This window comes from Phaethon aethereus (genome assembly GCF_964289735.1).
Source record: "Phaethon aethereus genome assembly, chromosome: 1".
Lineage (NCBI taxonomy): Eukaryota > Metazoa > Chordata > Aves > Phaethontiformes > Phaethontidae > Phaethon > Phaethon aethereus.
The window spans coordinates 66,917,544-67,205,901 of NC_138575.1; the positions used below are offsets into that span (position 1 = coordinate 66,917,544).

The following is a 288,358-nucleotide window of genomic DNA, read 5'->3' on the forward strand; positions in this document are numbered from 1 at the left end:
CAAGAACTTGCTTTCCTTCACTACTTTTCTGGGCAGTTCGGGGGGATGCCACCCGGTCGTAGACTTTGTACAGACTGGAGAGGGGTAAATTCTGATAAAAGTTAGCTAGTCAACAACTCCCAGAGAAGAAATCCCACGTTTCATAGAGACCCAAAAGAGTGGGGAAAATCACGCAGGCACTGTGTGGCAGCGCAGGAAGAACAAGGGGCAGCAGACCAGAAAGTCCTGAGGAGGGACTGTGTGTATAACACTACTAGCACGGATTCAAAATCTCTATGCAATGGTTTAGGCCGATTCTCCTTAAACGTGCTTGACAGTAATGCAACAGTTCCTCTGATTTCAGGGACGATAGTTTCATTTTTACTTCAGTGACTCCTACCTAAACTGATTTACAGAAAGAATGAAGGCTGACCCCCCACTCTCTACCTTGCCACCACTTTAGCTTGCCTCCAGCACTGTAGCACAAGCAGTTACTTGTTAATGATAACGTTGATAATTTCTATATATATTCTTATATCTTTTTTACTATCTAGTGCTTGCATCAAACAGAATTGATGGATTATTTTTAAGGATTTATTCAATTATTTGAATTGGGGTTTTCCATATTTCCCATTAATATTTCAAGCAAGAGGGTACCTTTCAATCTTGAAAGGTACAATTGATTTAACTCTAATTTAGCTTGCCTCTGACACATTATAGGTCATTTCTGTGAACTCAAGCACCTCTGATAGATGAATGACCAAAGTCACTCTTTCATTTTTCTCTGTAGAAGCCATCTACCTTTGTGAGAGATTTTTAAACCATTCATGATTACCTCATCTCAGATGCATCTCATGGAGGCTAAATTTAAAAAAAAAAAAGCTTTTTTAGTAAAAGCTCTCCTGATAGTCATAGTAAAAGTTCACGTCTTTCAATCCATCATTTTGTTTGACGTGCAAGAAATGTCTTTATTTCAGCCATGACTTATCACTGCTACTTCAATGTAAAAAAGAAAGATGGCATCACTGCTCAAAATAAATCATGCAGCAACCTTTCCACCTTCAGTGGCCTCCAGGTCGCACTACCCAGTCATTACTTAATAGCCATCATATTTTATCCTTGTTTCTCCTGAAGTGTTGTGCTTATGCAAAAATCCCTTTCTAGACCTGCAAGCTCCTGGATGGCTTATAATATCCTTGAGTGTAAATGTCTTTTTTTATTTCCATGTCATATTGAAAGGATACTGCAATCTCTATGTTCTTCAGGCCTCAACCCCATAGCAAATATCAACAGGTGAACCTGCAATTCCTTATGGAAATTATGTCTGTATCAGTTTGGTCTCAGCAGGAGAGAAGACCCCACAATGTAACCTTCTGTTTCTGGAAAATGTAATATGGTGGATATGAAACGTGCAAATTCATAGGTATTTTATGAGTCTCCATTTCAGTTTATAGTGTGACAGCTTCAACCCACTCTTCATTCTTTCTCATATAAAATAACTTCCTTAAAACTTTTGGAGGCCTGTGTGACCAACCAGAAATTGCAATTTTCTTTATTATTTGTCTCATTAACAAAGTACTGAAGTGGAAATCTGAAAATAAAGTATCCAAATTTTTAATGAGACATTTTATGGTATCCCAACACATTTCTACTTTCAAAAACTTAGTTTAAATTTTCAGATTTATGCTTATTACAGCAGTTTAGTATATTTATAGTCTCATTACTATGCTTACTGTAAAATGTAACTTGCATATATTTCCGATCTTTTATTTTTTTTCATTAAAGAGACACTAACAATAAAGAGGCACAATTCAAAGGTCATTAAAGTTTGGAGCAGATTGACTCAATCCCAAGTTCAAATATTTTCTTGCTATTATTACACAGTACATGAAGGCTCGATTTTCAACATGAATAAAAGCTAACACCTCTTCCCATCTCTTTTTATTATACTTTCTTCTTTCTTTCCTAGCTTCTTTCCTCTTGGTAAGAACGGAAAATGTCACTCTTTCCCCATCTATATGCTGGAAGCAGATTCCACCTCACTCAAGATAAGCCATAGTTCCTCTTCTCCTTACCTCCCGGTCTTTGGTCCTGCCTAATGAACACTGCCTGTTTGAAGACAAGATGCTGACATGCTTCTCAGCCAAAAAGAAGACCACAAAGTAAACCTATCCTCTTCCAGAACATATGGAACTGCAAAATCCCTTGAACACTGACCATCACTGATGGTGCCAATGATGCCATCTATTCTCTTCTTCCTTTCTGAAGACTACCTCAATAGCTCTTGTCTTTAGTTCTCAGTGGGCATCCCCTAAGATATCCCTAAATATAACAAAATTTTTATTTGCTCTGATCAGCTATTTCCACATGGATTCCACTCAGTAATTTGAAAGCTGTCCCTTGCACTTACCTTGGCCCTTATTTTTATTCTGGTAGCCCTGTAACACCTCCTGCATTTACTTCAGTTGGTCTTCAGATGTCATGAAACATACTCCTCACAACAAAGCAATAAATTCCTATTGACTGATCTTTTGGTGATGACTTTTAACCCTTGGCTGCACTCTTCTCAATCTGGTCCTCTTCTCATCAAGAACATGACAGCTGCTCTTGATATAAAGGATAGACTGTGCCAACCATGAGTCTGCTTCTCTTTCTGCCATGTCTGCCATGTCTGATGATTGTTTCTGCTGATGTCCCTCCAGCAGAATTCTACTTTGTCGTCAGCAGAAATTTCACCAGGTATTCAATCTCCACTTGCATTTTGCTGCTGTTTCTTTTGACAACAGTATTATAGCAGTGCAGCTCCAAATGCCTGAGTGGAATTATATGTAAGTGGGAAAGGAGAATAAGGTCTCTAATCTGCATATAAAGAAACATAATGAACTAAAGAACATAATAAGTTTCACAGAATTAAACTGCATGTTTCCGTGTGAATTTGAAGTCAGGTATTATATCAGCACACGTTCTTATACCTCCATCAAAAATGTCATTAGCCATATTCTAAGTAGCCTTTTTATAAGTTTGTAAAAGGAAAATAAACAATACTTTGAGCAATTGTAACTTTAATTGGAGATTCAATTCTGGGAATAGGTCTCTGCTTTTTAATTTACTTCTCAGTAGGCTACAAGGCTGTATAATTTCTGAAAAGGAATATCACTGTGTAGGAAAAGTGGCTGACAAGTGCAGTCACACTTTTTTTCCATGAACAGTAATCACAGAGAAATAATGTCAGCAATTATAAACCTGTTTTTGAAAAAGAACACAGACAAGACCTTCTGTTTAACAACTGTAGTTGTGTTTAAGTAAAATACTCAGTGTTTGATGCATAGATTCTTCTTTTTTTGTTAATAATTTATTTCACACTGAAGCCTGCAATAAGACAATCTCCATCCTTTATTGAATGTAGGGGGGAACATTGTCACCAAGGATGAGGACAAGGCTGAAGTACTTAATGCCGCCTTTGCCTTAGTCTTTAATAGCCAGACCAAGTATCTGCAGGGTATTCAGCCCCCTGAGCTGGAAGACAGGGATGTAGAACAGAATAAACTCCCCATAATCCAGGAGGAAGCAGTTAAGGACCTGCTAAGACACCTGGACACCCACAAGTCTATGGGGCCTGATGGGATCCATCCAAGACTACTGAGAGAGCTGATGGAGGAGCTTGCCAAGCCACTCTCCATCATTTATCAGCAGTCCTGGTTAACAAGGGAGGTCCCAGATGACTGGAGGCTTGCCAATGTGATGCCCATCTACAAGAAAGGCCAGAAGGAGGATCCTGGGAACTACAGGCCTGTCAGCCTGACTTCCGTACCAGGGAAGATTATGGAGAGGTTCATCTTGAGGGTGATCACAGGGCATGTGCAGGACAGCCAAGGGATCAGGCCCAGCCAGCATAATCTGCTTCTATGACCAGGTGACCTGCCTAGTGGATGAGGGAAAGGCTGTGGATGTTGTCTACCCGGACTTTAATAAGGCCTTTGAGACTGTCTCCCACAGCATTCTCCTGGAGAAACTGGCAGCTTGTGGCTGAGACAGGTTTACTCTTCGCTGGGTAAGAAACTGGCTGGACAGCCAAGCCCAGAAAGTCATGGTGAATGACATTAAATCCAGTTGGCAGCCGGTCACAAGTGGTGTTCCCCTGGACTCAGTTTTGGGCCAGTCTTGTTTAATATCTTTATGAATCACCAGGATGAGAGGAGTGAGTGGTCCCTCAGTAAGTCTGCAGATGACACCAAGTTGGGTGGGAGTGTTGATCTGCTGGAGAGCAGGAAGGCTCTGCAGAGGGATCTGGACACGCTGGATCGATGGGCCAAGGACAACTGTATGAGGTTTAATAAGGCCAAGTGCAGGGTCCTGCATTTCGGCCACAACAACCCCACGCAACGCTACAGGCTTGGGGAGGAGCAGCTGGAGAGCTGCCCGGCGGAAAGGGACCTGGGGGTGCTGGTTGACAGCCAGCTGAACATGAGCCGGCAGTGTGCCCAGGTGGCCAAGAAGGCCATCAGCGTCCTGGCCTGTATCAGAAATAGTGTGGCCAGCAGGAGCAGGGCAGTGATCGTGTCCCTGTACTCGGCACTGGTGATGCCACACCTCGAATCCTGTGTTCAGTTTTGGGCCCCTCACTACAAGAAGGACAATTGAGTTGCTGGACCGTGTCCAGAGAAGGGCAACGAAGCTGGTGGGGTCTGGAGCACAAGTATTATGAGGAGCGGCTGAGGGAACTGGGCTTGTTCAATCTGGAGGAGGCTGAGGGGAGACCTTACTGCTCTCATGATTTATTGAGCATGGTGGTGTTGGGTTGACGGCTGGACTCGATGATCTTAAAGGTCTTTTCCAACCTTAATGATTCTGTGATTCTGTGAAGATATATAGTTATCTTTATAAAATAGAAGGTACTATATATCTTCTCAAGTACTTCTCCACCTGAAAGAGCCAAAAATAGGGATAGACAATTCTCTCACCTAGCTGAGCAGCATTATTGCTACAGGATAAGGAGACATTTGATGATAAATACCATAGAAATGGCTCAAAGAATCAAGGAAATCCATAATTAGAACAAACAACTTGCTGGCAGAAAGATTAAAGTCCTGGGCTGGAGCTCAGGATTCAAGACCTGTATGGCTTTAGGCAAGGTGAAGTAGGAGATAACCCAGACCCATAGCCATGCAGTTTCAAGTTACCTGCCTGCTGCTGCCAGAAGATTTGATCCTGCTCCTTCATCTGCCAATCTCACAGAAAACTAACCCAACAAAAAATAAATTTCTGTTTTTTCAGCAGCAGCAAGATAAGCCTTCTTACCCTGTGGCAAAACTACTGCTCCACCCAACACAAAGGAAAAAGCAGAAGTATTTAATTGAAAGTGCAAGGGAAGAAGTGAGAACTACCATTTCAGCAGCAACCCATGTGAGTGGTGGCATGAAATGGTACCATGAGACAGACACTTCCTTAGCAACATGGAAGAGGCTGAATGGGTTTGTTCAATGACAGTGATGGACAAGGCGAAACAACCAGACCTGCAAGTATCAGAGTGGGCAGGAGGGAGATTTATTATATTTCATCTGTTTTAACTATAAAAACATTGTAAATAATTGTCTTGCCCTAATTCATTATTTTATATTCCAAACTAAACATTGGTTTAATAACCAGAAGCCTTTGTTTTCCTTTCCATGTTGAACACCAGAGTTGGGGGAAGAAATTCACATGTTTGGCTGCATGTGATTCCAGATCTAGTGAGGAAAACTTTCAGCAGGGCTTTTAGAGAGGCTGGCAGGAGACCTGTCAGTAACAGAAGATGCCCACAGTGATCTTTCCGGTTAAATTACTGGCCACTGCATTCTCAGAAACTGGCAGGCACCACTTAACTTTGTGCAGTCCCTTCTTCCAGCTAAGATCTAGACAAAAAATGTCCTTGTCTGCTTAGAATGCTCTTCAGCTGAATAGTCCAGTTTAAATTGTCTATTGAGATATGGACTTTTTGCAGCAGCAGGAAATAACTTATCATCAACAGCATGTCTAGGGATCAATTAAGTTTCATCAATGTCAGAAAAAGCACCGCTTAAATAAGAACAGCCAGCCTGGATTCAGATTATGGAGAGACTGACTGATTCATTTTAAAAAAATTCATAAGCATATTGCCAAAACCAAATGAAACAGATTTAGTGGATGCCAAGGCAAGATTCATTCCTGCTGTATCTCCATTACTGCCAGTGGCTTCACATCAGGGAGATATTTGGCTGGATTACTTCAGATTTTCAGGAAATGCTTTACAAAGCTCCCATATCCTACTTGGAGTTATTGTCTGGAGTTGACAAAGAGGAGCGAAACACAGCGGCTGCTGGCACAGTATATCAGAGTAATCTAAAGTGTACAAGAGAAGAAAATTCCTATAGTTACAATTCTCATTAAGCTAAAAATGAAACAGGATACTACAGAGACCAAAATGGCACTGCATACATTTCTGTAATATATCTAAAAGGTTCCACAAACTGGCAAAGGAAGCCACAACATCCAAATCTCCTGTTAATATTAAAATGATACTTAACTTCATAGACATAGCACGTAGCAAGGAACAGTCCACTGGCACAGAGAACTTCTACTGTTTAGATCTAGCACCTGGATTAACAGATGGCAGATGCCGTGGTACTGATAAATATACATGAATGTATTATGCAACAAGGGAGCAAAGAGTAGGGAGGACATAAAAATGCTTGAGTATATTGATCAAGCCACAGCTAGAGCATGTTTGTAGAAAAATCCCCAAAGTTTCATTTCATTTTGCAGATGGCTGTAGGTAGGGAACTAGTTGCCAAATATTGTTTTGGTGATGTTGTCAAGTTTAGTTCATGAATGCATGTAAAACCTTTTGCAGTCTTTGGAACAAAGCAAGCAATTCAACTTTGGATTTCTTCCATCATTTACTCTCTACGGGTGTTTCTCCTGAATATTTTGGTTTAGCTCCTTTTGACCTATGGCTCTTTTTCATATATTAAAACTGTGTGTTTGTGTGTGTTTGACCTTCCTCGTTAAAGCTGATGTGTATTCTATAGCACCATGGACACCTTGTGAGACCACCAAAACGACAGCAGAGGTTGGATGTCCAATTGCAAATCTCCATTCTCATACAGAATTGTCAGGCAAAATATTTAAAAGAACTCTCAAGGCAAAGTATGTACATTACCACCAATCAGATCAAGGTAAGGACAGTTAACAATAGTGACAAGCTAGGGAAAAATCAGATTCAGAGAGTCTGCCAGGACTAGAAATATCATAGTAATGAGTAAGAAAATGTAATTACTCTTATGTAGATTTAAACGTCACACAGCATGACGGCCAAAGAATCCTCTGCACTAGTGTTTGACTTCAAAACGTCAGTTTAGAAGCAGCCCAAAAAGCTCATAAGGGATTTATGAGGTGCATAATAAGGAAGAAAACAGGAAATAATGAATATATCACTGTATAAATCCAAGGTGTCTCAGTACCTCAAGTACTATGTGCAGTTCTGGCACCCCATCTTAAAAATGGTAGAGCTGAGCTAGAAAAGTGAAGGCTGATAAAGACAATCTACAGTCTGAAACAATTTGCATGCAAAGAGTGATTAAAAGGTTAAGACATTTCAGCCTAGAAAACCAATTGCAGGGGAACATAATAATGAACTGTATAATCAGTAGCACAGAAAGGATGAACAAGAAACTCTTATGACCTTTTTTTTATAACACCAGAAATAGATGACATCAAGTGAAATTATCATCTAGAATATTCAAAAAACACAAAAGGGAATATATCTTCTCATACCCTATAATTAAGCTTTATAACCCATTACAAAAGAGAAATAGTGATGCAAAAAGACATTATTCAAATTCATGGGGGTAAAATCATTAAAGACAGTTAAAGACAAACGTGCTGCCTCTGACTAAAGACATCACTGAGCTGCACGTTGCTGTAAGTATACTAAAGGAGTACTAGTCTACCTTTGTGCTGTTTTTATACTAGGCATCCACTGTTGGCCACCATGAAAGCATGGTAGGCTACCTAGATCTTGGATGTGATCCAGGACAGACATTTTTCTGTTCTTATGTCACTCCCTAAACTGTGCTGGAAATGCCTAGAATATTAACTTTTTCATGATATTGTATCTACCTCTGTGTATGCTAACAAAACCTAAACAAGACGGGCAGTTATAAAAATTGAAAAGTATAGGAAACAAGGCAGCTATTTATACTGCAGAACTGCTTGCATTTATTTTGAGCCAGGATAAGGTTGGACTGTACTTTTCCCAACCTGCCTTACCCATGGCAAATGACTACCAAAAATGTGCCCATGAAAAGTTTATGAGTCTGACTTACCCAAAAAAAAAAAAAAAAAAAGAAAAGAAAAGAAAAAAAGGTTTTTTTAAAAAGCCCATTGGGAAATCATTGTGTTCATAGAGCAGCTCTCAACAGCAGTTCTGACTGGCCAGCTGGACCTGCTGGTCTTTCACACAGATTGCTTATAAACTATTCTGGCAAGTGGAGCCTATCTGAGATTTTCCCTTCCCAAGGAAAGAGGCCAGCCAGCTTTGTGACTGTTTTGTGCACAAGGCTGCTAAAGAAGAGTTAAGGATCCAACCCAAAATGAATATGCATGTACACTTTGGTTTTCTTCCAATTAATCTCCTGTATGTTTTAGTGCATTCTGTCATTTTCTTATGGTGACTGGTTTGGATGCATTCATCTGCCATTATGCAGATAAGTGTCTATTATAACAGGTCTTTCATGTGTGCATCCTCAGGTTGTGGAAAAACAGTGTGATATAGAAATAGCCTCCCATCATGCATTAAATAACATATTAAAAGCAGATTAGATAGATATCTGTGATACTGTAGATATAGTTAATTATACTTTACAACAGGAAATGAGTAGATGTCCTCCTCAAATCCCTTTAGCCCTGTTTTCTACAACTTCACTAAATATAATAGGAAAAGAAATTGGGATATTTTAATGAAACTAATAATTTTATTTTTGCCCAGAGGAGGGGTGTTGACAGCTCTTATTTAAAAAAAAAAAGAAAAACAACACAAAACGTTTTATCTCAAAAGATGCTTTGAGGGGGAAATACGATGAATAAAACCCTTTCTACTAACACTAGAAAAAAGATTGTTTTAAAATGATGCTCTACCATTGTCCTCAATAACCACATCTCATATGTCTCAAAATTAGGAGCCAAAAAAATAAAAAATGGTTTTCAATTTCTGGGTTACTACTTTTCTTCAGTAATAGCATTTCATTCCTGCATCTCTGACTTGTATAGCGATTTGGATCTATTGTTTACTTGTGCCACAAGGTGAAGACAAAAATCTCTCACACGCAGCCTCTAACAAAAGAGGGCCCTGATAAAATTGACACTGCATGCCATAACAACCGCAATAAACACCAGTGGTGTGCTCCTGCGTCAAAAGTCTGAGAGCATTCATACCTCCACCTACATATATAACATGTTCTTTTACTATAGCCACCAAAACGCGAATGCGTGGGAAAGCAGCCGCCGCCTGAGACAACTGAACAAGCGTGTTACTCCAAGCGTCGCGACCGCAGCTCACTGAAGTGAGCTCTGCTTCGTTCCTTTCATTCCAAACCTTGCAAACGAGTCACATTACATGGTTGCTCTTTTTAGCATAGCGTCTGATAAGACCATTTGAATACGTCTTCCTGCATCTTTCCTGGCTGTCTCCCGAGTGCCTAGCTGACTCAAGAACTGACAGAGGCAGAGCGCAACCTTTGCTCCAAAAACTGGTTATGTGCATCTCTGAGCCTAAGAAGAAGAAGAAAGGAAAAATAAAAATCACACAGTTAAAGTATTACACTCGGTTACTACAGAGAGAGACTAGGAACGGTAGGATAAAGCAGGGCACCGGGACCTGGAAAGAAAGGAATGGAGAGCGAGAGAGCAAGGCTTAGGCACATGTGATTGCCTCGGGCGCAGGTACTCGGGCAGCAAACAGCCTGACACGGACGGGCCATGCTGTTGCTTCGTCAATGCTTAAATGCAGCATTACCAGCATTGCCCAGGCTTCCCTGCTGCTCAGTTTTACCTGCTTTGCCGGCAAGGCTTGAGCCAGCTGGGATAAACTGTGTAAGAAGAGAGCAGTCAGGGGAGTGTTATCCACAAGGTATTGACTGGCGAGGGCAGAATGGGCTTCACCATCTTCCCCCAGAACTTGCTACCCCCGCCCACCCTCCGGTTCACAGTGTGCGGCTGGTCCTGCCACACACAAAGGATCTGTAGGGAGGTGGAAAATCTAGACTAACCCTGTCTCCTCCACTCTTGCTCACTGGAAAATATCTGCCCAGTGGAGCTGTGCAGCCAGGCTCTCCCCTCCCCACACTGCAAAGAGGAGCCTGCTAACAAGTAGAACTGGCCTGAACCTCACTGGGGAATCTCCACAGAGGTGATTCATAGTCAGGCCTGTTAAAATCCTCATCTCGGTTCTCTCTGTTCCTGCTGTCTTGTCCACTGCATCAAAACCTTTTTACAGCATCACAAAGAAGGACAGATGTCATCATACTCAAGGACAGCCACACACACACCCCTCTTTCTCTTGGAGACTGCTCTACCTATTGCATGTATCAAAGCATTATCTAACCCCACATCTTGTGCTACGGATAGCTTCCAAAAATATCCCCTGGTTGAATGCATCCCAATGTAGATCTCTAGCAGATCTCTAGCAGTAGCATCCCTTTCCCACCAGACCAAGCTTGGTGGGGCAGTGATAGCATGTAGAACTGCTCAACGGTCTGTGTCTCAGGACTAGCTCAAGCGGAGACTTTACCTGAGGGTTACAACGTTGGCCAACATCAGCTGCCACCCTGCTACAGGTGGGCTAGATAAGCAACATCTCTGGCTGCAGGAGGAAACAAACTGAGGCAAGACTGACGAAATGAACATTGCATTATCACCCAGGTCAGGATGTAAGTTACTCCTGTTGTACTACACAACAAAAAAGCTGTATGCCTGAAGAGCCACTGCTATCTGCAGTTTCAGGACCATCCTGAATTCCTGAATTGCCCCTCACTACAAGAAGGACATTGAGTCGCTGGAGTGTATCCACAGGAGGGCAGCAAAGCTGGTGAGGGGTCTGGAGAACAAGTCTTGCGAGATGTGGCTGAGGGAACTGGGGTTGTTCAGTCTGGAGAAGAGGAGGCTGAGGGGAGACCTTATCGCTCTCTACCACTATCTGAAAGGGTGTTGTGGTGAGGTGGGTGTTGGTCTCTGCTCCCAGGTAACTAGTGGTGGGATAAGAGGAGATGGCCTCAAGTTGCACCAGGGGAGGTTTAGACTAGATATTAGGAAAAATGTCTTTACTGAGATAGTGGTCAAACGTTGGAAGAGGCTGCCCAGGGAGGTGGTGGAGTTGCCATCACTGGAAGTGTTCAAAAAACGTGTAGACGTGGCCCTTCGGGACATGGTTTAGTGGGCATGGTGGTGTTGGGTTGACAGTTAGACTTGATGATCTTAAAGGTCTTTTACAACTATAATGATTCTATGATTCCTGCAGCTCTTGGCTCTCTTGAGACATAAAGCGAAGCTCATGGCCATGAGGCAGCTTTAATATGACATTTCTCAAGTCAGGAAGTTTAATCTGCTCTAGGCCATGGCCTGACTTTCCAAAACCAGCATTTGCACACTCACTTCACCAAAGTGAGCACATGAAGGTTTGTAATCACAGAATCATAGAATAGTTTGGGTTGGAAGGGACCTTTAAAAGTCATCTAGTCCATACCCCTGCAGTGAGCAGGGGCATCATCAACTAGATCAGGTTGCTCAGAGCCCCATCCAACCTGACCTTCAATGTTTCCAAGGATGGGGAATCTACCACCTCTCTGGGCAATCTCTTACAGTGTTTCACCACCCTCACTGTGAAAAATTTCTTCCTTAGATCTAGTCAAAAGCTACCATCTCTTAGTTTAAAAACATTACCCCTTGTCCTATCGCTACAGGCCCCGACAAAAAGCCTATCCACATCTTTCTTATAAGCCCCCTTTAAGTACTGGAAGGCTGCAACAAGGTCCCCCAGAGCCTTCTTTTCTCCACGCTGAACAACCTCAACTCTCTCAGCCTGGCCTCATAGGAGAGTTGTTCCATCCTGCTGATCATTTTGGTGGCCCGCCTCTGGACCCTCTCCAACAGGGGTGCTGAGGTGCTGAGGGCTCCAGAGGTGGACGCAGGACTCCGGGTGGGAGTAGAGGGGCAGAATCACCTCCCTCGACCTGCTGGCCACACTTCTTTGGATGCAGCCCAGGGTATGGTTGGCCTTCTGGGCTACGAGCGCACATTGCCGGCTCATGTCCAGCTTTTCATCCACCAGTACACCCAAGTCCTTTTCAGCAGGGCAGCGCTCAATCCCTTTATCCCCCGGCCTGTACTGATACTGGGGGTTGCCCCAACCCAGATGCAGGACCCTGCACTTGGCCTTGCTGAACCTCATGACATTCACATGGGCCCATTCCTCAAGCTTGTCCAGGTTCCTCTGGATGGCATCCCATCCCTCAGGAGTGTCAACTGCACCACTCAGCTTGGTGTCACCTGCAAACTTGCTGAGGATGCACTCGATCCCACTATGTCATTGATCAAGATAGATAGACCAGAGTAGTGGTCCCAATACAGGCCCCTGAGGGACACCAGTCATCACCTATCTCCATCCGGACAATGAGCCATTGAGCACTACCCTCTGGATGCGACTATCCAACCAATTCCTCATCCATCCAACAGTCCACTCACCAAACCCATATCTCTCCAATTTAAAGAGAAAGATGTTGTGGGGGACTATGTCAAAGGCCTTACAGAAGTCAGGATAGACAACATCCGTAGCTCTTCCCTTGTCCACTGATGTGGTCACTCTATCACAGAAGGCCACTAGGTTGGTCAGGCAGGGTGTCTCGAATGACCTCCCTGTACTCCACATGCCTTAGCATAGCTTCTAGGAGGATCTGCACCATGATCTTCCCCGGCACAGACGTGAGACTGAGAGGTCAGTAGTTCCCAGGGTCTTCCTTGCTACCTTTTTTAAAAATGGGTGCAATGTTTCTCTTTTTCCAGTCTCCAGGGACTTCATCTAACTGCCAGCACTTTTCAAGTATCATGGCAAGTGGCTTGGCAACTACATCAGCCAATTCCCTCAGGACTCTGGGATGTATCTCATTAGGTCCCATAGACCTGTGCATATTCAGGTTCCTCAGGTGGTCACTAACCTGATCTTCTCTTACAGTGGGAGGGACTGTGCTCCTCAAGTCCCCATCTTGCAGGCCATCCTTTTGAGAGGTGTAGGCAGAGACATTGCCAGTGAAGACTGAGGCAAAGAAGTTGTTGAGTATCTCAGCCTTCTCCTCATCCGTTTTTACCAGTCTGCCTGTCTTGCTCATCAAGGTGGGTATGTTTTCTTTGACCTTCATTTTCCAGCTGATATACCTGCAGAAGTCCTTATTATTCTTTGCATCCCTTGCCAAGCTCAGCTCCAGCCACGCCTTGGCCTTTCTGACCCCATCCCTATGCAACCAGGCAGCATCCCTGTACTCATCCCAGGATATCTATCTCTGCTTCCACTGCCTGTGCATTTCCTTCTTGCCCTTTAGTTTGACCAGCAGGTCTCCACTCAGCCATGCTGGTCTCATGCCTTCCTTTCCTGATTTCTTACACCTGGGGATTGAGAGCTCTTGTGCTCTATGGAAAGAGTCCTTAAACATCTGCCAGCTCTGTTGTGCTCCCTTGTCCCTGAGGGCAGTTTCCCAGGGGGTCCTATTGATTAACTCCCTGAAGAGCTGGAATTTTGCTTTCCTAAAGTTCAGGGTCCTCACTTTATTCTTCACCTGCCTTCTATCACTCAGGACTGTGAACTCCACCAGTGCATGATCATTGCAGCCCAGGATGCCTCCAATCTTGATGTCACGTGCATTGGTGACCAACAGGTCCAGTATGGCATCCCCTCTGCTAGCGGTGTCTATTACCTGGCTTAGGAATTTGTCCTCCATGCACTCCAGGAATCTCCTGGATTGCCTACAGCAAACCCATGCTACTTTTCCAGCGGATGTCGGGGTGGTTGAAGTCCCCCAGCAGGACGAGAGCCTGCGAGCATGATGCCTCCTGTAGCTGGAGTAAGAAGGCTTCATCAACAGACTTCAGGCAGCCTGTAGTAGACACCAACCACAAGGTTCCCTTTGTTGCCTTGGTCTCTGATTCTTACCCATAAGCTTTCAACCTGCTCGTGGCTATTTTGCAGACAGCTCTTCGCAGCCTATCCATTTCTTGATGTAGAGGGCAACACCACCCCACCTCCTTCCTTGCCTGCCCCTTCTGAACAGCCTGTAGCCATCGATTGCCACACTCCAGTCATGGGATTCGTCCCACCAAGTTTCAGTAATGGCAACCAGGTCATAGCTTTCTAGCAGCACGGTGGCTTCCAGCTCCTCCTGTTTGTTGCCCATGCTGCGTGCATTGGTATAGAGGCACTTGAGCTGGGCTCTCAGCTGTACCACCCTCTTAGAGGAACCTCCTTTAGTTCCTCTGAGGTCTTCTCTGGTGCAACAGGCTGAGGGGCCTTGCTAGCACCCCGTCCCTCTAACCATGGCATGTCATCCCACAGCTTGTCATAGGTGAGCCTGATATTATCGGGCTAGCCCTTTGAGTCTAGTTTAAAGCCCTGTCAATAAGCCCCCCTAGCTTGCGGGTAAAGACCCTCTTCCCCCTTTGAGAAAGGTTAATCCGATCTGATGCCAGCAAGCCAGGTGCCGTGTAGGCTGTCCCATTATAAAAAAAACCAATATTGTGGCACCAGTCACGGAGCCGTGAATTAATAGACTGGACACATCTGTTTCTTCCTATGTCACTGCTTGGAACTGGAAGGATGTTCCAATGCCGATCATTGTCATCTTGTGTGTGTGTGCACACGTGTGTGCGTGCGTGTGTGTTTTCTTTCCTCAGGCAATTTTCTGCTCCCTTGAACTCTGTCTAGTTCGGGTAGGGTCCCCATCCAGCTCTTACTGCTTTTATGGTCATAACTCTATCATGCTCATCTTACCAATGCAAACATAGTACTTTTACCCTGAAAAACATGAAAAAAATGTTTATTTTAAATTCTCCTAAAGGAGAAAATAGATGATCTTCTTTACCTCTGCTTTCAAAAAATGGTGCTGGGATGAAAAAAATGGGTTTGTTACTGTAAGACAGTACGGGCTGCAAGCGCCTGCTGCAAAAGACAGGCGGATTGCACTTCAGTTCTGCCTCCTGTCACAGATAAAATCGCACAAAAAATACCGATCTCAGCTATTTAAGCATGGAGTTAACTCCTTCCTGGGTACTCTCCAAGTCTGCTTTGCAAGCTGTACCTTCCCGGAGCGGCGGCCGGGCGCAGGCTCGGTCGTGCCGTTCCGGCGCGGGGACGCGCGGTGGCAGTGTGGCCCCTCCGGCGGGCAGGGGCTGGGCTGCGGGGGAAGGCTCGGGCTGCCTTTCCCTCGACGGGGAGACTCGGACGAAACCAGAAGGAAGAGAACAGATGTAGAAACAGTCCCGTTATTCCTGACTATCCTGCACTTGCATGTAACATCTTCAACCATGGGATCCAAAATAAAGAAGGAGAAAAGAAAAAAAAAATGTAAAAAACCCTGAGTGAATGACACTTCATCTTCCATGTGTTCCTGGAGGAATCATTTTGTGTGCGTTTAAGATGAAGCCCTTGTTGTCGAGCTGTTTCACGTTTAAATTGAACACCTCACATCATACTTACACCCGTTTTCTCTAAGGTTCCTGCAGCTGAAAAGATTTTGTTTCCAGGGTCCAAACCCAGCTTGTTCCTTAAGTCCTAACACAGAGAGAGGGGTGGGGGGAAGAAGGGAAAGAAGAGTGAGAGGACCAGCTAGCACAACTTTAATATAACAATATTTTATATAACAAGGTTTTCTTTTTTGTGGGGGACTTCTGATGGAGAAAGGTTACATCATTTAGGCCAAGTACATCTGGTCAGAATAAGAAATAAATCTTATAAAGAAATACCTGGTTTTCTGATCTTCTTGACTTCATCAGACAGCAGACAGAAAGCAAATGTTTTTGTATGCGATTCCTCATCCCCTAGTCACTATATGCTTCATAATTAAATCTCTTTTTCAAAAATCTAAGGAGCAATCATCCATCACAAATTGCCATCCTTTCAGGGATAATCCCAGCTATGTTGCTTTGAATCTGCAAATGGCACTGATAAAGTATTTCCTTCTCAAAAGACTAGGGGGTTTTTTTTGCAGTCCATTGAGAAGAGGTATTAGTCCAACATAAGTCAACTTCAAGGAATTTCTATTGATGGGGCAATCAGTTACATGATATCTTCTTACTTTCTTCAGGTAAGAAAAAGCCTTAATTAATTTCTATTTCAGATCTTGTCTAGGCATTGTCTGAATTGCTGTGCAGGCAAAATTCTTTCTCTCTCGCCTCCTCCAATCCCCCAGACTTTCCAGTCAGCATTCCTAGTTAGAGAGAGGGAAATCTATCTCAGAAATCTCATTAAAGATTTTAAAGCCCAGAGCAAACTGTCATTTCTTTTGCCACAGATCTCACAAATGAATGTACATGCTTGCAAAATAAAATTAATAACAATTCAACAGTTCTTCCAACACAGGCAATGCCAATGTGCCAAGAGCTTATAAACCTATATGCGGTGTCAGTGGCATCTGAGGGCACCTTCTCCAAGAGTATTTTCTAAATCCTGAATCCATTTCAGGTGTACTTTGTGCATTGGTTTCAACTATAAAAACTATCCAGAATTCATGTTTGTGCTGGAGTTGGGGAAGACGGCAGGGCAAAGGAGGAGGGGAGGAAATGTTTCACATTTTTTAGACTATTTTCTAATCTCCTCAGTAGTCTTCACTCATAAGTGCTGAGAATGTAGTATCTATTGTTTACTGGAAATGCTTTTGTGACTGTCAGTATGTCAGCAAAAGGGTCTAACATAGTTTCTAACATAGTTTACATTCCTTCCTAGCTGTGATGTGTCTTCCCCATTGTTTTTCCTGCCTTATCCTGCCCATTCTTTCATTTTTTTATCCTTCCACTTTTCTGTTACATTTTTCCCCTGCTCACCGTAGTTCTGCCACATACCTCCAGCTTCCTCGTCTCCACAAATTCCTGCTCCTCCTTCCCAGCTGGTACCCCACAGCTTATCTCCAACCTTTCTCTGCCCATACATAACCTTTCCCCATTTATAAGGAAGGAGTGTGTCACTCCATTTCTCTTAACCAGTAAAACTATCTTTATGTATCTTACGCAGCCATTAACGTGACCTCTCCTGTGACATGCCACATTAGAACAAAAGGGAATGACATGAGCCAGACAAAGTGACAGGAAAGGCCAGAGCTCCCTCCCTCTCTTAAAGGAAAAAAAAAAAAAAGGGAGAGAGGCAAAGAGTGAATGAGGGGCAAAAGGATTCTGGACTCCTCAGCATGAAGCCAGTTCCTCCACCCCATCCTGAGTTTTCTGAGAATAAAGAAGGTGCCCCACTTTCTTACATTACGGTATACCCTAAGACACAGATCGCCTCAGTTTCTCCTCAGCCACCCTGTACCCTCACCGCTGTCTGAAGTTCTGGTAAAAAACAAGCTACAGCAGCTTTTTTTGAGTCCCAGCGTGCCTCTGAAATAACAACACAGGAAGTTAAAAGTCACATTAATTTTCATTTGCTTTTAAGAAACATTGGATTTTCTGTTAAAATAACAACATTTTAGTTTGCTGGGCATTTTTCCTTTTTTTAAATCATGCAATCCTGGATCATCTACTTTTTCTAATGCCTGCACTTTTCTATAACTGAGACTTTGCATGTTCTCTTTTTCCTCTTCCTTTCAACCCACCATGAGGAGAGTTTGTTTAGACAGCTAACTCCAAGCTGTGTCCTGAGATAGCGTGAGAACTTCAGCCTTCCTCCAGCTCACACTCACCGAGCCCCGTGTTGGTGTGCAAGAACCCACCGACAACCACGCAGGCCGGCACAGACCTTTGCAGGGGCAGAGCCAGTCGGGTTTGGGGTTGGTTTTTCCCCAGCCTTTAATTGCGCAATTCCCTCCCCACTTCTTCACAACCAAAGGGAGAGAACGTGGCTTCCATTCATCTCTCTGCAAATCCTCAGGACAACCCGAAAAACCCCAGAAAGCAGCAAAACCTCCCAAACCAGCAGCACTACAGCGCCCTAACGCAATCCTTAATCTCTCCTTAAAGTTTCAAATTAAACAGTTTCACATCTTAGATTTTAGATTGAAACTCAGACATAAGTGCACAAAATGCAGCTATGTGTAAAAATATAGAAGTATCTCAAATCTGTATCATAACGCAAAGGATCTATAAGGGACGACGCACGAGGACAGCATGTATTTATGTGTTTAAAACGCTTGCGCTTGCTCCCGCGGGGGTTACGCGAGCCGCGGGAACACGGTCTCCCGGCGACTGCGGCCCAAGGCGGCACATCTGCCCCCCGGGAGCCCCGCCCCGGCCGGCGGCCCCCTTCATCCCGGCGGGAAGGGAAGGGGAAGGGAAGGGGAGGGGACGGGAAGAGCAGGGAGGGCACAGGGAGAGGGCGGCCCGGCCCGGCCCTGCCCCGCCCCGGGAGGCCGCGGCGGGCGGGGCGGGGGCTCGGGCCGTGCCTGGCACCTGCGTGGCGGGCGGGGCAGAGCCCGGGGCGGCGCTGGGCACTGGACACCGCCCGGCCCGGCCCGGCCCTCAGCGGCTGCGTCCCGGCGCTGGGGAGGCGGTGGCGGCGGCGCAACTGGTTGTCGGCGCGGCGCGGCGCGGAGCGGCGCCCGGCTGTGCCCATGGCCGGCCGCGGCCCCGCCGCCGAGCAGGGCTACATCCGCACCGTGCTGGGCCAGCAGATCCTGGGGGAGCTGGACAGCTCCAGCCTGGCGCTGCCCTCCGAGGCCAGGCTCAAGCTCTCGGGCGGCCGGGCTGGGGAGGAGAAGGCGCTGCGGATCCACCGGCAGGTCCAGCAGACGCTGGCCAGGAAGAGCCGGGGCTCGCTGCACAGCGGTGAGTGCCGGCCCCGGCCCCGGCCCCGCGCCGCTCGGCGCTGGCTGGTGGCTGTCGGTGGCGGTTGCGGCGGTGGCGGGAGCGCGGGAAGGGGCTCCGGGGCGGCGGCCCCGGGGTGAGAACCCAGCTGGGCCCGGGCGGCCGCAGTCCGTCTCCGCGGCTTCCCCGGCCCTGGGAGGCGCGGGCTGCTCGGGGCAGCCGCCGTGCCGGTCGTGGGTCTTTACCGGGTTTCACAGAAAATCGTGGCTCTGTCGCGTCGTTGCTTTATTTTCTTTTCTCACCCAAGTAAGTCAGAAGTTTCTCCCTCCCAAGTACCTCCGTGACGGGGGTGAGTGGCGGGGGCTGCTCTCGGTTCACCGCTGTCCGAGGGAGGAATCGAGCCGAAATTCTCCTAATCCAGCAACCGCTTACTGCCCTTATTTTAATACCTCAGCTTTACCCATTGGCCCTATTTGTGAAATAAAATTGGAGGAAACATAGGAAATGTCTTTCCTTGTTTCACCTGGAAATAAGTTTTTTAAAAATTAACTAAAGTTTTGGAAAAGTAACTCTGGGAAAGGCATGAATGGGAAACGTGGAACGATAACGCTATCAGACTTGTATTTACCTTGTTCTTTGACATGCACGATACAAACTGAAGTCAATCAATCGTTGCTTCTAAGATCTTATAGCTAGAAGGCCAGATCTGTCAGTAAGGTCCGCGCAGTCGTGTCTTCTGCCCAAACCAGGGTCCGACTGCAGCCTCAGGCACCCACAGGGTGACTTTGTCAGGTGCTGAGGGTTAAGGGCAAGCTGCTTGAGGAGTTGAGTCTTAACTATTAACGGGGAAGAGACGTGTTGTTTTCAAAGCAAATAATTTTTTTTACAAAGCAACCCTTACCATGAAAACTTTAGTCCTGTTTTTTAAACAAGAAGATATGATTGCTTACAGGCTGTATACCCTGTTGCTCAGTTGTCATTAACGAAGCTGTCACCTTTCATTTGCAAAAAGCTAGGAGCCAAAGGTCTTTAAATTTATAACTATACCTCACTCGTCTATCTTGTCAAGCAGAGGAATGTTTTCTTGTACTTAATCTTGCTTCCATCAAAAAAGCACCTCATGGCAAAAATGTATACAGCGCAGACATGGCCATACTCTGCTCAGAAAAATCAGGTACAGAAATCACATAAACAGGTATATACAGCTGTTCAATGTGCAGCTACACATGCAACTCTTCAGCTTGGCAGCTCTCATTTAAATAAGATTTATAAACACTTTCCGAGATACTTGATTTCTTTTTCTCTCAACAGAGAGCCTGGGAAAAGCTTTTTAAGCAATAGTTAATAAATGAGATGGTGTCATGAACCTGAGATCATGACTCTAAACCGTGCATAAAACTCCATGAAGACAAGGTTCCCATCCTTCTAACTCATCTTAACTTTCATGGAATATATTAACAGACCTGATGGATTTGGTGATAGTTATCTTGGTTTGCTTTGTTTTTCTAAAGGTCAAGTATCTCAGCTCTTTTTGTACTTCTGAGACCCCAAAACTTTTAAACTTCAGGATGAGGAGCGGAAAATGTCATTAACAGACATTACATGTATTGTTCATGCATAAAATGAACTTTTCTTCTTTCAAGTGTATTCTTGTGCCCAACTCACCTTGCATTTTTTAGTCCCACTGCAAAACTCAGAAAAAATAAACAGAACTGAAATGTGTTCCATGTATTTATACATGTGTGTATATATATGTAATATATACATGTATAATATATGCGTTATATACTCCTGAAAAGTACAGATATATGCATGTGTAGCCCCATGTGCTTTCTATATAGACTTGCTCAAAATTGGACTATGCTTTTAGAAACATTTGAATTCTTATATGTAGGTTACTTTTTAAAAACATGCACTGTTTTACATGCAAAAACTCACTTTCTCTGAATTATAACAGTTTTCTAGATACATTCACCAAGGGTTCCATATTTTTTGCCATTGCAGGGGAGACGATACAAAGATTTAGAAGGAGCAGGCCCCTGTGATATAACTGTCCTATCTGTAGGAGTATTTCAGACTCTGTTCAGCAAGGTACTTAGCACATACCTAACCAGCGTATTCACATACATGCCTAAAATTAGCCAAGCACATAACCACTGGGTATGAAAAATCAGTGGTAGTAAAGGCCTTACCCAGTGTCATCTGTGCACACCCATTTTCCACTGATTGTATGGGCAGCTTTGAGGCTGGAAGAAGTGCTCTGTCAGGCAGCATAATCTCTCCTTAAAGTTTCAAATTAAAGGTGTTTGCTTAGCCTTCAGCATTACCTTTAAATGGAAAAACGTCTTTTTGCCTCCTACCCCCATATTGTTTGCTGCATTATGCCCTTTTCCCCCCTTCTTGAGGGTGTCTTCTCATCTTCTTTTTCATAATAGAAATTCAGGTCAACCTCAGATTTGAGGATTCCACCAGCTGCCGGATCACTGAAGTCACGTACTGCCCCAACTCTTTTCAAGACGTTGTCAAACGTTGTTAATAGTTTTTCAAGCAGTAGTTTAACAACAGCTGCAACTTTTCCAGTTCATCAGTTGCTGAACCTTTATAAATTAAAGATTATGCTGCCCTGAAAAGTTTTGAACAACTAAAGCAGCCGTATCAAATTTCTGAATGCTATTTAAAGGTGGAAATGGAATAGTAGATAGTCCAGCTTTATCAAAGAAAAAAGGCATTCAGAATCGTATACCTTAATGACTGGTGTTTTTCAACTTGCATGTGATGAAACAGTATTGATTATTTTATGTACATTTTAGGATTCTATTAAACTTTATGCTGTTTATGAGTCCACTTGCCTCTGATCTTGTTCTGTTTGGATTTTGATTGGCTTTTAAAATTAATTTGTGGTGTTTCTGTTTCTTTAGTGTAATCCCTGGACTAAAGTCTACTTTCTTGTACATCCTGTACATCCTTATCAGTTCCATTGAAAAAAAATGAGGACAGAACTAAGTAATATATCATAGAAAGCCAAACGGCCTGAAGAACTGCTCTCTGTGTAGAGATTCTTCCTCTAAAGCCAGGGCTTTATAAACACAGTGTGTTTATAAAAAAACAGAATTAAAAGTTACGTGATTTCCAAATCAACAGCATCAGATACAAGACAGTTACAGTCAGAGCCTTGTTTATTCTTCACATTTCTTCATTTCTAAAATTCGTAGTAGTATTTTTTGTTAAAGTTGCTTTTAGGGGTTTGGGGGAGTTTTCTCTCCTCAGCCTTCTATTTTGCAGAATTCTGACCATGTTAACTGCTTCGTAGTGATTTTCTGTTTATACCTTTGTGGGAAAAGGAAGTAGAAAAAATTTCCTTTTTAGTGACTTCCATTTTTTGTTGGTTTCATTAAATTCCTCACCTCTGCTTCCTGAGCCAGAAGAAATTTTTTTTTTTTTTTTTTTTTAAATTCAAGCGCTTGTGTAAATGTACTGACCAGGACAAAGCGAAAAATGTTAGAAAAACTCCTTTGGGACCAGGCATATACTGGCAGAGTGATGAAAGAGCATGATCAAAAAGAAGGCTCTTTGATCTCTAGATGAAGTGATTCAGTAAAGTTTTGGATATGCCATTCTTAAATGTCACCATCTCAGTCCATCGTGAGTGGTGGAATATAAAAAAGGATTAAAGACGACCATCCAGGAACACTTATGAGTCTCTGTTGTGAATATAATCACTCACCAGCCCTGAGCAAGCGTGGACAAGGGATCCTCAGCAGGTGGGCGCTCAGGATGCATGAAAATATCACAGTCCTTAACAGACTTCTGTGTGCAGGGTGCAGCTACATTGATGCCTGCAGTGGGGACTTTAAAGCCAAAATTTGGCTTTCGTGATAACCATTCAAATACAAAAGCGCTGAAAAAGACTCACAACTGAGAGTTAACACCGTACATGATTTAAGGGGAATTTGATACAGCTAACTCCTTAATGGAGGACAATTGTGTTTTTCATATATCACATATCTTAGAGACGCCTCTTGTCATTGTTATTGTTTGAAAGCCAAGCAAAGAGGAGACTGGTCGGTCTGCAGCCGCAGGCAGTGATTGCTGGGGAGGAACTTTCAAGACCTTTGGAGATGTTGGACTTGTCACATCCAGGGGAGCAAAGGGGGCTCAAGAAGAAACGGATGGGATTTTTTCCTCAGTTATCAGTACAGTCTCCCTCCTGATAGTGTGATTATTTTGTCAGATCTCAAAATTTTGTCATAACTGTTGCAATATCAGGTGATTTTTTTGTACAGCTTTTATTTTAGGTGTGGAGAAGAGCGAAGGGGTTTAGTTTTCCTCCTCCACTGACTGCATCCAAAGCGTTCCTGAGCTGCTTTAGTTCATACTGACAGGGGAGAGGGGAGACTGTGATAAACGGCTCCTCTCAATTGCCCACACATGGGTGTCTGCTGCTGTCTGAGATGCCTGAGTTTTCCAAAATATCCTCATGGGTTGACAGACATGACACAGAGCCTGTAGGAAACTCATCCTTTTCTTGACTGGCTGCTGGAAGTCGAGTGTGGTATCCTGTGGCCTCTCAAAGAGCATTTGTCCCCTGTGGATGAGTAACTGAGTCATGTGCATATTTGCTGAAGCCAGAGTTTCTTTGAAACTTAAAACTCTGAGTCTTGCAGCTAGAAAATATTAATCATAACAGTAAATGAATCCATAATACAAAATGTAAAATAAAATCATACACATTTTTTTTTTTCTTTTAAATCAGTGCACTGAGTATATAAGGACTGCCTAATGATTTTTGAGTAATATAATACTGAGCAAACCGGAAAGATGTGAAAAACATGTAAGTTTTTGTAGTGTGGTGAAAATAAGCTGAAGGAAGCCCCACTGACAGAGGCACATTTTGCTCAGATCACCCGTTCTGCATCTCATAGCTAATGGAGACACAGCATTTTAGTTACCACTTTTTCCTTTAACACACTGGCTTTTGGCACAAGTGAACGGCACACAGTAAAAGGACAAACATTTTACATCTACCTAACAAATCTACAGGTAAAATGCCGATAAAATAATGTGGTAAGAGCAAGCAAGAGATGCTGTAAATGCAAAGTGAAGTTCCTTAAGCTAACACATACTGTGTTTATCTCTGAAAGAGAAAAATGTTTAGCGATGGATAGTTTTGCAGGGAGACTGAAGCTTAAAAGAGAGGACTACTTGAAGATAACTGAGTGTTGCAATTTCTGATTGACCGTATTTTTCTTTTGCGAAGAGGGAACTGTTAGATAAGTAGTTTATCCTGAACTAGTTCTTGGACAGCCTTGTTATTTTTAATTTATCCTATTTTTTTTATTTTTTAGTAAAGGCAGGGAGTTTAGAGTTACCTAAAATACGCACAAATTACTTGCTCAAAGGATCTTTATGCCCTAAGTAGATAAATAGCTGAGAGTAATTTCTCACTAAGGAAAGTAAACCAGACAAAAAATACTAACTATAAAGAAACAGAAATGTATATGTATTTAAATTCTTCCTATACGAAAGTACTTTAATATGCAGCAATGAATAAAGTGAATCTGTAAAAAGCAAGCACAGGCGATAGGCTAAGATGGAGCCTTATTGGGCACCTGAAATAGTACATTGATATGGGAATTATAGCACACAAGTTATATATTTATATGTATTTTTATATTTTGGATGTCAGTGTAAATCAGCAGGAATTTTTTCAGTATAAAACGAGTTTCCTGTTACTGCTTTCTCATGTACTTGGGTAACCCTTGGGCTATGGCAGCCTTGTAGTGTCACGAAGGAATTATTACAATCCAAATCATGAGTTTGACCAAGCAGCATCGTTCCACTCTCATGACGCAAAGTTACCGTGAATGTGTCTTAACAAATTACTTAATACATGTTTAAATCTGTCTCACATGGCCAAAATAAAAGAATTGGAAAGTATGATTAAATAAGCAAAATAACTACAAAGTATGATTGAATTAGGCCTCAAATTATTACAGTCTCCTCTTGTATTGTATTGTATTGTATTGTATTGTATTGTATTATATTATATTATATTATATTATATTATATTATATTATATTATATACAAATTTGGACTTATCCGGGTAGCTATGTGCTAGTGAGAATCATTCATAAATTATTCTTGTTACATGAATCCCTTGTTTATTTTCATTCTTGTCAAGTCTTTTACTAACTACAGACACTAAGGGTCAAGGGTGCAGGTGTGCTGAAGTTCCTAGGGATACCCACGTGCACCTAATGAAGCCCCGAGTCTAACTGCACGAACTGAAAGCCTCAGCTATTTGGCACATGTGCACCAGGTGCTTTCAGAAATCACAGCAGGCACTTGCCTGCATGTTTTTGGCACCTGAATTCCCATGAGCATATGACTCCTACCATTTTTAGAAGGGGAGACTTCGTCAGTTTGACCAAGTTACTGATTCAGTTCTTTAGATTTCTGTAGTATCTCAAGCAGTATCTGCTATTTTGAAAATTCATGGCCAATTAACTTCTTTATTGACCGCTGTTATGTATTCGGCATAAACTTCTGCAGCACACGGTGGCTCCATTTATGACCAGTTTGAGGTATATCTTGCTTTCAATTGCTGTTTCACCTCTTTAAACCTGTGTTGTTTATATTCCTATATGCAGTTTCTCATAACAACACGGGAATCTCGTGAACAATTATTTCAGCAGTATGTGTTGCTTCAAAAACAGTTATCAACAGCAGCACTTTTTCTTTGAAAATGCATTATATCACTGAAAGAGAAACAGCCTGAAGTTTTTTGTTTGTTTATTTGTTTTTAATTAAAAATGAATGCCATTTTAATGAAAAACATAATCCAATGCACTGTTCTATTTTCAAAGCTGGGTCATGGGAAAAAAAAATCAAAGCAGATACACTGTGGATCTTCTTCATTATTTGCAGGATTATTGAACATTTCGGGTGCAGATCTGAAGTGTCATTAAACAACCCTACTTTACAGCGTAATATGCCACGTGCCTCCATAAGCCATAGAATTTGTTCGTGGACTCTTCGTGTTCGTTGGGTGAAGCACTGAGAAGAATAGTGAAGCATTACTGGCTCTGATATATTATCATTAAACTAGCACTGAAGGGAGAAGAAACATCAACTGAGACAGGCGCTTATGCTTATACACTCAGCATACGCTTATACAAAGCGTATACTAAGTGTAAGCTATTTATTTACAGTGGTATGTTGTGAAAATTGCATCTCTAGGGTGCACAGTTAACAGAGGCGTTTATATAAACTCATATTTCTTATTTACAATCTACAGCTGCAGTAGTTTAATTTCTTGCATACTGTGCATGTTAGAGTCAGGGTGTAAGTAAACCATACATATATATTCAAAGTGGTTACAATGGAAGTAAGTGTTCTTAGTAGCTGTATGGTGATACAGTTTCTCAGTGTTTAATCATCTGATATTATTTATCTGAGTTATTTAAAATATTTACCTTGCTATGTTACAGTTTTTTTTCATTAAATAGCTGCATGAACAACAAGACTTCTAAAAGTTAAAATATGTCTTAAGTAAAATAAATTAGAAACTGAAAAAAAAAGCTTGTCTCCTCAGAAAGCTTTGCTTAGCCACGTTTTAAATGTGATACATCAAATGCAAACATCTTTCCATAATTTCCCTGTCTGAGTTTCAGCTAACATATATTACTGGCAGTGCAAACTGGGACATTTCCCTAGTACTGTAAATCGTCCTTTATAGTAATATGACATTTTGTTAAAATCTTACTGATATTAGTCTTTGATTACAGGCAGTTTGCACCGTGCTTCCAGTGTTCCAGAGCGTGTCTATAACATGGGGATTACTGAAAATGATTTTGCACCAAGAACTCCCTATGGTTTCTCATATTATCAGTCAAACCAGGTGAGGAAAAGAAGACAATGAATTGAAATAAATACAATATCACATACATAGTTTATTCATTTTGTTAGCACAAATAATAGCATGTAGATGGTGTTTCGGGGTTTGCTTGCTTGCTTGTTTGCTTTTAAAGGCCTGATTTCTAGAAAAGGAGCTTTTTACAGCTGAGATGTGTTAAGATTTTCCCCTCTTCCAGTGACTTCTGAGCCTAGTGGCTAAATGCAACTCAGGCATACAGACAGGCATTCTGCAATCCTGTTGGTTCTGAGAATTGGCATCAGGGCAGAAAATTAAAAAAAACCCAACATATTAACACCCTACTAAAGCAAAGGCTGTGACAAGTCAGATCTTTATCCGTCCCACCAGGCAGCAGCTCAGTCAGCACGTCAGCGGCCGGAGGCCATGCTGCTGCTCACCCAGCCGAACAGCTGGAGGTTCCTAGAGGAAGCCCAGCGATCCCACGGGGCAACGAATGACATGGGTAGGAGCTGGGAATATCATGAAAGAGCTTAGGGAATTAAGCATCCAAAACCACAGGAAACGGATTGCATTAGTTTCACCATGACAGGTAGAGTGTTCCTTTTTATTTAAAATAATCCTGTTGTAACCTGTTTTAGCACTACAAGAAATGCAGCAGCACAGTCCTTCTAATAAAGTGGTGTTTCTAACCTGTCTAATCACAAATTCAGTTGTTATTTTGACCCACTTTTCTTGGTTTCATGGCCTGAATGCTAAAATAAATAATTGCTTTTCTGCAGGGTTTGTGACCCAGCTCATAACTGGTACGCACCCATCTGAGGGAGCAACCATATGACTTGGATATCAACACATTGCTCAACAGCAACACTACTGCATGATCAACATTAGTAAACTGAAGGCAATTCAGCTTGAGAACAAAAATGTTTATTTAATAAATAACTGTATACAGAGGAGCCAATTCTTTCTTAATTTTAGATTACTCAAGAATGGCTTATTGTCATTAAAGGAATTAGCCCAGCTGCTGGCCAGTTAATGAAGCAGCTCTGGCTCTGTATGGGGAGAGTTAGAACCATTTACTTAAATACATTTCCTTCTCTGTCCTCCTATCCTCTGTTCTCACCTATCTAGTCCAAAATATTTGATGTGAATCCCTTCTTTCTAGAAGAGAGCCACAAGAGGAAAACTGGAGGCGACATAGGAACCACAAGAAAATACTACCGTTTTCCAGGCAGGGGAAGGGAAATAAATAAAAAAAACAAAGAGAAAGACTATTTGTCCTATGTGAAAGCCAGAGAGAGCCACAAGGTCTAGTATTTCACAAAAGCATTAATTTCCTTATCCCCAAACAAAAGATAAAGATATCCTTGCATAGCTACTCTAGAATAAACAGATATATGCAATGATCCTTGCCTCAGCCTACTAGTTTCAGCAACCTTTACTCCTTTTGTGAGTCAACTATTACCCTCAGTAACTCCTCAACGGTGAAATTAAGATATTTCAGTCTGGCAACTATCTGCTAAGCACTGTCCCTTCAATTAATAACTTGTGTAAACTTCTCAGTTTACCTTAAAAAATGCCTTTAATATTACAAAACTTTAGTACAACATGGAAATGGACTTTATGGGGTTTTGATTTATGGCTGGATGCCATGAAAGCTTAGTGATCTTTAAAAAAATGGGCCACGACTCCTTTATTTCAAGGCCAGATAGTCTCCCAAATTGGTTTAGTTCTAGAAGGTCTTGAATAGAGTATGATTGTCTAAATTAGAGCATAAGAAAAAGGTAGAACAAGTGGAGAGGCCCCAAATGGCACCTGAACAGTAAGAATCCTGAAGACACATCCTACAAAGAAAGGATGACAGAAGTGGGTTTGTTGAGTTTAGAAAAGAGAAAATTATAAAGCAAGATGATGATCCATTACTGTCCATGCTCATTACGGACAGGAAAAGAAAAACCATCTTAAACTTAAACTGCATCTGTCAAATTAGAGAAACCACTGAGGTGGCGAAATGGTCATTTTGGTTTCCTTGGAATGTTATGTAATCTCCCCCATTTTTAAGATGTTAGACAAGCCGGGAAGGGACTATCTCTTTTTACTAGATCCTACCACAAAGGGAACAAGAGGGCTAAAAACCTTATATTAATAAGGTTAATAGCAATATGCAGACACTTCAGTATAATATTTTAGTATCTGACATTATTTTTCTTCTGTCTGTTGGACAGCCTTGAATTTAATTTTGTAACAGATGTGGGTGTTAATTCCCAAGGAATTTGAAACTGAAACTAAAATCTCCATTAATAAGCAGACTGTTTGCTATCAGGCATAATTGACTTACCTATTTTGAGCTAATGGCTGAAGACTAGATGCTTAGCCTTTGTCTCCTAATGTTTAGACTGTATTTCTTCCTGCTTTCGTTAGGCAGATACAAGCAAGTGTTGCAGAATCCCATTTAACACACACTTCTGGTGATGTTCACATTTTGTTTTCTGATTTTGATAGCAGACCTTAGAATTTGTATCTTTAATTTTTGGTTCGGTTTCTTTGCTGTTAATCCTAAATGCTGTGATCTTTCTGTGACTCCAGTTCTTTTATGCACCCTGGAACAGGTGGCCTCACCATCCTCTTACGCAAATGGCTGGGGGACGAGGATTACTTACAAGGCAGTGGAAGAGAGAGCTCAAAGGCAGCCTCTGAAGAGGCTGGAGGTTTCACCCCAACGAAGTCCTGAAAGATTGGCATATGTGTCCAATGATTTTCACTATGATGGAGGGATTTCTACAGGATTCTCCATGAGGCATGGAGATAGCAGGAGATCCAGTGGGACTGTCCCACCAAGATACGCTCGGTCGGAGATTGTTGGTTACACTCTTCGTGATTCAGTGAACAGGGGACGCTCTTTTAAGAGACACTCCCACATGGGGGCTATTAATGATGCCGTCCTTGATGGTGTTTACCCCAGCCCCACTGTACCTCTGTACCATCAAGCAGGCAACAGTCGCAGTATGACCAACCTTTTGGAGAAAGAGAACTACCTGACCTCGGGCAGTGCGATGGGACAAGTGAGATCACCAATTGCTTCCCGTTTGGGGTCTCAGAACAGGCAATCTTTAAGGTCCAACTGGTACCAAACTACTTTCAGAAGCACACAGACCAGGAGGGAGGCTTCCCAGCCAGCTTCAATAACGAGTTTCGCTGCAGAAACAGATGGGAAGAGGATGCCACTGACAGCTGCTGTGGCAGCAGCAGGGAGAAATGGTTTCCTGCAGAGTGAACAAGTCACCATCAATGGATCTCAGCTAGGGTAAGCACAATGCAGGACCTGCTTTGGTTCTGGGGTGTCACACCTGAAAGGAACCTGTTTGTTTAAAAAGAGAAAGTAAACTGACTGTTGGCTTGAGCTTATGGTTCAGCAACCAACACAGTGTATGAAATGTCAGTGCAGGGGATGCAGAAGTAGATTTGCTTTTAAAAATACACTGCCAATGCAACAGAGGAAAGAGAGAAAAAATGGATGTGTATGTACATACTGCAGGGTCCACACCTCCTGCTCAGGTTTGGGACCCCCTTTTGCCAAGAGTTAATCAATTTTATAACGAGACATGAAGTAGTCACTGAGTAATTTACAACCTAAGTCACAATACGCAGTAATGTATTGGCAAATTTTGTGCTCATAAGAGCTGGATTATTTCAGCACTGGTTCTCATGAGAATAGGTCACGAATTTACCAGTGAAGCAGCTTTTGACAGATTGGCCATTCCCAGTTAAAAATCCTTCATGGTTTCAAGGAAACTTTTAGGTTTTATAAACTTCACTTAAAACACAGAAATTTCTCTTAGCTCTGTAGCACCATCCATACCTACAACAAATATAAACTGCTCTGAATCTCAGGACCGCAGAGCTTCTCACTACCATGAGATCCTACATGGTCTAAAGACACTATCTTAGTTTGAAGCCCTGTTAGCTCCATGTCAGAAATTCCCCAAAAAATCCCCCAGACTTAAGGAGAATTGTTTAATTGTTAGAAGCATTCTTTTTTTTTTCCAAATTACTTTTTTCCCCCCTGAAATTCCCTTCCATAGAAGATTTCAGAATGTCTAAAATCGGTTCCATTTTCAAAAGAGAAAATGTATCACTTCTGAAATTCCCCTCAGGAGTGAATATTTTTTTCATTTTAGAATAATTCTGAATGTTTCCAGAGCTCTTAAGGTTCAATGGACAGAACAAACCACAAACCATTTGGTAAACAAGAGATGGTTACTTGCACTGTTTACTGTGGGTTCTGTTGTTGTTTCATAATCCAAATAGGATCCCAAGGTTTGTTATGCAAGTTAATCATGGTGTAATTTATAACATTGTTATTAAGAAATGCCTCTTTTCCATAACTGTGTAGCTGTTAAGTTCATTTTTCTGAAGACCACCTTTCTGCTTTTTCTAAATTTGCTACTGTGTGAGATGAGGCATCATCTGGTATCACTGCTACGTACAGATCAGGTATTTTCTGTCATCAGCTACATGTTGTATACATGTAGTTGCCCATGATGACATGTGTTATGACTAGATTTACGAACATATGGGCTTGTGCCCACATCTAATCTGGTTCGAAATTTTCACCTCTGGGTGATGCAGGAGTTAAGAGATCTGGTATTAGTGATGTGACTCTTAAGTATTCAGTCTCTACAGCAAGTTAGTCCAGAAAAAACAGCTGAGAGCTCACAACAGCTGAAGATTTGGGAGTAGTAATGTTGAAAATTGGTACCTTGGAGGACTTTGTTTCTCAGTAAGAATTTACAAACAGGCATATATCCCACTGATTTAATCATTGACTCAACTAAGCACATTCTTGAGTGCATTTCTCAGCCACAACCCTCAACTGTGATATTTAATTTTGTGTAGGAGCAATTTTGTTCTTCTTTTGCAGGTGCAGACACTGGAATCTGGTTGTCTGCCTGCACAAACATCAACCAAAGTGTTTTTCCTATCTGCATTTGTAAACATCTGTCTTCAGTCATTGTGCAAGTTGCTTGCTTGAGATCATGCTGAACTCAGGTGAAAGATTTGCGACCTAATGGAAATCTTTCTGACAGCATAATTCCTTAAGTGCCAGTTTTTAGGTTTGGCTTTTGCTGGAAATTACAGAGGAAAACAATTGGAAATGCTGTGAAAGGCTCTGAAGTTCCCTTTGTAGATGTTTACGGATTTCGTTTATCTCAGTACTCCTATTTTATTTACTTGTACAGATCTTGTTTAGATTTTCAAATATCCTAGGTTCTACTTTAGTTTCACAGCGAGGTTTCTGCAGGACTGAAGGGCTCTTTATTCTACCCAAAGTTTAAAAAAGTCTCTGTAAAATATAACAGCTTATATTAGTGAAGAGGCTGGTGAAAAGCAGCATGTAAGATACAGTTCCGCAAGAGATTTGCACCACTAGATTTTTAAATGATGAGGAAGAAACGTGTGTATGGTATCCACATACATTGGTACCCTTTTCAGGCATCTAAAATACACATTTAATAACTCCCCTTGTAATTCTCGCCACTGGAAGGGCTTGGTGCAGAAGTCCTATTTTGATTGTAGTGTATTCTGGTTCATCCACGTCTAGCTACAGCACAGTTTAACGTCGAATTAAGTATTTAAAACATAATAGGCAACATTTTGCTTTGGGGTATACACTGCTGTCAGTCAGAGATATTTCACTGAAGTCGATCATTCCACTAGTAGTATAATAATTTCTTCTAACAAGACTTCTCAGTTTAAGAAGTTAGTAGAGACTTTCACATTTCTTGTCATTTCCCATTCTCTTAGATTTTAAGTTTGAATTATTTGATATACCACTCCCTTATCTGTTGCTCCCTTAATAATGGAAGCAGGACAAAAGGATAAGCCTGTTTTCTAAGTAATTTGATTTTTCCAGAAATTTGTACTTTTTTATGCAAATCACAATTTAGGTCTTTCCAAGGTTAATTAAGAGGACGTAAAATAGCTGTGTAAGGTTAAAGAAAAGTAGTGGCCTAGCTGTATATAGTATTTGAAATGTATATAAACACGTTTTCAAACTTTTCTGTAGAAGAATTAGCTCATGCTATGGAATAAAAGCAGAAAAATCAGAGTATGGAGATAATACCTCTGTATCTTCTGGTAAAGGGAAGCAATTAAAAGCATCCTCATATCAAAGGCTTAGGAAAGAGCGAGATTCAACCTGAAGCTGAGAAACAGCTGCTTACCGAGTCTGACTTCTAGATGTGCTGAGAGGTGTCACAAAACGATCAGACAACACGGTGAAAAATGTGTTGTTCTGAAAAATATCTGAAAAATGTTACGTTCTGGCAATTAAGGTGAAGTCAGAACTTGTCAAATCATTGTTCTGTTTAACAGCCATTGCCTGAATGTCCATTTGATTGTTGTCATCACACATGCCAATCAGCCACGTGGCTATTAAGTTTGCCTGTAATCGTTTTGAGGCTAGGATGGAATCATTGCACCAAATTCTATGTTGACAAGAGGTCGGGTGCTGCAACTTTATGAATACCATTGAGGGTCAAAGATTATATTGCATCCTTTATTACTGCAGATAAAACATTAGTGAATGTTGGTTTTGTCCAGTCAAGGGCAATCCTAGTATGGCAGTGAACAACAGGAGAGAAAGATTTTGGCTACTGCACATGAAGGAGTATCAGCCGTGGAGGGATAACTCTGGTGAATGGCGGGCTGCTCTCAAGTCTCAGTGCAGATCTACACACCCAGCACTTAGAGATTTGGTGTCTGGCTGTGCTTGTGTTTATCTCAGCCTGGCAGTGGCTGCTGATGGACCAGTACTACTCTGGGACATCCTTGGCGTTCTGAGGCTGCGTTCCCACATAGATTCTCTGGTGTCCCACGAGGGATCAGCTCATGCAGCAGTGTTGAACTTGGGAAGTGCATGCATAGAGTCCCTCTCTGCTGTTAGTCACTGAAAGGACTCAGAATTTAATACATTGGAGATGTCTGCCACTCTGTAGAAGGCAACTGAATTTGGTCACAGGGCTCCAAAGTTACTGCAGTGACTAACAGGCAGGTAGTCAAGCTCACATGTGCCCATAAATAACATCGTCACAAAACCCTTGTTGATTTAAGAAACCTGACTAAAACCCAAGCTTGAAAAGCCTGTTTTTCTGTTCCACTTCGAAGAGAGTAAGGAGAAGAAATATGATCTGGCTTTTTTTCCATTATTCATTGTTCAAGATCTTTAAGTAGGATCAGTACATCTGACTTGCAACTTAGAGTAAGTTAGTAGCTACTTTGTTTTAAATCTAGGCTGAAGTAAACTGAAAGTCTGGAAGCTGTAAGCATTGCCAGCCCAGAGCCTGGGGCACCAGAGTTCAGCCGAACTTGACTTTGATTTAACCTCTCCTTTGACATCCTCAACATACTGTCCCCTTCATTTCGTCTTTGTCTTGCACAAGCACCTTGTGCACCTATAGATGCAGCGTATTTGCTCAAAACACTAACTCAGAGGAGGGGAGAAGACAAGAAATAACATGATTTACACCAGAGGGAAATATAAAGCCAGGTGGAAATCTCAGGGTATGGGAGTATACTTTCATTTGCAACAAGTGCATCAAAACTGTTCTTCATTTCTTTGCTGTCCTTGCAGCCATACTAATTGTCTTTTGCCCCAGCAAAAGCAAGCAGCAGATGTTGATTTACAGTGTAGCTGTAAGGAAAAATTCCAACAAAATCCATTTTAGGCTCAGGGTTCATGAGTTCATCATAAATATTTTGGGGAAAAGAGTCGGATTTCTATGCATTTGTAGCAAGATTCCCTGTGAGAAATTTCCCTGATTTCTCCCTGGTTTGTCTACCTTGCTCCTCCACAGCCCATTCTGGACAAGCCTGGACTTCCAGGCTCTTTCACTCCTGTCAGTCCATTGCTGAGACAGCCTCAGAGTTGAAGGACTGAGTGACTCCTAAAACACATCCTTTAGAAATGTTTCTTTTCTCAGCATCAAAACATTTTGTATTTCACTCTTCTGAACACTATTATTATTTAATATTCCTGCTTAGTTAAAAGAAAAAAAATCAAAATTGCAGTTTAAGCCAATTTATTTCCCACACACCTATTTTAACATAAAAGCTAATTGTGTCAAAATTGTTAATTTTAGATGCACTTGCTGAGATGATTATCAAGTAAACCATTCTGATTTTGGTAGCTCTGAAGTAGGGAGTTGTTGCCAACGACTACTTGTTTCACTGTGGTTCACAGACTGCTCTCTCATCCCTGTCTGGCCAGCCTGGGATCTGGTTCCACAAAATTATTTGGTTTAAAAAAAGATAGAATACTCATGGTTTTGTCCAATCCCCCCCGCCCTTTTTTTTCCCCCTCTAAATGGAGAGTATTTGAAACAAAAAGTAAATAAAAACACTGGGGAACATAATAACCTGTGCCAGAGCTAATGTACCTGATTGTGCCACGAATTGTTTTGTGTTCCATTTACTGGGGAAAAATGAGTCTCATGACCTCTCTTTCCAATTTTTTATATGGTTGTCTAACACAATTATCATTCGAGCAAACATGCTGGAAGTTGGAAGGAAAATGGCCACACATATTTTTAATCCTACCACAGATGATGTACATACTCGGTTTAATGAGTGGTGGTGTTATTTTGTCCCACCTGAAAAAAAGGCTTTGCCCATCTGTTTCAAACCAGAGCAAGTTCTGTAAGCTTGAAAAAAGCAGGTACTGAGCCCTGCATGTATGTAGTCTGGGACCTAGGAAACTGAAGAAAGGCGTGAAAACAAATATAAAAAAGCAGTCATCACATTACTGAGAAAAACATCGAGGTATCTTCATGACCAGTAAAAGACACTCTGATTTGGTTACGACCTTCTTTGGATCTTAGTCCTTCATCCACTGATGTTTCCATTTTGTTTTTATAATTTGAAGCATGACTTGCTTTGTCCAGAGCCTCTCGTTGCTGCAACACTTCCGTTTACGATTTTCTCTTCCCCCAGAATATTAGTGTCTCTTAAAGCTTTTATAATATTTTCTGCTACTGGAAAGGGAATAATTTTCTAAGAAAAGATAAAGTTACTTGAAAAGTGTGAAAATCTTGGTATTACAAGAAATTTCACAGGCTAAATGATGATTTTTCTGCAGTCTTGCTTCACTATATTTCCTCTGCCTGTACTTATAAGGAGCCCAGAAGGGGAGATGACTCTGGAGCGTGCAGTGAGCATACTGAAGAGTGAAAATACACAGTCCACACCTCGGATTCTTGCTGCAGTGACTTTCATACAGCATGAGTGCTTCCAGAAAGCAGATGCCAGAAGAAAAGTAAGTAATTATCTTTATGTGGGTCACAATCAGGTAGGGCAAATAACTTTCTGTACAGTATGGCACTGTGTGCCAACGTGAAAAAAAGACACTCCAAGAAACCTTGTAGGATACCCGATGTTGAATATTTTCTCTAGAATATGCTGATGCTTTTTGCTGCAGATTCTTTTAAATCAGTGAAATGGCACTGGTCTATGGTAGCAAAATTTTGGTCTCTAGCATTTTGTGATAGGAAACAGGGAAATGTAGGGTAAAAAGGAACATCAAGAATTCACACACAGCACCTGTAATTACCAATGTTTATGAATAACTTTTTTTAAAAATCACATTGATTAGGAATCCACAAGCTCCTGCAGGTGGGCTAAGAGCTTTATTACCCTTACAAGTTATTCCTAAATTATGACTTAAATCTCCCTTTTGCAAACTGACTTGAGTAGTTTCTATCCTATCTTGAAGAATATGGAGAAAAATGTCTATTTTCTTTCCCTTTTATAATGGTTTTTCACATGTTTTATGGCTGTTAAGTGTATACCCACTTAGTCTGCTCTTTTCCAGGCCAAGCAAACAGTTCTTTCAGCCTTTGTGAGTTAAGTCATAGAGTCTGAATTTACTGTCAATATAATTGCTCTTGTCTCTCATTTTCAACTGGCACGCGTACACCATTGGTACAGAAATATCCCAGTAAATGGAAACTCTGGGAGTACAGTGCAAAGCTATCCAAGCTTCAGGGTTCACTGGGACTGTAAGAATGCGTTAATTCAATGTATGGATTAGCCAAACTGGTAAGGGCTTGCTGGGACTGCACAAATGCATTAATACATTGTTTGGATTAACCAAAGTTGTTAAGTCTCTTACAAGAGACTTGTTAAGTCTCTTACAAGTTTCTTGAAAGGGTGGTTAAAAATATTCTCTTCTTTTCTTTAAATTTCACTATCGAACACAATTATAGCTCTCTTGCTGAGCAGTTCTGTACATTAATGTGTAAGGTGGTTGTTTATTTCAACCATTTAAAACAAATTCTTACATCTACTTTGTTTCATAATTTGCTTGGTATTATTCATATGTAATCTCAGCCTTAACTCCATATTCATGTATATGCAGTCCAGTTCAGTGACAGCCAACCATCACTCAGTCCTTTGATAGTTTTAATTTGCCTCACAGTAGATCAAAGACTTTTTTTGAAAATACCACCAGTACAATTAGCAGCCTTAGCTTCAGTCTGAGGACAGAATTTCGGAAGTGAATGTCTCAATGTGGTTTATTATTCAAACCTCTGACGGGCAGCTTCCTTGAAAAACAAGTGGATGAGTAAAAGATTTCAAACTGGAGCAGTCAGCCTGTAGCCTTCTATTTTCTTGTCTCTCACACATATCCTAGCTGAGTTTTTCTGTTTGGTGCCCATCAGACTTGTTCATGTTGGCATTGTCTTGTTTCCCTTTTTTAGCCTTTCAGCTTGCATTCCTTTTCTTTGTCTCCTGATGCTTAGTTTCCTGATACTTGATAGTTCGTGAGTCTAGTGACTTACCTTTTTGTTGTGAACTTGTGGTCTTAACAGTATTTTGGTGAATTTTGTCTGCCGGTGAAAATTTAGAAAGACCAATGAATAGCTTTTGTAAATTCTCCTCTGCACATTAGGTCAAAATAGCACCACTTCTTTTACAAGAGCTATATAAATCCCTTAAAATTACCAACAGAAAGTCTGCATAAATGTTTAAAAAAAACAGCCACCTACAGTATTGGTGTCAAAAAGGCTTATCTACTGTAATAAAATAGGTTGATGTGCCTTCAGCATGCCCTGTGCTCCATTTACCTCAAGATACATATTTCTGTATTTCGTTCTGCTGGCATCTAAATGATTGCTGAATGAATGCAGGGGCAATCAGGTCAGCAGTGCAGTAGCAAGAAACTGTGCCTTTTGTACAACTGAATTAGAGGAAAGGCAGGCAGGCGGGGTAGTTTGCCAGGGCATGAAGGGCAAAAGTCTTCGTTACATTTCATTTCTTCATGTTGCCAACACCCGTTGGTCATATTGAGTTCTTTTTATCATTAAACTCCAGACTACTCAAAACAGTTGTATCGTATTTCTAAGTCTTTCACGTGCTGTTGATTCTACACAAGGATGAGTTTGTCCATAAAACCAGATTGTATTTGAGATGCTGGAGGAAACCATCCTCCGTTGTACATGGATGTAAGGTGTTTTCCGTAGTAAACTGATCCCTACATGAGCTAAGACTTGCTTATGCCACATCATAGCTTATACGGGATTCATCATTTGCCACAACATGTAGAACTTGGAAACTATTTGTTTCTGTACAGCTGCTGTAAAATAACATCTTCTTAATTCGTCATTCATTTGGGGCCAAACCTCATTTTCTAAAGAATTAGACATTGAAGAGTAGTCTTTGTTAAATGTGGGTGGTTCCGTAGTAAACTAGCTTGCAACATTTAGTGATCTACATTTTGAAGTTTACTAATTTACTATTTTTTTATCAGTATGCTACAGATAAGAAGTATTAAGTATAATGTATTCTTATTTAATACACTTTAAATATATGCACAGAAGTTAACAGAGAAAAATGTTTTCTTTCTATCAGGCTGGCTGCTGAGAAAAAACCACAAACTTGGCACATCAGGAACATTTTACATCCAGAAATCTCAAAGCAGTTTATAAATGTTCCAGAGTTAAATTTCAAATATCCATGTCACCAACATGGAAGCTAAAATACAGAGCAATTAAATGTCTTGTCAGAGAGTACAAACCTGCAGCAAAGCTGGAAGAGTTTTAATTCCATTCTTTTACATTAATTATTAAAATATGATGCCTCCCTTAGTTGTGGATTTTAACTATGACTTTTATGAAAGCCCAGAAGTTAACAGTCGTCCAACTGATTAATGATCTGTGCTTCAAGTCTTTCAAATAGGAGCAACAGAAAAAAGTCCCTATGACTGTTTAAAGGTTTTCTGCAGGGAAAGGTGGAGTTTGTCATTGACAGTAACTAACTGTTCTCTGCTGTGTTTTGTGTTCCTCACAGGTTTTCTCACTTGGTGGTATCCCCAAACTTTTACAGCTTCTTGACGTTCAGAACGAGGACATTCAGCGGGCAGCATGCGGTGCTCTGAGAAACTTGGTGTTTGAGGACAATGACAACAAACTGGAGGTGTCAGAGCAGAAAGGGATCCCACTCTTGCTCCGCCTACTCCGACACACCAGGGATGTAGAGACTAAAAAGCAAATAACAGGTAGTGTTTTCTGTGCAGTCAATCATGACGTGCTTTAAGTAGTGCACAAGCTTTCTGTGTGGGGTACATGATTGTTTACTTAGGCCAATGTTTCATGACTAAATAAAAGAACATTGTCACCTATCTAAGCCCTTCCCTTAGGGTGAAATTCCAAGGTCCTTACTCAAGACCAGACTTTAAGACAGTAAGAAGAGACTAGGAACTGCAACTTACCCTCTTAAAGCTTCTTCAAAAGTGACCTGAGTTTCTTTGCAAGAAGCTTGCAGTCCTTGGTGCTCCAGAAAAGAAAGTGAGGCTCCAAATAGCAATTTCTTTAGAACCATTTTGGTGAGCAGTGATCAGAGCAGTCCCAGAAGTGCCTGGGACCATAATTAATGCCCACTACTTATGCAGCAGCTCAGCTCTCACTTTTTGACACTATGCTGTGGGTGCATACTGCAAGCAACTTGTTGAAGACTGTCCCCCAGAACTGTCAGGAGCTGTGGATAGAAAGTGGATGTCCTACTCCCCACAATTTCTGTTCTCACTCCTAGCTGTTTACACCCCACAGTCTGTCTTCTCAGATCTGTTACAAGCAGAAAACACTGCCACAACAACACTGTGCTTCTTTTCCATGTCCAGGGCATCCATTTGACTGTAGAGATCATACAGCACCATCAGTAGTGACCTGCATTCTGGATTCAGTCTTTGCAGGGCTTATGTTCTCGTCCTTTTAGTTCCAATGTCCTTGAGGAAGAACTCTTAAAAATGAGTAGGGCCCATTGCAATTTTGAAGGAAGAGCCTTATATTACACCTTATATTACACCTTATATTACCCCATATTACACCTCTTGATGCACAGCAATGTAGCAGAAGGAACAGCGGGAGGAAAGGTCCACTGCTTAGAACCATGGAATCATAGAATGGTTTGGGTTGGAAGGGACCTTAAAGATCATCTAGTTCCAACCCCCCTGCCATGGGCCGAGACACCTTCCACTAGACCAGATTGCTCAAAGCCCCATCCAACCTGACCTTGAACAGTTCCAGGGATGGGGCATCCACAACTTCTCTGATCAACTGGTTCCAGTGCCTCACCACCCTCATAGTGAAGAAACATCTCACAAAGAAATCTGTGGTTACTGCCCTGTACAGCAGTACAGCCCTTTGCAGCAGCCAGGTGAGAAATGCCCACCACTTCATCCCTGCAGTCATGTTTGACCACAGCGTGTCTCTAGGAAGTCGACCACTTGTGAGCCACATTCATTCTAGTTAACATGCAAAGTGAGAGCACACTTGTATTTTATAAATGGAAGAAAACGTTATGAATAAATGAATGGGGGCTTATTTCAAGTGATCTTTAAAGATATCGGGAAGACTAACTACTAAAATAACAGCACTTGAAAAGATAGAGAAGGTGTCAAGCAGCCCTGCCTTGAAGCAAAGGCATGTTGAGACCTTCTGTAATTCTGCATTCTTTTAAGTATTTGAAATACTGGTGGAGAACAAAGCTTTGTATTGTTGGCTCTTTTGGCTCAGTTCTACAGCTCTGCAACATTAAAATGTTTTACAGCTTTTCACATTCATCAGATGCAGAATAGGGTCATTTAGCAACTTACTGCATAGTGTGTTGTCTCTCAGTGCTATTACACACCAGCGAGGGAAGCAGTGAAAATGGTGGTACGGTGGCCAGAGAACTAATGCTTTCCTTGCTAGCAATTTCATCATTTCTGACAAGAGCTTTGACTGTTTATGCAGGATAACTCACATGGATGTTGTGAATATCACTGTCTTCCCCTTCACCAGTGTGAAAATGGATGAAGGGGCACCTTCTTTCTGCAATTACTGCTATCATTGATGATTAATATTTACTTCTGAAACATACAAGACACCAACAAAATATTTAAGCAATATTGAGCAGGATGGTGTAGTTTGCATAAAGCAAAATGTTCTGATATACTTTCATGTCTATTAGCTGCAAGGGATTTGCTTTAAAAATACAGGAAAATATTAAGTATTTTTTGCTTTGTTCAAGACCAAATGTGCAATTAGGAGGAAGTATGCTGGGTCCCTTGGTGAAAATGGCACTACGGCATAATTTTTGCCATCACTTGAGGAATTCTTCCAGCTCCCTAGCAAGCTGCAAGGAGCCCACAGGGGAAAGAGCAGCCTGGCTGAATGAATTTCTATGAGAATATTAACTTTGCTTCCAGCCACTTTCTTTCCCAGCCCATGCTTCAAAGGCAGGCAAGGAGCAGGCTACAGACAGGAGGTAGACAGTCACTGTTAAGCATGTGCTTACTAAGGTCAGTGCTTCCAGATCATCTTGGCATGTACAGCAATATCTAGGGAACACTGGAATTACTGTCCTGTCCTGACTATGTAGCCCGAGAAGGACTGCAACATAAGGCTTTTCCAAGCACAGTGCAAACCTCTGAGTGCCTTTCTACCAAAATGGTTAAACCCGGCTGAGCAAGTTTCTCTGCCTGACTGTCGGCTCACCTACAAGTTTTGTTTCTCTTCGTGCATTGCCTTTGGTTTCCTACAGGACTACTGGAGTATCATAGCTATGCATGCAATCGCTCTGCAGTGTTGTAACACTTCCAAGAAAAGGTGAATGAAGAACCTTTGGGCTTCCACCTGCTCAGCATAAGAAACCCATCTGTCTTTCCGCATCATACTTATTACTTTCCTACGTTGACTGTAAATTAGAGACTTCCAAATGTGTGATATGATAATTAGCTGAATGTCTTCTCCATAAAAGATAACTAAAATAATCTTGGTACCTGATAATACCACACTGAACTCTGGCAAAAGACTCCTGGCCAAAGATTGAAAGCATGTGATACTCATTAATAAAGATGTCTAAGCTCAGCAGAGGAAAGTTGTTTGTCTCTGCTGCTGTGTAGGAAGCATGGAACCAAAGCACTCCACCTGACAAAAATACCTGAAGATAAGAAAGTTGTTGGAGAGCAGGAAGTTAAAACTCTGAGGCACAGAAGTTTTCTCATACCGTACTTCATTACCTGTCAGAAATACAATCTAATACTTGTGCACATGAGATAAAGTACATTTCAGTCTTAGAAGCTTATCTTTAAGGTCACTGGCTTATTAGTACTAGCAGTGTTAATACAGACAAACACTTGCCCAATATCAAGCCATATCATATATTCCCAAATATCAATGGCCTCTGTTTTCTTCTGACCTGTTGTACTGGCCCTCCCTCCTTTTTCTTTCTCTCTCACTGTGCAGAGAGGAAGTAAAAAGCCAATAACAGAAAAGTAGGGAAAAGCTCTCCCAAGATCAAAAACATGACTCCCTTGTATTGATTTCACCACACAGAAGAACCTGTAGCTGCTCATCTCTTTGTATACGCTCCCATAGGCATACCAGAAATGCAGATACAGGCCAAGACATAGGCTGAGAATACAGTCTGAGTATGGCCATGCAGCGTGCCTTGTATCATCCTATGAAAAAAATGAAAGCAATGAAATGTATGGAGATAAATGCTGATTATAGCAAGTGCTGTGTCCTGCCTCGCAGTCTGTGCATCCCAGGACAACACACAAAAAGCGCCAAACCAGGACCCCTACCAAAGTGCCTTTGTGCTTATGACAGTGGTTTAAAAGCTGCCATGGACCAGGTTACCTATTGCCCATGCGCAGGAAATAGCTGCTTGGTTTCTCTGTGCAGTTTCTGTGCTTATGTGACTTCTTCTTAGGGGGGAATGAGACCTCCTCAAGGTCAGATTGACTGGATTTGCTAGCTTCATAAAATCGTTGATACAAGTAAAGAAAAGGAACCATAGGCTCTGTCCTTTGTTTGACATACAAACAAGCTTCTTGCAAATCTCTTGGGAAAGGAATGAGGTTACTCCTGAGTAGTAGGAGAGTATGTCACTTGGAGACAATGCAGGAGCCAAGACAGGAATGGCATTTTGTAGTATTTGGAGAACATGCTGAGGAACAGTAAGTAGAATGGCTGTGGCATGAAAAAAACAAAAAGATTAGCTTTTGAAGGTAAGCCAGATGAGCCTGCAGGGAGTATCTAACCTCTTGATCATGTTATCATGCAGCATAAATCTAAGAAATGAAAGAAAATTTTTCCTGCAGGGAAGATTACAGCACAAACAGAACTGTCATTAAAAGAAATATAAATGTAAAAGGAGACCCCACCCATTTTCCCAAATAACCATCTAAGGGAAAACTATGCCCTTATGAATACATTACAGAATAGCTACAAGGAATGAGCCCACTCCTAAAGACATTTTCTATTGTGAACAAATTCACCCACACCCAGAATGCCACGGAGAGAATCCTTCTGAGCCCAGTGAGACAGTGCCTGTGGGTAAAGGTAGAATTTTTGTTGGAAAATTTACAGTGTGAGCAACATCTCAACTTCTGACAATTCTATTCTAGGTATCTGTCTATTATTCAAAATGCACTTGTTCCTTTTAATATGATATTTTGTCCATGTGCCCTCGCATTTGTGCCATTCTGTCTTAACCTTCTCCCTTACCAGTGTCCTTTGGACCGTATATCTGATTTTCTATAAGCCTTACTTATCCTTCAGGAAACTGCATTCTCCCTTTTATCCCCTAACTCAGAGGCTGAAGAGCTGATCCCAGCAGAAGGAATGGGCTGCTTCTGGCTGGCTTTTGTTTTGGTTTTACTATTGTTCACAATAGCTGTAATTAAATTCAAAGTGTAAGGAGATACAAAAGAAACATTTTTTTGTTGTGAACTGATGAAAGGAACATTCACTAATACTCTGCCAGTGTTTGGAGGAGGAGGTCTGTGAAACTTAGAGCAGCAAGCTGGGGAAACAATGAATGCCTTTGTAATGAAAAGTAGAAATACTTGTCTTTTTCCAGGGGAAGAGTACTTTAAAAAAAATTGTCACCTGTTGGAATAGAACATAAGCAAAGCTAACCAATTTAACAAGACTATATTTGAGATTTGTTTCGATGTTTGGAGATAGTGAGTAGACAATGTGTATAGCGTTACTTAATGATTTGTTTAGTGACAGATGTCTGGAGAGTAACAGCCAACCAGCGTTTAACAGTTTTCCCTCCTATGAAGAATTTTGTTATCCAGTGTTAGAGAAACTTGGTAATGGGCATCTCCTGCCTTCCAGCAGATTTCCAAAGACCTGTAAACTCACTCTCTGTACATCTCATCTACCCCCTTTGCATGTGAGTGTATTCTCCAGCTCATTAGTCTTTACTTAATAGTAGGAAGTGCAGCTAGTCCTGCCAGGCATCCAGAAGGGATGAATTCCTCCCTGGAAGTGTGAGGAACGATCACTGGCATCAGTGGTGTTAGCTCTATTTAGCTTGTGTTACTTTGGTAATGGAGAAGATGGTTGCTGCGGATTCAGAGCCATGGAAAACTGCGTTTCTCAGTCAGGCATTTGAATATATGGAGATCTGACTTTATTTATGTGCCTAATTATGCCCCTTTTTTTGCCCCATTTCTATCTCCTCAGATCAGGGCTGGTGAACTGTTATCACCCTCTTCTGCTCCTCTTCAGGGTATCAAATGCCAGGCAGGCTCCTTCACTCATTAACTTCAAGGAGTTTGAGATTAGGTCTTTCAGACTGTGGGGGGAGTCTTTTTGCTGCTCTGATATTATTTTGGATATTGCAGGTTTGTTGTGGAATTTGTCCTCCAATGACCAGCTGAAGAACCTGTTGATTAGAGAAGCCCTGCAGACACTGACCGAAGCTGTTCTCATCCCTTACTCTGGTTGGCCAGATCGAGATTACCCAAAGTCAAGTGTTTTATCTGACCCTGATATCTTCTATAATGCCACAGGATGCTTGAGGTGAGCACTTAGTCTACAAGTACCCAAAACAACAGTGATGATAAAACAGGCTGCACTCTCTCTTTCTTGCTTGCTTTGAACTTTGATGGCTCCATGAGAAAAGTTTGCATACAGATCATATTTTGAAATACGGCTTCATGCATATCAGACAAAAAGAATTACTGCTTAATACAATGAAAACAACTTTCTTTTTAAGGCTCCTATATATTAATTTGATGGGTACTCCATGGACTAAATATGGAAGATAGTAATCAGAGGCCTGGTTGCAGTGCATAATTGCATTGAAGTCAAACAGATACTTCATTGAATAACAGATGTTGGTATAATGTATAAAATTAGCCCCTGGCTGATGGTGATAGTAGTAATAACAAAGCTTTTTTAAACAGTTGTAGGAATGGTATTACAATTAGCACTGGAGAAGAGCTGACTAACTTAAAAGGAACTTGAAACCTGTGTGAGCTTTTTAAAGTTATTTTAAGACTCTAGTGCAGTGGTCTCCAAACCTTTTTGATCATACACCTCTACGAGTAAAACCTTTTGAGAACACTCCCTCAGTATATTTATATTTATCTATTTATAAATTACATACATGTACTACTGTACTCATATATTATGTACATTATAAAACATACATAAAAACATAAATTAAAAAGGGTGCCTCCATTTAGAGAATTTGATTGTATGTAAACAAGAAACTAGCCTTCTATGAAGAGCAAATAAAATTCACTATATTCACATATTACTGTTTCAGGGTGGCCTCAACAGAAATTTGCTGTCATGTATGTTTTGTTCAAGCAGCAGTGATGCTGTTTGCAGTGGATGACTCGTTGTGAGCAGTTCTTTTGAGCACAGTCTCTGGTTCAGACACCCAGGAGCGTTGGCATTTCCTATAAGAACCACAAAGTTGGCAGCTTTCTCTCACAATTTCCTCCCTTTGCTGTTTTTTTTTATTTTTACTTTTTCACTGTTCTATAGCCCTGTAAGTTCCATTTGCGCTACCAAAAGACTAACATATGTGAAGGATTAGTTCTGGTGTCGTAGGTCCATCAGTGGGACAACCGAAGTGCTCTTGTACCTTGAATTTTCTTTCCAGAGGCTGGAAAGTCATTTTCACCTACGGCAGCATTAGCTTTTAATGGGACCACAGTGTTTTCTGCCATTTGTGTTGGGTAAGTTCTGCTCACCTGCTGTAATGCGTGCTGAGTCCTACCAGCTTTACCAGGCATGGGAGCAGTCCTTTGGGTGGTAAGCACAACATGCTCAACGGTGACTAAGTCACTCTTTTCTTTTACTCAGCATACAAACCACAACTAATAGTTATATTCGGTACCATTTCCAAGGACCCTTTGGTTAAATATATAGAGTTAAATTCAAGTCACAATCACTTCTCTTCTAAATAGACAATTTGTAAAGGGGACACGGTACATAAAAGCACACAGAAGTGTTCAGTTTTCAGCTGCTGCCAAAGATGCTTGCTTTGATATATCATAAACTATAGCTACACTGGTTAGAAAATTACTTAACCTAAATTGGGAAAAAAAAACCATCTTTTAAACGTTGGAAGTAAGCCCTGTCCAACTTTTTGCACAAGTTCAAATAAATTGAGACCATGCAGCCATGGGGTGAATGAATAAATTTAAGTTGTGTACCTACTACTACAGTCAGCTAATACTCATGAACACAGTAGCAACTACTACAGAGAAATACCAAAGGCTAAACACACCCCTAAATGACTAAGGTATAAAAACCGCATCTTTTAGTAAAAACACCTTTAAAAATAACAGTCCATAAAATTGTGGCCCTTTGTGCTTGTGAGTTCAAAGTCATTGCATGTTAAAAAAACACAAATGCGAGTATTGGAGATACATGTCTTTTGTTTACACATTCAAAAATGTATGAAATATTTAAAGCGTAATGTATGAGTGCAACAGCATGGCCTGAGTTTTAAACTCTTCTTAATAAAGTACAAGGAATTAAGTTTGAAATTTAAAGACTGGGAAGCCACCCAGTTTTGCTTTCCACACATCTGTTTTGCTAACATCTCCTATAGTAGAGTAGTTGTATCTGTACTACATGAATTTTTACTGTGTAAATGGCTCTGTATCTGACTCATGGGTGGTTTCAGAGGATAAATGAATTGTTAGCTATACAAAATATTCAACAATAAAGCAGCTTTTTCTGCAGGAACTCCTGTCAGCCTACTAACTGCTAATTAACTTAATCTCTAAGTAATAATTAACTTTTATTTACTCTGATGGCTCAAAAGCAAATACAGAGAAACATTAACTACCCGTAATAAAACTTCTCTAGCTAACGCTAGTGGTGTTGTCTATGGAACGAAGCAGGTTGTCTCTTTTCACGTTAATTAGCCCAGGCTGCATTGGTACAGAAACCAGTCTGGCTGTTAGCGGTGCCGCTCTGCGGTGGCATGACCTGCTCCTCTCCTGTGGTTGGACTCTGGAACCCTCTCTTCCCTGTGCACCAGCCGATGGGCGCGCAGGATCACCCTCCGTTTTAGCGCGGTATTACTCTTATTTCTGAGCTAGTTGCAGCCACTTGACATGACTTGATATGAGACCAATAAGGAGTAACGCTACCTGAGTTGTTGTAAATTAAATAAAAGTAGATTCTGAACACACCTTACTCTGTACAGTAAGTCAATGAGTGGGGCTGCTCCAGAGCTGCAGTTAGCTCTGCAGCCTCAATGAAAAGTCTCCCAAACTGCCCTTATCAAGATGTCCAAGGATACATTACCTATTTTAAAAATGATGTCCATATTCTAGTCCTTCTCACTTTTAAGAGCTTGGACACTAAAAATTATAACTGAGAGGAGAACAAGAAGGGCTTGAAAATTCACAGCTAAAGTTGATATGCAGGATTGCCAACATACATTCTAGCCAAGAATAGTTTTTAATGAGGCTTACTGTATTTGTACAGAACAAATATCTGAAATTTTTAAAATGCATCAGTTTGCTTCTCTTTATTGGAAATCAACGCACCTCCCAAATTAGGTCACTAGAAGTATTCCTTCCTAGTTTAAAAAAAAATCTCTGCACAAAGTAGTGCTGAAAACTAAAAGAAGAGCACACCACAAAACAAAAAACTGTGCACTGAGGGAATGATGTTACTAATGAAGGTGTTTAAAGAGTATATGTATTTGCCAGAATATAAATCTGTAATTAGTCTCCCCTTTTGTAATACTGGCATGTTTGTTGTGCATGTTGATAAAGTCTATAGCCTGCAGCTTCTATTGCAGTGTCAAAATAGTACTTTGAAGTGCAATACATTATGCATAGTACCATACTTAGTTATAGGAGAATGCCAAAACTTATTTTCAAAACTTTACACACACCTATTGACTGACAGGGACACCCACAGTCCAAATCTAACACTATCATCTGACGTGGGTGTCTGCACTGTGCCACACAGTTACCAGCTGGTAAATTAAAGCTCTCTTTATCCCCTTTGACAAAATTTCAGGAGAAGTGAATCCACATCTAGCAGATAATATTGCAGATATTAACACTGCAATGAGTGAACAACTAGAAAACTCCCCATTCTGCTAACCAGTTACCGCAACAAGTATTGTGGAGTCCTGAATTTCGGCTGCCTGTGTCAGTGTATGTAGTCACTGATAAGGAAGTCTGACATCAGAAGGATTTCTTAATCCCATTCTCTAGGTCTGTAATTTGTCTTAAAGCTTTGCTTCTGACACAGTTTTACAGAAATCATGGGTCACAAAACTTAATATAAAGAAGCTGTGTACACCACACAATTCTGCATTAGCAGTTAGAATAAGTAATGGTATTTTTCAGTCGTGAAATATGATAAAAAGCACTGTGCCCTGAACAGGCAAAATAAGCCAAATCAAAAGACTTTGCTGGTTGCCTGCCAACAAACTGAACAAGTGAAATTGGTGTATTAAACTATCTAGAGGAGTATTGCAGACTTCTGCAGACAGTCTTGTTGGATTTTAAAGGTAAAGGCACTTTTTCTTTGCCTGAAAGTTCTACGCATAATACTTCTGTCTCCAGTTCCAATATAAATGGGTAGAAATCTTCAAGATACTTAGCCTCCTCCTCCATACTCCTTCTCTGAGTCTGAAAGGGTGCCAACAGCATGCAGAATAAATGGGTTTGAATGTTATTTATATATATAGCTGAATTTCTGGCGCGATTCTTCCTCTGATTAAAAGGAAGGCTTAGCAGAAGGCTGGCTGTATTATACCTTGAAAGCTGATAATGATCTTGTTCCATTTTTACCTTGAAATACCTGTTCCCAAAAGTTCTGCAATGCTGAACTTTACAAAACTTATGTTTAGTGGTCACTGTTCCTCCAGCAAAACATTTCATTTAAGCGTTGGAGCTAGTGATCGCAACTGCTGTGTTTTATTACAGAGTCTTCCTTTTTAATTGCTCTGTAACTGGAGCATCCCCGTGGCCCTGTGCATCCTAATTCTTCAAAACTTTCTAGGCAACTATCTCCACAAAAGTCAGCTAACCTCTCTGTTCCTAGTTCCTCAGCCAGTAAAGTAGAAGTTATGCTTCGTTTTTCATTATTATTTTTCACCCTTTGTCTGTCCCAGCTCCCGTTTAAGCTCTTTGTGAATTACACAGTGACCCGTAGGGATGGTGGAAAGCTGTAGTTGGAGGAAGTAGTAACATTGCACTTCAGATCAGGAGGTTGCATAAACATCTACTTCCATTTGCTCTGGAGAGAAGAGAAGCCAAAGCTCTCAGGGTGTGTTGAAAAGCATAATGTCAGCTCATTTTCATAATGGAAGCTTCTAAGAGAGAATGTAAAACAAATGACTGATGATAACAACTCTTTGAATCAAGGCCTCTTGCATAACATTGCCATTCCTTTAAGTTTATTTCCATCCATTCTTATCTTCTCTTGCCTCCTCTTTAGTTTATCTGCTCCCCCAATTCCTGAAAGGAATTTTGTTATTTCCAGCAAGCATCTTGCAGCCTGGAGCCTGTAGTTACTGAGTAGATCCCTGGATACCTTTCCCTCCCTGTTGCATTTTTGAACTGTGTACAGCATGAAAGGAATAGAATTTCCCAAACTACTTCACAAATGGTTATCACGTAATTGGGTTAAATTCAAATTACCAGCTTTAGCAGAATGAGTCTCAGGAGCAAAAGGCCTCTTCTTATCAGTTGTGTGGATCATTCACAGTAGTGCAAAACCTTTTCCAACACAGTCGGCCGGTGTGTGACTCAGTGCTGGCTTAAAGGGAGTATCCCTTTCATATAGTGCCATTTGCAATCTAACTGAACATACATTATCCTTCTGTTTCTTCCAAAAACCACACTCGATTTTACTGTGTCACATTTCCTTGTATTTACCTCACATCTCTGGATCAAAACAGTATTTCCCAGTAGGGAATGAGCTGATCCTCCACAAACATCACAGGCACGTGGGCTAACGGCTATTTTGGTTACAGATATAGTTATACCGTGCACGTGTGCAAGAGAAAACAAAAGCAGCAAATACGGGGTGAGATAAACGAGGCACGTAGAGAGATATGATGCATCCACAGTAGCATGTGGTATAGTTTGGGCATGTCACCAGGATTAGCATATTTAAGCGTACCAAAAGTCAGAGATTTTCAATAGTTAAGATGATCCCAAGATGTTAAGCTCTGAGTCATTCAAAGGAGACCATCCCTACAAGCAGCAGTCTCCCTGAGGCTGCATTCTCCCCATGCTGCGTTCTCCCAACCCTTCAATACCAACACAGGGTAGAGACATCAGGAACTGTGTAGCAGAAGAGTTTCTATATGAGAAGACTCTTGATCTTGACTCCAGCGGATCCTTTTTTCCACAGAAGTATTTGCCTGAGTGTACTTCTGACAAAATGCCAGTAAAACAAACTTGCACGGCAGATTTGAAGATTTCTAGGTAGCCCTGAAGTCTCACCATCGGTGTTGCCACGAGCCACAATACTGGGCCAGCCCAACCATGGCAATTGCCCAAGTGCTGAGTATTTCAAGGCCTCCAGGAGCTCCACTACAAGGGATTCCATCTCCTGCGTTCAGAGGAAGACATTCCAGTTGTCAAGAACCTCAAATCTTGCTAAGCCAAGATGAAGTCAGTTTTGCAATTTTCTAAGCAAAATATTGCCATTGTTTCAAAATCTTTTCTTTTTTTTTTGTAATTTACATTTCTGTGACACTTCTCAGAAACATTTATTTTTTTCCCAATCTAATAATATTTTTTATTTCCTGGAATTTCTCAAGCTTTAATTATCAAAGTTAAACTGTCAGCAGAGGTTTTGCCTGAAATGCTCTTCTGAGCATTCAGCTCAGAACCAAACCAGCCTCAACCACCTCTGACCCTAACCAGAGTAAGGTGGTTACAACTGTAATTGGGCAAGTGGGAGAGCAGGAGCTCTTCCCTTCCCAGTCCACGTTGTGGTGATAAGGAAACAGGGAAAGGTGGAGAATGCAGTGGCCGTACGTGTACAGACACACACCAATGTCTCTGACTGGGTGAACAGCTGAGCATCAGCTGCTTAATGAAACAGAGTTCAACAATTCCTTTCCTTTGCGGAGCAGGACGGTGCCTCTGATTCAGGCTCTTCTCTGCCTCCTGAGCTATAAAGCTATGTGCCCCACCATATTCAAGCTAGACAGCAAAGGTCAGCTGATGGCCTCTCCTTGCACAGCCGTTCAGCACGATCGTAGTTGTCCAAAGTTCAGGGATTTTGAGAATAACGGACTGGGACGAAACAAAATACTGTATCAAGCGAAGTGCCTTTGATGAGGGAAATTCCACACTTATCTTTTAATAGTATTTTTAGTCTGTGTGCCTCAGAAACTATTTTTGCTATGCGCTAGAAGGGCTGTAGCATGTACATTTCTATCAGTATAACCATAAACATATGAGAGGATGACATGCCTCGGATGTGACATATATAGGTAATATTAAATTCCAAAGTGATGTCTATAGTAGGCCAAATTGAGGAATATGAATATTGATTCATAAATAAGGATATTGATTCGTAATAGGGATCTAAATATTGATTCATAAATAGGGATATTGTTAACAGCATGACCTAAAGTAAAACTATAATTACAATGCATTAGTATTTAATCTGAATATGTACTTCTCGGGGGGGGTGGGGAACAGAACTGCATTCACAGTATATAAAACGTTAGCTTCATTTTACAGTCGTAAGCCACAGGAAAGTTTAAAGCTGTACCTTACTGGCTTTGTTGTTAATAAAATTTTAAACCATTATAATTTCCAGTGGCTAAAGTAAGCATACAAAATAAACACCCTGAAACTATCTAAAGGAACCTGCCCCTCTTTGTTTGTTATGGATGCTAAGATTGGGTTATATTTAATGTTATTCCAAACAAAGAAGCTGGAATGTGATACTGCGTGCAGCCTTTTGGCCAGCAGAGCTGCAGGAGTCCAAAATAATGAGGCCTAGGTTTATAATTCCAGCATTCCATAATTCAGAGTTTGTTCAGTTGTCAAAATAATTATACCCCAAAATTGTAAGTGTTGTTACTTCCCTGGAACTCAGTAGCTTATTTAGAGCCAAACTTCAAGCAGCAAGCGTGTGTGTGGCTTTTCAGGAGTTTTTAAATCACTTTCATAATTCATTTTCAAGTCATATTTGGGTTACCACAAAGCACAGAAAATGTTACTTGAAAGCCAGGCGAACAGTGGCTTCCTTTGGGTCTGGAGGAAGCAGAAAGCATGCAGATCTGTGTCCAAGCCGCTGTGGCAGAACAGCAGAAGGCATCTGCAGAAGGCATCTGGCATTTCCCTCCCTGACTGAGCAGCTTCTGGTGGCTTCATCTTTTTCCTGCTTAGATGCCAGCAGTTTCTCTGGGAAGCTGGGAATCAGCTGAGCATGGTGTATTTTTTCCCTTTCTTTGCCTCCGCACATTTCATAACTCTCGCACCGCCGGTCTGGCGGCGATGGCAGTGGCAGCCACGTCGCGATTCATCCCCTCAGCCTCTCGCCCAGTGGTGGGGCTGGGCTGCTGCTCCGACCTACCGGCTCGGCCGCGTCCGCATCCCTCCGGCCCGCTAGCATCCCTCGGGGCATTTCCATGGGTGCATGAACTGCCACCTGAATTTGGCCCCGTAACTGACTTCAGTTACCTTTACGCATTAGCGTACAAACATTGCTAAAAGCTCAGAACATGTGTCTGTTGGTGGGTTACCTTGCGTCAAGAACTGGTTTGGTGTCGGTAAATGCTAAAGGACATTTGTGTGCATGGAAATTTTTACAGATATCTTTCCTCTGGTATTTTGACATAGCTACTGTCTCAAATACTGAAAGTATAACTGCAAATGGAGTAATGGAAAAGAAGTCCAGTTTGTTTGGCTGTTTAAAAAGGATTAATTCAACTTTGAGATGAAGATTTGAGTCAGGTCTTACCTTATCTATCCAAACACAACAGTTTGTTTTTCCGGAGTATTTGTTTTTGTCTGGGAGTGCACTGAAGTGAAAGTTTTGCTTAGCAGAGGCTCAGATTATCTTACAGCTCTGAAGAAAGGAAGCAGTCAACCTTAACTTCAGTATCTTTAAGATTTAGCTGGAAAAGTTTGTCAGAGGAGCACAAGGAAATATCTTTGACTAAATCTCTTCTCACCAACGTATTCCTTCCTGCACAGAAACATGAGCTCTGCCGGCCCAGAAGGAAGGAAAAAGATGAGAGAATGTGACGGCCTGATTGATTCTCTGGTGTATTATATTCAAGGAGCTATTGCAGACCACGAGCCTAATGACAAGGTATTCTTTGAGATGAAAGTTCTTTTCCTAGGGGAAATTGCCAGGAGAATATTTTTTCCTTAGAAACCAATGTTCAGAAACTGTTGTCATGTAACTACCGAACTTATACTTATTTCCAGGGCTTTTAGAACTGTCACCAAAGATGAAAGTCCAGTAAGAAGCTTCCTGAAGTGTTTTTTTATCCTGCATTCTAAAAGAATAACAAACCTTAGCTTTTGGAAAACATTTTCAGAATCACCAGAAAGAGCTAGAAACTTTTGGTTTTTTTCTTAAATGTGACATAGAGTCACAGCTTTCAGAGGTACTGAAACACCTAAAAACTCAGATACCTTTTTTAGTTGTCTCAGGAAGCTAGCTAGCTAGAAGCTTAAAAACTAATCTGGTTACTTTCCTGTATATTTAGTGCTATATACCCCTTAGGAAATGAAGAACCTAAATCTCTTTGGGTAGCAGTGTAATTAAGGAGCTTGCATCATTTAGAATGAGACTGATTTTCCTAAGTTTTTTATAAGTTCACACATTCTGCCTAAGCCAATAACTACAAGGACGTGGACACCTCCAGAAGCCGGTTCCTCTCATTCTCTTCCTCCCACTGATGACTGCAGATGCACCCTGAACATTTCTTACACTAGATGTTTGCCTTTTAGCTGGGTGAATTTGGGTGAGAAGACCAGCTGTCACTTATGAGAAGGTTAGCCACAGCCTATGAGGCACTTCTAGCATGCCTGTTATAACTTGTGCTGTGTGGTGGTAATTACTGCACATTTACGGCTCTATTCTAGGATTAGTTACTTGAGCTTCTTCATCTCCCTGTATTCAGTGCCATTAGCTTCAGGGAGAATCCAACATATTGTGCCAATAGCTCCGTGCTGCATTTTGTCTTAAAACCACTCATTCCTTTTTTAACTTTCAGAAGAGGAGGAACTAGTAATAAAGCTATTTGCCACTAGACTCATCACTGAGAAATTGTAGACCTGACCTTAGCCATGCCCAGAAAGGCACATCTAATTTAAAAAAGCATTCTACCTCAGAAAAGTGCTTCCTCCTAAGGAAAGATACAGAGCTTTCCTTTTGCTGATGCTACGGCAAGGTGTGTACGTGATCATCTTTACTCTTAAGCTCTTAAACATTCCTTGGCACACTTCTGGTCTATGCCAAATAGCACTCGCCCAAACAATTCCCAAGCACAATTCAGGAATTATAATGTCTCAGGACCATTTCCAACAGGCATGGACCCCGCTCTGAATGCAAGCTCTGTGTGCCAGTTGGCCTCAGTGCTCAGGAACATCCCAGGGCATGTTTAATTTATCAGTGTAAATGCTGTCTTGTGGATCACTGGCATGAAGACTATCTCTTCTGTAAGTCATTAAAAGCTCTGCAGTTAGTTGTTGAAGATCCAAAAGGAAAGCTCTTCCCATGTCTATACATGTTCTTTCAATGCATGCCAAAGCTTTCAAGATTTCTATTCTTTTGTTATTTTAGGCCACAGAGAACTGTGTGTGCATTCTTCACAATCTTTCCTACCAGCTAGAGATAGAGCTCCCCGAGAGCTATGCCCAGAGCATATATATGCAAAGAAGAAATATTTCTAGCAATGCTAAAACACCAGGCTGTTTTGGAACACGGAGCAGAAAAGTAAAAGAGGTAAAGCCCATGTTTAGTTACATCTTGTTTTGTTATTCAGTTTTAGCAGCTTCGAAGAATAAGGCTGTAATCTACTTAAGAATCTGTTATTGATATATCTGGTAGTGTTACACTTACATGCCCCCAAAATGCAAATTTATCTGATAGCCTTTCCTAACGCCCGTTATCTTGTTCAGCTGCTGATGGTGACAATGACATAGCCATTCACTGTTTCATTAGCTGAGGAACGCTGCCACTCAGCTTCATCCCCTCTGATGTACCTAGGTGGTATCTCTACCATGTGTGGCAATCGTGCAAGTGCCCTACCAATGAGTGGGCACTTTGATGGTTTCACCAGTGAAACCAGCACAAGGTGACTTGCCACTTCCATAACTTGCTGGCTTCTGGGCTATCTCAGGACCTCTTCTTTTGATGTCATGTGGTCCAGATCACAAATATTCTGGCAACTGGTAATTGTTGGAGAGAAAACATGTATCGGGGAGGGGGAAAGTGAAAGAAAAGCATTGATGACCCTTCCCCATCTATTAGTTTTGCTGGAGTGTATTCTGCCTTCTCCCATTCCAGCCACAGTACAACTCTAGCTGGCCATTTCTTTTTTTTCTTGGCCCCTGCCCCGTGTCAGTCACTGGGAGATGAGAAGCAGCTTCTACCATACCTGTCTCCTTTTTGGATGGAGTGGCCAGTATAGTTAAATATTTAAATTTTACACATTGTCATTTGAGTTCACAGCTTGATAATCTGCAAATGATCTGGTCATTGAAAGTTACAAAATGGCTAGTTTAGCTTGCGATGCATTAAGCCATATACGGTCACTGTTTCTAAAGGCTTGATCTGTTTACGTGTTTAGAAGCAGCAGGACACTCCGCTACCTGAGGAAAAGAGCAATCCCAGAGGTGTCGAATCACTCTGGCATTCCACACTGATTAGGATATATCTCTCCTTAATAGCAAAGAGTACCAGAAACTATACCCAGGAAGCATCCCTGGGAGCTCTTCAGAACCTCACAGCTGGCACTGGACCAGTAAGTCTGCTTTTTTTCCTTTTTCTTGTCGTTTAGTTCTTAGTGTGCATGCACAGAGTTTAGGGCTGGATTGCAGCACACCCACAGCACTGAGATCAAGTAACTACTGACAAGTCACTGTTTCACAGACGTGATCAAGGAAATCAAAGAACATTGAAGAGAAAATCATAACTGGCAGTGCAGCTATTTCTTGCTTGGCAAATATGGGGACTGCTTCTTCTCGCTCCGTACGTCTCCATGTATGGAATTTTGCCTATCCATTGCACAATGAGGGATAAGTAGATGTTAAAAGGACAAAAAAAAAGTGGTTTTGTGGAACATAATCAGTCCCATGGGAGAGGAAGGCTCTGACACAATCACAAATCACTTTCATGGTGAAGAAACTAATGACCTCTGTCATGTTTTAGCCGAAGAGCACCTGGGAGAAAGAGGGCTCGAAAATTCTTTTATATCACCTTCCTTTTCTGTGGCAGCTCATATGTAAATCTGGATGAAACTATTCTGAATGTGCTTAAATTGATGTAGAGAAGCTGCTGCAGTTGCTTATGAGGCTGTACATTCATGGTAATGACACGCTATCGCCACATGCCTTATAACAGATGCCGTTCGCGGTGGCCCAGACTGTTGTTCAGAAGGCAAATGGCCTTCCAAGTATTCGAACTATGCTGCACGTAAGCCACCCAACAGTAAAGAAGACAGCAGTCTCACTGCTCCGGAACTTGTCTCGCAACACCTCTCTGCAAGGTGATATAGGTGAGCAAAGACATTGTCTCATGGGCTTTCTTTCTCTGTTTTCTTTGCATTAAGCTTTCCTTCTTTAAATAAAAAAGTGGAAAAAACAGTGGGTTTTTAGGTCAGATACCTGCAGTCATTATACAGGATTGGAAATAAAGAGTTTTGCCTGAGAAAGACTCTAACCTCAAGTTTTCTCTAAATTGTGTATTCCTCATCAGATACTTCCATTGTTGTTACTTTCAGAAAATACATAATGGAAGTAAAATCTACACAGATTTGGAGAGGGAGTTTTTCTTCTGCTTAAAATAGGGTAAAGGAAGGTGAGTGCTGAGTTCTGTGCTGCCACAGCTTTGTAATCCTTTGGGAGAAATCATAGAACATCTCCAATCCTTCTGGCAAAAAAATTTTCTTCTTTTACACACAAAGCTTCGGAAGCTTGCAGCTCGTACGGTTTTCCTGCATAATTTTTTTTAGAATGGAAGCTAGAAGATGTTATAGAGAAAATTGTCCAAACTTTTTGGAGAACCTTATTCCTAAAATATTATAATTATTTTCACATCAGAAGCCATTTCTATTCTGAGTATTTTTATTTCAATTTAATATACATTTGATTTTTTTTCCTTCTGATAGGATAAAACAAATTCACATAATTTGTTGTCCTTTTCTGTGTTCCCCTCAAAGGGGGAAGGGGAAATTACAGGCATACAGCTGGTTCATGGGGCAGATTAACCTCCAGAATTCTGCAGAACAGTCTCCTGGGCACTGTTTAATCCTTAGAGAACATTCCCTATTGATGAAAATATTGTAATATGTTGTTGGGCTGATTTCAAAGGGATAATCTGTATGGTGTTAAATCTGACATGTGGAGAATCTCCCCCGAAAGAGTAAGAATTAACCTGAGAAGAAGGAATTGGGATTTCATCAGGTAAATAATTTATGAAAGAATGCGGGAAAGACAGAAGCTTTGGAGAAAGGTGCTTCATCTTGCACGTTCGCAGTCATTTTCTTGCCTTACCCATGGTAGGAAGAACTAGGGGAACTTCAGGTGAACATTTTCTCCATGAAAAAGCACTCTTTTGGTTGACTAAAAACATGTGTGAATTCAGGTCAAATTCTCCAAATAATTTTGGCCAAAGGGAAACATTTGGAAGGGCATACTGTTTCCTAGATAAAATGTCTGTATTTATCAGGTAAAATGAACCTTTGATATGAAATTGAGATTAATTTTATATAAAACATCTCTAAAAGTTAAACGATTGAAAAATATCAGAAAATTTCCTATTTTACTTGAAAAAATAACATTTGTTCTGAACAGATATTTTCAAAATGTATACTTTCTAAAAATCGCTTTTCTTGATTTATCGATGGAATAAAAAATGGGCTATCAATCATGTCTGACATAATTGCTTTGACTGATACTTAGCACAGCAGGTGGTTCATCCAGTTTTAAAGGTCTTTTTCTACATTGCATGTGATTTAATCTCAGTATACCTGAACCTTGTTATACACTCATCTGAAGGAATGAATAGAACTCACGGAGAGCAAAGCACTCTGTCCATGGGTAGGGAGGGGAGAATGGCCAATACGGCCTCACACTGAATGCAAAAGCCTCCTTCCTTTCCAAAATGCCCCAAACTATTGCCCAGTGCTACTTCTTACAGTGGGAGCAGCTGGTTACGAGCTCTTGCCGACTGCTGTAATTTTCTCTGTCAGGTCTGGTCCACACGGCACAGATCTCTGTACAGTAGGACTCAGCTGATGTGCAGATCCGTTGTTTGCTGTTTGGTTGGGTGCTAGGGTCACATCCAGTGTGGTCAACGTGATGTGGTGCTTCTTGAGCAGGGACAGACTTCAGAATGAGACGTTGTTCTTAAATAGATAGCTTACATACCAGCTCAGAAGGTTGAGTGTGTGCATCCCCTTATAGCTGACCACTGACAAGTTCAGCAGCAAAAATTGTGCTGTAGTCACGCTTTCTCTGTTTGCTGTATATCACTCTACCCATGATGGGACACACAGGGTTCCTCAGGAAGCAGCAGCCTGCTGCTAGCACACGCCTAGGGACCTCGCTACAGTGCACTAGGTGTTAATGTATTGTGTATAAGAGGTAAAATATATACTGTCCGATTTAGTGCGGACACAGCTTAACCTAAATTGTGGGGATGTAGTGCAGGCTTGAAACCATGACTCTGTCTGGGAACCCACAGCACCCTGATAGGTGATAAGGGGAGGAGTAAGGTCTTGTAGGACCCCTAGACAAATCCGCACCTATTAGTAATGGCATTCCTTGTCTCTCTTCCAACTTGTAGCTAGAGAAGTTTTGCCTGATTTGGTCTCGATACTTCCCGAGTCTGTCCCAGTGTCTGATATTGTCTGTGAAACCGCAGCGTCCGTCTGCTACACCTTGTACAATTTGACACAGAGCAGTTCTCACAATGCGCGGCTTCTCCTGAGTGCTGATGGCGTACCGAAGATTATTACCATCAGCATGAATGACAGGTAAGGTGATAGTTAAGAAGCCTTCCCTCCTCCTTTCCCTGGGGAAAAAAGAAACTGCAACCTCTGCTACCCAGGGCGGGGGGAAACGCTGCATCTTAAGGAACAGGATAGCTTAAACAAGTGACTGTGATGTGAATAGAATTGCACATATTGGGAAATACAGAAAAATCTGTTATAACAACTGTTCCATCCACAGCTAAATTTCCCATGTTCCAGCATTTTAAATATTTCCTCAGAAGATGACAGCACATTATTATCTATATTCTAATACATACAGTGGCTGATCATCAGATCTGTCCCGAAAGTTTTCTGTATTTCCTGTTCTTTGTAACACAGCCCTGATAATCTTTAGTAGAAAAGTGCAGAGGTACATTTTGTAGAGCGGATAGAAGTGAACTTAAAAATTATTTATAAAGGGGCATTTTAGATAATAGATGTTGAATTGCCTTTAATCATTATTTAATATGTAATCATGTGCAACTAATGTTTACTCAAAAGAGAACAGTCAATGCTTTGTGAGCATGAATAATTATTCTGTTTGCCTTCCTCTCTTTTTACAAAATGAAAGAGGAAATTCATCTCAGTAAAGGAGGTTTCATGAGGCTCTGAATAGTTTAAATCCTACCTAACCAACCAGAGATTTTACCTGCTGGAAAGATCCTTTCGAATGCTTATTAAGTTAAGGTGTATTTTCCTCAACTAAATACGAACAGTATGATAGTTGTTCTAAAATGAAAGCTATAGAGTAATTAATTTCTCTCTAATTTCTCTCTAATTTTGAAGAATGAGTGAAGCAGGGAGGTCTGTTGCATTTATTTCAGCACTAAGAACAGCATGAAATGTGCTATAATACCTAAAGAGCAGTAAAACAGCATTTTGGAGGAGAGACAGGTTACGTTTCCTGAAGTCTGCGTACGCACTGTGATTATGAAGTGGGAATTTAAACATGTTTTATCATTCTTTTCACAAAATTGCAGTAATACGTTCAGCAAAGCTAGTAGGGCTGCTTCAGTCCTCCTCTACTCCTTGTGGTCACATACCGACCTCCACAGTGCTTACAAAAAGGTAAGACCTGGGTTAGAGCAAAGAAATGTAATCTGTCCTTTCAGACTTAGAACCCTCTCATTTTACCTCTGGGGCCCGTAGCATTTCTGCACTGTTAAGAAAAAACCTATGATAGGATTTCAAGTGGTCTCTGAATTTGGTGTTTCTATTACTTGTACGTAATCCCGCACAAGTAATGCATGCCCGTAATTTTTGTTCGTCTGCGTTCATATTCTCTCCTTCTGTGGTTTTATATCCACTGGCAAAGTTTATGAAAAACATCACTGCTGCCTGCCAGAAGTCTCAGATGGTGAGAAGTGATGCACCGTAGGTGTCCGTCCACCACTGACTGAACCAACCTGACACAGGGGGCCTAAGGTGCCAGCAAAAGCAACGGCAGAGCAAGGCAGCTTTCTGCTTTAAAACCGGAGCAGTTTTATTCTCGTTAGAATCATAGAATCACAGGATCATAAAGGTTGGAAAAGACCTCCTAAGATCATCAAGTCCAACCATCAGCCCAACACCACCATGCCCACTAAACCATGTCCCAAAGTGCCATGTCTACACGTTTTTTGAACGCCTCCAGTGATGGTGACTCCACCACCTCCCTGGGCAGCCTGGTCCAATGCTTGACCACTCTCTACATAAAGAAATTTTTCCTAATATCCAATCTAAACCTGCCCTGGCGCAACTTGAGGCCATTTCCTCTTGTCCTATCACTTGTTACTTGGGAGCAGAGACTGACCCCCACCTCACCACAACCCCCTTTCAGGTAGTTGTAAAGAGCGATAAGGTCTTCCCTCAGCCTCCTCTTCTCCAACCTAAACAACCCCAGTTCCCTCTTCTTGTTTGCATGGTCTGCAAGCCCAGGTGTTAGTTATATTCAGAGAAAAGGGTAGGGCCTGGGAAAGGTGTTGGCAAACATTTAATGCCACAGTCAAAATCAAACAAAAAATGACCAGCATGAATCAGCCAACAAACCAATTTGTTTCTTTCCTTTTGAACCTCTATGACTGCTTTTTCAACACACAGCTGGCTTGACTTCAAATTACCTACCTTCATCCTGCATTTCAAACCGCTTTCATTCCTTGTTTTCTTGCTGTTCAGAATTTCTGTCACCTAAAATTCCCTATAAACTAAAACTATTCCACTTTTTCAAGCTCTAGCCTTTAGCATTTTTTAGTCAACTTGTTTCTTCTTGTAGGTTTGTTGTTGAAATTTGCTCAAAAATATTAACTTAGTGTGGTATCCTTTAACAGTCTTGCATCACACTCAGCAGTATACTGCCCCACGAACCAGAAATCTGTATTCAAGAATAAGAGTGCTGTTCCCGTATAAACTCTAATAGTCTCTGGATTTTGTTGTCTCTGGTTTTTTGCAGCTACATTCTTGACTTTACTGTGCAGCAATATCCCTGATGTCATGAATTTTTTGAAGTCACTGGTATTTTGGGTATGCCTATAAGACACCTTTGTCAGATTGAGTTTCAAAAAAAGGTGATTACTTGCTGTTCCTGTGCAAATCACGTTCCCTAGAGATATCAGGTACAGCACTGAAAACTGCGGGCTACCTGATGCCTAGACATCTTTGAAAAGTCAGTCTACTAAGCAACAGAAATCACTTGATCAAATGAGACTGATAAAATCCTGAGTCATTTTGGCATTGCCCTGTACTCTTTGTTCAGATAGGGTTAATCTCAATTGACATTAGTCACCTAAGAGTTAGCAGTCTGTAGAGCTGAGCTAGAAGAATAGCCTCCCCATACAGCCAGTGGAGTTAAGCAGTTCCAGTGATTCGTCTCACCTATCTTAGACTGAACAAGTCACTCCTGGGAAATGCCTGATCTGTGTCTGTTGACTGTAGAGGACTCTGCCTAGACCCCTACCATGGCTCCATACCTAACTTTTAGGCAGCTGAAATCACCCTTCCCTTGCAGAATCACCACTGAAGATAATGAATTACTCTGTTTCTTTCATTCCAAAGGCTGACTTTAAGAAGGCGGATTTCATCAACACCCGCACCACAAAAGCCTATAACTCACTAAAAGATTGAATCACATCATAACACCACTGAAGACAAATGAGATCATCCGTCAATTAACCTAGCTACCTTGATGTGGTCGGTGTTGCCATCATGAACCAGGACAGTATCTCAGAAAAAAGAGGCTGATTTTATATATAAAATTGATTTTATATATATAAGACTTGAGTGACCAGAAGATAGCTGTTTTGTGGTTTTAGTCCTAATCACCTTGTTGTCACTGTATATATCAATACAAGAATAACCAAAGATGGATTCTTCAGGATGTTTGAGGTGAAGTTTCATCCAGGTTTACCACTAGTCAGAGCTTCACTTGACTGACTTTAGTCTAACAGGCGTTTATACAGAGAGGTTTGAAATGCTGATTGGCAGCAAATTCTTTTCAAACTGTTTTATACAGATAGTTTTCTACAATGGGTAAGCATCAAATGCACTGCTCAGGACATAGTAGTTTTTCATCCTTTTGTTTCTTTCCACATGCTAAATAAGAATCTCCAGACTCTATGAATATACACAAGAAGCTGTTTCACTACCTGCATTATAAAAGCACCAATGAAGTTAAAATGATTATTTTTTTTATTGCTTGTATTCATGTGCCCACAGGTTCTTAAGCCTCTTTTCTTTGAGATTTCATCAGTAACAACAACAAAACTGATTTTACATAGGTCTCATCATGCATTGCTCCTCTCATCCTCCCTCACGTGGCTGTTGGAATTTATAACTGTGTCCAGAAAGGGGTTTAACTAGAACCAATATGTTTCAGACACTTTGGGCTGAACTTACATCCATCATTCTTTGCTAATTGGTGGAAGAGTTAGTTGCTGGTGATTCGATGATCGTTTTAAGAAAATTGCTTTTTCAAAACAATTCTGTTGTTCATCTATATATAGTAAAGGGAGTGGAGTCTTGCCTTTATTGTTGAATACATACATACACACATACAACACATACAGTACTGTGCTGCTTAAGGAATTAATGTGATCCTGCTTCATATTCTCCTATTTGAAATCATCATCCTCCCTGCAGCAATCACATGCAATGTGATAGCTGAAGGACTATGTCTGCATATGTGGGAGTAGGTAACAGGAGGAGAAAAATTCCTAAGCACCTAAAGGCTGTTCCCCTTATATGATCCTCAGAGAGGGAAAAGAACTTAAAGAACCCATCTGATACCTTTGGTAAGCAAGATTTATCTCAACAAACCAGTAGTTAAATTGTCCATTAAAAGCAATAGGACATTCGTGTATAAATATATAAAACTCTGGATTGGATTGTCAGCTGACACAATCTGGCATCAGTCTCCTGAAATCAGGGGAGGTAAGCTACATTTATGGCAACGAAGACGTTGGCATATGTATTTTCAAACCTCCCTGCATGAATGGAGCCCATCCTGTACCCCCGTGCTGAACTGCTGGCGCAGGAGCTATTACAGCTGTTCTTACCCAGAAGGGGATGCATAATCCTTTGAGTAGGGACCTCACGGAGGAGATCATCAGGTCTCTTCATTGCAACACTCCTGGCCAAAGGTCTAGCTCCTACCAGAAACTTGGAACCAGCGGATTGTGACATTGCAGTGTGTCCAAACATATTTCTGGATACTGGGGAGCTGAATTGTGCTGGTAGGTGCACATAGTTTCCATAGAGTTCCCAGGAAGTCCCACACGTGCATGCAGAACAGAACACGTCCTGGGGAGTTAAGCAAACAACCCTGCTTTCCCGTTACAGATCATTTTCATAGGTCTGTTAGTCCTCTGCATTTGCTTTGAATAACTCAAATCAAATGCATTCCAGTAAGAGGTTTTAAAAATACTGTTGTTTTTTTAAGAGGTCATTTTCAAAATACGCCAGGTCCAAAAACAACACAGGGGAAGGGAACTCACAGCAACACATGTTGGGGAAATTGTTTTTATAATTTTTTTTAAATATTATAGCAAACAGACAATTAAAATCTAACTTTTTCTTCAAACCTGTTAACCCAAGTAACACTGCATATGCCATAAATTAATAAGCACCAGAAAACCTGGACAAGTCTACTTTTACTGCACAAAAAGTAGTGGCAGGCAAAATTGATATACAAAGGGTACACCTAAATACAGAGTAGCACAGGCATGAAGAACTGCAGTCTAAAGATGAGGAAAGGGCTTTTGGAAATACTCAATATTGGTTTAGTTCTGTGAAACTCACATGCTATTAAAAAAAAAAAAAAAAAAAAAAACAACAACAAAAGACCAATGCTGGGCATTTTCAAATCCCCTACTTATATCTAACTCGCGGTAAGATGTCCTTAAGAATGGGGTGGAAACTTTTTGGCTTGACAGTGTCCCTTTAAAATCAAAGCACTGTTCAGAAGTGACAAAGAAGAATATCAGACCTGGCAACAACTGAAAGCTATAAACAGGGATGAGAAACCATGACACGCCTTATTACAACTGATCTCCTACTTGTATGCAATCAAAAACATTTCAGCAGGACTCCAAAGAAAGCAAAGAATGTTAGTCAGAGAAATAATAAAGTGTGCTCTCTACTGCAAAAAATCTGTCTTTGGTCTTTGTTGTTATTAGTGAACTTACTTGCTGGGATGCAGCAAATGTATTTTCAAGCCTTAGCCCGTCCTGTAAAAGGGGAAATTCATTTTTAAATGAAATCTAGGTACAGAAACTTCAACTATTCTACAACAGCAGAGTGTTACTGGATGCAAGCTGTGTAATGCTCCTGTTGGCATCAGAGTGCTCCTGCAAATAATTTATTTTTACTTACAAAATCTGTGACAATATTGCTGACCTATCAAAGCACCTGGCATCCTCTGGCTTCACTCCTCTTCAATTGGTCTTTGCCAGCAGACTCAGTCATAATTAGGGTCACCCTCACCATAGTCTTGGGTTTAGAAAATATGTCCTTCTCACTTGCTTTTTTACAGAGAGGATATTTGAGACATTGAATTTAAACATACTGAGTAGCATCCAAAATGTCTTTGGCTGAATGGGGAACTGACCCTGGGTCCTCCTATCTTGAGATGGTGTCTTAACCACAACCCAGTACAACCACCTTTCACTGAATTGTTTCAGTAGAAACTTGATTAGTATGGGTAGTGTTGTAATGGAAATCACAGAATATAGACACTAATTCATTGCCAGAGAATTAGTCATTCCTCTCCCCATTTCATCCTCGTACCTTTTTTCTCCTGTTATTGCTTCTAAATATTAATGCTTTTTCTTCTCCCTCCCTTGCTAAGTTGAATTAAACTTTGTAAAATATTGCATTATATTGTCCACAGACATGATGTTTAGATTACTTGGCTTTTTGGGTTTTGGGGGTGTGTCTTCTGAGTAGGAACATGCTATATATTAAGAAAGGTTCAATCTTCCCTTCTGGTCCCATACAAAACCGCAGGTGAGATGAACTGGCACCATTATGAGCCATGACACATGAATCCCAGCCCTTTCACCAGCTACTGCTTAGCCTGGCTGTCCATCCTCAAAAGGCAACTCATTAAAGCTGAGGGATTGTATCTCATTCTGCCCCTTTGCTTGTTACTGTGTTTAGCCCTTAGGCTCCAGCTTGCCAGAAGCCTTACTATCTTTAGGGTTCAGGACCAAAAAACCCAACAGTGTCACTTCACAGCCCTCTTGGGGGACGGTTCATGAGATAGCCTAATGAGCACGTTCACAGTGTGAATCACACACGAGCTATGCAAAGTGATGAGACTGATGTTTCCTAAGTTATTTCAACTCCAGCAGCTGCTCTTCCATTCTTTTACTTTAATTGCTACTGATGAAAACGTCAGTTGGCATTCCTGACTCATACTCTAGCCCCAGCCCATGGGGAAGATAACATGACCTTAAGGCATCATCTAATCTGAGACAAAAATCTGGAAGAGCAGCAGAAATCAGATGGGAGAAAAGGCACGTTTGAGCTCAACATCACAGTGCGTCAAGGACAAGACTTGAAGAATCAGGTGTTAATACAACCATGGGGGTCTACACCTAGCATATTGTTTTAGATGTTGCACAGCATCTGCCCACTGAAAACCCAGCAGGGAGATTTGCTCAAATATACCAAAGACAAAAAGGGCTTTATAGCAGACAGTATACATAGAGCAGGGCTTTGCCACACTCTACAGCCATACTTTGGATATTTTAATAGATTTGCATATGATGAGGAAATAAGCCCATTTTGTCTTACTTCACGTGTTCAGAGCCAAAAACATTTTATTATACACAGTAGAGGTATTGTCAGCTCCGGATCAGAAAATATAGTTTGCTTGCATCCTTCTTCAGCTGTATCTTCCAGTTCTGTGTCCAGTATGACTGTAAATAATTCAAGTTTAGGAGCTTAACATTTGTTACAGATTTTTCCATTATTCAGCCTAAGCTCCCACTCCCTTATTTGTATCCTCTTATTCTTAGTGATCTCTCAGACCAGTCTACAGCTCCACACACATAAAAAAGAGGAAGCAGGCATTTGCTTTACACATCCTTAGCAGCTGCAGTTTAGAGCCAATACGGCAAGTCCCCACGAAGTATCAGGGCCTTCTGCACATGCACGTGTCCTTGGTCACAGGGCAGGCAGCACCGTGACAAGGAAAAGAAATGGGGACACCAGCTGCAAACACAGTGCTCGTCGTAAGGCTCTTTTTTCCACGATGGCCACGTATTCCCTCTGAAATTGCACAAGGTCCTCTCTTACCTGCGCCTGCATTTTGCAGTCTCTAAGCTGTAATGGGCCATATGACTATGAGCCATGCCGCCGGCACTCACACCTCGAAAGGTGGTGGCCTCAGAAGTCCCAAGGCTGCTCCTGCTTTCTGGGTCTCAGAAGGACACCACTACTGCCTCAAACATATTTAGACATGTGGGAGCCCCTGTAACTTAAGTAAGAGATTTCAAGTCTCCCTCAGTTCTAGAGAGATTTAAGGGCATTGTTTGACCCTCAAAAATATGTCTTACTGTGTTGTTCACCAGGAATCGAAATAGGCAAGCCTGAGCCACTGGGTGAACGCAGAAAAATTATGAACAGTGAAAGGGGCTTTTTTAGCTGCTGCCTAAGAGGGTAATATCTTTCAGAAAGTTCAGAAACTTTCTGAAGCCCATGAAGGTCATAAGATAATGGGCCCCAGCTAGAATAGCCATGTTTGGCTTGGAATAACAAAATAAATCAGTAATGTTGTAGTATCAGTGTTGAACTCTGCCTGGAAAGCACACTGCACCTCAGGGTACACGAGCACACTTGAGTTTAACTCAAAACACTGGACATTGGGCATAGTCCAATTAAATATTGTGCACAAGTTGAAACCCCACGCAACTTTTTAAGGCTGGAGACTCTGGATGTGGAATGCAAGATGAATGATCTGTAACTGAGATTAAAACAGGCTTCATAGGAAAAAAGCTGTTAACTAAAGGTGCAGAAATAGCGCAAAGAGGAAATATGCTTTTTCATCATAAAACTTCCCCTTTGTAATAAAAACGTTGCTTGGCAGCAGAGTTGGGGCAGGCTGTAGGGTGTGTTTGTGCTGTGGTTACCGTTGCATTTGCACTGCAGTTACAACAGGGTAAGGTGCAGGGTCCTGCAGAGGGAACAATGGAGGCTTTCAAAGACAACCTTCATCCTTGAGGAGGGACAGGGCGGCCATGCGGGCTCTCGGCTCTCCCTGTTTGCTAGTGCGTTGGATTAAGTGGTGTTACCCAGCTCCTGCTTTGTGCTTAATATGAAAACTGGGGTTACAGGAATTTTAGTCTGTCTTTTTGAAAATTAAAATAAGGATCCTTAAGAAGTTTCTTCTTTCACAATGCTAGGGAAAAAGCCGCTCTAAACATACGATACATATAGCCTTGAAATAATATTTTATTCATAGGATCGTATTTGTTTTTTTAAAAGCAAAATGACAAAGATCAGAGTTTTTAAAATAAAGGGAGGCTGTGATGAGAAACTCAGGCCTGATGATATACATGCTGATGAAAAGGAGAATCTACAAAGTAATATTTGCAAGCAGCATTGCTATAGTCTTTTTTTTTTAATGATGCTACTACTCAAACTGAAAATACTTAAAACCTGGAAGTCAACAACCAATGTTTTGCATAGTGGTAATGTTCCTGCAGGTGTTATTGTAAAAGTTTTGGCACAGCTCAAACGGCACAAAGAGATGGAGGAAAAATTGTCTGCTGGTGTGAAAGGTTGGAGCGGAGGCATTTGAAAGAGGCGTTGAGTGCCAGAGCAGTTCCTGGAGGAAGGGGCAGGAAAGCTGGAGTGTGGGAGGAGGGAGGAAAGCTGGTTTCTCTCTGGTGGGATGGGAGGGATGCCAAACCTCACGTGAGACATGTTACTGGGCAGGGTCAGGCAGCAAATGCTACCTTGGCAAACGAGTATGAGGTGGGGAAACTGTGAAAGTGAGAAAGGCCAAGCAGGCGGTGTGGAAAAGAAAGGAGAAAATTCATAAGCTCTGAAATTCTCTTGGCAGACAGCAAGACCATCTGGATGCCGGGCCGCAAGGAGGAGTTATGTCAGGGGACCCTCACTGCAAACCCTGACGGAGTTGCACACAACTCCCTTCCCAACTTGCACGTGGGGCGAATGAGAAGCTGGAGTGGGCATTGCCAAGATTGAAGGCCTGGGCCTTTCTAAGGGTTGGGGTTTTCTGCAGGTTTCTGAAGTCCTGCACACCGAGCTGGGGCAAGCCAGCACTGGTCTGGCACTTGCCGCTTGTACAGCCACGCCTGCGGGCCGGCAGCCTGACCATGGCTGTGCCTTCCGAAGACACGGTGTGGGTTACCCGTTCACGGAGGACTTCTTTTCCTAAGTAGATCAGTTATTTTTCTACTCTTACGGAGACAGATGGACAGATTCACCATTACCTGAACTTAGGGTTGCAATTCAGTTATTGTGGTTGTAATTATGGATAGAAGACAGGGCACAATGAATTCTGTAGTCTATAATAAGCTCACCTATAAAAGAAGAGGTATTTAGTGCACCTGAAAGACGTGGACCTGCATTTTACAGGCAACCTCGTGTCCTTCACATCTACCACAGTGGCTACAGCTGTAGATTTGTTACACTGGCATTTAAAAAAGAGAGGAAAAACCTGAGAACCTGAGGTGGCCTGATCTAAGAAGCTCTTCATACGTAGATTTAAAAGTTGGGCCCACTGTTGCCATTTTGTGTATTTTTCAATGGAAAGGTGCTTTGAGTTCCCACTGTTCTGACTCGGAGAGAGAAGAAAAAAAAAAAAGCCCAACACCCCCAGCCGCAGCACAGCACTGGAACAGCGGTGGAAGGACATTTACTGGTCCACATGCAACTTTTGCTGCGTGACTTCAACAACAGAACGGCAGGCGCATGTCACCTGCTGCGTCACCACGTATGCCCACTTTCCCCACAGGGCCAGAGAGCAGCCCAGCTCACGGCAACCACCCCCGGCCCACCCCTCAGCCCTGCGAGGCTCTACCCACTGTGTAAGGTCGTGAAGCGGCACCTTTTTTCCCCCCAGTGCCACAGCAGCAGGGGTGCCCTCGGCTAGCCAGGCGCCGCACGCCGGGCTGCGTCTTGGCAGCACCAGTCCCACGGTGGTGTTAACTGCGGCTGGCAAAAGCCTTGGGAAGCACATGTCTGCTCTCAGGTTCTCCATGCAAGTCAGCAAACGGCAGTTAGTTGATTCCCAGCCAGGAAAGAAAACAAAGGTAAACATGCCCTGGACAACCGTCCCTGATCTCTCCATTGGTGTTTATACCAACCACCTGCAGCGGATGTATATTTTGCTCTGTCACTGTTTCCACTCGTGCAGTCTGGTTGTAGGGCCTTGGCTAGAGTTTTTTTCTCTGTGGACACACAGCTAAAAAAAAAATTAAAAGTCAGTGAAACATTTCAAGCCAGAGAAATCTTTTAACAAAATTCTTGTTAAACATTAAATTCTTGTTAAATGCTCATGACCCTGTGATTTGGGCAAGAAGACGCTCTCCTGACTGCTAACAGGGTCACTGGCAAGGTTTCTTTGCTTCATTCTGGGCAGTCCCTGGGATGTTTAGCTCTGGCTGCACGCAAAGCCCCAGCTGTCTTCACAAATAGGACAGCAAATAGCCCATAGTTTACACTGACATGTGCCATTGTCCTTTAAGCAGAGGCATGTGTATTGGAGGGGATGGTTTAATTGTTATGTTGCTGTCTTTTAACAGTAGCTTTTTCAGGGTAAGAAGAGGAAGGTGAGGTGGAAAACAAAAGGAGGGTTTCTGTGAAGATCTTCCCAACATTTTTTCTCTTTCTGGGACATAACAATAACTGCCCTCCTAAACTAAGGAAAATATGATTCTTCCTCCACCCTCTTCCAAGATAAATCAATTAATGTTTTTTTGGGAAGGCCTTTGTACAACAGGCTTGCTGAAAAATGCACACATGCTATAAAGTACAAATCATTTTTGCTCTGGCTTAGCAGAAAATCTCTGAAGGTGACATCTCGCTGACAAAATTGAGACCAGAAATAATCCAGCAGTCCAATCTCTGCTCCCACATCAAAGTCAGTTCCATCTCCTGTAAATTTAGCAGTGAAGTCAGGGTAACATATTTCTTACCTCCATAAAAGCCAAAACCCGTTCCCAGAGACAGAAAAGTACAGCACAGGGTGGAGGGAAGGGCGGTCCCAAAACAAAGGATGTTGCAAGTGTGGCTTGAGGACTTTCTTGACAAAACAAAGTGAGATACATCTGTTTGGATCCTTCTTCATCACAATGGTAGCTGTGTTAATACAGCGGTTGCTCACAGGTCTACAAGCTCTCCCCAGGTTGGGGGGAAGGTTCTAACACTGCAGGAAAGCCCCAGGCACACACACAGACACACACCCTGGTGTTTTGCAGCACCTCTATATACAAAGAACTGAATCCTGGGGGGTGAAAGGGAATTTAAGAACATAGGCTCTGTAAGGGATACCCCTAAAATAAGGAATATCTCATTGTCAGTGGTTTCAGAGGCTCTCAGGATTGCTTTCCAACCTGCCATTTCACTGGAAAGGGATATATCAGGAGATGCAGCCTAGCTCACTGAAACTTTGCTCAAGTTAATTTCTGCAAGATAATTTCTGAAAGGACAAGAGAGCTGTGGCAAACGTCTTATGCCTATTTATTACTCCCTGAAGAGCTTTGAAGGGAAGCACCTTCAGTAACAGCGTTCTAGTTGTTGGCATCCTGTATTTCCCCAAACACACTTCTCAGAAACAGTACCATAGTGTCTGAGGTGGTGGTTTGTGGCAATACCCCAGTTCCAGCATTTCTGTGTAAAGTGGTATTAAAAGCCCCACATGCTCCTCTTCCCTCTGGATGCCACGTCACTTAACTGTCACTAGCTGTCACCCACAGCTGCATTTAGCAAACCATCTCCATACTACATCACTTGCCGTTTTCTTCTTCCTGCTATGACTTTTTCAAACCTGTGAACCCTTCCCTGTATAGCTCTGACCCTCGTAATTTGCAGGTAAGGAGATGCAACAGCTTTCTTACACCTGTGCTGTGCAGTACCTAGTTCTCTGCACTACAACTGTAGAAATTTCATAGGGTAAAGTCTCTGTGGAGCCTTTTTTCAAAGGCTCCTTATATGAAACATCTGTCCCCATAAACAGCTTTCTACTCTAAGGGCTTTTGGGGGTGCAGGAGAAAGCCAAGCTTGTAGTTTGATATAAATAACAATATGGTAAAACCTCAGGTTGTATTTAAAATCACCACACCATGGATTTTCAAGTTCGGTTAAAAGCTTTCTGTAATTGAAGCCATAACTTCTTTCCCCCCCCCCCCAGTGGTAAAGCAGAATGTGATTTAGACTGCTTACAAATCCTTCATATTCATCAGCCTGTAGTTTTTGAATGCTTGGCCTTAAACACAACTAATTTTAGGGGCTCAGGAGCTTTCCCATTCTATTCTTTCACTGGCGTCCCACAGACAGGCGTATCTGGGTACAGCATCTATTCCTGTTATCACGTACGTTATACATTATGCCTGTATCGTTACAGGTGGTCAGCTCTTCCATGCACGCCAAATCAACTTGTCACTGTCCAGAACAAACGTTTCATTTTTTTAAATATATATTCTTGCTGGTCTCTGCAAAACACAGGCATGCTGCGTTCACAGCCACACTGCTGCTGATGATGCCTGCACTAGATAGATAGAGGATTTGGTCAGGGCTTGCCAGTGGAGTTACTAGTGATTTTGCCATCCAGGAGTATTATGAATAACTGAAAAAGTGCAAAAATAACTTCAGGTTTGAATATTAATATTATTCAAGAGAAACAGGCTATAAGTTTTGCAAAATCAGGTTTTCTAGGAATACTTTGACCTTCCTCAGGAATGGAAACAAGGCTAAACTGTGTTAGGATCTACAACATGGACACCCTCAACTTGACACAGACTCAAGCACTGGGCCAACAGAGATCTCAGTGTTCAAGAAGTGCAAATCTGTGCACCGGGGGTGGAATAAACCCAGACATCAGTGCCAGCTGCACCGGGGGTGGAATAACTCCAGACATCAGTGCCAGCTAGGGCTGGCCAGCTGAGCAGGTGACCTGCTGAAAAGGGCATGGGAGTTACAGTGGAAACCAAGTGAAATTTGAACCAGCAGCGCACTTACGTTGTGAATTGGGGAAATGGCACAATGGGCTATGTTAGGAGAAGCATGGCCAGCAGACCAAGGGAAGTTGTTACTCCTGTTTGGCAGGGAGTAACACTGCACTGGAGTGCTGTGACTTGAACCCTCTCGGTTCAAAAAGAGGGATGCCAAGAAGCTGGAGAGCAACCAGCAGAGAGCTACCAAGGTGGTGAGAAACCTAGAGCACATAAACTGTAAGAAGAGGTTGAAGGACATGGGCTTGTTTGGCTTAGTGAAGAAGAGGCAAAGTGGGGATGTAAAGCAACCTACAAGTACTTGAAAATAATCCCCCGAGATGACAAAACCAAACTTGTCACAGTAGTGATAGGTGATAAAGCAAGGGTTAACGGGGCAACAGCATCGTGCTGAGGTTTGGGAGATTCAGGTTGGGCATTAGGAAAAAGTTTCGTACCAGGACAGCGATGCCATGCTAGTAATTGGCTACCCAGGGTGTTCAGAGACACTCCATCCTTACCACTTTTGAAGGTGCACAGTGCAAATGGTGACATCGCCAGTGCAACCAAGACAGTTGCTGACAGCAGATGACATTTCAATTCTGCTTCTGAGTTTTCTTCCCTTTAGTACCACATAATTTCTACAGGATTTTAAGACCACCTTAGCATGAAGTGAAATAATAACAAACAAGTTTAGGTTCATGGTGATATAAATTCTTTGACCTGACTTTAGCTGAAGACTAGGAAATATTTTCTAGTTGAAGTCAACCCCATCCAAACTTCATACAACCCTTACCTGAAAGAAAAAATACATGTTGAGAAAAAAACCCCACTAACTTACAACCCATTTTCCTGGAGTGTGTCTTAAAATCATCACTACAAAAGAGCTTCCCCATATCTATTTTCAGAATCTACTGTACTTTTGCTTGAGCTTTGATTTTCCCCAATGTTGACAGCTTTCTTTACCATACTTTTATCCTTTTGTCCTGTCCTTTCAGTATAACTCTCACATTACAGCTATAATAGCCACCATCAGTCACACTGGGCCAGCTTTGGAAATTCCTTTAATCAACTCACTAATCAGGAGCTTATATGTGAGCCTCACATCAAGAAGCAGTCCGATCTCTTAAAGGACTTTGAGTCTTGCCTAGCTGATGAATGAGCTACGTAGTCAATTGTGAAAAAGGTTGCAGATAAGGATGAAACCTAACCTTGTTTGTTAGTTGTTTTCAGCTGTAATCAATAGACGGCTTCCAGACGGATTCAAAACTTGAGCCCTCAGTGCAACTGTTTGCATAATGTGGCACTTGTTCTTCTCATTACAGTTACCACATTAATGTTAATTGCCATGTTCAGTAGGTAACAATAGTAGAGGTTATCATTAGTTAAAGCACTAGGGCTTGAACATATAGATTCATTTTGGTTTATGGGCCTCCATTCTTGTAATTGTTTTTTTTCTTAGAGATTAAAATCAGGGAGGAAAGGGGAGAAGGATAATAATGTATAAAGTCATCTTCATTTGAAATTTTGACGCTTCTTTTGTAATTAATATAATAACTTGGAGATCAGTTTTATTCTGCTGCTTTTTTTTCAATGGCTGTGAGTTAGAGATGCTAGCTCACCGAGGAACCTACGTATAAACAAGCAATGGGTTAAAGTGCCCATGGAGATTGAGCCTATATTTTTAAACATATTTAGAAACCTAGTTCCTACTTAGGTAAGGGGAATGGGAAAAGACCTGGGCCTGTGGGTAGCAGTTAATAGATGGATAAAGTTTGTACTACATCTGTCACTTAGTAAATGCTGAACAAAGCGAAAGGAAGGAACAGGTATAGCTCAGGAAGGAATAGCCCAAAATTGTATGAAAGACCTTCATACTGAAATAATTTACTACTTATGTCTCCAAGGCAGAATGCTATGGTAATCTGCTATTCTAAGAGCAGCAAAGAAGTTGGAGGTCGTGTTCGTGTTTCTTTCTTAGTTGATATAAAATTTAAGGAATATCTGCTAAAAGCCCCAGCAATTATGCTGTATTGACCAGCCTCAGTTATAGTTCTGTGAAAATATATGAACTAGTCAGCAGTAATTACTAATAGAGGAGTTAATCCTGTCCTTGCAATACTGAAAAGCATGCTGCCCTGCAGAGCCCAAGCAGAGAGTCCAGATACAAGGTAACTGAGTAAGTGGGGGTAAGTGGTTTAGCAACCATGAAAGACCTCATGAAATAGGAAAACTTTACCCTGGAGTCTTCCTTCCAAGATGTTTGAGGCCTTAAGAAGCCTAGTTGCCATCACAGGTTGCACATGAAGATTGGAATTTTTATTCCTAAAGCATATAGAAGCTTTAAGACAAAATCATATAATGTCACTTGGGAACAGAACTACCCTTTAATATTGTGTATCCAAGGCTCTGCATATACAAAAGTACAGAGGAAATAAGAACCTGATCACTGTGCTCAAACTTCATTCTCTGTATAAATGCTACAGTGCAGAATGTACTGCAGGAAAAGACCAACAAGTTTTACCTGTTCTTGAAGTTTACTGGATTCCTGCACCCAAAGGTAATCTATTTGTTGTTGCTCAACTGTCAGATCAATGCAAGGCTCTTGGCATCAGTAAAATCTGTTATGAACTAGGTGCCCTTCAAAACAGCCAGTCTTCTCTGGCATTGTCTGGAAGAGCAGTGGGTGAATTATCTCACCTTTGCCATCTCCAGCACATAAGGACATAGTTCCATCCTACCCTACAATACCCACCTCAGGCTACTTTCCAGTGACAATCCATGCCCCTGCTTCAGCAAAGTACTGATGCAGCAGTTTGTTGTTGGTGGTGTTGCTTGTTAATGTTTTGAAAATGCTTATCGAAAGGACTATTGTTGCACCAAGTAGAATTTTCTCAGTGTCTACTAGAAGCCCACATGTATGTGAAATGAATGTATAGGGCTGTATGACACAGAAAAAAAGGGTCAAAGATACCACCAAAGCTGTTCTTTAGGGCAATGGGAATATCCATAGCAACTCAGTGTTTCAAAGAAGTGTAACAGTTTAGAAACAAGACAATCACCATTCCTGGCAATACTCACTTATCCCTGTGGAGCTGGAGGCAGTAACAGTGATATCAATCAAATCCTTTCATTAAAAAGTGCACAGTTATATGACTGTATACTAACTTGAAAATCTGCTGCTTTTTTTTTTTTGTTTCAGTAGATACATCACTTTGGAAGGGAGCTGCTCTTTAGTGATGTCCCGTAGCAGCAATGGACACTGTGGAGCCCTCCTGAACATAAAGCACACGTGGATGCGAGGACATACATCATCTTCCCTTCCTTGCTGAAAGAAATTAGAAAGGGAAGGTCTATCTAACTTACAGCTATAAAATGGGCAGGCATTAGCTAAGACAGAAATGTATTGGTTTAGTATTTTTTTCATAATATATAGTTTGTTCTTACTTTTAAAAAAATAAATCATAGATTTTCCAAATGTCTAAGTAATCCACCCATCCTACAGCTCAACACGCCTGAACTCAGCTGCATAAACCAGCTTGATGCAGACAGTCCTGCAGCCCAGACTAAGGTTAGGAAAATTACACAATTGCATATTAGCCATGTGACCAAAGGCCTAGAGAAATTTTTGAAGAGATCAGAAAGGCCACAAAGATATGGATAATTCCGTCATTTAACACTGCTTTTTTACAGTTCAGATGGACTGTAATCTCAGTGATTTCTATCTCCCTGATCTGACTTTGGCCACTGAGTACTTGAAGACCTTGCAAGAGCATGAAGCTTAGAAGTGCTGTGCTGCCTTTCAAAGGTGGCAATTGGCAGATGCACCAGGCACTAGTCCAATTTTGAAACATTGATCATGTGTATAATGACATGAATTGAAAGTACCTGCTTTGGATAAAATGCTTTCTTTTGTTCTTTCCTGATAAATTACTTTTGATAACTATTAAGAAAACTTGATATCAAAGAGCATCAATGAGCACTACCTGCATTTCTGATCATTTGGACTGCTATAAACATAGCAAGTTCAGGAGTAGGTTGGGTGTTAGTTCACCTTCAAGGTCAAATAACTATCAACTTTTTTTTTTTTGAGATTTATTATTTCTGACAGACAAATATATTTAGCAGCTCCCACACACATTTATTGTAAGGAGCTTCCTCATGCAATATGCTAGCTGGAGGGCACCTTTTTGCCAAGAGAGCTTTCATATCACCTGGATTGTTTCTAGAAAGGTGTGAAACCTATTCAGGCACACTGAGTTCCAATGTCTCTCTCTCTATATGTGTGTGTATGTGTCTATAAAAATTGATGTACTTTGGTTATAAGAAGAATGTCCTCAAGAATGAGGGAAAAAAGTCAAGCATTAAAAGTTAGGAAGGACCAGCAGAAAAATTACATGTTTTAGTCTGTCCTTTCAAGTTTCCAGCATATGCTCTGCATTGGAACAGAGAGGAAGAGTTTAATTTTGAAATTAAATTACAATCTTAATGACAGTCTAATGTCTATGTCCACAAGAATTCGCAGTACTTTACAAGTAACTCAGCCTGTGTTGCCAACAGTAATTTTTGACCCTGCCTTACTGCTCACGAACATTTCATCTGGTTGAAACACTTAGATGCCAGCTGCATGTTGGCAGTAGACTGTAGCTGTAAAAATTAGTGCACTTTCTTTTTCTCAGCAGTATTAAAAACCACATAGAATAATTACGGCAGTTCTGCAACTCGGGCAGAATGCTGAACCTGCCTGAGCCATTCTCTCACTTTAAAGTGACGTACAAGTTTCATTTGGCTAGAGGCTTTAAATTATTACATTTCAACGTTATGCTGAAGTTGTAACTTCACTTCACACTGCACAGGCCCATTCCCTGCCAAGAGAGGGCCAGGTGCACCGATAAATGCTGAAGAGAACTTACTTTGGCAACCCATCCCCACAATCCTGGAAGGAGGCGTTTAGGTGCCAAGTTTAGTTACAAGCTTCTGCGGCGTTTTGCATGTTGCCACTAAAACATGTCTGCAGTGCATTTACAACCAAAGTCCCATGCCAAAAGCTAACTGTAGGAAAGTGAGAATGTGGCATATTTACAATATTACTTTTAAATACACTCTGCATGGACAAGAGCAGCAGTTACTTCTCTACTTACCAGCTCTGCAGATCCATCTGGCACCTAAAATAATACAAATACAGAAAGACAACAAGACCCTGTTTCTCCCTCACATTGCAAAGGAGAATTAGAAGGGTAAACAGCTCAGGTAAACTAGAACAGCTGGTTTTCCTAGCCCATCTTGGGCAAGGAACCCCTTGTTAGAAACAAGCCCTTTGTATTTTAAAGTACCCTTCTCATAAAAATAACAATAATCATACATGAAAGCATAGCCTTCCAAAACAATATTTCTGCCAGAATCAGAAAAACTGTACAAGAAGATGGGTTCTTTTAACATGTGAAATTTTGAAGAAGCTACTGCTCATCTAGGTCAGTTTTGAACTTTTCCAGAGGGAAAAAAGAATTTACATTGGCTGCACTGGAGATGTGTCAGCGTGTCGGAGCAACCTTCTGGCTGACCTCCAGACAGCTAACAACAGTTTTCCCATCAGGCGTGCATGTGTACGTGTGTGCACACACGTGTGCGTCTGCGCCTGTGTTTGGTGGGGTGGTTGCCTAAAAGCAGCAGTGTCTTTGTAGGCAGCCTCCGTACAGAATCCTGCACCCCGGGCTGTCACTGAGATACCAACATGGTATTTCACTACCCGCAAGGGTGAGAACCCACCAGCGCTACCACTGTGCCGCTCTCCCCCGGGAACACAAACCAGGCAGTTCTGCCTGCCAGGGAGGATGGGATCCGACTGCTTTTTTTACTTGTCGTCTGGAGATCTTGACTGCAAACTGCTCCCAATTCACGCTCAGAGCATTTGAGGTTTTGTGCAAATGTCACTCCTTTAATGACAAGACTAAAAACGTCTTCTAAGCACTCAAGCAAACTACATTTCTAGCTTGGCCAGAATGGAAGAAGATGGCTTAATTTAAAAGACCGGATTTTCAGACAGAGCATAACATTTTGTCTTTCAGCTCTATAGTTTTATAGCTCGGCAGAAATTGTTTTGCAGAAGCTGAGATCTGATCAGATTTCTTCTTAGGATAACGTTTCTTTTCCCAGGGAATGCTCACCTTGGTGTTTATGATAATAAAATCATTCCTCAGACTTTTATAACAGCTGCGCTGTATATTGTCTTCCAATTCTAAACTAAAGAGGCAAATGAAGAAAATTTTTCTAGCAAGGCCTGTAGCATGTCCAGCTAGATAGCTATCTAAGAAGTTTGAACTGTATTAAATTCAGTGGCCTAACTGCTTTCTTGTTAGTCTCAGCACAGTATCAACATTGGCAAAGTCAAATGCCTAAGCTCATTTTCAAATTTTCACATAGATAATGCAGTGCTCTAAGAGAACCCTTTAGCTACACACAAAATCTTGCTAAGGTAAAGGAGATGATAGATGAAACAAAACAGATTGGATGGAAAGCAAGTTAATCACTAATCTAATAAAATACATATTGCAGTTGTTAGGATCTGGTAAAACATGTACCAGAGTACTTAAACTGACATATTCTCTGGAGATAACCAACTATCATTTCCAGCACAAGTGGTGAGGTTCAAAAGGACCACAGGATGGTAAGCATAATGCTTATCATTAGAGAGGGTGAAAGGCAGGCTAGGAATTTATAGACCAGTCAAACCATCCCAATCTCTGGTATGATATATAAAGTGCCATTCCAACAATAAATAAGGACAGAGACTAAAAGTGCCTAATAAACTGCCTGCTAAAGATTTACTAGGTGATCTCACAATGGCTTCTCTCACCCAAATTTGAAAAATGCTTCTCCCATTGAAATTAAGCTGGAGCAACGGTAGGTAACTAGACTCCCTGATTTGCCATCACCACTGTATCTTCACACAAGCTCAACAAAAGACGACTGGCATCAAGCAAAAAGATGTCATATGACTTAAGGTGAGACTTAATTGACTGAATTGAACTGGAAGAAAAAAAAAAAGGATGAAACCAAAGAGTGATTGCCTCAAGGTAATATGAACCATCAGTTAATTGTACTTTGACTCTCTTTGTAAAGAGTGCCTCTCCAGTCTGATTCAGTTGCTGACTGGTTTTCAACTAGTTGCAAATGGCAAGTATTTGCAATGCTTCCTTAGTGAGGTTATTCAACACATGATCATTCAGCAGTTTTATGGAGCACTTAGAAGCCCAAAGCTTGTGTTGAAGGACATTTACTGTGGACAACAAAGTAAAGGCAGGGAGCCACAACAGCATCATACAGGACAGGAAAATCCTGTGTTTTTCTCTGGATGTCCTTGCTGGCTCAGAGTGTGGTTTCACAATAGTTTAAACCAACTTAAATGGTTGCTTTTCCTCCCTCATGATTATACTTTCCCTCTACCTTCTCTTGCATCAATTCCAGCATTTATTCAACACCTCCTTCTCTGTTTTTCATCTTCTTTGCTGTGGCTCCTTTGAGCCTGTGTAGCTCTCCAGACAGCTTGCCTGAGTGTCAGGCATGTGTGGCATTAGGCCAGGGCAGGCACGCATGGCCAGAGACAGGCTGAGGTTCTGCCTGCAGGCGCCCCGGCACATTTCGATCTAGCTTGTCACCAACTTTGCCTATGGCTCTGACATGCATGGCCTGACATGCACCTTAATCATCAGAGGAGGAAGACTCTTGCTGCAGTCCTCAAGAGAAATCAAGACCACAATGACAGTAACTGTATCTCTTAGCCATCCTCTTTCTTGCTGTTATTTCATGCAGTTGATTTATATGTGCTTTTCAGTGAGGTCCCCGAGTTCCACCACAGGTCTTCAGGCAATCTCATCACTGGCCAGTTTATGGTGCCACACCCACAGGTCAGGGCTTTCAAGGAACAACAGAGTCATCCAGGTCCCATGAAACCCAGTGTTAGCTAATCAGAAGAGAAGCACTCCAGGAAAAGAGTACTTCAATGTTTGCATGCATGCCTGTCATACCATGCCATCATGCTCCGTTCATGTGGTGAGCCAGGAAAGTGGGTCATAACCTTATATGTTAGATTCTGGAAAGAGTTTCTCTCTTCCTCTTTCCCTCAGAGGACAAGAGGAGTCATCCTTTTCAAGTCTCCTCTTGCTTGAAGCTATTTGGCTCAGGTCCCAGACCTGTACTTCCTCCCTAGGGAGATGAGGAAAAACCAGAAGCCTTGTTGCTTGCATTGTTTCATGATCATGAATGATGTTAATTGCCCTAAAAGTAATTAATTCAGGAAGCATTCTCTTACATTGCCCACTGAGTCAGGAACACAACCACTAAACAAGCCATAAAGATACATATCATAGCCCAGTATTTCATTAATCTTGGAAGAGCTGCAGTAGCATGTATTATGTGCAACTCACAAAACCTAAGCTGTTTGAATATTACCTGGTAACTTAAAGCCTTGGTTCTGAACCGCTGACCAAGGCAACCTCCTCCCCTGGATTAGCTGAGGACTTGCATGGTGGAAAGTTGCAGCATCAGACCTCCAAAAGGGTACAGCATCTCAGCCACAGGTGGGCCGTGCACTGGTAGTCCCTAGTCAGAGCAGACATCCCACAAGAGCCAACAGGACTTAGGGAAGCAGCTAAGTATTTTGAGGCCTGAGCAAAGTGGAGGTGCCCAAGTCAAAAGCTGGCCTTGTCAAGGGGGGACCTCATTAGCTACTGCCAGTAGTTACTAGTATAATTTCTGTGGAGAAACAGGGACCAACGTTTGGATCTTTATTAAAAGAAAGGGTTGTGTATCAGGCTGTGTGTTTTCCCCTCATCTATACCTGCTGGTAAGGAGAAAAGCTGCAATTCTGGTGCCCAAAATACCACTAAACTAGAGCTACCACACTTCTCTGGTGGCCTCTCAGTCTTCTTGAACAAATGGTAGAGGAAGAAAATGGAAAAAGCACCCAAGGGGAGCCTGCCCCAGCTGTACAGGTCTCAGCCATTCCAGATGTGGGATGGGAGCAGGGGGTTCAGGTCTCCAAGTGCCATGGCTCAGGAGGGTGCTCTCCTTGCTGCACAGCTGCCTGAGCACAGAGCAGTTAAAAGCTTGGGGTGGAGTCACGTTTACAGGTTACCTCTGTGCTGTATGCGCCAAGGAACTGATTAACAGGGTTTCACTCCCCTGAGTCCTTTGTCTCTAGCTATGATTTAGCACTGCAAACCATGGCGTATCTACACTTGACAAGCGGTATCTGAGTACGTGTAGGAGTAAAAGGCTGTTGGAGCTATTTCATCTACAGCTGGCCAGCTGAACTCTAGACAGGAAAGCCACACCCATCCTCAGTTTCGGTTTACGTGGGATTGCTGTGGGTTTTCACATGTAATTTCACATGTAATTTGAGCATGTCCAAAGAAGGGCAACGAAGATGGTGAGGGGTCTGGAACACAAGTGTTATGAGGAGCAGCTGAGGGAACTGGGGTTGTTCAGTCTGGAGAAGAGGAGGCTGAGGGGAGACCTTATCGCTCTCTACAACTGCCTGAAAGGGAGTTGTGGCGACGTGGGTGTTGGTCTCTTCTCCCAAGTAACTAGTGATAGGACGAGAGGAAGTGGCCTCAAGTTGCGCCAGGGGAGGTTTAGATTGGATATTAGGAAAAATTTCTTTATGGAGAGAGTGGTCAAGCATTGGACCAGGCTGCCCAGGGAGGTGGTGGAGTCACCATCACTGGAAGTGTTCAAAAAACGTGTGGATGTGGTGCTTCGGGACATGGTTTAGTGGGCATGGTGCCGTTGGGTTAATGGTTGGACTTGATGATCTTGAAGGTCCTTTTCCAACCTTAATGATTCTGTGATTCTGTGATTCCACTGAAGGTCTCCCCTGTGCTTCGCTGCAGCCACAGCTTACGTATGAGGAATCAATGCATCCCAGCGAATTCGCAGCTGTAAAGGAAATCCCTCGCGGCGGGAGCAGAGCATCGTCCCCCTCCTGCCAGCCCCAGCCTGTGCCCAGCGCAGCCCCTCACCGCCGCTGGGACCGACCTGCTGGGCTTGCTCGGAGCCAGCCCGGCGCAGCAGCGAGGGGAAGGCCTCGGCCCCGGCCTGGGAAGGGGGGCGGCGCGCGCGGGGCCTCCCCTGGCGCTGCCTCCGCGGCCGCACCCGGCAGGTGAAGGGCTTAGTCAGGGGGGGTGATCGTTTTCGGTAGAGTCGTCGATGAAAGGATCCGGCCTCGACTCTGGGACCTTGCACCTGCTGCTGTCTTACCTGTCGTGGCGACAGCAACAACAACAACGGCGTGGCTGCAGCAGAGCTGGCAGCGCGGCCTGAGGGTGGAGGGGAGGAAAGGGGACCACACTGAGGCTCCCTTCTCCGCTGCGCCGTCTCCCCAGCCACGGGATCGCCCGCAGAACAACGCTACGCGTGACGGGCACTCAAGGAGGGGGGACAAAAAAGGCACACACACCACACCCCAGCACACCAGACGGAGCGGGGGGAGCGGTGCCCCCTGCTCCTGCCTGCCGGCTTCAGCACAAGCAGTTCGGTACCCCTGACTCCACTCACCCCTGCGTCATTTTCCCTGCTTGCCGGGCATGCGCTCCCACACTGCCACTGCAGAGCAGATCCCAAATAATATTAACCCATTTGCCTTGGAAGGGAAAGCATGGTATTTTCTCTTATAAGCCAAATCGCAGTAGCGTTGGGTAAGAAACCACCACTTCAGAAACCCCAAAAAAGGTTTCAATTAAGAGTTATTAAAAAAACAAGTCTAACTGGGGGGGAAGTTATATTTTGGACTGAACAAAATATTTTCTGACTTCCAACTTTTTCTTTTTTCGTATAACCAAAAGCAAAGGGAAGTGGAGCACACACACAAAAAAAAAAAAAAAAAAAGAAAAAAAAAGGACCAGAGAGGCACAAAAGTCCCCAGTGACCTCAGAGGCAACACTCCCCAGGGGTGGGAGAGCCCCCGTTAAACCTCTTCAGCCCATGTACCTTAGAACCCCACAGAGCACATACCAGCATGTCCCTCCACAATGCAGCATGATAGGACCGGCCAATCTCTCTTTCACATAGAGTGCTATAAATATTTAGGCCCAAGGTAACAAAATAAAACAAGGCTTAATGCTTCCAGAATGCTGGCGGGAGGGACCAGGCAGTCCAGGTCCTGTTCCGGCGAGCCTCTTTTCATGAAGGTGTAACATAACACTGCCGGCAGCAATTCGCCGGGAGCAATTTGCCCGGAGCAATTAATCAGAATTCCTGTGCTGCAGAATAGCAAATATCCAGAGCTAACAGATTTCTTTTCATGAAATCCATCGGTTAACAAAGTACAACTAAGCCCACCCTTCCCTGAGCAAGTCCCAGTTTCTTCAGTAGGTGGAATCATGTGTGTTTTCCTAATGGGCAACATATTCATCGCTTTTCCAGGAATTTTACAAGAGGACATGTAGCCACATAAGGCAGTTTTAGTGAATATAAGCGGGACCCAAGAGCATTTTGACATCAAGGTTAGCAGCTTTGATATAACAGAATCAACTATTAAAGGCATTTAGGGTGTGGATGTAACTTGAAACAGATCTAGGAAATAAAACCTGACAGGCTACCACATAACAAAGTAAGAGTATTGTTTTGGGATCTCATGGGGCCTCTGATTCTGACTAGAAGGTGTCCAAGTAAAACAAGAGGAATTATGGCAATAAAAATCAATGTTTACCAATCAAAAGTTAAGAGCTATTGTCTGCAGTTTCGGGTGCAAGTACCCCTACTCCAGTTGTGAAAACTACCATTAAAAAAACAGAAAAAGGAAAAAATGCATTCAGCCTAACGGGGTAAATGCACTTTTAACCAAATACTCTTACTCCTTTTTGTTATATGGCTTTGGTAGGTGAAACTCCTCTGTGACAGTTTGACAGTCCTTTCAGATGGTATTGAGCATTCAAGACTTTGTGGGGAATGAGAAAAAGTTGGTGGGGCCAGAGCTGTTGCTATTGGAACATGCTCCTGTTTCCTACAAAACAAGCACATACAATTGAGGAGAGAAAGGAATTAAGTCAGAAAAAGACACTTTTGACCCTAGCATGCATTCCAACTTGCAATACTACTGCTGAGGAAATAAAACCAGTTTAACCACAAACTCCCTCCCACATATCAGAACTGGGCTTTTAAAGGCATGATTGTAGTGCCTTGTAGCCGTTCTGTAAGAGTCAGTTTGGCCAGATAAACCAAAACAGGGTAAAAAAGAGAGAGGGGGGTTGGAGAGGTTGGGAAATAAAAGCAGGATGATGAGGAAATACAGAACCAGGAAGATGGCAATTCCAGGTTCATATACCATACGTGAGTCAGTTGAAGCCGATGGGCCTCTTTGTTGGAGCCTTTCAGCTCAAGTGAAGACACCCTGGCTGGGTTGTAAATTGTATGTAAATTTTGATTCTGAGGAGAGTAAAATGCCAGGCAAAGGAAAGAAATAACTATAGCCAGCATGACTTGGGCAGAAGGCCCCTTAGCAAGGCAGACCATGGCTGGGTACCCCACATCAAGTTTATAGAGGAGGATTCCCATAGCCCAACAGGGAAGAGCTTGGGGGAGTAGAGGGAGAGGAGGATGGAGGCCAGGGAGATGGGCTTTCCTCTTTCCCAAGTGGAGGCAAGTTCACTTGGGCTCAAACCATGGGAAGTGGCAGCCAAACAGAGTTACTGGGAAGGGCATCACTACCCAGCACAAGTGTTGTCATGTCTTCAGCTGGACAGAAACAAAAGATAAATAAATCACACTTCAGATACAAGGAATACTGTACCAAAAAAAAAAAAATGCAAGCAGGAAACAATGGAAGGCGACTGGGCAGCTGCCTTATTAGCACTGCGCAACCGTGAGAGGAGAGCTTGAGGGCAGGCACTTTACCAGCATACCCGAGGGGAACGCCTTTATTATACTTAGAGATTACTCATTAAGGTCACCCAGACAGATGACCTGGGAAGAAGTGAGATGATAACATGAAAAGTTCATGTTACATTAAGAGATCTGCCTCTGCAGTCGTTCTCATTTTGCCTCAGGCTGAACTGCATTTCTGTATTTATGCCAAATAGCTTTTCCTATATCATATGTCTTTGGGTTTAGCCAAAGGGGAAGTAATAAATTTGAGTGTATAGAGCTAGGGAATAAAATGCAAAAGTTTTATACTGCTGTCCCATTGGCCTGAGAAAACATATGAGATCTTGGCTCAAGCAATTCTCAAGAAACACATTGAGCAGCATTAATTCCTCTCAAGTGCTTTCTTGAGAAACAGCTTCTCTTATCTTAGACACAAAGTTACCTCCATTCCTTGCAAATTTCTGCCTTAATCCCAGCAGAAGGATAGCTATCCTTTCAGTAGTGAAAAACTATTTGCAGAGATAACAAACTTATTGTAACTGAAATGACAGATGGAACCAGTAACCTCAGAGGGAAGAAATCCACAGAACTCAAAATTTCCCATTTTAATCATTTTTGTGCATCTCTCACTCCAGCAATTAACACCGACAATTGCTCCACATTAGCACTGACAGTGGGGTCACAACAGGTTCAAGGCATGCTTGCACCAATATCTGAACAACATTTTTGGGGCTGTAAAATCTGTTTTCTCTCTGGATTACAGGAGGAAACAAGATCCCCACAACTAATGTTTCTAAAACTGATGGGAGATTAAGGCTGGGTTTACATGCAACCCAACAGCAGATTTATTTAGCCTTGAAATACTGAATCAAAAAGTTTTTTCCACTAAGGGCTAGCCCCTGCCTCTTCTGGTTGAAACATCTGGGTTATAGCATCCTGCCAGGAAGTCTGTGTGTTGGAACTGCAGCCAAAATTTTAGCCAGATAGGCACAAGCAGGCGCTGAGTGTGAGTCACAGATGTGATTTGCATCAGGTGAGTGTTACTGTCTTCTCAGCCCAGGGCAACCCTTTGGCTCTGTTTACCTCAGTAGCAAATTGTTCCCAAAGTTGGTCTCCATCTGTTGCAAGGAACTGGCTTGCAGGTCAGGGCTTTCAGTAGTGACTCTGCCATCCTGTAAAAATCACATTCCTACACAGCCTATCCAAGGAGATCTATTGTTTTAATACAGAAAAGCTAAAATTACAATTTTCACTCTCCTAAGATTTGTGTGAAACAAAGCACACCGTAAAATGACCGTGGTTTGTATGGGGCACTGTATATGCTTGAAAGCAGACTTTACCTTCAATATTTCAGATTGATATATATTTAATTTGCCATTTTTGCTGTACTTGAGAAACAGTAATGGGACCCCCCCTAGGGCTAATTTAATATAGTTTTGTGAACAAAGCATCTGCTTCACATCTCCAAGCAAATGAGTTTAAAGTCTTTTACAGGGTGGATTGCATTAACCTTTCTAATTATTTTTCTCCTGAGAAAGCACTTCCAGATTTCTCCTGACAAAACATATTTCACTTCTGAAGCATATTTACCACCAATAATTAAAACCAAAATGGAGCAAACACACACACATGCTCTTGTAAAACAGGCAGCCCAACAGCAGAACTGCGAACACTGAAGAGCCTCACGGCATTACACAGCCTTGGAGCTGCCTGTAACTACGGCTGGTAACAAATTCCAGCCAGCACAACATGTGTGCTAGCTACAGATTAACCAAAATAACCAAACCCCTTGAAGTTAAGCTCTGACACCAGGAATGCGTTTAGTCCTCTCATTTAAAAAGTCCTATGTTTTTGTTAAGAGCAGATGCTTGACTTGCTCCAGCGGAGCAGTCTGTGCATTCCAGCGTGGCCGAGGATCAGTATTTATCACCCAAACAACCCCAGGAACATCCACTGGATCTTTAAATGGCTGAAAACAGAGTGTGTGTCCTCCCTTTCTCCCCCTACCCCAAACTGTACATGACTCCGGTTTCTGTTACTCCGCAGAGCGGCTAAGACACTGGAGCAGTGTCTTCTGACGATAAATACCAGCACGTATACTGGGAATTCAGCATGTTCACGAAAGGGCAATGACCTGCGGCGGCTCCCTTTGAAGGGATGTGGAAATCGGAGATGGCAAACAAGAAAGAATCACCTTTCCTCTGCCTCCGTCAATGCTGTTCACATACCGCTTGCACTTTTAGCTCAAATTTACAAAGGAAAAAATTATTTCACAATGACCACATTGAACTGAGAAACAATGGAAAAATTGCTGATTTGATTCTATTATAACACACAGAACTATTTTGGCATAATAGTACTAAATTCTGTTTCAACTTGGTATAATTATAACCGGCCATTCATATGCTGAACTTACATCAGAGAGTAATTTATTTTGAGTAATAGCACATAATTCACCCTAACATACGTAATTAGAAATGAACTGCAACATGTGCCCAGGCTTTCTATCAAGGGAGAATGGGAAGTGCAGACTTTTGAATTCATACTTCGTAGGAACTGCTTAATAACACAACCGGTAAAGATTAATCACCCGTCACAGTGCAACACATCAGGTAATATTAAACAACCAAACAAAAATCAAGCTGCTCAGCACAAAGGAAATCCATTATAAACACAGTGGAAATTATATGTGCCAAAGCTAAATTAGGTCCTGGTATAACTCCACTATTAAGGGAAAGAAACAAAAGGGAAAAAAAACCACAAAAAATGCACTTGGGCCTCTGTGTCTGCAGCACGTGGTGTTCCCAAAGACGGGCTGAAGCTCTGGCTCAGTCAGAGATGGCCACCCAGCCTCCCAGGACTGCAGCCCCGCAGTAGCACCCCTCTTGCCCCCCAGCTGCACATCTGGGATGGCAGGAGCAACAGGACAGATGGACGGCCAGGGCAGGCTGGAACCCACCACCCACCCCTCAGCAGGACCATGGGGGACACCATGGTGGGAAGGATTAGGGTTGGCCACATCCCAGCACCGCCAAGCACCTGCCCAGCTGTAGGAGCCTCCTGCAAGCCCTGAGGGCAACTGCTTGGGCTACAATCATCCCCCGAGCACCCGCAAGCAGCGTGGGGGCCCTCCACAGGTCCTGGATCTCTACTGCTGCTGCTTCCCACACGTTATGGCTAGCCAGGTGAAACAACATCTTCGTTTCTCCAGCAAAACCCTCCACACCCTAAGACTTCTTCCACCCCAAAATACTGCTGACTTGGCAAGACAGCTCTTTTTTCCCCCCAGTATTTGTGCATAGTTGCCGTGACCCTTTAGGTGAACACTAAAAGATACAAGGACCATGCTACAGTGTACCAGCAAACAAAAATTATAAATGATCTGAAGGGAAGATGCTAACATTGAAACCTCTTTGTAAACTGGAAAGAGTGAGTGGGATGTAAATGAGCAAAAAGCTTTCAACTGTTAAAGTTTAGTCTTATGAAAAAAAATGCTGCCCATGAAATACGGCAACTTATCGGCTTCAAATAAAATAAATGAAGTAGAAATGTCACCATGATGAAATGTCTATATCATGTAGCACATGAGGAACAGGCACAATTCTTGGCTAATGACTGCTTACCTTTGTAAGTACGTACTGTGTCCCAGTAGCTGCTGCATCGTATCTTGAGCTGGTGTGTCACTGAAGCATATAACTGATTTATAGTCTAATAATTCTGATTGCATTTAATGGATTTACCACTTAACTTTGAATGGCTGCATTTAAATCCTTTTTGTCCTGGTCACTTATCAATGTATTCTTTGATTCTGCTTTGCTATGTGTCATTCAAATCAAAACTGAAATTTGTCTTCAAGAAGAAAGTAGGGGGGAATTTTATTTACCCTGAGACACACACATTACCTTACCTAGGCAGCCAGTCGAGGGACTAAGGTGGACAGAAGGGTCTCCCTTTGGTTTTCAATATTTTTTACCATAGGAAAGTATCCACATTAAGGAAATACAATCATGACAAAATGCTGAAGAGGTCCTGTTAGGGCAAAGACCACCTTTCTTAAATCTCTCAGGTAAAGAAAGTTTCTCTGAAGTATCTTTTCCACAGCTGTTTTTCCCCCACCTGGCTTGACTCTTCTGCACTCTTCCAATTCCCCAGCTCTGACCTTGTGAGTTCCCAAGACCTGTCACCAGTTTAAGCTGAAACAATACTTTACAGAGGGCACACGACTCTGAACATCTCCACCTCTTGTAGCTGGGAAGAGGGGGCAAGAGCAGAGGGCTTTCCAGAGGCTGTTGTGGCCGGAGATACGAAGAGCTCCAAAGAACCAAAAGCAACTGGTTACAGTAAGTGAAAAGGTGGACTTACAACATTGGTCAGTCCCTAGTAAATATCTCAACATATTTTGGAGGTGTCCTGGTTTCAGCCAGGATAGAGCTGGTTTTCTTCACAGAAGCCAGTGTGAGACTGTTCTGGATTTGGGATGAGAAATTGTTGATAATGTGCTGATGTTTTGGGTTGTTGCTGAGCAGTCAAGGACAGTCCAGCTTCTCATGCTGGCCTGCCAGCGAGCAGGCTGGGGGTGCACGGGGAGCTGGGAGGGGACACAGCCAGGACAGTTGACCCAGGCTGGCCAAAGGGATATTCCCTACCATATAACGTCATGCCCAGTACATAAACTGGAGTTGGCCGGGGGGTGGAAATCGCTGCTCGGGGACAGGCTGTCGATCGCCGGGTGGTGAGCAATTGCTGTATTGGGCATCACTTGTTCTTGTACATTCCTTTGTTGGTATTATTGTTGTTGTTCCCTTCTTTCTTTCTGTCCTATTAAACCGTGTTTATCTCAACCCACGAGTTTTTTTTTTCCCAATTCTCTTCCCCATCCCACTGCGGGAGGGGGAGTGAGCGAGCGGCTGCGTGGGGCTTAGTTGTCGGCTGGGGCTAAACCACGACAGGAGGTAACGAAAAGTTGCTCTGGATTACCGAGCTTTCTGTAACACTCGAGGGACCATCGTAGCAGCTGTCAAAGCTGCCTGTTCTGGTTGCAGGCACCACCCTTCTGGGTTGCTTGGTTTGATTTGGTTTAGTTTTTTAAAACTTGCCTTCCGAATTTACCTGTGCTCTTCCTCTCTACTCAAATGCATTTGACCAAACAAATGTCAGCAGGCCATAATCCAGTTCTTTTGAAGACAGATAGCAAAGAGCCAGCTGCATTGGCTTTAGCCAGCTGGGAAATCTCCAACAGTGGGGTTAATCTCCCCATGCTTTGCTCTTCCTTTCTCACATGAGCTTCAGTGTATTTTAAAAGGGATATAGGGTTGTATTTGTGTATATGTATGTGTGTATATTTATTTTTATACACATTTCAAAAAAAACAAACAACTTTCACCTATATGTTTACGGATATAACCTTAAAGGTTATATAGGAATCGTGGTTATTGCTAATAAATCTTAAAAATGATCCACTGGTTGTACGTAACCACAATATCAAAGCCACGCATGCAAGAGGCTCCTTTACCTACCACTGTTAATGAAATTGCTATTTATAGAAAACATGTTTGGTTTTGCTCATGATAAAGACTGAAAAATTAATTCCTCCGGGTTATCTGAGGTTCACACACACACAAAAAATTAAAGTGCTTACACAGCTGCACCTGGACTTCTTCCCTTCTATTTGGCAGTCAGGAGTTATCCTGGGCTCTGAAACAGCTTGTCTTGTTCAACAGTAAAGCTAAGCAATGTAAATGTCTAACAATACCCTATAGTAGGCCATAATGCTAAGGTACACACTGTACTGCGGAACTGTCACTCTCCTTACTTGCAAGGATAATTAAGTAATTGCAGACGGGGGTAGACAGGGCCATTGTTTGCCTGGTTTTGATGTCACTGGAGTCCCATGGAAATAAGCAGAATTGTCCATTGCCATAATCTGTTTCCGTTACCCAAATCACGACTAAACAGCTTCACTTTCCATGGACGTCTCCCAGCCTGCAGATACTGCCTGTGCTGGATGGGCAAGGAGAAGGGTAAATAATGGCCCAAACCCCACCACATTGCAGCTCTGGGGCCATGTGGGACCCAGCCATACGTTCAGCCAGTCTGAGAGCGAGCGTCAGGCCGATCTAACGCTCTTTAGCAGCCATCACCTCCAGGAGTTCACTCCTCGCGTTGACGGGAGGCGTTACGGCTTGGGTTAGATCACCGCGGAGAAGCTGATATTTCTGGCTGCTCTTCAGTCTCTGCTGGCTTGGTCTGGCCAACATCGTAACTTCATAGCGAAAACAAGGCTCCTGGGCCGACAGGCGCTTCGCCCAGACGCCCACCGAAGCTCGCGGCCAGCAAACCCTGCTGCCTCTTAAAAACGTCATGGTTCTGGGCTATCGATTTTTACCAGTATCACATAGAAGTGTTGTCGTGTCCTTGCGGTGTTAATAACACCAGCTGCAATGAAGCTGATCTTGTGGTTAGCTTTGGGCAAGCAAGAAATGGCGCATCTTAAGGGCTGGGAGTGAGATTTGGGAACGGGCTCGTGCCAAGACCTGCAGAAGAGGGTAGGCACTTTTCAGGCAACCCAGAAAATAAAATGCATTCTTCTGAGACACCCAACATCCCTAGTGTCAGAGTTTAGCCTGCCAGACATGCCTTTCCTATGCATGCCCTGTAATCACAGAATCACAGAATCACTAAGGTTGGAAAAGGACCTTCAAGATCATCAAGTCCAACCAGCGCCATTAATTCAGCACCACCATGTTCCCTAAACCATGTCCTGAAGTGCCACATCCACATGTTTTTTGAACACTTCCAGAGACAACGACTCCACCACCTCCCTGGGCAGCCTGGTCCAATGCCTGACCACCCTCTTAGTGAAGGAATTTTTCCTAATATCCAATCTAAACCTCCCCTGGCACAACTTGAGGCCATTTCCTCTTGTCCTACACTAGTTACTTGGGAGAAGAGACCAACACCCACGTCACCACAACCCCCTTTCAGGTAGCTGTAGAGAGCTATGAGGTCTCCCCTCAGCCTCCTCCAGACTAAACAACCCCAGTTCCCTCAGCCGCTCCTCATAAGACTTGTGCTCCAGACCCCTCACCAGCTTCGCTGCCCTTCTCTGGACACACTCCAGCACTTCAACATCCTTCTTGTAGTGAGGGGCCCAAAACTGAACACAGGATTCAAGCTGCGGCCTCACCAGTGCCGAGTACAGGGGCACGATCACTTCCCTACTCCTGCTGGCCACACGTTCAGGCTGCCCAGCACTTTGGAGAGCCACATGCAGGCTCCCCAGGAGGGGCTGGAGACAGGGCTGGGCAGGGGCACCCCCATAATGTAGTCAAGAGAGGTGCCCAGGGCTGAGCAGAAAAATGGGGTCCTAGACCTCAGCTATTGTAGGGAGGGCCCAGGGGAGGCTGGGCAGGGCAGTGAGGGCTGGTAGTGCCCTCAGAGACCGGAGAGCCTCCTAAAAGTAGGAGGCATACACAGAATTACCTGTTGTGAGGCTTTAACTCCTGAGTGTTACCTACCCACACAGGTCTCAGTTTTATTTCTGCAAATTCACTGCTCAGTTGCTGCCCTCCCTGGACGTACCAAAGTCCTCTGGCTGCACAATGGTCTTTTACCAGTGAAACTGCCCAACACATGAAGATCTTCCCTGACAGATCTAGAAATATCAAAAACCATTAAAACACTAAAAGTCACAGTGCCTAACCCAGGAGAGAGAGGCTGAGCATCTCCACCTGTGATACCTGGAGACTCCCAGACCTCGCCTTAGATGAGCAGAGCACGACACACTGTCCACACAGCCCCTGGGTTCATCCACAAGCCCAGTGTTACCAAATGCTCCAAATATCTGTTTGATCTGTCATCTGAGCAACTCAAGCCTCAGGCCCACATCCTAGGTGAGAACGGTAGTTAATGGATTTTTAGGTAAAAGGGAGACAGCTGGTGATGCTGACATCTGTGTTTAGAGAGAAAGACCCAGTGCACGGGCTTATCTCCAGGAGAGGGTAGACCTAACTATTCCATCTGTTGATAGATACACCTTCCTCCCACATGGGACACAAATCCCTCGAGGATGGGGTTTAAGATGTCCCCAGTTCATAGCTTTTGCCTTTTTTTTTTTCTGGTGGAGAACTATGCACTACTGCAAGCCTGTTCATTACATAGGACTTTGTTTTACTGGGAGGATAGACAAAAAATTTCACCGGTATCAGTTTTCCCATGCTTGAGCTTTCTGACATAAACACAGCGATGTACAACAGGAATTTAAAGCATTTCTTAAGCCTCAGCTGATAAAAGCAGTTAGACATGGCATCTGTTCCCCAAAAAACTCCTGCATTGTGCAAAACCCTAATCTACTTCTTGGACTATTATTGCAAAAACACTGACATGTCTCTCCAAATAAAAATGAAACTGGGAAGACATACTTATATTCACTAGCCTGACTATGTTTCCTGTCATGCTGCAGTTTAGACTACAGCTGTCCATCATTTCCCATTGTTTCTTCATATTCTGTGACCGTCTGTAGTGACAACTGCTTCACTTTGTATTTGAGCTATAAAGGCATTTAGGCACAAACCACCTTTATCTTCCCTGTTAGTCACTGGGCCTTGCAACAAAGCATTTCTAGTGACAGAAGGTACAAGTGGTTTTCTTCTTAGTGGATCCTGCTTTTGAAACAAAGGTGTTTTCTTAAAACCTAGAAGAAACATTAATTTTAAGGTTTCTCCTCCTCCTGAATTCTGTTCAGCCCTCATTCTGATGTCTCCATGATGTCTGACAAGCCAGATTAGATACAATAGTACCTCGATACACAGCAAATCTCTAAACGTGATTAGATTAGAGCATCCTGAAATGTCTTTGGGAGCCAATAGCAGCTCTTCATCATCAACCATTCACTAGCCACCTACTTTTCCACATCATTTATGGGTATTTCAAACAGCACTGAGCTTAATGTAGATACATAAGGGGTTCCAGATGGTAATTGCCCTCCTTTGTGGAAAATGAACATTTTTCTCTACCCTTTATCACTATTTGCAGCTTGCCTTATCATGTATGTGGAGAACATGTTGAGGGAACTCCCACAGACTTAAAATATTTCAGGTAGAACACCACTCTGTAATTTCCCCTTATCACATCACAATACACAGGGTATGAATAGCTTGAATAGAATGCATAATAACAATTCCTGGGAAGAAAAAGCGAGCACCTCCTTTCCAGGAGTGGAACAAGAATGTAAATTATTAGCCTTCAGACCATAAACCCTTCAAATTAATCATCGGTGAACATCAAAGACAGCTATTTATATGCGTGATGCAGTATAAGTAAGATAACCACCAACCTGGAATTGCAACAAAGCTGACACTGTTGTCTACGTCAGAGAACATCAGATTTCATCACTTGCTTAAGCGGTCACCAGATTTCTGCTCTTTGGTTTAAATATATACTGAATACCTTAAATCAGAAACAGAAATGTGCAATACAACAAATACTCAATATCCATGTTAACAGAACCACAAGAAAAATGAAGTATGTAGTGAGAGAAGACAAAGCATCATCATGTCACAATTATTGCTAGTTAAAGTTTACTCAGTTTGAAAACTCTAGTTTGCTTCAAATTTGAAAACCACATTTTGAGGTGTAAAAGCAAGGAAAGGAAATGGGGGCTGGAGGGACTAAGGAGTACTTTGTCATCTCTAATGTTCCTTAAAGACGATATTCTCACCCCACCTCACGGAATGTTTTAATGTGTTGAGTCGAAGCAGCATGGCATCTCCTGATATCAGATAAACACAAGATAAGTTTTAGCAGGATTTATTTGGAGGTTGCTATGTAAGGTCAGTTAAAACACACCCACTGACTTCACTGAAAGCTGATTCACAGCTCAACAAATGCAGAACAGAGAGAGAGAAGGCTGGAGGAACACAGGTAGAAATAAACCCTCTGCTCTGAACAGAGCCTGGAAAGCACTTCACTCCCACTGCCCCAAGCACCGTTCCAAGCCCCACTGAGACACCTTGGTACAGTCCAGGAAGACTTTAGAGATTCCAGGAAGACTTTAGAGATTCCAGGAAGATTTTCTGGGCTCCTCCTGGCAAGATAAGCAGAAATTTTTCAGTAAAGCTTTCTGTGGCTGCCTCTGAATGCTTAGATCCTTTCCTCCTCTCTGCCTTCTTCATATCCTACCCATGCTAATGAGCAGCAAAATTTAGGGAAGAAAAAAGTGGCTGCTACAGGAAGAAGTACACTAAAAATGCTCATTCACAGAGGAGAATTTACAATACAGAACACTGGGTGTTTCCAAGAATGGCTTCTAGTTTTCTGGAAAAAAAGTATATGGAGTGTAGTCTCTCTCCTTAGCACTGTATTTGCAGGCTACCAGTTGTATTCTGCTCCTCTCCTCCCTTTTTAATTCTTCCTTCCCAGTCATACCTGCTATTCTGTACAGTCACAGTTGTCACAGTAATGTCCAAAAAACATGAATTAATAAAAGCAGGAAATTATCTTCTTCATTTGACACTACAGGACAATTTAGATGGACAGAAATACTATCTTATCAATTACAATTGACACTGATCTGAGTTAGCATTCTGCTTGTAAAGCCAATTACATGTGATCTCTGAGAAATGGCTCACATCGGGGTTTATACCTAGTCTCACCCACGAGCTGGTGAATGTAGTAGGAGAAAGCTGTAAGAGAAAAGCAGTAACCGCCCAATTCCTAAAACATTGTGTCCCAAAGCTCATTTTCATTTCTTCAAACACCAGCAGCCTTTTAAAGCTTATTTTATGTCATCTGCCGGGAGCACAGCCCGAGGGTTGTATGGCTGCAGGCTGTGCAGTATGCAAACAAGAAAGCTGGTATGTGTACGCGATCTCCAGTAACAGGAGAGGCTTGAGGGATCACGCACGTTTTCCCAGAAGAAATCTGCTGTTATCAGCTTTGAAGGCAAATTTCATTTATCAACGGTCTAAGCAGGCAGCTTGAGGTTAACAGATAGGGTTAGAGATACATCGCAGCCCAGGTGCCTCTTAAAAGTATGTGCCCCTGCCAAATACAGGTCCCCATTTGTGTTAACTGTTAAATCCTGTGGTCAATATTGTGCAGAGGGCAGATGAGCCAGGTGTTTCCTTCAAGCCTTAAAAATTGTGAAACCTGAATTCTGAGAGGGCAAGGGCACGCATGTGCCAATGTCCCTGGCCCAGAAAAGTGTTTGAACTGACACGGACCATTGATGGGCTTGCAGAAGTAGCTATATGTTATCTGAAATACACGGCAGAACCAGCATGCGTGCCCACAGCAGATCCGACACCCAGCTCACAGGCAGAATTCCATCTCAAATCCTTCTGATTGATAGGAGTTCACATCTCAAAAGTTATTTGCTTTTTCAAGGCTTCCTACTGTGTTCCTCTCCTTTACATTGCTATTTATTTACTAAAGCACAAACTTGCATGTATTCGAAAGGTGTATTTGCTAGCACACTGACTTCACAATGTACTATCTGACTGAAAATAAGTTCTCCCATAGAGTCCTCAGAGGAAAACTGGTACCAGGTCAAGAGAAAATAAAAGCAGCCTGTTACCACTTGTGTGCAAAATAACAAAGTGCACATCCATAATAACTTCCCCATGTCCAAATAAATATTGTGGTGAATACAGTGACATGACACACCTGCCAAGTCCAAAATCTATGCCTTATGCTACAGGATTTTTAGTCTATCTTAACTGAATGAGAAAACAAACAAACAAACAAACTCTGAAAAACTGTAGCTTTGTCTTCTGGAAGGAGTAATGCCGTAACAGAAAATGTCTTAAAGTACTTTCTCCATTACAGTGGTCAGAAAAGTGTAGAAAACAGAGATATTAGTCCTTTCCCTATGCCTACAAACAACAGAAATACTTTTAATTACAAGAAAGGATGAAAAAGGCTGGAAAATAACTATTTCCACCTGACACCCCTTTTGATTCCCTGTTGAATGCTCTTATAAAGCAGGAAAACAAACACCGTGTCATGCTGAAAAGTGAATCAAAAACCTGGATGATAGAAGCAGAATTTAAGGGAGTGAAGCAATCAACTCGCTGGGAAATCCACAGGTATGAGGTGTCCAGGTCCCTTTGGATCTCAGGAGGGTCAGGAGTTAAAGCCAGGAGAGGACTCCCAGCGGGACAGCTGTATGTCACCAGTGCATCCCCTTTACTAAGATATTTTGCTTTCAAGAGCAGCTGGGTTCCTGGCGTAACTTCTCTCATTGACTACTGAGCCACTTAAATACAGATGTCAATTATTAGCGACATATGAGGCATAAATTATTGATCCAGAAAGTCAGCTTAGTCTTCCTTGGCTTTTGCATGAAGTCAGTCATGCAGATGTGGAGCACGTATTACGCCCTGGCAGAGTCAAGCTCTGCAGTAACGCTGCAAATGTCTTTGCTTGGCTAATATGGCAAAGACTAACCTGCGTGAATGCGACGAATGCCAGCAAAATTTAGCATACCAAGCTCTCGTATTGCCACCGCGTGGCTAATGCACGTATAACGTCATTTTGTTCTGGGGAGGAGAGGAAACGACGAATCCCTTCTGCTGCGGAACAGCTAATAAATGCTGGCATAAATCAAAGCAGAATTTTAAATTTAGTTACATTTAATAATGATACTTTGCAATGGAATAAGACTCTTTTCTGCAAGAAGAATATGAATCAAATACCAAGTGAAAATTTAAGCATGAAGTGAAAACTTAAGTAACCACCCCAGTTGTGATGTGTCGGTTGTGCAGTCCGCACTCAGCTTGGCACTCTTGCTGGTGGGACACAAAAGACAATGTTGCCTCTAATAAGTAACTTCAAAATGAATCCAATTAAGTAATCCTTCTGGGAAATTCTTGTAATAGTCTCCAAGGCTTCCGAGTGATTTGAAATCCAATTGATGTAGAGTCAGTTGTGGTTTACAAGAAATGTCACCTTCTTTTGAGAATTAGACCCCACAATACTGTAGCGGTTGAATTTGATTATGTCCACATCTACTTGAGAATGAGGAAACACAAAGGATCCATGGACCCAGCAAAGAATGAGGAGGAAGACATAGGTGGAGGGGTGCCTACCACTGGAAGCGACATCAGTTACTGACCGGAGAACTGTGTGGGTGCTCACCAGTCTCCACAGAGGCCTTTCATACGAGCCTTTTACATTTACTTTAATTTCACATAGCAGTTCCCTGGACTCTCCAAGTAATTTCCCTCAAGCCACCAAGATGCTTATATACCTGCACTGGTAAGCAGAGGGAATTTCAGCTTTCGCATATGTTTTTATAGTCTGAAAGCATGATGGTTTCCTCTTTCCGTTCAGTGTCAGCACCATCCAGAATCCAAAATCAAACAGCTGGGATAAAGGACTCACCCTTGAACAACTCAGTTGGAAAAAATAACATTCTTATTCTCCTTATTAGCTCTTGTTAGTTCTTGTTCTAAGCTATGTTATTTATCCAAGTACATCGTCATGAAAATAATTACCCTTTCATGGCTATGCTATTTATCGCAAGGAAGGCTAAGCCTTTACTAGCAGCTCTGTATTTTTTTATGCAAATGCTTGCAAAATGCCTGCAAAATTAATATGCTTACAAGGCTAAGATAAATTGCTTTATGATTTACAGGAAGATGATCACACACAAAGCTTGATGATCTATAATAAAAAGGCTAAGCACCTTAATCATCTCTATCTAACTGTATCTACGCATTCTTCTGCCTAGGCTTAGCTTGTCTTCTAATAAGATTAAGTCCTGAACACTTCCTACATTCCCTGTTTACATAACTGGTATCCCATAATACAGCCAAGACAGATCATCCTAGGCTTTGTCCTACATTTTTAAGTGAACATTTCTTAGCACAAATAATTTGAGAGTTGCTGTACGGCAGTGTGGTGAAATAATCAAGAAAATTTTCTCAGTAATGCCACAAGCAAGTATTTTGTTAGCAAGTGATACCAACCTATAAGCTTCAGGGAAAAAAATATACTATGTATGTGCATACACACATTGTGTAATTATTTAAATTTCAGTGTCATTAACATAGTATGACATTTTTAAAAATATATACATTGTATCCATACACATAAAAATATACATAATTCAGTGATTAAAAAGACCAGCATCTGACACATACAAACACCACCTCCGATAGGTAAGTTCTAGCATTATGCAGTGAGTTAGATGCAGTCTAACAGCGTTGGCTGGAAGAAAGTGAGTCCTTTCAGCAATCTATCATTCTTTGCAAATTTCTCCTACACAAGTTCTTGCTCCATCTTTTCCAGGAGCAATAGGCATGCACTTAAAACATCAGACTGGGATGCAATCGCAATGGGGATTACATTTCTGACCATTTCATGGGTTTCTGCATGACCCAGGGGAAGGCATTGCAGTTAAAATGGGAGATGCACAATTTTCTTCCTAAGAGTTTCTTCATTTTGTTTTAAAATTAAGCTTGTGCATGTCTCTTTGTGGAGAATGGGGAGATTTTGGACTTACGATACTCTCATGCAATTTTTATATATAGCATTTACCTCTGTAAAGGTGCTCTTCCAGGATGCCCGTAGCACGGCTTAGTCGTACCTACATTGTACAATGAGTGGCACGTCCTTGGAAATCACAGCCGCTCTTCACACCCTCGCTGCATGCACATACACACACAACTACTGTGCTACCCTGTATCAAAATGCTCCTTCTGCTGCTGCCTTCTCAGTTTCCACACTCAGCAGAGAGCCCACACATGCTTTCATACCGGATAACAGAGGGAAAGGGCGAAATGAAGAACAGAGGCTTGTCCAAGACTTGTATGTACCTTGCGTGAGGGAAGAGAAATACATGCCCGGTCATAGCAACATTTGCGTCAACATGAGTAGCAAGTGCTGTCATGGCATGGGCCTTGCCGTTTGGTTTGTGATGGTGTGCTCTTACCACCTCCGAAGGGAACAGTCAGAGGACTCGTGTAGAAAAGTGCAAACAAATTATTTTTTTTTCAAGTGACATAACCCTCAATTTAATCCCACGCAAAACACTTTGATGTCCTTACTCTAAAGAGGCTGTGTAAAAGGAATAATTGATGAAAGCTACCAAGCCACAAATAATAGCATTCTCACAATGATATTTTTAAAAATCAAGAGGATTTTCATAGTTGATTCTGGGTTTGGGGTCATGCTAGAAAATCCCAGTGTTGAAGCTGCAGTTGAGGGTATCTAAAAGCAAGGACAAAAGCAGCTGTCAGCACCGTAGTCTGCAACCCCCCCGGCTCATTTAGAGCAAAATGATTTAGCCTGGAAAAATATGAAAGCATATTCCACATTATGATTAATTAATTGGTCTGGTGTTTCAAATTTAAGTCTAAAACACGATCAACACACAAAGACCAAATAAAAACACGTATGCACCTATCAGAGGACATATAAAGAGACCAATGAATAAGAACAAAATTAAACAATGTATTACAGCAAGGAAAAAATGGAGAAGGAAGGGGAAGGGACACACAAGCACCAAATACCCCTGGGCTGAGGGAGACAAGGAAACAGGGAACTGATTACTTTTCATCTGAAAAAGATGACAACACTAAAAAAATATAGATACATTGAAAAAGCAGATGATCAAATGAAATAAAATAAATGTGAGGGAGAGGGGGAAACTGCAATAAAGGAAAAGGAAAAATCCTCATTCAAATGCTCTGACTAATCCAAGAGAAGAAAAGCTGCAGAGGGAATGAGGAACAGCGTCCTGGCCTGTATCAGGAATAGTGTGGCCAGCAGGAGTAGGGAAGTGATTGTGCCCCTGTACTCGGCACTGGTGAGGCTGCACCTCGAATCCTGTGTTCAGTTTTGGGCCCCTCACTACAAGAAGGATGTTGAAGTGCTGGAGCGTGTCCAGAGAAGGGCAACGAAGATGGTGAGGGGTCTGGAGCACAAGTCTTATGAGGAGCGGCTGAGGGAACTGGGGTTGTTTAGTCTGGAGAAGAGGCGGCTGAGGGGAGACCTTATCGCTCTCTACAACTGCCTGAAAGGGGGTTGTGGCGACGTGGGTGTTGGTCTCTTCTCCCAAGTAACTAGTGATAGGACGAGAGGAAATGGCCTCAAGTTGCGCCAGGGGAGATTTAGACTGGATATTAGGAAAAATTTCTTTATGGAGAGAGTGGTCAAGCATTGGATCAGGCTGCCCAGGGAGGTGGTGGAGCCACCATCTCTGGAAGTGTTCAAAAAATGTGTGGATGTGGCACTTTGGGACATGGTTTAGGGGGCATGGTGGTGTTGGGTTAATGGTTGGACTTGATGATCTTGAAGGTCCTTTCCAGCTTTAGTGATTCTGTGATTCTGTATTAAGAACATAGTGGTGAAGAGTTACAGGACAATATACAATAGTAATTCCTAATGATAAAAGTGAAATATCTCTGAAGAAAAGACATAGATAAGTTTCAAAGGGGAGAACTGATAAGTTGAAGATAAATGTTAACCACTAAGCTGAGTAGCTGTGTTGTGTGAATTTAGCAAGACTGTGTAAACTTGCATGCCTTACTAATCGCCAGTCTCTGGAGGAGGAACCAAAAAGGGGGCTTCAAGGACCCTCTTGAAGGACTTCCTCTTCCTCAAGGACTTCCTCTTCAAGGAAACCTCTTGCCACAAGGAAGATGACAAAAATAGGAGAATGCTATCGGCATGAAGTCAGCAAAATTTCGCAATAACTTGGGTAAAGGCAAAGGCAGAAAGGGGAGATCATGACCACGGACTCAGTTGAGGAACTATGCAAATTACCCCCCATACTTTCTAGGAGCATGCACGCTAATTTAAATATGTTTAACCAATAGCAAGTGATATGGTACTCACTAATCAATGAATGTAAACTTGGGCGGGTCTATTTACTGGTTTTGCTAATCATGTAACTATATAAATATGCTGTAGCTTTTGTACCGAGCTAAGCTAGCTTTGTGGGATACCACCTAGCTTCCAGCTTTGCACAAACCTGCAAATAGAAGGAATACTTCAATCCTGTGTGCATATTGGCTTTGCATACTGGGTAAAGATCCCACTTTTCGGGACAACACCATCAGCTGCTGGGTTTTTTTATGCAGTGACCATGCTGGATTAACGGTTGGACTTGATGATCTTGAAGGTCCCTTCTAACCTTAGTGATTCTGTGATTCTGTGATTCTGTGACTGCAGAAAATAACCACTGCCTTCATGGCCGTGGATACCACACAGTTAGGCGTGACCACCCCTCAGAGGTGCATCGAAAGCAGATGATTTTCCATCCTTAAGCCACAGACAGAAGCAAATCCCTGTAGAGCACAGCAGAAGCAATAATAAGAAAAGAGATGGCAGGGGGACTGGTATGAGGTGTGCTTCTGGAAGGGGTGGGCACAACCAGAGTGGCTGCCATTGCAAGATGATTATCCCAACACCACTGAACACACAGGGGGGCCTGGGGGCGTTGGATCCTAAAGCTCGTGTTGATGTTGTGGAGATTTATTCTGGTTCACCATCGTCAGCAGCCACAGACGGCCCCTCTGAAATGAAAGCAGAAGTACAGGAGATGTGAATAAGGAACAACTGGCAAAAATGTGCTCTGTGACTGAATTAGCTAGTTCATTGCAAAGGGAGGGATGTTAATAAGACGCAGCATCTCAGAGATTTCAAAGAAGTAATTTGATGCAATCATTGGATCTTTTCCGCTTCCAAGTTGGTGTGAGCTGTCCCTGTTCCAACAGGCCATTCCTCACCAGCTACGTAATCAAAATGCTCATGTCTTGGTCTCATGCTTAGCACATGTCATGACCTCACTCAGCTTAGTTTCTTCCACTCCTCCTCTGACATGGTCATATTTCAGAGCCAGTTGTAATTGTAGCTAAAAATTAATATGACTTGTCCTTTTCATATCTTATTGGGACATCATCACCTGAAGGATCTTCAGTTAATCCTCTGGATTGCTGACGAGAAAAGCAAACAACACTGTGAGTGACAAACGTATAACATACACCATAAAACAGTATTAAAGACTTTTTAAAACAATTTTCTGATTTCATACTTCTATTTTTATCTTATCTGACAGGCTTTTTAAAAATAAACTAAATCATCTAGGGTGTACATTAATCATGTGCTGAAAAACCTCTAAAAAATCAAGATCATTAAAAATATTTTGTGTTAGTGAGCTATGTTTTGATAAAGGAAAAAATAACTCTACTTCATAACTCTATCTCATATCAAAAAACCTGTATGGTCTCAGTTCAACAGAGATGCACAGATGCATGCACAGATCCACTGAGATAATTCTTTGCAAGGATGAAAACCAGTAGTAGTCCAAATGTACTCTAGCTATTAAATACAGCTGTGTTAATGTAGTATCAAAGTTGTGACACAATTTATGGCTGGTGATATATAAACAAACTCAAATTTAGATTTCCTGCAGCAAATCTGTTTGACTGCTTGAAACAGAACATCACTTTCTTATTGGAAAAGAAAGTCCTTGAATGCAATACATTTCCATCTGTTGATGTTGAATGTCACTTTGTGGAGAAGTTCTCATGTTTTTTGGCTCACAGACCACCACGCATCCTGTGTTTCTAGTGAGAATTTTGCAGCTTTAGGAAATTACGAATTCAGAAGAGTGCAAGCTGTGACACTGCCTGCCTTGCACTACTTGTTTGGCATTACCATTCCTAAGCCAATACACAGAATGGGCTTCTTACCTCGCAAAGGCATACATGCCGTGCTGCGTGTTTTACATCCAATCCTGTTCTGCTCTAGCCAGTCTCAAGAAAGTGTTAAAAATGTCTTTACTTCCAAAAAAAATGTTATTCTTAGCTCAGATTAAGTGATGAATCAGGGAACACTTGTAATTGCTTATGAATCATCCTATGTTTTTAATACTGTTGCAAAGTAGAGTGAATTTATGAAGTTAATTCAGGAAGAGACACTATGGACAAAGAGAAGAAAGAGCAAGGATTATCTGAAGTCAGTGACCCCCATCAGCACAAAGGGATCTAACCATCCGCTCCAACTAGGCGTTTACTTGAATCCACAGCAAGTAAGAAGCTTCCATAGTCATTGCTTTTACTGACAGTTATATGTGCCACAGAACAGTAACTTCAGCTGAGTGTGAAAGTGGTGCATGGGAGAACATTACCAGGTCCTTTACAAGATAATGGCTATTTTTTTGCTTTCCAGTGTGCAACAACTAGATATTGTCTTCTTGTCACTATTATTTGGATAGTGTCATTCTGTACAGTATTTTCTCTTACTATTCTTCCCACTGTATTACCATGTCTACACATTACTTCTAAGACAAAATGACAAAAATTTTAAGAATGTTTATAAAGTCCTTACCACTGTTTTGAAGGTAAGAGCTGCCCCTGCTAGGATATTTAGACTGTAAGACAGGCAAGCCTGTAGACCCTGGATTTCTAGGGAGCCTTACACATGCCTCTAGCAGAGCATGAGCTGTTCAGAAAGAACATGTGGCTTCACAAAGAGGGAGGAACTGCCACAGCCAATGCTGTCCCTACATACGTGGACAGGAGAGCAGAGCCAATTTTGAGAGGCAAGAAGGCAGGATGGACCCCATGAAGCTCCATCTAAAGGCTATGTGCCTTCGTAGGCAGGACCTTCCCCACTTGCTGAAGGAGACGAAGGATAGCTTGTAAGCATGACCTTCCATCATTGTGCCCTTCCCCATCAGAGTGGGAGCAGCCATCTCTACCATTTACACCCCTGTGAGAAGTATCCTTCCCTTGGCACTCAGCCTACCTCCGGCGGTGCACATAAGCTGGAAACTAGGGTCCAGCCTGAGAGGGTGATGAGTGTGTAATTACTCCCTAGCAAAGGGGAAGTACAAGGTCTTTAGGAAGATGTCCCCAGGGAGGGGACAAAGGAACAGCAAGCCTTGAAGCATGACACACGCCTTTTAACCGCCTCTGCTATCACCTACCTTTCTGTCTTGTGAAGGCCAAATGACTTTTGCTATATTCTTTGCTCGGATCAGTTTCAGACAGTCACAGCAGGGTTTATGTGTAGTGATGAGTTCAGCATTACACAGGTCTCTCTCAGAACTGAAAAAATACAATATTGTCACAATTACAAACGAGGTGTGTTTGCAGGAGGAATTATTTCCCTTGGCATCTAGAGTGGGTTCTTCTCTTTTTTCCTCTTCCGTCACTGGCCGACAGAGGTAAGGGATCTCCAGCCCATGACAAGCAAATACTTGCAGTATGTACCGTAAGCTTGCCAACTTAGGAATGTATCTACCTACTCTTTGTGTACTCACAGCACCATAAAGACAGATACTCGGGTTTATGAAATACGCATCCAGGAATCATTTCACCACCAAACCACAGTCACCTGAATATGAGAGTAGGTGACAGCAGAGCATTCAGTCAACACACTGCCCACTAAGCAGTTGTCAGAGGAGGGGCCATCAGCCAGGGACACGTGCACAAGCATTTGCAACTGCACTGTCAGTCTGCAGAGAAGTTTCCCATAGGCAGGAAACTTCATGAAAATCAGTTTGTGTGTGTCAAAAGAGGCGGTCTGAGTTGACCACTCAGCTGTGATGCCCTGCATTTTCAATGGCTAAGTAATACCAGAGCCTACACAGAAGCAATAGCTCTGCTACTGGCTACTCCAGTCTCCAGCATATGTGAAGACTCCTGTCCATGACTGCCCACAGGAACTGGGCTTACATGAGGTCAGAGACAGGGAACTAGCAGGCACCTCTGAGACTCTGTCACATAAGTCTGCTGGGTGTCTTAGAAACATATGGACCTAGATCTCTGTAAAAAACAATTGCCCTCAGTGCCTTATAAGACTAAATTCCTTTCCATGCTATGTAACATTACTCCTCCTTTCTGCACTTTGGAAATTCCCATGGTAGATTAGTCAGAGAGCTATTTCTTCATTAATGAAGCACCCAACACCAAGACTTCTTTTGTCTAATTTAATATTTATGTTAAATATAAATAAATAAAATATTTAATGAGTTCCTACCTCATAATAATTGCATTAGCTTCTGCACATACAATTGCACACAGGTCAGAATCAACATCTGCCTTATTGCAAAATAAACTATTCATTGCCCCTTTTGGATATCCACTGTAGCCCAGGGCAACCTAGAAAGAAACAACATTGAAAGAAATAAAAGGTAATGCTGTTCTGGGTCCTGGCGTTATTTACAGCCTAATCCAACTCCTGAAAGTTGTTAATAACTTCAGTGACAGTCCTCACTGAACATCACATGATGCTGTTTGGTCATGTTTATGCAAATCCCCATTTCAAAATGATTGATTGTGGATCTTAATCATATATTTGTATGATACGTGAAGTTTCAGAAAATCATGAATATTTTTTCCCCAAAAGGATAATTTGTCTTTGTTTCCAGAAATACACTTTCCTATGAACATGAAATAAAATGCTTATAAACAGTCATCACAGGAAAAAATTAACACAGGGGAGGCTGCGAAAGACGAAGTCTCAAAAAGATTTGGAAAATGTTAGCTACTTTTTCTTAGCTGTGTTCATTTTGGAAACATATAAAATAAAAATAAGCATGGAATTTTAATATGATAATAGTAACAATGTTATCAGGGACATCAGCTCATTACTTTGAAGCTTAGCAAACATGGGACTTCATTTCTTCTAACTGCTGACTACATATTAAATAATCCATTTTCTTAATGTTCTGGGACAGAGTTAAGGAATATGAACTTTTTTTTTCACAAAAAGTTGTTTCATATTACTGCAACTCCACTAATTTTTTTTTAAGAGAGTCCACATGATGCAAGTTAACTTCCTCATTTACATGCACAAACACAAGCCTAGTAAATGTAAAGTTCATTTCTTATGGCAGAATGGGCTTTTTTTAAAACATTTCCCTGCCTGGTAAATTATTACATAGCAATCGTAAAGCATTATTTTCATATGACAACAGATCATGATTAGACATTTTTATAAGAGCACAATTTCTTAGACAATATAAACCTTTACTTACAATGTCGTCTTCCTTGTAAATCACTGTCCCCACTCCACTATTATTGTCTGAGGATAAACAGCCAAATAACCAGAGTTATAAATTCATACAACACTACAATATTACAACCACCTGCTTGTCAAAAGGTATGACATGCTTACTCATGCCTGCTTGTCCAAAGAGATGCAGAACACACCTGTCGGGGCAAAATTTGCTGTTCCTTGCTTGACTGCCTCCAGAAAATACTGAACCAGGTAAACTGCTGACAAGAAGGCTAACCAGATGTTAGGCTAATCAATGCACTTACCTCCAGTCCTCATAGCCCTCCGTCTCCCGTAGCCCACCTCCATTGCCTTATCCAGTGCTCTTGTGTAAAAGTACCAAAACCATTGACCTTCCCACTGCTGAGACTAGCATGCTTTCTGTCGTTGCAGCTCAGAAGGAGTTTAAAAACTACCTTCTCTGCCCGAACAGCAAGCTCTGTTAGACCTTCCTCAAGGCACAGGCATATGCAGTGACAGCTACTGCCCAGGATCTCTCCCTCCCTCTTAACCCCAGCAAGAGGAAACAGCCCCCCGGAACTGTTTTTTGTGAGAAAGGGAAAGGAAAACTAGAAACTTCCCACTTTCTGGCAACCCAGGGGAGCTGGTGCGGGCATGGTGCTGATGGGAAGTCCTGAGATATGGCTGAGCGCCGTAAAACTCCACTTTGTTGTCAATAAGCAACTGTTACAATGATTAAAAACTGTCAAAATCGGCAATGCTTCCTCTTCCATAAAGCAGGCAAATGCATTTAGCTAACAGTAGGAGTAGCATTGGGAAACAGTAGTAGGGATTTGGGACGACGTGGAAAATGACTGCCATGCTCCTGAGTGAACCCTATTCTCAACCTGCATGGGTACAACTGAACGAAAACACCAGCCTAATATCTTCAGTGTAACCAATCACAACCAGCCAGGCTAATGGACAATGTGAGAAAGTAACAGATAATTATTATGCCCTTTTTTTCTTTTTTCTTTTTACTTATTGTAGCAGTGTTTCTTCAGTTCTGAAAACGTTTAATGCAAAAATAGCAAAGCCTGCCAAAAACCAATGTCAGAACTGACCACCTGCCATTTGATACCATGGAGAAACTGGCTCCAACCAGAGCCTCTTGCAATCAGGCTAAGGAGTTAGAAATCCCCACCTGGTGAGGAAAACCGGAGAAGCACATTCCTCCTCTTCCTCCAGTTTGGCTGGCGGTACGGAAGGACCCCAACTAAATACCTCTGCACTGTCTGTCTTTGGGTCCTCCTCAGCCCTGGGGCTCGCGTTGGAGCAACTGCCCCTTCGGGAAAGAAACCTCCATTTGGTAGTAACTATACACTGTTTTTTCTTAGGGAGATTTTTGCCCAGTTTGCACCACCAGCCTTCTTCAGAAAACCTGAATATGTTTTGTAAGACAGTGATGCGACATGAATTACTTTTATAACACAGGGAATACTGCCATGACACTAAAGTTGACTATATAGGCAGAGTTCCACAAATTAGCCAACAGAATGCGATGTAATCAATTAAAGATTTTTTCAGTACATTACATCTCCAGGAATACGACTAACATTTATGTGGGATTTTTCTGCACTGTGTGAATTACTGAACTAAATTCAGTAAGATTAATTTACTTAACCACTTCTGGATGCTAATAAATCACAGAGCTGTAACGCATGGGTGTATTTAGAATTATTCTTTACAGTGGATTCCTTCTCTTCTAAGATTATTATTTCTTCATCTTTGCAACTTGCCAGAGCTTTAAAACACTCCTTTGCTGTAGTAAGATTTTCTTTATATTTTTTCAGCTGGTTTTCTTTCAAGTGTCCCAAGTTAAAGCACTTTAAAGTACCCACATCAGTTATCCCATCAAATACAGATGCAATTTGGATTAGATCTTCATCAGAAGAAGCTCTTTTATTTGAATTAAGTATTTGCATCTTTTTCTGATTGTCTATTGTTGGTACATATACCGCTGCAACAACATAGCTTTCTGTAAAGATGGCATGAGCACATTTTGCTAGGTCATCCCTTGGGTTATTTTCCACCATTTTCATTTCAAAATTTGGCCAGTAATACACTTGTGAGACTTGTGCTGAATAAAGAAAAAATATATGCAAGATTCATATTAAATATACTAATGGTCATTTTCCCTATTAATAAACATAAAGTTATATGGAATATACTTAAGCAAGCTACAGCTTTTCTCCACATTAGTGAAATAATATTAAAATATGTTTTTACTAACACATTATTTTCGCAGTCAAAAGGGAAACTTTATATACAATCCACAGCTTCTTTTCAGGTGATTAAACTTCTGTCTCTACTTATATTTACCAAATGGTAAAAATTTCCAAACCAAGGAGATTGTTGTAAAAATATACAGGAATTTATTGAAGTTCTTGTAGAGGAAAAATATGTATATCAATTAGACATCTAAAAACCCCAGAAAATACAACATATAGGTAGTGCATTATCATTTGTGAAGTACTATAGATTAACTTGTCTGCAAAAAATCTACCTACTTCCCTTGTTATCCTGAATACTATTACCTGAGGTACATTTCTCACCTGATAAATGACTTACATAGGAATGGCTGATTTCTTTTTGTTCATTTTATTAGGTCAATTATCTATGCATTATTTTTTCAGAATTTCCACATCCCTTGGGACCATTCCTTTAATTTTTTTCTCATTTAACAAACATTTCTACAAGCTCTGATGGCTCCTTTTTCATTTAATGATTTGCACTCTTCATGCTCCATGTATTAGTAAATACCAACAATTGTACAATGACATTATGAATCACTTCTTAATATTCTCTAATAATCACAGCTACCTATTGTATAAGATATTTAGCTACATCAGCTTCTGACAGTGATCTTAATGATTAATATAGAACCAACTGAGGAAAAATGCAGAGAGCAAAATGGAAGAAAGTAAAAAGGGAGAGAAATGACTGGCATGACTAGTTTACCAGCCTGTGAGTATGTCACGTGTGCAACTTTAGTCTGGGAGATACGTCAGTTCTGATACTGACCTTGAACCAGCAATTTTGCACAATAAATGCAAGGCATCCAAGACATGTAAACTTCACAGCCTTTCAGTGCATTAGCACTTTTGGCACAGCATGAAGTTCCTCTGTTGAGCAGCCCAGGGCAATAATCCTTTTTGGCTTGCTTGCTTCACAGACGACAATTCCAGTTTTGCAATACTGCATACACAAATAAACACACACGCATACAAATGAATGTATAACCATTCAGTGAGTAAGAGTCCATCCAGATTATGTGTATGTAAAGCTATAGCAACTAAAGGATCCCACAGAAAAAGAACGGCATTTGTTGCAACAGGGTAGGGATCAAGCAGTCTAGAAACGTGCTGATTTCTGTGGATTTTCAGTCAGTTCTAGTGTGTCTACAGCATATAACTCAATCGCTGTATTCTAGATCAACAACACAAGTACTTTGGCTGGAGTCCAGAAAGGGGTAAGAGGCAGACCTTTGGAAAGTGTGTAACTCTGTAGAATCACAGAACAAGTAGGGAGAGGAATATCCCAATAGCTGGTCTAGCAGACTACCAAAACAGGAGAAATGAGTGACAAGCTGTATTTTCAAACAAATGGCAACATGACTCTAAGGACAATCATGGTAGGAACCACCAGACATCTATGCAGCTTCAAAAACTCAAACAGCTTTGATTTATCAGAAATTATTAGAGTCTAAGCATACAATAGATTAAAATCCTAACTGCGGGACTGGGGCCCACAAACGAACCACACTGGGGCAAGGGCACTCCTGAGGGACCACAGCCAGCAGGCAACCCATGCCACGACAGGGCCAGTAGGAAGCATGGAGGAGCCAAGGAAAACTGGGAAAAAGCACAAGAAGAGCTGCAGACAAACCATCACACACACAGCCCCAACCTTCTGCACCACCCGTCGCCTCACTGAAGGAATTGGGACCAACCAAGAGTAACCTACAGTGAAAACAAGGGAAGCTGAGACTAGGAAGGTGGAAGGGTAGGTGTTTGGCTTAAGTTGAACCTGGAAAAAATGGATGGAGGATGTTTAACTCGTTATGTTTTGGTTTTTTCCTCCATATCCACTTCAGCAAACATAAGTTTTTTATATTTATCAGCAATAAATTGAATTAAGCAAAAATTAGCCTTGATAACAATGAATACGCTTGAGTTGACTTAACTCACAGGTTTCTGTGATTCACTTCATGAATTTTCCATATGCAGTGCTAAGAAGATGCACAAGTCTTCTTTCTTCAGGTAAGGAACAGGAGGACCTAGAAAGAAACAATGGAAAGAAAAAAGTTAATCAAAACAGTCTTGGGAAAAAAGTAGGTAATGTCCTAAAATTAGCAAATAATTACTGGTAATAAGATAGAAAGGATAATTATCTATCTCTGCAGTCCTAAGTGAAAACTTCGGTTATAACTTCTGTGCATGTTGAACTCAAGAACTGTTTCTTAATAATGTATCGGAGATTGATTGTCCAGTTACTCTGTGAAGAGCCTTATCTTTGCACTTTACCCATCAGCCCATCCATTTACGCCTGCCAGTCCTCTGAGGCAAACTAATTATTGTTCCAGGAGCTTTTGCTTGACAGAGTGCAGAGGTATCTTGGATCTCTTTTTTTTGGTTTTTTTAATGCTAGCTACTCTTCTCTGCTGGCATAGGGAATGATTTCTATTGACTTCAAGAGGGAAGAAACAGTATGTGAATATCCAATACCTGGAATGGCCAACTCTGTTCCCCTATGTCATAGTCTTCTTTTTAAGAAGAAATTTTAAGAATTAAGAAAAAAAAATTAATTAAAATTTAAGAATTAAGAAAAAAAATAAGAAAAAAGAAAATTAAAGAATTTTAAGAAATTTTTATTAAATTTATATCTTTCAACTATAATAGTACAAAACTTTCCCATTCATGTTATATTTTCTGCTAAGATCTCAATAACATTAACTGAAAATCATACCTACAATTACTTTTACTTAAAGTAAAATTAAAGATAAGACAACTATGCTGCCAGGCAGAGAAGTCAGAAGTTCGTGTATCAGCTGTCTGTACTGTCTAATATCCAGCCCACTGCTTTCAGGAAAATTACATTTATTCAACCCTGTTTAAGGAAATGAAATTAGGGAAACCAAAAACTATGATGATTAGTGAAAAGTTTACTAAATTTATTTCACTTTGCCTTCATCATCCCATCCTTCTGTCCCTCCATTGTCTGTTGAACCATTGGGTACTGGAAGTCAGAAAAGAAAAAGGTCTCATTAGGAATATCACATACAACGAGATTACATCAAGTGTAGCAGTGTATCAGCCCTCCTCCTCTCACTGTCAACACTGACAGACTCTCAACAGTGAGTTGGTCATCTCAGAAGCCACGACTGGTTTAGGACAATGTTTGACAGTCAGGACATTGAAGTCCAGGCTCTGATACTTTATTCAGAAGGAAACTAGATTAAAATGAATGGGAATTGCCCAGATATAAAGCAGTTAACTGAATCTCACACAGAAATAATGTGGCTCTCCAGTGGTGGTGGTGACAGGTGGTTGGGTTGGGTTTTTGCTGTTGGGTTTTTCTTTAAAGTTTTAATTCCACTTTTTTAACCTACAAATCCATAATGCTTTCCTCTTGTACAGAATGGCCAATACCTACACTGTCTCCTCTCTCTCTTTGTTTTCACCCTCAGGACTGCCTCTTCTTGTCTTTGATACTGATTCTCTGCTTGTTCATTTCTGCCATCCTCCCTATGTGAACTTCATCATCCTGGTTCTCACTCTTCCCATCAGTTTGATTTCATTCTACTACAAAAATATACTGTTCTCCTCAATTTTAAAAGCATCTATCCCCTACTTCCCTCTTCAGTTATGTAGTCTTCCCCAACTTGCTTGTCCATTGTATCTTCACACTGTGTGAAGATGTGGTCAGCAACTTTTGGGGAGTTTCTAATTTCAGTTTTGTTCCAATTCTTGATTTGATTTCAAATCCCTATTATTCTCCCTCAGTAAAGGCAACGATGCTTCAGCTTATAAATCATTAAGACTTCAACATTTTAGTTCAGTTCTAAGTTTGTTTTTGCTTAAACCACGCAGGAAGTATCAAGATTTTGTGTATTCTCAAAATGTTGTGTGGTGTTCTTAAAAGCTTTTGTTACTTTTTACTGGTTGTGTAGTCTAAATAAAATTATAAGTTATTTAAGAACATTTCAGTATTAATGACATTATTCTGTGGTAGAAGATCTGAGTCCCTAATTAGCATAACTCAGAACAGCATAAAGCCAGTGGTATAGTGAGAAGACTCAAGCCCAGGACCTCCAAGGATTTGGATATATCTATTTAAGGCTAGAAGAAATTCACTGAAAAGGCTTGAAATAAGAAAACTGCCATGAAGGATGCTGATTTAATCATTTGGGCAAAATGAAAAATTAATGACTAAGAGAGAGAGCAGAAACCATTAAACCCAGAAACTTGCTGTTATTCCTGTGTCTTTTCAACTGTAACCAGTTATGGGGTCTGGCCACTTACAGACCTCAAAGGCAACATTTCTGTATAATTCTGTTTTCTGCATATTCAGAAGATTGTGGCAGAAGTGCAATCTGCAGGGTACAGATATTTACAATGTATAGTTCCAAAGGAAGTTTGGAACGAGCAGAACTAATTTAAGGGTAACTCAATTAAACTTACAGTAATTAGATGCAAATTATAACTGGATTTTTTGGTATTTATTACATGCTGCAAAAAGGGCTTTAAAGAAAAATACTAACATACTGTGCTTCCAAGTTTAAACACCAAGTAATACCAAAAGAAACCAAATGGAACAGTACCAAAGGACAAGGAAATTAATCTTTAACCATACCTGCCATAAGCTGAGTTTTGCACTGTTTCCACTGGAAAAAAACAACCAAACAAAAACTCAATAGATTTATTTAAAGCATAAGTGTACATTTATTTAGTACTTTCCAAAATTTGTCTGCTCAAATCTGCCATTATATCTAACAGCCATTAATCAATCTACCATGAGGACTTCTTGGACCACTGGACAAACATGGGTCCTCAAAGTCATTCTTACCTATTTCAGTTCTAAAGCTCTTGTTCTATAGAGGAAGATAAAAGTCAGTTATGTAGCCTACTCTCCAGTTTATTATTTATTATTTATTATTTATTATTTATTATTTATCCAGTTCATCAGTAGTCTTGTGTGTTCCAGTTCCCTCTTTTCCCCACTCAGACTGCTTTACCCCCTTCAGATGTATCTGACGGATCTTGAAAAGTGAAGCAATACTTTTCTACATCACCTGCTTCCACTTCTGACATGCCTTCTAGCGAACTATTTTTTATGACATCCAGAAATGACTGTCTCCCAAAACTACTGATGGAGTTCAAATAACAACTGAAAAGCTCTGATGTGCATATTCAGCTGAATACATATTTACATATCATCAAATGGTTCATGAATGCTCAATGTATTTTAATGAACTTTCTATCGAATGAAAATTTACTTCTTAAAAACAGGAAAAAAACCCCAAATAAATGAGGCAAACCAGAAGGATAACACATATCAAAGCAAAGTATTCTATGCTTTTATTAAATAAATGTTCAAAAATACTTTTTAGTAATACAGCCCTGAGTCTAATCTTCAATATGCAAACCTACCTCATGATAGTCAAAGTTTTTCTTTAAATCATCTAAATGCTCCTAAAAGAAGCTCAGGGTAAGGTGAACTACAGCAGATCTCTTAGAACTGTGTCCACTCAGATTTTTAGAACTCCAAGGAAGGGGTCTCTGTTACAACCTCTCATCACCCTCACAGCAAAATGGCTTTTTTTCATGTTTTAGTGGAATTTCCTGTATTTCAAATTGTGCCCATTGCCTTTTGTCCCATCATTGGGCACCACTGAGAAGAGTCTGGCTCGGTCTTCTTTACTACCTCCCACCAGGTATTTATACACATGGATAAGATCCCACCTGAGCTTTCTCTTCTCCAGGCTGATCAGTCTCAGCTCGCTCAGCCTCTCCTCATATGAGGAAAGCTCTCATCACATAATCATCTTCATGGCCTTTAGCAGGACTTGCTCTCATATGTCCATCTCTCTCTCATACTGGGAGGCCAGAACTGGACACAATGTTCCAACCATGGTCTCACCAGTGCTGGGCAGAAGGATCCCCTCTCTCACCCTGCTGGCAATGCCCTACCTAATCCACCAGGCTCTCCAGGTCCTTTCCTGCAAAGCTGCTTTCCAGCTGGTCAGCCCCAGCCTGTGCTGGGGCATGGCGTTATTCTTCCCCAGGTGCATGGGCTTTGCACTTCTCTTTGTTGAACTTCATTAGATTCCTGTTTTGCAATTTCTCCAAGCTGTTATGGCCCCTCTGAATCAACCACCTGGTGTACCAACCACTCCTCTCAGTTTTGGATCATCTACATACTTCCTGAGCGGGCTCTCTGACTCATCATCCAGGTCATTAATGACAATATTAAACAGTTTTGGTCCCACTATCCACCCCAGGGGTACACCACTAAACAGGAGGCTGGACTTCCCCAGTGCAAGATCCTAAAATATATAACTTGCTCCTCTCCTGACTGTAGAAGTATCTGAGTGTAAAGATTTCCAAGGCAGAAAGGAAGCCATAAAATTTCAGTTGTATATGAGTACGAAGAATGAAGCATCTCATAGATGATTACCTGCTGTAGTTCCTCTCCTATATAGAAGGTTAAGAACTTAAGTGTTTGTCTGCAAGTCAACTATAAATAAACTCCCCTGCCCCCAAATACATAATTATATTTTGACAATAAATAAATATTACATAAGCATACTTCTTCACTTTGTTTGGTGGATTCTTTTACACAATGAACTGTCTTGATTTTCACCTCCTTCAGAAGGTTCTGACAGTCACGACAGGGAGGTTTGATGCAGTAAAGAACATCACTCTCTTCTATTTTGCCCTTTGATCTGAAAAATATATGTATTTGCACAATTAATTCATTTTCTGCAAAGTTAAAAATAAACATAATGTTTACATGTCTTTAAAATAAATATAGTACTTTCATTTAAGACTATTATTTCTAATTAGATTACCCTCTATCTCCTCCTCCAAGTTTCCTATTTGATCTTGATTTTCCCTTCAAAAGATTTTCCCTGATTTTTTTCTGCTTCCTCTACTTCTGTGTATATACAAGTGCTACCATTATGAGCCATATGGTTTTACAGACTAACGATTCTCCAACTATTGACAACTAGAGTCTTAAGAGATCTGGCTGACTTTACTCTACTCTTGCTAGCCTAGGGACCACCAAAAAGACTGACAGGCAGAATGCTGCAGACTGTGTCTTTCAAAAACTGTTTAGAGCTTCATCAGAACGAGATTGGGTGATTATTTTGGCAGCGTAGGAATACAAGGTTGTACCATACCTTTCTGGGGTGGAAGAGAGGAAACACAGACATTAAAGAGTTGGTTGTAAGCTCAGAGCTGTAAAATGTTAAGTCTTTGAAACTGGATTAACAGGTGAAGAATAGATGGGAAGGTGGAAAGGTCAAAGAGAAAATCTATGGTTAGTCACTGACTTATTCACACCACACGCTATTCACATTTATTGTCATAAAGAATGCCTGCGAAGTCACTCCATTATTAGATTAGGTATATTAGGTAACAATAACCTGTATAGGAAAACATTTGCTTCAGCATGGAGAACAACTTCCCGTTTTGCAAGTATCGTCTTTTTTTTTCTCCCCGTACAGGGCAAGTTTGCATATAATATGCCAATAGGGTATCCATTATAACCTGCCCCAAACTGCCAAAAAAACAAAGGAAATAAAATAAGCAGAATCTAACAGACGCTTCCAAACATCAGCAACATTTTAACCATATACTAATACAGCTTCAAAATGTAAATATATGCGGTCTACATATTTCTAGATACATATAACTTCTAAGTTTTTATAGCTATTTATATCAAATTTTTAATCAGCTTTAACAGTTTGCCACGAGCATCTTACCACCACACCATGTTATCACTTTTAACACAGTCAAGAGCTACTTTTGCTTTTGCATCCTGTGAAGTCCTTGCTCTCCATTAATTTTATCGTCACTTTTTGGTCTCTCTCTCTTTGCAAGAAACTTAGGATCCTCCTTTTTAGTGGGCTTCAGGGATTATTTTTGTAAAGTTCAATGATAAAATACTATCACTACTATTAGCATATTTATTATGGAAGGATGTGTTCCTGAGGGAAATTCATGTCCCTTAACCTCTTTACATGTCTACACCTGAACTAGTCACCCTGGACTCCCTTTATATTCAAGGAGGAAAGCCAGGTCCACCTGGCCTATTCCAGACTCTGGACTGGGATGAATGACACTGTAGATCTTCACTGACTATAAAGGGCCAAGGGCCAATAGCTCAGAAATAGGCATCTACACTGCAGCTGTCTACGTTGGGTCAAATAAACCACACCCCTTGGAGCAGTGAAATTTTACAAGTGTTGAGGAATTTGATCTACTTACAAAATACCCGTCCTGACTGTAGAGTGTATACCCAACACCTCGGTTTGGATCATCTTTTAGAAGAGAGAAAGATTTTGTTGTCACTTAAAAACGTACTTTTTTCATACTTAAAAATCTATTTTACAGATTAACATGGAGTGCTTTAACGATAGAGAAATGGAAGGCATAAGTGACTGCTTATAAGTTGAAAGAATGCCTCCATTATCCAGTCCTAGACAGATACCCATACACAGTAACACGTTGAGGTATAACTACTATCAAGTACAACAAATGTCAGATTTCAGGGGAACACAACAACTTAAAATCTGACACAAGGTACACTTACTCTTTGACACAAGGTACACTTACTCTTTGATTAGTAATTGCAGAGTATTAACTTGATACAAAATCCTGATAACAGAATATAACAGGTTATAAATACATCGGGATCTTCCATTGATGAGATTTTCTGTAAGTCCACCTACGTACATTACCAATATACTAAGAATGCTTAAATTGTTATAAATATATATAAAAGCATTGTTCCCTCCTCCCAAAATTGATTAAGTGATAAAATATTAATTTTCTGTATTTCTATAATATGTGTTTCCATCTTCTGCTTTAGGTTTAAGTTCAATATTGCAACAAACATTATAAACAATAATATTCAACATTAGTAAATGTTGAATATAGTGTAGTAAATGTTGAATATAGTGTAGTAAATACATTAATGAAAAATATTTTAGCAGTTATGTTAGCAAAGCGTGCCAATTTCTCTGATACATATGTTGTGAAATATTTACTCTTTGCTCTAGCTGAATGAATCAACAATAATAAAAAATTAATATACAGGAATCCGTTCTTTATATTTGGTTACTGTTGTTTATATACTCTCATCATAACTTACCAGATCTTGCTGCTACAAAATAACAAAGCTGCAGTGCATGTCGATGAACATTTTCCTCGGGTTCTTTTGTCTCAAATTGGGAACATTCCAGTAAAAAATCATAGCAGCGTAAAGCATTTTCCATCCGCTTGGTACAGGTATCTTTGCAGCTATTTATGTTAAACAGCGAACAATATTCTTTAAAGTCTTCAGTTCCATCACTGAGCAACTTAAAATTGCTGTTCAGGTGTTCGTTGCATCGTATTTTTTTTGCAATCATTTTCACAGTTACAAAGCTTGTCATGGGTAAGAGCACACTGCAACTTATATGACTTCTAAGAAACATCTGGTCAGCTTGTTGAACGTCTTCCTTGAATTATCACTGAATCATCTCCCTTTTTTTCAGGAGCCACTGGCCAGTAATAGACTGAAGAAACTGACCCTAGAGATAAATACTGAAAGTCACTTAAAGTGCCGTGCCGTGCCATTCACATGTTTTCGTTTAAAGCAGTGGGCCAATTTTCTGTTGCACTGCAATTCTGTGGACACGCTGGAGTCCAAAGCCTATGTAGTTACCCACAGAGCTTAAACCACTTCCATTGCAACGGGATCTGAATTGAATACAGATCATATTGCGACGGCTGGTACTCGACTTTCACAAATGACCTCCCACAGTTTGCCAATTCTTTCCCAAGCAAGCAGTCTCACTTCTTTCTAAGAGAGTAACTGCACAAAGAAGGGTTACTTGACTGAGGAAGGATTTATCGGACCGAGCCACGTACAACAGTTTTCTAGCCATGACGTTTAGCCGGGTCATATACCAATTTCTTATTCAGGTAGAACTACACTTAACAAGATTGATTAAAAATGTATTCTATACCTTGAATGAGGAATGTGGTACAAGTTGTGCATGGTTTCCTGGACAAATACACAGTGCAGCCACGCAAAGAAGAAGGAAGACACCGAACGATTTGTTGTACAGCATGCAACTCAGATTTGGAGAAACTCATGGCTACCATTTTGTGTACTTTGTCTGATTCACATATTACAATCCCGGTCTTATTGAACTGAAGAGAAAAAAAAGAAAGCTCATTTTTCACAGCAGATTTTATTTTACAAGCATGCGTGCTTTATACAAATTTAAAAATACACTACAGCTTTTGCCATACCATATTACATATAACTGCTCTTTAGTCCCACAATCTGTAGATCACAACTTCTCATTATGACAAGTTAATGTAATTTTAGTATTAATTGATTTTTTCCAGAGTTTAGTTCTTAAGAAATCCAGTGCTGCTCCAATTAAGAGACACATGAAACCAAAACTGGAATGAATTGGAAAGATCAAACTATAGATTTCTAAAACACTCTCAAAAGTATTTGTTTCTTTTAGCCAAATTTCTCCAAGAATATATATACCCACACACCTATGTATACATAGCTGGGTTTTTTATAAACACTGTATTAGCTGTGGTAGGAAAAAAAAAAGACAATGATATTAAAGTTAATAATGCATGTTCAAGTTCTTTAAGTCTTCTGTATATTCACATAATGCCAGGTACCCTAATGCCCACTGGTGTTACGATAGCACAAAAAAGTAAATTATGCTGTTGCTGGATATAGCCCCCCTACAAGGCTGGTGGATGCACTACAGGGTAACAAATTAGAATCACAGGGTAATTTAGATTTGAAATGGAAATCTGGAGGTTACCGAATCCACTTCGCTGCTCAAACCAGGGCCAACTTCCAAATTAGGTCAGATTATCCAGTGCTTACGCAGATAACAGGTTTTGTCTTCTCTGCTACAGAAGTAGTTGGAATAATCTATTCCAGGTGACCATCTATGGATTCAACTGTTCTGAAGTTCAGTAATCCCTACAGGGACTGTATCACTGAATGCAGGTCCACTCCACCTGCCCTGACAGATGTCTGCACGGGAATTGAATACCTTGTGACATTTTTCAGAAAAGAAGAGCAGCTTTGGAATTTGCTAACATTTTCCAAAAAGACTGTAAACATGTATTTCTGTAAATTTCTCAAAGAAATAATAGCGATAAAGCAAGAGTGAAGAAAGTCATATCAGTGATATCAGCAGAGATCTATTACTGACCATCTGACCAAAAGGTAAAAGGATGAAGTGGCTTTCTTTTTTTTTAAATCCTGTAAGCAACCATCTGATGCATTCAAGGACCTTCGATAATGATAGACTATTAGAGATAGCAGCTAGAAAAGTAATACGTTCAGGGTACACCTGCAGCTCTGGAAACATGCCATAGCCCATTTTCATTACAGCAATGAATGAGAAAACAGGTATTTTACATTTGATCCTAACAGAGAAGAAATGACCATAAATCTGAAAATGGAAAGGAATTCCAATAAAAATTATGATGATGTGATACATAGGAAAGGATGTTGTAAGAATAGAATGATGATAAAGATTTCAGAAAGACATATATCAGCAAACTTAAGGAACTGTTAGGAAGTCTCTTGGAAAAAAAATCCAAGGACTATAAGAATCTGACTTAGTAGGAAAGAAACAGGAGTGAAATATCCTGATGTAAAAGAAAAGTCAGTAACACCATGAGACCACTTTGGTTGTACCAACAGATCCTTATTAGTCTGAAAATCAAAACCAGAATAAAAAAAAAAAAGAAATGAAACAGAGGCAATGTGAAGAATGAGCATCAAGTAACAGTATAGCATGTACAGATAAAATCAGAAGGACTAAATTACTGAAAAAATACAGATGCTTCCACTAGCAAGGGACACAAAAGGCAAAAAGAAAAGGGTATATATAAAATTGCAGGAAGAAAATCAAAGGAGGCATGGTTACATTACACAACAGGAAAGGAGAATACAGAGAATACAGAAAAGGCTGCACAGCAACAAGATCAAACCAAATCTGAGCAAAGAAAGGTCCTGCTTTGGAAAGAGAAACTGAACAAGCAAATACAAAACAGAAACACCTGGTAGCCACACAGAAGTGTCAGGAGACTATTGTGAACTGCAGTTACAGACCAATAACACAACGTTACTATTGACCTCCATGTATGACAGATGTTTACAGGAATTGCACGGCTGTAGTTACTCCTTCTGAACGAGTGTCACATCGGGTTTTCGTCCCACTCTAAGAAAAATGCAAGCACGCTGGAGAACCTAAGGAACGAACCTTAGAGGTTAAAACCAACAAAAATCTAGGAGAAAGACTGAAGCTTGACATAAGAAGATTGAGAAAAACTCACTCCTATAAAAATGGTTTGAAGAGCAGATTACACAAGGGTCTCATAAGAGTGGTGTAATTAGACTTAATCCTGCTTCACTGCAGGAAAATGGATTAGATTATTTCAGCCCATTTCTGTGATTCCACTGCCTCACATTCAAAGCTGTTTGTTATTCTTAGGTCCCATATCAACTGTTTATAAATTCAGTAAAACTGTAACAGTAAACTAAAAGTCTTTAAAACTAAAACAGTAAAACTGTTTATAAATTCAGTAATATTTAAGAAGCAATTCTTAAAGTTTTAAAAAGTGTAACCATCATTGTTACTCTTATCTGCTAACCTGATTGCTGTAGTATTTAATCTATAGTTTTATAAACCATTCCCAGATAACTCAAGAGTATGAAAAAGCTTTCCACATGAGCAAAACAGTGTATGGAGTTGAAGTTAAAATATTTTGTATTTCCATAGTCACAACTAAAATTAAGCTAGCACATATTTTAACTACGGAATTGAGGACATGACTAAATGATAAAATGGGAGTTTCAGTTATTTCTTTCAGAAAAGCACAATGGCCTTTAGAGCATCTGGGACCAATTCGGCTATCGTTAAAGCACCGATGGCAAGCTCGGAGCCCAGTCTGCAAAGTCTGTCACTCCTGTCCTGTGAGGAAAGGACTAAGGAGCTCTGCTTAACAAGCTACCACTGCTACAGCTGTGCTTAGCGCACAGAAAGGTTTCTCTCTTTCTCTCACTGAATGTTGTCCCTAAACTGTTCCTTACGTGAATGAGTTCACAGCCTACAGCTCTGCTGAGATGCATCTGAAGAAGACTCACAGCACTGAAAAGTCTGGCACAGAAAAGGCAGAGTTGCATGCTGGGCTTGCTACCTGTGATATGCTCTATTCCCATACTATAAATGGAAGAACTATAAAAATGTCTTCAGAGACATTCGCATGAAGAGTTGTACACCCTGAGTTAATAACAGCTCCAAGGAGGAAACACATTACCACTATCCATGCTGTCTAGTACCATCCTAGCTATTGGCAAGGCTGTCAATTTTGAATGTATGAATAGTGTTTTACCTGTGTGTTTCACCTGCTTTGTGCTGTTCCCAAAAGCAATGACAGTTCTGGCTAAATGACTGAAACTCTGTGCATCAGCGGGACCATCGGGCACAGAAACTGAATCTGGTTCAGTACCCACAGGACGGACAAAGCGGGGCCAACAACTCTGTCTCACAGAATGATTTACTATTTTAAATCACAGGTAAACACAAAGTAATCTTTGCCATATCCCTGCATGTAGACAACTGAGCATCATTTTATCCCCATCTTTCAAGTAGAGAAAGCAAGACAGTGCTCTTTCCCCTGGCAATCTCCTCCTGTTCTACTATGGTGTTCATTAACAACTAGGGCGTATTGGTATGTCTCAGCGATATGGCACAGTGATGGGAAATGAAAAAACTGGTATTAAGCAATACTTAGGAATCCAGTATCTTTATGTAACTTTATCAGATTACAGGGAAAAACTTAACAGCATCAATTATTACCAGTAACTTTAAAAGGACAAGAGTAGAATGGACCATCTAACTCATCAGATTCACTCCTCCCAAAAAGTGGGCAATCGTACAATAGAGGTTTGTTAGAAATATTTTCTTTGATGGATGTCACTAGATATTTTAAAGGATAATTCCCAGTAAAATAAGCAGCAAAAATATTTCCTAGCGATGACAGCCTGTTACGTACCTCGCCAGATGGGGCATGACACTCTGGAGACTCCTCCGTAAGACGAGCTAGAAACATACACAAATCTTTCTTCTCTAAGCGTATGCCTGGATGACTTTCTGAACAGGTCCAAATAAAGAGGTCATAATTAGTAGGCAAACTCAAATAGGTTCATGCTACAGAAAACACACTGTTTACTACAGCACTTTTGGTAATATGGGGAATGAAGGCAGAGTATTTGGGTAAAGGAAAACATAGGAATATATATTTTTATTTTTTTAATATACTGCACATACAGATTAACTGTCAGAAAATGCAAGAGGGACAGAGAACAGTTTGTGCTGGTGTTGCCTAAGGAGCACACCACTTACCGCTGAGCAACACTGAGCTCGTTAACTGCCATAAAGCAATACCATCATGCAAATAACAAATCTAATAGACCCCACAGAAACTAATACTCAAAGAAAAGCTCTGGGCTGCAGTTGAACTCCTGCTGCTCATTCTATCAACAAAGAAGTAGTTATTCAGTTGTGAAGTCTTGGGGTTTTTTTGTTTCCTGAAGCTGAAGAGATGAGCCCGATTCAGTTTACTATATTGAAAAGATTAACCGGAGCAAAGAGATACAAACCATCCTCCATGTCCCCAGCTCCAGAAGGTCTCCTCTTCCAAGGAAAAAAAAAGTCTTCCTTCTAACTTACTTTTCAAGCAAAGCACTGTAGTAAAAGAGAATATATGTGTACGTGTGTGTGTATATGTATATATGAATATGTAGCTTGTTTGTGTTTATTCATGTTTTAAAAATAATAAACACCCTTCACCTCACATAAATGCAAACAAAATGTAAAGGAAAATCTGGTATCTTGTTTTGTCGATCCCCTTTCTTTTTGCCAGCACAATAAATCTTCAGCAGAACAAAACCAATTTATACCATCCCTTTTAAGTATGCGCCTACCAGTCTAATGACAAAGTACTTCACAGCACCTTTTCTTATAAAACACCATTAGCACAAGCATTAAGTATCTCCCATCGGCTGATATCTCATCACTTTAGGATTACCTCACTGATGCTTGATGGACTTTGTCTTCTTTCGTTATTTTCCACCAAACCCTGATTTTCTTCTATCATATTTATCCCCAATGTGATATAACAGAACAATTATGTACCTCACTTACCCACAGGTCTGTTAGCAAGAAGTCTTCAATAATAACTTTCAAGTGGCAAACTAATGCTTTTATACCTTCTTGCCCTCCTGTGAGTCATAGTCATGTACACTCTGTTTTGCCTTTGACACTAACTTGGACCCACCCTGTCAATATTTGTATGCCATGAGGAGATCAGTTTGGTGAATTGGAGAAGCTGACCAGGACAATTAGACCCTGACCTATGACCGCTACCCACACGTAAATGCTCTTCTCTCAACTTAAAATGATTAATTAAAAGATGTATTTGTATTGGAATCATTGTTTAGCACTGCTCAAATTTCTAATAAAACATCTTCTCCGGGCTGTGTGACCTCAAGAGTAACTGGACAATCCAAATACCTCCCATTTCATGGTGTATATTCACCTCTGAAGAACAGTCTGCCAATACTTATCTATGTAATCAATATACGAAGCAAGACTGTCCAAGATTGTAAGGCCTTTTTATAAAAGCGATGCAACTTCTCTGAAAGACTTAATATTATTTGTCATACTCAAACACGCCATTAACACTTTTTTCTTTTTTTTTTTTTTAATTAGCCCTGACTTCCTCCTACTACAGTGCTTTAGGGAAGCATCAAAGCATACTGATGATTTGGGATTTCTAAAGCTTTTTCAGTATCATTTACTACTCTCACTAAATTGAAGCAGTTTTGTTAAATTGAAGCAGGAAGTCATTTTATTCCATTGAAGCAGGAAGTTAGTCAAAAGGAGGAGTGAACAGTTCTGGAAAATGCTAGAAAAATAACAACGTGAAGGTTATTTTTCTTGGACTGGCAGTTCCTCGAAGCCACAGGTGACTGGTTCAAGCCCTCTCTATGTGCTGCCATGCCAGCAGAAGAGATTTACTTCAACTAACACTACAACTGGGAAGAACGAGGAAGTTCATGGGCAAGCAAAATACACCTAAAGGCACTGAAACCAATTTCCTGTTAAATCACACCAAGACAGTGTTTTAAACAGGCTCAGGCTGATGAAGTTTATTAATTCTGGAGTTTTTAAGTTCTGAAGCTATTACTAACGTTACTAACTGTCCCGGTTTTGGCTAAGATAAGAGTTAATTTTCTTCCTAGTAGCTGTTATAATGCTGTGTTTTGGATCGGGGATGAAAAAATGTTGGTAACAGTGATGTTTTCAGTTGTTGCTAAGCAGACAAGGACTGTTCAGCTTCTCATGCTGGCCTACCAGCAAAAAGGTGGGGTGTGCACAAGAAGCTGGAAGGGGACACAGCCAGGACAGCTGACCCAAACTGGCCAAAAGGGTATTCCATACTATATGATGTCATGCTCAGTATATAAAGCTGTGACAAAAAAGAAAGAAGGGGTGGGAGGACATTTGGAGTTACGGCGTCTGTCTTCCCAAGTAACCATTACACGTGATAGAGCCCTGCTTTCCTGGAGATGGCTGAACACCTGCCTGCCGATGGGAAGTGGTGAATGAATTCCTTGGTTTGCTCTGCTTGCATGCACATCTTTTGATTTCCCTATTAAACTGTCTTTATCTCAAACCATGAGTTTTCTCACTTTTACCGTTCCAATTCTCTCCCCCATGCCACCATGCGGGAGTGAGCGAGCAGTTGCGTCGTGCTTAGTTGCTGGCTGGGGTTAAACCACGACACTCACTTAAACATCTGGCATCCGTTTGGCCAGACACCCCACACAAAGCTTAAGGCCCGATTTCCAGTACACGTATTTTAGCCTGAAAGCCGCTCGAAATCCCGGTATTTCGGGTTGGAAAAAACTGAACGAGGAGCCAACGCATCGCGTTTCTGTCTGCGTCTTCTTTAATACCCGAAGGGCGACCACCAGCCAGCGCACAGGCCTGTTGCATTCTCGCCGCTGACCGTTAACGCCTTTCCCCGGCTCCTCCCGACCGGATCACCACAGGGACCCCGAACCCAGCCTGCCTCTCCGCTACCGCCTCGGGGACGAGCGCATGCGCGGGGAGCCCCGCCCAGCGCCCAGCGTCCTCCGGGGCAAGATGGCGGCGCCCACGTTGGGGCGGCGGTGCGGGCGGGCGGCGGGGCTCTGGGGCGGCCCGCGCCGGGCCCCGTTGCCGCTCTCGCTCCGGCGGCGAGCCCACGAGCAGCCGCGGCGGGCCCGGGGCGCCGGAGGGCTGCTGGCGGCGCAGTGCGAGCGCGGCCTCTTCCAGGAGGTGTTTCCGGCGCAGAGCGCGGAGGAGCAGCTGCTGGAGCTGCTGGAGCCGGGCCGCCCGCCCCTCACCGCGTACTGCGGCTTCGACCCCACGGCCGACTCTCTGCACGTCGGACACTTGCTGGCCGTTATGGCGCTCCTCCACTTCCAGCGCGCCGGCCACAACGTCATCGCCGTGGTGGGCGGGGCCACGGCGCGCCTGGGTGACCCCAGCGGGCGGGAGCGCGCGAGGGAGCCGCTGTCGGCGGAGCGGGTGCAGGCGCACGCGCGGGGGCTGCGGGCCGGCCTGGGGCGGCTGTTCGAGAACCACCGGGAGCTGTTCTGGGCGGCGGGCGGCGGGCGACTGGGGCAGGCCGCGCTGCTGGACAACGCCTGCTGGCTGGGCCGCCAGCCGCTGCTCGACTTCCTCGGCGGCGCTGGCGGCCGGCTCCGCATGGGCACGCTGCTGAGCCGGCAGAGCTGCCAGGCGCGGCTGCGCAGCCCCGAGGGGATGAGCCTGGCCGAGTTCCTCTACCCGGCGCTGCAGGCCTACGACTTCCTCCACCTCCACCGGCACCACGGCTGCCGCATCCAGCTGGGGGGCGCCGACCAGATGGGGAACATCATGTCCGGCTACGAGCTTGTCACCAAGTACGCCGGGGGCGGGCGCGGGGCGGGCACGGCGGGGCCCCACCCGCGGGCGCGGCCTGGTCCTTGCCTCTATCCCGGCGGGTCTGTCCCCGGGGGCGATGAGCGGGGTCGGGGCATCGGGTATCCTAAGTCGGTGTTGCGGTCGGTGAGGTGCCAGGAGCAGAAGTCGCCCCTCGGGGAGTTGCCTTTAGGCAAAAGTGGGGGATTGGAGACGAAGAATTAACTGGCCTGACCGCGAGCTGAGCGCATACGTACGTTTTGGCCACGGTTTCAAGCCTTTTCCGTGAAACGTTACATGAATTTTTAACAAAAGGGGTAGGTTCCTGTTGTAGTGAATGAGTTTGCCCAAGGACCCGAATCGGATATCCTGAAACGTGGGACAAAATCCAGACAAGTCTTCTGCTGGCCAGTGCGTTCCAGTGTAATTGTACTGAAGCAGAGGCAGTTGTGGTATATTGGTAAAGGTGGTTGCATTTCTTCTCTTGGAAATAAAATGAAAGCTGCTGCTGCTGATGATGATCTTTTGCTTATCCACCAAATTTGGTAGAGTCTTACAAAATTCACAGAAGTATACAAGCAAACTGGTGAGTACGTGGCAACACCTGTACTCCAGTACGTGCTTGACTATTAAAAGACATTAGAGAATCGGCACAGAAGAAAAGTTTTGGAAGTGCCCCAGCCACACAAGCAGCTTCAGTTAGTGCTCAGAGCAGAAGGAAGGCACAGGACATACGAATTTGCTAGTGCTGTTGCTTATGAAACTACTTACTTAAAGTATTTCAACTTCTTCATTCAACACAAAAGAATTTAGTTTTTAAGTCCAAGTTTTATTTTTCTTAAAGCACTCATCACAAAACAATCTTCTGGTATCTTTTTGCTCTCACCTCACCCCGGTCTTATTTTACTGCTTTATGTGAAGGATAGAATCTTACAGAATGCCTAAGTTTTACACAGCTTTACCAAGATGTGATTTATTTATTTATTTGTTTGTTTGTTTATTTATTTTTTAATATGTAGTGGCTCTTTTCCTTCTCAGGATGACAGGAACAGATGTATTTGGAATTACTGTACCTCTTATTACCAGTGCTACTGGAGATAAACTTGGTAAGACTGCTGGCAATGCAGTTTGGCTAAACAGAGATAAGACTTCTCCATTTGAGCTATATCAGTTTTTTGTCAGACAACAAGATAACATAGTTGAAAAGTAAGTAGTTTTTCTTCATCTTGCTCTTTGTCATTGTTCACAAAACCTGATCCTAACTGTTCTCTGTAACTATTCCATTTAGATATGTGCAACACAAGCTTCATGTACAAGGATGTGTTAACTACAAGTTTGTGTTCGTTAAATAAACAAGTATGACTGGTTCCCAAGTATACAGTATAGTGGAACCTGTCTCCATATGCTGTCACATACATTATAAAATGTATATAGAGTGTGGATGAACAAACAAAGCGTAACGCATTTTGTTCTGCCAGTGGAGTGGCTTTATCTTATGAGGTATGTTAATTTCAGTACCATAACACGGCAGTATCAAATGAAATCTCTCCTGCTGATTAATAAGCAACTGCAGTTTAATGATATTAATTACTACAAGTTTTTACTTAGTATGAGGTATCCAGAAACACCACATTCTAATAGCAAGAAGCTACTTAACTGGTTATAAACAAACACATAAAGTGTGTTTAGAACTGCGTCACATTAAAAACTGCATATCCCTAAGCAAACTAAAATAGTGCCTTGTAAAGAAAGAGCCAAGAAGTTCATTTTTATGATTATGTTAACTCTGTAGATCAGTGGTCTCCAAGTGTTTTTGATCATGCATCCCTATTGGTAAAAATATTTCAGTCATGCACTCCCAGTACATGTATATTTATTTATTTGTAGATTATATAGGTGTACTGCTGAAGGTCTAACATTTTTCTTCCTGCACCTTGTAGCACATACAAAGACAAAATTCTGAAGGATCATTACTTAAGAGTAGAGCAATTCCAGTGAGCAAAATTAAAAAAAAATTTGATTCATTTTGTGGTCTCTGAATCCAAGTCAACCACACGTAACTCATATTCTTACCGACCGGTGTAAAAATATTAAAATCATAGAATGAGAACATGAAAGGGTAGAGGAAATACGAAAAATGCCATCTAACAGGTTTCCATCATTGATGGCTAGCCTCCATGCTGGTGTGCCAGTGACATGGCTGAGAATAAATAGCCAATAGCTTTATTCAGGGCATTAACGTTAATTTTAATAACTTGCTAGATTGTTCTCTTTTAAATCTGCTTTTCTTTAAACTCCAGTATCACTGTCAAATCTGAGTCTTCATAAACCTCAGACAGGGAACTTCCCTTTCATATTGTGACCTGTCAGTTACCTCTCTGAAACGTTTATTCCCTGGTATTTCAAATTTAGGTTCTGCATCCAAAACACTTTACAGACTGAAAAGAAGGGTATGTGGGTACTTAACGTTAAAATACTTCATGCATTCAGACTTTGTAACAGTAAAGGTACCTTTTGGCAATACACTGCATTTCATGGTAGTTCAAGCCCATTAAAATGGGCTTTGTTGTAATGAGTATGCTTAGATACCTTTAAATTCTTGATTACCCTAAATAATTTTCCTGCTGAGATACTTGTCAATACATAGCATACTCCTGTGCCATGATCACCACAGAATGGTATTTTGCATTAGCGTATTGTGCAACTACTAAGAATATAAAACCTTGTTAGTTGACGCACAATTGCAATAAATCCTGAGAAAACCCAACTTGCTGATTGCAGTACAAGCTTCATAAAAGCACCTGACACTCTCTTATGTCTGAAGACATTACTCTGGGCAGAATATTAATAAAATGTGGGTTACCCTGGTAAGCTGAAGCATGTGGGCAAAACCAGAGTTGTTTGAAAGGACAGAACATCTGTAACATGTAAATTCGCTAAGAATCACTTTAGTGTAGTTAATGAAGTTTGAGTGATAAAGGCAGGAAATCTGTAATGATGGCTATATAGACAAAATAATTTTTTCCTTGCTCATAGATACCTGAAACTCTTCACCTTCCTTCCTCTTGAGGAGATTGACCACATCATGGAAATGCATGCTAAAGAACCTGAAAAATGGGGCCCCCAGAAACGACTTGCTGCCGAAGTAACCAAGCTTGTTCATGGTAGAGAGGGACTAGAATCTGCTAAGAGGTGAAGTTTGATTTGTTGAGCAGTTCTTTCATATTTATTTAGTGGTAATTATCCACAGCTTTTCAGGGACTTATTTTCATGTAGTTAGCTATTGCTCATCTGTCAAAAGAGGATAATGTAATACTGTAGACTTAAAAATACATTAACAATATAAAAAAAAAAAAAATCAGTGTGTACTTAAGTACTTCTGTTACCATGTGGACCCTCAGAAGTTGAGGAGGGGAATCTGATTAGTTGAGTAGCACTTTGTGTGAAGATGAGATTAGCACGCATTTTGAATGATCTTTGTTCTCACAGGTGCACTAAGGCCCTTTATTACAGCAGCGTGGAGGCACTGGAAGCTATGTCTGATCAAGAGTTACAGGAACTTTTTAGACAAGCCCCTTCAGCTGAATTGATGCTTGAACCTGGAATGAACGTTCTTGACTTGTGTCGCAAAGCAAATGCTATTCCAGATGGACCTAGTGGGTATGTTACCACCTGTGCTCTTCGGTAGTACTTCGCATAAAGAGGTTGTACTGGTATGCTTTCAGAAGTTAAACAAATGATCAGGAAAGCCAAATCAAGTCGAAAGAGGCTAGCGATCTGCATACCAGCATTAAAGAGGAGGGCAGCAGGCAGCATCATTCCATTTTGAAGTAAAAGTGTAGAATACTACAGTCTCATATACGTTAGCTGTAAAATCTACCTCATGAAGGGACAGCTGAAGGCAATAGCCTAAGTTTCCTTTACCTCTCACAAAGAATGGGAGTGGTAGAGGCTAAGGTTAATTTCAGTCACTCTTGGCCTGGAGTGAAAGTAAAGTGCAAGAGAATTAAAATTTATTCAATTAGGGATCCAACCAAGAAACCTTTAACTGAACTTTCAGTACTTAACAGCAATAAATAGCTTCCTTTTGCAATTACCAATTGTTTTTTGTGTTGTGGTTTTTTTTTTTTAAGGTACCAGAAAATTACAGATGGTGGTGTTTCAATCAATGGGATTCGAGTAACCAATCCTGAGACTGTTCTTATTCTCGGACAGCATATTCTCAAGAATGGAGTATCATTGCTTAGGATTGGAAAGAAAAATTACTACATTATAAGATGGCTGCAGCTGTGACAACAGAGTATCTCCCTAAAACAACGTATCATTTGACTCTGTCGCTCGAAGATGTACTCAAAGTTGTTTCTGTGCTGCGCATTACTACATACCTCACAGACTGCCCAATACCATAGGTTCATTTTTAGAATACACCAACAGAGTTCAAATAAAGGCAGCAAAGTTATACCGCTGAAGAGGTTTTTAAATCTTCTGCCTTACTTAGAGCACCATTTATAAGAGGATATGCACAAGAAGAGGAAAAGATTATTTCGAAGTGCAGAAATGCAGACTTGCCCTCCTTTAGCAACCTTCCATATTGTAGGGGGGAACAGTGGCCAGGTACTCTACAGTGTAATCCACAGCCAGATGAGCAAAAGCATACTCAAATCCAGTACTTCTTACAGAGGAGGTATGCTGCTGCCCAGTTGATTTCATCCTAACGGAGAATCCTGTGTAAGTGGGTAAGGACAACCAACCTATGATCAATGTCTTTTTTTCTAAACAGGTTTGCAGAAGAGTCACAATAAATGAGCAGAATGATTAAGTCCTAGTATGTAAGCTTCTTATTGCTTATGTACGGGGGCACATTGCATAAAAGCTTTCCAGCCTCACTGTGGTAATAGAGAGCAAATTCACTTCTTGAAATGCAAGCGAGTATAGACCCTTTCGAAGCTTAAATCTGCCCGATAAATCCCTTTTATGCCTTCTCTGTGCTTAGTGTGACTTACAACATGGGTGGTACTCGCTCGGCTTCTTCAGTCTTGTATATTACCCAGCTACATCTGTGCTATCTAGAATCTTTGTTGAAGGTATATCCTGGCACTAGTTCTGTGGACTTTACAGTCAGTTGCAAGACGGCATATTATACCAGAAGTTTTGAAGTGTATACATGAAAGCTTTTTTATGTGCCTGCAAATTGTGGGTGAACAGCAGTACAAAGGTATCTGGACCAGGAAACATGTGAGGGCAGCTATAGTGCTTTTGCAGTTAAAGTCAGACCCTTCAGAGAGGTTAACATACAAAAGCAGCACTTCTTCACGAAAGACCAGAAGGTGATCCTACTGTTTATGGCCTTAGCCAACATTTGGGATCATAGCTTGCTAATTTTCTTGTAAAAATGGCATGCAGGTGAGAGTGTACTTCAAGAGCTGGTAGAATAGCAACATCTACATTTAAAGGTAGTATTGCTTTATTGCTCCAAAACACCACCACTTTTTATTAGTAGCCACTAACAGCTGCTTACACACCTGGAATCAAGTAAGCATGGACTGGAACACTTTGCTGAAGTCCCTTCCCATGGTGGAGTTTGGGATTGGGTTACTTAGGCAATATAGGTGCCACAGTACTTGAACAGCAAGGTCACTTGAACAACAACAAACTCCACATGTGGTTACTAAGATTATTTGTAGTACAAGCCCATATTTGAATTGCCTAGAACTGGTCAATTGACTTGCAGTAATGTAGCTGGCTGGCTCAGAACTTTTTTAAAGGACCCTTCCTGCCCCAGTACAAACACATTATGAAACCTTGTCCGATTTATGAGGTGATTTGATTGCTGGCTGCAGTGTTGTTTTCAAGGTTTAGAGTAATCCTCACTCATAGGCCAAGAAGAATCATCTCCGAGTCCATGAAACTCCTAGACAATACAGTTTTGTAGTCATAGCAGCCACAAGGGGAGAGGCCTTAATCTTACCTACTTTCATGTGAGAATTCATCTCTTGTGGTGTTATTTGAGCTGGTTTAAAGCCACCCAGCCTATGAGAAGAATGGGGAAATTACAAGAAATGTTAATACATCTCAAGAATCCATAGATTCTATAGGTGGGTAGGGAGTTTCTGTTGGGTTTTTTTAGGTGGGTGGTTCTGGCTTTTTTTTTATTTGATGTTGATCAGCTTGATGTGATCAACTTGATGGTAGTTTTATTTGCACTGTCAACAGTTCAACAGTAATAAACTATAGTGGCTTGCTGCTTATACATCACAGTTTCTTCAGATTATTCAACTGTAATATGGTAGTACTTTCAGTAGCTCACTCCATGGAGTTACTAGTATTAATTTCAGTTTCTGCATCCCACTTACCTGCCTGATAATGAGATATCTCTGTCATAATCTGTTATATAAAGAAAAATAAAAAGTAGTTGAGTCATTCATACCTTAAAAAAAAAGCTGTACATACCCTGTTAGCTCTCAGGGCCGGTTTGTGTTGCTTGTTAATTTGCCTTAACCTGCAGTAATGATCAGAGCTATCCTAGAGGAAAGCAGATGGAGGGAAAAATCACAACTTTGATGTGAAAGCATAGAAGGGTAAGTTCATGCACTTAATATAGCTTCCTTGTTCCTTAAATGGCAGGAGGACTATAGCAATAGGGAAACATGCACCTGGGAACAAAATATACCAGTACACACCCATGTTAGCCTCCTGAGAAACAAAACAGATTAGATTGGACAGTTACTTTCTGGTTGCAGGAAATAAACTCCTAGGAGTAAAGTCATGTTTTAGGTCTGATTGCTCTCCTGCCATATTTATTTGCTTCATCTCCAAATGGTGCAGATCAAAAAAAGCTGAAATTTGTGGAAAAGCGTTAGCACCCACTTTGATCACATATTAAATGGATTTATTTTTACAAAACCAAAAAAGGTAATTAAATGTTTTGCATACAAGATTTTTAGTAAGATCCATAAACTCCAAGATATTTATACTGTGCTTCCTTTTGACCCTTACCTGACTCTTTCCAAAGCAACAGCTGGACACAACCGCTACTTTTCATGACTGTAATGGGGTATCACAACTGAGCATTTGAATACTTAGGTCAAGCATCAAGAATGACAAAAAAAATTGAGTATTCTTTCTTAGCCTGGTCTTGTTTCTCATATACCCCAAAACAGGTGTGTTCAGGTAATCAGAGACATAGCTTGTTCAAATGTAAGCAAGTAGAAACTAATATTAAAGTATTATTTAGGCTGTCTACAAATGTGTGATTTGGAAGTGCAAGAAGGAGCAGTTGTTTGGGCCAGATATTAAAAAACAAGCAACAAACACATGTACAGCATCTGGGGACAACAAAAACTGCAGGACTTCACTAAAATTATTGTGGCAACTTAGCAATTGAAAGAAGTAAAGGGTGAAAGGGCATGCAGCAAGTAAACTAAAAGGGAGCTATCCGAGCCCAAAAACACCTTCACTAGTTTAAACAAAGTGTCACTATTGGGGCATAAAACCATATTCTGGTGGTCTACTTTGTTTTTCTCTTAAACTTTGAAGTATTAATAATCTAGCTCTCACCTCAAACCACACAGTTTAACTGGCAACAAGTTAAGGCACATGCATTTGTCATCTTCAGTTTCTACAGAAAACACTAGCAGGCAATCTGCTCTCATAGCTAAAGGATTTAACTGGGGGCGGGGGGGAAAGATAGATAATCAAGATAAGGTAATTTAAGCCAAGTTACCAACAGGGGCATGACAGACTGGCAAATTGCTTCCCCTGCTGTACTCCACAAAGCAGGGACCCGAGTTTGCAGTATCCAATCTGGCATCTTTCAAAGTCAATCCTCCATAAAGCAGAGGGTAAAGGCAAGTTTCATGTGAGATTATGTTTACTTCAGAACAGAGTTTGAAGCGCACAGGCTACCCCCTTACCCATCTATTCCACTAAGTGAAATTTGAAACTGACTCCTAAAATACCCAAGTAATTTACTGACAAACTAATCAACCAAGGGATACTATGTTTTATTTACAGTAGTACCACACATAGGTCAGGTATTAATGTCAAACATTTACTAATCTAAACTTGGCTACAGTGATTATTCTCCCCCATGATTGTGTGTTTTACTGGATAGCAAGTTATTTTAAGTTAGCTGAAATTTGTGCACTGATGACAGAAGTATTTCTAGCTTAAATTAACTAAGGTGGACTAGAAGACATTTGTAAACCATCAGACTAATCTGGGAATTTTTCAGTTGCTGCCTTTTTTCCCCACGGTTTCCCTATAATTTCTTTTAATCGTGGCAGTAACAGTAGCATTTTAAGTATTTTAGTTCAGTGCCAGACAACAGATTGTCATTAATAGCCACGAGCAGCCTGTCCACACTATGACTTAGGCAACTATACAAGAACTAACAATGTAGAATTGCAGGAGGGCAAGTGCAAACACACATAAGGCTGTACAAATATAGGTATTTATACTATTAACTTGTAAGAGCATGTAAGTCCTGCCACCTGAACTACAAGTGAGTTCAAAATTTTATTTCTGGGATAATTTATTTTGTGTATTATCTGTTTATTAAATAACAGGACTGTTACAGCATGGATTTTTAAAGACTTGCATTAAGGATTACAAATCAAGTTCATTTCTTGGCACTCAAACATTACCAGATTGAAAATTTTTGTGAAACTTAAACAAAAAAAGTCGTAACATTTCAAAAACAAGTTAACACTGTGGAAATTTCACATGACATTACAGAGCCAGTTATCACTTGCAGGAATTTCTTAAATAAATGGAATTTGCTTGCTTTATGCAGCACTTCAAAACCTTACAAGTCAGAATATTTCTTCACAAGAGACTGTTGACTAAACTTCGGGAGTTAAAAGCTTAGGTAGCAGTTAACTTATGGACGGCTCTACCTTGTTGAAAACATACTTCTTAGGTGTCGAAAGTAAAAGGGAGAGAGGCATCAGGTGGTTTCCAAACAGAAATGTAATGTTTTTGACAAAACTTTTAAAAGCTTCCACTGTTCACCAAAACTGATTTGAGAAGTGGCTTGCACTTCAAGTTGAGAATTACCATCCTTGGATACAATGCAGGAAGTTAAAATGCATACATCATGACTTTTTAGGCTGTTTAAAAATACAGAACATATTTCTGTGGTCTGCATGAATTATTTCAGATCATGCAAAAACTATGCAAAAGTTGCATGTCAGACCTCACTCCTTGTGCTTGTATTGTTGCCAAACTGAAGATTACCATAAGAAAAATAGAGTTTTAAACCTTCTTGTAAACTGAGGTCTTAACACTTTTTACATTTTCAGTCTTTAGCAGCTTACAAAAGGAATTCTATTTCCATTACCTGATGAAATGAGAAAGGAACTGAATATGGTAATAAAAACCTCACTATATTGGCCCAATATTGTAAAAGCAAGCCATGGATGTTAATAGCAGTGTCCTATTTTTCATGCAAGTTGTGTTAAAGATAAAATATCAGCAACACCATAGTAAACATTTTTACTTTATACCGAAAAGTGAATCTGCTTGAAAAGTACATGGAAGTGTGCTGGCTGGAGTTTAAATAAATCTTTATTCATAAAATTTAAAATGTTTACTACTTAAAGACTAGTGTGATCAATATTTATCTGTATGAATTATAATCAGAAGAAAATAACTCAGCAACATAATGTCCAACCTAAAATTCACTAATTTTAGGATTGCCCTCAAAAAAAAAAAAAAAAAAAAAAAGAGTGAGCTACTTACAGCACAGTGAAATTTCCTCAAAAGTAACTGTAATCTCTGGCATAAATATTCCAGTCCCACAGACTTTCCTCCATACTGTCATACATTCCAAAATTTGGAATAAGTTGTGGGGATCCCCTTCTCCCTGGCCAACTTAATCTGTTTTTAAAAGAAACACTTATTATCCCATTACAATTTTGAAATCCATTTTTATTTTTCAATTCTGCCATAACAAATTTACTATCGGATGATCCAGGGGCTTGGTCCCACAGGGGAGAAAGGGGAAGGTGGTTGCGTACCTATTTATAATCCCAAACATTTATACACAAGCTCCAGTGCACATGAACAACTTTGTACCCACTTTTTAGTAGGCTGTTACTGTTCACAAGCTCCAGGCTAATTCTTCCCACATGATACTCCATTAAATGAAGTTCAAAGTTTTGCCTGCAGTTCTAACATTTGAGGAAAAAAATGGGGGCACACATACATAGTAATGCGGTAGACATCTCTACTGTGCTATAAAATTGATACCTCCATCTGTCATAGTGCATGCAATATATTCATGAAAGGAAATACTCGGTGCTCTCTTCTCTTCACAGTATTTAAACTTCTATTGTAAAAGCAGCTTAAAACTATGCCACAAGACTACACCATCCATCTTAACCACAGGCAACCTGTTTAGCAAGTCAGGCACTGGAACTTTAATGTTTTTTCCCAAGTTCAAAGGAGACTGTCAATGAGACAGTAGACTTGGTCTGCTTTAATTTGCACCAGAAAGCTGGTAAGGAAACATTTAGAGCCATTTATTATGTGGATTAAATATGACTTATTTTGCAAAATACAGCATATTTTTCTGTTTGCAAATCAAACCAACTGTCTTTACATGAGCAGATTTACACAGTTGCAGTACACAGATAAGAGTTCATAAATAAAAAGTCTACTCCGTATACCATGCCTAGCAATTTTCAAGTCAGTGTAACCTCCAATGCATAAAAATAGTGCGGCTGGTACAGTCTTCACCAGAGATGTGTCTCGCGAATCTCTGCAATGATCTGACTGGCACGCTGCAGGGCCTGCACACAGAAAGACAGAAAAGGCAAAGTTATTTGGTTTTTCTGAAGAGATTTCCCAGAGAGAGAACAGCAGCAGTCTAGGAAGTGTGATGTCAAAAATCAAATTAAAGCTAATAATTTTCATCAGGAAATGAGTGGTAACAACCTGCAACAACACTGATCAACAACTCTGAAGCCTTCCCTCTGGAAAAAATTAGGCAAGTGGAAAACACTACAAAGCAAAAGATAATGGTAAAACTTAGCATAGGTGTCATTAAATCATTTCTCTAGAGAGAACACAATTAAAAATTAGTTGAAAACTGAACTTCCAGTTAGAAGCAAAAAGAGCTCACTGTCATCGTTTTGAGCAACTTCTGCATACCCAGTGTTCCAAATAACACCTATGTTTGTCTTAACATTTTGTGTTTATAAATAAATTCTCAAGAAGGGCAGACTTTTTCACAACACACAGTTTTAACGCTTCCTCAAAATAGAAGAGAAAAACTGCACCTATTTTGTATCACTTCCAGCATTCTGATGCATTCAGTAGTCTAGCCTGCTACACTTTGAAAATTTAAAAGCTAAGAATACCAACTAATCCTAACATTATTTAAAGTATTGCTCCAGTTTGGGAAGTTTGAGCTATGAGTTTGGCCCTAAAAAGTTTACCATTTAAAAGAGCGTTAACTGCCAGTTAATAAAGATTTTAATAAAATTTAATAAAATCTTTTAATAAAGAATAAACTTGCTGCAGGTGATCTTGGACAAGCAGTATTTCAGGGTATCCAGTCTCTCAAACACGCACTGTCTGACCACACTGCATATGAAAGAAAAGCACCTCTTGCTGCTTCTTCAGTGAGCTGAACTGGCAGAGGGACTCTCTTCTATGCAGTTCAATGCAAAGCAGCGTATTGCTGCTGGAGGTGCAGCAGACTGATACACCACATAACTGAATAATGAACAAGTGAAGAGTTCTGTAACACGTACATGCCACAAACGCACTGTCATACAGACGTACACAGAGGTCATCGTAAGTGAGCGCCAACATTCCCACTGTTCACATATCAGGGTAACTGTCTAGGTACACCAGCCATTAGCCAGTAGGCTCTAGGTGAAGCACACAAATGAATGGCACTTAAAAGACTGTATGCTTAATTTCCCAAAAGAGAACCGCTGAACACTATAAAGTAAAGTTACATAAGAGCAAATTATTAAAACGAAATGTATAAGTGAAAATAACACCAGATTAGGGCTTCTGCTTTATGTGCAAAATACAGTTTTCACTCTCTCAAGTACTCAATCTATGTAATACTTCCTGGTTACATACTGCTTTTAATTCCTCTAGCAGAGAGGAGTAATACACTAGCATACTCTTAAAAGCAGCAAAGAAAAAAGGAAGGCAAGTCTTCATATCAATGAGATTTTTTTGGATTTTCATTTCATTAACTACTCCCATGAGCTTCTGATCCTTTTAATACCTTTAGCATGTCAGCTGCCTCTTTTCTGCGCTGTGCCATGTCCTCAGATTCTGTCAGAAGGTCATCCAACAACAAGGATTTATACAGCTGGCCTACCAGTTCACTCTGAAGAGTGTCTTTCACGTGGTTCACCAGAAAATGCATCACTGCCTTTGGCACACTGCAAGCACATAAAGATTGTTTCTTCAGAAAGAAGTATCCAAAACCAGGTCTGCTCTAGATTGAAGAATGCACAGTGTGAGTGAGCAAGCAGCCACACACAACCTCGGCTCAAACTACCACGAATCTACTACTACCATAAATAAAACCTCTCTCTCAAGTAAATGCAGTATCTTGTGCAATTTAAGAGCTGTTGACTTTCTTCCAAATAGGATAGTTGCATTGTAAAGAACATGGATACACATAGTGTAAAAAAAAAAAAAGATTACTCACTGGAGACCAACCTGAGCCTCTACTGTGCTAGGCATGACAAAAAGTGAAGTATTTCAACCCAATCTTAATGTGTGAGTGAGAAAGGAAAGAGGCAAAGAAAGAATTCATACATCCAGTCTTACTTAGCAGACAAACTGAGAAGAGGATCACTGTTCAAACACTGGGCCACATCATCTCTGAGATCAGAGAGCATAAGGTGAGGGCAATTTAAAACTGCAAACCAAGTTTAAGTGTGAAAAATATATTTGTCTGGCATGGAGGTTTAGGCAGCAACCAATGAGATTCAAGAACAAGCCATCAGAAAGACATCACAGAATCTGTAGAACAGTATTTTTCAGCTCTCTGTCAGGCTAAAACACCTGAAAGAAACCACTGTCTTAGCTCCGATTTCCATGCCAGTAAGCTTCCTGAAAAAAATTCCAAGTATTGAATGTAGCTGTACCTGATTTTCTCTGGGACTTAGGATATGAGTAGCAGTACTCTTTTGAAAAAGTGGGGGGAAATATTTACATATTATTGACAAAATCAAATCATCATACTAGCTGTACCAAAATCTGGCGATATAAACAAAGGATCAGAAATTGAATTAATGCACTTCAGGTTATTTCATCAGACTGACAGTTAACTGACCATAAAAATACTGACGGTTGTTCCCAACTGAGAAATAAAACATGTTAGCTTTGTTGCTATAATTCTTAGAAGCAGTATTTTGCAACTAAAGTGCACTGGGAGTTAACATACAAACTGTTACTGACTCATTCAGTAGTGACCACATCACTCTTCTCATGTGCCCATAGAGAGATCTAAATCAAAATCATTTTCGTGGGCAGATCAAGAATTTTGCTCATTCTCAAGAGTGCTGCAATTGTTACTGCAGAATTAACTTGACAAGGACCATGCAAGTCTAAAGAGCCAGACCCAAGATCAACCAAGACCCATCATCACACCTGAGCTCTTGAAATCATACTCCCAAGTTTAGGTGGGAATTTTCCCACTACATTCTGCTGCTTTATAGTTCTTCCTAGCCAGTTGTGGGAAGACTTCTGGGAAATCATGATGACACTGTATATATCTATCAGTACTCAAATAATTCAATTTACATTCTCCTTTCAAGACAATACATTGCAAGTTCTACCAAAAGAAGAACTTAAGAAAGAAGCCTACAATATTTTAGAAGTTACCTTGCTAAGAGTAAAAGCAACCCAAAACTCAGGTTCAAACCTGTGTGGGTACAGATACCATCCAAATTATCCAAGTAAGAGCCTGAATTAGTTCTAGAGTATGATACAGGATGGACATGAGTACCATCTTCAAGAGGTATTTCCTAAAAACATTTCTGAAATAGGTGAGGATGTCCTAATACATCAAATTTATAATGTTTGAGAGAGCTTTTTATTTTGTTATGTATGCATATTTACTGCAAAGAACATGAAGGGTTTGTTTAGAGTACCCAAGGTGGTAACACTACTAGTACTAACACTTCAGTAAAAGTAAGGTGCACAAAGTAATTCCCTGACATGAAATACTAAAAATTGAGGACTATTAGTTTACTGGATATAATAAAATTTCTATGACCTCACTAATCTGCCCTAAACTCTGGTTTCCAGATTCCTGTATTTCCCCCCCAATTTACCATATATATCTCTCTCTCTATAAAAAAATAATTTGAAGTCAGGTATTTCCAAAGACTTAAGCAAAGCAAAGTTTTACATTCTTCTTAATTAAAAAAAAAAAGTATGACAATTTTAAGCAAAACTTTAAATTTAGGCATTTTCCATAGTTGCATACAACAGAAACATCACTTTTATGCTATTTGCATCCTTATGGCTAAATACTAGAAAACTTAGCAGTGGTAGTTCCTATTTGTCCTTGCCATTTGAAGTAACAGGATGGCAAGGCTAAGTTCTGTCAGGACTACACAGCACCTAGAGTGCATTCCAGTTATTTGCTGCAAATCATCCATCTGAATTGCAGTATCCTCCAGAAAAGCAGGCATCTCCTAAATAATCAATTAAACCTTTTACTTTATATAATACAGAACTCGAACCATTAGACAAAACAAGTGCTTCTTCAGGTTTCTTAATTCTGTGAAGGTTCAAGTTTTACTGCCACTGCCCCTTCTAAAAAAAAAAAATATATATTTTCTCTCTGCTTACAAATATAAATGATAAAATAACAAGATTATATGCATAACTCTTGAGATATCACAACATTTGTACGCCTTAAACATTTCTAGGAAGTTTTGTTTTACCTGTCCTGAATGTTCTTCCTGACAATAAGGAAGTAAGATTTAATAAGTCGTTCAATCACTTCACAATCTCGTTGCTCACGGGCAGAAAGTTTGCGTGCAACAGGTACAGGCTATGTAGAAAAATAAAAACCTCAGTTTACTCAAACTGTGGAGTCTAAAATAAACTATTGCTCTTTTAGTCTGCTGGTTGATAGATGTAACCTGTCCTGCATGGACATGTCAAAATCCAGATCTGTGAAACAAAGGTCAGAGAGCACCACTACTAAATTTATTTTTAAAAGCTCACTAAAGGAATTAAGCTCTCCAAAGACTTAAAGGATCTCCATCTATTTTTAACTTAAGTGTTTTTTGTTTTTAATGATTCTTTTCCTCCAATATAAAAATGCCAACTTAGGAAAAAAAAAGCAGGCATTTGAGTTGAGACATGAGTTGAGATTTGCTTCTGCAGAGACAGCGACATAGACAAGGAGTTCACTAGCACAGGAATTTGTGAAAGGAAGCCAGTTATCCCAAATGATAAGCTGAAACTGGAGTGGGCAGGAAAAGAAGGATTGGGCAAGCAGGAAAGGAGAAGAGACTGGCTAGAGCTCCCTGTCCCTATAGTGGTAATTATTTACAAAGATAGCATATATTAGTAGCAAAGTTACAAGATCTGGAATTCAGATATTTTCTTTCCTGAGCCTGAACTACAAGGAGGAGGTATTCGACTTTCTTGACTCACCACATCTAAAAGATTTACAGCATGTCCTTTTTGAGGACTAGCAGGTAGGGCTGCAGCCGGCTTGGCTTTTTCCTCTGCTGATACCTCTTCTGCTTTTGAGGATTTCAGCATTCCTCTCCAGTTGCCTGTTCCCGGCTCCTGAGACATATCTCCTGCTCCAGGAGCAGCCTGCACAAACAGCGCAATGAAGAAATATTGGAGAGTTAGGACTTGGGCACCGCAAAGCAGTGTCTCATAAAATCTACTACTACTGAGCTATAATAAGACTCACTAAAAAATAGATTTTTGTAGGTATATTCCCTTCATTCTATTCTTCATATTCCCCACCTTTGTTCTCCCCTTGCTGCTTACAGCTGACACAAAGTACCACTAAAGTAAAAGCTTTTAAAATTGTATTCTTACTAATAATGGTACGAAAATGCCTCGCATAGAGAAGCTCCGCAGCATTTTTAGGGTCCTGAATGGAAGACCGTTCCTGAAATATGGAATGGTCTTCCTAAACCATTTGGCTTTTACCACACATCCTTGGAGCAATACAACCTATGCTATCACATCATTCTGAAAGTATGTTTTGAAGATCATCGCAGCTCTTGGAAGACTTGAATTTAAATTCTTTGGTATTTAATGTAAATATAAACTGAAGGTGCTTACAATAACACTTAAAAAATATGCACATTTATGTTTCCGGGTACCATAACTACGAATGTAATTTGTGCTGCCAGACCTCAATTTACAGAAGGCTTTTTTTGGTACCAAATCAAAACAAAGAAAAAATCTCCATCCTCTGGAAGTGAAGATCAGAGTTTTTGGGAAGTTCCAGACAAAGAATGACTCCCTGATCCCCTGAGAAAAGGACATAACACCCAACTCTTAAACATTAGGAATCACTGGACAAAAGAAATATCAGTAGATGGTATGCACCACATGTTAAATTAGTATTCAGAAAAAAACCCCCAAAACAGTCTATTTTGATGTGGAACAGTGGTAATTTTTATTTTGTACCTTTCCATAAGCCTAGTATCTGTTCTATTTACTACTGTGCTTTAAAAATCTACTGCTGTTTGAAAAACATTCAAGGTCATTCAAGGTTCTGAACTACTACTACAGGTGTCTTCTTTCAGATATAAGAAGTAAGCCAAATTTATCTATTGTGTTTACAATTAAAACACCACAGGCTGATCTTCAGTCTAAAAAAAAGCATGAGGAACAAAGCATGGCAACTAGAATACCAACAGCTTCATACTAGGAGGAAACCCAGCTAAACCCAGCTAAACTGTGCACATCAGAAATATTAAAATTCACAATACTTCAGAGCTGCTGTAAAAAATACACTATAAGAATTCAAATCAATCTCTGTTACTAAGAGAGAGACACTGATGAGGAAAGCTCCCTTACGCTATTTCTGACTACAAGACAGCCATTCAAAATGGCAAAAATCCCTATGCCACTCTCATTCAGTATTACTGTGGAGCCTGTTCTATCTCCGAAGTTTTTTCGGCAACAAAGCTACATCCTTTCACAAGAAAAAGTCTTGAGTATCTTTCACCTAATAAAGGACAGGTTTTGTGGGAAACACAAACCAAGTTTGGTAGCTTCCTGCAACTTCTTAAGTCACAACAGTATCTTCAGCAGCTCTTGATTTCTTTTTATGTTTGCAGCCTATCAGAACCTCTAAAAGTCTAATGAAAATAATAGTTAAAATTCTTCTACTGACTAGATTTTGACTTTAACTACTTTGTTCAGGACAGAAATGGCAGTTTTGCACTGGAAGCTGAATGTGCATATGCAATGAAGCAGAAAGCCCGAGTCATCTTAGTACTCTTAATACACAAACTTGTGACTACCCATCTTTTCTGACTCCAAGTAAAAGCTATTAGCAAAAATGTCTTTACAGTAATGAGCTGTTATTTTAACACGAGAGAAAGCACACCTAAAGTGTAAAAAACCACTGCAGAACACATTTCACGAATATAAGTAAACCAGGGATTGAACGATTATGTGACACAACAAAAAGGAGGTTCAGTTTGAACAAAGCCTATAAAGATTCCCTGCAGGAAGCAGGAAACTCACATTTTTAGCTTATCTTCTGTCCTCCTTCTTTAACTGTCAACACATTAAAAACATGCAGTTTAACAACCATGCTCAACACTTTTGATTACAATACTGTTGCACCAAACAATCTACTGACTACAGTTTGAGGCAAATTATGCTGCATACTTGCACCACAATATATAGCAACCAAGAGTTCAATCAGAAAGCAGTGACTTTGCCACCTAATGGCACATCTTTGCTTGGCACTGCACATACTAAAATCATTAATGCCAAGTCGTCTATACTCTGTAAGGCATACTGTGTCAGTGACAGAGCACTAAATACAAACTGCTTTCCGTATTATCTGCGGTGCACCACAACAGAAATGTGCATGCAGTGCTTATAGGAAAAATCAAGACAGACCTTGCCATCAGCCTCAGCAGAAGCAGCAGTAACAGTCTCCTGGGAAGCAGGTGTCAATACACCTGGAGCTTTAGTAGACTAAGGAAGGTAAAAATGCAGGGAGGGGGGGAAGAAAATTCAACTGAAGACCACCAAATCTACCTAGCAAATTTCATACACTTTTACCTACCAGCACCTTTAAAAAAATCCAGAAAAGAAAATATTTTGAATTTGCAAGCAAAACAGTAATATAAGCTGAAAGAAAAAGCATCTCCAAGACCATTAAGAATCTTTTTGGTTTTACTGGCCATCAATTTCATTTCAGCTCCTACACTGATGATAAAAATATGAAGTCAATAAAAAGAAGGATCAAAGACCACTGAAAGCAATCCCTAGTGAACCTTAAATTCCCAGTTCATCCATCAGCTGGCTTCTACTGATTAAAGGCAGTAATATTAGATCTATTCTGGGACTCTGTCTCACTTTTTAAGCTAACAAACTTAATGAACTGATTTCTATCAGCTGTAGTAACTCCTGTTACAACTTGTAAGAAGCTTAAACTATAGTCTGTATATTTAAATTCTAAATACTTTACATAATATTAAATACCTAACTGCCTAAAATTCCAGCTGATTGTCAGAGCATTCATTTCTACCGACAGTCGATGTTCTCCATGACACGTGGTTTTTCCACCCATCTACTTATTTGTCACTGAACTAATCCCAAAACCTGGTAAAACTAAGCAGGCTCCAGAGACAGAATACATGACTGGATTATGATGATCAACTGAAAACATAACCTCCACCACCTCGTCCCAAAGAAAGCAAGACTGCAATAAATTGCAGTTTTAAGAGTAACTTTTAAAAAAAAAACAACCACCCACCAAGTCACTATGTTGGCACACTGAATATTTCAAATCACTTGTTTATCTTTTGAAATCAGTGTGTGTCATCCCTAAATTTAAGCATGCAAGTTCTGACTCCATCTTTAACATCTGCAGACATTTTAAGCCTTACCTCAGATGACATGCAAGTAGTAAGTTTTAATATTAATGTAAATTTAAAGGCAAGTCTTCAGAAATGCCAGATTTAAAACCTGCCAAAAATTGCATCTTTGGAAGAAGAAAATAACATTCCACTTCTATCTTATGAAATTGAAAGAAAAAAAGTCAATACCTGGAAGCTCCCAAGACTGTTACTAGGGCAGCATATCAAAGCTTCCAATACTTAGATTGGATCAAAGGAGAATGCATTAAACTTTAAATGGATAAAGAAATAAAAATCAACATTTACTTACCTTGTCTCGTGGCACAGCAGAAGGCAATTCCCGGGCTAACCTGTTACGCCTTTGTTCCTTTAAAAACAATCCAGCAAGACCTCAATTATGTATTACTCTGTATCAACATGTATGTGAGATTCATATTTTACAGATGATTTACATTTTAGAGACAAACACTAGTAAATTTCATCTCATCCACTGTCATGTAGTCATACTATGATCCTATGAAAACCTCAATTATTTGAGTAAAACTACTCTGATTACCTGGTCAAAAGTAAATTCTCAATATAAAAACTTTTTGCAACACACTCCATAATCAAAACTAGAGCCTTTAAAAAACAAGATCAAAGCTACACAGTTTGGCTCACCATAGATACCCTACAGCCCTCATTAAGCTTTAAATCTTCAAAGTAATCTGAAAGGATTTGATTCTGTGGCCAGCAGGGTTAGCTATGATTAGCCTAAAAGGAAGAAAGAGGCAGCAGAATTCACTTTATAGAAAAACAGTACTTGAAGCAATCAGGACGAACAAAGATCTGATTTTTCTTGAAATTCAGAATTGATTGTCCACTGAATAAGAATAAGATGTTTTATGTGCTTTGTTTCTTCAAAAATCTCAATGTCCTGTTCAGAAACATGTTGGGAAAGAACTAGTTTAAGTAATACACAATAATACAATAATCTCGTATGTTCAACGTCACAAAGTCCTAATTTTTGTACTCACGGCAGTTTGCATACACATTGTTTCTGAACTAGATTCAAGAGCAGTGTACTAAGGCAAATTCAACTGCATACCCGTTCAACATAGAATTTATGTATAGAAGAACGTAAAAGGTTATAACTAAGGAGCAGAAATGATAACATAAGCATTTAAAAAAAGAACACTACTATGAAAGAATGTGTTGGATAAACAGGGGAACACAAGAATATTAGCGCACTCTTAGCCAGGTGGATGAAGTGCTGCAAAAAAATCACATGGCAAAAAAGAACTGAGCAGATCATTTGTAGAACAACTGCTTCTATAGGACGATGACAGCAACAAATATTATCAAAGCTGGGCTTGAAAAACAGAAAGACTACTGAAATTGTAAGCAGCTTATGGGAGATCGACGGAGAAAATTGTCTTAGAGAGACTGAAGCATGGTAACACAGAGATTCAAGAACAATGCCAAAAGGAAGCAGGAATTAGAACCTGAATAGAGGAAACAAACCTTGTATTACCCTTTCATGAATGAGAGTAACATTATAGATATTGATACAAAATGCAGTTACTTTGACGTTAAAGAGCATTTTACAACTACCTATTTAAAGTTTCTCTTCCAAAAATTTCATTTAACAACCAATACTCAATCAGGTGCCCATCTCATTTTCCAGATAGAAATACAGGCAGAATTGTTTTTAGTGAAATACCAACCACTGTTCCTGAATGTTAATATGCAATTTAAATCTAACAAATCAACAAATCACAAGATAAAGAGTATACACCATATTTGTCATATATATCACATTTTTATACTCCATTTTTATATTTGTAATATATCACATTTTAATATATATCACATTTCAACAAATCACAAGATAAAGAGTATACACCATATTTGTAATATATCACATTTTTATACTTCAATATGTAGCACCATGCTTCAATGAAAGAAATTGAAGCATTTGTTCTTTTACCAATTATTTAGGCTCTCACTTAAAGGAGCCAAAAGACCTTTTAAGAGAATGGATTTTCTTACCTCTATGTTGTTATTCATTAAACCACAGGCATCAGCAAAGTCTGGGTGTTTGGTATTGATATAAGCCAACTCAATGGCCACTAGATTATGAACCTGCAATGCAATGTCATTCACAGTTCAGAAATGCAGTGCGTAAATCTAATGCTAGTGAAGAGCAATGACCTAGAATACTAAAGTATAGTCTAACTGTCCATAGCAAAAGACCATTCTTACTGCCCCAAAGACATAAAAGTTCTGATCCGGAAGGCAAGAAGGGAATTCATTCATTCATTGCAATACATTCAGACCTTCAGCCGTTTTGGATGTTACATCAGTTTAACTGGTAGCTTCATCAAGCTAACACCTCTCCAGCAACAAAAAAGCAAAACTCAGCAATTTAATGAGTGTAAGCTATGAGTAATGAAGTGAGCTATATAGTCATCTCCAGCCACAAGCTACATACATCATCTGAACCAGTGAGAGTTGGCTCACTATGGAGAATAGTTAGCGTACAGAACAATTTTTGCTTTTCACATCAAACATACACAGAGTCAATAACTGAAACACTTTGTTTCCTCACGAATAAGCAGCCCAAAGCAGACTTTTCTGTTAAAACATATTTACTCAAAGCTGGAAGTTGAATTTTTAGTCCTCGGTAGCTAAAGGCATTACAAGCAAAATCAACATTTCATGTTGATTTTCTCTCCGAAACACACAGAATAATTGAACAGCTTCTGTTACAAGGGAGTGAAATACACCTATACCAGAAAGACTAGGAGACGTTAAATCCAAGTTTTAGTAAAATTCTTCTTGTAAAACTGAAACATAAGGGACCCTAAGCTGAAGAGAGTTCCCCCATCCCTTTGTTTTTTATGTATCTATCTTCTAATATAGAAGAAGTTTCAAACTGTGTAGATATTAAATACTTAGCTATTTAACAGATATAAGTTAAGATTCCTCTAATAATTTGGGTTCCTGACATTAGAGAGCAAACAGAAGCATCAAGAAAGACTCCAGAAAACACACACTTTTCCAACAGAATTGTAGTAGACAGAAAATTACCATTTCATTTGTGACAGGAAGTCTTCTACGCAGAAGACAGGTTACTACTTCAACTATGGCATCATGCAATTTAGGAAACCTCAATAATTCCTAAAAATAAAACAAGAATTTACTGATGAGACTTCCAGAATTTTGTAGGGAAGGTAGGGGAAGCCAAATAACTACAAACATAATTCTAAAACATGCATTTTTACCTGTGTACTGTAATTACTACAATGTTGGATAATCCTCTGCATTTCTTCATGAACCAGCTCCACACAGCGCAAGCTAGGTTCTTCTAAACGTTTAATTTGCCTTTTTACCAGCAATTCAAATGAAACTTCAGGAACAAACAAGGCAGGACGAGGACCCTAGTTCAAAAAGAGGGAAAAAGCCGTTAAATTGTGTATTAAAACAATATGCATTTCTAATTAGTAGTATTTGATGAAGCCCAGAATAAATCAGGTCACAGTGCCTCCACTCAAAAGAACACTCAGAACAGGCCTTAAGAGTAAAACACATTATAAGAATATTTAAATATAAAAGCTGTAAAATATAAAGTTATTACCTTTAAGATAAACTCTGTGTTAAATCATGATTAACTAGCATCCTTATAGAAACTTGAGGATTTCTACCTACTAATGTCACTCTAGGCTTACAACTATGAACAATTCTTTTCATATTTGTGGATCCAACTTTAAATGAAATTTATTATAAAGGCGAAGATATTATCTTCCTAACTTCAGAGAAAAGTTAACATTATTTATTTGACAGTCCTGGGCATTCAATTCTTACTGCAAGGTAGAAGGGTTTTCTCTTAAGTATAATCATAATACAGTGTCACTGATTTACAATCTTTGCAACAATTTAATTTATGACCATACAGACCAATGCTTAACTATAGATAAAACATTTTTTACCTGAAATGTCCTTCTTTTTTTCCAATTAAATGAGCTTTAGAAACACAAAGATGTGATATATCACATAGAAACAAGACATGTCTCGTGTTACTAAATGCTGGTTTACACTTTATATTTACAGAAGGATACGAGCATGCACAGAGATCATTGCTGCAGAGTACCTAATGCACACCAAGTTTGAGTAATTGTTGACCATGCAGAAACTTGACTCTCTGTCCACACCCAACAGAACACAGTACAAAGGCAGACTTACATGTTTGACATCCAAAGTCAAGCTCTAAGGAGTGAACATTCTATATACTGCAAAATTTAAAAGTTAACTTATTCTTAATTCTTAGCAACACCAATTCCCATATTCACCAAATCTGTCATGTAAACACTGAACCATTGAAGAGTTGTGGCCCTTATACAGAATTAAAATAGCTGAATCTGTCCTAGCCCATACATCTCAGACTGTTTTCATAACTAACAGAAGTGCTTAATGCAAAAATCAATGCAGAGGCAGTCTTTCATCACCATTTCTGTAATATATAATAGCTTCAGCAAAGGGTTGCCAAAACTGGGCCTGAGCTTTATTTCAGCCTGCAAATAACAGCAATGAGATGTACGCATTCACCTTAAACTTGTTCCATATAGGAAAATGGCTGCAAATTTGGATATTGTAATTTTTCTACTTAAAATACTAAAAAGCATGATTCAGCCTGTTCATATTAACTCTTTCAGCTGAGATCATTAATTCACAGGACTGAAGGAGCACAAATTTATTGAAACCTTATCTTGAAATTCAGTATATAGCAACAACACTTAGAAATAGAGCACTCACAGTAGCATTTCTAATGGCAGTCAGAATATCAATTGTGTTAAGGCCACCTAGCGGGTCAACAGATTCTAAAGTTCTTCCAAAGGTCTCATGAAAAATGTAACAGATTCTGGCTCCACCGCATCTGAAAGAATAAAAAAAACAACTGAAGTAGCAAACAAGAAAAAAGCTCTCACTGCAAAGATTTTTTACAGTTACTTGGATTCTTTTGAATGTGTTACACTCTAGTGTAGTACTATTGCCAATGAAAGCCAACAGGAGCCACTGGGTTGATCTAACTGCTCAGTCAATATTCTAGAAAACCATTTGGTACTTACAGCTCCGAAGTCTCTATGTATTTTGCTGTTCCTTCAATAGTGTTACAATATTCTGTGGCAAATTTGGTAATAAGCTGCAATAAAGTGGCACTTTTGTCCTCTACAGGTTCCCCGTAGCTGTTTAGTAGAGACTGGTACTGAGCAGCTAAAACGTTGATTCTGGTTTTCAGTTCTGGCAAGCAATCCCTGATATGATGCATCAGTAGTCTAAAAATAGAAAATAGTCCCTCATGAGAAGAAAGGAAGTTTCAGCTTTATCGTCTCCATCAAAACAGAGAAGAGATAGCAAATAATAACCAAAGGAAAACATTTACTCAGGAAAATTACAGTAAATTCAAAACTGAATTTGGAACCAAACAGAGTTTTCCTTAATGTATCTCTATACAGCACCAAATGAGAAAGAAAAGGTAAAAATAAATGTTTACACATATTTCTAATACACCAGTTTATAGAAGCACACATTTATTTTATTTTACATAATATGTAATACCTGTTCAGTGTTCTAGCAAGATACTTGGTTCCGTTTCGATTGGCTAGGGAGGGATACTTCTTTTGAAGAAAACCATACTCATCACGAATGGAGTCAGCTACACTCTTCTTATTATTAATATCCAACTGACTCCTGAAGTTAAAAGGCAGAGTTACACACTAGTTAATAGATGCAAAGTAAAATTAATTTACGCTTCTGCTTTTCTGGACATCTAACAGCTGGTTTTTGCTTTACACACATAACTCATCTTCTTTAGACAATAAAGGGTTTGATTTGTTGTTCCATGCAGCAGTCAACAAATCAGTATGGGTAGCAGCTGTACACAGACTAAGCAATGCTTTTATCAAAACTACATGAGATTTGACCTAGCTAATGCAAAAAATAAAGTGAACAGTACTATAGCCGTATGCAGTTGGCACCAATATATAGAAGATCTGTACTGGATCTGTGCTAATGTGAACAGCTGGCCAGAAGCATCCTCAAGCTATGAAACAACAGGGGAAAGAAGAAGTGACACTACAGTTCTTTAGAAGTGTCCCTACTTCCTTCTAAATTAGCAGTTGGTTGACTGGAAGAACAGACAGGCTTTTAAAAAGTGAGCAACAAGCTGCTCGCTTATGCAGAAGTTTATTTCAATATCAAGTCACCTTATTCTTAAAACCGTATTCATGGTTAAAAAAGCCTAAAGAATTACTTCATATTAACAGTTTTAAAAATAGCATGAATGTGCCCAGACAGACCTGTTTACTACTCCAATGATGCCGAGTTTGACTGGAATCACTCTTCCCATAAGCACATCCATAGCATCAGTGCCAGCATCCATGAGATCCAGCTTTGTGATTACAGCAAGGGTTCTTCGACCTACCAAAAGGAAAACTCACTCATGGGGATGTTTTGTCTCGATCAGGGTAGCTAAAATTCATCATTCAAAAAGTTCCTCAGACAGCTGCATGAAGTCTAATACTGCAAACCAGCACAGACTAACACCAAGAATATGTGGTGTTGGTCTATCTGGAGCCCCTTATCAACAGGAGTATAAGAAAGTATTTGGTTTCTAAATATACTGCTCCCCACACAGATCTGGTTAAAGAAAAGGTTTAAGCACCATGCACTTTGAAATTATAGTCATTACTGATTACAGCAAATATTTCTGCATATTACATGAGGTTAGAGGCATTTCTAAGCACTTGTGGAGAAGACTAAGTAAGGCAAACAAGGGACTTGCAAGTGTGAGTGGACTGAACATATTCCTAGCACATATACAGGACCAGATGTGATGGCAATCTGTTTGGAACTATATTTGAAATACACCTACCCACTGGAGAAGCTGCTAAAGGAGGCAACAGCCCCACTTCCAGTATAGTGGAAAGCCCCAAGAGACTGAATAGCTTGAAATCCATCCACTGAAGAAGCTTTAGGGGATTTAATTTTGCTATTTTTAGAATAAACATATTTTTATTGAATATGTGACAATGTTTTCCAAATTAAAACTAAGCTTCACATTGGACACTGTGGAGGATAAAGTGACCTAAATTCATTAAATAGGTAAATATTGCACATCTAAACAGGTAGGCTAACATGCACAGGATTTGTCTGGAACCTTAGTATTTCCTGGGTTCTTTGGTCTGAAAAAAACATGGCAAGAACTTTTTCTTTAAAATATAACACACTTTTTGAGTCTAAAAATAAACTAGTACCTCAGCAAAATCAGCAGGTCCTTGGGTCCTGAAACTTTCAGATGAATGCAAGTCAGAGTGTCTGCCTACTTTGGTACTTCAAGTTCTCATTACATATCATTATTCCTACAGAACCTGCAACAGGAGCCGCCACTCCAGGCCTTTAAGGTTTAGAATTTCGGGAAGTTATCCAAAAGTCACAGCTCATCATTTTTACAGGGGTCAATTAAAAGGAAAGAGTCTGGGCCATAGTCACTTTAAACTAGATTTGAAGGGGGAAGGGGATAAAACCAGGCTCACTAGAGATGAGCCTAGGGGTGGCATGCTGGAGTTGGGGGTGAAATCAATAGCCCAGCTCAAGTGCATCTACACCAGTGCATTCAGCATGGGCACCAAACAGGAGGAGCTGGAAGCCATTGTGCAGCAGGACAGCCATGACTTAGCCGCCATCACAGAAACATGGTGGGATGACTCTCATGACTGGAGTGCTGCAATGGACGGCTATCAGCTCTTCAGAAGGGATAGGCAAGGAAGGAGAGGTGGTGGTGTGGCTCCGTATATTAGGGAGTGTTTTGACTGTATAGAAATCAATGATTGTGAAGACCAAGTTGAGTGCTTATGGGTAAGAATGAGGGGGAAGGCCAACGAGGCAGATATCCTGCTGGGGGTCTGTTATAGACCACCCAACTAGGATGAAGAGGCAGATGAAACATTCTATAAGCAACTGGCAGGAGTCTCACATTCGCTGGCCCTTGTTCTTGTGGGAGACTTCAATCTACCGGACATCTGCTGGAAGTATAACACGGCAGAGAGGAAACAGTCTAGGAGGTTCCTGGAGTGTGTGGAGGATAACTTCCTGACACAGCTGGTGAGTGAGCCCACCAGGGGAGTTGCCTTGCTGGACCTGTTGTTTACAAACAGAGAAGGACTGGTGAGAGATGTGGTGGTCAGAGGCCGTCTTGGGCTTAGCGATCACGACATGATAGAATTCTCAATTGTGAGTGAAGTAAGGAGAGGGGTCAGCAAAACTGCTACCATGGACTTCCGGAGGGCAGACTTTGGCCTGTTCAGGTCACTGGTTGAGAGAGTCCCTTGGGAGACAGTCCTGAAGGACAAAGGGGTCCAGGAAGGCTGGACAGTCTTCAAGAAGGAAATCTTAAAGGCGCAGGAGCAAACGGTCCCCATGTGCCTTAAGAAGAGCTGGCGGGGAAGGTGATCAGCCTGGCTGAACAGGGAGATTTTGCTGGGACTCAGGGAAAAGAGGAGAGTTTATCACCTCTGGAAGAAGGGGCAGGCAACTCAGGAAGAGTACAAGGATCTCGTTAGGTCAAGCAGGGACAAAATTAGAAAGGCAAAAGCCCAGCTAGAGCTCAGTCTGGCCACAGTTGTAAAGGATAATAAAAAATGTTTTTACAAATATATTAACAACAAAAAGAGAGGCAAGGAGAATCTCCATCCCTTACTGGCAAGGATATGGCAAGGAGCATTGTCTCCAAGGACGAGGACAAGGCTGAGGTACTTAATGCCTCCTTTGCCTCGGTCTTTAATAGCCAGTCCAGATATCCACAGGGTATTCAGCTCCCTGAGCTGGAAGATGGGGATGGAGAGCACAATAAACTCCTCATAATCCAGGAGGAAGGAAGCAGTTAACGACCTGCTAAGCCACCTGGATACACACAAGTCTATGGGGCCTGATGGGATCCACCCAAGAGTACTAAGAGAGCTGGCGGAGGAGCTTGCCAAGCCACTCTCCATCATTTATCAGCAGTCCTGGTTAACAGGGGAGGTCCCAGAAGACTGGAGGCTTGCCAATGTGACACCCGTCTGCAAGAAGGGCCGGAAGGAGGATCCTGGGAAATACAGGCCTGTCAGCCTGACCTCAGTATCAGGGAAGATTATGGAGCGGTTCATCTTGAGGGCGCTCACAGGGCATCTGCAGGACAACCAAGGGACCAGGCCCAGCCAGCACTGGTTCATGACAGACAGGTCCTGCTTGACCAACCTGATCTCCTCCTATGACCAGGTGACCTGCCTAGTGGATGAGGGAAAGGCTGTGGATGTTGTCAAGCTGCACTTTAGTAAAGCCTTTGACACCATCTCCCACAGCGTTCTCCTGGAGAAACTGGTGTCTCGTGGCTTAGACAGGTGCACTCTTCACTGGGTAAAGAACTGGCTAGATGGCCGAGCCCAGAGTCATGGTGAATGGCGTTAAATCCGGCTGGCAGCCGGTCTCAAGCGGTGTTCCCCAGGGCTTAGTTTTGGGACCGGTCTTGTTCAGTATCTTTATTGATGATCTCGATGAGGGGAGTGAGTGCTCCCTCAATAAGTTTGCAGATGACACCAAGTTGGGTGGGAGTGTTCATCTGCTGGAGGGTAGGAGGGCTCTGCAGAGGGATCTGGACAGGCTGGATCGATGGGCAGAGGTCAGCTGTATGAGGTTTAATAAGGCCAAGTGCCAGGACCTGCACTTCAGTCACAACAACCCCATGCAAGGCTACAGGCTTGGGAAGGAGTGGCTGGAGAGCTGCCTGGTGGAAAAGGAACTGGGGGTGCTGGTTGACAGCCAGCTGAACATAAGCCAGCAGCCCAGGTGGCCAAGGCGGCAAACAGCGTCCTGGCCTGTATCAGGAATAGTGTGGCCAGCAGGAGGAGGGAAGTGATCGTGCCCCTGTACTCGGCACTAGTGAGGCCACACTTCGAAACCTGTGTTCAGTTTTGGACCCTCACTACAAGAATGTCATTGAGGTGCTGGAGCGTGTCCAAAGAAGGGCAACGAAGCTGGTGAGGGGGCTGGAGAACAAGTCTTATGAGGAGCAGCTGAGGGAACTGGGGTTGTTCAGTCTGGAGAAGAGGAAGCTGAGAGGAGACCTTATCGCTCTCTAGAATTACCTTGAAAGGGGATTGTGGCAAGGTGGGTGTTGGTCTCTCCTCCCAAGTAACTAGGGATAGGATGAGAGGAAATGGCCTCAAGTTGCGCCAGGGGAGGCTTAGATTAGGTATTAGGAAAAAATTCTTTCCTGAGGGAGTGGTCAAGCATTGGAACAGGCTGCCAAGGCCGGTGGTGGAGTCACCATCACTAGAAGTGTTAAAAAAACATGTGGACGTGGCACTTCAGGACATGGTTTAGCGGGCATGGTGGTGGTGGGTTGATGGTTGGACTTGATGATCTTAAAGGTCTTTTCTAACCTTAATGATTCTGTGATAAAGGCAGGGCACCAAAATGTATACTGACAGTATACATTAATTTTATACTTATCCACTAAACTAACAGCTAGACAGTCAATTACTAGCAGCAGGATAGCATATTCTCTCTACTAAAAGAAACAACAGTGGACCATAAAGCATGAAGTCATCCTAACAGACCACTGTAAACTACTAAAAGTCTCAAAACCCCCAACATTCTGTAATGCCGTTTTGCTGCTCTGGAAACAGAAGTGGCTCCTATGACTACTGAAATAGTTATTTAGCCTGTTCATAAGCCAGAAATCTACAAGGTATTAATTCATCACAGAATTCTCCGAGTTGCAGAGACTACAGCAGGAAGTCTCTGCAACTTGTAACAAATGTAACAATTGTATTTTCTAGGAAACGCATTGATATTTGTTTCTCCTACTACTTTTTGCCCAAACAACTTCAGTTTCATTTTAGGAATTCATTTCTAAAAAGTTGAATTGCAGGATGCAGTTTTTCTTGCTGCTTACCATCTGGATCCACCTCCCGTGCAATTTTAAGTGCTTCTGAAGTGGCCATGTCTGTGTTAGCAGCTGTGACTGCTAGAATAATTGAATTTGGGTTGCTGATGAACTGAAGGATTAGCTCTCTTATTTGAAGTTCAATGTCCTTAGGCTGATCACCAACAGGCACCTAGAGAAAAAAAAACCAACACAGAACTGTTCAAAATCATATTTATACCTGTGTGAGACCACTCATTGAAAAGTTCATACCCTATACCATGTTTTCCAGCCCTTTCCTTCCCCCTTCACAAACAGGAAAGAAAACGAAGACCTTGAAAGGTATCAAAATAAAAAACGCTCCTACAGAAATAAGAATCAATTCACATTACTTGATATTGTTGTCAAGAACACTTGGTATCCAAGAACCACCTGCACACCTGGCAGAGTGGTGTGTGTATGTGTGCACTGGCAGGGAAAGAAGTCATCTTTTCATCTTTGTGCCACAGAAAATAATTCAGTATAAAACTTGAACAAACAGGATGTAAACATTTCTTCTAGTGTATCCTCACTTTATACAACTTCTTATGCAAAATACGCATAGCAACTTCTGGAGAAGCAACGGGGAACACATTTTCAGGCTTGTCAACTACCCATCTATCTGCAGGTACAAGTTCGAAACTTCTGAGTGCTACCTCTTCACTTAAAAAGAACATGCAGCCCGCACAATGCTTCCAATCCCTCAGTTGTATATAGAAAGAGGAAGAACGTAAGCAAATCTACCTCTTACAACAGCAAAGAGCACCAGAAACTCCAATCTTACACCAGAAGATGGTGACATCTCAAATTTATATAACCAACTACTTAACCTGAGGAAAGCTATTTATCTAATAATACAGAATAATGCCAAAGAGTGAACACACACTTCTTGTTTCAAAATACACTGTTCACAGTCAGCCAGAAGAGGAGTATTAATTTTCTTACAAGAAAAATGGGGACAAACTTTTTAGCAGGGCCTGTTGCAGCAGGACAAGGGGTAATGGTTTTAAACTATAAGAGGGTAGATTTTGACTAGAAATAACGAAGATATTTCTTAGAATGAAGGTGCTAGAGCACTGGAACAGGTTGCCCAGAGAGGTGGTAGATGCCCCATCCCTGGAAACGTTCAAGGTCAAGTTGGATGGGGTTCTGAGCAACGTGATAGAGTTGAAGAAGATGTCCCTGCTCATGGCAGGGGGGTTGGTCTAGGTGACCTTTAAAGGTCCCTTCCAACCCAAACCGTTATATGATTCTATGATTCTGCATCTTACCTTTGTCATTCCAGGTAAATCCACAAGAGTCAGATTTACAACATTAGAAGAAAAAATCTTAAGATGAATAGGTTCGGGACTGATCCCCTAGAAATATATTAATAATAACAATTAATCACTGTACTGGATTATTTAAATGCACCCTTTAGAAAGCGAAAAGCTGTAAGTTCATATTAGAAAAACTTCCTTCCATCATATGCCTTACAACTACATGGTGAGGAAAAAAAAAAAACCAACCCAGCCACATCTGTCAAACAATTCCTTTGTCTCTGGAAGCAGCCCTGCTTTCCCCCCCTCAATTTAACGCATAAAACTTGTATATTTCAATGATTATATACATATGCAAGAATAGAATATTGGATTTTATAAATACACATAATGCCAGGTATGTAGAAAAATGGAAGCAAGCTTAACTCAAAGTTTATTTTTTGCACTATTATTACAGAAATTTTGAAGTAAAGCAACAGCAATTCTCTGCATTTTCTTTTAGCTGGAGTCATTTATCTCAAACACACAGTGAAAAAACCTCAAGATAGCAAGCAGGATTACTGTGTTCTTCATTAGAACAGTTCAATGCTTTTCAGTTCTAGCTGCCAAAACTGTTTAAGCAGCAAGAGAATCTATAGCAAGACAAAGATGGACAGTGCAACATTTACCTTATTATTTCCTGAAATCCTCTCCGTTTCATTTTCTATTTCCTGACGAATTTCATCAAAATCTGTATAGATCTAAAGTATGGAAGAAAAAAATTGTTTAAAAATCAAAGACAGCATCCACTTACCTAACTGCAAAATAATGCTCCCAGAGACAGTGAAAACCTCTGTAACTAAGTACATGAAAGGTGAGGAAAAAAGTAAGAATGACTATTAGCTCTTAAGGTATTGCTAACAGCAATCATCTGTGCTAAAATTTACAGAAATTGAATCTTGGTATTTAATCTGTTGATTAATACTGTGAGATGGCAGTTATTAGCAGTTAATTACCCCATCAATGTCAGACAAGGTATAAAACAGCGTTCACCTAAAGAGAATTTCAAACTTAATTCCATTTCTAATCTAGTTGCAATCCTGTGAAGTTAATAAACAACAGGTAGCCTGAACCCCTTTTCATCTCACAGGCGACAAAGAACAAGGACAGCATTTCATTTTAAAATTTTTCCACTCTTGTCAAAACTATTCTCCTTTCACCAATCGAAAATAACTTAGCACAGAGCTACCCTTGCACAGGTTCCTTCTGCATTCCTCTCTAGTTTTCCTTTAATTTCTAGCACTGCCTAGAAGGTGAGGAAATCAGTTTAAAGTAATAAAACACTTAAATAATTCATCTGCCAACAAAAAGATTACTTTCTTCAAGCAAAAAATTAAGCTTTGACTCTCTTATTGAAGTCCTATGTCATCTCAGTTTCTGCTTCTCCCCCTTGATGTGCGTTAGGCTCTTCCTTCCTTTTCATAGCTTTCTAACACATCTCTGAAGTAGCCAGTTCTTCAGTGGTCTGAAATGACTTGTGCTTATATACTTCCTTGTCTTTGCAATGTCCATTCTAATTTTACCAATGCACAAAAAAGAAAAATCAACCAAATAACACAAAAAAGGATTAAGATAAATAACTCGTCAGAATCAATGTTCCACACAACAGACAACTATTGATAAACCTTCCGTCTTGAGTTTAAAAGAATGTTTTCAGTTTTCTACTCATAAAAAGCAAAACAAAATCCTCAATACTCTGGCATATAGTATACCAAGCAGAATACTTCCTGGAGGAGTCAAGGGAAGAGATAAGAATTAAGTATATATATGTGAAGGCATATTTATGACAGTGCTACTCCATCATCAGAATAAACATACCTTATTTTTGGTGTGAAGAAATTTACCCCATTCTTCAGCATCTATCTCTGAAAACAAAGAATTGATACATGAGGAAGAAGAAGCAGATGTTTCAGTAACATTTTCCCCAAGAGCCTGTTTGTTGAAAACTACAATGCAGTATGTCTTTTTTCAAGCAGCAAGAGAAAAACTAGTCTGCTTTCTACAGTTAGATGTTACATAGCTCAGTACAAATACATTTATGATTCTGCTTATTGAAACATTGCATTTCATTACTCTTTTTAACTTGTCTCTCTTACATAAGGTCCACTTTCCTAACTGTGACTGAGCCAATCGGCTATCCTGCCATTTTTCAGAAATGGTCTAGTCCATTAAATATCAGCTTGCAACAGAAAACAAAAGAAATGTTAGCAATAGCTTTAAAAAACCTGAAAAAAATACCAGCTTTTAGCATCTTTTCTTTTACCATGCAAGTGAGATCAAATTACAGCTGAAAGAAAAAGTTAGAAAAACCTGTAGAACCAAAACCAAGCAAACAGAAAACACTAAGTATTCTGCATAACAATGAAGTCTTAGGAGAACATGTCTCTTCCGAAATCTGTCAAGGACCAAACATCTTGTCAGTCACCACTGATGTCTGGAATTACTTGGGCACTATTCAAGAGCAGTCCCAGAAAACAGCAAAGGAGGTTTTGTGAATTCCTGCTTCATAGCACAGGCAGCAGTTTGAGTTACACTATTGAGATACTCACACTTCCACAACAAGGTTTCCAAGTATTAGTGATAAGTTCCATTTCAAATTTGTAGTTTGGGGTCTGCTCCCCAATACAGCAATCTGCTCTAGAAGAAATCTACAAGAAATCTGGCCATTTGGCAAACATGCTGCTTACCTACAATCAAGTCATCTTTCAAAACATTTTCTTCACTCAAGTTGAATTTCAAGATACTGATCAACAGAATTTTTTTTCCAAAGGATTTGGGAATTAAAAGTGCAGAAAATTCTATGAAGCAGTAACAGCACAGAAGAAAAGCAAAAATCTCATTCTAAGGCAACAAGTTCAAAAAAACTAAAAAAAAACCAAAACAAAACCCCAAAACCCCAAAAAACTAAAAGCAACCAGATCACGAGACTCAGCAAAATAATCAATCAACACAGTAGCCAAAGTGTAAAGGTGTAATCAACAATAAAGTGGCATGAAATGTATGTGGTTTAGTGTATACAAGCATGCATTTTATGCGTAGGGAGAAAAAGCAAGTGGATAAAGGCAACCTTTAGAAAGGTGTCTTGGATTTTTCCATGTAGCAGGGTCTGCAGTTAAAGAGAAACAGCATTGAATGATGTTTAAAATTTTTAATCATATTTAATATAGCATTTTATTAACTTTCAGTACCAGATGGTATTAGAAAGGTCACAGATGCATGCAGACAGATGTGCATGCTATTCTACTATTGATGAGAATGTGTAACATATTACAATATGCACAGAAATAAGATCTTAACTAAACACTACTCAATGATGTATATTAATCAGATATTCTATATGAAAGTTTACTTGATGATGACTATTATTGCTGTTCATCTAATTCCAACAGCTCACAATATTTTTATCTGAGCTCAGAAAACAGCACCATTAGGATCCGCATACTTCTTTTGCGAAGTATGTTTCTCATCATTTACTCATGGCAAGAATAAGAAAGAGTAAGGAAACATTTTTAAGGTCACTGGAAGTAATATTACTGTATGGGAAAGAAATCTGAGGTTTTGCATCAGTCTTTCTAATGCTCAATTAAAAAAACAATTACAGAAGTTTGAGACAGATTTAAGAAGAGACAACATTAGCTACCACCCTTCTCAACTTTTAATTTTGTCAACATATTTATGGAAATCCCATTACAAAAAAAGCTTTGTATTGAAGGGTTGATGAGTTTACAACTCTATATTTTCATGTGATGCCAGTACAGCACCATGGAAGTGCAAGAATCAAAACAAACCGGTGAAGACATTTTTGGCATGTGCCTGTAGCACAGCAACAATCAATTCATCGATTTGGAAAGCCCAGTACATCTGGGGAGTTTTAATGTCTTGCTCAGGTGGCTAAGTCAAAGGTTCATCATCCATGGAAATTTGCTGATTTAGATGGACTGGATCCATTAAGGAAAAAATTTTAAAAAACAAACTACTTCTAACCTTACTGTTCTGCAGGCACATGAGATATGAATAAACCATTGTTAGGAGGCAGCTTTTGTTTGTCTTGGTTGGTAAACAGGCAAAATTACATACCAGTCTCCAAAATAAGTGCAAAATGAAAGGGCTTGTTAATTCCAGGTTATTAACAGGTTTAGTTTATTTACAGTTCAGAGGAAATAAAGCAAAATGCACATACAGGAACAAACTATAGTATCTTCAAGATCGTATTGCTTATCCCCTCTTAAAAATTGAATCCAAGAAAGTAAAGACAGGCATAAAGCCAGGAAGAAAAAGGTATAGCAAGACACTGTCACCATTACATTTGCAAGATATGAACCAAGCACTCTCCTATTACGTCCCTCCTAGGGAAATGATGTCCTCGTAGGACACACTGTTTTAGTCTTACAGTACTGGTTTTGTGGTGGTATAGGAATTTGCAGCTAGGTACTAGGCTTAGTTCTTTGTATGAAGAAATGTTTTGTTTTAGTATAATCTATTAACTTTTTAAAATACATATTAAAAACATGCATTCTAGTCAGAGGCATTGCATTTTAATGTGTTAACATCTATAGATCAAAGGAGACTGAAAATTTTTTAAGCTTTACCAAGCCGCAAGTTTTCTTTGCTATATATAACACAAGAGGAGATTGAAGCCATGATAAATAGCTTAGTCTTAACCTCAGCCTTGATGCACATAAAAAAAGAAGAAAAAAAATAAGGAATAAATGCAGTCTCCTGAGGTGTACAGAAAATCTCATCTGGTCCAACTGTAAGCTTTTTGAAGTTTCATTTTATACAGTGGGGAGATTCTTGCCCCACTCCTCCTCAGAAGTTTGTATTGACATCCCTTTAATATTTGAGAAAAAATTTCCAATAGGTCTAATTTAATGCAAAGAACTTTTTAGGAAAGGAGGAAGAATTCGCATTACTCAAAATGCAAGGATGCTCAAGGCAAGGAGAAAATATTTTAATTAGCTTACATTCAACAACCCAATGTTCTAGTTTACATGTAGAACATTTTTTTTATCACTGGTTTCACTGGTAAATCAGTCTTCCCTCTATTACATGACTTTCTGGAAGCTTTTCAGGCAAAGCTTTCATGTGAATTAATCATCTGATTACATTCAAGATTCAATGCTAGATAAAAGTATGCAGAAATAACATTTCTGTCATTATAAAATTAAGTATTACAGATTATAAGGAATTATTAAAACAGCAGCTATTAAGAACAAACAGATCCTGCCTCTCAAATAAAAAAAATCTACTGAATAAAACAACAGTCTGTTTGCTTTTCTGTTTTTTCCTATCTTGGAGAGAGACCTGAAAACTTTAATTAATACACTGAAAAAATAGACATGATTACGGTATTTTTCTCAGGACTGCCCTCTGCCAAATTGTTACTTGTTATCTTCTATACTGCAGTACTCCTTTAAGAAGTTCAAATACAGTACAATGCTAACCTACTTCAGTTATTCATGTATCTCTTCTCCCTTCCTAAAGCAGTAGAAATGGTTTCCATTACACAATGGGAGCAAAGAAGCTGTTCAGAGTTCTAAAAGGCTACCAAAAGAGGATTTCTTGTGGCATGGCAATGAGCGCTTCCCAAATCCTAAAAACGACAAAGATCAACAAAGCATGAAGAATCTTACCTGTTTTCCTAGCCTTCTAATTCACATACCTTCACAGCTTTTAGGCCCAGCAGATTACCATCTGAACTCTCTCCCCTCCTCCCAATCACCTCATCCTTTCCTAGCTCTCTCTAAATTAAAAAAAAAAGTCCAACTTGTGAAAAAAAAAAAAAAGGTGCATATCTTCCAATCCTTTCTGTATGTTGTATCATTTTTTCCATCCTTTATGCTAACTAGATGGCAAGCTCTTTTGACTGAAAGCTCTTTTTCTTTTGTGCTTCTACAAAGCTAAGTACAATGAAGCAGTCCCTACTGTTTGGGAGCTAGGGGTAAGAGATTCCTATTTGAAATAGAGAGCAAAAAGCTGACAAAACAGTGTTGATTTGGCAAGCAACAGATCTGTATTAATTATTCCCATGTTCCATATTAATTCTATCTGTTCAGAATTTGAACAATGTTCAGCTTCCTTTCTTGGACAAAGAAAAAGAACCAATAAGCATTTACTAATTCACTATTCATACATTCCTGCCTCTCCTCCACTTCGTAACAAATGGGTAAGCTACCAGAATAGGTCTTAGCCACAAGACCAATTTAATAATTCACGAAACCAGGCCCAGTTCTCTTGTAACGCTGCTTCTCTTGCAATTTGATAAGTGAACACCACCGTGTGGTATCACCACATCAAACACACCATATGTGCCAAATTACTAGAGGCTAACAATAAACAGCAAAAGCATAATGAGAACATTTCCTTCATACCAAACCACACACATCTCTGTAGAATATATGTATCAGTCTGAAATATCATATTATGAAAACAGAGCACTTCATTTTTAATGAAAAATTCATCCCTCTGCTATTTTCTGACTATCTTGATTTATTGCAGTGATCACCATACAAGGGCATCGCATACTTCATCAGTGACTTTTAAGAACAGCAGAGATCATCTTTAACATTGCATGTTAGAAAATCAGAAGTTAGCTCAAATGTCTGGCTGCAATTCTTTCTCAAGTCTTTCCCAATGTGCTCCCAAGAATCAAATAAAAAAATTTTAAAAAATACAAACAACAAAATGAAAAAGCCCCCAAACGAACAAAACAAAAACCCTAAATTGATATGAACTGGTATTCTTTGGCAGTTCACATGCATGAGAAGATGTCAAAATTAAGCTACTGGAGAGACACAATTTTCTCCCTCATAGTCATAAAGACAACGCAACTGTCAAATGAATACCACAGCAATCTAAAATGCTCTGTGTTAAAAACAAGGAAGCTTTCTGGATGCAAACACTCAGAGGTAAGCTTATAAGAACCACAAACTAGTACTATTTTTAAATGGATGTATTTATATGCAATACTAGTAGACATCGAGAGCAAGCATTAGGATGGATAAAGGTGACAAATCATGAAACAGAAATCACAAAACAAAGAGGCAGTTGCATAAAAGTATTGTGCACACAAAGAGTTTCTTACCAGCACATTCAGAAAGCAGCACGCCGAGACTGATACTCTGTCTTCAATATTCAATTTGTAAAGAAGAAACCCCTCATCTCAAGAAAATCCTTTTCTGCAAGACTATGGATAGATTTCCCTCTGGGAAATCCCAAATACAATATTCAACCCTACTTCAACATCCACTTCATAACAAACAAAAATATGGCTGTGATAGTAATATTAATATACTATTACAGAAGTCAGACCACATATGAAATAATATCATTATCCTATTTTAAATTTAAAATTTGAATCCCCAGATCAAATGCAACCTACAACAGAAAGGCTCTGCCTTGACTCGGAATACACTAATTACAAAACCAGCTTTTATACCTGTAAAGTTGCAGAGCAGAACAAAATCACATTTTGTCCTACAACTAGAAAGCAAAGCATTCTGAAAAGTACTAGACACTATACATTGCGCAATACAAGTAACATAAAACCACATTTAAACAGATCAAATATGCCATTTCTGAAAGGTTGCCCAGAGACTCTCTGACTTCTCCATCCTTGGAGATTTTCAAGGCCCAACTGGATAAAGCCCTGAGCAACCTGGTCTTGAGCTCAGAGTTGGGCCTTTTTTGAGGAGGAGGCTGGACTAGAGACCTCCTGAGATCATTTCCAACCTGAATTGTCCTACAGTCTCTCACAATCCAGCACAACCTGCATGCACACTAAAAGTTCTTATTTGTTATGCACCTGAATTGTGTACTCTGCTTGCAGCAATAATGACAATTTGAGCTTAAACCTTTTAAACTACATGATATTAGTAACTGTTCTTCAGAAACCAAAGGCTATAAATATTACATGAAAACAAATACTGTAAAGAACTTCGGATACCTTGACTTACTATTTGCTAGAAATGAATTTAAAAAAATTGAACACAATAAGAATTAATAATTATAGCCCCAAGTTTATCACGCCATCAAAAGCCTGTGTACTTTTTACTGTCTACATCAAAAAGCTAAGATTTATCTTACCATCAGAAGGTGGATATGCCCCTGTTCCTCTTTCGTAAGATCAACAGCACTACTTAGTATAGAATGAGCATGTAAATTCCCAAGGGACAACTGAGATTACTTTTATGATCTGCTGAAGGATAATATAAAAACACTACAGAAGAGATAAGCTTCAAGCTAGACAGCTTCAGAACATTTACAGTGTTGTTCTTGATGCGCTTGGAATCTCTCAGTGCAGCTCAGTAAGGTAGCATCTGCAGGCTACAGAACTCGCCCATTAAAACAAACTTGTAGATGCAAACAGAATTTCATTTCTCTTTCTTCCACTCTATTCAGAGCTTACCTATTTCCTAACCTCCTTCTAAAAAGGCACATACTCATCCCCTCAAGGAAAAACTTTATTTATACAGCAAAAGAGGGGAAGAAATACACATACAAGAAAAATCATGTTCTCTACACTCTAGACTATCATTAGCATAACTGAAATGCTTTCTTTGGCCTGCTTCTCTCAAAAGTGTTTCCTAAGAACAAACAGGAAAGCTTAAAACATTAAAGATACTTTGAATATCCAAAAGATGTTGACTTTATGACATTTGCTAAATGGATAGAATAGATGTGACAACAGCTGCATTTTGTTCCAAGTAAGTTTTAAAAAGCACACTCAAGTTTTAAGATGACAACAACCGATTTTTCAGTCAAATGAACAAGAAAGATTAAAAGTGTCTTTCCTATTATGCAAAACACACTCTTGGATCACACTTACCATTTTCATCTCCAGATGTTTTCCGACCATCCTCTGGGGAAACATGCACCAGCTGCAGAATAAGGGGTCTCCGGGTGACAACTCCAGTACCTCGTGGGAGCAGATCCCTCCCCACAAGACTTTCCAACACAGAACTCTTTCCACTGCTCTGAAAATTGGAATACAGCTACATGATTTTCTTAAACATCAAAATGCTGTAATATTTTAGTTATAGCTTGCTTTCATCACGCCTGCAAACAGTGCTCTATTCTGTCCTCTGCTATACAGTGCCCAAAGGAACGTCTAGTAGACTCACTGCATCTAGCACCGTGGTATCACACTGCATAGGCACTAAAGGACACAAGCCTGCTATAAACCAGTAACTGTCAACCTGCTTCAGATACTTTAAAGCCATGGGACACTTAAAAGCCATGTAGATAGATGTATTTTCTATCTCTTAAGGCTAAACTAAACAGACAATAGGTTTCAGAAAAATTAATATCCTATTTAACATTTTCTACCCTAGATAGTAATCTCTACAGAAACACTTTTGGAAAAGAAAAAATTATTTTTCTTTATAATGCTCAGAGGTAAATTCTCTGTCTTCTACTATGTCATTTTCTAACATCTTGCAGTAACACTTCACTCTGTAGACTAAGGAATTTAGCCTTCTGTTAGTATTAACATGGCCAGCCATGTTAATATTAGCCATTGAAGCATTATACAAAAAGATACTAACTATGTACACTTGAGTACATTAAGCTATTACAATGTTATGTTCCTTTCAGTTTGGTTTTTTTCTATAATGTATTATGTCGTAAGTGCAGACATGGTTTTATATTCTAAATAAACAAACACTGTTTTATACTATGCCTCTCTTACTGTGTGTGTCTATATTTTTCTAACTATTTACAACTGAATTGGCTGCAAACATCTGTCTACACAATAACAAACTGTAAGAAGTTGTGAAGTACTTAAAGGCTGTGAAATTACAAATTTGCTTTGAGAGTCTACATTTAAAATGTTCTACTGTAGCAGTGCTGTATAAAATGCAGCATTGGGCTACACGGTCCAATAAGCACTTGTGAGCACATGAGTTAAGAGCGATTCAAGACTGCTGCCATGTTAAAACTAACAACAAACAACAGATCCAGATATGTCAACATAATACTTTGAAAGTCTGACATAAAATTTTGTCTTTTTAATAGAGCTGTATTAAAACTCTTCCAGTTTTCTGCAGCTGGAAAGTCAACATGGGCATGCCATGAGAAAACCTGCGCTGACTATCATTGCCATCAGCTAGGAAATTTTTCTATTATTAATGCTACTACCAAACAATTCTCTTAAAACAAACAAACAACCAACCCACCCAGATGCTTCTGAGAGCATCATTGTATGTGCATTACTGCCATACAATCTCAATTCAGCTTACCAGTTCTGAAAGAAAAGATTCAAGACTTCAAGTAAATCATAAAACGAGTACATAACCTAGCACAGCATGAAATAAAAGCAGTGTTGAATACCTTTTAAATATCATACATTTAGTGACAACTTAGATGACTTTTCTAAAAATGAAAAATAGATTGGCAGAAATAAACACAGCACTATCAGACAGCACATTTCTACTAGTGCAGTAAGACAAGACAGGAACATACTACATGAGAGCATTAGACCCTATTAAAGTAGGACTTGTATGCAAAAGCACGAAATAAATATTAAAACGCAAGGCCAAACCCCTAGAAAGCTTGAACAATAACAAATGAAAGCCTTCTTTTCTTCTAACACTTTACTGTGTAACTATGCTTCATGGCACAGAAAAATTCTGTTTTATCAACAAAGTCATTTGTCTCACTATGTGAATACCAAACCAATGGAGATTGTGTATATTTTCAAAATAAATCTAAGTCAAATTTATTTTGAAATATATATGAATATTTATATTTCAAAATATATATGAAATATATATGAACCGTAGCAGCAAGGTCAACTGTCCAGAAAGAGCAGGGATAAGGAGAAGGTCACAGGAAACAAATATAGCCTTATTAAGATTTTTTTCTTCAGAAGACTCCCCTAGAAAGTAAGTAACAATTTTCTTCTTTAACTGACCTTCTCCAATCAACTCTGGGCACCTTCCATGCAAGGAGCTTATGGACAGGACATTAGGCACTGAAATCTTAACAAAGAGTAACTGAAGAACAATCTGGCCAAAGCATGAACTAGCTCTGGAAGCCTCCCTGAGTGAGGTCCTGTTGTAGCACACTTCTGAAGAATTACTGATATTACAGAATGTGAAAAAACATAAATTTCAGAGTGACAAACAAACCTCCTCTTAACAAACTTCATAGTTTAAAACAAGTGGAATGCCTGCTTAAAAAGATGAGACATGATAAAGCTTCATCAGCTGCAAAGGGGAAAAAAAAACCCAAACAAAAACAACCCGAAAAACCACCAAGGTTTCATTTGTTAAAAATATTTGGAACATCTCTTGAGCAAGATTTCTTACACATGGGTAGAATGATCACTCAGTCTTAAAGGGCTGGAGGTGAGACTTGGATGAAGTGGCTTCTCCTGAACATATAATCCAGATAGAGAAGTGATAGTAATAAATCGTTTAAGTCCTTACCAAGAACCTCATCAAGACAGGAAACCAAAATCCATGGGACACGTTGCTGCACAACACTGTTCGGTCTTTCCAGAACAATGGTATTGCAGGAAGCAGAGATGGGCACACAACAAACTACGTATGGAACTAAAACACTGTGCCTTATACCACTTCCGCAGTTATCTTTGGATGCAGAAGGAATGATCTGGAACCTTTGCAAATGTGAAGTCATACATTAGATGAGACACTACAGTACTCCACACATCAGGAAATTTGTTTCAAATTGCATTACGTTCCCTTATTAAAGCAACCTGTTCTTGGAACATAACATAGTATCTAATGACGCACTCCTTAATCTGGGCCCCATACACGTCCATTACCAAGAATCATCTGGGAACATGGTAAGGAAAGCAGTAAACACAAAGCTGATCACCTTCTGCCAGTGGGGGGAAGGGAAGGATATAGGTCTGTTCAGAATACAAATTCAGTTCAGCCAGTCCTTCACACAACAGTTGTAGACAGAGAGTAATACTGATGACCAAAGAATGACCAAACAGAATTTTCAGGAAGAAGTCTGCAGCAGCATTATGCTTGTTTTATAATCTCCTTGGAAAGCTCATCATGATTTTAAGCATGGACTGAAATGCATAAACTCATTTCATGATGCGGCTGGAAAAGCATTAAACAAATTCTAACTTTTTGTGGCAGATCAGTCAGGTTTTCCTCTGGACCGTAATACCTGATCCTAACTTGAAGTATCTATAAGGCGTGATATCTAGAGGAACTCTATATAGATAGTTCAGAAAAAAAGGGGCAAATACAGGAACATCTTGCTGTCTGTTACTTCTTTAGCCATTGTGTCCAACTTCCATTGCTAAGTGTTTAACACTCTGCTCTGTTAACCATCATCAGTCTCACAGATAAGCACCTGAGTTTGATGGATGGTAAAACCATTTTTCCCAGAAGTACTAAGATACGAAGAGATGATGCACACAAGGATTTAAATACTTTATTTAAATAAACATTGACAGTATATATTACGTAATGGTGTCTTATCAGCTTTCTCACTGCCTCCTTAACAGTTACATTTTCATCATTGTGAACACCACCTTCACATTAATCTAAAACAATCAAGGATGAAGGGCAGAGTAACAGGGAAACAATCATGCACTTACTCTCACAAATTAAAAAGCTGAAAACTGTAAGAACTGTGAACCACTCCAAAAAACCATCATCTCTACTGTTTAACAGTCCTAATGATCTTGCTTCTGCCTCCCTATCCTTCATTTCTTCTTGTCCCTGCGTATTTCAACTGTGCACTTTGTAAGTATCAAAAGGCATTCACTCCCATCCATTATACCAATTCTTATGAGAAAATTTGGTTTGCAACCTGCTGTATTACTAACCACATTTTTCAGGAGTTCAGAAGCAGCAGACAGCAGTGCATGACTTTATAATTAACAGCAAGAGACATTACTTTCAAAAACATTTCAGCATTGTTGACAAGCCAAATGGATGAGACTCTGTATTGAAAATTTTGAAGAAACACTATGAACAACTGTTCATATTCATCCCAAACATTTACTTCACTGGCTTTCTTACTCTTTTTCAAAGTCCTCTTTAGCATTCCTAATTTTAGAAGGCTTACGCCCTATACCCAACAGCACGCAAAGATGCCTTCCCCCATATCGAAAAGAGAACACTGAACCACTCCTCTTCCACTACTGATAGTTATCCTCCACTTTGAGCCCTGACTATAGGTACAGAAGCCTAGAAGATCTTGCTGGTGAAGACCAAGGCAAAGAAAGCACCAAGTTCCTCAGCGTTGCCCATACTGACTGTCATTAAATCACCTGTCGGTAGCAAGCCTGTATTTCCCTCGTTTCTCTTTTTAATTCTTTAACTGCTGATGCAGTGCTGGAAGTTCTTGTTGCCTTTGATGTCCCTTACCAGTTTCAACTCTAGTGGAATGTTGGCTTTCTTAATACCATCTCTGCATATGCAGGGAGTATTTTTATATCCTTGAGCGAGCTTGTCCTCACTCCAACCTCCTGCACGAGTCTTCTGCATTGACGCTGTCATAAGTTCCCTCCACACTGCTTTCCTTACAAGTCTACTCATTTTCCTGAGCATTTGTATGAACTACTGGTTTATGCTCCAGTAAGGTTGTAGTTAAAGGCATGACAGGTTTCTTGAGCTTCACTGTGCTGTAACTCACTGGATCCCACCAATTAGCTCAGTAAATAAACCAAAATCTGCTCTTATTCTTACAAAGTCCATGCAGCAAGAAAGCAGTAAACACAAGACTCACCTGGACTCTCACTGATGCACAAGAACCATGAGATTTTTTACAGTCATTTGCTCAGGTTGTTGATTGTTGCATATTTCAAGTATTATTAAAATGATAATGTACTTGTATCAGCTGCAACAAATTTCAACTCATCTTACAAGAATCTGCTGCCTTCCTTCTGCCTATCTTTAGACTTCATAATCGCTTTGTGGAGCCAATGTAAAATGAGTCATCTATGGAAAAAAACCTTAATAAGGAAACATGTCCAATGAACTACTGGGGAACTTCCAACAAGAAAATTGGTTGAAAGGGGTGTAAACTTTGTTCATTGATTTTGATAGGGCAAACTGATACATTTTTTACTATACGCTCAAATATGAAAAAACTGCAAACACAAGACAGATTTACTGCAGGACAGCACAAAAAAATAAAGAGGCAGTGAGATCAGTATTCCCTATGACTTCTTCAGTGGCACAACTGTAACAAACATTTGAGAATGACAATAAGGAACGGCGACGTAGGAGAGATTTCTCAGTGAGGCATAAAAATTCCCAAAGAATTCTCTTAAGAAAAGCAATGCATCTACTTCGACAGCTGAGATAGATTGGTGCCAATCTTGCAGTTTCTGTTATACAAGAATTATAAAAGACCTGCTGACTAAATCATGCTCTTAGCAATACATACATATACGGTTTACTAAATTTTAATTCTATTATTGGGAAATATAAGCTAGTGCATTTTTTCTGGGACCTCATCCATGGGACTATTACCCAGATAGATGCTTTGAAAAGAAGTTGTCTGCAGTAACTACTCTGGAAGAGTTCAGCACTCTGTAACTAAGGAGCAGCAAGATTTTTTTTTTCTTTCCTTCTTTTGCAAACATGAATTATTCTCAAATACAAGGTCAGCACACGTGCAATTCCAGAGCAGTTCCGCATTGGGAACTGCTTTGGCTGGAATAGCTATTGTGGCAACATTTTCCTATGTGAACTAGAGACACCCCAAGCGAGGCTGGTTCTAAACAGCCAACAAATTTAAAAACATATTACTAATCAGAAAAGATTTTTGAAGTTATAAGCAGGCCCAATGAATTATTCTAAGACATTCTTTGAAACAAAATTTTACTTCTAGAAAGATGCAGAAGAGCTAACAGGCTGATCCCATCTTGAGAAAGCAGTGAAACTGGCATAATGCACTGCTGGCTGTTGCAAAATACATTTTCTCTGTGAAGGACCTTGTCTGGATTACAAGACTGTTGTTCCTGCAAGCCATTTCCCATTCACTTGAATAGAGTGCTTTCCTGAATCAGTCAGGAAGACACTGGAATCCACAGGAACTTTCTCCACAAAAGACAGCTTATGTACAAGTAGTAAGGAAAGCCAGAATTTGCACAGCTCAGTCAAAATTCTTCAAGAATCCTGTATTTACACTATTATCTAAAAGTACATACATGCCAAACAACAGCAAAGAGATCAAAAGATTTGCAGATGTATTCTTTCTCAATACATCAATTCCCAAAATCCTTCAATAATTCACTTAAGAAAAAAAAATACCTCATGTAATTACAAACGAGTACAGAACTTCTCAGTTAGATTATGGAACTGTGATATTTGAAGATCCACACTTCAAAGCCATATAAGGCTGACCTTACCTAATATTGCTTCTAATACTATATTCATTACTTTTTCAGTAAAATTACTCAAAACAAAGTAAATTTGTATCTTCAAATTAAAGAAGTTCTAAACAAAGATAAGAAGAAAAAAAAAAAAAAAAAAAAAAGAGAAAGCCAGTCAAGCTTCTGGCTACTATATGAACAAATCTTTTCCAAGAACTTCACGGCTGTTTTCTTGACAGATTCTGAAACACATTTGCCAGGGCTGTGTGCTTTAATACTCTTCCCCTTCATTTTCCTGAAAACATGTTTCCTTTGCACTGTCCCCTGTGGACAAGATATAAGATCCATCCCTTCTAATTAAAACACAGGTTTTCCAAGAAAAAAAATTGCCAGTCGCAAGATGAACAGGACCCTGGCAGCAAGCATAAAAAACTGAGGGGTGGGGTGCCCAGGAACCACTTCATTCACATCCTTCTACAACTGTGTAGTCTCTCCACTCTTCCAAAATAGCTGTGCATTTGCAAACCATAACATTAGTCTCTTCATTTAAAAGATACTTAATATTGCTTTCATATTGAAGATCTGTAGAGATTAAAGGCAGGATCACAGTTAATAGACCTATAATTTTATTTTAATTCATATAAAGTCTGCACATAGACATAGTGAAAATGCCATGCTTCCAATCACAGGAGCCTTCAGGACTTAAGAAGTATCGCTGTTCAGAAACTGAGAGGACCCATCATAGAAAAGAAACAGCACAATGACAAATGTTGTTTGCACTATACAACTTCAGCAGCAAAATTTCTATTATGTCTGGTAAATGTAAAGAGCTAATTAATGCCAGCCTCACTTTGTTCCTTCTCTGAAACAGACACCAGAACAGTTAAGGCATGATATGACAGGAAAACAGGATGGAAAAAAGGAAAACAGTTACACCCAAAGCCAGACACAGTGAATGTCAGATATCAAAACAAACCAGGAAATTTTCAAAACTTTTGGGAAAAAAAAAAAGCTCTCCCCAGACAGCATAGTCAGCACTGAAGCTATGCTCTAATTACATGCCCTTTTACAAAAGTAGATATAAATGTCTTTTTGCAGCTGCTTGAAATCCCAGGAAAGGTCCCTGGACGAAAACCAAACAAAACAAACAAAAAACCCCTCAAAAACCCCAACACAGGAGAGGAGGAAGGAGGACATTCTTGAGTTGAGCTTGGCATGGGGTTTTCCTGGTTGCTTGGTACAAGCTGGAGTTTTCTTCACTTAAAACTGGCTTTTTGCCAACACAATGTAAGCTACCTTGAATATGCTGAGTAAGCTGAAGTGGCTTAAACTTCTGTTCCCCTGACCTTCTCCGACAGGTAGAGGTCACAGAAGCTCTGTAGAGCATCTAAAGTTCGAGACAATGTCAATCTCTCTCAAACCAGATGCTTTGACACAGAATCCACTGAATTCTTCTCCTCACCCCAGTAGCCAGGACCGAACATTAGCTTCCCACTGCTGTCAACTTCTTCACAGGCAGATTACTCTCCTAACTGTTTAGCCTAACAGAATATACAGGCGTACATATTCAAGCGCTCAGGCTACCTGTTATCTCAGATGAAGAAATCTTCCTCCTTGGCAACAAAAACTGGTTTAGCACTGAAGTATCAAACATGATACTTTTTCCAAACAGTAAAAAAAGAAATAATGCTCATCAGTGAGCCAATCACACAGGCTAACAAAACATCTCTTTTGGATGGAAACATCCAAAAGAACAGTCTGTGTTAAATATTGTAAACTACACCTCCCTATTTAAAGTCACAAAATAGCATTAACTGAAGACTGAGCAAAAGTGCTATATAAATGTATAACTGAAAGGTCATTTAAAAATCTCATTGTGAATTCCATTAGCTGCTAGATCAATTTCACCATGATGCCTCTACGAGAATCAACACTACCAAGCGCAAATAAAGCCCACAACTTGTTTTCATAATGTCAGTACTGGAAGAACTTTGCTACAAAACTGACACTATAAAGTTTGTATATACCTAGGTCAATGACTTCTAAAAACTCAAAACAGATTCCAAGAATTAATGACCTGAAAAAAATAAAGGCAATTCATTTTTACACATCTCTAGGGAGGTATTTTGTTGGTCGGTTGGTTTTTTTTTAAATTTATTCTAAAACTCATATCCACTTTTGTAGTGTAGGCATTTCATTTTTGTGATAGCATCTATGTGCCCTTAACATACAAAAAGCCACAACCAACCAAACTTCTTTTCTCCCCCTTGCCTCCTTTCATTAGAATGTGTTTGGCTGAGGTACTTCAGTATCACCTTGTTAATCCCTTAGAAGTACAGATCACAAAGCATTTGTATACAACACATCAGAAGGCTGGGTATTACTGTATTACAGTATTACTGAACAATACTGTTTGTATTAGTATTCACAGCCTGGACTTTTGGTTTTTTGCACTTCAGTAATACAGTTCTAAAAATAGAACTGAAATACTGAATCAGGGAAAAAAAACCAGAATCTGGGAATTGCAAAAGAAACCTAAAATAATGACGAAAAGTTGACAGTCTGAGCGTGTCCTCCGAGTTCTATCAGCAGCAGAGTCTTCAATTTTCTTAATAGAGCCTGTACTAGGATACAGAAAGAACTTACACAGTATTTATGTGGAGAACGAGAAGGAATTCTCACATGACTGTCACAGGAACACCACTAAAAGAAGTGCGAGAGGCCATCTAAATGTGTAAAACTTACTGAGAAATATTTTGTAATTAGTACCAAAATCCATCTAGTAAAAATTAAGACACTTCAATTGCTCAGAACACAAGGACAGTAAGAAATGAATCCCAAAACAACAGAGATGGGGCAAAGGCTAAATTCAAAGCTAAATTAAGGATTATAAGCAATTTCTAGTTCTACATATGCTAGAAAAGAATTAACTTGATGCACAGAAGCAGAAATACATGAGAACTGAAGAAAGACACAAGCAGAAAACAATAAAAGGTAGAGAAGAGATACAGAAGACAGGTGAGAAAAATAAACAGAAAAAACTACTTTAAAAAGCATTTTTCTTCTCCTTGCTGAATATGTTAAAAGGTCTTTTAAGAAAAGCAACAGGCAAACTGGGAGGGGAAAAAAAAAAGTTACAGAAATCTTAACTGATAGCATTTGTTTCCTACAAAGAAAAATGGAGGTGCAAAATCCAAAACTGTTTGTGAATATTATTCATGCTGCATGTGCCAGTAGGCTACAAACAAAACAACTGTGTGAACAAACTTAAAGGCCACATAGCACTTCCCAAAAATACCTCAGGAAATAAGATTGTCTCAAGGCACATTTCAAAGAGCCATGGAAGCAAGCTACCAGCAGCAGAACTATCAGCTCTAAGGCCATTATTTGAGATGTCTCCAGAAATCTGGTCTACAATAAACTAACTTCAAATTAATAACATAATTAAATTTTATTTAAATTAAGACTAGTTGTATAAAATAACCATGTACAGAATTACCATGTCAGTAAAGGCAATTATTTCTTCCAACAACCCTAACTAAAAACAAAACAAAAAACCAAGATACAGCTTGCTAGACATTTTGCTATGTATTTTCCTGGATTCTATAAAGGACATTCTATAAAGGTTGTTTTGGCATGCTAAGAAATATCATACTAATTCAAGGGTTTTTATGAATATACTGAATACAGCACCGAATGGATATTAATACTGACGGGTGGACTACTGAAGTCAAACGCATGCCAATACTGTCTTAACTCTCAGTATCTACTGTACACACTTATGAAAAGTTAACTAAGAAAAATTGCGTAAAAAGATAATTAAAAAAAAAAGCCACTTCAATGCATTTCATAAAGTGAAACAGATATAAAGTATTACACTTTCTGTTGCAGAACTAAACTAAAACAAAAAAGCTACCACACAAAAAACCAGCCTGCTTGTATGATTTTTAATGTAAATGAGATTAAATGTCTTCATGAAGCGATAAACTCCTGTCAGCTACAGAAATAGTAAATACCTAGTATAGCTTACTCTCTCACTCAATTCAAGTATTTTATATCTATTTTATAAAGTGGCTGATATCAAAGTTAATTAATCTATCTGATTTATATTGGTAAAACAGAACGACAGCTGGTTACCTCACAACCAGTTGGACAGCGTAGTTGGCTTTGAGCAAAGCTATTCCACGCTTTGGCAGTGTGCAAGCTTTAAGCATACAGCTCACATGTTTTAAGTCATATAATGAAATCCCCGTCTGCAGAGTAATTGGTATTACTGTCTTAGGTAGGCATGCTGTTGTCAAGGAACATCACACATTCAATGGACACCGTTAATTTCACGGAAACAGAAAGAGAGATCCATTAACTTCAAGTTTTAGTTGTGTTTAACGTTTCATTTTCAATTCCCTTATGACTGCTACAGTTCTGGTTCCACATGCTCTGCTGCCAAAAGTTATGCTGAAGAACGGCATCCCGTTTGAATAGATCTGAAAGAGTCTGAGCTATCTTCGAGCCCAGCAGAAGCTTTATCGGGCTGAGACGCACACGTTGTAACTGTTACAGCCAACAAAGGCTGGCTTCGCCTCTCACCTTCATTCCCCATCATCAGCTAAGACAAATATGTGCAAACGGCAGAGGAACTCGCAGCAAGGGAAAACGATCCACGCCTGCAAGATGCCGTTCCGCTACCATATCCCTTTTATTCGGCCCCCACTTCACGCCGGCTGTCAGAGAAGGGAAGCCACCGACGAGCGATGGCGGTCAAGCTACAAGCGCAGGGCCAGCAGCGGGCCCCGGGCCCCACGCACACCCCCGGTGCGGGGGGCCGACATGGGGCCACAGGACGGCGGGGGACGACAGGTCCTGCCGGCAGCCCTCGGCACTTCCTCGGCCGTTCAATCCGCTACCGAGAAGCGCGAAAGGGAGGGAGGACAGTGGAAGAGGCACTCCCATTGCAAATGGTGGAGAGGCAAAAGAGCCCGGGTTGGGGGGGGGGGCAGCCGAGGGCGGACGGGGCGGGTGTTGCGCCCGCCCCGTCCGCCCTCGGCTGCCCGCGTCCCCCCGCGTCCCCCCGTGCCCTTGGCGGAGGCGACTGCGGGTCAGCAGCACCGGAGGCGCGATGGACGCCTCGACTTTGCCGTCAGGGCGGTGAGAGGGCCCGCGCCGCCCGCTCCCCCACCCCGGCCTGGCCTGCCCCACCTCGCCTCACCTGCGTGCCCACCACCACGATCTGCGGCAGCTGGATGATGTCGGCCCCCACGGTGTTGAACACATCCTGCAGCTTGTTAATCACGGGGATCAGCGCCTCCATAGCGGCGGAGGAGGGCAAGGGCCGGAGAAGGCGTCGGCGATGAATGGGCGCGACGGGCAACGGCTCCCGTCAGCCGCCCCCTGCGCCTGCCGCCATTGGCGCCGGCCCCCACGCACGGCACGGCTCCCAGCAGGCTGTGCGCGCCCGCCGGGCGCAACGCGGCCGCAAACGCCGCCGGGCATGATGGGAGTTGTAGTGCAGTGGGAGACCCTCGAGGAGGCGGGGGGACGGGCGCCCTCTCAGGCAGCGGCGGCGGCGGCCGTTGGGGGCTGTCAACAGCCACCGGTAACAGTTCGCGGCCCCTTCCTGCCCGGGGAGGCAGAGTTTCTGCTTCGCAAGCGCCTAGGGGCCGAAGGCATTTGAACATAAAACATCGTAGTCGCTGTAGTCTTATATTACAAGCCGTTCCCAGGTTTTATTCCATCTTTTGGGAGGATAAAGCTGATCCCCTCTGGGGATCACCTGCAGCGGCGCGCCCTGCGAGTTGGGGCACCACAGACAGCTCGTGGAGGGCAGGTAGGCCTCATCGCCACCCGGGGCAGCTGCTGCAGGTGGTTTTTAGGAAGCAGCATGGAGCTGCAACATTTATTCAAAGCACCGTGTTTTGAAAACCCTTGAAAAGCAGGGAAACAACTAGACGTGTGCCCCCACTGCCCTCAGGGCTGCATCACTGGGTGTGGAGTCGCTGAATACCTCAAGGAAAGGTGCTGAATGGAAAATTGCTAGACCTTGTCAGCATCTGGCCACACAAAGGCAATGGAGCAGGAAAATAAAACTGTTGGGGGTGGGAAAAAGCATTGTGGAGTTGTATTTAGGGGGAGAAAAGAACTGGAGAAGATCTGGTCCTGCAAACTGCAGCAAAAAAAATGTTCTTCCAATTCACATATCAAGGATTGCAATGGACTTAAGACTGCTACGTTTATTCTGTTTACTTTTTTATAGATATTTTTGGTTTTGTTGTGAATCTCTGAGCTCATCTCTGCTTCTGAAATTTTCTAAATTGGGTGCGCGATAGTAGGGGTGGATGAGGTGTCTGGCAGGGCTTGGGAAGTGGGAAACTGCGAGATCTAATACTCAACTGTGTTATACACAAAGATGAATGAGACAAGAGGATGGCTTGTGATGTGAGATCACAACAAAGCAGCTGTCTGATCTTTAAATTTGTTTCACTTGAGTGTATTTTCTCAAAGATAAATTATGAATATGCTAGCACTGAATTGAATTCTGGCTTTGTCCTTTCTTGTAAATCAGCAGATGAAAAATATTTCTGAAAATTTCAGGTTCTAGATGGCACTAGAATCTCTATTCTTATTCTATACAAATTAGACTTTTCCAGCCTTCATGTCTTCATCAAATGTAGAAGGAAAGAACATACAAAGGTTCTTATCTATATACATACAATACGTTCTTATCGATATGTCTTTATGACAGAGTTTCTCATTCTTACCCAGGAAATTTCACAGTGCTTGTCAGAGGACTAATATTTCATAATAAAAGCATAAAGATGGCTAAGCAAATTGAAACACTCAAAAACTAGCATATTCAGCCCAGAGAAAAAGAGTTAATGTGTGTAAAACTTTGTAAAGAAGGTCCTGAATTACCCATTGATGAGGGGTTCTTGTCATAGCCATACAGGCATGACTATCTGGCTGATTTAACCCACTAGCTTTCAGTGTGCTGCAGCTGATTGCTCTCAGAGCCATTAAGATCATTAGTACCAGGATGCCATTTGGAATCTGCCTCTCCTGCTTCCAGGACAATAGCGAATGTTCCCCACCTTGTGCACCTGATGCAGCAAACACTCTTTCTAGAGAGTCTGCCATTCCCTGTCTAGCATGGAGCCTCATCTCCTCTCCTTCCTTGAGCCCCTGGGAGGAAAAATTTCTATTTCTGTTGCATGGGAATAGAAGCTGCTGTCACCCAAAGTACGTAGATAACATCGCTTTTCTCCTGCCACTCTTATTTTGCTGTAGGACCTCCTGGACACCACTGTGAAGTGGAGCAAGTGCAACCTATTTTAATTTAGACACGAAGTGGGACATCTCAGAGAGAATGTAGAACTAGATAAGGGTCAGAGAGGGACAAGAAGGATGATGAAAAGTGTGGAACATCTTCAATATCAAGACTAAGTGAGCTAGTATTTTTCACTCTACAAAAGAAATGGCCAGGGATAAGGGAGGATTAGTAGCCCGGAGTGGGTGGAAGAGCACCAGTTTTGTTTACTCTCCCTTCCAATGCAAGTGTTTGGGGAGCACCTAATGAAACTAGGAGCCATGTCAGAATAAAACAAAGACTGTAGCCCCTCATGGCTGGGTTATTGACTGTTTGAGCTCCTTGCCAAATGATGTTGTAGATAGTAAAAGTTTAAATGGATTCAGTTGGTGTTTGGCCAGTTTTAAGGAAGAGAAATGTATTGCATGTAAATAAATAGCTATGTAGGAATCAAATCTAGCTCTGGATGTTTCTGAGCTGACAACACTTGGAAGCTGGGAGAGTATCACGCAGAAGCACTGTGTGTGCTTGCCCTTTAGTCTGTCCCAGTATGGCTATTCTTAGAATTTTATCAGTATATATCACATTTCAAGAAGCACACAGAGAAAATACCAGTTGCTGAACCAAGTTGAGGTAACCTAGCCTGCCCAGCAGATGTTAAAAAGCCTATCAAGGGCAGGAGACCCAAGTGGAGAGGCACAGCTCAGATGGAGGAAGTGAATTGATGAAGGAAAGCAAGAAGAAAGGACTGAAGATGTAAGACTAGGAAACATCAGAATACAAAGTTTAACACATTGTACATTTCTGGCTAAAAAGTGGGAGCCAGAAGTGCCTCTGCTATGAAGCGTCATGTCCTGCACCAACTTACAAAATCCACCACTTCCCTCAGCCCAGCTGAGGACTGTGCCAAAGCAATAAACATTTTAACAAGCAATGGTCACCTGTAGCTTTAACTCTAACTGTCCATGGCAGACTTACATTGTACTGAGCAAGAAACTCAAAGATCTGATAAAAGGCAATAGCAGTCAGACTGGTTATTTACTAAAAGCTAATTGACATGAGGAAACAGGAACTGCCACATTGAATCTGGCCTGACATCAATCTACCTCAGAGTCTCATCTCTAAGACTGTCCAGCAGCAGTGCTCTGCGGAAAAAATAAAAATGCAGTAATAAGATCTTCTGATCCCAAAACTATGTATTAAATATTTTTGATATTGCTGTAAGATCTGAAGTAGACAGTTCAATATTTCTTCTGTTTTATGTAACTGGAAACTAGATTGCTTTATTTACCATATAATAGGTTTTTGTCCCGTCATGCTAAATTCTTGGCTCCAATGACATCCTGTGACAGTAAATTTCATGATCTAATTATGCATAGTGCAAAAAATCAATTTGGTGTCAGTTTTAAATTTGTCATCTTCTAATTTCATTATAAGCCTCCTTGTTTTTATGTACAGGAGAACAAAATTGTCAGCATTTCTTCTCCATGATATGAATTTCTTTCTAGTTTTGCATCATCAACTGCTTCCATTTTTGCTCAGACAGCTGGAGTCTCTTTATGTTGACGTACTGACAGTAGTGGACAAGTCATTTGCCATTTAATTAATTTATGCCAGATAAGGAGACAGCAAACTATCACCTCAGTAAAGCATATTTCTTTGCCATCGTATTTGTCTAGAGAAAGAAATATTTGACTACCATACTGGTATGTAGTATCAAGTGTGTAACATAACATCTGTGCTGCATACATAGTCATACTACTTTGTACTGCACAAACAGTATTAGCAAAATACTTTTGTAAATTATTCCTTGGTAATGTCACCTTTTGGAACCATGCAGTACAGCGATTGTATGGGTCTGGCAGAGCCTGATTTTTATGTGAAGCCAAACTGGATGGTGTTTTTGTGTTCTCCAGAGCAACCTGCTCACAGATGTAACTATAATACTTTCTCACAGCCCTTATACCAGACATCTGCACAGCAAACACCATTAGAAACCGAGATAAATAAATTCCTGAAATCCCTTGAGGGAATGACCCTTCATTTGGATGTTCTACACAGATTTTTCAAACTGACAGATTCTAAGCCTCGGTCTTTTTCAAGAAAAGACAGAAAACGGTGGTTTCAAATCCATAGGCCAGGGGTTCTGCTGAGTTGGCAAAGCGAGCTCTCCTACACGCTTCAGCTGGCTGGAAGAAGGTCACGGTGCTGATAGGAATTCCCGAGTTACGTTACCTGTGCTGAGGCCCAGTCTCTGACAAAACAAAATAATCCTGGGGCAGCGATGCAACTTCGCTGGACAGTATGACAAACTAAACAACTGAGAGTTCCTTACATTCTCTCACTGTATTCACAGGGAAGTTATTTAACTAAATTAATTTAATTTTGGGGGGTGGCACACAACCTCTCATAAAACCTGCTTGCAGAACTGAAAGCAGGTTTCAAGTTAAGGAAGGGGCAGAGGGTGAGAGCCACAGGGCTAACCCAGCAGTCAAAGTTCATCAATCAGTAACAAAGCCCGAGCAGTCTGGTGTTTGTAAGACATCAGCGTTCCTGACAAGGCCAATAGAGGTCAAAGCTTTGGCTGGAGATTAAAACAATCTCTGTTTATCATTCTATATTGCTGTACAACTGTGCTCCCCTCTCCTCCCCCAAGCGTGGTGGTCGGGCTTGTTGAAATGGCAAACACAATACTAGCAGTTGGTTCAGCGAACGATTTTCACCACTCCAGTGGCCACTGGCCAGTTAGATGTACCCCAGCTGAGCAGTCCGTTCCCTCTCCAGTGGGGGCACGTTACTGAATTTGTCTGCTGAGCATTGGCTGGCGATAGGAAACGCAAGTGGATAGTGCTGAGTGAGTAACCTCTTAACTTCTAAACAGCAGATTTCTGTTTTCCTCATGCATTTTGATGGGCTCACCAACAATCAATCTCAACATCCGTTACAGGATTTCATTAGTCAAAGGATGGATATTATAAATAAACTGTTTCTCACTCTCATTATGCTGTCTAGTGTAGAAAATTTGGAAATTTTCACTTGGTGTTTCCCCACATCATTGTAGATGCTTTAATTATATCTTTTTGATAGAAGTCTTTTGATTCTTTTGTATACCATGTGCTACTCAACAAATAGAGGAATTAAAAGGTGGTGGTGTGAAACCCAAGGATTTCTTCCCTAGAATTTTTCTCAAGTCAAGTTAAGCAATCTCATGGATCACATATTGCCTAATGGAGCTTGAAAAGTGATTTTAAATGTGGAAACACCCACTGGGGAAATTTCTCATGGAGTCTGTAGATGTATTCTTAAAGCAATGCCAATCAATAACAATAAATTTGAAAAAAAATATGAAATAACTGCTGCTTGCATAAGGAATAGTTTGCAGTCCAATTTTAAGGTGAAGACTTTTTACTTTAAAGGCCCAAGGTTTTGTGAATAAAAGCAATAACCTCCTGTCTGCTATCAAGAAAGTAACTTTTTATGGGAAAACAAAATGCACACTTAGGTCAGTTATACAGCTGAGGCAATATAACTAGAAAGGAAAAGGAAAAAACCTTACCCCAACCAAGGAAGCAGGAAGCAGCAAACTTGCTGGCATTCAGGAGGAATTGAGCTTGTATCTTCTACTTCTGGATCTAATATTTTAAATAAGGCTATCTCCGGTGGTCTTTTTAAGATAAAAATAGTATGCCAAGAGGAGCATTTTTTGGTTTTTATAATACATGTTTTCTTGTGCATGCTGCTTTTTATATTATGATTGGCACAATTTTAAGTCGGAAATATAACAATCGAGCATATGTCATCTATAACATCACAGCCTGCATATAAAACTAATGGATGCTTCAAGTGCAGCTATATTAAGCTTTTTAGTTCAGGCCAGGGTTGCAGTTCTGGACTGGACACTTGATGTCTTGCCTGCTATGCTTTGCTTAGCATCACAGAGTTGTCTTGGAGTGTATGGATCCGAGTCTTTTCACGTGAAACAGAACTGCAAGGTGCACTTCAACCACTAAAGAGCATTCAGTTAATAGGAATAGCTTAGGGCTAGTCCAAAATCAAGTTCCAAAATACAGCATAGGCAAGGTAGGTCTTTTGTAATAGCTGCCATCCCGAAGCCTTGAGCTAAAAGATTTGGATTCCCTTTTGTAAGCCAAAAAACATGCAAGTATGGCAGAACAGGCAAAGCAGGTAGTTCTACACAGCTAGGCAGTAGGTCTAAACAGTATTACAGATCAAATCATCTCTTCTTCCAGCATGGGTTCATTCATTTCATTTCACGCTGTGGGAAGGCTCCTGTGTTCAGTAGCAATCAGAGTCCAAAACCTATTTCCCTGAAGCAGGGACCTTTATCGAAAGAATGAGCTGAGCATACTATGTTAAAACATGCTCAAAAGAGAGCACAGATCTAATGGTTGAAATTCTTGATTAATTCTTTTGATAAGATCCCAACGGTTGGAGGCTATGTGAGTTCTGACTAGTGATAAGAGTAATTAAAAACAAAACAAACCTCAAAAAACCCAAACAAACCCTACAGAGAGCGTGTAGCTAACAACTGGAAAATTTACCAGGGTATGTGACAGATTCTTCATAACATAAGACTTTTAAGTCAGGGAAAATAATTTGAAAAATATGCTATAACACAAAGAAATGTATCAGTTTGAAACAGAGAGCAAGTAGCACATCCCACTCATGACACCAGAGCATTACACGTTTGAGATCGTAACAGAGACTAGCAGAGACATGGGGTAGACCTCAAGCAAATAAACTCAGCTGGGTGTATCCTCATTTACCACATGAACTGGGTCTGATGAAGCTTAACATTGTCATAGCTGCCTAGTGCACAGGGCCAAGGAGGCAGAGGGTGAGGGGAGCCAAGACAAGAAGGTCACAATCGTAAGGATCCCTCCTCTTGTTGATTAGAGTCACCCCAGGACCCTCCAAGAGCAATTTCTTTAAAGCAAACAAGCTCGAAGTATCGTGTTTACCAAAGGCAGGCATGCCATTTCTCTCAGGAAAGCTTCAGTGTCAGGAAGCTCATACAATGCCAAGAACAATTCTGCGGTAACGAGGCAGTTATTAGTCAGGCTTTGTAGGGAGAGCCAGAGGAGACAACGCCTACCACTTACTCACCAACCCTGTACTTGATCGGATCCTGGGCAATTGGCTACCAAGTATAAACATCAGTGCTTATTAAACCTGCTGATATAAAGGAATTAAGTAGGAACTGTGATTATGGATTTCCTGTAGTTTGAATTTTGTAACTGTGTTTTCTTATTAAAGCACATTTTGGGTAAATTCCGTTATTTTTGTCTCCATGTAGAAGGCATTGCATTGTATTTAATGAGGAAAATAATGGTTTTGGAACAGAGTTAATCACAGGGGGAAAAAAAAAGAGTCAGAAAAATTAGTGGGGAAAAGTATGTGAATGGAGAGGGAAGCATTACTTTCTGTGGTTTATCAGTACTTTTTTCAAATACTAATTTGTTTAATGTGTTTGCAAAGATAAGAAAAAGTAGAAACTGAACAAAATTCTTGTACTCAACTCCTTCCAGACAGGAACTAACAAGTAATACAGTAAATTTTCCTCTCTACATTTTGGGGGAAGTGTTTTCTGCAACATTGTGCCCACCTGCAGAATTAATACCAAGAATAAAACAGACACGCTCAAAACAGGTTTACTGTGTACAGGTGATGGAAATTGGAAGAAACTGCAGATGGTTCTGTCTGTTAAAGGCTACTTAGAAAAGGAGTAGCTGCAGTTTGTGGCACTTCCATAAACTGAATGTGTGCTTAGCTAGCAAATTAAAAAGTTGCCTATGCTTAGGATCGTGATCCAGCTAATAACCTGATCATTTTTGCTTCACAGCACCAGTTCAGTTCAGTGCACAAGAGGTTGCACTGGGTAGCTGCTCCATGTTTTGTTTCATCCTGTTGTGAAGAGCAGTGCTTGAGTAATAGTAAGACAGACGTGGTGCGACACTGAACGTGTTCCTTTCTGCACTCTTCTATGGGGGTGGCAATGTAGAAGCCCATAAAGTACTGTCATAACGTCTTGGTCACATGAGAGAATATTATTATTCCCATTACAGAAATCTGGATCTAAACTGTAAAGGATTGTATCTTTTCTCTTCCCAATTTAAGATGTCATAGTATTACATACAGCCCTTCACATACTCAGAGTATCTCTTCCACGGACTTCGCAGTACTTGTGAACAGCCAGCACATCAGCAACAGATGGGTCCTCACAGTTACTTGCATAATTGAAAAGGCAGTTTAAAGATTTCATCAGCAGAGAAAGTAAACAGTAGACAGACCAAAAAAAAAAGTCAACCAGCAATGCTTATTTAATGATGCTTTCATTTTACAGGATACAAATTTCTTTCCTTTTTAAGTACTCAACAGGAATTAAAGTGCTTAATTTTTACAATTCTCCACCCACCCTGTGACCAAATATACATATATTACAGAAAATATATACAATACCTGCAGATTTTTTACACTCGTATATTTCTTGACCATAAAAATTACCACTTACATTTGCACAACTTACAACAGCATTTATATGTCACCTTTTTAATAGTCTTCAATTTATTGCAAAACCAGAACAAATTTACACCTCTTCCAAATATTAGTATTTAAAGAAAAAATTAAAAATAGTGTTTTCTCAATCAAAACCAGAGATGTTTTCATAATGAAGGGGAATTAGAGTGCATAGCCTATAACTATGATGTCAAACCCTACAGCTGATCCAGGTCCCACTAAAATTAATGTATGAATCCGCCTTGAGGGCTGAAGGATAGAAAACATGCTAATAGGAAAAAACCCCAGTACTTCTATTGCAAACTGTCCCCCATGTGCAACAAATTTGGCTTCTTTCTTAAAAATACTAGGGCACATGCATGCAAAAATGCTTTGACGCAGTTCCCCCTTTTCCAAATATTTTCACCATAAATAGTTAATGAATCTACAAGGACAAACGATAAACTGAAGTAGGTTGGCGTTGCACAGTGGCTGAAAACACTGTTTATTCAAAGAAATCTGCCTGAAGGTTTTAGTAGAGAAAAACCACATTCTACATTCACTTGTGCTAGGAAGAGGAAGGGGTGAAAGCAAAATGCCATAGTTGAGTCTGGGGAGAAGTTTAATCACGAGGTATTAAAGGAAGCAGATTAAATACCTTATCGAGTTTAGCATGTTTGGTTTGTTTTTTTTTTTAAATTAGGCTGAAATAGTAAACATGCCACAAAAGTAGATCTATTTCCATTGATTTTTCTTCTGACAAATATACCCAACACAGTCAATATACGTTATATTTTGAATGCAGCACAGTGTATTTTTTGATTGTAAAATACTGCTTGAAAACAGGTAATCTGAATAATAGTCTCGAATATATAAATACACATATATACATAACACACACACATACATACGCATATGTGTATATATACACATATACAATCATTAAGTTAATGTTATGTTCTGTTAAAGGAAAAGGATTTGGGAAACAATCTGACTAGCAGATTGTCTTCTTGAAGGAACGTACTTCACTACAGTCCCATGGGTCCGAACCAGGCAGGTAAATTCCTCATACCAACAGGGCCACAGACGGGAGAAAAAAACCTAAATCCATGTATTTCTTTTCAGATTTCAAATAACAGTACATCACAGACTAAGAATTATGCCCATTTCACCAATGAATTTATCTTAAGGATAGTCAATTCTTCCACAAAATTATTTCTTTTCTCCAATCATTTATTTTTGGATTATATATTTCCAGCTGTTTACATTCATCCCTACATCAATTATCTCCAACTGAAACCTGTCTGAAGTTCAGCTGAGCACTGTGATTCCAGATGAGACAATAGTAAGTCAGCAGCTCTCAAACTGGTGAAATCTTGATTTTCCACAAGTGTCTTTATATAATGTAAGGCAGATTCTACATGAATTTAAATCAGTGAAGGTGTAATAGCTGCAGCAGGTCTATGCTAGTTTATACCAGCTAAAAATCTCTAAATATATTTATGGAGAAAGTTTCTTTTTTATTGCTTAGAATTATTTCTACATGGAATGTTTATTTCTTTACCGAAAGCCTTTCCTTCAGTGTAAGGAACCACTACCTTCAGTTCATTGTATTTAATCTGGTCTTGAAATGAAAAGCTGACCAGTTTTTATACTAGCTATACGGTTGGATGTAGGTTTAAAAAAAAACCCCAACAAAACAACAAAACCCAACAAACCCATCAAGTGTTTCCACATATTTCCCACTTATTTTTATATACATATATTTTTTTTTTCCCCTCCTGACTCCACTTGGAACTCTTTAGAGCATACTTCTGTAACCTCATTTAAAATTTACTCAGGTGGAAGTGTATTTATTCTACATTTAATCAGCATTTTGGGTTCATTCACAATTTAAAAATCTGAAGAATAAAAATCCTCTTTTCTATGAAAGGGATTTAGAATCTTTGAGGAGCTTCATAAAGCACTTTGAGATGGTTTTGCATAAAAAGATGCCACTGTATATTAGATGCATTTAAAGTGGTTTAATATTCCACTCCAAATAGAAGAGAGTATTTTATATTCTCAATATCCATTTTGCACATAAAAATTAAATACATTTTGGAATAAACAAAACCACTCGGTGTAAAGGGATGTGAAAGTACTAGGCACCAGATTTTACAGCAGCTCCTCAACCAAGCAGGAGTACCTGCTACCAGAAAACGATTTTTAGAGGATCTGGAAGAATGGTGCAGACATGCAGATGTTACAATACACTATTTTTCCATGATAGGGGAAAAATATTAAGTCATTTTGAAAAATGTACTAGTACATTACAAACAAATGTCATGATAAAATTAAGCCCTTGTTCTGGTTCAACACAGCTGAAAATGCACAAAATTACTTTTTATTTGCTTTAAATTGCACAGGAGACTGATAGCTATTAAAGTGAGAAAGAAGCTGTCTTGAAAACAAGAGTCACAAAACCTAAATAATTCAGCAGAGCCATTCACATACCTTCATGTATCATGAATGAATGCTCAGTTATAGTTTATTCCTTACACACACAGCTTTATGCTAATACATTTAATGCCTTTTTTTTTTTTTTTTTTACGATTTTAACAGCTGAAATGGGAACAGTCTATACCTTGTTAGAATGATGGTTTTAATTCGACTTCTTTGGTCATGATACTTAAGCCACAGCAGTTACTACTTTGAATTTGTTTCTCTGCAGTCATAATTTACAATTTAAAGTTAAAGAAAAAGTTTTGGATCTTATAAGGGGGCTTGTCTGTGGAGGATGGAGTAAAATATTAAGGTGGTTAAATTTAGAAGCAACTTCTCCATCTTCTGATCTCCTTTAATATTGGTGGTACATGCTTTTCCTACAAAATACACACAGAACTGTACCTTTGAGTGCCAAGACATTCTGACTCAGGAGAGAGCAATTCCCACCAAGCAACTGATTATGAGACCATGAAATAGGTTTCACTAGGGTAAATAAAATATCCCACGCTATATAAACTTTTAACAGCTGAGAGCAAACATGAGGCTAACATCCAAATAAATAACTCTCAATGCTAACTTAATTTCAAACTGTTTATGCCCAAATGCAGGACTTCATCTGGGAGATGCTGAAACCACTCAAGCAGCTTCAGCTACTCAATACCACTATAACAACAAGGCAGCCCAGAAATTGCTGCTTCTAACCATTTCCCTAATCATTTAGCTGGAATAGGTCTTCCTACTTGGCTCAGAATTAAGTTTGCAGGAGCTTAGAAAACAGAATGTACTACACTATTACAATCATACCATCATATTCTTTTCAGTATAGCTCAGTCCATCTTTTCTGGGAACTCCTTTAAGGCAAATTCTCCCCTTACACTCAACAACTTGAACATGGGAAACAATGTTTTTACACATCAGGATGTAGTAAGACGACCCTCCAGATCCAACAATGGTGCCTGAGACGTTTTTAGAAGATACCCACTTTCAGGAGATGACCATGAAAGAAAGTTAGCCACGGAGCGTTCTTCTAGCTTACCTGGATGTTCCCCATCCCTCACCAAGGTATACACAAGATGACACATACTTACTAGGGAGACCTCGGTGAAGATTTGATGGTACTCACCAACGTGAATCAAAATGGGCTCGAGCTACCCATAACATACAGCTAACAGTAGAAGTAACTTAACATCTCTTAGAGAATTACAGAAGAGCTTGCGCATCAGATAAAAGTAATACTAGGGTTACATGCTGAATAATCTGGACACATGGAGCACCCAAGAAAGAATGCAGAACTGACACGCACAAAGTCAGTCGTAAAGTTAGTACTCTACAATGCCATGTCCTGATAATTACTAACACTAGTGTAAAGCTTTGAAGTCTAAAGGCCATGGTAGATTTTGGATTTGTGCAGGTGATAGCCAGCCCACTAACATTAAGTTGCATGACATTCTTTCTACCAAAGAATGATAGACACTGTGTACTCACGTACACTTGACACTAAAAACAGAAGTTACTTTAACAATGCCTTGTTAAATTATAAATTAACTTTTTTTTTTCCCCCCCATAGTGTCACAGAAAATGTAAAGTGGGAATGGGAGTTCAGTGACTACTTTATCTGGAAATCTCATTATAAAAAAGCAACAGTTTAAATCTTCCATGGTGTTACCAACAAAACTGGACTTGAACCTGAGCTCTTCAGCTTGACATGATTTAAAATACAGATTGCAGTTAGACTGGGAAGTAAGACTTCTGAATGTTCTTATAAGAAGTTGATTGCAGAAGTTACATATTTTCCTTTCTTTGAGGGATCAGAAAAGGAAAGACAGCAATGATTTTAATTGTCTACTTGATAGTCAATCACTACTTCTGAATTTGTCATATTTCATCCAAGGTTGTTACAGTAAAAATTTTAGGGAGGTCATTTGCCTCTATGTATAAAAACCCTAACAGGAATGGAAGTTCATAAGGGACTTAATACTGTAAAGCCAACAAGTCCTTATTCCCACAAGTAGAATGCAAATAATGTCAGTTATTGCAACTTGAGATTTGCAGGCTCAGAACTCATACTGAACTCATATAAAGCAGGCTCCACTATACAACAATAATCCCTGAAGATTGTTGTCATAAGTATTACAGTGTCTGAACTTCGGCAAAAATTAGAAGATTTAAGTTCAAAATGTTCTTTTGTTACAATAACCATAACAGCAAAAATACACATTCCCAGAAAGTTACTAGAATCTGTTGCTGTTCTCAAATCACAGACTGCATTTTAGTAATGAACTACTGCACACTTAAAAGATAACAGTGAGAGGGACATTGAAAAAAAACGACTACTCTTTTAAACACAACTGGAACTTACTTGTCCATTGCATGCCACTTACATTACTGTTCTTTTTTTAATGCATAAAAATATCAAGATCATTAAGTGTCAGCTATTAAAACAAATCACTGAACAGTATTTGTTAATTTAGGACTGTGTTTAATTCCAAATAGAAAACATGCTATTTAAATAAATTATTCACTAATAGGAACCCAATATCATGAAATCAAAGCAAAAATCAAGTATTGTACATTTTTAATACTGTACATATATTATATATTGTTTTATCATATTTTAGGTATTCATTTCTAGATTGAAAATCATTAGATTGTTTCCTTGATAAATTGAAACTTTAAAAGCCAATATACCTGTGAAAGCAATTGCATTACTTAAATTAAAAAGAGACAAGTGAATACAACATATGTACAGATCTCTGGAATTCAATCTATAAACTACATACATTAAACCAAACATCCCTGCATAATTAACTACAGACCTATTTTGGCAATGTGGAGGTATATCTTTTATCCTGTTGCAAATCCTAACATGTAAGTAGGAAGCTTCAATATTTGCATTCTTGATGAAAGCAGCAAACGTTAACTGAAGAGCAACTGGATTTTCAAAAAAATTTGCCTCAGAACAAACAAGTTAGTAAGTATTTTTAATAGCTTTCACATTTTTTTAAAAAGTCTCTGAAATGGACCTGTACATCACTTTCATTGATAGAACATAAATATAAGAAAAAGATCCCTAAAAAGACCAGATTTTTTCCCAAACATAAAGTGCTAAGATGTGTATGGTAGTAAGAAGTTTCTTTTTTTTTTTCCTTGATTGAGCAATGAAAGGTTAAACACAAATTCAATTGAAATTTTTTTTAAAATGCCATGCTTTCTTGAGCTTCAGCATTCAGATGTTTTAGAAGATTCAGGTTGGTCTTCTAAATTTACTTGTAGTTCATTTTGACATTCTGGTGTCTCACCTTTGACAGCTAAATGGATAACTTTCAGCCATTTCTGCTTTAGTTCCTCATTGTCCGCAGCAAAGCTGTGCACAGACTTAGACTGGGTCAGTTTGAAGCTGTGTGGGAGGTCAGCACTTCTTGGAGTGTCATCTACTGTATAGCCCAAAAGTGGAATTGTAGCCAGAGCCTTAACATCCTAAGAAGAATGAGAAGTTCTTTATTAAGAAGAGCCAACTAATCTGCCCGCTACCTCTCGTTTACTATACAGGTTGGTAAAAAACCTTGGGTCTTTCCTCCATTCCCAAGCTATTAGACTTCTCTTCCTCAGATGTCAATGACAATAATTACTAAAATCTTTTCCATTTTCTCTCTACATACCTGTGGAGCACCATACATGTACAGCACAAGAGCTTCCTGTTTAGGTATAACACACCATGCTTTCTGCCAGGGCTTTGATTTTTCCATGTACTGAAGAAAGCTACATATGACACTATTTCCAGAGACTTCTGCAGATTCAATCTAGGAGACAGTATAAATCATAAAAAGGAAAATAAACTTTCTTAAACAAAGGCTAAAAGCACAGAGAACAGAAAAGCTGAAGTACATCACCATTCACATGAAATCTTAGATATCAGCTGCAAAACAGCGTGAGCAAATACCCAAGGAAGTTAAAGACTGGATTTACAGAGAATATTTATATAATGCATACAATCACAGTGTGTACTCCCGCATCATCAGTGTAATCTGTTCCTTCTTTCATCAGTAATTTTGGATTATAAACTTCTAGATCACCTTAAAACTCCATTTACCACCACAGCTAGCCTTTCTCTGTATCTCATATCCACAACAATGCCTTACTTCTAAGATAACATGTTAGGGATCCAAGTGCTACTAACTATCCAATATGACAGCTACTCTATTTTGGCAGTCAAAACATTATGACAGGTTCAGATGCAAACACATTTCTAAGAATAACATAAGAATGCAAGTACTAATCCTAGAGAAAAGATCAGGTGAATTGCTTAAAATCTGAAGCCAGAGTGACATGCTGCTTGGGTTAAATAGTGGTCCTGAGAAGAACAAAAAGAACACAAGATGATTATATGTTAATATTTCCTTGCATCTATTTTTTTACCTTCCCCTGGAGTGATGCTGTCAGCTACCTTAAAAAAGCCATCACGCCAAGAAACAGCAGTCTCTTGACTATAAAGTAACCTAGTGCAGTTCTGTGCTCCTGACTCTCTCTTGTTTAAGAAAGTGTAGGCAAGCGTAGTCAAGCCAACATGGATTACGATCTGCATATGGAATTACAATCTGTATCTTATTTTTGCGTTCTTCTGTTGGTACTTAGCTCAAGGGTCAATCCTTCTCTACTACATCCCAAGATAAATGTAAGTCTTGACAAAGTTAGGATGATATTTCCCTAATGTATATCAGGCGTTTTAAAAGGACCTGTAAGGGGGGATTTAGGAAATGTGAAGGTTAATTCTTCCTCTGCTCAGAAGAGAAACACAGGTCTTTATTGTCTGATTGAGGCCTTGAATTTTTAGATGTCAAAAGCCAGGAGCAACTTGATGACTTAAAGGTACATTGTATACACTGATCAAAACAGTATCTAACTACTCAGACTCTGAATAGCAAAATTCTCCCCATTCCTCCATCACAAGCTCTTTCAGTTTGGGTATATGTTTTCAAGAATCATTGTAGTAGCAGCATTTTTTGTTGCTACAACAGCTTAAGTGCAGAAGAAGAAAACTGAAGAGTTTTAAGGAAAGGATTTATAAAGAAATGTTTTATCATGATAACTGGTATAACTGGAAAGAAGCAAACAAGCTAAGGTTCATAATTCCCCCTTTAAAAAGACGTAAGAAACAAAGATGAATGGTGAAAACCAAAATCTATTGGATGGGATGAATTTGGTCCACATACTTTTTACTTTTCAAACAGAAAACAGCCCTGCAAGAATACTATCATTTTCACCTACTGATGAGCCAAAACTGTTTGCAGCTATGAACATACAATATTTTTAAATTACATACCTCTAAGATGCCTTTCTTCTTCTTTTCTTCACTGTCTGTACAACCAATTATAACATGATAGCAGTCCTTACAGACTTTGTTCAATTTATTGCCATCATATTCGAGATGTGCCTTATAATCAGAACATTTCCAGCAGACCACCTTAGAAACAGAAAAGATTAGCAAACATATAAAATTTAAGTGTTTATAAAACTTTATGGAAACAGAATTTAATTTAAAATTAATATTATTATATCTAATTAGCAATATTTTGTTTAAACAGAACAAGAAAGATAATTGCTTTATAATGTTAATATATCAACAGTAACTTAATTGAAAAAAAAGATTTTTTCAAATTTGTGCCACTGCTTCTTAACTAGAAGTGCTTTTCATTATTCACCTGGTGGGAGCTTTGTGTAAAATCACATTGAGCTTTCAATTATATCTGTAGGTTAAAGTTAGGAGTAGAATCAGAACATAGCACTAACCATGCTGCAGGAAGAAAATCCTCCAGTTTCTTTAAATGCCAACCTGAAAGGTACACTTACCATTTTGTTTTCTACATAACCTCAGAAAATGTACAACTGAGATACACTTTTAATGATTAAAAATTTAATAAAAATCAGAAATGATTGTTTAACCTAAGAAATATTAAATTTGCAGTTTCAGAATCTGTTTGTGAGCACACAGAGTACATAAGCCAATGTCACAGTGTCCTTTGTCATTTCACAAAATAAATGGAGAAAACTGAAATGCAAGAAGATCTGAGGGAAGTTCTTTCATTAGAAATATTTTTCCACAGAAATGTTGTTTCAGGGGAAAAAGATGCCCTGCATAAAAAGTGTGAGTGCAGATATTTCAAGAAAGAAAGGTAGAAAAATGGACTTGAACCACTCAAACACCTGAACAATATTTTCTTGTGGACCAAGGCTCTGCAGTACTAATCTAGATCACTTCCTTCAAATAGTATCTCTACAGAATACTAGTTAAGTATTCCCAATTAGTTGCCGCTGGAAAGACACTATCACAGATCCAAATTAATTCCCATTAAAAAAACGTTTTAAAATTAAATCGGAAGGAGATGTGATAGAACTACAATAAAGGGAAGTAGTTAGGAGTCAAAACAAAACGGGGGGAAAAAAAGGAAGGGTGTGATCTTAAAGTTAATGGAGGAGTTTTAAGGCAGAACGATCTGGAAAAAAAAGCCAGATGACAAGTTTATAATCAATAATTCAGAGCTGAAAAAGTCTCTAGTGTCCTGCAAAGCACAGAAGCAGGGTTGTGAAGGCAGTAAGCCTTCCTACCACATAAAAACATGAGAAAGAAATCATAAAATAAAAATTAAACCTGGGCTTGCACTACCACCTGCTGGAGAAAGGCAGAGCTGCTGGATTGCAAGAAAAAGCCCAGTATGTTCGTTCTTTCATTAAACTCCTGAAAACTCTCAAGTCATACCACAGTCTCATAGTCCCTTTAAAGTGGCATACGTTACTGTAGCATCATACATGGAGAGCAGCAGTAATACTCTCTTCCCCTTCCCAACCTTCTCTCCTTCCCGGATGCTTCACGCATGTTTACGCAGTTACGCACTGAAACCAGCTGGGAACTGCTCCAAGTTAACCCAATGAAAAAAGTTTTAACTGCAGGTCTCCATGGTCTTCTTGCGAAGAGGAGAGAGAAGTTAGCAGAGTGGGAAAAGAAGGCAGCCAGTGCTGCCCCGGATAAGGCTGGCTTATGCCAGTTTGATGTGGTCTTGAAACTTGAGATCAGTGGAGGCCACTCAGGAGTAACAAGCAGTGTTCCCCAGCGCTCAGCTTTGGGGCCGGTCTTGTTTAATGTCTTTACTGATGATCTGGATGAGGGGATCAAGTGCTCCCTCAGTAAGTTTGCAGATGACACCAAGCTGAGTGGGAGTGTTGATCTGCTGGAGGGTAGGAGGGCTCTGCAGAGGGATCTGGACAGGCTGGATCGATGGGCAGAGGTCAACTGTGTGAGGTTTAATAAGGCCAAGTGCAGGGTCCTGCACTTGGGCCACAACAACCCCATGCAACGCTACAGGCTTGGGGAGGAGTGGCTGGAGAGCTGCCCGGCGGAAAAGGACCTGGGGGTGCTGGTTGACAGCCGGCTGAACATGAGCCGGCAGTGTGCCCAGGTGGCCAAGAAGGCCAACAGCATCCTAGCCTGTATCAGAAATAGTGTGGCCAGCAGGAGGAGGGAAGTGATCGTGCCGCTGTACTCGGCACTGGTGAGGCCGCACCTCGAATCCTGGGTTCAGTTTTGGGCCCCTCACTACAAGAAGGACATCGTGTTGCTGGAGCGTGTCCAGAGAAGGGCAACGAAGCTGGTGAGGGGTCTGGAGCACAAGTCTTATGAGAAGCGGCTGAGGGAACTGGGGTTGTTCAGTCTGGAGAAGAGGAGGCTGAGGGGAGACCTTATCGCTCTCTACAACTACCTGAAAGGGGGTTGTGGTGAGGTGGGTGTTGGTCTCTTCTCCCAAGTAACAAGCAATCGAACGAGAGGAAATGGCCTCAAGTTGCGCCAGGGGAGCTTTAGACTAGATATTAGGAAAAATTTCTTTACCAAGAGGGTGGTCAAGCATTGGAACAGGCTGCCCAGCGAGGTGGTGGAGTCACCATCAGTGGAAGTGTTCAAAAAACATGTGGACGTGGCACTTCATGACATGGCTTAGTGGGCATGGTTGTGTTGGGTTGATGGTTGGACTTGATGATTTCAAAGGTCTTTTCCAACTTTAATGATTCTGTGAACAGTATAGTATGTCCAGGGGCTTGGGACATTTTACACAAACATGCATCTTCCATTGCTCCAAATTACTTCCAAATTTACCATGCCAACTGAAGCAGATAGAGGATCCTTTGTGGTATGCTATACACAGCTTCTCCTTTCAGCCACAAGCACAGCAACACATTCTGCAGCGTAACAAGCAGCCAGCAGAAGTCAGCTAGGTGCTTAGACCCGTTTTCCCAAGCCTGCTCACCAGCTACAGCAGCCAGGGTTTTGCACTTACGTGTCCACATGCTCGGCAGTGGTGCCTTCTCCTTGTCAGTGCATTAAAGGGCTCCTTGCATTTCATGCACATGGTTACTTCATTGTCTCGTATCCACCTTGGTGCTCTTTTCCCAAGCTCAGCGTTCTGAAGGGGAGGCGGGGGGAGAATAAGAGAATAAAAAAAGCCAGTATAAAAGGTTGCGCAGTACTTTAAATAGCAAAAATAATTATTCTCTTCCTCTAGAAAGGAAATGGCAAAACACAGCTCAAGATGCATTTTGAAATCTGCACAAGAAATAACAAAGAACGCAGTCAAAAATCATCACTGAAAGGGTACCCTGTTATGCATTTCAAGGAAAAAAAAAAAAAAGAAAAGAAGAGGCTTGTTTATAAGATTTGGCATTATGAAAAAAAAAACAATTACCAACAAGTTGACTACTTTGTAATTCCTCTGCTGTATGAATGATGAGCTTGAAAACAAAGTTTCTGCCAAACATTTTACATTTATTGAAGAATAAAATGGGTACTAAGAAGGTTACAAAGGAATAACAGCAACTTACAGAAACCTCGACAGGTGTGTCTTCATATTCTTTAGCAATAGCATTTCTGAAAGTTTCATTCCTCTGCTGAAAAGCTTCTATAGTATTCTGAAGCGCCTAAGGAAACAATGAAGAAATTCCTCAAACATATTACATATAAAAAGGACTGTCTGCATTCTGGCCAGAATCAGAGGGAAGCTACAGCCAGAAGACATGAATATTACTTTTTTGAGTGCTTCAGTGAAAAAGTCTTTAGTAAATAAAGAATGTAGATGAATTTACCTTTATCCATTCTTCCTTATCTTGTTCAGAACTAAAAGAAATATTTGACACATTAGTCCAAAACTAGTTCAGGAAACATTCTCTCACTATCAACAACCTCTTGCAAAAGCCAAGTAGTAAGCAATTATCAGGAATTTAAATTTAAACAATACTGTTAACTGTCCAACTGAAAACAGAAAACAAAAGCATGACTTCAGGCTTCACGCATTTGCACCCACTAAGCAGCGAATTCAAGTCGAAAGATAAATGTAAATACATTTAAAAGTAGTAATAGTATTTGCATTGTTAAACTTTTTTGTTTTAAATAACAGGATACAGAGGAAAAGAGGATGATGCAAAGTTTATCTTATTAAAGTGATGCAGGTGTTTTTTTCTCTCATTTCATGCGCTACTAAGTTCACATACTAACACACATTTCTCTCGTGTATCTTTTAAATCGTCCTCCCTCCCCCCAAAAAAGTGATTTCCTCAATGCTTTTTTTGTTGTTGCTGTTGTTTAAACCTGTATACAGTGGCAAGAAGAGTATCCCATTAAACAAAAGGAAGCTGAATCTTCTAAAAGATACCTGGGACTGAGGGAAAACAAGTAGACTTGGAAACTGGCCTGAGGAATAGAGGAAAGCAGGTGCCCATCTACCGCTGTAGAAAACTCTGTTCTGTGGACATAAACCCACCAGGGCAGAGAGTTTTGCTGGGTGAACGTGCCCTGAGGTGAACAGACCGATTCGTACCAAGGTGGTTCAGGTACCACAGGCAGCAGCACTGCCCCAAGATTAACACGCTCAGTGTCCCAAAACGCTTGATGTCAGACAGATTGTTTTTGCACCAGTTGGGTACGCTGCTTTCCATTTTCCAGCCAGCCCATTCACAGCTATCTTGGGTATTTCTGCAAAGCAGGTAATGCACTATATACTGCAGATGCATCTTCTAAGAGATTCTGGGGCTGATAATGTATGTTTTTGGCAGCCTAGGCTATTTTCAAAACACTGATATTAAGATGAAGCCCATTACATCTTACTCCAAATCTCTTGTGTGTATATTTAATCCTCCAAAAATGAGATAAAAAGACTTTGCTTACCTGGCCTGCAACTCCAGCGTCCGCTCTTTTCCAGAGACTTGAAAAGTGTGTGGATATTCTTCATTATGAGTTTCTATAATCTTCATACCATCTATGCCAACTCTGGTTCGAACCGAGAATTTTGATCCTACCAAGCTGAATTTGGGGACGCAGTAGAGCAACATATTGTTAAACTGGGAAAAAAATAAACACAGGGCTTTGCTTTAACAAAACCAGAGATGCAGAGATCTGAGACAATATCACAAAGCTGGACTCAGTGGGTGAGAAATGCAGTTATACATACAGCCTCCATTATTTCTTGTCCAAAACATCTCACACACTTAATGAAGTACCTATCCTTTCCTGCTCAGCTGATGTACGAGAAGACCAAAGCTCTCATGAAAGACAACCTCCTCTTCTTATTTGTTTAGAAATAAGATTAAAGCCAGGTTCAGTGGATATAAGAATAATTGCTCTGTATATGCAGCAGTCTTCACAGCATTTATTAGCAACTATACTCAGACTGGATATTTTATACCATTGTAAACCTTCTGTTGGAAAAAAAAACATTCTTATGCCCAATTCTGCGAAAACTATTCAAAATGGCACAATAAGAACTCTTTTCTTCAGTGTATACATTTATATTTACCCTGTACGGAAAACATCAGGTTTTGTAGAAGTTGTAACTAATATTATTTGAGGACGTTTTTTGTCTTTTCTCCAAGATAGAACAACATTTCTGTCTTACAGTTTTTATTCACTGAAACCCTCAATACCACAGGGAAAAAAAAAACCACAACACGAACAGGACAAAGATATATTCCTTCATTAAAGATTAGAACTTTAAATACTGTTTAAATGTCTCAAGCCCCAGCCTAGAAGCACAGTTATTAGATCTATAGGGTTTAATTCTCTCACATTTTTTCCCTCACATTTTCTCACAATTAATTATTAAAAAGAGAAATTCATTTCAGTTAAATCGTATTTTGACAGAAATCTTGTCTGGCCTATTGTCTAGTCTGTATCACAGATACAGCACACTTGCACTTGTCACCTTTCATATGAAGTGCACGTCACTTTAATCAGCTGTCTGGCCCCATTTGAGGCCTTTCTATTCAACAATTTCTCCTTCTGTTCGAAGCACAGATAAGTAGGAGTGCCTCAACAACTTGTTACTGGTCTTTATTAACCAAAAGGACATGCATTATAAGGCCCATAAGCAATAATGTATTAGCAATTTTTAATGCACGGGAAGCAATGAACTACATCAAACCTTTTCCATGCGGGAGTTGTAAGGGAGCATGGCTGTAGTACATTCCTGTAGTTCCAAGACAGGACACAGGCACCTGACAGGAGGATGACCTGCCATTGACAGGAGGATTGACCTGCCAAGATCCCACAGGACCATGAGTCCTACTGGGACACACACAATCGATCTGGACTACAATCCTAAGCTTTCTACATTTCAGTTTCATGAGAATGTCAAAGTTCTCATGCCCTAGGACCTGCATTTATAATCAGCCACCACTTTTAAATAAAAGTGAGTTGCTGGACACTGGTTCCATTTATTTAAAACCACATACTCTGCTCTAAATGGCGTTTTCAAGCCTTTCTATAAGTAGTATAAAGTTTACTCATGCTCTGATATCACTAGTGGAAAAGGACTGAGATCAACAAGAGCGAATTTCCCCCTCCCTTTGGGGGAGAGCAACCAAAGGCTGTATACCTTTCTAGTCTTGAAAGAGCCCTGCAAACACAGCCCACCATACTTACTAGGAAAAGATACCGTTCTTGAGCAGACGTATTGCGAGCAGCAAGTTTAAGGATCTGTCCTTCTTTTATCAGTTCATTTGAAGGGTTCACAATGTCTTCCTCTTCTCCTAGCATCTCATATATCTCTAACAATTTCTTTAGGTTCTCCTTTACAGTGAAAATACAGTTATAAAACTTATTAATTAAAAGCACAGATCTTTAAGCGTGTTTAAATGAAATGATGGGAGCTCATGTAAGTCTGGAGAATGTTAGCTTTGAAAAACATATATATACCCAGTGTATATGGTCAGCCATACAGATCGATTAACTTAGTTGATGCAGTAACAAGTACTTTTAGAAATGTTATCTCCGTGGTAATTTTAAAAATGCAGTTATACATACAGCCTCCATTATTTCTTGTCCAAAACATCTCACACACTTAATGAAGTACCTATCACACCAGTCCACTATGGTAGAGAAACAGTAACTACTCTTTACAAACACTATCCTTCCACTGACAGAAACAGGTGAAACAAGGTTAAGAATCCAGCGTAATGTCAGCTATTTGAGCCAGGAGGGGAACCCAGCCTGTCCCATTTTCCACTTGAAGGAATTAGGTGCAATGCCAGATTTTGTCTATCATTCTACAGTAAGCAGGACCAATCACTTGGACCCAGGAAACATATTTTTCCCATTTTAGGGAAGATTTGCAATTCACGCTCCTAGCTTCAGCAAATACTCAAATACAGTATATTAAAAAGTGAACAGGAAAACAAGGATCGTTTACCATTTTTCTTATTGCACTATTTGAGTGACTTGCTGCAGTGGATATGATTTCCAGGGATTCTAGACAGAAGAGAAAGAAAAAAGTAAAACCAAAAAGCTGCATTTTTACATATTTATATATTGCATAGGAAAAAAATGGATCATTCTACAAAATTCATTGTCATTTTAATGTAAATTACACACTACAATATTTCTTAAATTATCAATAAAAAGTAACCAAGCTAAAGTGGAAAGTGTAAGAGAGTCAGCTACTAAATAAAAATTATGATCTGGAAAGATCAGAAGAGAATTATTGCAGATTACTTTAGAGCTTCAGCACTCTAGAATCACATTTTTATGACATGCACAGTCATGGTTCTCTCCGCTCTCTTCTCAAAGTAGTCCAGAATGTTAAACTATGGGTTTTTTAAGTTGAAACAGCTCATACTACAAATATGTACAGTAATGGTACTAACAATGACATGTTTCAAAAATTATCCGGCAACTAATATGGAAAAATCTGTGGAAGTATCTTGAAGTACTCTTGTGTAAATACAGAGAGGAATAAATTTTAAAATGTGCTGTTCTTTTTCCATACAGGAGCTTAAAAATCTGGCGAGTCTAAATCCACTTTTTTACAAATAAAAGACATTGCAAATGTGCATAATGCAAACCAAAATGCTTGCAAAACCAAAGAAAGAAAACCCACTGCAACCCCTGATTATCCGCAAAGCAAACAAATCAAAACCTGTGCGCTATTCCAGAACTAAAGCAAACTTGTGTGCTCCGGGAGAAGAATGCTAAAGGCTTTACAGCTTTTATATTAACTTCATCCACTAGTCAAACAGATTTTATTTGAAGAATCCTACCAACTCCATTGAAGAAATTCTATCATTCTTTTCAGAGGGACTTTGCTTCTTCACTTTATTTTTCCTGAAAATAGCTTTAATTTACAGTATCCTCTTACTAATATCTTATTACAGCTCTTTTAATGGCTAGAAGATATTTACTTTCAGCATCTTTCCAGTCTAGAGAATCCTGAGGCAATTTCCTTAGGTAGTCCTTTAGAAGCATCTCGTAGCGTGGAATGCGTTGTACTGGTTCTAGCATGTGATGTTGCAATGTCAAATTTCCACACACTTTTTCCTTCTAAAAGATTGTAAACATATTTCAATGTAGTAGGCAAAAATGTTATTAGGATATAATAAAATAAAAGTTATGGTTGATAAAACATAAATAATGTAGTTTGAAACATGCACGACAGACCTTCTGCAAGAAAACAGAACTACTGTACTGAACCAAATAATTAGAAATTCTTTCCTGAAAATAATTGTAAAAAGTTTTCTAAGTATCCAGTAGAATTCACAAATAGAAGTCCTACCAAAAAAACCTTCCGAACACCAGTGTATTTTAACTTAATTTTGTAATAACTCAGACAAAAGAATTACAACTGAATTAATAAAAACAGTTCTTAACGTATACCTTTATAGCCCATTCATCTACCTGAGAAGGGAGTGCTTGCTTTGAATTTCATTGATAATGTAACATCCCTCAGAAGTGTGTCAAGATGCATATTCATTTCCATAATCTTAGATGCAATTAAAATATGACATTAAAATACACGTATTTGGATTCCCTGGCACAGAATCACAAGACCCCACAGAGCAGTAAAATTTAAGCAGAAGTACCTTATCCCATTTCTAGCTGCTCAGTCTGCAGGACACATACCTGCCAATTCACAGACACCCCTACAGGGAGCACTAGAGGGTATAAAACGCACCTCTGAAAAGAATAGTGCATTGCTTAACTGTTAAGCTTTCTTTCCCTTTTGCGGCTCAGCATTTAGGATTATATACTTACTGCCAAAGCGTAGTGCTCCGCGTAACAGCACTGATGTGAGCCAACAGAGTACTTAGGGATTCAGTGCAAGGATCTACAGTTGCACTGATATGTCACTTTATCCTAAAACAGTATTTACTTTTGGTATCTATGACAAAACATAGTCTTTTTTTATTCTTCTCACGTTTCAACCTTTCTACTTTCGTCCTCTATGTTGCACTGGAAAGGCTGGACTCCTGTGGATATTTGTGCACGTGTGAAGGGAGAAGAAGAAGAAACAGAACGCGGTGTGAAGCGGACAAAAACAACCCTTAATTCTACGGGATTTGGTATTTCATTTTCTCTTTAATCCTTTTTTTCACCCACAAACCTATATATTTTTATATATGGTTGTATTACTTGGAGATCTACATTATTCTCCCCATTACCTGAATATCTTGAATAATGAATTTGAATTGAGGTGACCGTTCAGTCCACGTTTTCACCAATTCCATTGCATTATCAAAATTCTTCACATACTCTCCATACATCTTGAGGAAAGGAGCTAACTTTTGCAGAATATCTCCAATTCTGGGGGTGGTAGTCCTGCAAAGTAAGAGAGTGGAATCTCAGAGCAAACAGGAAAGAAAAAAAAGTCACACAAGGTTATAAAACGGTTTCAAGCGTTTAACAGAGATTCCTTGTTTGGGATCGCCTCATATAGATTTCCAGTGTAACCATTAAAACTGACCTGAGTTAACATGGAAAGATTGTTTGTATCCTCTTTGATCATGTATAAGCATTATGGGTCATGTAGAGCACTAAAGAAAGAAAAGCTATCTATAATGAAAAACCTGAAAGGCTTTTCTTACAAAACATGGCCTAATTTATTGTATTTGCAGTTCCTTAAAACTACATTATCTACTTTTGACCATACTTCACCCTCTAAGTACCTAACCTGTGGTTTTGTTTGAGGACTAAATCCGTACTGTACAGCTTCCCTTCTGTGCGTCACAAACATATGTGTTTAGAACTTTTAAAAATCATTATTTATCTAAGAAAACCTATGAAGTAGAGAGAATCCCTTGGATTCCAGTCTTCTGTGAGAACTTTCCCACATCTTTCCCAGTTATTGATAGCATCTTCAAATAAAACAGAACAGTAAAGAAACTGATGGAGAAGCAGTGAAAAGCTGCGCTGTTGATGCACACAAAGAAAGGGGAACGGCACATACGCACCTCCGAGTAACTACAATACGAAACACGTTTCACATTTCATTTTCAAGGACAGATTCAGAAACTCAGTATCTCTGGATTTCTGGAAGTCTGAAAACAACGTTGTGGTAGTGGTCTAAAGTGAAACAAGTTACTGCAATTACTTCATCAGCCTACTCCAACACACCACTTCTCCAAGGGAAAAGCTGTGCAGAAGGGAGAAGTTATTTGAATAGCGAATATGGCCAGGACCAGCAAAGGCTGGTCCAGCTCCAGCTCCCTCTGAGGGGGCAGAAGGTACCTCTGTACGACCTGGCAGAGGTCTGAGCTACTGCTGGCAACTACAGCGGGGACAAGACAGGGTGAGAAGTTGGTCTCCGAAATCACCAAGGCTCTCCACCCTTAATTAGCTTTGCGTATTTGTTCAACCACTCTACATGCAAGCAAGCACATCAAAGGCAAGCTAGCAGTTTAAAACAAAAACCCATTCCTTTGAGCCACTGAATGCAATTTCCCTAGGTTGTCATTTTATTGCACTGGGGCAGCATAATTTTAAACTGAGAATAAAATGCCAATCATACCAATTCCAACAGAAACGAAGGAAATGTGAATATATTTCTAAAGGTCACGAGAAAAAAACCACACACAAAGTTTTTCTGATAAATTTAACAGATAAGTAATTATAAAATTTTACAATTACAAAAAACCCTTAAAGCAGAAAAGACTGTGTCAGTCCTTTTTATCTAAACAAACTGGCATAAAAAAAGAATGCTTCTACTTAACCATTTCACAGCTATTACTAGACAGACATTAAAAGAAATTGTTGAAACTTTCATAAACCAAGAAGTAGGAATAGTTTGCTATGCCTGCTCCTTGGATACCCATGGCTGCTCATTTACACAGAGCGCTGCAATTTCACTGTCTCTGAAGATGGAAAAATTTCACAACCACTTTTCCTGCAAGGCCCTTATATATCCGAAGACTCTGAGGCTGTAAAAACACAAATTCATCATCATTTCAGGTGCAAAAGACAAGGTCCACATCACACAAAGAGCTCTGAAAGAACAGGAAGGACAGGGGAAGTCACAGACAGCAGAACCTTCTGAGAACAGCATCCTCCCTTGATGGACGTGTAAGTATAGACAACTAGTTCGTCTCATATTCAAACGCTACTCAACCATGAGCAAAAATACTAAATTCTACTAAATGTCATCAGGTCCAGGACAGTTACTGCTGTCTTGGACAGACAGATCAAAAAGAGAACTATCACCACGGACCCAAATCAGCACCGCATTATTGCCAGACAACAAAGATAGCATCGTTAGGTGGGTCAAGAAGCAGGACTTCACATTGTAACACAGGTACAGAAACAATTTGTATTTCTGTGTTGTCAGACCATGATGGTATTCACCTTTGCATTCTAAAAACCCAGACATGAAACAGCTGACATACTAATCATGATTTGTATTTAAAACTGTCATGGCTGCAAGAAAGCTAAGGTCTGTAAAATCACAGCACAGCAAAGGTGACTACAGAACAACTGATTTCTCTTCCAATATACAAGCTAACAGGCATCCAACAAAACTGAAAGTTGCAGTTTCAAAGCAAAACAAATCACACGCGTAGGTCAGCTCTATAGTTGCCACAGATGCCAAAACTTTGTGTTGAAAGAGTGAAATAATTTCTTCGCCAACACCGCCCTCCCCCAGAGGCTATCATGCTGGGGTCTTATATTCTTCCCCAGGTACCTGCTATTGGTCATCCTTGGGTACAAAAGACAGTTAGATAGGTACTTTGATTGATGTGGGATCACAGTTATGCTGTTATGCTCCCTCCATAGGAAACACACTGCAACAAGGCTGTTTCCAGTGTTTTCAAGCCATATGTTGTAAAAGAGATATTCAGCTCCAGCTGTTGCTCAAGTCGTTCAAAATGCAACCACCAGGCAGTTTCATTTCCACCCAATAAGCTTAGATTCACACTACCTTTTCTTTTAAGAAAGAAGAATCTGCTTCCAATCTACTTTCCCAGCTGCAAAACTATGTATTTTTACCTTAAGTTTTCAAAACAAACCACAACTCAGGGAAAGTGTCAGAAATTTTTATCCAGCTATTTTTGTTGGAAGCTAAACAATAATAGAAGTGCATAAGCCTACGAATAGAACATACTTAAGTATTTTCTATGTCCAATTAAGGGAAATGCTGAGGAAAATGAACTCTCTATCTGGCAGAGGCTGTTGTTTCAGACTGGTGATAGGGAGAGAAAATTATCCCAGATTTTTCTTTCAGCGATGGTCAGAAATTGTTCTCTTCAACTGCACGCTTTCTTCTAACTCCTCCCAAAAGCATAATGTTTTAAATTTAAACAGGCTGTCTCAGGTACAGCAGAGAGGTTGTTTCCAAGCAATGTGGGAAAGATAATATCCTTAATGATGCAATTTATTAGTTTTACACTAGTAGTCAAAGCTCACCTGCAAAAGCACTTTTCAACTTTGAAGCTATGTAATTATACACACATTATTAGTATGCAATTTCACATTTTGCAAATACATAAGGTAGTGCAACCCATCTTCTATGCTCTATAAAATGTCTGGAAATTTTAACAAAATTTTAACAGTACACCACAAATTTCATTTCAAATCTGTACGGCATTGACATAATGTAGTGTAAGCCGGTTTTTAAACACTGTTGCACTAAGATTAACGCCTCATGAATATGCACTCTATTTCAATCCAGACATTCATATTTCCTATCAGATTTTTTCAATTGATCAGAGGAAAAGGGTGGATTTACCTTACATGGTCATTTTGCAAGGAACGTAAGTTAAGGTGTAAACTTTGCTACATTCCATGATGCTTAGGTTTTATTTACTTTCTTGCATTATAGACTATACAGGGCTACCATGTGTTTGTGCATGGTAAATATTCTATTTTAAAGAATCATCATTTTAAAGGGGAATCATCTTATCGAGTCAGGAGATCTATAGGTTGTTGTCTAAAGCACCTCTGTGTGGTCTGAGATTTTGTCATATATGTCACAAGAACATATTAATTCTTATTTTTTAGCATGATTTTTGACAATTAAGGTGTTATATGAAAGTGTAACTGGAAATTAAAGCTGGATGAACACTAGAATTCCTCGCATTAAATCCTAGATAACAGGCAATACAGCAACCAAACAGGTGTTGAGGTGAAACAACTGGATGAAACAATATTCATAAATTTTTACTGGGTTTATTTTGGTTTTTGTTCATTTTTTTTTTTTATTTCTAACAAGGTGACCCCATTTCCCAAATAAGTTAGGGAAGCAGCAAGGGTTTGGGACTTCCCTTCCCCATTACATGAGAGACCAAGAATACGTGGCTATATTTTAATACCTCCAGTATAATATACACCAAGGCAGGAGAAAGATACTACAGTCGCACATGATTATCACAGAGTATATTTACACCTCAGCTATCTTTCTTGCTTGCTCCAGACAGAGGTCCTATCAAGAAAAGCTGAGGAAAACCAACACAGAAAAACAAAAACATATCCCACCTTATTACAGAAAGCAATAATGACAAAGGTTACTGTGCTACAAGGGTCGCACAAAACACATACATGTTATTTATCACAATTTTGTATTCTGTGCAAGGAATTAATCAGGTAGCACAATTTCAGTCTGAACCTCTAATTCAGCAAGGCATTAATCATGAGTAATCTCACTGGCTTCAGAGAGATACATGTCCTTTATTTTGAGCAAAGGATGCAAGTCATCTACTGAGTCAGATCCTGATGAAGAGTGGAAGAGCAGATGTTCTCCTACCCACAGTACTTCCTGGGCCTGGAGTGCTTAATTATGAAGGTACCTTCCCTACCTCAACCCTGTGCCATAGTTTCTACAGACACAGTTTTAGTAGGATATTAACCAGTGAATCGCCTCTTACCATTCTTGCATTCTTTTCTCAAGTTCTGGAAGTAAGAATTTACTGTGGAAAGCATTTATCGACGAAATGTTAGAAAAAATTTTGTTAATCACTTCAGCTGGAAATGAACCTCTGTTGGCTTCCTCGAGGAGTCTGGAATAGAATACCTGCAATACAGAAAAAGAGCCCCAAACCTATCAGCCTATTATCTTCAATCAGTGGAAGACCACCTATCCACCCCTCCTACTCCAACTGAGGCTAGATTAATATTTCAATAATATAGACAGGTAATGACAAACTCATTTATTGTCTTTCCCTCACCAGAAGTTAAAAGCTTCTCCTTCCCTTACAGCCCACTTTTCTCCTTGTGAGCCAGGAAAACACTGCAGGCAGAGCACACATAAGGAAAGCCAAACTGAAGTAGTGCCATTTTGGATCGACTCCAGGCATCCTGTCTGTTTTAGCAGCTAGATCATCTCAGCTCTCCCAGTCTTCCAGTTGTATTTTCCACTCTTGCTTTCTTTTTAATTAACATGATGTCTGATCACCACTAGCCCAACCTCTCTCTTTGTATGCTGTATCCCCATATTCTTTTGAAATCACAGCAGTTGGCAGACTGTGAGCAGTCCCCACATCCCATTTAAAGCACAAAAGGATCCCAGTTCTGACTGGACTCTACTGTAGTATCTTTAAAAAAAAATGTATTAGTTCCCCATCAGTGGGCTCTACCTAACTAGATGCAGCTACAAAATGCATGCAGGTGTTATTGTGCACATCACATAAAACAGTGCTTATGGGGAGCTACGGTCCCTCTATCTCCCTCTCCCATGCTTCAACAGACTGCTTCTCCCTAGAAGGGGCTTCAGAAGATCGTGAAAGAAGAAAAGAGTCTGAAGACAGGAACTTTGGTAATGCCAACTGAGATAGCAAAAGTGTCTTAAAAGGAAAAAAGCCGTACACTATACTTTAAAACATGCTCACTTTGCTGCATCCCTGAGAGGACAGTTAGTTAATTTTGGACAAGTTACTTTGAAGACTACACAAGTCACCTAACTTTTTAACCAAGTTTGGAAACATAACAGTCCCTTCCCAGTCTTCTGTTTCCCTCTCAGCAGCAGCAGTTGAGCAGCTGTGCTTGACACTCATTTTTCAGAATTCTGTCCAGATAGTATTTGGAAAACAGGCATAGGAGTGATGCATTTAGGATCACATCAAGGAAAGTAATTGTATGTTACCCATCAGAAAAACCTATGAATGAAGTAAACGTTTTCCTTTTTTATTTTTAAACTTCTCTAAGTCAAAGCTCTTCTTTTGGCAATACTTTGTGTTTTAAAACACACATCATACCCATCCCAATGTGGGTCAGCTAGATAAATCCACTTTCATGATGACGATTACTTAGATCCCCAAGCAATCTGAGTAATTATTACATCAGTTGAGGCTTTTTGCTTTTTCCTCAATGCTGTGTACAACACTTACGAATAAGACATGAGAAATTTAAACAGTGATGTCTGAGAAAAGTATCATGGAGTAAGGCAATGCATAGCTATAGGTATCTAGGTAAAATGGATGTAGGTGTTACATGAGAAAGTAAACAATGTTTAAAAAGGAATATACTCAAGAACTACTGACTTCCATGTTTAAGAAATATCAGTTTGACTCTACAGAGCACAAGAATTCAATCCTTTCCTGACAAGAAGAGTAATTTATGTTCACTTCAGTGGGACTTAGTCTAAATGTATAGTAGGAAAACAGGGCATATACAGTTTAGAATAGGCATCTTCCTAAGGTTCCTTGGCACTAAAGAAAAAAATCTTTTCAGGTAGCCCTAATTTGAAAGATTTAGTAATTCTCTAGTGAGCAGGCGATTTCAGTATTATAAAATGATGCCCTTCTTGTCTGCATCACCAGAAGCCAAGAAATGAGTGTTAGGTTATGTATCACCTTTGTTGCAAGGGCTACCAGTATGAGGTTTGCACTACTATTGCTTATGGTGACATCTAGACACGCAGAACCAACTGTGTTAATATCCACAAAATTCTAATACTTTTTAAAATGTAGTGTTCTTATAACAGAAACACGGGCAAAGTTATGTGGCAAATGACTGACTGGAGAAGTCAGCAAAATGGGAAAAACATACCACCTTTTATGTAATTTATATAGACACTTATGCATAGCTGTTCAAGTGAATTCAAGGCAAGACAATCAAAACAAATTCAAGAAAAATGCACCCCATCTAGGAGGTCAAGTCGGCTGACGTAGGCTTTTTCTGTTTGTAGAAGTTCACTGGCAATTTTGTGACGTTTCTGTTCATCCGTCTCCTGGAGGAAAATAAGAAGAGCTCTTAGGATACTGGAAGAAACATAATTTAATACTAAAAAAAAGTTGAAAAAAACATACGATTACTTCGTAGTCCAAAAAGCGACTGAAATCCAATTCACATTTAATAACAGACACCACATTTTGAAAAATACAAACTTTCTAACAGTTTAATCAACAAATACAAAAGTCCCAAGATGACGAAAATCAAACTGCTCAGTAAAACTCAAAGCCTAAAACATTTAGTATTTCTCAGTTTGTACAGAGATCTTTGCCAGAGCACCAACTCCCTACTCAACAGATCAGCTCATATCCTGGTAATTGAGTACCACTGACCTTTCAGAGCTGGAAGAACTGATTTGCAGAGTATGAGGGAACAGATGGGATAAGTTGGTGTTCGCCCCCGCCCCCGTTTCAAAAGTTATTTGAACTGCATGTTCTTTGCACGACAGAATTATTGAAAAATACCGTACAAAATGTTTTATGTTCATCGATACACTCATTGCTGATTAATTGTTGACTGCAATTAGAGAAATCCTTCGCTAGGTCTTTATGGAAGTCACTTTTGCATCTCAAGAGAAGTTTTCACTTTAAAGTCTTTCATTCCACAAAATATATTTTTGGTTCTTCTGCAGAATGGAAGCTTAAAACATTCACTTAATTTTCAATATTAAACTAAATATTTTAGAACATAAAATTATGAGTTGCTATGAGAAGTTACTTCAAAACAAACAATGAAAGCACAGCCTTCTACGATATTAAAACATTAGGGAAACGCCTCAGGCTCACAAGTGTCAGATTCAACAAAATGACACTTCCATTGTAAGATTTTTTCTTCCAGATCTAATGCCAGTGCTGAAAAGTGTTCACATATAACGACATCTGAGTCTTTCTAAGTAAACAGCAGTCTTGTACTTAGGGGAAAGTGGTAATTTTCTAGACAAACCGTAGAACGACTTCATCAAGAAATAAAGAGGAGAGCTTGAAAGAGTTATTTCTGATTTCAAACAGCACACGGCTCTCCACAAGAGTACGATAAACGTTTGCAAATGCATTTATAAAGATGGTTTGCAGAATACTGAAAAAAATGTAGAGCCTTTTCATTTGAAGGACTTCAGTGGCTTTTCCCCCTTTTAAGTATTCCAAATTTGAACACATTTCAATTCTAATCTGCAGTGTTAACAGTCACACTGCTACACGGCAAGCCTCCTCCCTAAATACAGGCTTTCAAGAGTGACTTCAAAGCTGTTCATTAAATCTGTTTAAATCAGCATAGCAACCACAGTAACCTGCAGAACAGCATTTTAAGTGCTGTCAAGAGACTTCGCAGGGAGCCGGAGGATTAGCTATTACAGCTGCAGCACACCGTTTAGTGCGGCCATTCACAAGGGATCTTACATGTGGGCTTGAGGCACAAAACCATGGAGGCTGCTGGTTCCTCAGCAATTTTATTTTATTTTTTTTCTCTCTCCAAAATCCCCCTTTCTCCCTGAAGCACTGCTATAGAACCAATCTGCACGTGTCAGACTACTTGAACTAATTGAGAGAGGGAAAAAAATCACACGTAACAGACGCAAAAATATGACACAAAATGAACAATTCAGAAAAAGCATTTAATCCTCACTCCTCAATCACGGCAAATGCCTCTTACTCTCCCACTATACTCTGACCCCAGCTTTCCCATCCTCTCAGTATCAACCCTACACATCCTCCTAATTCTTGAACCTCAGCCTCCTTTCTACATCAATTGCACGACCCAACACAGGAATCTCCTATTTGGGAAAAAATACACACCACCGATGAGCTACCTTTTAATCACAGTGGCATGTTCTTATTCCAGCATAAGAACATCAACCTACAGGGTTGTATCAGTGCAAGGATAAAATTGTATCACTAGTTTTCTTTTAGGGAAGTCCTCAGTTTCCCACCTCACCATCTCAGTATTTGCCCACGCAAAACTCCCAGCTGTGTTTTCTCTGCTAGCTCCATCCTCCTCACTACTCATTCACCCACCTCAGTGTTTTATCTAATATCCCACCCAAAGAAAAGCACCTGGTTTCCACGAGGTCACTCCAGCTTCCTTCCTGTCGGAAACAACAGGTCACTGGCTATTTTGCTAGTCGTGGCATCTGTCTCCCGAGAAGCTTTTCTGGGTGGAAGTGGCAGCCACGTGTCCTGAGCACATGGGATGAACTGGGTCCGGATGCACAGGTGGACGCGTGGGTCCTGGCAGCGCTGCGCCGCAAGGCGCATTCGGGGGAAAGACTCGCCATTGCATGAAGCCAGTGCTGCAGCTGGCGTAGATGCGTGTGAGTGTGTGTGTACATATATATATATATATATATATATATATATATTTATTTTCTGCTTTCAGGGAATTCAGTGGCCGCCACCCCAGCTCTGCCGCGGCACACACCATGCTGCGCTGCGCCCCTACCCCCAGCTGCCCACCCAGCCCTCCCTGAAGCAGCCATGCAGGCAGCGGCCGAGCGATGGGCTCAGGGCAGGCAGAGCCCAAGAAGGGGCTGCGCTTTTGCAGACCCGAATTGGGCTATGCCAGCTAGCATGAAAGCAACTCTTACAACACAATTTGGAAATAAATCCTGAATAATCTGTGACAATATGAATGACACAGAGCCATTTGTTATTAGAGCTGTTCAACAAAACAGCCTTGAAAAACCTCATAGAGATAATGGAGGAAAACTGCTACAAGAAAAAAACTTTAAAAACCATGGAAAACATGAAGTTAGTATTCAACTTCTGAGAACTTCAATGCTTCCCTAAAGAACTACTGTAGCAAATCTAATCATTAACAGTAAAAGGGAATTTTAATTCTCTTAAGTTACAAGTTAAGCTTTATTTTCACAGGATATAACCATAAATGCACATATCTCTTTTCACAAGTAAGATAATAAGATAATAGAAATGAAAGATATGGACACATGTTTTTCTGGGAAAGTTTTATATTCTCCTCCCATGATTTCTTTATGCTTTTAGTACACCAGTATTTATATTGGGTTCCTTACCATTAACAAAAAACACCGAGAAAAAAATTTACTACAGGGTCTGTCAGGACACATACTCTATCGCTTCAAACACAACTTCTCAATGATTTCAGGGAACTTTTCAAACTTCTGTAACAATCCATAACACATGGCAACTCAACATATAAAAACAATCAGTAATGGTTCGTGTGATAGATAGTGTTCACATTAGAGGTCAGGATTTCCACTGATGACGAAAATATCAGAAGTGTGAGGTAACATTATGTTCCTGATGTCTACTTCAAAGCAGAATGCAACCACGCTAAAAATGTTTAGGCAGCTTTTTTAAGCACGTAAGCAATTTGAAAGAATGAACCTCTATTCTCTTCCAACTAAAGACAAAAGTTGAATAAAGCATTAGTATTGATTCTATGGCTGCAGCTGAACCAAATTCTTGGTTCTACCCATCTTGCACAAAGTAACCTTTGAAAACTCCAATTTTAGACAATTTTTCGTTACATATCTTTCAGCTATAAGTGTATAATATTTGACAAGGTGCCTAACTATTCCAAAAATTATAACTTTTTTCCTTCCATTAAATAGTTCATATGCTAAACATGGGTATATAAACACAAAACAAATTTATTGCTTAGCGAAGACAAGATATGAAAGTAATTTAGGTCAATTGTTACCATCATCTTTAACGACCCAAAACAGATTTTTTTTGGTTGAATGATTAATTTTAAATACCTCAGCTAATAAATAATCTTGATCAGACCATACTTTCCATTCTATCCAAACATTTGGCAAAGTTCATAAGGAAGGACTGCAAACTTCTATCTGTATATAGGATGCTTACAGTAAGTATTTCACCTGGGCTTAGTTATATATTCTTTAGTACAAAGTTGCACATCCTTAGAATCATTACGATACTATAGGTGCTTAAGAAATTAAAGCAAGTAATTTTGACTTATATTGTTCTTGAGCTCTGAAGTTAAGATGAGGTATGAAAAATGCGCTACTGAGAGTATGAACTCTTTGCAGCTATGTTCACATTTCCTAACATTGTTTTTCCATTGTCCTAAACTTGCAAAAGTTACACTAATTTAAAGCAGACTTTACATAAAACTAAATCCCAATATAGCCATCTCCCATCAAGCAAACTATACCTACCAACCTGACAGTGATGCTGTATATGATTCAACCCTATTTAGGTGTAGCCCCTGCCCCAAGGGCTTTGCAGCAATATATTAAGCAACAGAGAGAAGGTAAGAGATGTTGAATATGAACAAATACCATTCAATCTATGTTGTGGGTTTTTGTTTGTAATGCAGAGTTTGTTCTAAAGTAACAGAGTGGGGTTTTCTTTTCTAAAACCATTCATGCCATAGCTGCTTCATAATCCAAAGCTTTCTAAGTGTTGGGAATATAAATGTAAATTTCCATGAGAATTTAAGATTTCCTTTAATCTCTTGAGTCCTCAGCTTCTGAAACCAAGGAATGCCCTAAATTTTGCAAGACCTGAAATGAAAATCCTGAATGCTACCATCACCTTCTGGCATACTAATTCTATGCAGCAGTCCACTGCACAAATGATGGGTGAGTTTCTTGCAGAGCAACCAAGAAATGCAGTCAAGATCCAGGTATCCCTAAAGAGGCGATTCTTCTCAAGAGGATTTACGCATTTATATTGGGTGCTGAAGACATACAGCTTTGTTCAGGATTTACTGTTGCTAAAGATGAACATAAAGTTGTAGAACCAGGAACAAGCTGGTAGAACCTCTCTTTCTCAAGTGTTGCAACAATAAACGTTTCTTGGCAGAAAGTTAACTTCACGATGAAGTTTCACCCTATTTAAATCAAAACATCACCTTACATTTAGAAATGTGTGGCCTCCACCAGGTTTTGCATCTAAGTACCAGAGGCCACATCATTGCCATTAAAAGGAGACAGCAAGTAAGGACTTTAATAAAGATGCATAATGGATTCTTCCCCATCTGTGGCACGCACGCATGCAGTCTAAATCCATATATTCCACCAGTCTCTCAATAAATACCAAAGCATTTGTCGTCTTGTCTTCAGTTAGCTCTAGCAGTAGATTTCTCACAAGATGTTATACAGGAAGTTAATTGATTGGGATGTTCCTGTACTATTCAGCCTCCATGTTTTAGGCAAACCAAATTTTATGACAGAAGGTGCTTCTGCTGCAAGGCAGGGAACTTTTCACTTTTAATTGTCTTTTTGCTTGTGCTATTTGCGGTTTGTGACTTTCAAACTAATTCAGTAAATAAGAGAAATAAAGCATACTCTACCCTGGTCATTTGGGGAAAATGTTTCAGAACACTGCCAAATTTATTAAGTTTTGTCTCAACTTTTCCAGAACATGCAATAATCATTAGTCAGATCTACAGTGGTAAGGGGAAAAAATAATTGTAAGAGCAACATTACTTTAAAATAAGCTTTCTTCTTCAAGTCTAAAAAGCAGTAATTTCTGCTTGGGTTTTGCACCATTTCCCAAGTTAATTCACCCCTTCCAGCAGTGGACTTAGTTTACTTCTCCTGTATATGTATGCATTTGCAAAGAGATAACACCACTTGCCTCCTTGAATTAGGAAATATGGCATGCAAGAGATAAAGAAGATACTTTACAGCAGTATCAAAATATATATATGTATCAGATGCATAATTTAAAGTTTGTCTATGACTCACATGCATCTGCTCTTATTGCTTTTACTCAATTGTACCTACACTTGCTTAATTAAAAAGGGTGAAAGAGTGCTGTTAGTCAGTGTGGTGCAACGTCAACTGGACTGCATCCCAGTTTTAAGATCCTTTCCTAAGTGGGTGCTTAGCAAAATCAGACTGTCAAAACGCTCTTGCTTCTTCCCAATGTCTGCTTGGACACAGTAACAGCTCAAAGCTCTACCAGACCTCTCCTGTTCCTCTCACCACCTTCCCCCTATTCCAGACAGCACGGCAGCAGCTATTTAGATCTCCACAGGGCTGATTTCAATCTACAGATTGCATTAACACAAACTACAATCATTGTTTTATTTCATAAAGTGTGACCCTTAGATCGATCTGTGGTAGACAGGCTTCTTAATCTCACTAGACCAAAGGGAACGTCCTTGTTCTGCAAGTGAGCTGGTACCTCGGGAAGTGCTGCCGTGTCCCAGTTGAGATTTACAGACTCGGCTCTCCACTGACGCTAACTTTAGAGTTATCCTGCATGGGTTTGGTTTCTTTTGTTTTCTTACCCTTCTAGCAGCAGCAAACAATATCTCTAGTAACAGTTATGTTACAGCTCACCATTTGACTCTTATAGGGCAGATCAGACGCGTCGGTCACCCAGCAGCTGAAAGGCAGATTTGGATGAGATTGCTGCCATTAGCATTTGCCCAGTTCCTTCCTGGATTTTACAACAGGACTGCCTCCCGTTTCTGCTTTTTCCTGAAAATGCTGCCAGCGCCTTACTGCGTGACTTGGGTTCAAACTTAACAGGGCTGCCCACGGAGCACTCAGCACTTTATTGGCACAGAGAGGGGAAACAGGCATTACCAAACAGGAGACGAACACATAATGAGAGGTGTGGCAGGTTAAAGGTGCCTTGGAGCGTCACCAGGCTTATCTTTAGATGTGAATCATAACGGTCATTCATTACGGGCAAAAACAACCCCCAAAACAAAGAAGAAAACCCCCACAACCCGGTACCTTCTTGTCATTACCTACAACATTTTAGCCTGTAATACACGAGAATTTGGGACCCACCTTCCCCCCTCCCCCCGCCAGAATTTACGCTCAAGCATGGATGTATGTGAACCCTACCTGACCATACCTAAGGGCTTGGAAAAGTCTATAGTTAACTAATTCAGCTGCATTCCTGCAAGCAGCAAAGAGCTTTATCAGCGCTCACCTGCTTGGCTCTGCAGTGAAGAGGAAGGCTGGGAGCGTCCAGCCCAGCCGCCCTGCCACGACTCACACGTAGCACGGCTGGACCAGAACTGCTAATGATGTTCATTGGCCACCAGTGTTTCAGTGCAAGAAGGCAAACTGCATTATCAAACTTTTAGAAGCAGAAATATGCACAATTTTTCAGCAATTAGTTTTCCCGAGACCAATTTTCTTCCACCCACTTATATCCCTTAATTATTTAACACCTTACGAGGAAGCTCAAACTCATCATGGTGTAAGTTCTCCTTGCTAACAAGGCGTATGTTTAGTATACTCTGAACCTTGCATCTGATAGCTAGCAGACTGCCACTGCCTTTCCAGCTTTGACTTGACAGTTCTGCATGAAACCCTGCTGCTGCAGTTTACCACACATAGTATTTTATTTTATACACACCCCTAACATGTGTCCCTGGTAGTCTGGCACAGCTGAAGCACAGTGCTAACCATGTACACATATTTCAGTTTCACTTTTTTTAAACCTCAGATAGATAATGGGAAAAAGAAAAGGCGGCGGGGGGAGAAAGAAGCGGGAAAAAGGAAAGGGGGAAGGAAAGGGAAGGGAAGGAAAGAAGTGGAGGAAATGCAAGCAAAGCCTTTTTTTCCTGTCTTATATTCAGAGGAAAAATAACCAAAAGATTTTCAACTTTCTGACCTGCTCCTGGAAGCTTATTTTTGTAAATAAAAACCTAGAGAAAATACACAAAGTTGTAATATAACAAGAACAAAACAATTTCTCTTTTTACCTTTGCTTCTACAGGTTGATCTTGCTTACTGATTTCCTCAGTTGGTTCTTCTTTCACATTAGTATTAATTTCTAGAGTTTCATTTTCAGATGGGAGCAGTGTATCACTGCTTGGAGTCCTGTAGCAGCTGTTAAGCACCTGCCCTTCACAGGCAGTCACACTTTGCAATGACTCTCTGGATGTACTTTCCCCATTTATCAAGCTGCTGTTGATGGCATTATCCAGAACCGGGGTGGACGTAGTGGAGCCATGATCATGTAATCTCCTGTCCTCATCTTCCATCTGGTCTTGTGCTGCTACTCCGTTGGTTGTATGTAGCTGTGCAACCTGAGTTTTGTCGGTATTACTGTTTCCCTGGTTTTGTAGTGGGTGCTGGGAGGGGAGTTTTGGCTGAGGTGATGGTGTTGACCCATATCTTCCTTGAGATTTAGAAATGTGGAGAACAGAGGAGTCTTTCTTCAAATCACTAGGATTTAATGGGCTAGAAACACCAAACAAACAAAACAGATGAGAGAAAAGTTAAACATGGCATTACAGAAAATCCCTGGTATGGGGAGTAGGAGAGTTGCACCATACGACCAATTCCTCCCAAACCATTTTTTCCCGTGTTAATATTAGGAAGTTCAGGCCACTGAGACTTGAACTGCATTATTCCATTGAAACACACATAAACATGCATCTCTTACTGGGAACCCGGAGTGCCATCCATATTGATTCACTACATCCTCATCTCTCTTGAATCTCAGTTGTAAAATGGAAGGCAGTATGATCAGCCGCAGTAACAGATAAGGGAACTGAGGCACTGATACATGAAGCAATTTGCCCAAAGTGTCCCAGAAGATTATCGACAGAAATGGAGAAAGACTCAGGGTCTCCCAAGTCCCAGTCCAATGCTTAAACTAGCAAGCAGCCTGTTCCCTAATTGCCCTTTAATTGTACAAAATGAATGAGAAACATCCAAGAACATTTAGCATCCCTTTCCTTAGTTCAGCATATGGCAAGAGGAGCTTTAAATTCTTAGCCCATTTCTTCCCCCAGTTTCCTTATTTAGCATATTTAGCAGTCCTTTCATCATGCTGCACCTCTTCTAAAGGTTTTTCCCCTTCATATTTTATCTCCACTTTAAACATATGTTATCCCTTGTTCATAACTTTCACTATCTCTTTCTCTGTTTCCTTTTTGAGGTTCTGGATTTTAGGATAATATAAATGGTAGCCTACTCTGCAATTCATTATAGTTTAAAAATAAAAAATAAAAATCATTGGAACCAAAATAAAATCTATACATTTTTGTCTGAAGTACATTTAACAAGCTATATTCAAATGGCAAAACAATACCATGACATATTGCTCCTAGTATGGACTATTAATCATCTGGAAAGATGAAGACTGATTATAAACTGTATGTTTACTCTGTATTTATAGGACAGTTTACACAAATATTGTAAACATATTCTGCACTTTCATAAACAGAGCTAAATAATATCTTATACTAGCTTAATCTTCTCCCATTGTGTAACAAAAAAAATCTAAATCAGTTTTCTTTTAGTTATGTAAAGATTATGCCTTTTTAAAAAAATAAGCTTAAGTCTAAGATAGAATTAATTTACATTTTTCAATTGCATGCACAGAGCAATGAGGTTTAATTAACTTTTTGTCATGCCTACATGTTTGTGGGCTGTGCAGCCTAATGAAAATACGTTATCATAATTGACAATCACAATTTGCAGTTCATGAACATGCTACCTTTGAAGACCAATAATCACAAGTGAAGTTCACCTTCATGGAAGACACATTTTGAGAGCTGAGCTCATTTAAAAAAAAATAGGAATTGCTTCCACAGCCACAGCAGGATATTCCAGAATTTGGCATGCTAATTATGAAAATTTCTCATAAGCAGAGTTCAGGAGAATTTAATCACTGGACAGATATCACTGGGTGTACTTAATGAATTATGTTGGCCAAAAAGCAACTCAGCTTCCCCTAGTCCCCAAAACAAGATGTCCCAATTTTTAAAATTCTACAATTCTCTTTAGCTTCCTTTAATTGCATAATACTAAAAGAGTTTCTGTACAAACCAGCAGGCATGTCTAGGAGGAAGAAAGGTAGGGTTCATTGGTGGAGGGCACAATGAACCCAAGGATTTTCCTTCCAGAAAGGATAAAATCGCTTTTCTAAGGATACCACACTGTTAAAAAGACTTGGATGATGGTTTGGAGGAAGACTGGGAAACAAAGTGATACCAGGACTGGAGACCTGACTGAGAAGAATGCACAGGACCTCCAGTGCTGCAGTAATTTCTTTTTCCCATCTTTTGGAAGCTGTCATGACAACAGTACAATTAAGTCTCTGCCTAATGACTGAAGTTTCTTGTAGATGAAGCTCTGAAATTATTTCTATTCCACTAGACAAACATACTTTTGCAATGCTCAGCTGCTTCTGTATAAAGGATTAAATTTCCCCCATCTTGAGGGGGAATTCTTTCCATGAAAGTCGTAATACTGGCTCCTCAGAAGGCCACACTCTGTTGTACATTATGCATTCATTTCGTTCCCGTAGGGAGCAACCCTTCAGAACATCAGTATCCCGAGGAAACACAAGAAAGCCACATCCAAAAGTTGCAATGCTCAGCTGTCACTGGACTGTTTCTTGAACTGCTCCTGTGTCAAGGGCTTTCTAGAAGGTCACTCTCTTTATACAGAGAAGATATATTCTGAACTTCCGTTTCAGAGCTTATAATGCTTGTCACGTACATCCAATTAAAGACACACAAGTAACACTGTTATATGAAAGTTCACTGTGGTTTGTGTTTCTCAAAGTTCCCAATGCTTCCTTTAAAAGGCAGTATCAAAACTCAAAAACATCAAGATATTTCACCAAAATCACCAAGTACTACAAAGCAAACAGTTTAGTGAATGTATGCCATATCAATACAAATGACTCATATAGTTCACCTCTTCACGTGAATGATCTGAAAAGGTTAAGCCAGTATAAAAGAAAAATTAGGATTTTGGGTTTTTCTGTTTGCTTATAAAAGTAAATATTTTTCCTGCAAGAACAAAAAGAACTTAAGATTAGCACCAATGTTTCATTCTAAGAATCAGCACTTATTTCAAATTGCTGACGTTTTTCATGATGTTTTAAAAATGCCACAAGTTTGTTCTGTTTGTTTGGATTTTTCTGAAGAAGAATTAACACTTAGCACCTTATGAAAAAGCACACATTGTACAGGCAAAATATACAATTGGCATGCATCATTTCAAAACACACAGTTTTGCCGTTAGCTCCTCTGGCAGGGATCGGTCTAAGCACTACCACGGTACCAATATTCTTCCTCACAGGTTCAAGTTCCAACAGTCCACACACAACAAGAGTTACCAACCAATTAAAATTCTATTACATACCTGCATCCCTCAAAACGATTGATGAGATCTGACACTTTACTCGACTTTTCCTTTGTGACACTAGAAACAGGGGTAGGTGTCTCTTCCTCCATTCTTGGTTTCTGATTTGATAAAGCTTTATGCCTAGAGGTTTGGTATGTAACAGGTGACACCTTCTGCAGATGAATTGGCTTTGGAGGCACTGCAAACAACAACAACCACCATTTGCTCGTGAATAATTTCTTTAAACTGCCAGAACATACATGAGATTTTTGCATAAGAACTTACTACAGTAATGAAGAAGAGATGCTCTTGGTTTTACTTAACCTTAAAGTTGCTTTATGAATACAAGGACTTCATATAGGGTTTTTTATGCACTGTCTGGTATCAGGCATCTTATATTTCACAGAATCATTAAGGTTGGAAAAGACCTTTAAGATCACCAAGTCCAACCATCAACAATGCATAGGAAATGCAAAATGTCCATCTCCTACTTTTCCAGCTCTTTACTTTTCAGAGCAGAGCTTGATACTTTATACATGATACTTTAACAAGATAGAAAATTAGGGGGTTTTCTTGTTCAGTTGTTTTTTATAGCGCACTGTAATAAACACATATGTGGACTCCATAAATGCAGGTTTTATCATGAAAAAGAATTAAGCATAATCAAAGAATCTAGCTGTGCTGTGGAGCTCAAGAGAGAGATTTAAATTGCTGCCCCAAAACTCTTGTGTTCTTATTCTTTACCTTCTCCCTCATGACCCCAATAACACTAGTCAGTGGAAAAGTTATTTGCGTCAGCTTTGAGCTTCCTTTACTCACTGAACCTTTGTCTACTTATACTGCTGAAAACCTGGCCCCCTAAAAATATTTATTCTTCTTGTTCTTTCCCCACCCCTACCATAAGTCCTTCTAATTAGATTGTTAATGATCAGTCGCTGTTTAATACAGCAGTGACTAGAACACAGAAGACAAGGCGACACATAAAGCAACTAAGTCACAAGGGCTGGGGATCTTTAAATTAACTTTTATCCTTTTAAGCAACTATGCAGCAGTTGCAGGCAACAAGAACACTTCACAGACAGGGCCCAGATGTGTTCCACTATCACAGCAATGCACCTCTGGCTCTATCAAAAAGAGAAACTTAATGAAAAGGTCCTTAATTCTCAAGAACACAACTCTCCGCATTCCCCCACACACACTCAAAACGTATCGTGGGGACAAGTGAAAGCGTTTGATAGGAAATTGGAAAATAAAGATTATATCTGTCCTTTAATAAAGGGCAGGCATAAATTGGCAGGAGTAGGCGATGCACTGCCAGTGGAACTGGTGGCCACAGGGGCTCGGCCACCACTCCACAGGCACCACGCTCCGGTGTGCCAGAGGCACCGGCCCTCCAGTAACTACACAGACCTGCCAGGGAGCACACATGAAGGGCAGGAGGACAGGAATTGGCGTTAGGAATCACGTGCAACTCTCACGGCAGAAAAATAATACTAGTACAGGATACACAATAAATGGATGTGAAAAAGCCATGTTTGCTCCTCACATCACTGACTCTAGAATAGCTTATTGACTTGCCCTGGAAAACCTGTGCACCGCAGGAATTAGCTTAAATCCCATCAACTGACAATTGAAAGTGTTGCTAAAAAAATTCTTGCAAATATACATAAACCTGAAGGAACACTTAACTAGGGGTGACTTTCTATCTCTACCTTAGGTAAAATTTATAGAAGGTAATATTTATCTGTGCTTCCAGTAACCTAATTGCACTTAAGTGGGATTGTAGTGGTCCCTGCAGTCTGAAAAGTACCATGAGGGACTCTATGAAGAAATGAATGTACCACAAAAAGCTTTAGACTCAACCATATCAACTACAAATGCTGATAACTGGAATAATCAGAGGGAGAAGAGAATTACTGTAGATCGGGTTCTTTTACCGTGTGTATCTTTGGTCCTTTCAAGCTTTATTTTATATTCATTAATACAAGCAAAAAGGCAAGGTTGGGGAAGGATGCAGTGCAGAAAGGACGACTTAAAATCCTGCAACTTTCAAATAATTACAACGCAATCCTGAAACAAGCAGAATATTAAATTGTGTAACTGCTTGAGTACGTGTGGTCGCTGACGCCCCTCCTGAGGAGCCGCATCCATTTGCTCGGCCGCAGCTGCAGTGCGGTGGAGCGGCTTTCCCTCTATTCCCTCTTCTCAGGCAGTTTGGACAAGGTCTGGCAGAATTAGGCCAACAAGCATCAGATAATTGTCCAAGCACTGAATAGCTTGCCGCGCTGACAAAGGCGATGGGACAGCTGGAAAAGGCGAGACAAGCGGGCTGGGAAAAAGCAGGACACATAATCGAATGCTGGCACTGCCATTCCCCTGGGGAGGAGACGGAAGGGAAGGGGGATGCCGGGTGGATTTACTGACCAGCACGACGTTAGTTTGTAGAAACACTTCTCGCTCTTGCAATGGATTGTGTATAACCCGCGGTCCTGTGAATTCTATTTAATGGACTTGTACATCTCTTCAGTTCTTTTGTACATCTCATAAAATGTTAATATCCTCACAAGGATATATTAAATATATTAACAATAATTAAATATATTAAAACTACTAAACTTGAGGGAATTAATGTCCACTGATAAAGCAGATGGAAATAGTTGGAAGCTATTTTTATACTGGATCCACTGGGACAAAAATCAAATTCTAGGATATTCTGTGGAGGTGCCGCACGCTTTTGCAGCTATTACTATGAAGGAAAAAAAAAAAAAAAGCATAGCAGCACTTCAGTAGGGCAAGCACAAGGAACATATGGTTAAACTGAACAGTCCCAATATATTGAAAATCCCTGTAATGTCTTCAGAGGAAAACCACAAATCAGCCACACCAATTCACTGATGCAAGATATTTCTTCTTTACTCCCTATTATCCTCTAACAGAGAGCATTTCCCTAATCAGCAGCAGCTGTGCTACTGTAAGTTTTAGAAATAGAGCAATAGGAAAGGACAGTCACAAGATCAATGAAAAGAAAAGAACCAGTAGTGTGAAAAAACACCCACAAACCTTCCGGTAAGGTCAGCCTTGTTAACAGGGATTATGGAAAACAAATTCCATTAATTCTCCCCTCAATGTACTTCTGAAGTGTTTTGTTTTAATCAGATTATTTTTCAATGTGCACAGAGCAAGGATCTTAAAGAAAAAAAAAAGGAGAAAAGACTGGCCCATTGTAATACCCTGCATAATACAGAGCTCTGTCTGAGTCTATAAATACTCTTGTCTCCATACTGTAGAATTTTGAGCTCATTAGGAGATATGAGCTGCATATTCTGCCCAAAGAAAACACCTTAGTATACTCAGGTAGCTGCTACTGTGTAACACTTGCCAAAATACCCCATGGCGATTGAAGTTGTGCATTCAACTTTGTACATAAACGTAAGGAAACGGGAGGTAATGCTACAAGCGGCTCAAACAGATGCAACCACCTTTGCCGACTCCGAACCACATTTGCAAAGGTCATTTATCTCTTCTCTTGGGAAGTATAGCGTTCAGTCTCGCTCTATGCATTTAACTCCTGCTGGTTAAAAAGGCTACTACAGTTTTAGTCAATGAAAATACACAGTTAAAAGTTCCTGTGGTGAGCAACTACAGCTCTCCTGGCTGAGTCATCTTTCATCACCTCCTTGCATGCTCCATCACCTTCAGGAAGATCAAACAAGCACAGCTGGATTTACACTCACAAGAACAGTACAAAATAACCAGTAACCTAGGATCAGCAGAAGGAGAAAGTAATCTCCTCCTTAGGATGTACATTTCCACGTTTCTATATCACATCAGAACAAGTATCTTCAAATACTATATTGAGAGAGAAGACCAATAACAAACAGGTGTGCTTTGTTCTCTCATTTGTCTTCTTCCTGGAGATAATGTTTGGGACAGCAGTTTGGTTGATAAGAGAGACATTGCTACAGGTTTCTTAAAGCACCACTGAGACTGGAGAAGTCTAGTTAGAAACAGCTCTCATTTTTAGTTCAATTCACCTTCAATTGTAGAAGTTTCACTTGCCAGAAAAGTACAGTCTACATCCCAGACCTTTAAAGGGTCTTTCAGCTTTTCCGAGTCCAGGCCACTGAATACCTTCAAAACCACAGACTGTATTATAAGTAACTGAGAAAGGAGGACAGGATGGATGCTATACAGTAGCTAGTCAGCTAAAACTGACTGCTTAAGTCTATGTGTTGAATGCTTTGTGTCTATACCATTTCAAGGTAGCACAAACTAGGCCATCTTCTGGAGTGGAAAATCATCTCCAACCCAAACAAAAATGCCTCTTCAGCCTCAGCAGGAGATTCACGAGTACTCCTAAGCACTCATTAGAAAAATTTAAATGAGCAACTGATGCACAGTCTTGAACTGACAAAACACTTCACTGCTTTCAAGAAGTGTTGACATTTCAAAGTATTTTCAGTCCTACAATAAAACTGCCCGGTACAGACAACAGTTTCAGTCCCCAGTATTTAGTAACTGGGTACCATATAAAACTCATGTAAGAGGTTCAAAGAGCAGGAAATAGAAGAAACTAGAAAAAAATACTCAATTTGTACATGTTACTCTACATGCATCCTGCTATTGCTAGGTTCAGATAGCTGCCCAAATATTTGTAGGTAAGGACAAATCTCAGTTTATCTAATAATTTAATTCATCACTCGTGCATCATATTTGCCTTGGAAGTCAGCAGCGTATTTTGCTGTTTCCATGGACTACTCCAGCCTGGATTAGTCACTCAATTGTGAGCGGAGTAAGGAGAGGGGTCAGCAAAACTGCTACCATGGACTTCCGGAAGACAGTGTTTGGCCTGTTCAGGTCACTGGTTGAGAGAGTCCCTTGGGAGACAGTCCTGAAGGACAAAGGTGTCCAGGAAAGCTGGACAGTCTTCAAGAAGAAAATCTTAAAGGCGCAGGAGCAAACGGTCCCCATGTGCCTTAAGAAGAGCTGGCGGGGAAGGTGACCGGCCTGGCTGAACAGGGAGATTTTGCTGGGACTCAGGGAAAAGAGGAGAGTTTATCACCTCTGGAAGAAGGGGCAGGCAACTCAGGAAGAGTACAAGGATCTCGTTAGGTCAAGCAGGGACAAAATTAGAAAGGCAAAAGCCCAGCTAGAGCTCAGTCTGGCCACAGTTGTAAAGGATAATAAAAAATGTTTTTACAAATATATTAACAACAAAAAGAGAGGCAAGGAGAATCTCCATCCCTTACTGGATATGGCGAGGAACATTGTCTCCAAGGACGAGGACAAGGCTGAGGTACTTAATGCCTCCTTTGCCTCAGTCTTTAATAGCCAGTCCAGGTATCCACAGGGTATTCAGCCCCCTGAGCTGGAAGATGGGGATGGAGAGCACAATAAACTCCTCATAATCCAGGAGGAAGCAGTTAAGGACATGTTAAACCACCTGGACACCCACAAGTCTATGGGGTCTGATGGGATCCACCCAAGAGTACTGAGAGAGCTGGCGAAGGAGCTTGCCAAGCCACTCTCCATCATTTATCAGCAGTCCTGGTTAACAGGGGAGGTCCCAGAAGACTGGAGGCTTGCCAATGTGATGCCCATCTACAAGAAAGGCCAGAAGGAGTATCCTGGGAACTACAGGCCTGTCAGCCTGACCTCTGTACCGGGAAAGATCATGGAGCAGTTGGTCTTGAAAGTGCTCACAGGGCATCTGCAGGACAACCAAGGGATCAGGCCCAGGCAGCATGGGTTCATGACAGACAGGTCCTGCTTGACCAACCTGATCTCCTTCTATGACCAGGTGACCCGCCTAGTGGATGAGGGAAAGGCTGTGGATGTTGTCTACCTGGACTTTAGTAAAGCCTTTGACAGTGTCTCCCACAGCATTCTCCTGGAGAAACTGGCAGCTCGTGGCTTAGACAGGTAGACTCTTCGCTGGGTGAGGAACTGGCTGGATGGCCGAGCCCAGAGAATTGTGGTGAACGGCGTTAAATCCGGCTGGCGGCCGGTCACAAGCAGTGTTCCCCAGGGCTCGGTTCTGGGGCCGGTCTTGTTCAATATCTTTATAGATGATCTGGATGAGGGGATCGAGTGCTCCCTCAGTAAGTTTGCAGATGACACCAAGTTGGGTGGGAGTGTTGATCTGCTGGAGGGTAGGAGGGCTCTGCAGGGGGATCTGGACAGGCTGGATCGATGGGCAGAGGTCAACTGCATGAGGTTTAATAAGGCCAAGTGCAGGGTCCTGCACTTCGGCCACAACAACCCCATGCAACGCTACAGGCTTGGGGAGGAGTGGCTGGAGACTTGCCCGGCAGAAAGGGACCTGGGGGTGCTGGTTGACAGCCGGCTGAACATGAGCCGGCAGTGTGCCCAGGTGGCCAAGAAGGCCAACAGCGTCCTGGCCTGTATCAGAAATAGTGTGGCCAGCAGGAGTAGGGAAGTGATCGTGCCCCTGTACTCGGCACTGGTGAGGCCGCACCTTGAATCCTGTGTTCAGTTTTGGGCCCCTCACTACAAGAAGGATGTTGAGGTGCTGGAGCGTGTCCAGAGAAGGGCAACGAAGCCAGTGAGGGGTCTGGAGCCCAAGTCTTATGAGGAGCGGCTGAGGGAACTGGGGTTGTTTAGTCTGGAGAAGAGGAGGCTGACGGGAGACCTTATCGCTCTCTACAACTGCCTGAAAGGGGGTTGTGGCGACGAGGGTGTTGGCCTCTTCTCCCAAGTAACTAGTGACAGGATGAGAGGAAATGGCCTCAAGTTGCACCAGGGGAGGTTTAGATTGGATATTAGGAAGAACTTCTTCACCGAGAGAGTGGTCAAGCATTGGAACAGGCTGCCCAGGGAGGTGGTGGAGTCGCCATCTCTGGAAGTGTTCAAAAAAACGTGTGGATGTGGCGCTTCAAGACATGGTTTAGGGAACATGGTGGCGCTGGATTAGTGGTTGGACTTGATGATCTTGAAGGTCCTTTCCAACCTAGTAATTCTGTGATTCTGTGGACTAAATAAAAAGGCCAAAAAGATATACTGTATAACTTCAATATGATGCACATATTTAATAGAAATAAATGGAGAAAGACATAGGCCCATGAACAAAGCAGGCACAAAATACTGTTTACAACGGTATTATTCAATATAATAGACTACAACACTATTCCTGGCTATGCCACATTTTGGAGCAAGCAATTTTGACAAACACAGAAGTCATGGCTAGGAAAGAGCAACAACAGCTGTGTAACATTCACTACTTGAATAAATGGGGTCCAATAACATCCAACTCCTAATTTATCTAACAGCTAACATTTATAATAAGTGGGCTTTGTTTTTGAAAGTCTTAAAATCTTCTTATTGATTGCCTGTTTCTGTTTATCCATTAACAGATTTCTATAATATTTTTCTTAGGAAGAACACATGTTCTCTTGTTAGCTTCAGACAACATGTTTCAGAGACCTAGGAACTGGTGCAGAAAGACTACTCAGATAAGTAATGTTTACATATGACTGACAAAAACATCCTAGTTTAGTGAACAATACTGGCAGAAGTTCTGTAAAAATAAACAATACAAAAAATACAGCTTTATTTTGCTCTCATTCACCCTAAGTAAACGAAACTTTCTTGACACCCCAATAAATTTCATCTCCTTTTAACACTAAGATGAACTCAGGACTGATGCAAAATTCTTCAAGATGCACTTTCCGACTAATTGATACACAGATTTTTAAATCCACTACATGATGACTCTAAGTGATTCTTGTTTCTATACATGATTTAGACGTGATCTAGTTTTCTGTAAGTAATTCTAGCTTCTGTCGTATCAGCACTGCGTCTCAGAATGCAATTCACTGAGCAGGATCATGATATCAGTCTTGTAAACTCACTCTTCTCTTTAACCTTTGAGATTAATGAAGTTACTACTGCATGTCACTGCTAAAAGACATCAGTCCAGATTTGCTTTGAATCCAAGATTTCCAGAACATACCGACTGCTTGTTGTGATCAACCTCAGCAGAATCATCAATATTACTGAGAAGATGACATAAAAAAGATGGTTTGATCTTTAGATATATAAAGTCGACACCTAGGCTGACCTATTTAACTTCTAAAAGTGAAGATACTATTTATGGACTAAAAGAAGGGAAATCTGCCTCTACACCGCAGGCATTATTGGTCAGCTTTTACTGCACAAACACGAAGTTCCCATCTTTCCACATCCTCCTGCCGCAGGGCTCCTCTTGAGCTCTGATAGAACCCCTAACGCCCTGAATATCTTCCCCACCACTCCCATCTTGAAGCCAGCCTGCCAAACACTCCAATTCAAACATAACACCCAAACCTTCCAGCTCAAATACAGTAATCATTTTGAAAAATAAGCCCTGGCAATAGTTTAATACAAACAAGGGTCTTACACGTGTTCTCCCATCTCTACCTCCTAGCCTCTTCTTGGGCAGAGAATGAATTTAACACTTGCTGCCTGGCAGTAAGTGTACAGCAAATTACGGTACATTTGAGATAAAAAGTGTAGCTGGACCTATGTGCTTGTAACATATTAGTAAGTCCAGCTTTCCTTCTGAGAACCTTTTTCAGCAAAATATTATCAGAAATTATGGATTCATGAAGCATTTACAGAACATTTGTATTTCAGTAGCAAGCTTTTACCCCACTCGTTTCTTTCTGACAAATACAGTTCTTTCAAAGTGCTCTATTTCTCTTAAAGTCTGAGATGAAGAACAACTTCCCTAACAAAAATATTTGAGACTACTTACCTTGTGGCTTTGGATTTGAAGCTGGACGTGGCGACTGATTGACTGGCACACTTCCATTTATTCCCTGAGCTGCATCATTGTGTACATTCTGCTCAACTAGCCTGGTTGTGGCACTCGCTGTACAAGGTCTAGACAATATTAAGGACTTTGGATAGATGCTGCTGCCTGAAAAACAAATACATAGAAAAACCCAAAAGTTAGAAACAGGATTAAATATAAGGTAGAATGACTATAAACACATTTATTAAGTACTAACACTTCTCTACAGAGAAAATCAGAACACTCGCTTTCCTTTTACAGGAGTGTGTCATCCTAAAAACATGCTTTGCCTTTTGCTGAAATTTATTATGTTTGTATTGGGTTTGCATGGCAAGGTTTTGGTAGCAGGAGGGCTACAGGGTGGCTTCTGTGAGAAGCTGCTAGGTGCTTCTCCTTTGTCCAGTGGAGTCAGTGCCAGCCAGCTCCAAGATGGACACACCACTGGCCAAGGTCAAACCCATCAGCGACGGTGGTAGCGCCTCTGGGATAACATATTTAAGATGGGGTGGGGGAAAAAAGGGCACACAGCAATTGCAGCTGGAGAGAGGAGTGAGGATATGTGAAACAGCTCTGCAGACACTCAGGCCAGTGCAGAAGGAGGGCAGGAGGTGCTCCAGGCGCCAGAGCAGAGATTCCCCTGCAGCCCGTAGTGAAGACCATGGTGAGGCAGGCTGTCACCCTGCAGCCCATGGCGCTCTACAGTGGAGCAGATCTCCACCTGCAGCCCATGGAGGACCCCACACTGGAGCAAGTGGATGCCCAAAGGCATTCTTTGCACGTTTCCAAAAAAAAGCAAATCCAAAACCCACTCATTTCATAAGGTGATGCTCTGATGTCTTCTGAACAACAACTGGTCTGCAGAGTCTGGACCCTCTGATTTAATCCATCTCCTATGGCAAAATCCATCATGTCAAGCCATTCCTAGCCACAGCTAAGCCTGCTCTTAGAACAGCAATGGAAAGAGATGCCATAGCTATTGCTCAACACTGCTTAAAAATTCTTCAACGTTTTGTGGATTCCAACAATATTTTCAAACATTTATGCTTTATTTCTTAGAAGCTTATTTTCCCTTTTAAACACCAAAGTAGCCATAGCCCTACACTAAGAAACTGCCTCTACAAACAGGCAGACTTGCAGAGGTCCATGGTGAGATCAGCAATGCACACTACCAAAGCTCCACTACTTGGATCACAACACATGCAACACACCCACAGCTGCAACATGGCGTCCTTCCCTCTTCCATTTCATTCAATTAGCAAGGGATGTCCCAAGAACATAAAGGTGGCTGGTCCCAGAATGATGCGGATAATCTGAGGCCCACCATGTATGGAAGCTTCTCAGACATTTGTGATCTTAGGCAGAAATTCCTCAGCTCTGTTTCCTTGGTTATCGCTCCATACACAAAAAGTTGTATTGTACGACAGCAGTGGGAGCTCTGTCTCACACCATTCCTCAATGCCTAAGAAGGTACCTTAAGTACCGTTTCCTTCTCTCCTATGGAAGTGAGAGTACTGAAAGCACTTAGACCACAGTGATGGTACAGGGTGTCGTACCAGCAAGTCTTCCTTGTCTCCATCAAAAAGCCAACAGGCTGAATTTCCCTCTCCTACAGAATCCCATACCATACTGGAGCAGTTTACACTCCAATTGGGGAATCCCCAATTCAGAAACAAATTTAAGAAAGAGTAACTCCTGCAGGATCAGTACGATGCACAAGTCAGGTAGGCAACTCCACATAATTTATAAATCTACATTCAGATCACTCTTACAACTTTGCAACGAGGGTGAAAGTGTGAGGTCTCAGAGCTTTCTGAAAACTATTTTGCCTGCAGATTTGACAGCCAATACGCTTCAAAATTTCCAGCTCCCCAACTGCAGCTCAGTAAGGGCCATTGCTGCTGTCAACTCTTCAGGCCAAGGCTGGAAATCTCCATCAAAATGGTACCTTATTTAATAAAAGAATTCCCTAAGAAAACAAGGTACTGCTGGGGTCAGAATAGGCACTTATTTTTCACACACAACTTTATCAAGGCACTTACTCCTACTTATCACTCACGATCACTTTAAGCAGAGGCAGATGCAGAGCTGCTGCTGAGAACGGGGCAGCTCGGGGGTCTGCCACTTCTCCTCCTTCCTCATCACCGCCCGCGCCAGCTTCTGCTTCTGGCTACCCCTTCCCCTGTGCCAGCACCAGCGCTTGTTCAGCCACACAGCAAGATAAGCAGCAGAAACGATGCAGTTGAAAGCTGGAGTGCGTTTTCGATCAGTCTGAGCTCATGGCCACCCCAGCACTACTGCTGGCACAAGGGGAGAGCCAGGAAAATGGCTGGAAGGGGACAAGAGGGCTCCTCCCAGAAGCAGCCCTTAGATCAGCCTGAAGAAATCATTTAAACACAACCCCAGCCCTTCAAGTAGATAATCAGGCTTGGATTCTACTTGTTGTACACGTGCACACACACAGCTTTAATACAAAGTCCAACAAAACCAGGAACAGCTGAAGACAAACCTTTAATGCACAAACATTAGGCTGCCTGAAGAAACAATTTTGTTGTCAGCATCACGTGCCCCCTGCTAGATTGGCAAATATTAGTTGCCTTCAGTGGGCAAAAGCCATTTTGTAAAGCTTGTCCGCCATAATAAAAAAAAAAAAACGTAACGCAAGCAATAGCGAAGATTGCTTCTCTGTAGTCGGGTCTTGTGCAGCTTCTTACAGGAAAAAAAAAAGCTCCGAGAGATGTTCTGACCCAAGACGTGCTCTGTCTTCACACGTGTAACAACTCAGCATGTGGGGGGTGCAGGGAAACTGAACACCTTCAAATTCATTATTGTTGTACAAGCCATTCTACAAATTATTCATCCTGTCAGGAAGCCATATTTGCTGGTGATGGACACACTACAGACATTGAACCTAGTATAGCCACATCAGTATGAACAGCTTGCTTCACATGCAAAGCTGGAATGGAAAAAGGTAATAGAAATCTAGCCACACCATACTTCTATACAAAATTGAATAGTCAAATTATCTGGATAAAAAGCACCCTTTGACATCCCTGGAAATCTAAGCCCTGGTTTCTGAGCCATTCCAGGTGATGTAGACAAGAAAATTGTGGCAGAAATACAGTAATTTTCACCATGGACTTGTACCTAGGTTATTGTATGCAAGTGCGTTATAACAAAAGCCCAAAACATGTAATTTTCAGCACATTACAAAAATGCCAAATACTTGGACCACAATCAGCAGCATGCATTTCAGTAGGGCTGCTCAATTCTGTCCACTTAAGTAAGCAGTAACACAGTCTACCTTTTAGAAATACAGCTGTTGCCATGTAAGTACAACTTAAAATAGCATTAGATATGCGAAGAGTCAAACATGCTGCAAAAACCTGCAGCTTTTACTGGGCTAAAGTAGATTCCCAGTGTGATTATTTCTGACCCGATTGAAGAAACACTTGCATATTACTGTTATTCCTACACATTATAATAATAGAGAAATTTTACTTGAAGTCAGAAATGCAATCATAGAATAGTTTGAGTTGGAACGGACCTTTAAAGGTCATCTAGTCCAACCCCCCTGCAGTGAGCAGGGACACCTTCAACTAGACCAGGTTGCTCAGAGCCCCATCCAATCTGACCTGGAATGTTTCCAGGGATGGGGCATCTACCACCTCTCTGGGCAACCTGTGCCAGTGTTTCACCACCCTCGTTGTGAAACTAGCCAGTTACTATGTTCACTAGTACATGATTAATACCACCTCTTATAACTGGAGATGACTAAATATACTTAAGAGTGGGGAAAAATTTAAAAAACATTAAAATGGGGGCAGGCAAGAATGTAAGCTGGAAAGAGGAGGTAATAAAAAACTAACAGAGAAATAAACACTGTAAATTTGATAAGCACTTAATTATTTTGCTTATCACCTGCAAGGAAATGAGAAGCTAGAATGCTTGCAAACATGCTTTCATCTGCAAGAATGTTGGCAGCTAGGCAATGCATTATCTATTTTTCGGAGCATTCTAATTAGAAATAACTTGGAGCTATGAACATTTAGACAAACACAATCAGCAAGCTTGAAATGCCAGCAACATGAAAAAAAATGGCTTATTTATATTCACAAAACATTAAACTAATATTCTGGTATTGGATAGGTCATCTATCAACAGTTCTATAAGCTTCAGGAAGCCAATCTCAACACCATTAGGTCTCCTATTTATTTTCTGTCCCACTTACAGCACATAGTGCATCTATACTGTTTCAGCATTGTGTAATTTTTGCTGCCGTTGTGATCCCACTCTTGATCATACATTCTGAATTAAAGAAATGCAGCATTTCTGGATGTAACCAAAGTCTATGGGAAAAGGATTATTCTCTTGTGACTGCCAGGAGGCAAAATTTAAGTCTCAAAATTACTTCTCTTAAATTATATAGCTATGTATACCTAGCGTGTTAAGTCCCAAGAACACCTGCCATAATGGTTGTGGTCTCGATGTTCTACTGCTAGATCTTTTAATGTAAGATCAATGCAAAGCTTCACCTTTCCTAGTCATCCCTGGACATACATGAAGTTCAGCTAATAGTCCATCTGCCAAAGCATTGGTTTAGCCACAGTAACCCATCCATACAACGTCCTGGTCAGTTCAGAAGAGCATTAAGTAGCACTGACACCACAAGAGACTAATTCAACCCATCCACTTACTGGCCAAAGACTACAGGAGCTGTAGCAAGGCCAGGACAAGAGCGAGCAGCTTCCTGAGCACAAACAAGAAGGCAGAAAGTGACCTCTCACCCGGGCAATTACAAGAACAGATTTGTTGAGGCCTGAGCAGGAAATCTAGTACATCAAGTCATAGATTTTGCCCACAATTGTGTCCAAACCTGCCCTCAAAACTAAGTTTCTAGTACCTTGGTACCTACCCTTCACAGGCTTGTCCTGTTTGTGAGAGGAACTAGCATGCTACCAAGAGGCTTATATTGCTGATGCATACCCAAATATGTGTTAAGAATAACTGGACTAAGCCCAAACTGTCTGAAAATTAGGAGTATGGAGGATGAGAGGAGGAAGTCTGGAGGTCCAAGTTTCTGCCATGAAAAAAAAAAACATCTTCCTTCCTCCAAATTCTATTAAATGCTATCCTCTTAAGTTAATTACACATTAGTGCTTTGATATATCTTCACCTCTACCATCACAGTAATGATAGAGTTGTCAATGCTTTGCAGCTGCAGAATAGTACAAAAAATTCATACTCATCTTCTGTTCTGTGCACATGAGTTCTAAAGGTTAAATATCAAGCCAGCCTTTACTGTGGTGAGCCACTGCTGAAATACTGCAAACGGTTGATAACCAGTCCTGTAAAAAGAGGAAAAAAAAATCCTTTTGCTGAAGTCAAGAGGGCTGTCTTGCTGAAGAAATTAGTTTTCTTTCTGCAAGAAGGTGCTGGCCAAAAAAATAAAAGGCAGGTATCAGAAGGTTTAGAATTATTTTTGAGAAGTGGCAAAATGTAGGACACACATCAGGTTCTGTTAAAGAATTAGTTCAGATACATATGCTGCCAAAATGCAAACATGTAGGGCTTTTTCTTGCAAAGCTATTCTCCAGACACACTTAAAAATATCCCAAATTCAACAGAATAAGGTAGACCACTTTCTGGGAATAATGAAGATGTAGAGCATATGAGGCTATTATTTCTCACTGCATGAGAACATTCCTAGAAGTACCAAACAAATATTATCCTCCCTTTCATATCATTTATTGCATGGATTAAATAAATCTTCAAGTAAATATGGTAGGTATAAATTGTAGATAGCAAAAAGTGTATTGATACTGGTCTTTTAGTTCAATGAATGCACTCACAACACCCGATGAAGTGAAACCGAGTAAACAATATTGAACTTAAAACTGGCAGGCCAAACACTTGCTACACAATACTTGCTAAGAAGTAGAAAATATTCAACTTCTTGGTAGAATTACATAGTAACACAGAGCAGAGGTTTCCAAATTGTGGTAGGCATAACACCAAGTATGCGAACCACTTGCAACAATACACAGGGCAGTAATACAGAATGAGAACCGAAACAAACTTCAGCAAGTTTAACTGTGCACAACACACAAAAGATATTCTGTGAAACAGCTTTGACTTTTGAAATAATTTCCTTTCTAATAAACAAAGGTGGGTTATGCAGCGCGTCAGTGATAGAACGCAATTGAAAGGAGATACATACCCGTACCCGCTTGGTTTAAGATGAGACATACTGCATTGGTTCTGTTTGTGGGTATTCATGAGACTTGAGCATTCAGTGTTGCCTCTCCTGTGTTTTGTCATGCTTTACAGCTGTTCTGCTTTGGAAGAAACCATGCATCTTTCACACAGTAACTTTCATTTTTAGACTGAAATAGAGCTTATAATAAGTAACTGCTACTAAAGAGCTAGAGTTTACCAAGTTACCAGTCATGGATGCCACCACATTTAAATAGGTTACCTGCTTCAAGATTATAAAGTCTGAGCTTTAACAGGCCACACTGAAATATTAACAAAATAAGATTTATCAATAATGTCCTGATCTCGGTCTCAGTATACTGTATATCATGCAAAGTAGAGGACTGAATGGTGAATTTCACATTCACTGCAAATGTCCTGCCAACATTGGCTAGAGCAGGCAGACTCAGTGTGCCTTAGTCTGTTGTCCTGTCTGGCTGCGATCTTTGTTCTTTTGGCTCTGATGTAATAGTCATTTCCATGCAGGCAGACCTGCGCATCTGCTGTCAGTCTTATTAAAATGAGTCAGTCAGCAATTAATGGGATTATCTTTCAACATTTGTCTAAATTTTTGATTAGCACAATAATATAACACGCACTGCTGGTGATGTTCTAATAAAACAAAAAGCACTGTACAGGACTTCAAATGGCTTTTTCCCCAGCCTGAGCCCAAAAAAACTATTTCCTTAGACTTATGGTTTCTCCATGCAACATGCACTGATTACAGTACACTCCTCATCAGAGAGGGCACATTCTGGAGTCACGAATATGGAGATGCAACGTGAGGAAAGGAAATGCAAAACAAGTAAAAAAATCACCTTCAACATGTGGAGTCTTTAAAAATCAAAGTTAATTTGATAGAAGTCCAAGTGGTATATACTATGAATGTTAACTAGTCGTGTAAAATAAAATGGAAAAAGGATCAATGGACAGCTTTTTAAAACTGTATTGAAAAGGCACAGTTTTGATCCTTCTGAGAAGAAACCCCCCTACAGTTGCCATCTTCTACACCTTTCCCGTACCAGACCACTGCTTTCATACTGTCATCTATAGTCTAGCAATGCCACCGGTCACTAGTCGCCCAATTTTTGGAGGCAACTGGTGGTGAAATCGATGCTGAGGCACCTCAGGGACAGAGGAGCTGGAGGGTTGCTGATGGCCACAGGGGTGGAATTACACAGCACTGCTCACGGACAGGTTCTGGAGGCTGCAAGTCACAGCGATAATGTGTGACAATCTTAACTCTTTGTAATTGCTGCTGTGGCTTTCTACTCCTACCTCTTCCCCCATCATAGGGAGGGGAGTCAGCAAACCTTCAGCCCTTACTACTGACTGAGCAGCTGCTTCAGCTGCAGGACCTCCAGAAACCTGCCACGGCTGCTCCCATGGCCGCAGGGCAGCAGGGCTGCTGGAGGGAGCCGGCACTGCCCAGCGCAGTGGCTGAACCACACCGGCATCTCCCTTGACTGGAAAACGCTGATTTCGAATAGGCTGCCAATGCGCAGCTTGCGGTTTGAAATACGACTGAGGTCCTCTGCCAAAAACACAGCATCTCTCACACTAAGGGTCTTATGAGTCACCTACACACTGGGACAATGGCTTTGCTGATGGTGGTCATTCATCAACTATTTAATGAATAATGGAGGTTTCTTATACAGAGAGAGACAAGCAACGTGGTCAAGCCAGGTCTCCAGAAAGACGTATGATTGAAGGGAGAGCTCCGAGACTGAGCAGTTCTGTTTACAGGAACCAAGCACTGCTCTTTCACGTACTTAGTTCCTGTATTACAAAACATTCCCTCAAACACTTGTATTCACTTTGGTCTTTGAACATGTATTACCAAGCTCAAAATCTAAAGAGAAAATATGCAATAGTGTTCTTTTACCTGCAGAGACTTTTCATGGCTTGTTTTTCATAAAATAATGTCAGTATCTCTTTCAGCAGTTTTTGGTCAATATTTTTTTCTTTTTTTTTTTAATTAAGCCTATCTCCAAGACTTAAGGGTGACCACAATACCTGACCCTACAAGCCACGTACCATAAGCTTCCTGTAGTTAAGAAGCACAAGGTTACCACAAAACAAAAAAAACACCAAGAAAGAAAACGGGTACAGTAAGTATCAGCAGCTTCATCATTCCAGGATAAGGCAGGGTAAGCTGATCCTGTAACCAGAGTCAGCTATCCTGCTGTTACTATCTCATTTCTACGCCAGGTAGTTCCTCTCTCCTTGTCAGCACAGCCTTTTGCCAGTGCCATAACACACGATGGCAACTTTCAGCTCAAGAACTGCTTCTCATATGGCGGTATTTCACAAAGTCACGGGAGCGCCCTGACTACGTACTTCAACCTCCTCCCCGTCTTGATCATGGGAAAAATGGTGAGTCCTGTATCTGAGGGTCACTTCCTCACTTACAGCTCTTTACAGCTTCCTACGCGTTTGACAAAGGAAGGGAATGAGTCAGGTTCTGTGGCTTTCTTGAGTTCCTACTGCATTAATAGCCGTTTTGATTATGAACCCTACCATGAGAAAATATGAACAGGATGCACCTCTGCCAGAGGTTTGTTCCCCACCTCCCCAACCATTTTTTCCTTTTAATTTTCTGTGTACAGCTGTGTGAGGCGAGCAACATCCCCTCAACTATTATTTTACTTAACACTGAAACTTTTTCACCGAGTTTTTGACACCATCATATTTTGCACAGATGACAGTCATCATTTTCTAAATGTCCTGAGCTCCTATTTCATCAATAAGACACCCCATTTGTATAAGCAGACTCACTGATCACAGAAGAATCACTTGTCTGAGCAAAAGTTGCGGCACCAAGCACTCTGGCTTTCTTTTGCTTTATCTGTCAAGTCTTAAGATGATTTATTTCCTTCCTGTTATATATAAAATAACCCGCATGACAACATGCTGGGCAGCACAGTCTAACTTCATGTTAAGGAGAGCACCTGCACTACTGGAGTCATGTGAAGGAAAAATGCAGCTGATTGTATCTCATACAAAACATTGGAATGATTCAAGATGATCTATTAACATATACTTACTATGCAAGTGCGACGATAACTCAGGCAATAAGAACTCCCCTTCTATGATTAATAAGCAATTATGAAATAACAGTGTGGTTAGATTTTTAGACAAATACTGAGACTTCAACAAAAACACTGATAAATTTGATCTAACTACAAATCTCACTATTTTGCTCAGTATACACTGCTTCAGAAGACTTCTCTAACGAGTCAGGCACTGACATTTTTGTCTTCTGCTCTGCACAGTTATCTGTGCAGTTATTTCATATTCATCTCAACTGAACTTAGAGCTATTTTAGAAAATACACATATGCTTTGAGACGTGAAATCAGCTACTTTGGTTGGTAAAAGGACTGCTAAGAGAAAGCATTTTTAGGAACAGGATGCTAAAAAACCACCCAAAAATGCAAAACTGAGCCAAAAAAAACCCCACAGACCCAAAGGGCAAAAAAAAAAAATTATCTAATGACAGAAGGTTGAAATGGCAGCTGATCTTATTTCAGAAGATCTGAGCAGAAGTTGTATAAATATACACACTGACAGCATTCAAGTGTGTATATTTGTGTCTATATATCCAAAGATCCAAACAAGGAGGCAATTATTCAATACAAGCCAATAAATTTATCACTGATAGATGGAAACTGCTTCCCACATCTAACCGCTGAGGCAGTCCGTGTGTCCGGCCAGCATCTGACAACCCGAAGCCCATCCAGCAGCCAGCTGTCACAGACATAAGTTGTTCCACCCACTCCCCCCCTCCTCCTGGCTGCCTGCTCCCACCACTTTCTGTACATCAGTGCTGGCATGGATTTAGCCCCAGGATGCAGTCCGGGAAAATTAAGCCACCAGAAATGTAACCCCGCCAAAAAAAAGCAGCCGGTTTCATGCATTTGTTCACCTTAGATGCACTGGAGCTTAGGCAAAGAAGTAAATTCAGTTACGGGGAAAGGAAGACAAGACTGCCTTTCCAGAAGCAAACAGCCACTACATAATGTTAATTCTGTTGAATCACATCTCAACGGGGTTGGAGCAAACAGTAGGGACGGAAAAGAAAAAATAAATCAAAAAACTCTTCTCTAAAAATGAGTGGCTTGAGATTTCAAGTAATATGCCCTAATTAGAGAACAGGCTGCAGGGTATTAGCCGCACAATAGCAGGCTACCAGGCACTACTCCCTGTTATGTGAAAGATTGCAAGTAAAGATAAAACGATGAACTTGATAAAGAGCAAAGCGCGGGTGGAGGGGAACACCAGCGGTGCAGCTGTGCCGCGCTCCGGCTGCTCGGTGGCGAATGCCTTTCTCCCCCGAGCCAGGGGCAGGCAGCCCGCTGTCAGGCTCCCCAAGCACTTCAGTCTCCCTGCCAAGTAATTAACAACCATCATCTACGAAACACAGAAAAACAAGCAGCTCCCTGGGAATGCTCACTGCACCAAAACAGAAATATAAAGAACCCAAAGCTGGACACTTCACAAGAATTCAAGTGCTTCCTGCTTTTGACCTGGTTGGGAAAAAAAAAAGTAAGAATAGACACAAAAAGCCTGGTTTAAGTACATTTAGGGCCTTCCTGTGAAGTTATTGAAGAAGGAGCTCCCTTGTCCTGTCCCTTTAAAGCCTACCATAATTACGCCAGCTTTTAGGCTGTCTCTTGTGCATAAGGAACAAGAGAGAGGTCACCATTTCACACTAACTCATTGGTTCATAATCATCCTTATGGAAGGAAGTCAAATACAAGTTGCCTGGAATACAAAAGGGGAAAAAATTCTTTAACCCTAAGGGATAAAGCAGAGATGACCACTGCTTGCTCTGTCCACAGAACTGACTCCAGATTAACAGACCTGCACACCAGTACAGTTGCCTCTTGAACATTATACAGACTGAAACAGCTTTACATTTTATGCCGCAAACTGGTTGAGAGATATAAATTCAGAAGAATTCTATTGTTTAGTCCTCTCTCTTTTCCAGACCCCCATTTAAAATATACTTTTTTTAAACTAAGAAAACCGAACTGTATGATGAATTTAAAATGTTATTTCAAAGAACTTCTTAAGTTGGAGAATTAAAATAATTTTTTATGCAGACTTGGATGAATATTTACCGTACTGTTCCAAAAAGCTTAATAGTCATATGAGTATTTATCTTCAAGTGTGCAAATGGATAGGAAATGCTTTTAAAAACAAACAAACAAAAAAAAGGTCACACAATGTGAAAATACATTAAACCCAACTATATTTCAGGAAGAGAAATAACTTTGTAATAGCTCAAGTTTTGTCCAACACACCTGAAGGATGTGCAATCTTTCATTTTGCAAACATTTTGAAAATGAAAACATTTGAAGGCTCCAGGACAGACCAAAAAAAGGCTGCTCAAACCCAAACCACAGCTACCCCAGAGTGAGGCAGCCCTCCCCCAAGAGCAGAAAGTTTTATCCCCTCCGTCCCTCCACAACCCCGTAGCTCCCACTGCTTATTTCTCACCAGCTCCAACACTCGTTGGGTTCCTCTCTCGGCCAGCGTAACCCCTGCAGCTAGCGGGCAAGCGGTTTGTGCTGTGTGAGTGAGCTGAACTGGCTCGTGGATGAGACCAAAAGTCTGGGAAAGTCCCAGGGAGGGACCGGGCAGCCTTTTGGCAGCAGCTGCCCAGTGGATCACTTAAGCTGTTCACAGAGCTGCAGCCCAGCAAAATGCTGCTGACTCCTATGCAATATTTACTGTTTCCCTTAGAACCTCAGTTTTTGGCATCAGAAGAAAGAGTATCAAAATATTCATTACAAAAAAGTGGATGGCTTGCATGTTGGGGAAGAAAGTTTTCCAAACAGAGAGCAAATAAAATCTATGAGATTACTCTTAAAACATAACATTTGTTTAAGGCTAAACATCTAATTTCTTTTATAATACAAGGTTTGGCAATGCTCCAATCCCTCTCCACCTTACATGACCTAACCTAGTTGCTGCCTCCCCTTCTTTTTCTTTTTTTAGTGACAGGTCATGATTGTAAGGGGTTTTTCACAAGCAAGCAAGAGCACTTACAATGTATTAAAAATTTTATGGCTATCTAAAGGAAACATTGTGTTTCTTAACTACCTGTCCTTCTCGAGGTCAAGCATTGCCTGTCAAACTGTAAAGAACACATAGGCACTAAATTTCCAAACTCTTAATGTTAAAGGACTTTAATCCTTCTGTTTTATAATAATTATAAACCCAGGGTGGGTGCAGGGGGGAGATGGGGAAGAGAAGCATTCCATAACTATTTTGAATTTTTTGTAAAGACTCAAGAAATTCACTGGGTTTAGAAGCATTGACATAAAGCATTAGACTCTGTCTCAGTATAGCACCTACCACCTAAAAGACTAACATAAGCCTCAGGGTGCTGCAGTCACAACGGAAAGCACAGTGATGGTACTAATGAGAACAATTAAGTCTCTGTTGACTTCTGGGTCATAGTATCATTGAACCTTTCAAAATGACATTGCTTGAAATCAGTTTTTCAGCGATGCTTTACCCCTATAGTGAATACTACTACTAAAAAAAAAAAATCTGTAACGTTCCAGTCTTCAAAAACATCAAAGCTTCAGAAAATATACATTCTACATATTTCCCATAATTGTCATGGGCCTTTAGTACTTGGAAAAACTGCTTTTGCTCCAGCACCTGGACACACTCTGAATTGCACATTGTGATAGCAACGAATAAACTGCCACATGAATTTGTACCTTCCTATAGGCACCGTCCCTTCGGGTGTGCTTTCCCCTCTCAGCCAGTCCCAGCACGCAGCACTGCAAGGGTTTCTTCCCATTTTAGACTGGAGGCAGCCAGTGCTTCAGCACGCGACTCGCTGCCTCTCTCAGATACTGTTTAAGAGTGTCCAGGGATATCTGTCCACTCAATTTCAAACCCACACAGACTGGAACTACTTGCTGGCACTTTTTCTATGAGTACTGTCTATATCCATAGGTCCCCTACACCACTCTGAGAAGGTGACGTTAGGAGGTCTCTAGATGCTATTCCACAGGCTGGTAGAAGCTCAGTCCCTACCCTTCAAGCCAGGTATTTGCACCGCAGTCCACTCCTGCGTTAACTGCTTTCATACAACTTCTAACTGGAGTCTGGGAAATACACTGCCTGGAAAATACCATGATAATATAACCTATGTCACCTTAAAGCACATACAATTATATTTGTACTTCAGATATTTGATCTCTCAAAAAAATCAAAGATCACAGTTTCACCAATATATCTGACATTCAGACTGCCACTGTCACATGTAAGCATACTCTAGGCCTCTGCAAACTGAAATAACCCAAAGTAAACGAAAGGGCAAGAGGGAAGATGAGTTGTAATACTGAAAATAGTAGTTACGGCACCACACTGAGCTTCCTGAAAATCCACAAGGGTTTAATGTTACATTTACAGGAAAAGAATAGCATTACAGATCCTAGAAAATAGCTCTTAAAAGCTAGATAGGTGGGCAAAAAGTCTCCTACATCCCCATGTAGCTGTTTCTCAAGATACAGAAAAATGATACATAAAGAGTGGGAAGAAAGGTGTGATTCCCATCCTTTTGGTTGATTATCAAAAGCTAGAGGGAGAAGGGCAGTTTCAAATCCAATCATAAAACAGATAAGGAGCCAAGAGAATGATTTTAAAACCAGTAATCTTTGTACCCAAGAAAAATCAGATGCCCACAATTACTGAAATCAGGAGAGCTACGTAGAGCTATTTGTATGCACGTCCTCCAAGCTGCTTTAGCAAATCTCTCAAACTCACTCAGCCAGTGACTCTCTCCCCTGCTTAGCCTCAGAAGGCTTCCCAGAGGGAGACCAGCACTCTGAATTCAAACCTTCCACAGGTCTCTCTCGCTGTGGAAAACTTAACTCTGAATATTTACTTTCTTATATTGAGCTACTAGGGTCAGGTAAGCCTTTTAATTTAACTTACCCCAAGCTGAACTTTTCTCAGAACTGAAAAATATACTCACTTACAAGTTAAGCAGTATTTTCAATAGTATTCTTAAAAATTCAGTTACAAGCATGTTTAAAATAGAAAAAACCCCAAACCTTTCACAGGATGGTGCAACAAAAGAAAACATTCTTTAATTCTGGAAGCCAGTTCTGTACATTAAATGTAGCATAAGCATCCGTTAAATGGATTATTGCAACATTATACATGAAAAGCTGAGCATAAGTCAGAAGTGTACACCTACATCCTAAAACAATGAGAGAGAATTCTTAGAGCCAATGCTTGCTTATAGAAATGTCTTATAGAAACCTTGCATCTATAAACAGAGCTTGATGAATCTGGCAAATAAGCCAGGAACAGAAACCACTTATAAACATCGCAAAACAGGTTTGCTTTTAGGAAAGTCTTGAGCTGGTAAAAGCAGCAGCAAAACGAGCCAAAAGTAGCAGAGTTCTCCGTGTGGCAGATGTATCAGGCAAGCGGTTCAAGAGACTGCAAGCTCATTTACTGAGAATAGGAGGAAAAAGCCACTAAAGCATTCCAGCTGTATTGCATCAGAAGGCAGCTGGATGCTCACCGGTTTATTTGCTTCAAACCAGAACGTTTAACTCTTGGTGTCTCTGGACACAAATATGCCCCAAGTCTTGAAGAGACTGAAGTTTAACAGAAGCATCCTGTTCAGTCTTACCTGGTTCAGAAGACATCGTTTATAAATATAATCCAGTACCACTGCACGAGGAATGGATTTCACAACGGTAATAACCCTATGGCAGGCTCACATATATCCTATTTACAAGACCTGTAAGTTGCCAGAAAGGACTTCTCACCAGATGTTCAGTATATGCCAACAGTTTACATGCTGGGTCTTTGAATTACCCTATGCTCCTCCTCTTTGCAGGCAAGCCTGTTTTGAGAGGAAAAACGTAAGCATGCAAACCAGTCCGCTTAGAGAAGAGAGTGAAGTCTGTTCACTATTAAAGAGGAAAAACAAAGGAATCAGCTTATGTAACCTACAAACTGCTGGAGAAAGGAGGAGGAGGAGGAGGTGGGACTACTGTAAGTTGTTTTGTCTAATGCCTCAGCTACTATGAAAGTGCTGTCACTATTAATTGCATTGCTCTTTGAAATTAAAGCAGTATCAAGGTTAAAGGACAAGTTAATACATTTCTTTGGTTGGCACTTTGTTCTCCCTTTATACTGCATGATGCTCATGTCTAATAATCTTCCACTGCACAATCTGTATTTAAATTTATGCCTAGAACGAAGTAAATACAACACAGAGGATACCAAAGCAGTGACAAAAAAATCTACATTAAAGAAGCTAATGTTTTCATGACAGTTATTTGGCACAGATTAAAATTCACTGTAATAATTTAAAATCAATTTTTAAATGTCATAAGCTAGATATTGTGCTCCACGGCAGAACGTGAAGAGATTAGAGTGAGTCCTGAACTGTGAAAATGCATATTTTTAAAAAGCGAAAGGATTAACTGAAAAGAGAAGTTACTGCAACTAACTTTCTTTTATTGTTCACAGCTTTTACACCATGTGATCCCCAGCTGGCACACTTTCATCCCAGCAGGAGAAAGAAACTGGGATTTAAATCCAGCCCTGTCAATTCGGATAATATGAATCAGAATATAGCAGCCAGTTTGTCATTCGCTGCAGCTGAGGTCATTTTCAACCACCGCGTCGGTCCAAACCACAGCTCCCTGCAGCCCCTTCCACCACTGGCCACTCATAGTCCTCACATTCAAGGCTATGTGGAAGCTCTGCGCTGCAGAGCTGCTTTGAAGTACAAGTACCAAGGGTTACAGGGAATACACTTGCAAAACAATCCATTGTTATGAATATCTGTTTTTCACTGAGGAGACAGCCCTCTGGAACAGGGCAGCTAATTATTTCCTTTCTATTACAGATGTTGAACGAGGGAGCATTGCCAAAAACAGTAAAAACAACTATTTTCCTCCCATTATTTCAACGCTTTGGTGAGTTTTTCTTCTTCAGATGAGCAGATGCAAGGTCCACGCATATGGATTTGAAATCTAAACGGAACTCATTTCTAGCACTTTGACCAAGATTTGCACGTGTTGTTTTTGTTTTGAGCATTTATTTTTAAACTGTTGGGCTAGGAAGTTGCATTTCCCCATCCTTGATACTCCTAGCAAGTAATCCCAGGCTCCTTAAAGACACAGACAAATTTTATTCACCCAGGTCAGCAACGCAGCATTAAAACAAAAAAATAACAGTAGCTGAGTTTCATAACCAGACTAAGAGAACTCCAGTGCATAGGTTACATTTCCATTTTGAAGTTCAACTCACAGATTTCAAACCTTGCCCCCTTGCTTGGGCTTCCACATGAAGTACACCTACAACAGAGTATCTTCTCTCTCCAGAAAAACCTTTGCAGAGAAGATAAATTTTCTGCTCGGTTTCCCGTATTTGAAACAAACCACGTTCACCACCATCCTGGTTTGTCCGCTTGCCACTGAGGCTTTGTCAGCCTTCCTTCACCCTGCTGTACTCTTCCCAGCCCAGGAAAACCACTGATAAATGCCTGTCATACAAGTACGTGACAGACTTTAAATTCAGACGGGATCAGCAAGAAAGTTTTCAACTTCCCCAGAAGCAACATGGTAGGCTGGAAAACTGTAAGACAAACAGTTACAAAATAATACGAGAAGCAATTAGTACAGAGAAGCAGCTACATAAATGCTAGTTACTGACCACCGTAAGCAAAGAGAAGAGAAGGGGTCACACAAAGAAAAGTAGGGGCCGGACGGGAAATCAAGTCTTCCTTTTGGGCAAACATATATAATAACTGCTACAAACTCTGTAACGTGATGCGTGAGGGAGGGATGACATTTGAGCTACCAGACTCCGCTCTCCGTCCGTCCGTGCCGCAGGGGAAGAGGCAGAGAACAGGCGAGAGGTCAGAGCTCTGACCAGCCCCAAAAGGTCCACCTCGGACCGCACAGGCAGCCCCCCGCTCGCAACAGCCCACGGAGAGTAACTGCAGCTCCGCTACTGCTCGAGGAGAGATAACAAATCTTACAAACGTGAAGGAAACTGTGGATTTTATTTCTAGAAGAAGCAACGTTAAAACAGGTATAAAGGAGTCGCCAAAGCCCACCTTCAAAACACATGCTTAACTCCTCCTTTTTAAACAAAGGTAAAAGGTTAATTGTTTTATCTCTATTTGATTAGCTAGCAGATAAGGGGATTTGGGAGAGATTAAAACTCATACAATGGGGACATCTCATTAATCTACTCCCCTGGTTTCACATGAGTTTTATACCTAACTTTGCTTACTCAAAGAGCGGAAATATGCAAAGTACTAACTGCACAATAAAGCTATATTAGCAAGTATTAGCTGAAAACGCATCGACAAGCTGTGTCTTACCTGTCACCGGAACATGCCTGTGAATTTTATTTTTTAATTAAGTTTTCTTTAAAGTTGGTTTTATTAAATTTCTCTAAAAAGCAGATGAAGAGGCATGGAGAACAACTAGTTAAAGAAAACATTCTCATTAGTGAGTAGTTACAATCGTACTACTAAAATGAGTAGTTGCTGTCATTTAGTATGAATAAGACAGCTATTCAAACTAAAACCAGCATGTTCTTAGTCCAGAGACTTGCACAGCAGACTAATTAAGTTCTATGAAACTGTTACCTTAAATCAAAATTATTGGCTTGTCGTATGACTTCATCACTCCAGTCATTAAAAGTTTTTATAAATGTCTTGCAATAAGTTAAGTTACTTTGTTCTCCACCACCGTACACTTTTCAACCTAAACATCACAAGCTTTCTCTCAGTACTTTCCCTATTTTGCAGATAAGGGGACTCAAATTATGTACCTGACTCATTTGAATATTCTTAATGTAACGAAGCTGGAGTTGAGAAGGAAGTCACATGATTACAAGCACTGTTAGGAAACCTGGAGAGCTGAACTAAGTATTACAGAGCGACACAGGCAGCATGCCACGCTGACACACCCCCCCGAAAACAAATTGGCTCATGTGATGGTGAATCACAGCCCAGCATTCAGTATGGCTGCCTTCAGCTGGCTCCTCATTGCTGCAGATTCATTTCAGGCACAAAGCGTTTGAAGTTTGCTGAGGATGCTGCGTCAGGACATGAAACAAAGTTTCCGCAAGCCAGTGATAGAGAAAGAGTGATCTTTGTCCCATCCAAAGGATCAATAACTCATGTGTCACCCTAGCACAGAATTTAGCACAAGCATTTCTGAAATTCAATGTATCAGTGCTCTGCACTGAAAGTTCCCCCAACTTTTTTTCCCTGTGAGAGATCTTTAGGCATCTCAGTGAATCCGAGAGAGATGTAAAACCACAACAACTAAAAAGACACCTTTCACAGGGCTCCCATAAAGTAGGTGTGGTTGACTCACGCTGTTATCTACCCCACTCCCTTCTCTTTTACGCCCCACTACTTCAAAAGCACAGCAGTTTGGTCCTGGGCAAAAATGAAAGCACGCTTTGTCCTTACCCCAAAATACAGCACCTTGAGGTGCTGTTAAACACCTGACTCAAAAGCCCAGCAGTAGTCTGCAGAGGGGTTCAAATGGGCTCCCAGCTATTCTTAGGTCAATAGGATTAGCTAGAGAGGCACCACATACCCTTGTCCCAAAGTGACCTCTGCTTCTATCAGACCTTCCATGTGCTGCCCTTTTCATGATTCTTGGGATAATCTAAAATTGGTAACAAGCGATTTTACACAGAAGGCTGCATGGATATAAACCATACCTCAAAAAAACCCACCAAACAAAAAAACCCCAATAAATGGCACAACAAAACCCAAAGAACACAACTTGCTAAATCCTGTAGTTTTGAATGGATTCTTCTGTAACGAGACAAAAAAAAGTCTGAAAATTCACTTGGGCTGCAGACACACAAAACAAAGGAACTGCAGATATGCCGAAACGTACACAGGTCTAGATCAAAATTTGGGAGAAAGCTGCACTGTCCCAGGCATGCTAAACCGCAGGTGACTATCTGCCCTTCCTACCTGCACCTTCTTGCTGTACTGAAGCAATGACTATCCTCTACTTTCTGAGCACTGTGCAAAAAGCTCAAGCAAGTCCTACTACTGGTACTTTGTAGTTTCTTTTGATTGCAACAGAGGACACAATGGGGGCTTCCTGCCCCTAATCACTCAACAGTAAAACTGCAGAGCCAAAATGTGGCAACAAAGTAAATGGCCTTAAAAGTGAAGCAGCCAACTACCAAGAGCTATAAATGAGGGAAACCACCACATGGATGTCCAGGAGTTTACTCTTTCTGCCAAGGAAAAGGTGATGAAGCCCAAAAGGACATGGTTAATGTTAGGATTGCAGTTCTAAGTTTAGTGTTTCTACTACCAAGTTGAACATAACTCACTTTCATCATTCCCCCTTGCAGCTATTTAGTGTTCCTCCCTTACAAAAATGCCCAGCACATGATAAGCCAATGCAACCTAGTGGGCAGACTGTTTTGTTCCAGGTGATCAAGCGGAATAAAGTGTTTTGTACAATGTGACAAGCTCCAGGAAGTGTGTGGTGGGGACCACAGCGCGGCATAGCTCAACACAGAGGGAAGGACCATGACGGCCCTTCCCAGTGCCGGGCTGTCACATTAAACTCAGCTCCAACATCTCATCCAGGGACAGCAATGGAGTCAGCCTGAGGACTGCAGAGGCTAATGATGACTGAATGCAGTAGCTGTGAAGCATTGACAAGGACCCTTGAATGGGTACATGAAGGATGAAATTAATGCATGGTTGCCCAATATCCTCAGAAGAGACAAGGCGAGAGAGTCCATGTGCAGCCCAAGAGCTCCCTTATGCCAAGCCAGTGGCTAGCTGCTGGCAAAGGAACATCCCGCTCTTCCTCTCTTTGCACTGGGTCTTGTCTGGCAGTGCAGCAAGCCTGTTCAGCTCACTAATCTGCCAGAAACATATTCATTTTCTTTTGGATTTTTCTGTTAACTTAGCAGGATGAGGTGGCCCATAGGGTCAGATGAATATCAATGTCAACAGAAGAGAAAGTGGGAGAAAAGGACAAACTCCTCCCAGGAAGCAGACCTAGTTATTTGCTGTCTTGTTAAGCTGCATCCTTCAAGCTTTGGCATACAGGCACGTGAGGAAGGAAGAAACAGCCATATGACAACTCAAGATTTGCAGGTGTAAAATGAATAAAAAGATGGGGGCGGGGAGGGAAATCTAGATTAAGAAAATGACCTACAGAAACAAGTGACCATCAGGAAAAGGACGGAGGAGGAAAATGAAGGAGGAAAAGTCCACAGAGAAGTGAGCTGGGCAGGGAGGGAGTTTAGGATGGGTATTCAGGACTGCTCCAACAAGGAAAAGTAACAATAGCACCTAAAGATGGGCAACTAGCCCCCAACATGGTGAGAAATGCTATGGACTGTATCTGTAGCCCAAACAAAAACAAGCTGGTTGTAAGGACACTCCCTCCCAGTTCTGAAATCAAAACCTCTTCCATCGCTCGCTCCCCTAGCTCTCCTGGTTCACATGCAAGGATTTGGATTTAAGACAAGCAATCTCAAAGCAGGTGTGATGAACAACTACCATGCCATAATTAGAAAGTAAATAGCAGTGCTTTTCCATCTTTTTCTCTCTTTTCTTCCAGCTCAGCTGTATCACGTGGCCCCAAAGGGAAAGCTGTGGCTGCACAAAAACCCAAAGGACAAGCAATAAAAGTTCTTAGGGGAAAAGCCTGCCTTTTTGTCCTATGTTTGTACAGCATTTGTCATAGTAGCATCTTAGTCCAAGCATAAAAGTAATACCAGAATAGAAGCAACTACAAAACTCTCCAAACAAATAATTAAATAGTTATAGTTCTACAAAATCAAAGAACTATATTAAAGATCATTGAGCACCACATCACTGACATTTGTCCTATTAGCATTTACAAAAGGAGTGCTTTTGCCATGGCAACTGTATGTTTTACACTAACCACATAAAGCTGGCTTTCTGTAGCTTAAAGTATTTCCCATACTTAAAAAAAAAATCCAGGAATCTGTGGTTCATTTTTCAATTAATCTCTAGCAAAAAAAGATCAGCAATTGTTAAACTATTTTTGGTTTTAGATGTGGGAAGTGGTCAAAGGCTTTGCCTTTATCAACTGTGTTTGATTTGCCAATTCTCCTTGTTTAAAAAAAATGGCTTAACAGTTCACTATTTCCTATACCTCCTTTTTTTTCTATATATCTATCACAAAATTGAAAGAAAGCTTCATGTTACAATTTAGGGAAGAGGAAATCACTATTTATAGTGTTATCCATTCTATTACACTAACACACAGTTAGCATACAAATACAAAGAGAAGACCCTCTGGCCCTGCAGCTCTGCCTTTTCTCATACCGCCTTCATTGCTTTCTCCTTCCCATGCCTCCCCCCTCGAGAAGGCTGCTTCTTCAGGCCTCCTGCCTCCGCCGCAGCTGCTGCCTCTTCCCCAGCGACAGCTTTGCCTCCGATAGCGACATTCCCGCTTCCCATTGCCCTCTCCTGCCAGCCAGGATATACGGCTAGACCAGTAGAGCGGGTGGTGCTAGGGCCAGAGAGCACCTCTGGTGCCCCACCAGTTGGGGACCGTGTTGTAGCTGTTACCACAGAAACCCATGCCCTTCTTCCAGGAAGGGTGGAAAAGAGGGGAAGAAGAAAAAGCTTGTGACCCAGCCTAACAATGTTGTGCCACCTGTCTTTATTCACTTTCACAGATTAAATGTATCACTCATTTAACATCTTTGCAAAACAGCTTACGAGCAGAGACTCTCATTTCCCTGTTAATTTAGCTTTTGGTCACACAGACACAAAACACACATGTACCCCCCAAAAAAACCCCACAACCCAAGCGAGGAAGACCACCACACGGGATTTTCCTTAGCTTCAGCAGTACAGTGAAAGGCTGAATCCATAACTTAAAAATTACCCCTGCCATGTTAGAAATCCAAACAGTACAAAGACTCACAAGCGAAACAGGTCAGAATGCAGTGACTGTGATTTTGCTCCCATATAAAAAACAAGTCTGGACAGTGATAGATACTAAAAATAAAATACAAATCACTCCTGGTTTGAGTTAATACAAAACAGCAGGGAAGATTCCCAATAAACACCAGAGTGGAATATATCAGTATGTTTCTGGAGTAGATAAGAGCATATGAACCATGGTCAGGAAAAGAAAAAAAAAATTAAAAAAATAATTCAAACAAATACTCTGCGTCTAAGAAGCAGCAGTAGCAAATGTTTGGGTAACCTACAGTCGAAGGCAGAAAATGCACAATGATCTTTCCCTCAATCCCCACGGCTTCCAGCATCAGTTGTTTCGGGATCACCCATGTCAGCGGATGCATTTGTGCAACCGTATTGTACCAGCTGCTGGAAGATATATTTACCATGAATTTGTTTAGTCTTTTCCTGAATCTCATGTATATTCCTTGCACAGAATATGTGTCAGTATAGGCATTTTCAATCTATTCTACCTTACCTCTAACTCCATGCTTTCTGAGGAAGAGAAACTTGATGGAACAACACATTTGCCCTTCCCCTTCCACCTTTCTCTGTCCTCCCTGTCACCTTATAGAAAGCATCAGATTAACCTTCTCCAGAACACATCAATTCCTGAAAAGTCATAGAACCATAGAATGGTTTGGGTGGGAAGGGACCTTTAAAAACCATGCAGTCCAGCCCCCCTGCATGGGCAGGGATATCTTTGACTAGATCAGGTCTCAGGACAAAAAAATTCCACTATCTGTTCGTGACTATCTCCTTCTGCCTCAATACATAAACAGCTTTAGTCTCCCGACTTTGTCCTGTTAGGGCCAGTTTAATCTAGTACTTACAGGATAGTCAGCAAATCAGGACCCTCTTTACAGAGCTTTTTCTCCCCTGCCATTAACACATAGTACTGCTTTTTTCCAGTCCATCCAGGCTTGCATATCTCAAGCATCCAGAGAAGCGATCAAAAGAAATTCCTCAAATCCATTTATTTCCCAAAAAAAAAAAAAAAAAGGAAAGTAACAATACAGACAGTGGTGACAAATAAGAGACTGCAGAGGTGTATTTCAGCTTTTGGTGCAACAGGGGTGCAAGATCAAAGACAACTGTGACTGTTTTACATAGTGAGGTTGTGCTGATAGTTAAACACAGCCTTCACAGAGACCACATAGGCACTAATGAAACTATAATTTCCTTTAAATTATTGCTATCCACACCCTAGACCTCATCAGCCAGACGGTAAGAGCTTTTCATCATTTATTTTAACACAAAAGCAATCAATAAGCTTTTCTCCACAGTTCTTTTATTGCTATCTATGAACTCTAAAAACCTAGAAAGCAGAGAAGATGCCGACTGTAAAACAGATGCAGTCAAGTTTCATTGTTGTCTTTCTTATGGAAAGAGATTCTAAAATGCCACCCAATCTTGTGACAAACTGGATTAAAGCAGTTTCAGTGATCTACAAAGAAAATTGTAATCTATCAAAACATGATGAGTAGACTACAGTATCAAAGAACTGTAAGTAGATCATGTTGGATTGAGTGGCTTTTCCCTCTCATCATGACTGTGTCCTGTGCATTGTTTTGCACTGAAAATGTCTAGTATCAGATTGCAGGAATATCACGCTCGCTTTGTTAGCTTCGTGGATCTTTCACACAAGCTGAGGATGTTGCACAGAAGGCACACGCATGCACAAAAAACAGCCCTCGGGTACCAACTGAAGTTTTACTCCTGCGTTAAGCAGCAAGCAAAAAAACATTCTACGATTTTTAGAATTTTTCAACAGCAGGAAAATTTTGGAATAGTCTCAGACAAACCAGAGGAATATCAGCAATAAGACAAGTAACATCACCAAGTCTGGAAAATTTAAGTCAATTGATTGATAAAGTCAGCTTTATAAACACATACACACACACAAAATGCAAGGAGTCATTATCCTGTTATGGCAGAAACCGGGCCACAACTTGCAGGACAAGTGGTAAAATGGGGAAAACTGGTGGACAAGGTGCTTTAACTACAGTGTTCTAGACTAAATTGTTAAATTGTTAAATTGCAGCATTGCCAACTTTACTACGGGCAAACAGTGCTCACCCTGCTAACTGTGAATATTGCATATTAGATTTTAACCGCTGTGTTTCAATTATTAGGTAAAGCTCTAATTCCACCACCAAGTCTTCCATTTTATTTTGCCTTATAGCAGTTATATTTAAGAGCTTGTTTGTAGCAGCTTCCACAGTTAAAATTGTCTTACACACAGAAATCTTGACAAGCCAAGGGACAAAAACACTTGCCAGTTGCATTACAGTGGGTGGCCAAGGCATAACAGCAACATAAAGCTCCAACCAATGGTGTGAACAAGAGTTACTGAAGAGAACAGACACAAAAATTAGTCATGAAAACTGCCTTGGTAAATATTGCTGCCAGAGAACGATTACAGCTGCAAAGCAGAGCAGCACAGGATATTTAAAGAAAGGCAACAGGTAATCTTACATACCCTGTGAACACTTTTGATATTTTAGGGAGCTTAACAACAGGTATACAATACTCGACCATGTTGAATGCAAGTAAAACTAGCATCAAATTCGTTATTCTAGGTAACAGACCTCAGTTTCAGTGTAACAGCTGCAAGCATGGTATGGTAAGCCATCAAACTATTTTGAATTACGGAAAAGACACTTCAGGCTTTCACTCATCTTCCTGAGCATCAGTGACCTCCTTAATATTTTTTTTTCTCTTCGCTTTCTTAACTCGTGTAGGAAATGGGACAGGGCTGTAGGAGCACATAAGGGATGCTGGGACTGAGGAGGAGATACTAGGAAGAAAAACTTCAGAGAAGTTCACGTTGTGCCCTGCAGGAATAACTCATTACAGTATTAACTTGTTCTTTCAAGTAATATTACAAGCTCTTGAGCTAATTTTCCCTCTACTATACAAACAGCAGCTATGTTTGACACCACTCCAGGGAATACACCACTCCACCCATGGCACTACTCAATGCCTACAAAACAAAACCCTTAGCTGTAGAAGAGACTGGAATTCAGGTCTTCCGCAGCCTCAATCCCCAGTTGAGGAGCCTTTGCTAAAAAGGCTTGCATGGTACTTTGTTGCAATCTTAGCTATCAAATCTAAACCAGATACTCAGAACTATAACGATTACTCAGAACCATAACGCCACTTAATTGGGCAGCGGAACATGGGTTTGCAACACCGTTTAATACCAGCGTTAGTTGCATCTACAGGGTCTTCATGAAGGTAAAGCGCTTCTGTGGTGGTGGGAAAACCACAGCATCAAAGTACAGTCCAAAAGATACACAAGCCAGCAGATGTCTACAGATAGTCAGGAACAAGCATCAAAAATCAGCAGTTGGAAAAGCACTTCTGCTTGGAAAAGCACTTCTACTAGCCATCTGTCAGGACTAGGAGAATTTTCTTCCCTTCTGATTCAAATTTTTGGCTGCTTTGGATTCCCTTTCCTCTGAAGCACTGGAGACTGGTTGTGGCCATTGAGTCCAGGTAAGCATCATGCTGCTAGTAGAGTTCGTTTCTCAAGTGCCTGCTTAAGTTTTCTGCTAACAGGAATCTCGTGACATTGGCAATGACTTCAATCTTTCTTGCTGAGTTTCTGAAGCACAGTGTAACATTGGCTTTTGGTCATTTACTGCAGTTTAAAGTTCTGCTTGAAGTTTTTTTACAATAGCCAGTAACAGTCTGTGATTCTCAGTGTGCCAGAGGAAAAAAGTCTACTGAACATCTAAAGGAGATGTAAATTTTATGGCTGCCTGTGACTGAGGGGGGCAAGGGAAAAACCCCCGCAAAAAACCCTCAGTGACTAAATGGTTCCTTCCAGTCCTGAGCTCCACATTCTCAAATGTACTCAAGTACTCACTTTCCTCAGATATTCATCAAAAAGTAAATTCCCATGTCTATGAGTCCCAGTAGTATTTTTATATTTAAAATGAACAGCTAATTATTGCATATAGTAAGAGCAACTGGATGAACTGAAAAAAAACCCCAAACTTAGAAATTATTCCACTTCAAGATATTCTGTTGCTGGCGTGCAGTCATTTATCCCCACCTGTTCTTCTCCCAACTGTGAACAAGGATTAACTGGGAGGAATATTTTCTGAACTCATTTGCAGAACAGCTCAGAGTCTTCAGGTTCTTCAACTGGACACCTCAACAATGAAGGACAAAAGTACTTCTGTACTAAATGCAAGTCCCTCTAGAAAAGACTAAAAAAAACCTGCCACAATTCAGAGACATAGCATTAATCTGCACGTTGCCAGTCTCTCACGTTTAGTTACTCATAGTTTCACTGCACCAGTTTAGTACGGTGCCCTGCTTTAGAACAAATTTGATGTTTTTAAAAATCTGGTACAGCAATTTCTAGCATTGTGAAAAAAGTGTTAATGCCTATATTTTGTCCCCACTCATACAAAGCATAAAAGACGCAAGCAATTTTACATGACTAAGGCCCGGCAAACAGACCGACAGCAGCAGTGCCTGTGTCAGCAGGCTTATCCTCCCACATCCAGCATCCCGAGGACTCCATTATTTCATGGGAGCTGCAAAGAGAACAGTTTGTAAACAGGCACCAGGACTTTCCAAAACAGTTGGCCTCTCAGAGGGAGCTGCAGGCTTTAGCCTTGAAATAGCCATGCTGCTATAAGGAGACAGTACAGAACCTGGGCTTTTTTGTTTGTTTTAATGTTGAGAATACATGAGTAAACAGCAGGAAAAAAGTGTACTGAAAGCTAAGCATGTTTCAAAGCTCTGCCAAGTAGCAGCCCAAACACAATGTATAAATAAATCCAAGTCATGTCAAACAGCATTCCATAGTCATGTGTCAAGTGAAAAGCAGAAAGACTTGTCTGTTTTCTTCAAACAATTGTGATCATTTATATGCAAGCCAGCTTCCTATATATTGACTCAGGATTTTACCATTTAATGACAAGTTTCCTGAAAGCTCAGTGTGTACAGACATTATAAACAAGATTATGATGAGCCCACAGTATACTAGGTTGTATTTCTAGACACTATTCAGTTGAGAGTTCATTCAGTGGTTTTTTTTTGTGGGACGATGTACCTAAATTGAGCTTGCCCTCTTAAAAAAAAAAAAAACAAAACCACAACAAACCACTACTTATCATGTAGCAGATTACATTGACCCTCATTTGTTTGTACTAAGCATAAACATCAGAGCTGCTTGTAATAATCTATCAAAGAGAGAAAAAAAATCTTAAAAAAAATAATTAATTTCAAACAGACATTTAACAGTTCCTCTGTTCCATGGAAATGGGTTGTCTATTATGAAAGGCCAGATGCTCAAATGGATTAAAGAGTGTCTAGCCTTTAAATCCTGCATCCACAAATCAACACTGACCTAGTGACCTAAAGTAAAATTTAATATGAAAACAAAAGCATTCAAGAGCCACATATAAATCATTCAAGAAGGAAATAAAAAAAACCCCTGTTTGCTCCAGACTATGTGGACATTTACACAGTGCTCATCAAAGAATATAATAGGAGCTGGAGAATGCCAAATGTGAAGTCCCCTATTTATCCTTGAAACAGGTTTAGCAAAGGCAGCGGAAAAGCAAGCTTCTCTGCACACCACCAGCTAACAATCAGGAGAAATCACCTCTGGAAGGTGTATACAAGCCATTACCTTTCTGTCGGTATGACTGTTGCTATCTGTGAAGACTAAATGAGACAGTAATTCCCACCCACAGCGACAGCGAATCCTGTAGGCAACAGCTACCTTACTGAGAAACAGACCAAGGAACAGAAACACATCCCACACCAGCTACAGAATAACCTTGGGATGGTTGCCCTTCCCTCCAGCTAGGTTCGGCATAGCATCTGAAAGGTGAAAGTCTAATCTCTTTTCAAGCACAAAAGCCAATCTGCCTCCTGCGCTCTTTTTAACACCGCAATTACAGACCTGCAACTTGCATGTGTGAACAAGTCCACTGCAGCCCATTAAAAACAAGTTTTGCATATATCACCCACTTCAATGGCAACACAATACTTAAATTTAAATTCTGGAAAAGGAAAGAGTTAAAAAAAGTCTTTTTAATTACAAGATGATACAGCTTCCATTAAGACAGCTCACCTGGTTCCACAAATGTGTGAGTGTGACATGACACCTAAAAGGATTTCCGGCATGTATACCAGGCTCCCACAAGCAGAAGAAAAGCTCATATAGCACAAACAGTTAAAAGTACTCAAAGAAATAAAAAAACCCTCAACCTCCCCCACACACACTTTTGTTAGGCACCAAGACTTGGAAAGCATCTCGTAGGTTAAAAATTTATCCTAGTCAAATATGTTGCAATCGTGACTTATTAACCTCATTGGTAACTTTCCTCCCAGACTCCAATGCACTGACATTTTTAAGTGCATAAGAGCAGAGGGCAGATAGGTGGAATTATGACTGACACAGTTTTGATTAAAAGCCTCTAGTAGTGTCCTCCCCTGTACCAAATAAAAATGGCAGTCCTGGCAAGAGGGATGGAGCGTAAGAGCTTTATTTGAAAAGGGGAAGCCCATACGTGACGAAAAATATCTGCTGAAGTAACATTTTGCCTATTTGGGGTACAACAGTGCTTTAAGACATTAATTTTAGTGCCCTTCTTCTAAGTCAGTAATTTGAACTGCACACAAACATTCATCATGCATTTATTATGATAAAATTTTAACATTCCTAGCTCCTACAGCACAACAAAAAATGTCTTTTATAGGATACAAAAGCCTTAGAAACATATATTTCTAATTTTCTTTTTCCCTTTAAATGAAATCCTGCCATCAAAACATTCACGGTATTTGCAGAGTATCCTGAAAACTTGTGAGAAGTCTCTGTACAATTAAGCACTATAAGAGAAAGAGCCCAAAATGTTTGGTCAGTTGGTGAGTTGAAAAGAAGGGCAAGAGGGTGGGAACGAAGCGTGGAAAACCTGCTCCCGCATTTTGCCTCCCTTACGCTGCTTCCTCTGAGCAAACTGCATAAAACACCCTAAACATCCATTGTATCGCTAGCTCTGTTTGAACATTTCCCCCTCGTCTCACTCTTCATGCCAGTACGAAAACCAAACACGTATTGCATCCAAAAAAATCACTCAGACAAAAAGCAATCAGCATGAAAAGGCATGTAAATCAAATAGATTTGGCAGCGAACAGCATTTCATAAGGACAAGAGATATGAATTGCTCCATTTGTGTCAGCTTGGCCAGTTATTTTTCTGACTTACTACTTTAACGACCCCAAATTAAACTGCTTGAACTGAAGCAGACAAACAAAGATCTTTAAAATACAATTCCCCCCCCCCCCCCGCCCTCTTAACAATAAGCGTTACTACAGCGGTATTGCTGCCCTTAAATCATAAATCCGCTGCACCAATTAAAAATTACCTGCATACATAATGAATTTAATACTGACCTTGCAAAAAGCTTACTCCTCTTGGCTAGAAATCAGTAATAATTTTCCTAAAATCCTTCTACGTGCTCCTCCAGCTAGCTAACGCCAGCCTTCCATTAACGCACTCCATTGCAGATAATTGCCGACAGCACGCGCTCCCCTGCTTTTGCTGGTTCCCAACCCAGCAAGGATAATCACATTCCAGCGGGGAGCGAACAGATGGCAGCCTCCATGGTAACCAGTCCGCCCCAGCTAGTGGTAGCACTGGGAGACTCCCGGGGACCGGGCAACAAGCGCCCTTTGTGCTTCAGCCTCGCAAAGCCTGAGCGCAGGCAGAGCGCGCACTGGGCATGCCTAGCAGGTGCCTTGCCTGCGCGGGCAGGCTCAGCACCTTCACAAAAGCTCGCAGCCAGGTTTAACCTTGACGCTACCTATTCCCGTGTGGCGCAGGGGGGAGAGGGGGATAAAACGCACGCCAAGATGGAGGTGAAGCTAGCGAGAGTTTTCATTTACTATTAAAATAGAGGGTTCAGAGAAATCAGCCGAGGACTGTTTCCCCCCCGCCCCCAACAAAATGATTTTCTGAAGGCAGGCTTACTTCCCCTGAATGGGTTTGATTTCAGCATGATGGCAATGTTTGCTGCCTGATCTCTATCTCCCAGACCTTGAAATTGCTTCCCTCAAGAACACGATAGTCTCCCGACCTGGGTTTTCCTCAACAAGAACTGCACAGGCTCTTGCTTTTGATCTTAGGGCTTCTGTCAGGCTTATCTGCTCCCGCGTCTGCCAAGACCATGCTGACTCAGCAGCAGGCAAAACCTCCGTGTCTCTCTGCTGCACGGCCAGGCTGCCAGTGGGGGGCATGTCTGGAAAAGCCTTTTTTTGCATCAAAGCTCTGCCTGAAACCACTGCTCTCACGAGGCCAGATCCTGCGCGGCTACGCACCTCCGCTGACGGTGTGCACCAGCTCGGTGAAATTCCCACCGATGTTATCTGGAGGGGAAAGGGAAGTGCCTTTTCAAGACCAACCGATAATGATCTCGTCTGCAAAATAAAAGGAGCTTTGAAAGAACGTATTAAGGCTTTAAATAATGATGAGTTGCACAGCACCATGGCTCAAGATATCTAAGGCTCAAACCACTGGACGTGAAAGAGCACACATGCAGCACGGTAGTCCACGGACTGACTCTGTGACGCATTCAAACTTTCTCTCCCTCCCTCTCAAAACCATGCAGCGCTTATGACTAACAGTGCGTCAAAAAAACGTGGGTAATTTTACTTAAAGCTGAGCCAAATTTGGACTTCAAGTTTCTACGTGCTAACTTAGGTCTGCTGAATTATTCTTTTGAGGAAGGGAAAACGGTTTCCTTTCTTCCTTAATGGCACCTTTGATCTTAGAGCTGGTCCTGCAGCGCAGTGTTTCCTCCTGTAACACTGGACAACCCTGTGCTGAAACCCATCATCACAAAAACACCAGTCTTTTCTTCTGGGTGGCTCCAGGCACGGAGGTCAGTAATTTTCTCACCCCCAAAATTTCTTGTTTCCCTCATCCTCACTGCATAAGGAGGTTAGTTTTGCTTCACAGCAAAGTTAAGCTTTTCTTGCATTGGTAGGAGACCCCGCTATCAAACCGCTATTAGCACTGGAAGCTCCTCGGGTTGCTGCTGACGGGGCTGGAGTACCCATAAGCCAGAGGAGAGTCCCCGCCGTGGAAAGCGTGGCAGCTAGAGCGGCCCCAGACTTCGGAGGGGACTGGCACAGCTCACAAGGGTGCTGCAGGTACTGGTGGCAGGCGTGGGACCAAACCCACGTCTGCCAACCCCCCCTCCAGGACTAGTAGATCCTTCTGACTCATGCCGCTAATTTCAACCCATTTTCTTCCTCTAAATAAGCCATCTTTACATCACCAAAAATTTCTTAAGCAACCATGGACCAAATCTAATCACTCATCAGCAACAAGGGTAAAATAACACAAGGAAGGAAGCCAGTTTCCTATTTAACCTGCCAGTTGTTAATAATAAAAACTTTTCAGCACTTAAGCACTATGACACAGATCGATAGCATTTCTTGTTTCGCCTTTCGCCTAAAAATAAAGACCATGGCTTAGCAATTAGTTTAATATACTAATAGATTTTATGTATTTATGCATTTCTGGAAAAAAAAAATGTAGCAATTACAATTCTTGGCAACAGCCTGACTTCAAAATTACAGGGATTCAAGTTCAGTTTCAGTCTTTTTTCCTTCTTCATGAAAGAGACCTCCTACAAAGTAATTTTCTAGATTTATGTTAATTCTAACATCTATTAAAAATAATTTTGTTTACTGAAATATTACAAAAAATTTTGGCATTGGAAAACCTGTTCCAGATACCAACAACAATCCTTAGACTGTCTGTTTTTGAACAAGTACTAGCTGTACTCATTACAGGAGGATTTCTAGCAGAATAAAGGGCAACAGCAATCAGAATCCATTACAGTTTCTTACTTGGAATTGCTTTAATTCTTAAGTTTGATCTTACACAGATACAGCACAAAAATTTGAATAAACTACATGGAGCATCCATCACACAAAGAAAGGGGCAATGAGATGCACTACAAATTTTGGCAGAAGCAATAGGTAAGTTACAGGGAGAAACACTAAACAAGTATCCTCTGTATATGTGATGTGTTATTCAAACTTCTTGAAAAGGAGAGAGGAAAACAGCACATTCAAAATGCTTTTGAAGAGGGGTGGGGAAGGGAAAGAAAACTTAGCCAACTCCCTTTATTCTTTGAACCACTCTGAGCCAGATAGGAGTTTAGGAATAAATTGGTTTTAGCTAAAAGATATTAATGAAAAATAAACAACATATTGACAACCTGTCTCCTGAATTGATTCCATTGATGAGACAGTCTTTTATAACAATGACACCATGTGCTTCAGCTTTTTCCAGTGCCAGCTGCTATCTGATAGACCAAGACTTTGGTATTTTACACAAATTGATGGCAACTCAAACAGGACTTTAGAAATGTATCTTTTTCAAATTGGACTTTTTTTTTTTTGTGTGATGACTACTTAAAATCTATCCAGTCATACGTGAGTTTAGAATAAGTCATACTGACAGAAGTTAACCTCCATTCTCTGTGTAAGATTTGAAAGCTTTATTTATAAAGCCAACCACAGCTTCTAAGTAACTGATGCCAGGCCTCACACATGCATGGTTTTGAACTTTTGCCCATTTCTCATACCTTTTTTAGACTTATGCTAAAACCACCTCATAATTCCTGACAGTTGTACCAACTGTACGTTACTGCCAGAGGTAAAGCAATACAATAGACCATTGATCTGTTCTATTAAAGGATCACCTTTATTTATAAAACAAAGTAGCTTCAAGATAGTATGTAAGTATTTCTTTTAACTCAATACCATCTAGCACTGAGGAAGTCCACTTCAAGGGAAGCAGGATGTCTGACTGTGCAAGCAATTGTAAGGGCTGCAATTTGCAAAATTTCATCTTACTTGTCCAGAATCACAAGACTTATCATTTTTTGTGATAAGCACAAAAGGGCCAAGGCTTCCACACTGGTCCTTTAAGATCCCGTTGTATGACAGAGATGCTCTTCCAGTCTCACCTCAATTGGCTGTTTTCCCAAATTAAAAAAAAACATGGTACTTTGCAGAAGGAAAGCAACCCATTAAAGCCCTGCAGATAGCAAATGCTCCCTCAGCAGCACCTGCACAGATATAAAGCAAATGGAGACCACTCCCCTTGCTTCCCAAGTGTTTTCAGACCCCCCCGGTTTTGCATCAGCGCATGCTTCCTCAACTTCCCAAGAAACAAGATTGTAGCGTTTCTGCTTCTTTCACAGGGTGCCCCCATAGGATGGGAGCACATGGGTGCTGGGCGCAGGAGAAGGGGCAGGGACTGTTTTACTGTTGTTCTTATGGCCACTGTTTAAGTGATGTTAATGTTTTGAGTGATAAACCTTCCCTTTCCAAACTGTTACTGCTTACAAATGTGGGATTCACAGCAGGGACAGGAGTTATCTCCTTCTCACCCGCTCAATGACATGGACTGCCTCCATCCGCTGCAGCAATCATTCTTCCAATGTTACAACAGCTGTTTCTCTGGATGGTTTTCTTCTGGCAACTATGATTAAAGGACAACAAAGAAACATGGACAGGGCTCATACTAGGCCATCTTAGTGATCTATTTGGTGTACAAGCCTTCACAGTTACCCTTCCTTCACAGTCCTCCAGAATAACTTTCAAGTTATAAAATTAAATTCCTTACAAAAGTAGAAAAAACAAGACTTCTACTGCTATGTCTCCAAAGATAGTTATTTTCAGATCAGGAACAGCACCAGCTCAATACATTGAAACACTTATTCCATAAACTGGAATTAGTTTAGTTTCCAAATACTTTATGGTACCTCTCCCGCTGAGCTGTATCAGTAGTGCCTCCAAGTTAGTAACGCCTGTAGAAAAGAACACTGTTTTTACTTTCAAGCCAACACCAAAACATATCTAGAGTTAGCCAGGCACATCGATTAATATAATTTCAAAGTATTATCAAAAGTGAATTATGTAAAATGTAATTTTTTTAAAAAATCCATCAATCCAAAGGCCCTAGATTAGAACTCTTTTCTCTAGTAAAGAAAATCCTCTTGGAAATTGCTGACCACAAAGAAACAGTTAACAGGATTTTTTTTTTAAACATTGAATTATTTTTATGTCAACAGTAAAATGTAGGGCACAGAAGAGTTGTTAAGGAGAACGTACAGTAACACAGCCTCCCTGAAAAGGATACTGCAGCTCAGGCCTTGCACATACAAGGCACAAGACAGCTCATATTGGTGGTACCTACCCAGAAGTAAGAGGTCTGGAGCTGCCTTTGCAATGCATGAACAGAGAGAAAGGGAAGGGAGAGCCAGCATCAAGGGGCTTACGTTCCAACGGCAGAATAAACTGTGACACTAGTGCTTTTCAATCCACCAGCGTTCCAAAAAAAAAAAAAAAGCACAAGGGATAACAAAAGCAGAGCTGGATTTCAGCTGAAAACTCAGTTTGTCAAGGTAGGACAATTCCGTTCGGTGTCTGGAAGCATCCAACAATAGGGCACAGCAACCACCAGACATGCCTGATCATTTCTGCAATTGCACAGAGCGTTTCCATGGAAAAGCAGCAGCCTCCTAGGTTTGACATTCAGTGTCTGACAGCTGAGCCAGCCAGCTCAGACACAGAAGGCTCAAAGAGAGATCACAGACAGCTCTTTGGACGTGGTTCTGAAAAACACAAGAGTAAAACCAGCTCTGGGGGAGAGCCTAACCCCAGGGGCTCTGCCCTGTGCTCTTTATTTACCAGTTAAGATCCCAATGAAAGCAGAACAGACATCAGAGTAGCACATGGTTGGAAACTGTGGCCACAGGGCTTTCCTTTCTCTTCAGGCTTTATAAAGAGTTCCTGAGAAGTCTGGATGGGAACCGCAGGACTGCTCTTCTACCCAAGCTTAGACAACTCCCACCAGAAACTGTAAACAAAGACAGAAATGGTGTCTCTGGAAAAAGAATAGCCTGTACACTCCCTCCTCTATAAAGCATCCTTTGGTAAAAACCACAAACAGTAAGAGAGTAAGGAAATGTAGAGAAAACATGTTACCATAAAATAACTAAAGATCATAGAATCTATGGGTTGGAAGGGACCTTTTAAGGTCATCTAGTCCAACCCCCTGCAATGAGCAGGGACATCTTCAACTAGATCAGGTTGCTCAGAGCCCCATCCAACCTGACCTGGAATGTTTCCAGGGATGGGACATCTACCACCTCTCTGGGCAACCTCTTCCAATGTTTCAGCACCCTCACTGTGAAAAATTTCTTCCGTAGACCTAGTCAAAATCTGCCCTCTTTTAGTTTAAAACCATTACCCTTAGTCCTATTGCAACAAGGCCCTTCTAAAAAGTCTGTCCCCCCTCTTTCTTATAAGCCCCCTTTAAGTACTGGCAGGCTGCAATAAGGTCTCCCTGGAGCCTTCTCTTCTCCAGGCTGAACAACCCCAACTCTCTCGGCCTGTCCTCATAGGAGAGGTGCTCCATCCCTCTGATCATTTTTGTGGCCCTCCTCTGGACCCACTCCAACAGGTCCATGTCTTTCCTGTGCTGAGGGCTCCAGAGCTGGACACAGGACTCCAGGTGGGGTCTCACCAGAGCAGAGGCGCAGAATCCCCTCTTGTACTCCAGGATAAGGTTGGTCTTCTGGGCTGTGAGCGCACATTGCTGGCTCATGTCCAGCTTTTCATCCACCAGTACCCCCAAGTTCTTCTTGGCAGGGCTCCTCTCAATCCTGTTATCCCCCAGCCTGTACTGTTACCAGGGGTTGCCCTGACACAGGTGCAGGACCCTGCACTTGGCCTTGCTGAGCCTCATGAGGTTCACACAGGCCCATTCCTTGAGCTTGTCCAGGTCCCTCTGGATAGCATCCCATCCCTCATGCATGTCAACTGCACCACTTAGCTTGGCGTCATCTGCAAACTTGCTGAGGGTGCACTCTATCCCACTGTCTATGTCATTGATGAAGATATTAAACAGTACTGGTCCCAATACGGACACCCTGAGGGACATCACTTGTTACTGATCTCCATCTGGACATTGAGCTGTTGACCACTCCCCTCTGGATGCAACCATCCAACCAATTCCTCATCCACCCAACAGTCTACCCATCAGATCCATATCTCTCCAATTTAGAGAGAATGATGTTATGGGTATTCAGTGTGCTGGTCTCCTCTATGCAGATACATGAATTTCTCATACTTCATCAACTAAACTTAGGAAGAAAAAAGTTGTAACTGCAGAACTTTAATTTATGTTTCACACAGGTAATCTGAGGTACTGTAGGAGCTGTACTAAAGCATCCTTGTGCTTTAGCCCATTGCAGGTGGCTAACCTATTAGTGGCAAAATCCCAGAAAAATTTTTAAAATGCATTTAGCAGACTCACTCATATAATTCACATTGATTCAATTTAAATTCCTCTCCAAACTCGGCAGGCACTGCTTTGCCACAGATTTTTAAAGATCTAGAAACACATGTGTTAAATCCAACACTTTTCTGAGCACTCTGTAACAGTTTTCTGACCGAGCAACAGATTCATTTTGCAAAACACCTTGCTTTTCCCTAGCTTGAAGCTCCTACAGCAGGCCAAGAGATCAGTCAGCAGTAAGCCATCTAAAGAACTCAGGCTCATGTATTTCATCAGGCTATCATGGAGCATGCCCCATCCATGCCCGCAGCTCCACTGCCAGGCAGAAGGAAAAGCAGTATCACCGGATTTAATGGTAGCTGTTAAGACCAGACCAACAAAAGCTAAAAATTCCACCTACCTCCCGTGCCAGCTTACACAACTGGGTTAGCTTTTTTACAACCCAAATTTGCAGTGCCACTTAGGCTGACAATAACTATGTGTTTCACTGGAGTCACCCAAAATATTCCTGTTTTTATTTTGTATATATTTCAATGGCTCAAAGTTCTCTTTGCAGTCTACCTCCTCTCACAAGGATGAGCAGCCAGTTTCACAGCTGAAAAAAAATTACTGTTTTGTCAGAGAATATTTAGAAAAGTCTGATGAGTACTGGGGGTCTTGGTTACAGCTGGGGCTTCCAGGTGGACTCATGACAGACATATGGCATTAGAGGCATACAGCATAAAACCACAGGTTATGTCTTTTTCAGGTTATGTTCAATATAAGTAGTAGGCCCAATATAGCCTATTACTGTACAGCATTTTGCTTGCAGTAAGAATATCATGGATGCTTGTCTTATTGTTATTATTACTATACAATACAACAAAGAGGAAGCCATGTCTTTCAAGGATTTTACTCTTTTGGTACAAGGGGCCAGGGAAGGATATTAGCACACAGGTCACTCCAATACCTTGAAGATCTAGGTAGATTTTTTCATAGTTTGTCCTTAATTGCAGAACTACTTACTACACATAAGGATAAGGAAAAAAAAAAAAAAAACAGCATAGATCAAGTCATACCTACAAAAACGACTCTTACACATTATAAGAAATTAGTAATGACTGACAGATATATGTACAAATCAGAATAAACTGAGCTTGCTTACAAAAAAAAATTTTGGAAACATTTTTCAAGTTTTGATTGTCTTTGTTATAGCACTGGTGAGCTCATTGAGTCAAAATCATGTAGTACAAACAGGGATGAATATTTAACAGCATTTCTATGTCCCTCCAGTAATACAATATAGTGCTAGTGTGTATATATACATTACAGTGAAATACTCTCCATCCAGTCTGCCTGTACTTATATTTTAAACACCTAGAATATACACACACTAGTAGATAAGTATTATCTAAACTTCACTTTCAAGAAAACAGAACATTTGGCAATGCACTGCAGGCTAATGATGTGGGTGGGCTGTAGTGGCATGCACCACTTCCATCCATAGTCAAAGATCATCACTATTCTCAGACTGCATGTGACAGAAAAATAGGAAGGAAAGGTTAGGAAAGTGTCAGAAAATAAGTTCAAATTTGAACACAAATCCATCGTGTGCCATGAGGAAGGTCACAAGATTCAACTTCTCATTGTGGGGATAGCTGCCTCAGATCAACACACTCGTGTTCTGCTTCTGCCGCTCATCATCCAAGCAGTGAGAATTCAGTTCAGTGCAACTGCTCTTGGACGCCGACAGATGACTTCTCCTTCCTCAATGACAGCAAGAAACATGCTTTCTTGTTGATATTAGCAGAAAAACTAGATCTAGACTACAGAATGCACTCCTGCATAGACAAGTTTGATCACAGGCTACTAGAGAACTTACTTGACTCCTGCTATCCTCTAATTCTTTAAAAGACATCTGTAAGTATATCAGCTACCGGCCAGGATGAGAAAACTATGTCTATCTTTATTTTCAAATATTTCTGAGACTCTTCCACAGGTCATAAATTTACTTCAACAACAGTAAACTATTAAAAAAAACAAAACAGGCAAAAAAAAAAAGAGGTCTACTTACAGCTACCCATGCCTTATATAGGAATGTCATTATAGTGAGCAGAAATCCTTACATTCCAATGTTTTTGTGCAAGTAACTTTACTTATGTAGGAGATAGTCCTTAAACTGGGCACAGAATGAACATTATCAACTCATTATATAAAAAAGGAAGTTCTGAATTTCATAACTTACTGACATAGCTCAGGAAATAAGCAACAAGAAATATTTCAACACAGCAGACTCTGCAAGTGGGCACTTCAGTCAAAGAAAATGTTCCTTTAAAAGAAATAAAATCCTTACAGGTCAAGATTCACTTGACTGAGTGCCATCAATAAGGAGAACTCTACAGCTATGTTCTATTCCACATTATATAAACTATAGTCCAGTCACATCTTTAAGACCTTTTAAGAACCCTCACTTCCTAAGAAAATAATGGGCAGCTCTGGCAAGGCAGAATGACTGTCACTCAATGTAGAAGAAAGGTTCTGTGTTTTAGTTTGTGAAGAACTAGAAACACATGAATAAATTTGGAGAAAGGATTTGTATAAGTTGCTTCCACTTGCAGTCTCACTACTCTTTTCATAGTATTAAACTGTCTGGTACTGAGTTATTTATTATCGTCCAGTACTAGGAAACTCTTAAACACGACAATCTTATAATTTGCATTTGGTGCTCTCCCATTTTTGCTTCTCATCTTCATGGTCTTTATATCCAACTTCAGCAGAAGGCCTCCGAGCCTTCTACTGCTACATGTTTGAGCCACACAAAACTCAGCATAGAAACACATAAGCAGTGACTGCCAATACCTTCTGACTCTTTTCTGCATTGACTATTAAATTACTGAAGTGGTACTATAGAATTTTCAGGCAAAATAAAAGACTTGACATTTTCCAGCATGCCACAATGACAAACCCTTATGACATAACCCTATGGCATCAGGCAGAGATGATGTCAGCGGCTTGCTTTAGAAAGTTTTTTAGACAAACAGGTACTCACCTGTCACAATACCCACTCCATGCAGCTTCTAAAGAAATCCATTAAATACTCCACTTCTCATTTTAGGTACATTACATACAGGAAAAAAAAAATCTGTTTCAAAAGATTTCCAAAGAAATGTAGCATAAGCTATGTCATACAAACCACTGTGTGTATCCGCCTGCCTCTTGCAGACAGTCTTCTTCCTTCTGAAGTTGTAATATGTGAATACCTTTATAAGCACAACTTACAGACAACAGCTGTAGAAAAGAATTACTTGGAAAAAAATGGTAGTATCATTCTCTCTCAATATATTGTAAGTCCCAAATCCTGGCAACAGAAGAAAAATTATAGCAATTCTGAGGTGCCACATAAAAGAGCTTCTCAGCCCTCATATTGGGAAAAGTTTGAAATCATAAAAAGTGACAAAATTTTCATGAAATCTTTTACAGCAGTTTTAGGGTGTTTGGGTTTTCTTGGTGTTCTTTTATTTTAAGAAACTACTGAAGACTTTGTTCATTTTCAGAACGGTAAGATACAACCATAATGCAAAGCAGAAAAATAAAATCATAAATGTGAAATCAAGACGAATTGCCCTACGCATGCTAAGGGTCCCTGCAAAACAGTGCCCTTCACAAACAGCTGCACTAGGAAGACTTCAGTGACACCCACTGGAGTACCTCCTCTACAATTTCATTTTTTTTAAAAACAGGAAGCACTATGAACTAAAACAAAAAGTGGAGCGTGTGTCTACTGCACTATTACTTCATGAAGTGTGAAAATTTTGTTTTCATAAAATTTTCATTTAATGATCTAGAAATACATGAACGGAAGAAATACTAGGAGACTACATAGCCAAATGCTCAGCTTTGAAGCATAATTGGTATGCCTAGTCCTTCCTGGGAAGATGGCTGTGAGAAGACATCATCAAATGCATGCACTATATCTACCTCAGCCTAACAGAAAAGAATTAAAATACAGTGCAGCCAGACAGTTCAGCTAATGAATTTATGAATTGTTTTTTAATTGTTCTTCACTAGAAAGCCATCTGATGCTACTAGCATAAGTCAACCATTCTTTCATTTTCTCCTAACTAGCAGCTGGGCTAAGATCCTCAGCATTCCCCAAGAATATGGAGTTTAAACATCGTCATCTCTAATGCTGTCCACGCTCTCATCCGGAAACCCTCCTCAACGTTTGCATCAAACCCTGAAGCTAGTATTTGAAATCTCAGTATGAATTATAAAACTCTTTTTGATCATGTTACTTCTGCCAATCTCCTGCAACTTTAACAGACACACTGAATCTTCACACTCTTTCTTCCTGCAATTTCAGATCATAGAAGGAAGTAATAGCTGAACACAAATCATAGAATCTATGGGTTGGAAGGGACCTTTTAAGGTCATCTAGTCCAACCCCCTGCAATGAGCAGGGACATCTTCAACTAGACCAGGTTGCTCAGAGCCCCATCCAACCTGACCTGGAATGTTTCCAGGGATGGGACATCTACCACCTCTCTGGGCAACCTCTTCCAATGTTTCAGCACCCTCACTGTGAAAAATTTCTTCCTTAGATCTAGTCAAATTGTACCCTCTTGTAGTTTAAAACCATCACCCCTTGTCTTATCGCAACATGCTCTGCTAAAAAGTCTGTCCTCCCTCTTTCTTATAAGCCCCCTTTAAGTACTGGAAGGCTGCAATAAGGCTTCCTCGGAGCCTTCTCTTCTCCAGGCTGAACAACCCCAACTCTCTCAGCCTGTCCTCATAGGAGAGGTGTTCCATCCCTCTGATCATTGAATGAAACAAAACTTCTGCTTTTGATTTTGGAGAGTTACATTTGATTTCAGCACTATAACCATTAGGAGTCATTGCTGTCATCAACAGGAAAACACCTGCATCCAATAGTCTACAAAAAGCACTCACTCATCTGGAGTACAGTTACCTAGAATACAGTAGCATTATGTTATATATTACACTGCCACCTATTTCAACTTCTGTTATTTTATTTAAGCTTACATTAAGCCTTTTATGACAAATAATTAAGGCTGCACTGTAAGACAGTGGGGTTTTTTTGTCCCTTCAAATAGTCTATTTCTATTGCTTCAGTAAATTCTCATTTAATTTTAAGGCAATCCCATACTATGATGAGACACAATATCACTAAATCTATAGTCTAACAGGTCAGATTCAGCTATTAATCAGTCACTCTATTCCATAACAAGTAAAGACTTTAATAAGTTGTGACATTCATACCTGGAAGCTACAAACCAGAGACAGCGCACCAAGAATAGATTTTTAACAGTCCTACATGATCTAAAACAAACAATCTCCAAAATGCATCCACTCCTCAACTTAGAGGAGACTTAGCACATCCAAATTTAAGACACTCAGTTGAGAAACCAAAGGCTTCTACATTCGTTATTTATCAAAAGTGATGCTAAAAGTTGATATAAATACTTCAGCTGACTCAACATGACACAGAAGCAGTGGAAGACTACCAAACTGACACGTGTGTGCCTCTGAACACCATACACATCCCGTACCTTTACCACCTCTCTCTAAAGCTGCAGCTAGCAGCTAGAAACACCTATGTTGCTTATTGAATCAAGGGAGAGACTGCTCAACATTTTATTTTACAAAGGAAAATTCAACCATTTTGTTTTCAGCAAAAGCTCAGGAAACACTACAGAAATATCTGAAAGATACTCTAGTCACAGTTATTTGGACTATGAGGACACTGTAAACCACAAGAAGCCTTACTGTCTTCCTCAGCAACCTCTCTGGAGATTTGAGGGATTATGTTGTTTAGATTTGGAAGCAGGAAGATCTGAGAAGTTCTCTCAGGATACACAGGAAGCTGACATAAGTACAGTACATAACGGCAAACATTCTTGCTATTTTCCCTTCCCCCTTTGACAGCATATACCTTCACTGAATATTGAAACTAAAGTCTGCCAAGGGCCCGTATTTTCAGAAGACTACCAACCTCTAACCCAAAACAGGCAAAAATGTTGTGTGTTCAGAGGAATTTTTCCATGTTCACACCACAGTCTCTCCCATTTCCAGGGCAATAACAAAACAATAGCTATGTTTGATTATATTCAATAAACTTTTTTTAATAAGAAACCAAGATGAATGAGTATTCCCTTTTTAGATTTTGTTGCTCATACACTGCGTCACAGCTAAGGGACAAAGCCTCAGACATTCTGGAAACAGTGGCTTTGCAGAATTTTAGACTCATCTACTCAACACCCGATTTCAGCAGAATAGCCAATAAGAAAAAAAGAAGAAAACTCCCTGAAACAGAAAAAATTTATAACAAAACTGAAGCTCATCCAGTCCATCATTTTGCTCACAAGCAAGAAAGCTAAAGGAAAAAAGAAGCTGCCAGAGAACACTGACATGCACATCAACACAGAAGTTTGTTTTCATTTCAGAGGAGGTGAAGGGGAAGCTGGTTGGTTGGTTTTTTAATTCTATAAACAAGCCAGGTCCTGCAGAGTTGTTATTAATCATGTTCAAATCATGTCAGGTTGCCAACATCTGATTGTCCTTACACTTGTACATTCTATACATGTCCCTCAGAATTAAAATGGTAAATATTAATCAGCAGTAGCAGCACACAAGACTTTTTCATGCATCACGAGCCAAGTAAACTGGAAATAGCTCACAGATCTAAAAAAGCACAAAAGCTCCTTAAGTTTACTTCATGCCAAAACCTTTGTGTTATCTACATTACTATTCAACAAATACACACAGGAAATTTATTTTAAATTTGTTTTTAAATCCAGAAGTGTCTAGGTGATCAATGTGATTAAAAAAAAAATTTAAAAAAAGATAACCAACTTTCATTTGGGTCCCTCTCTCTTTACTGCAGATTCTGAACAGCTGCCCTGCATCTTGCCAAGTCCATGGCCACATACACCCATGACTCTGACTCACTATTCTAGATGCTACTTATTCTTTAGTTGCTTCCTAATCATTTTATGTTTAGGACATCCTCATCATGACTTTGAAATCAGTTGCACATGGAAAGACATACTGCAGCCAGAACAGCTCTGTGGTATACACTAAACTTTAAAAAATAAAAATAGCCTTTACAAGCAAACAAAAAAACAAAAAAAGGTCAGCTCTGCCTTTTCCAAGGATTTCTTTGATCTTTTCTGTACAGGACTTGAACATATTTCTGGTATTGCAATATGTCCTAGGCATTTGTCAGAATAGATTGTTGAGCCTTTCTATCAACTACCATGACTGACTAGAGATGGGGGTGTGGTGGGGGTGTGCATATGAAAATGATGACTTTTTATCTCTTCCAGAACTGAAACTATTTGTCTGTCTGATAATATTCTCATAAAAGACTTTCAAAGCAGGTGCCTGAGGCTGTGCAATCAATTAAAAAAAAAAAATCCAGTCACTAAATACACAGCTATAATAGGCTTGTATTTGCTGCTCCATTTGAGGAACTCACTGTTGCAAGATTTGGATCCTAGAGTACATTAACGTCTTATCTGTCATTTTATCATGGACCTGGACACCTAGAAGGAAAAATAAAAAAATGACTGTTCAAAAATAAATTTTATATTAAGTCTATAGTTCCTTCAGGACAGATGATCACAGTAACTAAAAGACCAAGGAAGATGTCTCAATATATAATAGCACATATTATATGACATATTCAATGAGTATATAATTTAATAGCTTCCTTACAAAATGAAGACGTGGAAGGCAAATAAAATCATCCACAGGAGAAAAGTTCTTGCAGCTAAGCTGCTGAACTAGAGGGAGCATGAATAACAACCACAACACTCTGCATGGTTTCTTTGGCTATCCAAGATAAAGGAGTTTGTGCTTCTTTCTCTTCTGGAGGAGGCAAAACAACTACTTTATCTGCCTTACATAGAAGAGCAGCCAATGACAAAGACTATTTCAGTAAAGGTTTCTTCAGTGTGGCTCCTCCCGTAATACATATTCTTACTGTCTTACTACTGCAAGACAGTCACTGCCTTAAGTGTTATTGCATACTATTGAATGAAGTAAGAAAAAAATAAAAGAAAATGTATCTGTATGCTTTGGGCCTTTTATATTTCCAGCTAAGCAGTCAGGCATCTACACTCTTACAGGAACACCTGCAGACCACAATGGACAATCTAACAAGCGTTGTCAGACCCTGTCTGGTTCTAGCCACTCTCACCCCCACCTCAGCTCATACAGTAATTTAGTTTTGAAGGAACCTCTAACGTCACCTGGTCCAAAGCCCTGGTCAGAGTAGGGCCAGCTTCGATCAAATAGCTTAAGGCCTTTGCAGCTGAGCTCCAAGTGCCTCCAAGGACGGAGATCCCACAAGCCCCCTGGGCACCTCCTCCAGTGTTTGACCACCCTAACGTCAAATTTTTCTTCCCCTGCTGTGCAGTTGGAATTTCACTTGTTGCAGTTGCATCTGTTGCCTCTTCTGCTTAACCCTGTTTATCTCGAAGAGTCTGTCACCTCTGTAGCACCCCATTAGGTAACAGAAAATGGTAATAAGTTACTCCATCGATGTCTCTTCTGGACAAACCCTGTTCTGTTGGGCTCTTATGTAACATGCATCAGCCCTCAGGGGTTAGTCACCTCACCTTAGTCAACTGGACTTGCTCCAGTTCATCAGCATCTCCCTTCCAGGGAGGCCAGAACTGGACACAATACTGGAGATGTGGTTTGACAGGTGCAGAACTGTCACTGAAACACTCACTTTCCTTGACCTGCTGCAGTTGGTCCTCTTTCACCACAAGGGCACACCATCGACTCACATTCCTCTTCTTCATCAGCTCCTCACGTCCTTTTCTGCAGCACTGCTCTCCAACCACCAGCCTGTATTATTGTACAGAGATTTTCCAGCCCAGATACTAAAACTTTTTTTTTTGCCCATGATGAACTGCATGAGGTTTCTCTCAATCCATTTATCTAGCCTGACAAAGTCCTTCTGAAAAGCATCCCACCCTACCTGTATCAACTGATCTCCTCCCCATTTTAGTATCGTCCACAAACTTGCTGAAGATGTTGTTCTTTCCATTGTCCAGATAGTTAATGACAATATGGAACAGTATCAACCTTGGTATTAACCCAGTAAAAAGGAATTTCTCTCCTTTCCCTGTCTTCCAGGCAGTAACTGTGATTTGGCTGGCCTATCAATTGATCAGTGTCCTCCAGAGGATTACTAAAATTGCTTTGGGAGCCAGAGCCACCCCCAGAATCACTGTCTGATCATCTTGTCCCTACCCAAAGGGCAACATTCCAAAAATGTAAGTATAGCAGGATAAGGTGGCTCCTCCTCCAAGCTCAAGTACCAGTTTAACACTGTGCAAATTGCTTTACAGTATAGAGTACCACAAGAACGTCATCAGTAACTATGAATCATTATCTTTCTTCATCTGCTGAATTTCAAGTGTTTTAAGTTTTTTCCTTGCCCTGAACTGTTTGTGTATGTCACAGAAAGAAAATATAAACAAGGAAGAGCCAAGAACTTTGCAAAAGTGTTTTGGTGGGTTTCTTTCCCAAAAAGTCCTGTGAAGAGTTTTAGAGTTCAGTAACTTCACAGAAGGGAAAGAATTTTAAAATTTTTGGTGTATGGAAGCATGGAACAACTATTTGTATAAATGGACATACTAAATGTCAGATTAACATGTTCGGTTTGGATTCTTTGGCTTTTATTCAGAGGAGGGATTGGGATTAGAAAGAAGCAGAAAAGCATAAATAATAACAGTATCAATTTATCATTATTCACAGAAAATAAATTTGCAGATAATTTCCATGGATGAAGCGCATCACCACCTTGGTCCTTAGCTAAAGTCATAAGCAAATTCCCTGGAATACCACGTGTCAACAATTCAGGAACTAACAATACTCACAGATGCTAAAATATCCCATAGAACAATGTAGTTCGTACCTCAGAAAAAACTATTTTGGACTCTCTTTCACTCATCTGGAATTTTTATTTATGTCAAACTATTAATTCTTAATTAGTTTATTTAGGGTAGAGAGGAATAACTTGCAGAAGTACTCTGAGGCAATAGAGAGATAAAGCCTAGACAAGAGATCATCGATTGCCAAGTCCATACCACAGAAAACATGTAAAAGTTAGTTTATTAAACCCTTCATTCATTCAGATGATTGAATGGTGTCTTCACATCCTATGAGTCAAATGAGCTCCATTAGAAACTAGAATGGAGCACAGGACACATCAATGCTTTTCAAAGAAGAAAGCTCACCATACCACTGTGTCCTCCTCACATTCATGTGCAGAGTTTACAAATACCTGCATTTGTCTTAGACATGTTTTGAACCAAGACAATGGAAAACTATTCATGACAAAACCTGGGAAACACTGTAATCGAAACAGGAATCAATTAAGGCATTACTATATTAGATACTACATGGAGAATTTAAAATGTTAAAAATTCCATGACAAAAGACAACAAGTCTGATGGTAAACTACTGAATTACTTTAAGAAATTTAAGTTCAAATTCTTTGGCTATACAATGAATTTTTTGTCCTCAACATATTCCTTAATTCTCCGTACAGACTTCTGTGTGGGTAACCATAGCATTAATAATCCTACTGATTATGAACATACAAGAAGGAAAGAATCATTAATTACTTGAGGCTGTGCAGATATTTATAAAGCAAGAAAAACAAACACAGAGTTCTGGATGGCACCCACGGTGTTTTTAAGCAGCTACATAAGAGGAAAAAAAGTGACCCACGAATAAAAATTTAAAAAAAAAAAAAAAATCAAACTTTGTTCTAATATGGGATGGAGGAAACTGCTCTCCCATTACAGGACAAACAAATATCATCAACTGCCTGACACAAAAGGGAAAAGGAAAACAACAGGAAAACTTGCCAGTTGTGGAAAGCAGTACTCAACTGCCAAGGATCATTTTAGGGCTGCAGCTGCTTGTCTCTGCCAAGTTTAAAGAGTTAGCTGTTCTAAAAGTGTATTCAATAAATGCCACTAGGGAGTTTAAGTACTGACCTTGTAAGGAAAAATTCCATGGAGAAGAGAGTGAATTTCCAGGATACCAGGGATTTGGTTAGAAGTCTTTTTGTGATTTCCCAGGTTCAGCATCAAAACAGCTATTCCAAAAATGCAACTGATGTTGCTTTTTTCCTGCTCACATCCCTACCCACAGAGTTGCCAGTCTCCCATGTGCCCATCTGAATTCAGTTCCGCACATCCCACTCCAAAAGGAGCAACTTCTAGACTGAGAATGTGGCTACTACTATATCATCACAAATCTATTTTTACTGGGTGATGCATGGTGCTTCTGGGAAGACAGCAGTTATAAAATTTCTCTCAGTATTTTAAGATTATTCATGTACAGGGCTCTCAGCAATGCTATTTCCTGAGATTTTAGAGAAGCATTGGTGATAAGCATACTTCCAAGTATTTTAGGACTTAAAAGGGCTAAATCTAGTAAAAAAACAACCCACGAAAAAGTATCAAGGTTTTCCCCACATAACAGTGTGCTTGCAACTAAAGTATAAAGTATGACTTTTTTCAGATCTTTTTTTTTAAACAGAAAAACCTGTCTGTATGGTATAGCATTGATATCAAAAGCGACGTGAAGGATTATCAAACCACCTTTGTGATACTTCTGAGAGTTTAATAGGAACGTGCTCAAACAGATGAGGGAGGAAGAAGTGATGTAAAGATGCCCAAACCAAAGAAAATAGCGATTCAGTATATAACATCTGCACTTAGCTTTCTCCAGCATCAGCTGGAGAAAGCACATCAAAGACAGGTGCAGGAAGAAACCCAGATCCACAAGCACAGTGTCATGTCCTTTAACAGCCCCAGAACCAGCTGACACTTATTTTAACCACTCAAGACAACCAGGAAACATTTATTCCAGCCTATAAACTTTTAGCCAGAAGTTCCACTATGCGTTCTCTTGAATCAGAAGCAACTGAATGAGCTAAAATTTATCAGTTTTGAGGGAACAGGCAGATGTAATTTTGTTCCTCTGTAGTTACAAGGGTGACAAGTAGCCGATGTGTGTGGGGAGCTACTCTGCACCAAAGGTGATTATTTGCCAGAAGACTAGATGACCATCATCAGGTGTTGTTATAAAAGCTTAAATATCTATGTAACAAGCATGAAAAAAAGTAGAAGCCACTGGAAACCACAAACATTATACTAAAAAAAAGGCAGAATTCTACTGCTACCTGACAGTTCATTATTTTATAGCATTCTCCTCTTCAACAGAAGCAATTCAGTCATGGCTATTGTACTTCACTGCTGTTTCAGAGCAATCAGCATGGCTGATACTTTCAGTGACGGTCAGACAAATCTCCAAGGCAGCATACACTTCCTGCTGAGAAAGCAGCCAGCCAGCCATTTACTTTTCTATTTACAGAACAAACTGGCCCAGGAAACAGAAACCTCAAAATCCTACTTCAGCCTCAAGAATCATATCTAGGGACACAGAAGGAGAGAGAAAAAACAAAGACAGAACAGGACACCAAAGACGTTTGTCGTAAGTACAGAGTGACTTGTCTACATTTAAGAGCAATTAAAAAAAAATTTAACATTTTAAAATTTAATATTCACACTGTACAAGTCAGTTTAAAAATGCCTTCTTAACAAAAGATGTGTTTCTTAGCCGATCCTTTCCTCTGGCAGACATACATATACAACAATGATATTTAAAAGTTCAAGTGTCAAGATGAGTAAAAGTTCAAAGAGAGTTTATCAAGTTTAGAGTTATCTATCAGACACTCGCTGTATTTTCTGGAGGTATGAAGATAAGAATACATATCTGGAATACAAGACAAAGAAGGAAGTTTTAAAAATAAACCTAGTTGCACACACTGACATTGGCTCACCAGTTTCATTTTGACTATTACAGGGACATAAAGTATCATTAAGGAAGAATTAGTTTTTCTTTTTTTATTATTTTTTATAAAACCTGGACACAAGTCAAGTTTCCCAAAGGAGCAGGCTGTTCTCGCAGATACGTAGGTGATCCCTGAGAACCTCCACTGCATAAACACTATTTCATCAGAAGTGATTTGCATTGCAGTTACAGTGCTGTGTACCATAGTCTTTCTGCTCCAGAAATCTCAGGGTTACAGTGCAGTCTGATGCAAAAAAAATAACTATGAGCTATTTCTAGGCAATGTCAAGATCCTAAAGCCAAGGACAAAAATTCACAGAAAGATCACATAACACAGCAGTAGGCAACGAAGTACAGGGCTTGGACTTCATGAACTATGTCAGAGAGCTCAGATAAAAGGACTTCCAATACTCCCGGGAGGCCAGGAGAGAACAGTAACTTTTAAGCCAGCCAGTGCCTTGTACAGAGCAGTATCTAGCAAGCCCTGAACCAGATCATTAATGAAATCAAAAGGAAAGAAGAAAAAAAAAGAAAGGGGAAAAATAAAAAGCTCTCTTGACAGAACCACCTTAGCAGACTGACCTTTCTGGAAAGGATGCCACTGGTGGGATCGGAGGGTCAACAGCTGCAGAGAAGGAGCAGGCTGACTGCTTGCACACCTTCTGCAACAGCGTGGGGAAGGGCTCAGCGGCAGCTGAGGCCAACTATGGAAATGGAAAGGGATTGAGCTACAAGTCTAAAAACCAAACAAACTTGGTGTATTTCCCACTGGGTGTAAATAGTCTAGAAAGACAAGAATGTTAGAGCTCCACGTGATTCATTTGGGTTCTGGTAATAAATAGTATGCAAGCACGTTTAGCTGATGAATTCAAAGTAGAACATACATATGTTTGCTTCCAAACCAAACTTCAAAGCAGAAAACTCATTTGATACAGAAAGGACAACTGATAGACCATCTACCTTCCTACCTACTCCACTTCCTGCTCCACAGCCTGCTGCCTATGGAAGAAAGGGTGGAAGAATTATGGTAAAATCAATGTTTAAGCCTCTTGTCAAGGGCTTGCTGCGCAGACTGCAGATAGTACGGCCCCAATGCAACACAGAACCCTTAATTTACCACCTGCTTAAAACCTGCAATCTGTGTTTGGAAAGAGCTTGCATTTTTCCGTTCCCTCCATTTCTCTTTCTTAAAGCACATTATAGCTGCAAACTTTAGTTAACTGTGGTGTTTACAGTTTTGCTCAAGACCATTGCAGGCCCTTGGGTCGTACCTGACTAATGCTGAAACTGAATATTTCTGCATTCTCTCAAAGTTAATACAGATGTGCTTATTACTAAGACTTCTGAAGTCCCCATTTGATAAAGATTACAAAAAGAAGTGAGTATAAGATTGGCACAAGTGGACATTTTTACAATTTTTCTGTGTGTAGATGGTTTGTCCTGGTTACTTTAGACACACAAGAAGCAGCTTAGGAGATGGGAAGTTTGGTTTTTTTTAATGCATGACAGACAACACTTCATCTAGAAACAATGATAAGTGTATCGGTCAACTATGCTTTGTTCCTTGGATTTACAAAACCAAAACTGAACTCCTTCTCCTTCTCTTATGTCTGGCTTCTGTAAAATTTACAGAACTGGAATTAGCAATATAATTTTAATACACTTTTTTCTAAGCAAACATCTTCCCTTGAAAATGGTATTTCATATTTGGAACATCAGTTCTTTCCACTGCATTCCCAGAACTCCTACAAGAACACAAATTCCTTGTTCAAAGCATCATTTTCTTCCCTCCTTCAGAGCAGACACAGCCCTGTCAAAGGAGAAGGACTTCATGGTGCCATCACGGCAGCAGAGAGGAAGCATCTAAATCTAAATAAGGCTTTTCATGTGTCAATCAGTACAAACAGATAGGCCCAATATAGCCCATTCTTTAGTCATAAAAGACTTGTGCTTTGAGGTTACGCTTTCTCAAACAAGGCCCCAGCTGCACTTCAAGTTAAGTACTGTGAGCAGATTTACCAGAGGGAAAGAGTGAAAAATAAGACTGAACTACAACATTCAATTTTGGTGAAGTTCAGTGTACTCAAAAGCTTGACTTCCTACCCTTTTTTCTCTCCCCAGTCGCACCAGTGTAAAAGACACTACCCCTCCTATGGCTTCTGCCTGCCTGTATTCATAACTATCTATGAGCACAGAAACAATATTTGGAGTAGGCTCCACATGAAGATCCAAGATCCCACCACACTAACCTTAGCACAGAAAATGTAAAGGACTGTAAACATCAGAACATAAACCATGTAGAAAGCAAGCTGTTGATAAATACGGGTCTAGAACTGATTTCAACATACCAGCAGCTCAGCCCCACTAAAGTTTGTGTGGGCATCCTGTAAACATCACAGCAAAGAAGTGTTAAACACCTGTCAGATTAGGTTGGCGATCTAAAGCCCACCATTAGCACCAGTGGTCTGCCACCGCACCATCTTGCGACTATTAAGTTAGAGCAGTCCTTACAGAAGTCACTTGCAAAAAGTCTTTTCCATTAAAATACTAGCATGATTTTAAATGGTCATTGTTCTCAGTATTAATTGAGAAAGAAAATATTTTAGATATCTGAAGCTTTTTTAAAGAATACAAAAAAGTGAACGCACACACATCAACGTAGACTTGCAAGTGAGAGACTCCGGAATCATGAATGCTGCAGGCCCAGGAATCAGCAGAAAGGAGGGACATTTTCCTTTATGTGGAGCTGCTCTGGGAGTACAGCACTGTATCATGACTTTACCCGGCATGTCTATAGGCTGCTGTAAGAGTTTCTGAGACCAGTCTTGGTCACTACCAAATCTTGCTGACAAGCATAACAAGCAGGATAAATTGAAGCAGCAGCATTTGGGTTTTGTACTATTTTTTCTTGCTCACAGTAGTGCCCCTTGAATAAATCTGGTTAAAATTATTTATTAATGTTTCACAGAGCAATTCTTGAAAGTTCTCTCTTTCATTTACCTTGCTCCAAAAGGGAAAAAAGAGTAGTAGCTTTCCTCTTTCACGGGAAAATGAACAGCTCTCCATCTTTGGTAGTTTCTTCTGTAATCGTGGAACTAAATAGCACAACAGAGACCTCAGTGACATGTTCTTCATCTTAAGCCAGATTTAGAATAGCCTTAAAAGAAATGCCATGCAAAGACCCATTTTCTAATAGAAACCCTTTCTCCATCTTTGATCCTGGCAAACTTGCTCTGACAGCTACAATAAAGAAGAGGTTACTGCCACAAGCTGACTATTCTGATCACCTCCTAGAAGTTGGCATCCCAGGAAAAAAGCAGAAAAGCAGTTCATGGGAACAGCACAAATAAAGGAGTGGGCAAAATGCAAATTCAAGGGCAGTAGCATGTCTGGCTATTGCATAGGCATCCAATACATTTAATGGAATTACATGGCAGCAATCTTTCTCAGAGAGGTTTTTAAATCACTCAAAGGAGAATGTCTTAAAGTTTGTCTGCCAAACACCTCACATTTCATTTATCCTTCCACAGCTGCAAGTAGTTCAGAGACTAAATACCTCTTCTTCAAGTTATGAGGTGTAAAACCCTGTTAGTCTGATATATTTAACAAAAATTAAAGCTACAGTTTTTAAAAAGTGAACATTGTTCTTAAAATGCAGCTATAGGAACTTATAAATCCCACCAAAAAGAACTTGTAATTGCGCACACATGTAAGGTATCCTGACACATCCCTTGCAGTCATAAGTGTCTTCCATTTTTCTTGAACTATGTCCAGCTTGTTTGGAAAACAGGTTATTTATTATTAAAGAAAGCACGTCAATTATTCCTTGGATGAGACATGCAAGCAGAAAGCAGCTGCTGTAGCAGGTCAATAAGGCACCGCAGGAAGGGCAGCATTGCTTTGCTCCTTCTTCAAAGACAGATCACAAGCACTGCCTTCATTAACAACTATTGACTACTCTCTCTAATTACTCCACTCCAGACCTCACATTTTCACTGCAGTACAAGCCTGAGCTGTCTGCAGATGCCATTTGCGCAGGTTAGATTTTGTTTTTTCTGACAATTCACTCTGAAAAGGGACAGACAAACTCTTTTTTAATAGGTGATATGTACTTGTTGGATTTCCAAAAAATAGCCAAAGTACCTAGGAATGTACTTACTTATATTAATCTTTCAAATTATGTACCTGAATCTGTCAGTTTGCATACTTAAAGTTAGAAAATACAAATGCGGTATTTAGACTTGTAAATCAGTGAACTGGTTTTTCAGAAGTGCCCAAACTCAGTACCTCAGAAAAACAGGCAATTTAGCTGTTACATTTGTACAGAAAATCCTGGCTGCAGGACAAAACACTTTCAAACTTGCTCTCACAACTCTCTGATTAAGTGCACTGAGCAATATTTTTGCTTTCCCTTATGCATGATTTAGAAGAGACAATCAATCCTAATTAATTACAGGTGGGAATTTAAAAGGCTATTTTAATTCTGAATAACATTGTCAGCAGAATAGAATACAGTTTTTTGTTGTGTGGTTTTTGGGTTTTTTTTCTTTTTGCCCTTTAACATTCCTAGGTAAATAAATCGCCAACTACTTTCTTGCTTAAATATCCACTACATTAAATATCTGCCTTAAGAAAAAAAGCTCTGTGGAAAATGATGACACCCATACCATACCCTTACTATTCCAGTGCAGTTTTGTCTTACCACAGTAATTTATTTACTTACCAGTGAAGACGGATAAGAGCATTTGTTAAGAATTTATGGATTCATTTCTTCTCCTTAGGTCAAAAGATATTTCTTTCTACACCGCGCTGACTTCCTGCTCACATCCTCAACGCCGACACCTGAGGCGGCTGCACAATCTCTACGCTGAAGGGCTCGCTGTCTTTCACTTCCTTTTGTGGCTTTCAAGGCCAAAATGAGGCAGAGCTTTTGTTCACCAGAATATCGCACTTTTTCAGGTACTTGTGAATATGCTTTTTTTTCAAAGTGAGACCTTTACTCCTACCTTCTGATATATCCTCTCATACTGATTTGCTCCCATCTAGGGATGCACAGGAAGATGCCAAGACCCAACACAAGCTCAGAACACCTCCCCTTCGTTCTTACTGTTGCACTCTGCATGCGTAACACATGCTCCAGAAAGTAGATGCTTAATGAACATTAAAAGTCTGTCTGGATGAATGGAAAGCACACTACTGTAGCTACCAGAAGAATATATTTTTAGACGGCACTTCACCATTCCTTACAGAGCAATGTAGCTGCAGTGCCTGCTGAGCAGTACCTGTTATTTCTACAGGAAAGCCTTAATTGACATCAACAAGTGGGGTTTTTGTCACACATACCTGAGGACCATCAGGTGTCTGAAAAAGACACCTGATCCTTGC

At 40.5% G+C, this 288,358-nt stretch overlaps 5 protein-coding genes across 8 annotated transcripts; 2 read left to right on the plus strand and 3 right to left on the minus strand.

Annotated features, from left to right (window-relative positions):
* Positions 1-18,412: 18,412 nt before the first annotated feature.
* Positions 18,413-62,969, plus strand: PKP2 (plakophilin 2; the record flags this gene model as incomplete). The annotated part of the gene is made up of 13 exons (XM_082003308.1): positions 18,413-19,009; positions 26,777-26,885; positions 29,468-30,162; positions 36,033-36,171; positions 39,204-39,411; positions 45,037-45,214; positions 53,857-53,974; positions 55,457-55,618; positions 56,466-56,639; positions 57,239-57,392; positions 59,684-59,873; positions 60,851-60,938; positions 62,901-62,969. The coding sequence occupies exons 1-13, from the start codon at positions 18,792-18,794 to the stop codon at positions 62,967-62,969; spliced, it is 2,502 nt and encodes an 833-aa protein (XP_081859434.1). The 5' UTR covers positions 18,413-18,791.
* A 53,059-nt stretch (positions 62,970-116,028) lies between these two features.
* On the minus strand, positions 116,029-125,342 carry LOC309403357 (cytidine and dCMP deaminase domain-containing protein 1-like; the record flags this gene model as incomplete). Its single annotated transcript, XM_081997460.1, is given in 9 exon segments — positions 116,029-116,091; positions 117,212-117,347; positions 118,053-118,186; positions 118,897-118,949; positions 119,783-120,131; positions 120,133-120,203; positions 120,642-120,828; positions 124,726-124,823; positions 125,333-125,342. Coding segments are annotated over 9 exon segments (1,101 nt in total).
* Positions 125,343-127,752: 2,410 nt separating this feature from the next.
* Positions 127,753-133,487, plus strand: YARS2 (tyrosyl-tRNA synthetase 2). Its single transcript, XM_082007901.1, has 5 exons — positions 127,753-128,686; positions 129,723-129,890; positions 131,721-131,876; positions 132,174-132,344; positions 132,818-133,487. Exons 1-5 carry the CDS (start codon positions 127,839-127,841, stop codon positions 132,975-132,977), a joined length of 1,503 nt encoding a protein of 500 aa, XP_081864027.1. The 5' UTR covers positions 127,753-127,838; the 3' UTR covers positions 132,978-133,487.
* Positions 133,488-139,420: 5,933 nt separating this feature from the next.
* On the minus strand, positions 139,421-180,660 carry DNM1L (dynamin 1 like; the record flags this gene model as incomplete). 4 transcript variants are annotated; one of them, XM_082008845.1, is made up of 20 exons in its annotated part: positions 139,421-139,477; positions 140,935-141,094; positions 143,618-143,727; positions 144,339-144,506; positions 146,793-146,870; positions 148,068-148,124; positions 149,789-149,881; positions 150,830-150,919; positions 151,024-151,179; positions 152,552-152,672; positions 152,866-153,072; positions 153,356-153,487; positions 154,096-154,216; positions 158,733-158,895; positions 160,013-160,099; positions 160,669-160,740; positions 161,858-161,904; positions 163,107-163,145; positions 168,867-169,014; positions 180,559-180,660. In XM_082008845.1, the coding sequence occupies 20 exons, from the start codon at positions 180,658-180,660 to the stop codon at positions 139,421-139,423; spliced, it is 2,208 nt and encodes a 735-aa protein (XP_081864971.1). The 4 variants fall into 4 exon arrangements, with proteins under 4 accessions (XP_081864971.1, XP_081864972.1, XP_081864973.1 ...); XM_082008846.1 differs by lacking the exon at positions 163,107-163,145; XM_082008847.1 differs by lacking the exon at positions 146,793-146,870.
* Positions 180,661-194,502: 13,842 nt separating this feature from the next.
* Positions 194,503-224,800, minus strand: FGD4 (FYVE, RhoGEF and PH domain containing 4). Its single transcript, XM_082014250.1, has 15 exons — positions 224,694-224,800; positions 221,291-221,771; positions 213,525-213,614; positions 211,315-211,460; positions 206,623-206,779; positions 205,366-205,504; positions 204,378-204,436; positions 203,612-203,758; positions 201,860-202,032; positions 200,782-200,812; positions 200,521-200,616; positions 199,980-200,105; positions 196,976-197,116; positions 195,315-195,455; positions 194,503-195,132 (listed from the first exon to the last, which is right to left on the minus strand). The coding sequence occupies exons 1-15, from the start codon at positions 224,783-224,785 to the stop codon at positions 194,875-194,877; spliced, it is 2,277 nt and encodes a 758-aa protein (XP_081870376.1). The 5' UTR covers positions 224,786-224,800; the 3' UTR covers positions 194,503-194,874.
* Between the last annotated feature and the right edge of the window lie 63,558 nt (positions 224,801-288,358).

What these genes read in the sequence shown, in the direction of transcription:
- FGD4 (XM_082014250.1), bottom strand. Translation starts at nt 224,785, where the DNA reads ATGGAGGAAGAGACACCTACCCCTGTTTCTAGTGTCACAAAGGAAAAG. An exon ending in ATCAACCTGTAGAAGCAAAG is followed by an intron (nt 213,615 to 221,290) that starts GTAAAAAGAGAA and finishes ATTTTCCTCCAG; the next exon opens with GAGACGGATGAACAGAAACG. An exon ending in TCATTATTCAAGATATTCAG is followed by an intron (nt 205,505 to 206,622) that starts GTAATGGGGAGA and finishes ACAATCTTTTAG; the next exon opens with AAGGAAAAAGTGTGTGGAAA.
- YARS2 (XM_082007901.1), top strand. Translation starts at nt 127,839, where the DNA reads ATGCGCGGGGAGCCCCGCCCAGCGCCCAGCGTCCTCCGGGGCAAGATG. An exon ending in GGCTACGAGCTTGTCACCAA is followed by an intron (nt 128,687 to 129,722) that starts GTACGCCGGGGG and finishes TTTCCTTCTCAG; the next exon opens with GATGACAGGAACAGATGTAT. An exon ending in GGACTAGAATCTGCTAAGAG is followed by an intron (nt 131,877 to 132,173) that starts GTGAAGTTTGAT and finishes TTGTTCTCACAG; the next exon opens with GTGCACTAAGGCCCTTTATT.